The sequence below is a fragment of the Prinia subflava genome, chromosome 25, assembly GCF_021018805.1.
Source record: "Prinia subflava isolate CZ2003 ecotype Zambia chromosome 25, Cam_Psub_1.2, whole genome shotgun sequence".
Lineage (NCBI taxonomy): Eukaryota > Metazoa > Chordata > Aves > Passeriformes > Cisticolidae > Prinia > Prinia subflava.
In genome coordinates, this window is record NC_086271.1 from 3,208,217 (window position 1) to 3,476,321 (window position 268,105).

The 268,105-nt window shown below is 39.7% G+C and overlaps 1 protein-coding gene and 1 long non-coding RNA gene across 4 annotated transcripts; both read right to left on the reverse strand.

Moving 5' to 3' along the window:
- Window positions 1-2,842: 2,842 nt before the first annotated feature.
- EPHA3 (EPH receptor A3) lies at window positions 2,843-179,586 on the reverse strand. 3 transcript variants are annotated; one of them, XM_063419284.1, is made up of 17 exons: window positions 179,293-179,586; window positions 163,560-163,624; window positions 124,975-125,635; window positions 64,556-64,711; window positions 63,737-64,072; window positions 51,620-51,744; window positions 44,489-44,648; window positions 42,851-42,953; window positions 42,334-42,401; window positions 38,621-38,746; window positions 34,198-34,383; window positions 30,249-30,310; window positions 27,819-28,028; window positions 21,224-21,373; window positions 18,979-19,172; window positions 7,808-7,963; window positions 2,843-6,472 (listed from the first exon to the last, which is right to left on the reverse strand). In XM_063419284.1, exons 1-17 carry the CDS (start codon window positions 179,423-179,425, stop codon window positions 6,367-6,369), a joined length of 2,997 nt encoding a protein of 998 aa, XP_063275354.1. In that variant the 5' UTR covers window positions 179,426-179,586; the 3' UTR covers window positions 2,843-6,366. The 3 variants fall into 3 exon arrangements, with proteins under 3 accessions (XP_063275354.1, XP_063275355.1, XP_063275353.1); XM_063419285.1 differs by having other exon boundaries at window positions 27,819-28,025; window positions 44,489-44,651; XM_063419283.1 differs by having other exon boundaries at window positions 44,489-44,651.
- A 12,607-nt stretch (window positions 179,587-192,193) lies between these two features.
- Window positions 192,194-205,348, reverse strand: LOC134562000 (uncharacterized). Its single transcript, XR_010083040.1, has 3 exons — window positions 205,255-205,348; window positions 193,156-193,253; window positions 192,194-192,431 (listed from the first exon to the last, which is right to left on the reverse strand). It is a non-coding gene; the product is annotated as an uncharacterized LOC134562000 (long non-coding RNA).
- Window positions 205,349-268,105: the final 62,757 nt, after the last annotated feature.

Below are 268,105 nucleotides of genomic sequence, written 5' to 3' on the forward strand. Positions count from 1 at the left end.
GTACCAGGGAGAACCTGCAGAGGCTCTGCGACACCAACCCGCCCTGGCTTGAGCCCAATCTCAGCCTCTGTTGAGCCGCAGCAGCTCCGGGAGTAATGAAAGTGAAAAGAGCAAACCACCCCGTGAAAATATAATGCCTCAAAATGTAAACTATACCCAAGGACAATTTCCTGTTGGGTGGAGAGGGGAACGACAGGAAAACTGACATCAGAGATGCTTATTTGAATCCCTGGTCAGACCATGGTGCAAAACTACCACATCTCCACTTCTTTTTTCCCCCCATTTAAACAAATAGGGTTTAACATTTATATGGGGTTTTTTACTGGTTTCATTTCACCTCAGTGCCTTAAAATAAAATGTTTTACTCTACACTCCCATGAACACAGTGAGACTAAGCACTAATTTTTTTTGTCCTTGCAGGCCTTGAGGCAGGAGAAGGCGGCAAAAGCCTGCTTCCCTAAATCCCCCAAAATTAAGAATAAGAAGCTCTGTTTATTTCACCCTCTCTTGCAAACATACACTTCTTTAAAGGGCTGGAAGCTAAACTCAGTATTAATTACAAATCCACGATGAGTAAACACTCACTTGACTGAAGACTTAAAAAACTGAGCTAAGATTACTGGATAAAAGAGGAGTGGATAAAAGGGTATTTCTCCCCTTACATGGAGAGAAACAGAACAAACCAGAAGGTTTCTAATGCACCCACACCTCAGCTACCTTCAAAGCGATATATCAGTGATGAATTTTAGTTGTTGAATCTAATGAAAAATAATTAAATTTGCTAAGCAAATGCTCCCTTAATGATGACTCCAACTCGTTGCTGGATGGCAAAAATTCAAAGCAGAACCTGGTCGTGCACTGAAATATTTGTCTGTGTGCATTTTAATTCTGCTTCATAATTAGGAATCTTAACAGTCAAACGTAATTGATGCATTCAGGATTTCAGAGTCTCTGGGATATATTATGGCAACAAGGGACTGGTCCAAGCACCGGCTATTCTCTTGGAGAAGTCCTGGAGCCCAGGCAACTGGAGAGGAGCAAAGAGCATCCTGAGCTTTAAAGTGAGGACAAAAGCAGAGCCAGGCAATTCCAGAGCAGGTATGCTAACCTCAAATACCCAGCAAGAGATATTTATATATATAGCTATATCTATATCTCACACAATACATTTCTAAGCAGCTGGAGGACTACAAGGTCTTAAGAAACCAACTCAGATCTGTCAAGACTAAACAAATCCTGTCAAACTCATCCCATTTATTTCTGTGGCAGGATAATCTAAAAAGTAGTGGATGTGATTTATCTTGTCTTTCCTAAGACTCCTGGTGCTGTCCCCCGTGACAGTCTCATGGGCTCACATGGGCTATTATGAAATCATTTTAATGTGAAAGCAGAGTGAGCTGAAAAATCCCGTGTACTGAGTACTCTTCATTTACCAGAGGCCATCTGAGAAAGGATAATGAGGAAGCCAAGAGAACGCTCTATTTTGTGTTTTGTGCTCTTCACCTTTGCATGAGGAACCTCCATGGAGACCATGTGCCTGTTTGTATGTGTGGGAATGAATCAGAGCTGAGAGAAATATCTCTGAAATAAATATTTTTTAAATTGGGAAAGTAAAATTCATTAAGGGTTGGACCAAGGACTGAAAAAGGAACTGAGTGCACACCCATTAAACGGGGAATTACTGACCAAGCAGTGATAGCTTGGAAAGGATCTGAGGAATCAGAGCAGTTCAGAAAATGAAAGGAAGACAATAGCACAGATATCCGTATGAATGAACAGGAGTGGCACGTCTGAGGCAGCAGGAGTAAAGCTCTGATTTCACTTGGCACTGCTTGGGCTTTTATTGGTACAGGTATCCGGGTCTGGGCATCATCCTTGAGCAGACACCACTTGGGCAGCACTAACAAACCCCAACAGGCATATTGAATTTATGGAACTGATTATCGGCAATTTACCTCTCCAGAATCAATGATCCTGATGGATCCCTTCCACATCAGCATATTCTGGGATGCTCTGGTGGGGGGGAGCTGCCAGGCAGTTCTTTGTTCTGCTGTTGTTGAGTGCATCTAGCAGAACTGGCTACATTAATTAATTTAATTAATACCAATTTACAGTAAAACCAATAAAAACACCAACAGCCATCGTGCCCTCTAGGATCCAGAGCAAATATAATGTACCAGCAGTGCCCAAGGGATAGACACAAGCCAGGGTAACACAACTGCTGAGGTGAAATCTATTCACATTTGCACACTGCAGGGACTAGATCCCATCAGAGCCTCCCTGGTGCTCAAGCACAGCATCAAATCCCCCTGTTTGGAATCTAAAACGACATCATTTATCCACTACAGCATGGAGCACTCTGGGGCAGGAAGAACAAGTGGCTTCCAGTCCAGCTGTGGTCATGCAAGGACAAGTCCAGCTCTGGGTGACTTTTCTGTCATTCCCTTTCTGTTGAATGCACCAAGACAAAATGCACCCCCCACAAAAAAAAAAAAAAAAAAAGAAAAAAAAAAAGGATGCTACATCCACATTCATAAAGTTTATCAGCTTACAGACTCCAGAACAGGTATATCATTCATTGTTTTGCACCAGTAAGCAGAGTAGTATACAAAAGCATGCAAAATCAGTTATGGTACAGAAAGAACCTGTAAAATTCAAGAAACTGGCAAGCATCAAAACCATTCCTATTTTTCTAGGAAGAGGATTCCTGAGTTGTGTATGTTGGCATTTTCAAAGACCCTGTATTTGGGTGAAGCACACAGAAAAAAAACCATGGCAGGGACATAACAAAACAGGGGCAAAATATTATCTAACACAGATACTCAGAGGCAAGAAATGATCATGGGGTGAAATTACAGTACGTGGTGGGCTACTTTATTTTGTTGAAAAGTACATCTTTGACTGTATTCAACATAGTAATAAGATGAAAAGAGGTCCACTGGTGAAGGAGGAAAAAAAGCAAAAGTTTGGAAATACTTGACACAACTAAAATAAATGGCAGCTTTGTTCAATATCCCATAGGCAGGCTGTAGAAGATGGTGTTTTCCAGTATCCATGGAGAAAGTAAAGTCTTCGACTGGTGTAAGTCAGTTTTGCACAAATGCTGGTCTGCTTAGTTAAAACCTGCACTTCTTGTTTCTTTTAACAGATAATATAGGTAATATTTAGCTTTCACTCCAGACCCATGCTTTAACACTCAGAATTTATCCATATTTAATTACAATTTTATCACACTAATCAAATAAATTTACTTTGTCCTCCAAGCAATCACCTCAGTATTTCAGTATGTAAAAAATACTTTCATTATGTTTATTATAAAAATATAAATGTTTCCACTACAAATCATTTTACATTAGTAAGAGGCCATCTACAATTGCACAATGTATAATCTAAATGAGTAAGTAATGCTTTTGAAATACAAGTTAAAGTAAATACATATTGCCAATCAAATCACATCTATACATTGCTTATTGGATGCTAAGTTACAGCACAAAAACTAGATTATGTTAACAGAAATAAATAAAATGGAAACTATACTGAAAGGTACAAACCCAATAGTATGGCATGTCTTTTTATGAGCAGTTTGCATTTTGCTTGATGTCCATAACCTGTACAGGCAGATGGCCACACGACCTCTATTTCTCTACTCCACACTGAAGAATTGTACACTGCTATGTTTACATATGTACAGGGGGACAGGGAGTACAGGATGCTTGCAACAGAGGCCACTTACAGTACAAATCAACTTCTGACAGGGAGGGAAACCAAATGGGCTTTAAAAACTCTCAACTCCTCACAGCAAAGAAAGCAAAACCGAGCTGCTTTATTTTTTTTCCCCTCGGTGAGGTTGATTCTTTTATGCCGAGCATGCCTGAACAGTGGGCAAGGAACAGGACAGGACATGTGGCAGGAAGAAATTGAGGGTGCTTGATGCAAAGTTTTCAAGTGTCTGAAGCTCTAAGAGCTGGGTCTGTGTCTCCAGAAGCATTTCCCCAAGGTCAGCCCCCCACCCCAGCCCCTCACCAACACACTCCAGCAGCAGAATGAAGCTGAGGAGAAATGTCATAAAAAGCTGTCCCCACAGAGAAAGTGTTTGCCCCTGGATTTTGGTGGCTTAAATTCACTAATAGGTCTGATTTAGAGCAATCTCAGCCTGAAGAAAAGAAAGATTTTGAATGAACTAAGCAACACAAACCACAGCTTTTCTATCCAGCATGCTGCATTTCATGACAGATTGGGGCAGATACGGGCAAGTGTTCTTTACAGCTTAAGTGCTTTATTTTACCTTTCTTCCTTTTTCTTTTTTTAATTTCAATTTTAAGCCCCGTCTACTTCTCTTTCAGAAAGAATTACTAATTATTTTGCTGTGAGTGTGTTTCAAATCCAGTCCTTACAGCATGCTCACTATCAGCACTCATGAAAAAGCTTCTAACTCTGCTTCTCCTTAGCAATGTGTGGTAAATGTTGTGCCTGGACATTTTTTAAGTCCTGGATTCATACAGAACAATTTTAGCCCCACAAACACTAGAAACTAATTCTTTCCTCACTTACCTACCAAGGAGTTTCAACACCCAAGCCAACAGAAGGAAGAAAGCACAACTGGCTACCTGCTGTTGCAGGCACAGAGAAAACACAATGTGCCACTTTTTCATCTGCCTCTCACACTGTCTTGGATTTCTAGGGATTCATCACAATCAGGTTGAGATTCCAGAATGTCAAGCTGGGAGGCAGGATGGTTTCCCCTTGTGACCAAGGCCTGCTGTCTTGTGTTCCTGGCATCCCATCAGAGTGTTAAGAAGCACAAGAAGTGGCTCACACTGTGTTTTAAACCACTCATTTTCAGAGCAAAGGGTCCTGTCTGCGCAGAACTGGGACTGATGTGCTCCAGAGCAACAACTTAGGAGTTGGGAAGCTCTTAAAATGGTGGAGGATCCTCAAAATCCACCTTCCAGTCTCCTTTTTCCAGTGGGAGATGTGAATACTCTCTTAGACTTGGACTCCCTTCTGCTTTCTTTCAAGGAACAGGTACCCACTGAAGCTGTGCCAAAAATTTATGTTCCCTACAGGATGGCAGTGCCTCTACAGGGGCATTTCTAGCTCAGGCATGTGAAAACTCCCACACCAAAGCCTCACTTCACAGCTTAAGTCATCCTTTGAAACAAGGGTCACTTCCCAGGGAACTCAAAAAGCATCATCAGTTAAAGCAGGATGCAACAACCCTGGACTCCTTTCATATTTTCTTGGCAGATCTCTCACCTGAACACCACCCAAGAACAGGGCTCCTTACTGTGCTAGGAAAGCAGCCTTGGGGAAGGAAATGGGATGTGCTGTTTGGGGCAGACACTGATCAGAAGATCAATGCACACACCACTGGCAAACCCCCAGCCTGGTTGAAAATACCACTCACAGCAAATGGAAGAAATCTCATTTCCAAAAAAAGCCCAGATGCTTTTCATAGTGTCAGTGCTGGAAAAAAGACCACCTTTCTTTCCTTCTGTATTTCATGTACGATGCTATGAGTGTAAAATCATCTAGTAGCTAACCCTCAGACAATTTCTCAGGTTGAACCAATGAAGTTTGGATAACATTTGGCACTTGGCAATAATACAGCCAGGTTAAGGTATTTAAGCATAAATATAAACAATAATGGAAAAAAAAAACCAAAAAAAAACAAACCAAGAAAATAAATAAGCCTTGTAAAAATTAAGACTTGTTTCTATTTAAATGAACACAGTTAGGGAAGCTAACATAATGGTGAAAATCTTTTGTCAACTAACTCAAAGTCACTACAAACTTTATTTCTGTTCCTTCCTGAAGTTGAAATAGCATGTTACAATGACATTATAGTAAATATGGCCAGACAGGTTGTGAGGTATAGTCCTCTATTTTCCTTGCTTTTAAAGAAATAAAATACCTGTTACAGATCTCTTCTGTATAAAAATACTGCAAGTCTTTCTTTCTTCTTGTTTGCTGTATAGATCAAATACACAGCTTTTATGTCCATTTTTTTCTGTTATTCAGTCACTTAATATTCAAATGGCTCTAGGTTTTAGTAACACTGTTTTTTACTTGGAAGGATTTTTCACATATTTTTTTTTCTTTTGATATTTACTATCTGCATTAACAGTCAGTCAAGAGCACCCACCCTTTAGGATTAACAGATAGAAAACAAGTTTGCTCCTATTTTTAAGGCATTTATACTCAGTATTTGAGTGTCTTGTGGGTTTGAAATCTCAACCATTGCGTTTCCAAAGCTGCTGCAAAGAACTCCTTTAAATTCTGCCATTTATCAGCCATCACTTTTGACCTGCGGTGCAACTTTTCTCCTTTTCCTTTTCCTCTCCTGAGCAACATCCTTTTGGTACCTTACACAGGAACAGGGCTGTTCTTTGTATGAGTTTCTAGAGCTTTGATACTGCTGACAATCTTCTTTTGAGGGCCCACCACTGTAACGCCGACTTTCTTCATGTCACTGGAAAAAAAGAGAAGGTGTGGCAGTGAGGACACTGAGTTTCCTAGCACTGATCTCACATTGCTGCACTGCAGGAGCCTCCAGGTACAGGGATATTGCTGAAACACAAGCCCTGGTGCAAAAAAACTGAGAGAAACTGTCTGAAAACACAAGGGGCCTGCAAAAATTAGAGTGAAAGCTCATTTAGCCTCGTGGTGTTTGCTTACCTGGAGGAAAAGGCAATGAAACTGTTCTCCACTGATGCAGGAACTGGGGTTTGGGGGCAAGAGGGTCACTGCTGGATCAGCTGAGCCTCTCTAACACCCCCCTACCAATCTGATGGCTTTTCCTGGGCAGTGCTGACACATCTTTGCCCTCTGAAGAGTGCTCTGAACTCTGCTACCAGCACTGAGCTGATGGAGTCCATGGCCGTATTTCCAGTGTCTGCCCTTGTTTGTCCAGGATCTCCAGTCTCCCCAGTCCTTGCGCAACACAGAGGAGGTTCAACACCTGTGAAGGGCTAATTAACCAGGGCCTCACAGGAAATTGGGCATTCCTAGAGGATTTCTACACTGTCCCCAAAGGGTAATTGTTACAAAAAGACATTAGCACCCTTTTTATAGATGCAATAATACACTAATTAATGGCATTGATGTGTTTAATTGTTGGTAGCACAGCTGCTGCACACTTCTCCATAACTTGTGTATCCAGCCAGCCCAACTGGGAATTAAGATTTCCTTTGGCATTAAATTTTTAACTGTACTTGATGCCTTTTCAGGTGCAGAAAGAACATTACCCTACTCTTACTTGTCACTAGAACAAAGATGGATTGCATTTAGAATGTCATAAACTTGCCATTTGCTCCCTTCCAAGCACAGCAGGAGGGAGTTCACCCCCTGAGTAATTACCAGCATGGAGGAGGAAAACAACTACAAAGAATGTGCACCTTCACCTGGTTTGGTGGAATATGGGATGGGCAATAAAGGGAAAGATTGGCAATGTGCCAGCTGTAGAGAAACTCCCATATAAAAAGCAGAATTTAAAGAATCAACAGAGAAACTTCAGTGGAAGGAAGTGAGGCTAGTGTACCAGATGATGCATGGTGCTACTGTATTGGAAGAAATTGGGAATTTCCTTGTAGTTAGTGAAAAAAAGCTGTGGGACCATGGCCTTCACACAGTCACCAGACATAGTTTCCCTCATGGTTATTTCAACTACAACAAATAATTCCCATTTGCCTCTTTAAATGCAAGAAAATTTTAGCTAAGAATTGGCAATACCATATAAAAGCGCTGCCTCTGTGCTTTTGTTTGAACTTGTAGCTGTGATGAAAACCCAGAGCAGACTGCAACTTACTCTGTGGAAATCTTGGCTATGGTGTCACAGGAGCTGTACTCCACCCCTGTGAAAATGTCCTTGCACTGCCCTGTCCGAAAACCATTGAGCCAATCACCCGCGGAGCGAAAGGCCGACACGTCCGCGTTGCTTTGGTCCAGGAGGAGATTGGATGGCCTGAAACAAAAGAACAATGCAATGAAGTTTAGGGATCAGGGAGAAATATAGATTTATTTTGTACCTAAACCTGGCAGTGGCAGGAGCATCCAGGCTGGATGTGGCTTTCCTGTTTGTCTGTGGGAGCTCTCAGCTGCTGAGGCCACCACGGGACCGGTGCTGGCAGCTCTGACAAATGCTGTGGAATCGTCCTGCTGAAGAGCACCAGCTTCCCATGCTCATGTTTAAATCATTGCACCATTCACAAAGTGGATTGTTACCTCACAACTTAATGTGTAAAGACCAAATTAGGTTATATTTATGTGATTCACCTAGTCCCAAGCACCACACAGACGATGCACACTCCATGCTCCAAGTTGAGCGTGTGATTTGGTAGAATTTGACTGTATCAAATGCTCAGAATATTGTGGCCCACTGACAAATCCTAAATGTTGCCACTAAGTTAGAAGCTTCAACAATAAGCAAAGCACCTTATTTTTATCCTTTTATTGTAGGCTTAAAGCCAAGCATGTGCTTAGCTGTGCTGTGCCTGAGACTGAACTAGAGAATGTTCAAAGCAGTTATCTCTGCAAGTTCACAGCCTATTTTCTGCCCCATAATTCTTTTTCCCTCTAGTAACCTGCACAGGAGTCTGACTACTGCTGCTGAATCCATTTGAAGTGACTTTTGTCACTGAAAGCAGTGAGAATGAGAGGTGGCTGGACTGACAGCATAATTTAAAGGCAATGATTACACAGTGTAACAGGTAAGTGACAGCTACTGGAACTGGAGAAGTGATCTGGGCTGTAAAACACTCTCTTCACTCCAAACCCAAGTCATCTCTGTTCATCACTGGAACAAACATAAGTAGGAGGAGATTTTAAAGGCACCAAGAGAACCACATATTTAAACATAGTGATTTTAACCTCAAAAGAAGCCTAGAAAATCCAAATCCATTTCAATTCCAGTATGTCTCAAATTTCATCAAAATCAGCAGCACTACAACAGCACATCCCTGCAGTACACCCGACCTGCCCTGGAATCAGGAGATATCACATCAGTTACATAAGTAACATTAGTTACATCAAGACTTTCACCTTTCACTTTTGAAGAAAAGGATAATGATTTTTGCTATTGGCCACATCTTAAACAGCTCCTTTAACTTATGATGTTTTCCCGATTGTTATCAATCAGCTGATTTCTTTCAGGCTCAGAAAATAAATACAGTATTTTTTCCCTTCTGGGAATGCAGGGCATAATTACAGAGCTACCTGGATGGTTGAAAATCTTAACTCCAAACACACATAATCAGTTTTCACCAGGTCCCAGAGCTGTGATATCCCTGATGGGGCAGCTTTGCCTGGCTACCTTCCCTCCAAGAGCCCAGCCAGGACTGTGATCACTGGCACCAACTCCAGATTTCACATGCTGGGATCAGCCACCCATGGAAAGAAAAGCAACAGAAGACACCAGAAACCTGCTCTGCCCTCAGAACAGCAGCTCACTTCATGTACTGTTGTCACGGTCAGCCCAAATCTTAGACACCTACACAATACCCAGCTTTAAAGGCTCAGTTTGACAATGAGGCCCAAGATAGTTTTAATCAGTAGCTGTAAGGCCTGAATTTCACTGACTACTGTTTGTCCCGTGAAGAGCCAATGGTTTTTATTTATAGTTTTCGGGGTATAGTGTCTGGAATCCCAAGATATTAATTAAGAGTATTTATGAACTGTTCTTAGTGATAAAGCACAGATTTTTTTTTCTCAGCCTAGTATGCCTTTTTAACTTAAGTCTAATAAAACAAGGTCTGACTCAAGAATCACTAATGAAAGAAAAAAGTATAAACAAGTTGAAATAGAACAGGTCTTTAGGATTAGGAATTAGAATGGCCCAAAAGAGCCTTTATGTTTATTACTTGGATCAAAGTATCATCATGACAAAAAGTACGGCCTAATTTCAATGCGAGTGACCTCAGAGTAACCAGCACTGTAAAGTATCATTTTTCTTCTTGCAGGATTCCAAACAAAAAATTAGTTACTTTCCTCCTCAGAGAGGACATCTGGACTGTTTATCAATGGGCAGGAATTCGCCTCGCTGCGAAGCGCCTGCGATGTCTCCCCGTGAGCACCAGGGGAAAGCTGGCCTTGCAGAGCATCTGCACACCCTGGCAGGTTTTCCTCCCCTGACCCAGCCCCTAGACAGCAGGGCTGAGCACGAAATTTATGGTCTGGGTGATGTGTGCCATGAGCTCACACTTTAGCAGACAAATTAGGCGGGCTGCAGTCCGTGCAGCTGTAAACGACGTCCTGCAGGGCTCCACCTGATCTTTTACAGCTTTGCATAAATCAGTACCTACCACTTTCAGAGGAGAGTCATTAAAAAGAAATCATGGAAATTACATGTTTGCTCAGGGGAAGTGAAAGAGAACATTTCTCTCCATCTTTTCTTTTCTCCCCCCCGACTTTTTTTTTCTTTTAAAACTCTTTTTACTTTGCTGCTTTGACTACCTAGGATACACCCTCTCGTATCATCTTCTGACAGTCATGGCAAGATTTTCTGTTCACCCTGACTGTTGTTGTGTTTACTACACCTACAAAGTTGTATTTACTGACATGTGGTGCCCTGAAAAAAAAACCAACCAAACAAAACCCAGCAAGACTCAGTTTGGAGAGACAAATTGAACAGTGAGATGCCAGTTACAAAACATCCTGTAGCTGGAAGCTTTCTCTGGATGTGTCCATTACTTTAACAGTTGGAATTAACCTTTGAGCCATCTGCAGGGAGCAGAACTATGGTGTATTGTCATTAGCACAGCTTTTTGTCACAACACAGGGAAAATTTTGCTGCACTAACAAGAAAAACCACATAAAACATCATTAGAACCCTTCCCAATACAGCATGAAAATATCATCTCTGGTTGGCTGCTGTCTGGGGAGAAAAAAAGCCCAACTAACTTGGAAAATCCAGGAATTGAAACAAAGAAAATGAAAATGTCCTGCCACTTCTTCTGCAAATACACAGAGTAGCTGTGCACACACAATCCCAGGCTTTGTACTGTAGGAACCTCTCTCTTTCCATCCATTCCTCCAAAAAGCACAACCAGCATTCAGTCTTTTAAATCTAGACGTTCCTTTCCACAGTCCATTTCTTTTAAAGAGGAAAGCTTAAAAAAAATTAAATATATATATAAAGTAATTTCCTGTGGCAAATTTTAGGTAATTAAAAGCTGATTTTGTAAAGTGAAATTGCTCCCTATGAGCCTGGTTGGAACACAAATCCTATGGGCTTTATGATTATGGTGAGCTGAAGCACAGAATTCAAGTCTAGCAAGAATGTTTTTTCAAGAGAAAAATAACAGCAAAACCAACAGGTGGCACAGAAAGCAAATTTCAGTTTTACCTTCTACAGCAGAGTCATATGCATACATGTGTATCAACAGTAAATAAATGCCATGCCAAGAAGAAGTAGAGTTATTCTGTTTACTTGATTATTCCTGGACGTTAAAGATAAAAATCTGTGGAGTTCCAACTCTTCATGCCCATTTTCACCATGCTCCTAGCAGAAGTGTTAATTTAGTCCCTAAAATTCACCTCTTAAAGGAGGCACATTTTCTTTTCCCAAGGGCCTTCATGTGTTGTTTTCATCCTCTCCAAATAAGCAGGTTGTGGGCTGCTCCTTGGAGTGCAAGGAGAGCTGGAGAAATGAAGAGGGACAACACAACCAAAGGGAAAAGCAATGCAGTTGAGGCTGCAAAAATGGTACACCTCTAAAAGTCAATCCTTCTTGTTTTCTAGCTCCATTGTTGGAAAAAAAAAAAAACAAATCCCGCCCAAAAAAACAAACTCAAAACCCACAAAAAACAATCCAACTTACCACAGCTTCCACTAGGATAATAAACAAATTTCAACTGCCCCAAAAGTCAATCCTTCACTCTTCCCTACTCCTTTAGCTGCCCCTCAGAACATGATTTTCAATGTGCTTCTATTTCTCAGCATCTTGGTGGGATAACAAATCACATGCCTGGGTGTATCAATGCTCCTTCATTTACTTTTTCCCAACACCAAACCACTAAAGGCAAAAAAAAAAAAACCCAGCATGTTGCTGAATTCATTTTTTTTTCCTCATAGCACAGCTTAAGCTGTGCTTTTAAGGAAACACAGGCACAGGGCCATTTCCTGGGATGTGTAGCTGCCTGACATACCCTCAGTGCCAACCCCTCATTATTGTTAGGACAGTGTGTAAGCTCCTCTGAACAGGCAGAGAAAAATGCTTCATAAAGTTCTTAAAATGCTTAAAATCTACCATTTGCTGTGGAGAGCTTCCCTTTAGATCTCACTTTTGGCTGCACTGTTGTTGCCTATAATCAAAAGAGAAAAGCTCCTTGCATCAGTGTTAGAAAAAATAAAGTAAAAAGCAAACCTTTATCTGGAAGCTTCCAGGTGCCCCAGTGGTGATGGGCACTCCCAGAACCAAATTTCTGTGATTGTATAAGGTTAATTAATTAGGATATTTAACAGGTACATCCAATAATCCACCCCTGGGTCAGCCCCTTGGAGTTGGTCCAAGGAGTTCTCTGCCCCTCTTCTTATTGGAGGTCCCCTACTTGGAATGAGGATTATTTATTAATCTAAACAATAGCTCAGGGATGTGTTTAGAAGGTCAACTTATTGCTCCAAAATCTAGGGGGGAAGGGCAGAAAAAGTACTAGAGCTGTAGCCATGTATTAGCAATCTACCAAGCTACAAATATATGAAAAATGTATAAAAAAGCTTCGGCATCACTGTGAAATTCTACTTTTGTCACTTCCTTACAGCATTCCCAGTGTGGAATTGCCACCACCACTAACGAGGGCTCCCCGAGCTGAGAGCAGCAGAACAAAACCCCCCTGGAAATCTCAATAAACAGCAAAACCTCCCCTCCCCATCAGGCCACCTGCTGCATTTCTATTTAATTTATCCAGCACCCAGCCCGGCCCACGGTGAATTCCTGCCGAGTGTGCCCAGTGAAGGAGAACTAGAGGTGTGGAGGTGCAAAGAGATGTTTTCCTGTCCCTGTTAACAGCCCCAGCTCACTGCCAGCCACTCACTCGGGAGGGACAGTGGCTGAGTCGTGCCTGCCCCTCAGTGATAACGACTGCTGGGAAAATCTGGAGAAAACAGGGCTTTTCTGGGAAAATCAGGTGAAAACAGGGCTTTTCTGTCTCTAGCTGAATGATGTCCCAAAAAACCTCCTCAGTCTAACCCCAAACTATGCTTAGACACCGAGCAGCAGGACTTACTGTATTCCATTTTGTGATTTGTAGTTAAGGTTCTTTCCCCCCACCCCTCCATAAATTCACTATTTTATGTTCAGCAGGCTTCAGAGAGAGAGCTGGAGTTTTAAGTTTACATTACTTGAATTCTTTCAGAGTGAACAATCTGGGTTTAGGATGCTGATTATGTTGTTGGTGGATTTTAAAGGAGGCTTAAAATCCACATGGAATCTTGCTCTACACAGCATTTGGCCAAACTCAAACCCTGTTGTTGAGACCTGACAACATCCAAGGAAAACTGAAACCTCCTCCTCTCTTCCATCCTGGAAGTTCCTAACAGGGAGAAGCAAACAAGCAATAGTACAGCAGGTCAGCAATATATGTCAAGTGTGTGAAGCCTTCTGACCTGAATGCCAAAAAGAAAAAGAGACTTCTCAACAAAGTGTTCAGCCAATCTAAACAGTAATTTCATTGCAAATATTTTTGGAAAAACAGGGCTTGAATTATGCTGCAAAAAAGGAGCAAGTCTGATTTTTTTTATTTGCCCTGCTCACTGCTCCTTTTGGGTTTGATTTTCATAAAAACCCTGCCAAGCTAGAATGTTGAGCATTTCCACTGAACTGATGGATTTTAAATGGAAATAAACTTTGTGAGGAGCAAATGTTAAATTTTAAATTGTAAGCACTGCCCCTGGATGTCACCAGAAGAGCAGCACAGTGAGAGACAACAAAGCTAAACATGATTAGCAGTGAACCCTTGTGAACAACTACTTACAAATAACAGCTCTCCCAAAGACTGCTCGAGGAAATCACCCAACCCAATTCAAACAATAACCAAATTAAATTATTTGATAGGGTAATTCAAACAATACATCAAATTTAAGCAAATCAAGGCAGGATTGAAAACAACTTGCTAACACGTAGAAGAATATATGAGGAATTAATTCTTCATACAAGTTTTTTCATCAGGAAGAATAACTGACCCTCACCCCCTAAATTTTCTGGGCTATATGAAAAGAATTTCAGCTATGATTTTTCTGAAATATCCTGAATTCTCTTGGTGTTCTTCTCCCCTTCCTTGCAAGACAATTAATTCCTCTTCTCCTAAATATGTGCTTGCAGTATAGAAAAACAAACAACAGCAATACCTGACAATAACTTTCATGCCACCAAAAGCAAACACAGAAGCAGGTTGGGATTTTTTGGTGCAGATTCCATGTCAGTTTTGCAATCAATCAGAGGCCTGGCAGAAATCCACAATTTCTAAAAGTCATATGTTGGAATTAGAAACAATTTTCAATTTTCTTTCTAATGAGGGCTGTGCATGAACTCAGCTATTCCTGTTCCATAGGCTCATGAAGACTAAATGATTTCAGTCCCCCCTACATCATGGATGTGAACACACACAGCAAGTTTGGGAAAGGTGCCACAACGTTTGAGCTGCCTGAATCCTGTGTCACAACTCTTACACCTCAAGATCACACCATACTGTGACAGCTTTGGCACACATAAATGCTTCAAATATATTAAATTACACACTATATTTTAAATATGCTTTTTCAAATGGTAAGAGTAAGATTCAGATACATAAAATGGTAATATACATTGTAAATATATATAATATACATAAATATATAAATTCAGAATCAGAAATTTAAGAATTTAAAAAATCAGAAGTATAAATCAGTGAAAAAAGTGAAATGGATAAAAAAAAATTCATGAGTCCATTTCAGATTTGTAGTGTACACAAAGTACTTCCAGTTGCATGACTCGAGTTACATTTTTTTCCCCCACACGAATGAAACAGCTAAAGAGCCATTTCAGCCTCACCAACTTGCTTGCAGGTGAGTGAAGTGATTCTGACTCCCCAACCCAAGAGGAGAAAAGTTTCCATCTGCTTTGTATCTGTATGAAATGTTCACAAATGTGAAGTAATACACAGTGGACTGAAAAAAAAATAAGCTCAAGAGGAAAAATAATGGAATTGATCAAAACTGGAAGAACGATGAACTCACTTCCACCCTAAAGATATCCAAACAATCCAAGGACTCTGTTAGAAAAATGAACATCGTGTTCAGAAAACAGGAAAGAACAGCAAGACATAAATCAAATAAAAATATCATGAGATTGTGCTTTAGAAAACCACGTGGCTCGTACTGAGTTCTGTTCCCACTGCCCCTTACAGAGCTGGTTAACTCCAGGCAGCCTAGGGGACACAAAAACCCCACATGTCCAGAACCAGTGCAGGTCTTATTAGCAAGAGCTCAGGGCGGCCACCTGATTAAAAAGTGAATTTTGACAGGTAAGAAAGAAATCAGCCCTACTCTGTACTTCACAAGGAATAGAAATGGACTTTTCACATGAATCTGAGATAAAACACAACACCAGGAAAGGTATTATGAAACGTTTGCTGTGCTGAGGCTACAAAAACCTTTTGTCGGTGTAAGGTTCAAAGGCACGTAGAATGATCTGCAAAGCAATGATCAATGAGGATAAAAACATCCCCTCGGGTATCAAGATATTCTTAGATACCATGGAGCGGCCTGAAGGGATAGAAAACTTTAAAGGAAAGAGAATTGAAGGCTCTAACTCCTCTTCTGTGAGGTATTAGTGTGAAACGTGCCTGGGCTGTGGCCTGGAATCAGATGTTCAGCCAAGCACATCCTTCAGGGGAGGTCAGCTAACAGCAACCAGCACCCAGAGCACAGGGATATCCTATGCACCTCCAGAAATATGTTTTTTAAGTAGGATACGACAGTGCTGCGACTATTTGAAACGAACATCAGCCCTAAAATCTGTAAGAAGAGACAGGTTTTGCATCTGCAGCAGACGTAGTCAGGTTAAACATTTTACCCTGACTGAGCATATTCTGAACACCTACAAGCATCTGGTGGGCATCAGGCTTTAGCATTCCTCCAGTAGCACCACAGACACAGCTAAAAGAGAGCTGGGACCTCCATAACCTAGATTAATTGCTTATTATGGGTAGGAAGAGAGGCGGTGTGGGAGTGCTGCAGCCTCAACCACTGAGAGCAGGGACTTGAGCCAAAGGACTGCCTGCAGCCCTCGGGGCTGAGTCCCTGAGTGCTGTCCCCCTGCAGTGATGCCTGTCCCTCTCTGGCTGCTGGCAGCAGAGGAGCACTCAGGGATCCCATGTGCCCCTTCTCCAGGAGCTGCCCTGACTCACAGCCCTTCAGTACCAGTTCCATATTCCTGCACACAAGGCTAGGGCAAGGCCCCACCCCATTTTAAGTCTCACTCCTCGTTTTTCTGTCTCATTTTTCTCCGTCAGTCTGTCAGAAAGCGGTGCTGAACCTCCCTGCTCAGTCCCACAGCACCAGGGGCTGTGACCTGCCCCCAGTGCCTCTGTGCAGGACACCACGGGGGCGTGGGGCTGGCTGCAGACCTCCAGCCGTGTCTAAGGGTGGAGATCAGTGTGCTTTGGTAATGGTTCCATGGCACAGGACGGCCCAGCACGCCCCCCTTGCGTTTATACGGGGTTGTGCTGAAGGACAGCCTGGGCTGGCCCTGACAGTGAGAGATGGAGAGATCACAGATCGCACATTCCCTGAAGGAATTGGGCTCGCCCACACTGGGACCTCACAGTGCCTGCCTGACACCAGGGAGGGACGAGCTGCAGAAAGGGAGAGAGACTGCACTGCCTAGGGACGAGCAGGGATGTGACAGTGGAAGGGTAATTGGGAGGGAAGGAAGGAATAAAACCACCTTTGACGCTGCCCTCCTCAGAAATGTGCTCCATATCAAAGTGAAAGCAGCAGCAGGAGGAGCATTTCACTGAGAGCTCACCTAAAGCAGCTGTGAGAAGCTCCCCACCATGCAGGCAGCCTCCCTTCCTTGCCTCCCCACGAGCAGAGAGCCTGGCACTGTGTTAGGGATGTGCAGCCTGTGCCACCCTCTGTGCCACTAAAGCACAGAATGGAAGAGGAGCAAAGAGAGCACGAGAGAGGCAGAAAGGAACAACATGCCCCTGTGGAGCTCCTGCACAGAACCCAGCAGGTGGAAACGGTGCTCAGACTGAATTTGGTCTCCATTAGAGGGTATCAGCTTCTACTGGCTGTGAACAGGTGACTGGAAATCATGGTTCCACGTTGTTTTCACCTCTGCTGCAGTTCAAATCTCTAACTGGAAGGACCACAGACAGGGAGCATTTTGCTTCGGTTTGGAATGAAAAACATGCAGCCCTGGTTTCTGCCATCAATTCTCCAAACCCAAACAAGATAGTTATGATTTCCAACTCCCCTAGTCATCAGATGGCTGCAGCATATCCCTAGAAAATAACTCTGCACCAATCGTTTGCCACATAGTGGTGCAAGGTATTTAGAAGAAATGTACTTGGCTGAGGAAATGACGTTTAAACAGTTTGGTATTCTTCCCAAAAATGTGTTGTGTCCCTTTTTTGTTTGGTTGGTTGTTTTTTTCTGTCACCTCCTACAAATAATTGCTTCTGTAAGCACGTCGGTTTCAAATGTGTTAAAGACTCACCGAGCAAAATTATTGAAACATGATTTTGTGCGGGCCATCCTCTCTCAATATATAAATTTAAAAGCAGAGCCCATTAGTATGACTGCCTTTCTCCTCCCACCTCTTCCTTCTTTTCCCCCCTCTGGCCTGGCAGCAGGAGGTAATTAGAGTGGTCAGTCTCTAGCCGAGGATGCAGCACAAAGCCAGGGCCAGGAGGGAGGAGGCAGGGTGCATGGCAGTGGCACAGCAGGACCAATGCAGCTCTTTCCACTGCCTTTGCTCCGTTTCCCTCAGCCTTCCCCTTCAACTGCTGTGGTGGGAAGTGTGCTGCATCACAAGGAGAGCTCTGACAGGAAGGTCTGCTGTGCTCCCTTTTGAAACTTGCCTCGCGTCAGGCTCTGGTCTCCTGCCCAGTGGAATGCAGAACAGCCTCCAGGGGTGAAGCAGCAGAGTGCTCCTCTCGAGTGCTTTTCTCCCTGACTCTGCCTGCTTTGCTGACAGAGGATTTGGCACTACCATTCATGCTCGAAATAATTTTACATCTTTTACACTCCTTCAGTAAGAGTGCATTGTACAAACCGATTCTCTTTAACCCTACTTAACTAAAGCTCTTCTTTCACACCTTCATTATGCCCTTAGGTGTCAACACACTCTTCAGCTGCTCTCTCTCAATGAGATAATTCTTATCTCATCATGGTGATGATGTTCCAAAATGTGTTGAAAACCCAGGATTAAAAATGAATGTTTTCAATGCAATTAGGAACATTGCACAGGTTGATAATTAATTCCTAGTTAACACATTGACGTAAGAGGGAGTGTAAGTGCATTTTTAGGTCTGCGAGCACTACTGAAAGAAAAAAAAGAGATTATTCATATGATTAAAGTTAACTTGACTTGTCAGAGAAGAGCATAAATGTACTTGGACCCAATTCAGAAAGATACTTAGGAACATGGCTGGCTGTAACCTACGAAACACTAAGCACTTAAAACACCACCAAAGGGCAGAAGGAAAAGAAAAATCATATGATGGCCAAATCTGCCAGCTGTGTTTTTCTCACAAAACTCTGCTCAGTCTTACAGCGGGTTTCATACCCTTAGCATAAAAAATATTTCACAAGTTGGATAAATAATAGCAAATAACTACTAAAAACAACACGGCAATAATAAAAATAATAGTATTAAACCCTTCTCTCTACAAACAGCTACAGCTGAAAGGGGAAGGGGCAGTAAATGAGAGCAAAGAAATTCTAGCTGTATACAGGAGATGAAGGAATCAAAAAGCAGTATAAGCTCTACTGTGTCACCTTGCCGCCGCGTTGGTGATTATTTTCAGACTGCTGGGATTCCGGATCAGCTTATCCAGGATGCTGACAATCTGCTCAAACTTGGGTCTGTTGTTCCTGTCTTTCTGCCAGCAGTCCAGCATCAGCTGATACAAGGCAGCTGGGCAGTCCATGGGAGGCGGCAGGCGGTACCCTTCATCCACAGCCTTGATCACCTGCACAAGGAGAAAAGTTGGTGCGAACTTAGAGGCACTTCACAGCAACTCGGTTTTTATCAGCTGTGCCAACGTGAACGTGGACAATCCGTGTTTAAACAAAGGTGTTTATTCGCTAATTGTCTCGCCGTGCAATGCCTCTGGTTTATCTGCAAAGTAAACCAGGCAGCAGATTAGGCATGCGGAAAGGGGAGTTAAGATACAGTGTGTGACTTTGAAGAAGGTGAGTGTGTGGAAAGGATCTCAGAAGCTCACACCCGATTGAACTAAATCCGTAAACAAAAGCCACAGTTAGCAAGCGCTTGCTAAAGTATGCCAAACTTCAAAAGGTCTTGAATATCTCTCCTGTGATTACCCTTAGCAACACATGCTTTCCACATCCTCCAGTGGACACTGAACTCCAAAAAAACTACAGAAAAAACAGCCTTTCCACATCCTCCAGTGGACACTGAACTCCAAAAAAACTACAGAAAAAACAGCCTTTCCACATCCTCCAGTGGACACTGAACTCAAAACCCCAGGAGAAAAAAACAACCTACCCTGCCGAATATCAACCTGCCCCCTCATGCAGCCATCCTGAACCAACAGACAAAAGGTCTTGTGGATGATGTCACACAGCCACAAAATGTTTTAAAACTTACCTCATGGATAACTATACACTTTTTTCTAGGCAATGCAAGCCAAATGCCTTATTATTTGCCTGGACTGATAAAATAGATCTAGATTTTCTATAATTTTTCCAGACTGACAAACACAAAACTAAGAATACTTTAGAATTTATGCTGTCCAGAAGCTTTTAAATCCAGTCTTTTCACTAGAATCTGACACCTCTTGATCAAGCCTAAAGTATCTATTGCCCCATAAAAAAAAACCAATGTATTCAACGCAGAAAATGATAAAGCCATATTCTGTTCATCTTTCCTTTACATCTGGATCAATTAATTGAAAAGCAGAACAAACTATTCTGAATTAGCACAAGGACAAGAGAACAGTTAATGGTGTAAGCAGCCATGAAGGAGAGGCACATAAATAGGTTAATCCTTCCGTTTCTGATTTTAATGGGATATTACTAAAGGCGTTCCATTAATACATCAGTCTGCAGGATACATTAATCTCCACAAAAACATTCATTACCAACTAAAAGAAATGCATCATTTTCTGCAGTGAATTGGGTTGCAGAGGTACCCATTTAAAGGAAGTTTTCTTCTCTTTCTCTTTGTTTAACATGAAGTATTACAGAAAAATTTTTGACTAAAACGAAGTTATTGACTTATTTATTTTAATTTAAAACCAGTAACAGTATATATCAGCTCCTTGGAAAATCTATTTTTGTGAGTGTCTGCGCTCCAGAAAATTTGGTCTGTAAGAAACTCCTGAGGAATAAACCTAAAATTAATAAAAACGGCAGAAAAAGAACCCAAAATAGATAGAATAAAAATCTTTTTTGGGGAAATGTTATGCTTCTTTAAAAAATACTGGGAGAGTTCCATTAATCATTTGGATTGCAGGCTTGGACAGATTACTAATGTTACAAAGAAACCTGTATTGGAAGTCTAATCAGATCATTCTCCTTCTCTATTTTATCCATTGATTACTTCCAGAAGCATTTTGGTTTCATTAAACTCTTAGCAGACATACATTGCTTCTCTTTTTCACAAGTGCCAAGAGCAATTTATTCTGTGCATTTGACATTTACAGAAAACTTCTACAGAGCATTATACAAGTGGAACCAAAGGGGATCAACAGAAATTTAGGAGGGTTTTCTAACAACGAGCTCAGGGATGTAAAAGGCAGTGACCTCACTGCAGTGGAATTATTTGCATCATCTTACAAAAAACCACCAATGGGATAAAATTCTCTACTCTGCTCCTTCAGAGGTCCAAAACACTCTGCTATAACGATTTTTAAGTTCTAATGAACTTTTACTTGACCAGGGAGATCCGGCAATTTTCATCTCCACAACTTAGTCATCAAAAACTCAAAGCCATGTGGTCCTGGCCTCCTTTCACAGCTTATCCTTATCTGAGAACATAACTCAGCAATTTACTCACATCCTGGTTGGACATCTCCCAGTAGGGCCTCTCCCCATAAGACATCACCTCCCAGAGGACAATCCCATAGCTCCAGGCGTCACTGGCTGAGGTGAACTTCCGATAGGCAATGGCTTCTGGGGACGTCCATCGGATGGGAATCTTGCCCCCCTGGGAGCAAAACAAAACCAAAGAGTCCATTTGACTGTCCTGCAACAAAGGTGATTTGGTGTGGTTGATTATTTTGCCTCTGAGATTCTCAGTTATCAGTTGTTCTCAGTGATACTGGTGTAAAAAACCCCTCAGTGTAAGTTGGAAAACACTGCTGCCATTTGTCATAAGAGCAAAAGGGAGAGTAAAACACATTTCAGTGCAAAATCTACTGACACCCAGTAGATTTACCATACAATTATCTAGCTACAATATAGATATGTAGTACAGTACAGCATATACACTTTATGGACACACACACACACATATATTTATATATATATATATATGTTTGTGTGTGTGTGTGTAGCATGATTTCACAGATAAGAGTAAATGGTAAATCAAGCCCGGTTGATTTTCAGTTATGAAATGTTTGGAAACTGCCATGACAGTTATACAGCATTAAAGGTGAAAAACCCAGTCCAAAGTCCTTGCTTGTAACCCAGGTCCTTTTGCAGGGCACAGGAGGGCTGGATTTGGCTGATTTTAGAGCACTGAAGCGAGTTCCCTGTTGGTGTGGAACCTGCATGGCTTCACCAGGTTTTCTAGGACATTCAAGGAAAATAAAGGGCCATGATGTTGCTTCATTTCACTAAAGCCAAGCCTCCAGCTGACACAGAAAGTCAGATTGAGATGGGGTCATCTGTGCAGAGCGAAGAGTGCAAAAATGTCAGCTGGGAGAGTGGCCTTGGACATTTTTACAGTCATAAGAGAAGCAAGCCATCATTAAATGCTAAACTTGGAGAGAACTGAAGCTACCAGTGCAATGAACATGGTAGGTAGGGGAACATCTCTCTCTGGTCATGGCCATCACTTGGTGCTGTAGGTCAAGTTGATAAAATGCACACAAGGAACCTCAGGCTGAGTTTCTAAAATGTGAGAGTTAGAGGAAAGAGACAATTCCTGGTGATGCCAGCTTTGGCAGAGTTTTTTGAGTGTCACACATGAGAAAATAAAGTTCTAAAATATAGAAGTGCAAAACTTGTCCCTGAAGGCAATTCTGGAGTGAATGTGTTTTAGTACAGGAAACTGTGAGAGTTTGAAGTTATTTCCAGTTATGCAGAAGATGTACAGGATATATTCTGAAGATTTCACACCAGACCAGCTCTGTGCAGTGCTTCTGACACCCCCATCATACTCCATTCACACACCTCTCCTCACAACCACCTCTGTGGGGAAAGAGTGCTCTTACTTCCACTGAGTAACCAGCAAGAAAAAAAGATTTAAATATTTTACTGCTTTGCCTACACTCCCATAAACTGTACCTGCACTGAGGGTAGCTATAAAATCACCAGCTTTAGACTCACTAGCTTGGTTAACAATAGAAATGCAAACATCAGTGTTAATTAGAAAGCTAAATACAGTCTAACTACACTGAAGCATCTTCATTTTCATGGCTAATATTGCATGATTTAAATTAAGTAAAAACAACACAGGCAGTCCAGACTCAGACTACAATTCAGGCCTCCAAAATGTCACTAGATAAGTCTTAGAGACTTGGCAAAGGTCAGGGAGGGGATCATCTTGGCATATGCTTTCCATGGATCCCATTCTGCTTAGCAGAGATACCTATCAAAAGACAAACTTGCCTTAAAATCAGGTAAACACCGAATTTCCACATCACTTACAGACCAGCAAATAGGACACAGAAAATAAACTGGTGTGTTTGAACCCCCTGTTTTATCACTGAAGCCAGATGAAGAGCCTGATCTCTCTCCCTCTCTTGGAAATTCAATATATTAGATGATGTTCTTTAATCACAGAAAGTACTTTGTATTTTCCATGCACTATAACTTTATTCACAATTCCCAGTGCTGCTCCAGAACAGTACCAAGAACATAAAAATGACTTTGTTTTCCTCATACTCAATTAATAAGCTCCTTTTACAAGTTCCAGGGGCCCTCAGCAAGTCCAAGGCCCAGCCAAGAAACAAGGAAAGCTCTCCCCTGGCCTCGTGTTTTCACAACAAATCCACTTACAATTTTAGATGTGAGGCTGATAAAGAAATCAATCTCTCTGTTTTCTGTGCTAGAAGTGAGCCCTGGTTTTCAATAAAGAATGTCAACCCTGGGGGAAAGCCATATTCTAATTTTACATCAACAAAGACCCCACCACCACAAAGAGAATCAGACATTTTGAGACTGCTTTGTTGCAGAAAGATTAGAAACTCAATGAAAAAAATTTCTGGCTTTGCTTTACTGAAAAAGGAAGGTGCATCAGCCCCAGATTCTTATTACAAGTGTGAGTCAGTGGCTTTCAAATTTTCTTTGCTAAGTCTCAGCTGTAATCCTATGCAAACCTGCAAGTACACACAGCATAAACAAGACAAAAATATTAATTAAAATGTAGTTAAAAAAAGAAATCAACTGCCACTGATCAGAGTCTAAAAGCATAATTTTGCTCTTCTGCTCCCCAATTTGTCATAAAAATGTCATAATTATTTTTAAAAAGGAATTTTGCTGACTCTTTTTTTTGGAATAGTTTAAGAACACGAACAGCAATGTATTTACCGATTATTTTCTGAAGATAAATACAGTTTTTACATATTTTTGTCATGGTCTCCCTTTAAGGGCATGCTCATAAAGCCAAGCTCCCTGAACTTGAGCAGAAAGACAGCTTTGGTGTTAGAAATAGTAGGAGCTGGTTATTGTAGCTCAAAATCCCAGGCAGCCCAGGTCAGAGAACCTCTCAGGGTTGGAAATCAGTGAGCCAGCAGCAACTAAAAGTTTTATCTTCTGTAGATGGAGCTGCTATTCTTGAAGTATCCATCCCTCCAACATAATTCATCTAAAGTCAATGAAGTCCTCAATTTATTTCTAGCACGTCTGGCACTCCAACACAAGGCAGCTGCTTCCAGGACTTCAGAACCCATTCCAATATTCTGATTTATAATCTGTTACAGGGTGACAGCCACAGGCACCTAAGCCACAGGCCTGGGGAGGAGAGAATCAAGAAAAATTGATTCTAACTGAATTGCTGGAAGGACTTTTCAGAAAAAGCTGAAAATACAAGCCTGACATTCATTCATTATACCAGGACTTAGGAGAGTTCAGGAGATATCTTAATGGTACAGAACAAGGCAGGTTCATGTGAGTGAGATGAGCCTGTTTTACCTTCTTGCACACCTGAAATTACCTGATGCTGCTTGTCAGTCCCTTACTAATGAATGTTTTATACTGAAATCATCTCCTGCTTGAGCAGTCAGTGATGACAGAACACTCTCCTCTGCTTTGGGGAAAGAGGATTTTTTGAGTTTTGCTTCCTTTTTACCACACCCTTCAATACATTCTGACTGTATCACTGTGATTTTGCATACATAGGGAAAATACAACTGATTTCTGTCCAGCATGGGCTGCATTTACATTAAAATGCCATGAATCCTGGTGATGTACCCATGTGCTTATATAGCCAAAGTTCATCTACTGATTACCCAAATATTGTCTTTGAGAGACGTAATTACAGTCCCTCTACAACAGTGATGGCTTAAATTCACTTCCACTTCACACTGTGTCATTAGTCCACCCACTTGTCAAACAGATATCTGAAAAATAATAAGGATAAACTGGATCCATTTGACAATGACAATTTTAATACAATCTCAGTGTTTCAATTAAAAGTGAATAGATATGGAGAATGTAGATAATTACAGCACATCCCCTCGGGCACAAAGACTCTGTGAAAAAATAAAAAAATCCAAACAGTCAGTCAGCCTGATTCACATGCTGGCTTCTGCTTCTGTAAGCAGGCAGACTCCAGGCTGCCAAAGGCCTTTTGTGGTATCAAGGCAGTGACAATAATTCAGGAGGTAAAAAAATGACCCTGTCAGGTAGGAAAGTTCCTTACAACTCCTGGTTCCGTGTATTTCACACGTGCACTTGTGATCTTTGCATTGTCCTTCAGGCTTCTGGTATAATAGCATGAACATCACAGATTATGCATTGATATATAAAGGAATACATAAATTATTGATGTATTAAAGGATACATGTTCATAGCCTTTATGCAAAGCTTCAGACATTGCTTCTGAGAGCAGCACAACATAAAATTTCACCCAGGCAGTGGTGAGTATTGAAAGCCTGGCTGGGTTTCTGGGAGGTAGATCAATCCTGACTTGCAATTATGAATTTGCAGTGGAATCATTCTCAGGCTTTGACATTTACAGGTGGAAAATAGGGGTAGATAAGGAGCCTAAATAGATAAAGCATCTATCTTGGCAGCTAACTCTATAAATTTCCCTAGTACCACTGGTACTAAATGAACAACTGGGAGTAGAAAGAGATGGTGGACAGGAGAACATCAATGTAACACACACTCAGTAATGTTTGAAATTTGAGCTTTCATTTAGATTTTTGGGGTTTTTTATTGTGGTTTTTTTTTAATATCCTGTCATTCTTTAGTTTTAAAGACATGAAATAGTTCGGGAGAATGCCATTATTAGGCATGAAATAGTTTGAGATGATGTCATTATTTTAAAAAAGTGGCACTATTTTTGTCTTGGCTTTGTCCTATAATTTAGTGGTTGCAAAATGTGCTAAGACTAGGAGATGGTCCTGTGATTTGTAAAATATCCAAGCAGCAGGAACACGAATTGTTCATCTCTCTGCAAGTGGAGTGAAGCTCTGTTTCACATCTGTAGTCCCCATTTTTTTCAGCTGGGGATCAAACATCCCACCTGGAAACACTCCCTTGACATCTACATAAGACTCACTTCAAAGGAAATGTGAGCAAAAAAGGTGAATATCAATAACCTTGCTCTTCTCTCACAGCCAACATGTGGCACAGGTATATTCACAGCAACAACTCTTGAAAAAGAATTAGATTTGTCCTAAGTTGTATTTGAAGGTTTTAATTATCTGGGCATCTTGCTGCAGCAGTTTGCATACACACCATAAATGCCAGATGGAGTTTACTGAACACAGATGATTACACTTTACAAAATAGTTTCTTTCCATCGGATTTCACTACCTAATTGCAAATAGACAGGTAGACTCAGAAAGTAGGTGGCAGGAGGAGAGGAGGAGGAAATTCCCACAGGACACTGGCTGAAAACACTGACACCCTGTGCACCCTGATATGTCCAGGCCACCCACAGACACGTCACTGATGTGACAGCTTCACCCAATGCTTCATTTGCAGCTGGATTTTAACAAGACAGCAAAAAGCTACAGCAACACACTCCTGGCTGGACCACAGGCCATTCTCTATTGAGGAACTCTTGCATTCCAGGAACATTTATTTATTAATAACACCACTGAGAATTAAAACTGCTTTCTCCTACTAATGTCGCTTTCTATTAACCATGACAGATCTCTGCAGTTTTCCAAAGTGGCATATATTGCATATTTCTAACTCCATGACAAAGTTTATCAGAGGGCAAAGAAAACATTAAAAGGTCAAGTAAAGAACAGAGTCTTTGTACCTGGTAAGTTATGAGGGTATGATTGATAAATACATATTTATTAATGTATGTGTATATAATGTGTAAGAAAACTGCCATTTCTTTACTCATTTCTCACTTGTTATTTTATTTCGATCATGAAGAAGGCAGCATGCAAACTACTGAAATGATTGATTGTTCCTGTCAGTGTTCAGGAATGAAGGAAACCTTAGAAAACCCACATTAAGGTTATGGTGATACATTGAAATCTGGTTTGTACAGTGAAGATGAAGTGATTACTGTGAGCAATGCAAATTACACTTGACTAAGATACTGAAAGTTAATGTCACTTTTTGTAAAGTTAACAAAATCCACTTTAAATAGTATTAAAATGAGCAACCAGATATCCAAGTGTAATAGACATATATACATAAAGCTAAAGGCTTCCACAAAAAAATGGAAGTGTTATTCAGGGTGATAATCAAATGTGCATTTTTTTGTTTTACTCAGGTTTTCACTCAGTTAGAGGTGCAAGAGCAGGTAACAATGATACACCCTTGAAGAAGAGAGATATCAGTATGCTCCAGTCAGACATACGTCCTATCATGCTAGAAAACACACAAAAATTTAATGGGTGAGATTTTTTTTTTTACTGTGTGGGAGCTAAATCAGCAGTGTAACAAAAACTTCTCAGAGCACGCATGAGTTCTTAAGTTATTGTGTGCCAAAAGAACTCAGGCCTTAATTGTGATATTCACTGTTTTACAGATCCAGAAGAGAGAAATGGAGCCAAGAGTTTCGCATAGTCTAAGGAAAGTGATCTACCAACACAAACCATACTTTTTGTATGAACATCTTCTATTTTCTCCACAAATCATTGTGATGAGCTTCTGGTTTATTGAGTTTCTCTGGCCATACAAGACTGACTGCCCTCTGATTTCACAGCCTCAGATTTCACATTCCCATCAGATTTCAGTCATTGTCACAACCAACAAGATTTTTAAAAGGGCAGAGGAGCACAGGAACTCACCCTTGTGGTGTAGGCAGCTTCTGGGTCATCCTCCAGCACACGAGAGAGACCAAAATCAGAGACTTTGCACACCAGGTTGCTGTTGATGAGGATGTTACGAGCAGCCAGATCCCGATGGACGTAACCCATATCCGACAGGTACTTCATGCCAGATGCGATCCCTCGAAGCATGCCCACCAGCTGGATCACTGTGAACTGGGCATCATGCTTCTGGAAAACATCGGAAATGTCATCTCAGCCATGGCTCATGTTCCTCCTTGCACAGATTTTTTTTCACAAATACCCTGGAAACTCCTCAAATGAGGAGCTCGTGAGTCAGGCGTTGTGATTTAAATGCCACATGTGGAACCACGCTGATCTCCCAGTCAGCTCAGGGAAGGGGACAGATTTGCAATTCAGATAAAAATTCATGTTTCCTCTGCTTGCTGTCATCAGAATTTTAATTTCCTAGATGGGACACGTGTGAAAGCAGCACACAAATGTAAGTTGTGAGTGCTCCTGAGACTGGAGTGTCAGAACATTAGAGAAACAGATGTCCAACTTTCCTGAAAGGCCACAGGATTTTTTAGTGAAAATCCAAGCCTTCCCTGATGGCCTAATGAAAGTTTTCTATTACACAAGAATTTGATTTAGCAAAGGCAAATGCTGATCTGAGTCAGGGGCTTTCAAATTCTGTTACTATTAAACTCATTCCTTAAAATTTTCCTCAACTTCAGGAACACAAAAATTACTGAAACACATTATGACTTAGCCTAGAAACCATTAGTTGGATATATTTCTAATTACCTATTTTTGGGCATAATTTAAATCTCCCAACTCTTACTAATCCTGTTTGTTAACATCTACTTTTGATATTGATATATGGCTGTATAGACAATAGGACAGCATTTGTTGTAGTGCAGCTCTCAGATGCATTCCCCAGTGCTGTAAAAGTATCCTCACAGGCAGCTCTCCAACTCCTTGTGCTGCTGCTTCTGGAATTTTATTAAATGCAGGGGAGCTGGCTCTGCCACATGAGGTGATCTGACAGGAATCAGTCTGCCACACTGATTGCATCCACGTTTCATTTTTGATTACTGTACTTGGGGGTGATATTAGCACTGTAAACATTAGACAAATATATGGCACAGTGGATGCTTCAAGAGTCTCTCAGAATTCTCCTTCATGAAGAAATTTATTATTTTAAAAGCTCTTGTCTGTCCCTTTTTTACCAGAGCCAACACAAGGGAATTTTATATAGACTCTGGAAAAGATTTAGCTAAAAAGCAGAAGGTTTCTAACCATGAACAGAATCAGATGCTCAGAGAGCCTTTCAATGGCAATAGGGAAAGCAAACTAAGTAGTTTCTAAAGGCATTTATAAAAAGAGTTATATGGCCTGAGAGGCCTGTGATATTAATGAGTCACAAGGTTCTTATCTATGTTTCCACACAAGAGTAGTAAAAAAAATTCAGACTAAAATGAAAGAACAAGCTGAACAACTGTTCTGTGCATTCAGATATTATTCTCCTTTCCTCAGGGCACCTCTTCAAGGATTTCAAGCCTAAACAAAATATGTACAGTTCAGTACAGAGATATTTCATTCAGCTATGCTGACACATTATTTATATGTATTTCACATGCTCCAGTGAACACCATAACATATATAGTACATAGTGAAACTAAGGTTGACAATCTATCCCCTTTTGGGGTTAAATGTCTAGTTCAATGTTATGAATTTGGGGGATAATGTCGCTCAACCATGGCAGAACCAAAGCAGTCTCCCAGCCAAAGCTGAGTTTGCCCTAACAAATTAAAATTAAACCAGTGTTTCCCCTCAGATGGGATTTCATTTCTCCTTGTTTTGCCACAAGTAAATCTTGGTGACACAGGGAGCGTTCGGATTTTTTTAGGCTCACTACCAACTTTGACAGAAAACAAAGATAAATCAGGCACAGCATTAGTATGTCTAAGGTTGGAAAAAGAAAACAGGCCAGTAAACTTTGCTGGTTAAACATTTCTAACATCCTTAGGTATTGGGCTATTCTCTCAACTTTTCATTACTGATAAGATTTCCACAAATCCATTCATTTTGAAAATCTCTTGCTTAGACACAGAGGCTGCCAACCAATAAGAGTAACTGCATTACTGTCATAATTCAGCCTCCAGAAAAACAGTTCTCATTTTTGTATGCCAGAATGTTGTTTTGTTTGTTTTTAATAGATGTGAAATACTATGCAACCAAACTTGTCATCATTTTGGAGTAATGCTTGCTTCAAATGGACCAGCAGATCCCTATGTGGCTTTCTGAGCACACCATGACACTCACAAATCCAAATGAAAACAAAGAAATATCAGAGCTGCTGCTGAATCAGTGCAGAGTGGCAGTAAGCTCATAACAAGTCCAGAACAAGAGCCACTTCTGCCCCATTTAGTTTCCTGGTGCACTTACCCGTAGGAAGCTGTCCAAGGAACCATTTTCCATATATTCAGTAACAATCATAACTGGTTTACCTGAAAATAGAGCACAGGGGTCAGGATTTTCAAAGGAACACATTAGAACACAGTCAGCAAACCCAGGCATTTCAGGAATGTGTCCAAATCTTCCTAACCCTGAGGATAATTTTTACATTTGGAAAGGAAGCAAAAGATGGGTGGGCAAACTGAGGCTGGGTGCAGATAAAGTTGGAAAGTGCACAATAACACACAGGGCACTGGAAATAGATAGAAGCAGAGCTGTAAGATGGGCACTCCTCCTTCCAGGCACTCCTTCCCTCTGTGGTGGGACCCCTGACAGTACAAACTTGGACCTGAACATCCTGCACCCCCAGGGCAATGGCAAACTCTAAGGAAACAGCCCTTGAAAAGCCTTTAATATTTTCCAAAGCTCATCCAGACTTATTCAATCCAGTTTTTGAAACCGTTCTTTCCACCCTACAACATTTTCTGACACAACCAAGATTTTATATGCAGCTCTGACCTGTTGGACAGAAATTAATGCAAAAATTGATGATGGGGAAGTTTTCAGACCAAGGTCATTGCCCTGCTAATATTTTACCATCATATGGATTTTATTATTTCATAATATTTACTAATGCTTTGCTTATTTTCTCTTTGGGGTAGAGAGAAAGGTGGGTAAGAGCACGGAGTTATTTAAGGAGATGAATTATTACTGCACATAAAATACAGGAAGGCATCTGACCATAAAAGTAGGACAAAGGCCTGCATATTGTATAGTGGGCATGGTGAAATTTTAGCTTTTATAATTGAACAGCATGAGGCTTGAAAAAGGTACCCAGCTTAATTAAGAACAAGAAAGCCATTAAAAATCCAAGTGAATGGTAACAAACACTTTTTTCTGTTTGCTTTTCAAAAAAAATACAGCTTCTACCAAATAGAAATCTTAAAAGAGAAATAAGAATGAGTTTAATAGGAGAAGGACATTATGAATTAATACATTCATATATCAAATATGCTCTTTCTGTGGTACATATGATATGTTATATACTGTGGGAGTCACACTAATGAGTAACTGACCATCATTCATTGACCAGCAGGAAATATTGTATACAAAACACTAATCTTGAATGGCATAAGAGATGATGCAGATACAAGACCTAACAATGCAAAAGCTCAAACAAAAAATCTATTTATACTTAGTCTTGCTAGCCAAAACTACATAGTTAAAGTACTTAACTTGTATCTGTGTGTAACATGAATTCAAAGGGATTTCTGGTAATACAGAGAAGATGCTGTTCAAGTACAGGGCTACCCAAAACTTTCTATGATAAATCAATTTACTTTGCCCTGCTCTTTGAAGCCAGGAGACAGGTGCCTGGTTTCTGTACAAACTCAGGCAATTTTACGAGACTTTATCAGAAGAACATAAATTAGAGTAGGAAATATGTGTTCCAAATTATTACAGGAGCATCTTCCTGCCTTGATCACCTGCACTCCACTCTCATTCAGTTGGAAATGTGCCCATAACAAGAAGCACATGCTCTGAAGTTTTAAGAGAACCCTCTGCATCCATTTATCAAAGCTTTATAAATGATAACAAGTTGTGTCAACAGCATTGCCCAGGTTTATTATAATAGCAGGCTACAAATTGCTGTAAATTATTAGTAAACTAAGCAGAACATGTGTGCTGGTTATTAAGACTGCTGCCCAGGAGTGCAGGGCAGCAGCTGGGAAATGCAGGACAGAAATCCACACGGAGCGGAGCAACAATTCTGCACTGGAGGTGAGGCAGGAAGCCTGATGTGGTGATTGATTTGTTAAAAAAAAAAAAAACAAACAAAAACCCCTCAAAACCCGCAAGCTTCTTGTTCTCCTATCACCTTGCATAATGTTTAATAAAACAAATAATTATATTTATTATTAGAAATATAATTTATAATTATAAAATATTTATATTTATATATTTATATATTATATTTATAATATCATTATTTAGCTCCTTTGTGCCAGATACTTTTGCCCAGTAAAATGGAGACAAATAGCTCCAGAGCAGATTTCTCAGCTCCTGTACTGGACCTGTCTGGAGAGGGTGTTGTACCCTTGAGGCTTTTATTGGCTTAGCTGGGAATACTCAGGGTTTGCTCTGTCACACTCGGATGTGATGGGCAGCTGGCACTCCTGACTTCCTCCCTCAGCCCCCAAAGCTGGCAGCAGTGCTGTGAGCACACCTGAGTACCAAACTCACTACAAGTCACTTACAGAGAATACAGAGAGAATTAGTAATGCACATTCAAGAGCAACGCACAAGTTCCTGCACGTACAGCAATTAAATTATTGTCTCAAGTGCTCCAGGAACACAAAATGCAACAAAACAGATTTAAGCTCAGCTGTGTGCAGACTGATGCTGGCTTTTCAAGTGATTTTGTGACTGCAAATCTTATTCTGACTGTACAAAATGTGTGTCACTACAAAGCAGGAGATAAACCTCAATTTATGCAGGCAGACCTTTCCTAATAGGAACGTGAGACCTTAGATAAACAATAATTTATTTCTTATTGAAATCAGCAAAATAGACTTTCATGAATCCCACAGAGAGAAGGCATTATTATTATTATAATTATGGCTCTTCCTAATATATAGTGTTTTACATACCTTTCACTAGTGACTTTTAGACATATTCTGGTGGGGTTTTAATTTCTTATACTTTTCAGCAGTATGCTATGAAATTTTTTCATATCCGTCCCAGTGAAACTTTGAGTCACACAATTAAAAATCAGAATTTTCTTAAAACTAATAAAACCAACTACTTAAACCCAAAGTGTTTGGTATGTTTCTATCCAGTTAAACTAGAAACATCCTCAGCAAATTCCAAGCTGATCACTGAAATGGCAAAGAGCTGCTTTGCCAGCAGAGCCCTCTAGGATGAACAAGGAAATATCCTACCAATTTTTCTGCTCTCCTGAAAAATCTTGGAGCAGTCTTTTTTTTTCTTGTTTTTTCTTTTTTTTTTCTTTTTTTTAAGATTTCCTCATATAAAATCTTATTGATCTCCTACTTAATAACTAATGTAGGTAGATAAATTTGATCACTAAATGTATCACTTCATTCTGCAGTGTAAATACAGAAGGTGTGGCTGAAGAAGGTTGTTGAAATACAATAACTTTTCCAGGAAGGTACCACATGTACATGGAGGTTTCAGTTAAATTTTTTTGTCTCAAAAAGAGTAGTTGGGTTTTTTATCATAAACAAAGACCAAGATTATGGTTTAACAAAAACAAACAAACAAACGCAACAAAACCCCCAAAACAAACAAAACCCCCCACCAAAACACAGCCCAACCAAACCCATAACAAAAGCACCCAAAGGCAGATTTAGAAAAGGCATTTACGTAAATATATATATATGGACAGAGATAAAATTATTTTTACTACTGACAGATTAAATCCTCAAGACTTCTTCTTTGAGATTTTTTACCAAGATGTTTGAATTCTGAAATTCTGGAGCTTTAAAATGCCTCATGCTGATACATATTGAATATCCCATGAAATATTTCCCCTGCATGAAAACCACGTAGGAAAGAAGTTTGGCCTTATTAATAATTCACTAGAACCAGTTGTTGTACCAGGTAGGCTGTTCATTAATTAGTGCTAATGACAAATCTGATGAGTTAGTTGAAAGCAGTTAGGAAGCCTCTGCACATCAGACTCCACCACTCCTCACCAAACCATCACCCAGAGCCGCTTGGCCCTTTTGGAGCAATTTGTACCTCTGGAGTTTATTAAACCTGCCAAATTATTACTGAGCATTTTGGGGAGCATAAACCTGGCTGGCTCCATTTATAATTCACTTTTGCTCTCCTTTGACTGATCAGCAAATCAGGGAATTATTTAGGCTGGAAGGCACCTCCATGACAATTCCCATGCACGGATGTCACTTCTTACTTTTAGTGACGACTCCCTCCAGCCGGATGATGTTGGGGTGGTCGAACTGGCCCATGATGCTGGCTTCTCCCAGGAAGTCCCTCCTCTGCTTTTCTGTGTAGCCAACTTTCAGGGTTTTGATGGCCACTGAAATTTCCTTCTTAGAAGGCAGCTTCAGGCGTCCACTGCACACTTCTCCAAATTCTCCTAAAAAAGAGAGTGAAAAAGCGACATCTGCTGAAATGTGGTTATTTCACAGGGATTCAAGAAAGAATAACCAGCACTCAAAAAAGCCCCTGGAATGTGGTGTGTGCTGGTTTATCCTTGTGCACTATGCAAGAGCAGAGCACAAGGAATATCATCTTAGCATTCAAAAGAGGAAGTATTAAACATGTAGAAAACTGTTGGAAGAAGACACCTCACTTGAAAATTTTTTCCAATTAACTAATTTTTACACAAATCACATAAGGAAGTTTCCATATGTTATTATTTGAGCAGCAACTGATTTCAAAGCCCCTTTTCAGCTTTTTTCCTGATTTTTTTTTAGACAGCCAAGTTAATCAAAAAAGGCCTGAATAAATGTGTGGTAGGGCAATGACCTTTCTCTGTTGCTAACCCAGGCTAAATTTGAGTCAACAACATAGAAATGAATGAACCACCACATCTTATCACCAGATGCTTCATCCTCTAGGCAGAGAACTGTACTATCAAGATAATAACCACTAAAAGGAAGATATATCTTTATGTGTATATATATTGCTAAAAAGCACTGACATGACATCCTTTGATTCTCACACTGTTTGTATTTCAGGCTGCCAAGACAGGCAGAAGCTCAGGAGACAAATTTTAAAAGCTATTGCTACTAACTAATGGGAGTTGAGTTCTTTTCAGACTTAATTACAAGGATTCCACTTCTGCAAGCCCAAATGACCATTACACTTTACCAAGGGTTCAAACACCAACCCCAGCTCGATGCTGTCAGAGCACCACAAATGGGAAGACCAAAGCACATCTTGAAAACAGAGGGAAGGGAAAAAAAAAATGCTTGAAATAAATCTTGTAGCACCCGGCTTCCAACTCCATTTTCTTGATGTTTTAATGGTCCAAAAAGCTGTAACAAGCTAAGCTCTCAGAACTGTTTTACAGTTACTGTCAATGGAGACTTTAGCTATGATTTCAGCCAGCAGCCCAGCCATCAATCCTTCATTTTAAAGCTGGAATCATGTATCTGATATTTGTTTAACTTCTGGGAAGGAAAAGGTTATGTCCATCAACACAGTCCCATTTAGCCATGGCTGCACAATCCAGAACCTGAGTGATTAATCAGATTCCAAAAGCACCTCAAGGCCAGGTGCTGCAGGAGAATAAAAGATGGGCTCTTTCTAGCAATGAGGTTTGCTGTTGTCTATGGATATAAAGAGGGTTTACCTTCTTGGCAAATGATTTCATTGGAAAGAGCTCCCCAGGCAGCCCAACTACATTAACCTATGATTTTTTTATATCCAGGGCAGCATGGATGCTAAATACATCTATCTGGTCTACACCCATGGTGACCCAGGCAGTTACACTACAATTTTTCCTGCAAGTTATTACTGTATGATGCCAGTAAGAAATGGACTGGGCCTCACCAGACACTATTTAGGAGGAAGAAGGGCTTGTGTTGGAGTGGAAAGCCTGGCACTGACTGTAAAATATGAGCATGATGGCCTTTCATACAAAGACTTCCTGAGGTGCTTATTTTTAATTATCGCTCAGATTTGGAGAGGCACCAAAGTTCAACGTTTCATAAACCTTGGGAACATCAGCAATGTTCCAGCCTTCACTAGGACACTGCAAAGCTTCACAGTAAGTTCACAGACAGTCCCTGAATTTTGTGAATAATTTGAATAACAAGATGTTGTGCTACAAGTATATTTCAACTTTGGAAGAAAAGCATAAACATAGTTAAACCTACCCCAAATCAAGAAAGTACTTTCTGCAGTATTCTCCTACTGCCCAGTTGGATTTAAACTTCTGAAGTGGTTTGTTGAACTGAATCCATAAAAATAAGTGAGTTGTTTTAAAAGAAAAGATTACTGTAAAGAAAAATCTGAAAAAGTGGCTTCTGACCTCAATTTTCTTATGCTTAGCCTCCTGCTAAAATCCCTTGTGTTTTTCTTGAGGTTCTTTTGGATAAGAGTATTTCCTTATTGCATTTGTGTATGTTTTCAAAGCTATGTAAGCTCTGAAAGCCCTCTCTTCTCAGAGACCTCTGGCTAAAGCTGTGAAAAACTGCTTGGAGCACTTCAGAATGTCGAGGTTGCTTGCCTGACTTGAAGGTCTCATTACTTACGTCACACTCCGGGGCAGTTAAATGAATCCCTTCTTCTCAAATCCCTGTCTTTTTTTTTATAATTTCCTTCACACTTGCATTGCAAAGGACAAGGGCAGGAAGAGACCAAGCCATTCACTCAAACAAGTCATTGACTCAATAAGAGGCAGGAAATGCCTTTCTGGTTTTGGGGAGAAGTGTTCCTGAAGAAGTTGCCTCAGAGGCACTCTGAATGTAAAAGCTACCACGTGCTGAGGGTGATAGCTGTGTCAAGTGATGCCACAAACTCCTTTTGGAAGCTCCCAGCTCTCTGTGGCCCGATTTTCATCTGTTCTTCCCTGCCTGGCTCTTCCTGTTGGCACCTCAAGCAAATGCTGAGAGGAAACGTTAACTATAAATGCCTTATGTACTCCAGACTAGGTGAATTGAGTTATGGTGCCCCAAAACAAGGCGTGATTACAGCTCGAGTGCAGGTTTCAATGCAAAAAGCTTGCAGGAACCCTCTGCCACTCAGCTCAGCTGATCTGAGCAGGGTGCTGCTAGTGCCAAGGGCCTGGTTCAGTCCCTCCGGGGCCATTCACTTAAGAGCTGGACCTCACAGTCCTTGGGGGTCCCTTCCAACCCAGGATAACCTGTGATTCTCACTGCACTGCAGCAGAGAGACTTTTAAAACACCTGACTCCTTTAGGACACAGCTCTTTTTTGGAGCCTATCAAAAATTTTTCCTCTGTTTTCAGAGACTATTTTTGATAAATTTTGGCTTATTTGTTATTCTATTGTGTATCTTGACTACAAACAGATCAGAACAACCAATCTGTAAGACATGGCACAATCCTCAGGAACTCCTTTTCTAGATTCATATACTGCAGCCCAAATTTAGAAAGCTTGCATTTGTGAGGCTCCTGAAAGTCTTACAAGGAAACACACTGCTCCTGGACTTAAATTCAGAGTATTCTTCCTTCTCCATCCTCACACAAATTCCCTGCTGCATGCAGTATGCAGAGCTTTGCTGCCTTGACTGAAGATGATGGAGAACAGTGCACTCTTGTGGGGCAAAATTAAAACCAGCAAGGAACACGGATTCCACCTTTCTATAAAATAACTTCAAATTAAGAACAGTTGAGTAGCTTCAGCAGGAGGAGATGAAAAACTGTTCTTTTTTTTTGCTAGGTGATTCAGTAGATGCACTGAGTACAGTACCTTGGGTTCTACACTTTTCCCAGCTGAAAATCTTTTGCTGTGCACTCAGAGTCTGTCTCTCACATCCCATGGTTTTAATTCAAACCATATACTTAGAGAGATACCCAAAAAATCAATAAGAAAGGAACAAGTATTTTTCAATGGATTAAAAATCAATAGTACTTCTCATAAATGCTTTAATATAGGAGGAAAGGTAACACTCCATGATCTGGCTCAAAGAGAGAACCTGCCACTTCACTTCTAGGAGGAAGCACACATTCTATCAGGAACTACATGCTCCATTGCAACACCCAGTGTAATGAGAATTTCTGTAATCTGGCTCCTCTGTTACAAAAAATCTGATCATTTCACCAGCATTTTTCCTGTAAATCCAACAATCTGTGGCATCTTTATGGCTCAGACAATCAGTTATTGGACAGACAACCCTTCCTCCTAAATCAATAATTCAGATCCAAAGCAGTGACCAAAATCAATCCAACAACCAAAGGTCACTGCAGCCTGATGGATGCATGGTGACTGGTATGAAATGAGTCTGTGGTTTCACTCAAGGCACAACAGACAAGAGTCCTTTTATGGGGAAAAAGAAAAGAAAGAGAAAACATCTTCACAGTTGATAACATTTTCTGAGCTGACAGATTTTAAAGAGAAACACAGAAGTGAGGCTGAACGATCTTTTCCCTTCCAACTGTGGTGCACTCAAGTATGGGCTTGGTGTCCTTTGAAAAGCTGTCTTGCTGTCTCCTTTCTTTGCAAAAAAAAAGAATAAAATTATGTGCCCTTAACTTTGCACTGAAATCAGCTGTAAATGTGACCTCCTAATTTGAAGACTTCCTAGAACATTTTCTTTCCAGTCACAACTATGAACCTAAAAATATAAAACAGTTATACACAGCAAAAAGCTAACTTTACTTCAATATGTCTGATGCTCATTACCTGCTCCAACTACTTTATCAATGGATATATTGGAAGCATCCAGTTCCTTGGCAAATTCATGCACAGCTTGGTTGGGATCCTCGTATGTGTGTGGATCTACATAAGTTCTCAGACCTGGCAGCTTTACTGTGTAAAAAACAAATTCAGAGAGAAAATGTTATTTAGACTTGAGTAATCCTTCTAAAGAAAGCTCATGAGACAACAGAAACCAAATCAATAGAAGGAAAAGGTATTCTTCAAATCATGCTGGTTTTTGTGGGTCCCCAGAATCTTTGTACAGAGTGAACCCAAAGGTTTTGTGACAACCCATTTCAAATCTCTGCACTTGTAGTATTTAACTTTTCCAATATTAAAATACCACTCACCCCTCCCAGGCTGCTGCATTTAGATGCTGCCTTATACTGACCCATCCAAAAAAACAACAAAGGGGAAAGGAACAAAACGTGTTGCTATAGTCAACCTGAAAAGTTCTTAGGAATATATTAAGAAATCAGATTAACTCCAGCTTTTTTTTCCCCTAAGTCCATTAACAAGATGCTTAATAAGAAACTTAAACATGAAAAAATGCACCCCTGCCTCAATCCCTCTGCCAGAACACACAAGGATGGCAGATAACTGTTCTGAAGAAAGGCTGGTTCTAGAGCTTTGTTCCCCATAGACCCATGTTATTATTCAGTCCCCCTCTAGAGCTTCCTGGCTAGGGATTGCTGGAAGAGATCATTCCCAACCTTTGCCTCCAACAAAAATGCTGAAAGCAAAGCCCAGCCTCCTTTCCCCTCCCCAGCTCAAAGCCTTGCTTGTGTCTGCACCCAGTACCTTCTGTGCCTGCCTCTGTTGTACTCATTTCACAATATATATATTTTATTAACAAAAACTGAAATACCCAGTGTGAAGTTTTCTGCTTCTGACACAAACCCTGCATTCCCAGACAGGTATTCCAGCTTTCCCTAAGTGTACCAGCTGGTCTTGTAAAAGATATTAACTCCTTCAACAAACACTGCTTTAACCCACTCAGGAATACTCTTTCCAGCTTACCATTATTATACTGCAGCATTTTTTTCACTGCTAAAATAGTTAAACCTTTTTTTGCTGGGGTTGCACAGAGGGGAAAAAAATACCTTTGGACCGTGAGAGCACAAAATTGTTTTATCAAACAATGTAAACGAAGTGTACTTAAAAAAAAGGAAAAAAAAATCGATTTTAGGGGGATTTATTGGCCTCAGAATTGACAAAAATTTGATAAAACTGGGTTCCCGAGCTAATTGCCTTGAAAACAATGCAAAGTGAGAGCCCTGCTCTCAACACAGGGGCTGCGTGTGCACGGCATTAAAAGCCGACTGTGTTTCCTTCAAGAGCCTGATGATTACAGAATTACCTGCAAGTAAAACAAAAAGTAATTGGCTGTATATTGCTGTTGGTTAAAAATCTTGTAAATGCTCCTTCCCGTCCATGCTGAATGTACATTACGGGCCCCCTCACATCCCCAGTAAAAATAACAATTAAAAGCTCCTGCTCTGTGGGGTTTTTGGCTTGGGATTTTTAATGCTGACCCCAGAGGTTCCCAAGATCAGGTGATGGTGGCTGCAAGGAGAATAATCCCTTCACACCAATAATTAAGGGCAGCCTGTGTAGTAACTGGGTTCTGTCATGAAATACAGATAATAAACACGTGCACATGTGTTAAGCTGCACTACTTTACAGCTCATTCTGTGCAAACATCATAATTTACATTTTCATTTTAACAGCACAAATTGCCCTAAAGGTAGCAAAAGAATATAAAGGCCCAGCCAGAGAAGGCAAAGGGAGAGGATCTGAGGAGGTGAAATATTTTTGTTCCTTTGAAGTAATATTATAGGATTTGTAATAAGGCTGCAGGGAATAGTTCATGGCTGGAGCCTTTTTAAAAGTAATTCAGAATAAACTGACTGAAATAAACCAGCTGCTGTATTTAAGATGCTGAAAGTTTACGACAGCCATGGAAGTTACTTTGTCCTTTTTCAGTTCATAGGAGCAACTTGCTTTTACTTTGAGAAGGACTGTAATTTGGTAGATTAAAAGTTTCAGCAGCCACACACATACATACTTACAAATTCTAAGAGCTAAATATCTGCAAAATCTATAACAAGTAACTTACAAGAACTTCTGACAGACATACCAGGCCCATGATTGGCTCTGGTCTTACTGCACAGTGAATCAGCATGGCACTACTCAGAAAACAGTACATAAATATCTAAAGCCAAATTAAAAGCAATTTAATCCACAGGAATTTAACAGCACTGACATGTTTAAGAATAGTGATTGCAACTTTCCATTGTGTGGGAGTAAGGAGAGCAAATTCTGACCTGTTATTTGTCTGTGACACTTATTTTACTGGCTGCTTTTATTTTATAACCTCATTAAATTTGGATGATGAAGCATTAACTCTATGGGCCACATGTAACTGCAGAGATTTTTTTGAGAATGGTTGGTTTGCAGTTGTTGGGCTGCAGCTTGTGTATCCCCTGACAGTGCTAGGGAAGGAGACAGAAATCATGGATATTCACACTCTTGGTTCTCTGGAGATAAGGAGGGGCAGGAAACTTAAACGAATAATAATTTGAACAGTCAGAGAACAGTTATTCCATTGTCACGAGGATTGGGAAGCTGTTCTAATTTCCAGCTACTGCAGGTAAATCCCTCATTAAAGTGTTAATTCACTTATATTTGGGGAGGGGGCACCTGATTATGGTATCAGCAACTCTTTTCTTGCAAATAGCAGAGTGCCAATGTTGTGCAAAAACTCCCACATATATTAATGTTACAACAGGCTAACCAACAGAAATACATGGTTTATAAATATATAAACACCATGGTTTACACGATGTAGCAGCACACCCATCTGGAGCTGAAACAGCTTCAAACATGAACTGCTCCTTCTTATTAAACAAAGCCTCATTAGACATCAAGAATTACAGGGGTAAAAAAAAGGATTTTCTGATCTTGGTGTCCATGAGGGGCATTATCTTTGCCTGCAAGGATATAAAAATCCAAAGTACAGTGATTAAAAAAAAAAGCCAACCAAGTAATCCTCCCATTTCTCATCAGAAATTAGGCTATCACCTTCTTTTCCCCTCAGCTTCTCCTGCTCCAAAACTAGATTTTTCCTGTTTTAAAGGGTGTATGGATGGAGATTTGCCTGTGAGCCAATCTTCAGAATCCACAGCTCTGCTGTGGAAAAGTGTAACGAGTTTATGCACGTTGCAAAGAGGATCCAGGATCGGATTATTACTATTTTTGGTAGGTGAACTTTGTCAAGAAACAACTTTCATAGCAGCTTTAGCATTCATCAAGATGGGTTTAATTGATTTATATTGTGCTTTGGGAAAGAAAAATATATTTCTTGGACTTTATGTAACGAGGAAGTTGCAGTTGTACTCTGGAATTCAGGGATGCACAGCACAATCAGTAGCACAATGCCAACCACATGCATTGTTTGAACATAGGACAGTGATGTTTTCCTCATTACTATCCTGAACACAGATGAAAGAAGTTGAAACAAAGAATAATTGTTTGGGGAAAATCTCCTTACCCAGAAGAGAAGCGATAATTCTCTTCCTAATTTCACCTTGGTTTACGTGAGGTATGGCTCTTTTTTTTTTTTAATTGAAAAATATCAGTTACCTAGGTGATGAACTCAACAGATCTGGAAGCATTAAAAGGCTTCAGTAACTTACAGTGGCCATTCCCAAAATGCAGCCTTTTCTCATCAGCGCCATGCTTAGACTTCTTGTATCCACAGAATCTACAAGCAACAGAGAGAAAAAAACAATACAGAGAATTTTATGTGTCAACTGCAGGTGGAAACAGAAGAGAATGTTTTCCCTGCACAATTAAATGCCTGTTTGAAAGTTTAATGATATTTACATTCTCTGTGCCCTATAGAGGCATGTGATGTTCTCAGGGAATTTGAGGAAATTGGCTAATGAGAGGATTTGTTGATTTTTGACCCCTACAGTTTAATTTTACAATTGCCTGAGAATGTGTTTATAGCATTTTTTAACAACTGCTGCACGATTCGGGCTGCTAACGTTAGCAGGCTCATTACTGACGGTGAGGCAGTGCTTGGAGCTCCTGGGCAGCAGACAAAGGATTAAAAACCAGCCACACCATGACCTCCATGGGCCACAGTCATCAGGGCCCCTCTGGGATGTGGCAACAGGACAAAAGGTGTAAATCAGACACCAGACCCACCTCCCAATCAAGATGTAGACCACCACTGTGAGGAGGATGATGGCCACTGCTGCTGAAATGGCAATCATCACCACCTGGCTGTTCTCACTGGAGATGGAGAACGCTGCAAAGTCAACACAAAATCACATAAATAACCTCTCTCACACACACACATCTCATCGATGACACCAGAATTTACATGCGTATAGGGGACAGACACCATTATGTAGCATTTAGTCTCCTGGCAGATATTTAATCCAGGACCTAATTTTTCATCAAACAAATGAATACAAGGGAAGAAAACATAAGACTCCAGCCATCTTTGCCAATTCACAAAAGTTGTTTCTGCCTGCTACTCTCAATTTTCACTCTTGCTGATTGTAGCAACTGCTGGCAAACCGATGCTAATATATAAACACATACATAAATACATAGATGTCATGTATGCCATACATACTTTATGTCATGCTCAGTAAGAAACATTTCCTTGGCAAGAAATCCCATAATCATCACCTTCACTTCCCCTTCTGTATGATGGAAAGTGCTTTTAGGAGCTAAATTTCCCAGTTAAGCCTGACAATATCCACAGGAAGCTTGTGGAAAGCCAGGGCATGCAGGCACAGATGTCTACAGGGAAAATAAGGGCTGTTTTCTGCCTCGTTTGGGGTGTCTCCCTGTGGTCCCTAAGCATGCAACTTTGGACTGCTACACAATGACAGGATGACTTTAGGCCTTTGTTGTGAGGACCAGTCTGCAGCAGACACCTCCTCAGCTTCCCTGAGCACAGCAGAATGAAAACTCCTCAGCACTGTGCTTCAAGTCAGCTGCCCAAACTGAGGTGGGAGCTGCCACTCCTGGCCCCACAGGTCAGAGAGCCTCTGCTCAGGGCCACCTCCTTCCCATCTCTGCCTGTCACACACCCACAACTGCTCCCAGTTATGATAACTCGATAACACAGGAACACCCATGCCATTTGCTGGTCATCTGTGTAATCTGTACACTTATTATTGAGCTGTGCACCACTCCCTCCTTCTACACTTCTACTTTTTCATTTTCCCCTTCTTTTGGGAACGTTTCTTTGCAGAGAAAACTCAAAAACCTCCAAACTGTTGATTTTTTTATCCCTGCAACTGATTTTTTTCCTCCTTGCTGCAACTGTCCTGTCTTGAGTTCTGGTTTCAACAAGGATGCCAAAGCTGCAAGTCCCCATAACAGCAATTTGTAACTCTTTTTTTTTTAACGTGAAGCTTTCAGAATAACAGCTGGGCTGGAGAAGGAAGAAGTGGGGATGAAATACATAATGTATCTCAAATATAGACAGAATCAAGGTGAAAGATTTGGCCTGACACTACTCTTTGTTCTTCTATCACACTTCCTCAGCAAGAGCCAGGGTCTAGCAAGGCATCAATTCTGGCCTGAGGTAGAAGCAGGATAGGGAATGGAAGAAAACAACACCTGTGATAGTTCTGGGATACCCTTTATGGCCTGTTCCAAGTTTAATGATAAAACATAAAGTCATACAGCAATGCTACCAAGAAAGGCACATCATAAATAGTTATGAGACACATTTCCTCAGCTAGAAAAGGAGTGAAAGCAGACATTCAGATGAGTCAGGAACTGGGCAGGGTGTCAGCACAAACCATTTGAGCAAATACATACAGTCTGGGCTGGTCTCAAACTCAAACTTGCGGCTGCTTGTCCCGTAGCCAGCTGCAGTCCGGGCCCGGATTTGGAAGACATAGGTGGTGTCAGGCTTGAGGCCACTGATGGTCACGTTGGTGCCTCTGGCTCTCAGAATAGTATAGCTTGTCTCTTGCTCCTGCTTTTGAAAAAAGACGTTATCAGATTAAAACCACACCCTAAAAAATAAGAGGGGTTGGAGCTAAATTACTACAAACGTCCTGGAGAGGACTGGCACATTTTTGAATGTTTATAGCCTAACAAACGCTTGTACAAACATTAATTTTCAATCATCTTTTAACAAGTTAACTTAAATCATCAGATCTGCTATGGTATTGAGCTGTAAATCAAATACTAGACACGCTGACTTTATGACATTATATTAAATGGTTTTGCATTATTTTGTCCGTGGTCCGTAACACAACAAGAAAATCATTAAAAAATTATTTTAAAAAACATAAATCAGATTTGCCTACTGCGCTGAACTGGAAGTTGTAACAGGCCAACTTAGCCAGTTTAGGGCCCTGCAGAGCTGTTGCAGGATGCAGTTTTTACTGCCTCACATTTTACAAGACAGTGGTTACCTTTATAAGAGTCAGAAGCCAAACCCCACTTGGGCTCCTCAGCTCAGCAAAAAGGCAGATTTAGCTGGTTTTCCATTATGCTATAAAAACTATGAGATACTTGTGTCCATCCTCATTTGGACAAAAGCACACTGAACTCAATCCTGGACTGTGTTCCCTCTCTGCTTAATAACCACCTATGTCTGACATAATGTTTTTTACATAAAACAAGAGGAGGGCTGGTTTGTAATTTGGTACGTTTGGATACACTTCACACTGTGTAAAAAGCTAATCCTGATAAAAGTATGTCTCAGTCCCACTGTAAGCACATAATCTTAACATTTAAGCATGCATTTGGAGCCTGAGGTACTGCTTATTTTACTAAAGCCAACTTGTACCAAAAGAGCATTTTTGGCGTCCAAAATATGGCAGCTGGAACTGTCTCAGGAAAAAAACCTCTTGGCCAGCAGCCACACATGTGGGAAACTGTGAGAATCTCAATTGTTTAGGTTCCCCACCATGAACTTTTTTATTCTGGAGGTGGTGGGGATTTCATGTGATGTCCTTTTACTTTGAACACTGTGCAAAACACTGCAGCCATTGAATTTTGCCGGGCTGAAAGCAGAAACCGAGCGAGCGCACGTCGGATGCAGAGAATCTCACCTAATTCTCATCATGTTTTATGGCATTGCATTAGCTGGTGAAGGGCTGACTTTTTAACTCTGACAACACTGGAGTGCCAATGCACGAGCACAGGGGTTGGAAAACACCCAGCACACTCATTGCCAAGGCCATTTCACCTCCATGTGTAAAGTTCAAGTGACTGGAGTTGTTTTAGGGTGTTTGCTGTGCCGTGCTGCCTGCAGGAATGGAGTCAGGATATTCCAGGTTAGTAGGTGAACATCAGAAACTGCTCACTTTGGTGCCAAAGAAGCCTAAGTGCCCTGTTCTTGGCAGTCTTTGATACAGAGAAACAGAAACATTTACACCATAGTTAGGGGAATTGCCAGAAGCTCCACGTAATATTCAACATTGCACTCATGAGAAATCACAGTGAAAGGAAAAAAGCACGAAAAAAGAAATAAAGAAACCAGAAAAAGCAGCTAAGCCTGTGCCTAAAAGTTACCATCCAGACTCCAAACCTCAGACAGTGTGAGCTGGACCCAGTCTTCAAAGAATGACCATAAAATGTTGCCCATGGCACGTTTTCTTTGCACATTAAAAATAAAAAGGAAATCAGCGCTGGACCTCCTCAGAGTTTCCTAGTACTTCTCTAAAAAGTTCTCTGTTCTAAATTCAGGGGAGCAAATTCACAGGAAGACACTCTAAAGAGCTAACAGGCTTGTGTAGAATGATTTATTTTTGAACTAACAAAGGCCTAGTATTATAATTTGCAGGCTTTCCTTATCTCGTCATTCAGTTGGATGTAGGCAACTATTTTAATTTCAAAGACATAATAATCTTGTCTTTAAAACACAACATCTTTTGTGTATGCTGTGACTGGACATTCATTTTGATCTCGCTTCAGGCTGCTTTTATGAAATGCAAACATTTCCTTCTGGTGCAGATACATACGTGCAAGGGAAAATACAGTCATGGCCCTGTCTGTTAATAATCCACATTGGAACTTGGAAAATAAACCTTTAAAACAATGGTATGGAGGATGTAATGGTATCTCAGTTTATGGGAAGCTTTTTACACACATATTTTGTAAGTCATTTTTTATGTTACTAGTAATCAAATCAGTGCAACACCACATAAAAGCCCAAGTTTATCTTTCTCGGGGATAAAGCAAAACTTCAGAGATACAGCACTATAGCTGCCATAAGCAGAAGGAATACACAAAAAGGAGAGCCAGTCTTTGCCAAGCAGAACTTGAACCAAACACTGAGGATAAATTTGAACTTGGATGCACAAAGCAATTTCTTCCTGAATATTTCTGCATAGTTTACCAGACTCAATCTTTGCTGGAAGCAAATCCTACTCCTGCTAGTGTCTCATTTGCAAGTGACATTTTATAATTTTATACTTTGCTTTACAAAAACCATATTTTGGAGACATTTTAAATTGATAGTGGCGGTACCAGTACGGGTGAATGGTTTGCCCTTTTCCAGATAAGCACAGAAAGTGCTTATATTACAGAAGGAAAAATATTTTTTCCATCAGCTTCATGTGCACTTGAGAAGCCAAAACCTGACTACACATTTCTGGGAGGAGGCCACAGGCCTGATACTGCTTCCCTTATGGCCAGAAGGAAACTCTTCATGGATGTGACATTTCTTATGGAATATTTGTGGGTTACCTGCATTTAATGCCAGAAGCAACAAAGTGCATTTGAATATAATGCACTTTTTCAGCCTCAAAGTGCAGTTCTGTGTTGGCTGTAACCACTGATCATACAATTCCTATGATGGCAAAAGCAATCTATTTTAGCAACACGAGCATGCAGCTGAATTCCATTCATTTTTTGCAGAAGACTCCATCTTAATAAAGTGTGCATGATTTAATTGTAAGCCACTTATTTAGTCGAAGCAATTAATAGTTTATGAGTGGTATTTAAGAGATGTCTTTTTTCTGTACCTTCACACGACAAGATACTCCTTCAAGAGAACATGATTATGTGAACAAGGACAAGGGGGAAACAAAGGATAGAGCTTGTGCAAGAAAAAAACCATGGCTTTGTGGTTTATGCACTTTGATGGCTGAAACACTTAAAATTCAGCACAGCATTACATGGATGAACTAAACTGAGGTGTCACTTAGTACCATTAACTTACCATAAAATCTTATGCCTTACCATAAAATAAATACTTAAAAATTCCATATGGTCTCCCTCTGAAAGCAGACTTTGTTTCTTTTACATGTTTTGAATAAATATTGCCTGGGGCTTCATAATAAAGCTCCAAAACTTTTTGCTAAGAATACAATTCTATTTCAAACACTGCTTCTGAAAAACTGTCACTCAGTTCATCATGCTATGAGGTGTTCAAAGCCTGGCTGGATGGGACTTTGGACAACCTGGGATAGAGGAAATTATCCCTGCCTATAGCAGGGGATTATAACTGGATGATCTGAAAGAGCCCTTCCAAACCAGGCCATTCTGATTAATTCCCAAGAGTTAAAATAGCTTTCTAAAGATGTAACTACTAATTTCTTTAGACACATATAAAGCTCTGCCCTTTCAGCTACACAAAGGCAATAACTGGTAAAAAAAAACAAAACCAAAAAGTTAACCAGAAGGTTAATTAACTACCCTTGAGAAATTGAATATATTTGACATATTTTATGTCAATAATCCCTGACAAAAAACTACAAGTTATTATAATTTAGATACATGAAATTGTATTTTTTATTCCAAATCTCTTGTAATATCCTAAATTCCTTAAGACCAGCTTGGCAAAATAATGTCACAAACAAGATGTATGACAGAATTGGGCTGGCCTGCATTGCTCTATTAATGCTCTATGTTTTAATTTCTAAGCAATAACTAAAGACATACCAACTAAAAACAAGCAGGATGTAAAAGGATGGCTCAGCATAAATCATCTACCAGCAATCAGGTATGACTTGCCAGGAGAAATACCCAGATTTGCTAACTCTGAAGGGTTTATTTTCACTTAACAGCAGTGGATTTTCTGATGTGCACAACCAAGATAATTTCTGAAGCAGCAAATCAAATGGACTGGACCAGTTTGAAAAGAAACCTCTCCTTTTAAAAGAAGAAGGAAGGAAGCATGCTTAGAGATCCCAGACTGAAAAGCAGCATCTTCCAAAGGCATTTGGTGGAGGAATGAAAAGCAAAAATTTTGCATGAGCTGCTCTGGCCTCAGGTGAGTTTATCAGAGAACTAGTTTTAAACCTATTATAATTTGTAAATCCTAAAAATACATAGATTAAAGTCTCCTGACAAGAGATTTGCTTTTTAATTTTTTTCCCCTCATAAACCCTGAGGAACAGGCTTCTGACTCCCCAAGGGCCTGCAGAACACACATTAAAAACGCTGGTGCCATAAGGTTGGCTTTTTAAAAGCCTTTTGCTCTAAGTGGCCTGGCTCCCATTGTCAAGCACTTGGCTCCCTGGTTTAAGAAAACTGTCTGGTGCATATGAACTCTTGATCACAGACTTCAAAGGGGAGAAACACATGTGCAAGATCAGCCTCCCAAGACTGGTGGGTTGTCTTATAAAGCTGTCTCCTGACAACCAATTGCTCCCTGAGAGTGGATACACCCGGTGGGAATAGGAGCTGCGTGCTCTGTCTGTGCATAAAACAGCACTGGATGGCAATTTTCTTGAACAGAAAACCCCAATTTCGGTGTAGAAAGATGATCAAAACATCCCAGACACAAATAAAACTTATTGGTGATTTAATTAAAATTAACTGAATGTGCACAGCAGGGAAAAAAAAATCTCTCCCTTTGGGGCAAGTAAAACCCAAGAGACCACCTGTGCTGTTTTTGGCTGAGGCAGAATTAATTTTCTTCCCAGTATCCAGCTGTGGCTTTGGGAATTGCACTGAAAACAGACAGGTTTGATAATATAGAGATATTTTTGTTATTGCTGAGCAGTGGTTACAGTGTCATGGTCTCTTACACCTTTCCAAAGAGGAGGTGAACACAGATTTGGGAGGTGGCACAGCCAGGACAGCTGATTTCAGCTAAGCACACAGATATCCCACCCCACGTGGCACCATGTAAGGCAAAAAGAAGGAAGAGAGGAATGTTTGGAGTGATGGCATTTGTCTTCCCGAGTCCCTGCTGCATGTGATGGAGCCCTGCTTTCCTGTGGATGACTCAAATTGATCCTGTCCCAATTGAAATGAAAAAAAAAAACCAACAATGTGGAAGTCCACAGATGCTGCTCCATTAGGTGAGACTGTTTTGGATTATTTCTTTTTCTCCCATTATTACTAGCACGAGGTATGTTTAGATTTTTATCGTGGTCTTTGAAGGTTCAAATGCTCACCAAAAAAACCCTCTTCCCAAAATTAGATTACATAAATTTGGGAGAAACCTTTTCTGCATCCAGCCTTCTGACCCTCTTTCTTCATCTGAAGATCAGGCATGAACTACCAACACCACATTGTCCCACTCCAAAGCTCTACTCCAAAAAAAATTTCTAATCTAAAGATTAACTGAATATTCATGGAATATTTTTAACAGCATTACTTAGATGATATTATCACTACATCTTTTCTGGTATACATAAAATATAAGCCTGATTATTAGATATAAAGACTGTTAGAAAATGCTCAATCAAACCAGAATTCTGGCATTTTTTTCAAAGTTTGTTAACTCCAGGAGCAATATATCAAATAGAACTATCAAAGAACGGCAAATACCACACTTCTTAATCTCCATGGCAATTTCTGGTCTTTTCAATTCTACCAGTAAGACCTCCTAAAAACATTCTATTACAAAGACTTTTATTTTTTTCTAAATATAGATCTCTACAGGATGTCTAAATAAACAGTTGTAAATAAAAGAAAATGTCAATAAAATCCAGAAGGCAGATTTTCTCTCATTTGTAGTTATTTGCTTAGAATTTATGAAGAATTCAGTTATTAATAGAAAGAACTTTACAGTGCAAACCAGCCCAGTGGTCCAGCCAACATTTTCCAAATAATTTTCATGTAAGAAACGCTTGTCTCAGGGAAGTGCCACCAGCAAGTGAGTGAATGTATGGACACTGACAGCATAATAAGAAAGTTTTAGTTAAGAAAATAAAAAAAGAAAGGAGTTACATGTTGACTGCATTATTTTGTGTTTGTTCTGATGTGCTTGGGGATGAACTTGATAGATGTTGGAACCCTGGGCACTGAGAATTTCAGACTCCCTGTGCTGACAGGCACTGACCCCCAAGAAAACTCTGCATTCAACCTGAGGCTGTGGAAAAGGCTCCCAAAATTGAGTGACAGCACTGGGATTGTGGGTGTGTAGTTTGAATAGAAGTGTGTACTATCACACAGTGGAAAACTTAAGAGTTTAAGGGTTTAGAATACAGTAAAATATATAAAGCAAGATGGAGGATTTAGGGCAGAGGCCAGTCCTTCTTTTTCACCTTCTTCATGGGTTTGGGTGGTGTTTTGTAATTGGACAGAAAAATTTGCATTGCAGGCCATGGGTATTTGGTTATTGGGTTAAAAGTAAAAATAATTTAGGTGTCATTTCATAATTGGACAGTTTATCCTTGAAAAGCTTTACAGAGAGATAGAGACAGCTCCATTTTTAATTTGTTAGCTAGAAGTGCTGCAGAATTCACGGTTTGTGAAACTCAAACATAGATAATAATTAATAAACATCTGAATCTGAACAAGAAATACCATCTTGCACATTTAATCCTGACTCTGGCAGAAAAAAAAGATAAACCACAAGAGGCAGACAACACAATGACTTCACTTTGTATTTCCTGATGTTCCCAGTACCAAAAATCGAGCACGTCCAACACTTAGTGCCGTTGAGGCAGGCTGAACAAACCTGGGCATTTCTGAACCCTTTACACAGGCAAGAGGCAACTGCTGAGAGAAACCCCTCCCCTTTGATCTTCCCACCTTTTCGTAGTATTTGACCTCGTAGTCCAAGATGATCCCGTTGGGATGCTCAGGCTCCTGCCAGGAGAGGGACACGCTGTTCCTGGACGTCCTGTCCTTCCGTATGACCGTGATGGGGGACGGAGCTGCAGAGGGGGTGGGGGGAGGAGGGGAGGGAGAGAAGCAAACCAGGTTTACCTCCACTCCAGTTCCTGGCGAAGAGCGTGGTTTCCATTGCTGGAACCCTGGGCACTGAGAACTCCAGGCTTTCTGTGCTGACAGGCACTGACCCCCAAGAAAACTCTGCATTCGACCAGAACTGAGTGACAGCACTGGGATTATAGGTGTGTAGTCTAATAGAAGTATGTGATATCACAGGGTGGAAAACCTAGAGTTTAAGGTTTTAGTATAGAGTAATATATACAAAGCAAGATGGAGGATTTTGGGCACAGTTTAAGTTCCACTTCTTTCACCTTCTTCTTCATGGGTTTGGGTGATGTCCTGTGATTGGACAGAAAAATTTGCATTGTGCGCCAGGGGTGGTTGGTTATTGGGTTAAAACTAAAAATAATCTAGGTGTCATTTGATAATTGGACAGATTGTGCTTAAAAGACCTTGTAAAGAGTTAGAGACAGAGCCATTTGCTACTTTGCTAGCTAGAACTCACAACTTGTGAGACTGTAACAGAGATAAGAATTAATAAACATCTGAGTCCAAACACGAACTGGGTCCCTCTCAATTAATCCCGGCTCTAACAACAGAGAAGGAGATAACAAACCCACATTCCATTTCATCAACCCCCGAGCAAAGGTCTGGCCCCGCACCGAGGGCGAGCAGCTGGATCCCAGCCGTGGGACTCATGCCTTGGAGCACCCTGGCCCCTGGAAAACCAGATTTTCTCCTCCACTGGGGGACTGGTGGCAAGGCAGCAGATGGTTTTGATCTGCTACTACAGTGTAAGCAATGAAATATATTCAGTGCATGAAAATAACAGAGCAAAACAGCAGCACTACCTATTTGTTATAGTGCTGAGGTATTATCATTACCAGACTCTGCAGAACTCTGATCATATTTTTACAGGAAAGTCTAAAAGGGTGCTGGGATGTGTTAAGTACAAGGAGCTCCCGGTGCTCACAGCTGGGAATAACCATCAGCACAACTCAGCCTCTTTGGCATCACGGTTTGGTAAATTCTCCAGATGAAAACTGCTCCCATACACACTTTTCTTTCTTTGAAAATGAATAAAAAAAGAAAAATCTAAACTGCAAAATAACCTAATATTTTATGTGCATTGATCAGGGTTAGGCATGACAACTGCATACCACAGGTTCACCCACCACCCACAACTTGGAAATATCATCAATGTTAAACACACGCTAAAAATCGTAATTCCTTAAGATTCTTGAACATTGGTTCAGTTTTAGACCACCCAGATCCATAAGTTGTTCCAAGACCAGGTCTGGGTTTGCTAGACTCACTGAAAGCCATGCAATTTTTAAAAATTATTTTGGTTTGTTTTGTTTTCTTTGGGTTGGCTTTCCACTCCAAATGCTTCTCTTCCATGGCTTTGGCCAAAATTCATCAGATTATATTTTACAGATCACACACACTGAAGGTTGTAACTGTCATTTCAAAAAAAATCTTTTACTAATAAACAGCCTTTTATCTTAACATGTAAATAAAATCTGTTTATAAGTTCAACATTTGCTATCCTAATAAAAAGGCTCAAGAGCTGATCTCAACAATTTAGTATCAGCTGAAGCCTCTGAAGCTTTTATTGTTCATATAAAACTAGCTGCACTTTACAGGCATTTCATGTTTGCATGCTTCAGCCAATGCCCTTTCTGTTCGGGTTTTCATTTGTGCAAAAGAACTTTCAATAGCCAGGAGAAAAAAAAAAGAAAAAGAAAAAAAGAAAAAAATGAAAGGATTAAGTGAAAGAATAAAAGAACAAAAAAAAAAAAATTTGAAAATTCATTCTGCTTTTGATTTTGCTAAACTTCCAGCAAAATAGACTTTCTAGTCCCAAGTCATCATCTAAGTATTGAAATCCTCCTTTAACAGAGTGGAGGATCCACTTTTGCATATTCATTCCAGGCTGAACACATCCTCTGGACAGCATTTTCACATTTCAGATGGTTCACAAATGATTAAAAAATGGCTTTTTTTTTTTTTCTTACAGCAGGAGGAATTTATCCTGAATTTAAATTCCTAAAATCACTTTGGGAGAAGTAGACAGGATTTGTGTGCAACAAGCATCCTTCAGCAATTCCAGTTGAATTCCACAAACCAGTGCCAGAGCCAAAACACAAAGTGCTTAGCAGGCTGAACTTCCCTGCTGTAGCCAGCTCCATGGGAACTCATATATCCATACTTGCTGCTTTTATGCTCTCCTAAGTCATTTTTATGTCTTCTTTTTAAGTCAAGCTATTTATCTCTCTTTCTTTTTTTTTTTTTTTTTGTATGTGAATAGATTGTCAAGCCCAGTACCCAGCTGGTAACACTTCCCATTAAGGTAAAATTAATACTGATTTTATGAATAATTAATATATGATTAACAGAAATGGCTTTTCCCCTAATAAATGATGGTAATTTTGCTCTAACAGATTCTCAGGGCAGGCTGAAACAATCTTGCATGCTCCAATACAGATAAACTTTAAAAAAAAAAGCTTTCTTCCAACACAGTATTAATTATTTTGAGCTCATTTGCACACATCTCTGCAGATGCTACCAGTAACTTATCTCACAGCAGTTTATTAGAAAACATCTGCTCTGCAGTTATCAATAACATTATAAAACATTCATACACCTTCCCTAATCCCTAGGGTTCCCAAAGCTGCTCAGAAATGAGACATCCAGAGCGTCTGGAAGAGCCAGCATCCCCCTGCATGGGCTCAGGGAGGGGAGATAAATATTCAGGGGAACATAGTGTTTCAGCCACCCTTAATCTCACACCAAGGTGAGATAAAAAGGAAAAAAATTCCTGGCACAAAACTTTTCTTTGCTGGTCAGTGACAAGCTGGACTGTCAAAGTTTTAAATTTTAATGCAATCTCTTTGGATTTTTTTTGCTGTACCTGTTAGATAGGTGGGTTTGAAAAGTGTTAGAAGTCTTGAACCCAATTAAAGAAAATACCTCGTTCAGATAACTTCCAAGCTTATGCTTAAATCTACTGCAATCAATGAATTTAAGACACAGTAAGAGTTAAGGTAACCTGAATATGGCCCCAACCCAGGGCTGGGGTGTCATTCAGAGAAATAACTTGACATTTGGACCATTTAATTAATTTCTTTTTGTACACATGCCCAGAATACAACGTGAAACTTAATAAGCTCTGGTCTAAATACTGTCTAAACAGAAGCCAGCTTTAATTTCCATTTTGTAACATGGGAGCAGCTCTGTTACTGTATTTCACTATTTAATTGGAAGTGTCTGAAAATCCAGCAAAGAGAAAAATTGGGGTAAACCTCAATTATAAACAATTAAACAGCAAAGGCATCACCATGTGCAACAGTGCTTAGACTTTGGTCTTCTTTTTAAGGAAGAGAGAATCAAGAGTTTCCTGAAGAGAATGATCAAATTCAAAATCAGGCTACCAAAAGGAAGGGAAATACATGATATTTAGAACAGCCATTTTTCATTGAATTCCCATTATTTTTCTATCTTGAATTGAAAATCAAAAATGAAATTTCTATCTTAAATCTGCAGCTCCCACTGACAAAACCAAAGTTTGCACTCTGGGTTAGCAAATAATGAGACATTACGAAGCTTTTTAGGATTTAAAAAAATATGTGGAAGTATCAACAAGAGTGCAAAGGTTAAATTAGTTCACCATTTAGAAAACTTGCATTTAAAGGTAAAACTTAAGGACTAAGAAGATGTTTCAGTGATTTTTTCATTAATTCCATGTCTCTTATGCTGCTAGGTGTTTACATTTCCATCGATATTTTGATTAATGTATTAGTATTCAACCTCTTCACTTGAATAAGAACTGGGTTTTTATGACTAACTTTATGTTTGCATGGACACATATGAAGAGTTTTAGTCTCATGCAATGCACAGAGAGGCATTTTTACACATCACATGGTTAGAATTTGTCTGGCCCTGCAGCCTAACTGCTTTAAGCACTTAACAGGAACCTTGAAAACTCCCTGGAGTTAAGAGGGGAAATGTACTTTGAGCGCTCGGTGTTGTTAGGTAGCATTTGTGACAACTGGGAATGTGGATGTTGAAAAGGTAACAAACACAATGATTCAGGGAGCTTAGGCTCAAGTGTAAAAACCTCCTTAGTCATGACTATTAAAGGTGCAAGCAAATAACATGAAGGATCTGCAGAGACGACAATAAAACTCTGCTCAAATTGATTTCCCACTGAAACTGACCCCAGCAGATGATTTGTTTTCCTCCAGTTTAATAGCAGCTATATATAAATTTCCTTATTGACTTTTTCCTTATTCCCTGGTTATTGTTTTCACATGTGACTGGCTTACAGATGTATAAATGCACTGAAAGAAAATTCCCTGTCCTGCGACAGGGAGGACTCAGTATTAACTCTGGGAAGGCACATGTGTACAACTGCTGAAACATTTAGAGTCCTATTGTTTCTGGCTTAGGTTTCTAGGTCACAAATTAAATTTTAGGAAAGGATTTAATTCTAAAATGACTCACAGCTCACTTCCAGCTTTTGCTTGCAAACAAGAGTAAAATACGCTTTGCCTGGGGTATTCCAAACTGTGCTGAAAGATGGTGACCAAGCAGAATTGACTGTATTACTCAATTTTCAACTTCTGCCCTGCTGAACAAATGGAAGGCTTGTTCCTTTTTCTCTCTTTAGAAAATTGATGCTTTTATTATCTAATCATAATACTGTAATCTGATATAGCCTATAAATTTTCTTTAATGTCTGTGATGCCCCCAGGAGGTAATGTAGAACAAGAGCAGTAAATAAAGATCATAACCTGAAAATTAAATCTGCATTCTCTGACAGCAGGATCCACTGGGACTCAAACCTAAATCTGCCAGTCTTAGAGGACCAGCATCCAAACCACAAAACCATGATACAATCCAAAGTAGAAATACCAGTGCTTGGATGAACAAACCGATCTCTCTCTTGGAGGCAGTTTCTCTGGGACACTGGAGCCACATCCACAGTCAGGACACGAGAGAACTCACCACAGTGATGGGTCTGGCACTGCTCACAATGCTCCACACACACAATTTCATCTGTGCAAAACCGCCTAATATCCGGGTTTTTTGAGAACCAACCTTTTTCCTTTGTGTTTATGCATAGATTCCACTCTTCAGTTCCCAAGAGTCCCAAGCACTGACTCACAAATCAGGATAATGATGTCACACCTCCACGACATGTCACATTGACACGAGGTCTGTGAACAGCTGTGCTTGTACCTGGGATCTTTAACATCTCCAGCATCTATTCTGTGGATTAGTGTAGGGGGATTTATGACAGAAGCCTGCTCACAGAAAGCAGGACCTGCCCTGTTTTCAACCCTCTCTGGCTGCACTCCTATTCACTTTCTCTGTTAAGCACAATTTACAGCATTGTGCTGAAGCAAGCGAGTCCCATCCCACAGGCACATTCCAGGAAGGTCCCCAGGTGCCTCCCTGGGGGCAGGAGGAGGAGGAAACAGTCCCACTTTAACAGCTCTTCGGAAACCTGCTAAACCCTACATGCTGCTCCTCCAGATACAATTCCCCACCACTTCAAGGCACCTGCAGGCACAGCCCTTTGCCCTTTAATCTCCAGGGCACATAATGAAAGCAGCACAGTGCCTGTGTTTGTCCTCCTGCACCTCTTCCTTGAGCTGGAGCGGGTTCAATCTATTTTTATGACCTGGGCTGTGAGATGTCACCTGATTCTGTAGCATCACTGGATGACTGTCAACGTGAAGGTGACGTGCCTTCCACAAGTCCACTCATCCCACATCAGCAAAAAGCTCCTCAATCCAGCCGCAGGCTGGATCTTGGCAGGATTCCATCCTAAGGAAAGGCGTGAAAAGGCTCACAGGTTTCTGGGAGAAGGGCTATCAAGATCACATCTACACACGTCTGAACGTGGAAGGAAAGAAATAAGACAAAACTTCAAAGGCAAACACAAGCAGGCTGCCATTGGATGAAACAAAGCTGGGCAGATTTCTCCCAGGAACAGAAGAAAAAATTAAAAACTGGTTTCTTCATGGCTGTTCCAATGGATGACTGCCTGCATGATGGCAGAAGTGCCCAAATGCATCTGGGAAAGGCTCCAGGCTGTGGTTACAGGCTCCAGAGTGGCTGCAGGCATTTCACAGGTGCTGTGGAAGAAAGACTGCAGGGAACTGGAAAGGGGGAAACAAGCAGCTTCAGCAGGAATTACACCAAAAGGCAGCTGCTTGATTTCCCTCTCGAGTGCAGAGAAAGGCAACCTTCTGGGCAGCAGCTGTCACTGGCCAAGTGATTATCAGAGATCATTTCTCACTTTTACAAATAAATTCTAAATTAAAAGAAAACGTCGTTAAGTGTAGCGCAATCATGTTCTTTACTTCTCCCTCTTTTTTATTAAAAGAGATAGCAAATGCCTTCCCCAGAGCAAACAAAACATTTGATTTGCTCATATGTTTAACACATGTATAATAAGTCATGGAAATGCCATGTCCATTTGGGGAGGATCAGGCTGCACAAGGCACTCGCTTCAGAAACTGAAAATTATGGTGCTGTGGCATTCCCAGCTGTTATTTCAGAGAGGAGACAAATGCTGGATGTGCTTTCATAAGGATTCATCCCAAAGGCACTCACAACACAAATGTTGTTCTTTCTGCTCTCTGTTGAGGTGGTGATGGTGGGAGCTTTGCAATAGTTCATATTTTTCACTGAATGTGTTAAGACCCTATCAGTTTAAATAAACTGTTTTTCTTTGCCTTTCCTACCCCTTTGTTACATTACCTCAGAGGATTTTAGAGCCTCACATTTCCTGGTGTGAAGTGTTCAGAAAGAAGAATTTCTTCACTATGCTCACAACATCAACATTCAGGTGCTGAGCAGGGTTTCCCCTTCTGTGCTAATTTGATTATTTCCTCAGCCAGAGAAATCCCATGCACAATCTAACAATATAATTAGGAACTATCTCTGAAAAAAACCATTATCCAAAACTAGTGAAGACAATTGCCCTCAAATAAGCAATATATGATACAAAATATTTTCTCTGCTTTTAAGTAATCACCAAGAGCTCCTGAACTGGTCTGTCACTAAGTCTTCTCCACCTGCTCAGAAAACACTATGAAAGGAAACAACATTTCTGAAACTTCTCACCCTGTCATTTGGAGCAATTGCTTTTGTGGTGGTTCATCAGGAAAGAAGAGCCTCTAACAAAAAAGACAGGAAAGGTGCTGACATCTTTCACATGTTTTTGGATTTAGAGATTATTAATTTTTTTTGTTTAAAACATTTTTTTATATACATAGAGATACAGTTTATTAAAGGGAATGCTAAAAAGAAGACTCTTTTTGCTGTAGAAGCTGACACTTATTACATTCATAATTCCCATTGCAGGAATAGTCCCCAAACCCAAAGAAACAATTTTTCCCATCTGTCCCCAGCTTTCAAATTGCCTAGAGGGAATTGCTTCAAAAAGCAAATTGATAGCTCGGTTTACCATCAAGAGGAACACGATTTCCCTCAGTGATTACTGAGAATGCCAGCACAGATAACAGAGAGAGACAGAAGTCTAAGGTTTATTATTTAGTGGAGGACCTGCTTACCTACATTTCTTCATTTTTGTGTGTACCAAACTATGATACTAAATGAGAAAGGCTAACAGGAGCAAGCAAAGAAAACCATTACCAAGCGACTGCTGAACGAAATATCACCGTGATCTGTGGAAAAACCAACTAAAAGCTCTGAAAAACTCCCAAACTTCACCTGTGAACTTTCTGTCAGGTCAGGGGCGTTCACACGAGGACTGAGCACGCACTGAGGAGCCCAGTGTGTGTCACAGACTTTGAAGCCTTGGCAGAGCTTCCTTGACGTTCGGGGGAAAAGGGATCAAAGCCTTTGCAGGCAGAACGTCTCTAGCTAATAACAGGCTATGCATGGAGTGACATTGTTAAAACACTTCCCTTTTATATCCCTGAAGGAGTTTTATTGAGTTAAAATGATCCTTGAATAGCCTCTGGGCTGAACTGTAAAACACATTTGAAGAGCGTAAAATCTTTATTTATGCCAGGAATGTTTGAAACTCAAAAGATAAATGTCATTCAGAAAAACAAGCATGTCCTAGGTATTCAGTACGTAATGGGGCACAGCTGTAATAACAGTCAGTGAACCAGAGACTCCCTACATCATGTCATTAGCTCACTTTTAATAAGTCTATCTTCTTGTCCTTTTTATAAGGGCCATAGGGAAAGAAAGAAATATATCATCCCCCAAACATCTGTGCCTCTCTCAAATTGTCTCTCTTAGAAGACAGATCTACTTAAGGGACTTGCCTTGGGATATAGGTTGTAAAGTGCACACAACCCTCTCTAAATATGGATTTTATTTAAACAGGGAGCATCACACATCATTTGTGAGCTGCTGAAGACAGTGCAGCGCAGGCTGAGCACATAAATAGCATCAAAGTACCTGCAAATAATCAAATACATACACTGAAACAAAGCTTGGGGCTGAACTTATTCCCTGGAAGCCAGAGATTTCAGGCAAATAAAATTCCGATTCTGAAGAGGTATTAACAAGCCTTCCAAGGAACCACAAAAGTCCCTGCTTAAAACAGGACTGAAAAATTGACTGGTTCTTTCTCCATTGTAAATGGTTGTCCCCCAGAGCTGAAATTAACATATGGCTTGGAATTTTCAATGGCACAGGGAAATCAAGATACTGAAAGCAGCTACATCTGCCCTTCAACACTCTTAATGATCCTAATTTCTCTATCTAGTGGTTACTTCTGTTCTCAAGGTAATTTTTAAAATAATTTTCATCCTAGCCTCTTGTAAAAACTCGGTAGAGCCTTATTGGTTACCTTCTCCTTAAAGAAACTGATTTCCTATGGCTTTTCATGCCTGGGTTCCATGATTAAACAAGATGATTAAACAATTGCAGGGCTTGTTCTGCTTTCTGGCTTTTAGAAGTATAAAACATAAAAGCAGGAGACTCCAGATGATCAAACTACTGCTTGTCTAGGGAAGCTTGAGGTGATATAAGATAGATGTGAATTATTTATTTGTTATTATTTATAATATAAGAATATTTTGTTATTATTTATAATATAATAATAGCTTTGCATGAGATGCCTCAGTTTGGATGCACGGGTTGTTACTCTTAGCTCTCTCTAGGAAAAGTCCCTGACAGAGAAAGAAATCAACATTTTGCAGGTGCACAACTGGCCTGTGGAGAGGCCAAAACTCAGGGTTAGGCACTTTTGGGCTCTCAATTGAGAAGCATAATCACTTTCCACAGTGATTAGGAAAACACTGCCATTTGTAGCCCAGATTTAACCCACAAAAAGCCCTCTATGTTTCCTCTGCAGGGACTCCTCTTTATTCTCCAATTTATTTACTCTTTGCATCCTACCTGCACTGTGTGGAAGAGCCGTGGTGAGCTGAGGACAGAATTTGAAGTCGTCTCTGGTTACAAGGTGTCCCCTTTGTTTCTCTGCTGATGCCAGGATACCTGACAGCACAAAACCCTTTGGAACTGCTTTAGTGCTGACACTGCCTTATCGTAGCCGAATTTAGTTGCTATCACCTTTTGCAGCTGCACTCCTGAGACCTTGTGTTAAAAGGCCTTAAGTCCTTAAGAACTAAGCTCCATTTAAAGCTGTTACAGTGTGCTTGTAGTGATCAAAAGAAAACAATCTATTTTATTACCAATGAAACAAAGAACTGAGGTATTAGGGGGAAAAATAAGGAAAATATTTGGGGATTGGCATGAGTAGATGGGGAAAATACAGAAAATTTAATTATTTTCACTAAACTTTGATGTTAATAATAATTTTGCTGGAAGCATGAACACTGAACCATCAGAAATAATGGAAGGGGTAAGAGTTCAGGAAGATGCGCATGCCAAGTTGGTGTTTTGAGAAAGAATATTCAGATTGATGTGGAGCAGCTGTCAGGAAAATGATGTTGCAAAAAGAGGGTCATAGACTTGACCCCCTTGTTCCCATCTGTCCTTTACAGAGTTTTCCTTTTGCTCCTTCTGCTTGCTCTGCCCCATGGCCCCTCTGGTCTAACCCGGATTTCTGACCCCTCACGGTTACCCAGACCCATTTGGATATGGTACCTGGAAATCAAGGATAAAGCCGTAGAAAAGCTCTCTTGGGACAGCATTCTACATCTTACAGAGCTAAAAATGTGCTTCTGATATTTCCCTTCTGTGATCTGACCAGTGAGGGAACGCAAGACAAATTATAGTTTTTGTAATTATACTTTAAGAGACTGGTTGTATACATTCTTAAAGCCCAATTTTAACAACTTGCAGAGTTTCTAAGGGAATTCTAATACAGTAAACCAACTGGCATGATCAAGAGATAGCACAATTAAACCTGTACTAAACCACATCACCTAAATGTACTTAAAGAAAAAATGGGCTATGCATAAAAGTCGAAAATAAACTGCTTAAGCAGCCTGTGGGTTACAGTGAGCAGAGCTGCTATTGCTTGAAATGCTTTGACTTTACCACATTGCAGGCACTGTGTGTTCCACAACTAAATCCAAATCCACCTTTCGTGCCAAGGCAGCAGCTCTGGGCCCTGGGGAAGCAAGCAAAGCAGGAGGCCTATGAAGAAAGAACTTCCCTGCTCCTGGACAGTTTAGTTTTCTGGACTGTCCTTGGGTGATTTCTGACCACTGTGGTGATGAACAGCCTGAAAGGCAACACCTCTGAGAGAAGAAACAGAAGAGAGGGTAATCCAACAAGGATGCTCCAAGTCACTGATCCAAACATCTGAAACAATGAACTGTAACAGTAGTAAATTGAATGGACATAAAATGCAGGTTCCAGAGCTGAATCGGGTAGATTCACCTCTGTCTGCCCACTGCACAGTCAGACAGCCCCTCAGCACAATGGGAAATGTAGTGGCTGGGGTCAGGAAACAGCCTGTTCTCACATTTTCCTGCCTCCCACTACAGCTGATCTGTGATTTAAGGAGAAAACATACACCCTCTAGAGTGAAAAACATTGCAATAACACAGCCCACCGGGAGGATGCCTACTTAGAACAATGTTAGCTTGTCTGTGGTTTCAGGAAGACAGAACTGGAAGCATTTTGGGGACATGGTGTGGGATGGGAGGACGTGGGAGGAACCTTACTGAATGTTTTCTGTACAAAGCCTCCTGCAGGAAGCTGCATGGTGCACAACGACAGAAATTTCAGCATCTAGTCTCTCTCTTCACTGGCAAACATTGCTCCTAAAAATTTTACTCCTAACCCAATGCCAGGGAAGAGTCTAGAATTCCTCACAACTCTCAGGAAAGTGGAGCCATGTCGATTGGAAGCAAATGGCAGAGCAGTGCAGCGATGAGAGAGGCTCTGATCCCACAGCCAGGGCACACTGCCGTGCTCATACAGGGTCTCAGAGGCTTTAAGGAGCCCCCACGGAAGGGGAGCAGCCCTTTTGTACCCCATCAGCTGTGACACCACAATCTAACTCAGTATTCAGCTCCACACCCCCATCACGCTGGCAATAATTCAGAGCCGGGGAGACAACTTGTAAAGGAGAGGGGGGAAAAAGAAAAAGCTGTGTTTTAAACCTCTCTAATTTAATGTTAGCTTTTTACACGTCTAACATCAAAGGCTTTTTTCACTTCTATTTAATCAAAATTAATCACTAAGATTACTACAGTAATTTACGTTGGAGGTTATTGAAATGAGTGTTTTATTAAAATCTGGCTTTATTAATAAAACACATTCTGGCTAAGGAATCATGTGAGCCTGCTATTAGAGACTATTAACCAGGAACTGGGAGTTAATCATAACAGTCATGCTGCCAGCTTTCTTGACAGAAACACACACCGGGTTTGTTCCTGCTTTTTGCTTTGATGGGAATATTCGAGTCAATCAGTCACCCCAGCACAGGGTAAACTCTGCAAACGAGGGAGAGGAGGCAAAGGCAGCTCTGGAGGAGGGGAAGGCGGGCAGGAGGAGACTCACCAGCCTGGTTGGTCGTGATGCTGACAGCAGCGAACTGCCTGGGGAGGGCGCTGAGGTCGGAGACGCCGTTGAGCGCCTCGATCTCGAAGGTGTAGTTGGTGTGTGCCAGCAGGTCCACCACGGTCACCGTGGTGTTGGCCAGGCCGCTGCGCCGCGGCAGGAAGCGCACGTGGTCCCCGCACGGCTCGCAGGGCCGCGCCACGCCGCCGCACTGCTTGCACACGATGGCGAAGGTGACGTCCTTCCTGCCGCCCGTGTCCAGCGGCCAGCTCCAGTCCAGGATGACGGAGGTCTCGTTGATGTTGGAGATCACGTTCCTCGGGGCGGACGGCGGTCCTGAGAAAGGGAAACCGGGGAATGAGATTTGCTCCCCAAGGATGCTCCGAAACGGGAGTAACGAGGGCGCAGAAATACAAAAGTAAGAAAACATTAATAACCAAGCACTTCTGGTTATTTCCTGTGGAGACTCCTGAAATATTTCACTAGATTACAGCCCTAGGCTAACAAGAACCGTGTTTTCTTATAGGGAATCCCCTCAGGGTGCAGTTCAGGATTGAGGGCTGGGAGTACTGGCAGCAATATAAAAATCTCATTTCTCCTTCTCGAGCCTGACAGGGTACGAGAAGGAGAAAAACGAAAACAGAAAAGGCGCAAACCCAGCCCACCGATTTTCAGCAGCCTGTCCAACACTCGAGAAGACAGGAGAGGGAGTGGATGGCTGACTGCAGTGGGACATGAGAGGAAGCAAGCAGGCGAGCTGTGGTGGAGGTGCAGATGGAGCACGAGAATGACAGCCCCGAGCAGAATGACGCTACTCACTGGTGCAAGCCATGGATGGAGGGTCTTTCTCAGAGCGAAAGTAATTCTTTTCACACCTGCAGTTCAGAGATGCATCTTCGTAGGTGGAGCTGTGAGGGGGGCATTTGGCACACTTCACATTGCCAGCAGAGGCTTTGTAGAACCCAGCTCGACAGGCTGCAAAGTAACAGGAATAGAGTTTTAAATTCCAGGGACATCTTGATTCTAACACGTGACTACTGCCCTGGAATCTACCCATATGTGGATCACAGTTTGCAGACATTTGTGGTCTAAAATTACAGACTTTTCTCATAATGAGCACTGACAGAAATAAAACCTCTTGGTAGAATGGAGTTCATGCATCAGCTTGGATTTGCATTTGATTTTGCCTGGAAAACAAAACAGTGTATTGCACCACTAAGAAGAAACATTTTCTATGCTTCATTTTGAAAACTTCACTCCCTTTTTCTTCTCTTCTGCTTAATTTGCCAAAACCTTTGCCCTATCCTGCATAAGAAACTAACTTTATCCTCTCTCTGCTCCTAACATTTTCTCACAAGGGCACACAGATTGTAAACTACATCTCTTCAGTTCATCAGGTCAGGGGTAAGCAAGCCAAAACCAAGAAAATGACCTGAACAGAGAAAGATCTCTTCTGCTTTTGAATGATCATGTCAATGAGCTGATTCTGATACTACCAGGAACTTGCATGATCTGTATAAGAACGATATTTTGGGGGTTAGCAAAGTCATTAGATGTGCAGCCTGAGGAGGGGAAAAGGTCTGAACAAATATCCCAGCATCTTTGTAAGTGATGGAGGAGGGAGGAACTGTTATTGTCTATCACCAAAACCTAAATAAACTTCTGGGCAAGGCAGATTTGTTGGTTAGCTCCTGATGCCAAACACCCGAGCAAAATGCTCAGGCCATGGTGAGAGAACAACTACTCTGCTCTTCTCTGAAACATCTTAGTAAGGGACAGCCTCCTCCCACTGCACTGCACACAGCAGGAGGAGCACGAAGGGTTTCACAGGGAAGTGCCAATCTCAGCCACCCTTCAGCACTTCCCAGCCCTGGCAAAAGGCAGCGTTTGGCTGCAGCTGCTCCCTCCGACTTCCAGGCTACATCACAGCAGCTGGCAGAGACAGCTCCTGCTCCAAGTTCTCTCCTGCAAGCCCTGGGGAAACAATCCAGAGCCTGAGCCACGGGCCCAACAGACAATCTGTTACAGAAGAATTGCTAAAAATGACCTTGTGTGACCAGCATGGACCTGCCAGACCCAGCACAGCCCGCCCAGCAGGCATTTCTGGGGTTCCCCTCTCCTCAGAGGCTGCCAAGGGGGTTTGGGGATTCCCATTTCATTTGAGGAAATAAAGGAAGCCTAAACCCTTCTTACAGCCCTCCACTAGGAGGAAGTGCAGCAGGAAACAACTGGGTTTGCTTTGGATTTTGGTGGGGTTTTTTTGTTTGGTTGTTATTTTTGCAGCCTTTTACGACTCAAATGCCATTCTCTCCCCTGTGCTGCCCCGTGAGGTCTTTTGGGCAGGCCCTTTTGGTGGCCCTCTGGTTGAGAGAGGAACCTCCAGTGATTTACCACCTCTGCTCCCAGCCCTGGGACAACAAGCCAGGCAGAAAAGAAAGGATGCCAATCCTGTTCTTGCTGGCAATAATAACTAAGCAAACACAACAAGGAATAAATATCACACTTCATCTACCTAATTCATACACAGAACTTCTATCAAAACTTCCCATGGAAACTTGCTACCAGATATTAAACTCCAGTGGTTTTGCTTAAGGGACACTTTTACATTTATGGGCAGTCATACACGAGACAATGATGTATTTATGATTCTAAACAGTATTTTTTAATAAATATCTATGCTAGTTCAATGTAATGACCAAAAAGAAAGACCCTACCACCAGTATTTTAATAAAGCAATGAATTTAATATAAGTAAGCAAGCGTGCATTAGAAGTAGATGGATTCAGAGGGGTGAAGAAGAGGAATTGCTCCATTCATCAATGTCCCTTTCATCCCTCAGGGGAAAACTCATGGACCTCATTTAAGAAAAGGTGGTGATGGTCAGAGTGAGGGTGACAGTCAGATTCCTGCTGTCCCAATATGCCCTAGCAAGGGCATCCCAATCTCATGTCTTCCCCTCAGGCTGTCTTGCACTTTCTGTCTTTGTCTTTGTCTGTCAGTACAATTTAAGATTACTCACAACTGCAGTCCAAAGGGAAAAAAAAAAGGCATTTACACTTGAAACTGAAGCTCAGAACTGGAGGTGCCAATGAAAAATATTGTCAATGTACTTACTATAATTATTCCTTTCCTAATCATTTTTTGTAATTCTGAGAGAAATGCTGAGTATATAAGAGAGAAAGAGTTGTTACTTCAAAATGCAGTAATTTCTCTATCAGGCAAATTGGATTACATGTACTGACAAAAGAAGGTTTGGCTTTTTGAGGCAAGTACCACGGCTTTGGTTTCAGTTAGGATGAAAAAAATCACAGGAATTAGCATAGGAAGTCTTCACAGAATCTCTAATTTTAGCATGGAAACCAGCTGTGAACAGCAGTTGCTTTTTCTCAACTATTTCTTGCAAAAACTGAAAATTTCTTCTTTCTCTCACAGTGGGGAACAATGCAGGAGGAAGAAGATGCAATGAGAGAGGAAGAAAAAACTGGTTAGAACACTACAAGTGGATAAATGAAACTTTGGAAGTTTCAATATATGTGACAAACTGTACAGCAAGGCTGGCTGGTTTTGGTTTTTTAGGAAGATTTCCTGAAGCCTGTTGGCTCGGGTGACTCCTGTGGTAACTCCCAAATGCAGCATTTAAAAAGTGTGTTTAGTCTGATTTCAGTCTCTTTTATTTGAGCGGGATGCCAGGATGACTTTATTGAGTCACCTGGACTTCCAGGACTCTGGTTGTCCTTGTTGCTGTATGAACATGAATTTCCTTAAGCTCTAACTGATGAATCTGCCTCGGAGACAGAGAGCAGGGTAAGTTCATTCAGTGAGAGGAAAACAAATGTGTCTAACAGTCTGTGGTAGCTACTGATTAAAGGAAAGTGATTGTCTTTTCTACAGCAAAGTGAATTTTGCCTCAGCTTGACTAATCTGCCTGGGATGAAAGCATGCTCCTAATTAAGGGTTAAATTATTAATTTAAATTGGAATTAATTTTAAATTAAAACATAAATCTGTTAGTAAACAGGAGCACTTTAGCATTCAGGTCCCGCAGCCCCCTGCACACAGAGCAATCCCTCAAATTCCCAGCTGTAAACACCAAGGAACAAGTGGAGCCCGCGCTGGTGACGTCCCAGCCCCAGCACTCCAGGCTTGACAGGACCCATCTCCTGCACAAGGTCAGAGAAACTTCATCTGCAAACTGCCTGGCACTCCCCAGCCCTGCAGGAGCTCTGCTTTTCGTGCTTTTTAGGCAAGGCTGGAGCACCCCAACACGCTGGAAGTGGATTACACAGCCGTGGTGGTGGCTGACCAGCACACACCAATTGATTGTTTCCTCTCTTTGTTCCTCTGCTCCTCATTAAAGCAGCGCAGGGGTGAAATGCCGCGGAGACATTAAGGCCCAGCATTTACAAAGAAGGGAATTCAGTCACAAACCTGTCCAGCTCACAGATAACACATCCTCAGTGCATTAACCAGACAGATGAGAGTGACTCTGGGACAAGCCTCCTGTGCCCTGCAAGGAGGACAGGGAAGCATTCCCCATGGAAGTGGCCACTCCTAGAGGGGCTTTGCAAACTATTCCCACTGCCACGTGAGCAGCAGCAGAGTCCTAAAGCTGGGCCTGAGGTCACAGGATGACCTTTGGCTGGGCAGGTGTGTTGGGCAGGCAAACACAGAATCCATTAGGTTGGAAAAGACCTCTGAGACCATCAAGTCCAACTTATCACCTACCACCACCATGGCAATGAGACCATGCTATGTCCAGTCTTTCCTTAAAATGCTGCTGCCCACACACAGTCTTGCATCTCTGAACTGTTCTCCAGTTCCTTTTAAAGTGTTTACACAGCTTTTTGCTCCCCTGTTTTCACTATGGCACCACATTCACCAGCAAAATATTTAATGTAGGTTTCCTTCGAAATCTCTCAGAGCAATGAAACCACCTTTAGCAGCTCTCATTGTTTATTAGTATTTGGAAAGCCATAAATACTATAGCATTCTGTATGTCTGTATCATCCTCTCTTTCTCCTGAGCCTCTGTGTAACTTCTTGAATACAAACTCAGCCCAAAAAGGCTTCTAAAAATTAGACTGTATTTTTGATTTATATTTCCACTGAACTTCAGGCACACTTTCTGTCATCAGACCTGAATAAAAAGGCACCACTTAAGTGAGCAGCTCTCAAAACTAAAAGCTGTTGCTGCACATGCAGAGCAGACTTTCTCTGTGATGGGCTGTGGTGCTGGCACCTGAGGGAAGAGGGAAATAAGATTAAGAAAGGCTCTAATGAGGGATAAAAGCTCTTCTTGTGATTGGACCCAATTACCACTACTGTAAGAATATCCCCAGGAAGAGGAAAGGATATTGACTTTCTCTCCTTGCCTGTAGTATTCCATTCTGTCTGTTGAAGAAATAAAAACACACAAATGTTCTTAGTATTTGTATTCTTACATCATCCATGAGATACACATGGGGCAAGGATTCAGTGCAAGGTGACACTGAAATGTCTGTAGGAAAACACTCTTCAGAATGAGAACTTTGCATTATTTACACCTGAAGGCTGCTGTTAGCACAAAAAAAAATCAGTAGTATTTAATCTTCCTCATGAGTAAATTTCTGCTTTTTTCCCTCCCTGCTTCACATTTTATAGTCATCTGTGACCTTAACATATTTTAATCAGTTGCTTCTTAAATTGCCTTTACTCCCAGGTCAAGCCATTGAGCAGAAACAATTCCTGTTCTTTGTTTAATAACTGTTACTGGCAGACATATTAATTATATGTACATAAGAGATAGCATTGTCCTGAGGGAACAACACTGCACCTTTCAACCACAGCCTGTGCTAGCTGTGCCTTCAAGAGAGCTTCTGTATTACCTTTTGTGCAGTGCATTACAGCCAGGATTGCTGCTAGCAGCATTGTTTAAAGTGCAATTGAATTCAAAAATATGTTAAAATTGGGAAAAATAATTTCAAAATTGGGAAAAAAACAACTTTGAGGTATGAGAATGCAAGAATTTGTGGAAAATTAATGTACAGACATTCTAGTCACTGGCCATTAACTGAGCCATTTTATTTTTATTTTATCAGCATCTGGTCTATTTAGTGTTGTGAAATTGCCATTTTAAGCCTAGCTGATAACTAAGCCGCTCACTCCCTCTCCCCTCATGGGGTGTGGGAGGGAATCAAAGGAGCAAAGTGAAAAAAGCCTGTGAGGTAAGAGAAAGACAGTTTAATAGGGAAAACAAAGCAAGGAATTGATTTCCCACTCTCCGTCAGCAGGCAGGTGTTCAGCCATCCCCAGGAAAGGTGGGATGGAATATCCCTTTGGCCAGACTGGGTCAGCTATCCCAGATGAGTCCCCTCCCAAAATGTGTGAGGCATTGAGGCCTCTCTGCAGTCAGTTTTGGGGGAAAAATCTCAGTGGATCACTTGAAGAGGTATTTAAATCAGGAATTTAATACCCCCATGTTTATAAGTACTAGCTTTTGCTTTCCATAAACAAGAGGTTTTCCTAACTCAAAGCTTGGACACACTGAGATACATGATGCTATTACTTTGTCAAACAAAGCAATTTCATGTTTTGTTCTCTAAAAAAAACCCCTTAATCTGCAGACAGATGAAAAATAACTTGCTAATTCAAGCAACACTGCAATGTCAAATCTAAATTAAAGAAATGCCAGAGAAAAACCCACCAGAACCAGCTCGAACAGTAAAAAAAGAGAAGGTCGTACAAATACACACATGGAGAATTTCAAATGATCAGTTGGCAAGGATAAAAGGCAAAGAAATGCTTCTTCCCTGAGCTGAACTTACACTGTGAACTCCTCAAAGGCAAACGAGACATTGTACTGTGATGGCTTCAAAACAGTAAATTTGAAATAAAAATTAATTCAGGCTGAGAGTGCCACAAAGGGATAACTGTGGAAATGCTCGGGTTCAGCCTTTGCTCAACCTCCCCCCTCTATGTCAGAACTCTAAAGAAAATCAAAACAAGAACCACCATTCCCTCCCAGAGTAAAGCAAACAGACCTGGCAGCCCCTGTCCCACAGGCCACCAGCTCGTGATAAGGTGTTTTCCCTGCAGCCCAGTGGAAAAATCAAGATAGTGCCTGGTAATCCCTGTGGGCCAGATTTAGCTAAAGAGTAAAAAAACAACTCTCCTAGCTCGGGGATGTTTATGTAATCTCCCTGTGCCCAAAGCAGGCCACATGAGCAGGTTCAGAACAGGAAAGGTACACAAATAAAGAAGAAATCAATTTCCATGCAGATCCTTACCCAGTACCCATGTCACACCTAATGGTAAGATGACACAAAAGTGGAAGGCCAAGAGGGAATCACCATTTGCCATCCCTAATTATTTCTGCCTCACACCTACAACCCAAATAGCGTTTCAAAAACCTGGAAATGCAGGGTTACAGATATCTGTTAATTTACTTTTTTAAGAAAGATAATTATATTAATCATCATTGTACCTGTCCTTCACGTAGACTATCCCATATTTGGGGGGTTTTTGCAAATTATTGGTCTCAATGCATTCTGCTCCAGCCTAGGTAGTTGATGCGAAGTGCAAAAATTCATCTTTCCTTCAATTTACCTGCAAATTTGTTACTTTTTTTTGCCAAATCAATGTACCCTTGGTTTTTATTACATGACAGGAAGACCAGCTGCTCCTGACGTGTCCTCTCGAAGCCATTCCTCATCTTACAAAGATCTATCGTGAGCTTATCTTCTCTGTGATGAGCTAACACAAACTTTTCAATCAGCTTTTACAGGAACATCTTCTGATCCTTTGATCATACCCATCTCAGTTTCTATACTGTCCTTTATCCAGTGGAGAATGTTCTTATTTTTTCCATAACACATCTGATGAAACCAATTGATTTATATATTGGAGTACAGACTATATCTTGTTCTCTGACACATTTGGGCCTTTGTTTTTTTATTTTGAGCAATGCATGAAACATCTCTCCCAGTTGTCTGTGTCAATGCACAGATCCCACGTCAAAACAGTTAATTCAGACATATAAAAGGAATAAATTTTCTCCCAGGGATGGAGAGAAGATGAGGATGCCTTTACTGAGGCTGAATATTCTTTTGCAACTTTCCACTTCTGTTAGCACGTACAGGAGCCTGGTGCTGTCCCTGTGAGAAAATTAATGCAGAGGAGGCTCCAAATCCAGTGTCACCTTCTAATCAAAATGCTGCCTGGTGGCTTGTGTGATGTTTCAGAGAGCTCAGCCCAGCTCCCTGATGACACAGGTCCACTACTGCAATTTGCATGAATTAGTACCTTTGTTAGGAGTCTCGGCAGAGCTGTCAAATTAATTGGAAAAGAAATTTAACAAACGCCTTCTCCCTCGGAGGTTTGTGCTCAGGTCAGGGCTGAGGCACTTTGCTCGAGCAGTGTGGGGGAAGCTTGTGTTCCTTACACCCTTGCTGAACTTATTTATTTTGCTGGTAAAAAAGAGAGGACTTTGGTTTCTTGTGCTGTTAATTCGGTACCTGTCACAGGCAGCCCACTGACATAAAGAAGACAGTCTATTTCTAATGCTGCTTTTGGCTGGGGTAGGAATATTTTTTTTTATAATAGCTGTTATGGGGCTGTGTTTTGGATTTGTGCTGAAAGCAGAGTTGATAATTCAACAGAGTTTTTATTTTTTGCTGCTGAGCAGCACTCACAGAATCAAGGTCTTTTCTGAGCGGGCTGGGGGTGCACAAAGATTTGGGAGGGGACACATCTGGGACAGCTGACCAGTCTGGCCAAAGGGATATTCCATCCCACCTTTCCTGGGGATGGCTGAACACCTGCCTGCTGACGGAGAGTGGGAAATCAATTCCTTGCTTTGTTTTCCTTGTGCATGGCTTTTGTTTTCCCTAATAAACTTCCTCTCAGCTCAGAGGTTTTCTCACTTTGCTCCTTTGATTCCCTGCCACACCCCATGAGAGGAGAGGGAGTGAGCGGCTTAGTTATCAGCTAGGCTTCAAGATGGCAATTTCTCAACACTAAATAGACCAGGTGCTGATAAAATAAAAATAAAATGGCTCAGTTAATGGCCAGTGACTAGAATGTCTGTACATTCATTTTCCACAAATTCTCGCTTTCTCATGCCTCAAAGTTGGTTCTATTTACCAGTTTTAACATATTTTTGAATTCAACTACTGGAGGCAAGATATGGCCAGAGGCACATAAAGTTTAGGATGCAAACACAGGAGATACTTTACTGTCCTCCCTTGCAAAACACAACCAACCAACCAAAAAAACCCCAGCCCAAAACCGAAGTCCACATTTTAGGCACTGATATGAACAGGTGCTGAAAAGCTAAAATTGAAGCTGAAATTGTGTGCTTATGCCTTATTCAGTGCTACTTTCACTGCCAGCCACTGACTTATTACTTCTTGAATTCACTGAGAGCTGGTGCTGGGAAAGGGAAGCTCTTAAGAAGAGAAATGGTGCTGCAATAGCAGGCACTTAAACCTGTAGGAAAAAATCCCTAAGGTTTAAGCCACTGTCATTAAATCTAGGATATAATTTAGAGTATCAAAAAATGGCTGTAATTTGTAGCAGTGTACAGGAAACAGACATTGCTTTGCTAGTGATGCTGTTAATGCCACTTAATGGCTGCATCTATAGAAGTGTTTTAGCCACACTTTTAAAGCAAAATCCCATTTCTCCCCCTCTTGTCATATGATTCACAACATAAAGTGTGTCCAGACCACACAAATATATATATTCCAGGTAAACTGGAAGATGTTCTCCCTGCTACAGGAAGTCTATAGGACCTGATAGAGATTTTTCTGAAGTAAAACTGAAATGCTTAAATTGTGATGGTATTGGCACAGAGTCCTTAATTCCAGCTGCTGAATGCCACTGATCCGCTCCTATTTGGCCACATTCCTTGCTAATGTAGATTTAAGCCATGAGCACCAACCTTCAAATATTTGTGCTGTCAGCACTGTTAAATTTGCTGGGGTAAATTTTTTACCATAAGAAAAAAATATGGAAAAAGACCATCTTTAGATAAAATCTTCCTCCTCTTGCCACTACCACCATGGTAGAGGCAAAGGGAGGATGACTTTCTCTAAAGCCATTAAACATATAAACAGATATTGTCATGTGCAGAGAGGTTTCAGTGATTGCTAAAGAAAAGCTTTAAACAGAAGACCCAAAACATTATGGCTTCATCATTGTCAGAACCTCCTCTTCGTGTGCCTTTGTCACCGACTGTTATTTTCATCCTTCCAGCAGAAAGCCTGAAAATTAAACAGTTAAAGCCCCTGGGGACATCTGTGAGCTGACAATCTCCTCACAGCTGAAAAGAAAGGCTTTCACCAAACTATCTGAACACTCAAGTGCATTTCTACATTGTGTGCTTTAGCTTTTGCCTCTTCTTCCTTAGTATTTTTCCTTTTTAAAAAGAAATTTCTTAATTACCTAACATGGATTTTGTATGCGTGTATTAGAAATGTCTGGGTTTGCAGGGTAAGCAATTATCTGCTGAACAAAAACCCAATTAAATGTATTTTTTTTTAAAAAAAATCACACAGTTCAGCATTTTTATGCACTTGCCTGCTACCTGTGTGAATCCAAGGGGGGCAGAATCTCAGCTGTTTAGAAAACAAAGAATCCGATGTGTTGCATTTTACAGGGTATTTGCTACAGAATGAAATCCTTCCTTGCAATCAGCAACAGAAACAAGAACTCAATATTCTCCAACAGCATTCACTTCTCAATGCAGAAAATGCAGCAGAAGGGACAGGAAACTAAGTTGGCATTGTTCTGTTCTGTGCTTTCTCTAACAAATCATATTGTTTGCTGACATCCTATGCCACATGTTCAATTAACAGTTTGCAATTCCAGTGGACTTTATGGGGAAAAGAATCAAAAAACAGCATTACAATGCCTTTCACGACTCTGCATTGTGTTACACGAAAGGTTTTACTATATAGGCATCATGCCATTTTCTGAGTGAAGGAACAATATTGCAAACACCATGGATTCAATTACAACATCGGTTTTATATTAATTTTTTCCCACGTCTTAATTTATCGGTAAAAAGCAGAAACCAAGGAGGCTGAAAGGATATCCAAAATCCTCAAAAGATGGAAGCATTTAGGGAATCCACTATGAGATTTGACATTATTTATCAGGACCAACTTATGCAGGATAGGGTGGAGATTTTCCCTACCAGGAATATTCCCAACTACTGCCACTGGAATTCTTTGGAGTTTACTAAAAGTTTTGAGCCAGTTATTTCTGCAGTTGAGCTAAAATAAGTTCTGTGCTTTATCCTGGAAATGGGGAAGTCAAAATCCATCTGGTTACTTTGTTTAGTTAAACTCTGATCACAGGTCTGTTTCTAAATGATCTATTTTACTTTTTCTGAACAAATCTCAATACAATAAAAAAGGCTTTCTTCTCTGTATGCTAAGTTTCAAGAACAAGAAAGAATCCAGAAAAAAGAATGCTGTACACATCAAACTGGTACAAATGGTACAATATAGCACATAAAACCAAGCAATTTTAAGCAATCAGGTCAAGAAAATCTGTTCTTGAAAACTAAAGTTATAACAGAAATAATTTCCTGCTTATTGATATAACTTTGACTAGGACAATTGGCTTCCAGCACTCACATCCTCAAGACCTTTTTTTTTTCCACTAAATACTACATTTTAAAAGCCAACACGGAGAGGAGAACAGGAAAAAGGGTTCTCCTTGACTAAGCGGTTACACATCTGACATTCACTACTAAGCAGGTGCGTTTCTGAGAGCCCAGGGCTGATGGATCCATCTCTACACCTGAAACAAAAGCTTTGCAGATTGGTGAGATCCCATATAAGTTTTCCAGCCACGGCTGGAGCTCCCAGCCTCCTGCTGGGATGGAACGCATCCACAGGTGGACAAGGATTCAGCTGGGGCTAACCCTGGACTAGAACATAACCCTGAAGTTGTTCCTTAAAGTGTGTCTTTCTGCAAAGCCATGGTTCAGGAGACTATGAGTCCTCATTTCCCCACCACACCCAGAGAATAAGGGTGTATATGAGCTGTGAGCATCCCATGTCCAGTTTTTCTTCTATAAAAGGCTCTGTCTGTGCTTCAGACAGGCATCCAGTTAAAGTGTAATACTAACACTGTCCATGTAAGTCACTAAAGCTTTTATACCTTTTTTTCTCTTCCTCCTCTCCTTGCTGCCTGTCCTGCATGTCAGATTAGAAATATACAACAAGTGATTATGATAGGCAAGTATAACTGTATTTTGAAGGTGCTGTCAAAATGCATTAGCAAAATTATAGCCCAAATAATCTGAAATGATCTCCCATTAACATGAATGTCATCAGGGCTGTGGCCTGCTGCCCTGCCATTGTGAGGCTGTGACAGCTTCCCACAGTCACAAAGCTGGCACTGCAGCTCAGCACCACACCACAACAGCTGATTAATCCCTCCATCCCCACCCTGTGCCAAGGAAATGGTACACACAGCCCTTCCCTTTATCCTGCTCCCTCCTTACAAATTAACTGTGCAGTGAACCTTCTCTGGGCTGCCTTCAGCTAAACAAATAAAATCCTGCTAAAGAAATCCTAAATACCCCTGTCTGGGCAAGGGAGGGGCAGGGGTGGGGCCAGGGAGCTTCCCCCAGTACCATCACCACTTCCTCTGCTGCTCCGTGCTGCTTGGACAGGAATTCTGAGCTGCTGTGTTCAGGTCCAGCTGTGAACTGGGACACTTATTTGCCCTTTCTAACTGTTCCCTAACAAGGAACACTTTCCTTCTGCATTAGGATTCCCTCTTAAAGAACATCTTCGCTCTTTTTCCACTTCTTCTCCTGGCTGCAGTGAAGACTGGGTTAAATGTGTGCACAGCAAGCATTTGAAAGAGGCAAGCAGGCTTGTTATTCTTGATGAATAATGTAACTTAAGAGCTGTAATGCTTACAATTGATTTAACAGCTGCCAACAGCCCCAGTTCAGAAAAGAGTGAGGCAATGCTTGTAAATTTGCCTTGAATCAGATTAGTCCTCCCTGTTACCCTGCAAGCGGGGAGCATTACTGCCCTGCCTGCTTGGTGGCACCCTCCTTGTGCTTTATCCCTGGCAATGGCAACTCCCTCAGAAGTTATTCAAGAAGTGACACTACTGTGATCAATTCAGTGTGAGACTCTTCCCCCAGTTTGACAGGTGTCCACTGCCAAAGTGCAGAAGTCAATTCTAACTCATGACTATGGGCATGAGGGAAGTGTAATTCCCAGAGGTACAGAGGGACACGTGAGCATTCCCTGTGCACCCTACAATTCTCTCCCTCTGAATCTGCAGGGGGCAAAATAATTATATAAATTCACCTTCACATTAAGCTGCTTAGCAGCCGGGGCAGAAATTCGAGACTTGTGGCTTTTAGGATGATTTATACCTGATAAAGACTGATGTCTTTGTATACCGGCAGTACTGCCAGCTTTGAAAAGAAAGTTGGTTTTACAGACATGACTTCTTAAAGAACTGAAACTGCTGTCAGCATTTCTTTCAACCCTCTTGAAAATATCAGGGGTTTATATCCCATTATCAAATCCTAGATTGTCATTTAATACTGAAAATCTCCTCCCACCCTCTACTCCATGCACTCTCCAAACTCTCCAGCAAGATATGGATATTTTTACTTCATTCTTATTACAGTAATTTCTGCATCTTTTACATCTGTAGCACAACAATATCAGAATAGGAGTAAGAATTACTCATCTAGTAATAAACGGCAGTGTTCTATTAAAAAACCAAACTTCTTTCTATTGACAAAACCTCCTTTCATCTACAGCTCCTGGTTTACAAAGGGATCACCTCACAAGGTCAAGGCAACACCATCACAAGGCTCTGCCACTGCTTCACAAAAGCTACAAAGCAGCAGAGGAATGAAAATAAATCTCTCAGAAATTAGGAGTGCTTATCCACGGTGGATGTCTTGTGTATAGCTAATAATCACCATTTTAAGGAAGCTGTAATGGCAGCAATCACCAAACAAACCCAACCCATTTTCCCCTTGCATCTGGAACATGGGGGAAAGGAGCCAGTGGAGCTCCCTCTCCATTTATTTTCTTCAGGTTTTTTTTTTTTTTTTTTACTGAGAAGTTTCTCTGAAAAAAGGTCTAAAAAAGAAACTCATGGCCCTTTCAATACTTTTGATTAGGTAATTCCTGCTCCAGAAAAGCTTTGTACAACCAAAACAATTTGAAAATGAAGCCTGTAAACAAATACAAGTTGAACTAACTACAGGATCGTCAAGGAAATATTTAAGGATATAAAGAAAAGAGTAATGAAACAACAATAGGAGGAGAGTATAAAAAAATTTAATTACCATTTTGTCATCTAATTTCTTCTATTTTCAAATAAGTCTACTACCTCAACATTCATTTGCCCTAAGATACCACTGTCCAAGTAAAAAGTAGAAGCTGTGTGCAATACTTAAGTAATGTCCCTCCCAATATATAGGAAAAAATTACTGTGCTATTTTCACAGCCAAATATTCCATGAACTCCAGCTCACTAAAATAACTCAGTTTCGTAAGTGCTCCTGAAACAGTTCCAGCTTAGGCAGGAGAAGAGTTGGCCTGGATGAGCAGTTCAGAGCCCATGTGATTATTCAGTCTTCATTTTTGCTAAATTTAATATTGGCTCTTTGGGGATGCACTCCCAGAGGTGAGGCAGAAAAGGGCCACTTAAACCCTGCCAAGTTCAGTGGGGAAAAACTTGGAGTGACAGCCTGGTTATCTAATTGTTACCAGCAGGCAGCAGCAGTTTTAAGTAGCAAATTAATATGTTTGGGGGTTATGCAAAACAAGAATAATTGACAACGAATTGGTATCAGGAGCAGTTTTAATCAGCCAGGATCTGAAAATCCTGGATTCCCATTAAAAGAAATCGGAATTGCATTTGCTTCTACGCAGCCTGCTTTTGGCTAAAGGAATTTTGAGTGGTGAAAAGAGATTAGCAGGAGCTTGGCTTTATCTGTACACTTTATCTCTCTAATTATATATTTGAGACTGGTAAAATGAGTATACAGAATAATGGAAAAAGTTATTAAAAAGTTGCTGTACAGGCTATTTTTGTTGCCCACATGTGGAAAACAGGACTCAACTCTGACTCCAAGAGATCCTCATCTACTGAAGCAGTGACTAAGCTCAGGGGTAAAAAGAACAGAAAATATAAAAGAAGAAATGGGGGAAATTAAAACTATCTCCTCTGGAACATTTAACGGGTTGTTTCCAGGGGTGACACCAGAGAAAGGGCGCATGATAAAATTATAAATGATAAAAAAATAACCAGGCAGCAAGAGAAAAGTGGTTAAAGGTGATCTTGCCTCTGGGGAGGGAATGGGAGTCCCCTCCAGATCCCTCCCTGCCCACTCTGCAGTAAAGTCCTTCCTTAAGGGCCACCTCAGGGGCCACGAGCTTCTTGGATGGGCCTTTAAAACCCATAAAATATTCTTTTGAATTAATAAATATTCACAAATAGAAAAGCAGATCACTGCCAACAAGCACCTGGGATTCATCACTGTCAGAAAGAGAACACAGGACTAGAAAACCACTTGTCTCCACCCTACTCCTGGTAGGATCCCCCATCTGTAGGAGACCTTACATTTCACAGAATTACACAAATATAACAAGGTAAGGTCAACTTTTATCTTTCAGCAAAATATCTCCTGTGTATTGATATTTTTCTTAGCTATACCTTCACAATTTAATCTGAAGCTCTGTATTTTTATAGTTGGCAATAAAATAAAATCACCCCTCTTTGCAGCAGCTCAAAAGGTTTCTTCTAATGCACACATAATAAGAGGATTTTTGAGCTTTTTCTTTGTTTGTTTCTTGGAGGTTTTATTTGGGATTTTGCACAGCTTTAGCTTAGCAGTCATTTCTATCAGCTTATGTTAAATAGCTGCTTCATCAATTTCAGTGAAAACCAAATTAGCCTGAAATTAAGCCAGGATCTATACAAGAGTAGCAGTAACTTAAATAAATCAATATCAAACAACGACCTCATCTGAAGCTAGACAGCTTACTGATGTGCTAAACAAGAATATAAGCACTAAATCCAAACAAGAGTTTCTTAAATCAGAATAATGTGCCCCTATGTGCTTGCAATTATCTAATAAAGCTGTTCTCACTAACAGGGACATCAGCATGTCCAAGAGAAAAACTGACACGAGCCAACATGAATTCCTGCTAAACACAGATAAAAATCTGTGCTGAAACTTGTACAGCAAAATGACTGATTCTGGCATTTCTAACATTTCTGGGGGGAAATCCTAACACACCCTGGAAAGAGGCCAAAACCACACAAATTCTACAGAAGTAGTTTGATTATTTAGTTTCTAAATTTTAGGACAGCACTGTTGAGTCCCATCTTGTCCTGTTTTTCCATTCTCGTGGTATTTCCACAGTAAAGTCCCAGGACTTCTTTATCTTTTCACTTTGCTTTCTTAGCTGAGCATTGAGTGCTCTTCTGTGACAGCTTTCCCACACTTGGTCTCTCCTACCTGAGCACATTAGAGTGCAGAATAAACCACACCAAAAAATCACATTTGTGTTCTCATTATGCTCCTCTTTTCACTTTACTTGTGCAATTATATTTCCAGAACAACTTTCTGTGATTTCCTAAAGACTTATTAACCACATATATATCTCTATATATGAAGAAATGTACAAAAATGAATAAATTAATGCACTAACATTAGTTGTGGGAATTTGTTAGGGAGAAAAATGAATGCACGTATTCCATTATTTACTGTTTTATAATCCTAAACATTAACTATGAGAAAGTTAACACAATCTTTTCCAGCATTATTCTGTTGATTTCCTTTCGCTATCTGCTGTTTAATTAAGCTAAAGAAGCAATGAAATCACTTCATTATCTTTACCACTAATTTTCTGCCTGCAATATTAAAACCCAGCACAAAAGAAAGACAGTAACATTCTCTGTTTTATTTTGCTGTTGAACTTTGGGATTCATAATGCATGAGAATATTTTTAAATAAATAAATAAATAAAAAGAGAGAGAACAAGGAACAAGAGAGACAAAGACGATCAGTTATAATAAAATTTTAAGTTGCTTCATACAACCAGAACATCTTACATTCCTTTCCAAACTTTAAAACATACCATTGTCTTAGGGATAAGATGGTGACATTTCTGGTTTTGAGTTGAATGTTGTCAGACATGTCCAATCTTTCATACAGTGGCAGAATCTGGTCCCCCTGCCCAGCACCTGGTGGTGAAGTGCATGTGCACAGTGTTTATATTAAAAATGCCACCAACTCAGTCCAGAACAGCCTCCAGAAGGTGCCACTAAGTAAAACGCTGTATCTGTGTAGAAAGTCTCAATTTTTAAAAGTGGTCTCAACAGCTACCCAGAGGAAAAACACTGCTGAAATTTAGCATGATTCGTAAGAGCCTAAGAAGCATTCATAAAAAAGTGAGGCAAGTGCAAGAGAAAAATGCCTGTAGTCAAGAAATTAAAGCTAACATCTTAAAAGATGAAAAGGAAACTTCTAAAAACAAATAGTGTAATGATTTGGCAAAGGAGATTCTGAGATCATTTCAAGCAGAGGGCTCAGGGCTGGATGTGACAAAGAACCACTGTGGCAAACCAGCAGAGCTATCATGCAATAACACAAACCGAAGTGCAAAATTACTCCAGAAGCTCTTTCTAAGCCTTTAACATCTCTGAATCTCACTTTCAACCCTTGCCATGACATGAATTTATTACAAACAGAGAAGCATAAAGCTTTGCTCCCTGTCAGCCATGGGTGTGAGCTCCGAGCCATGGTGAGGACCCACATCTTGAGCCCACGTGTTCTGGGACCTGGGGGCTCCTCTGGCAAAGGGGGCTTTCAATGGCTCAAACAGCCTTGTTCTTTCCAGCCAAAACTCAAGGGTCTTGGCAGAGTGGCTGAGAAACGCTGCTGCAGCACTTCCCTACTCTAATCCTGGCAAGAGCTGCTGTTGTTGTTAATCTTTTGCTTTCCTAAGGACTAAATTCATTATTATTTTAAATAGACGTGGCAGATGCTGAACTGGTGCTATTCACGCATCCACACAGAGACAAGGGGCCCTTCTTTTGCCCAAGTGATGCAACTCCACTGACAGTTAATATCCTTTAATTATGTCCTTTAATCCTAATATTGTCATAAATAAGATACTTTGGGTCCTTATAAAAAAGAATTAAAGTGTAGAAAAAAAGAGAACTATTTTAAAGGTAGATTTCAGATTGACCAATGCTTTAGCTCCAATCCACTATCCTTATTTTCAGAGAAGACAGTGAGATGCTTCAGTCTTAACTACCAGTATTAAATCAGAGAAAAACAAGAACAAAAAAATAACAAGAACAAAACAAATAAATGCTGTGATAGGGGAATTATAGCAGAAATATTTTATCTGTCTGTGAACAGTTAGGAGAAATTCTCTCCCTTCCTTATTTATTTTGTGTGTGTTTGGTTATCCTAAAGAAAGCTGTCAAGGTAGAAGCACAGGCAACCCCAAACCCTTTATTTAGAGCTGTATCACAAACAATCCAATCTTTACCTGTTAAATACCTTCTTTTTAATTAACCACTCTCAGTAAAGACAGAGAAAATTAATTTCCCTTTTAATGCAGTGATTCCTTATTACATTGCCATTGTACTTTAGAAAGAGGCTGCTATGATGACACTACTAGATTAGGTTTACTTTTGAACTGTGAATATATAAGAATGTTGTGTCTAATTCTCATAAACAGGAGAAGAAACAGTGTCAAAGAAAAAAAAATATAAAACCTCAACTATTCTCAAAGGAGAGAAGAGCAATCTTCAGTAATTAAATAAAAACCAATTATTAGAAAGCAGAGGATGCAATTCCCGTTTTAAAAATCCTTTTTTCCTATGAGATTATGCAGTGGGGTTTTTTGTGGCACTAAAAAATGAATGAATGTTCCATAAATTGGAGGCATTTTACTTTTGAGGTATGGGAAAAGGAACATCTTACTGTACTCACACCATGGTTATACTAAACCTTTAGAAATGGGGAGTCTGGATGTTGTACTTTCTGTCTCTATAAAGGGAATTTTTGGCAAATATTCTACAATGGGAAGGGATTTTTTTTACATTTATGAAGAGTTAGCAGGGACCTGCTGGTGATTCAGATAAACAGCCATTTTGGCACTCTGATATACCGATTTCTTCCATTAATTAGATGTTTTCTCCTAAGTGGCATCCTCTTGTGACTGCTGTTTCACAGTCTTTATGGCCTTTGGGTTGATGAAGCCACTGTTTGATGAATACCTGGCCCAAATACTCTTTTGATATTTCCTGTTTCCTGTGTCACCTTTCCCAAACTCCGACCACCATTCGGAGCCCCACCCTCCCACGCTGAGCATTATTTTAATCTAAGATCAAAGGCTTCACAGACACAGTGCTGGTCTCTGGCTTTCAAAAAGCTGTTTCCATGTACCAGGCAAGAGATATTTTGAAGGGAGACACTCACCTGCATGAAGCAGGAATGAGTTGCTGTCTATTACTTTCCAGCCTGCACAAAAACTCAGTGTGAGTGATCAGTGAGGCAGGAATACAGCTCAGCTTGCTGTGTGCAATAATAATTTGACCATTATTATATTTCAAATATAAGTCATACAGCTATTAGAAAACATGACCAAAACCATAGAAAAACTCTTCAAGTTGCAAAACTTAGTTAAAAAGTGAAGGGTAAAGTTCGTGCCTTCATGGATCCCAGCTCAGCATGCAGTGGAAGAACATCTCGTGGTGAAACACTGCGTTTCTAAGAGGCAGAAATGCTGAGGCTTTCTCTTTTTTTGTATCAGAGGTTACAATAAATACAAGGGTTAAAACTACACAGGGAAGTAGCTCTTTTTATGGGATTTCTTGTGGCAAAGAAATTAACACTACTTGGAGTGCTGACTGGTGCTGTAGGACAACCAGAGTAATTAAAACAGAAAAAAAAAAAAAAAAAAAAAGGAAAAAGGAAAATTTCTCAAGGCTTTCCTTCATATAGCTCATTAACTCAAGCACTGGCAGGTGCCAGTATTAATTCTTCAGCTCCTTCTCCTTTATTTAGTTTCAGAAACAAGCCTGACTAAACACAGTTGAAAAGAGGCAATGGTGCAGGCTGCAAAGGCTTTGTAATTAACACCAGAGAGAGACAGATGAGAAAGTGCTGACTGCATATTCCAGCATCTGAGATCACACCACACCAAAAGAGCTGCCCAGCAAGAGAAAGACAGCAAACTTTGCAACAGAAGCATTAGTGCTGAGTGAAAACGGGGCTCTGATTTATTTCTGCATGCATCAATTAAAAACCCCCATCTCCTAACAGAGCAGAGGGACCTCGAGTGACAGCAACTCTCTACATTCACCCCACCCAGGAACCAAAAAAAAAAAAGCCCAAAGCACACACAAAAAAAGACACACATTCACAAAAAACCCCCCAACCACCCCAAAACAAAATCAATCAAATGACATGGCTGTGGTTCACCTAGGATGTCAGCACATTTTTTAAGATTTCACTGCCAGCCATCTCCAATTTATCTCCACTGCCTGGGCACTGAAACTGTCACAGGGCAGGCTGTAAACCTGCTCAAAATACATCAAAGCCCTTGTGAAACAACAAGAAGTTCATCAGGAGAAGAGGTGTGTTCATGTATCATGCCAGCTGGTCACATAAATCAACCAAACTTTTAGCCATGCACAACAAAGTTTCTTTCTCTTTGCTGCCCGTAAGTGACAGAGTTATGAAGGGTAGGAAATGATCCTTCCACATCATCTCATGCAATGTTGCACTTTTAGGTCCTCAGTGGTTTAATAACAGCTCTTCAGCCTAAGTACCTAAATTGCCTAAAAGGTGTCTTCAACGTGCAGTCTTGTACTGATCTCATTATTCAAATATTCTGTGAAAAATTCTGTTGTTTCCTCCACTTTCCTCGAGGCCTGGGCTTTTTTTCAGGGCTAAAAGTGCCTTTATTAACATCTCTGAATATGCACTTAACTGTTCTACATAATTCATTCAGTGGCTTTAGAAAAATGATGATTTTTCTGCAAGTAAGGCATCCCTCGAGTGCCTTGGGAGTGCTAAAGGAAACAGTTTGTTGTGGAACTGGGATGTTTGCAAATGCTCTGTCCTTGGGGAAAGGTGAGGATTGGAGTCCCCAGAAGTGACATTAAGTGCCAATAATTGAACATTGATACACACTGCCAAAGGTATCTCCTCACAACACAGGACCTAAGGGGTTGCTTTGCTGCACCAAAAGCATTATAAACTTTACGTGGCCAGGAGTTGAACTTTGAGAAGAGTCATTTATCCTCTTATGAAACTAATTCTATTGAAACCCACTCAATCATATGCATATTCCAAAAAGATGCTGAAATACAGTTTTTAAAAATTACAGATAAAATGTATAAAATATATAAAAAAACAAGGAAGCAGGCTCACTACCACCCATTCTCCAAGAAATAACTTCAAAAATGACATGACCACTTCATTCAACTTGAGAATTCAGCTTTCCTTAGGGATAAGGCAGAGATTTTCCGTATTAAAATACAAACCTCTACCAGCAAACTCAACAAGACTCACACTTCAGCACAGGCACAGCTTTTTTATTTTTTAATGTCTTTATGAAAAGAACAGATCAGAACCCTTAAAATTCTTTCTAAGGACCTTCCTGAGATGATGGCTGTGAGCTGTCACCACATTTCTGCAAATGGTTTAAAATAAAAGAGGAGGTTAAAAGCTTTTCCCCAGTTCATAGCCAATGGTAGAAATTCCTACAGACCTCCTGACACCACATATTTTACATCTGACATCATGACAAGTTTTCTGGTGTTTTAGCTGAGGTCTTAATTTTCCATCAAGTTTTTACACCAGAAAGACCCCGTGGCTCTCTGAAGGGTCAGCCTGAGCAAAGCCACATAAAACACACATTAAAGGCTTCTGGTACATCCCATTTTTGAGGGAAGAAACATTCACAGTTTTGTCCTGGGGTGTGATACCACTCCTGTGTGTGGTTGTGGGATGTTCTGAGAGTCCACAGAGAGACCAGATTAACAACTCTCTCTCCCCTTGAAGGAGGCTGCAGAAGCAGAAACAGTGCTTTAAAAATCACCTATTGCATGGCATGCTGCTTTTTGGAAATTTATTTTCTTCATAAAAACCATCTTCCCAGGAAAAGGTGACAACCTCATGGAAAATGCATGAATGTTCCTACTAATTCTGAGCTATTAAAACAGAGTTTTCACCCAGTTAGACCACTCTGAGGGAATCCTACTGAACTGAAAACCTGAAGAATACATTCTATATTGCTGTAGTCCAGTGAGCAGATAAAATGCGCTGCACTGCCACTCCTGTACCTGTGACAGCAGCAAGGCTGCCAGTTCAATAAATCAAACAGTGGAGTGAGGTGTCAGCCTCTGACAGTGAGGGAAAAGAAAAAAGGATTAAATGCTGAAAGGCATGACAATATATATATTAAAAAAAAAAGACCACCCAAAAGTCTCTTTTTTTTTTTCTTTTTTCCCCTTAGGTCTCTATTACCACTGCAGTGCCACAGGTCTTAAAATTATACCATGCACACACACACTGACACGTACATACTCTAATACCAAAGCATCATCCTAGCTTTGTGAGATTTATAAAAAAATAGCATTTTTTCTCCATTAATGACTAACACATTTTTCATAGCCGGTCATGGAGTGAGAGGCATCTCATTCATAACATGCTTTTCATTCTGAACAGCTGCCTAAATGGATGCCAAACACAATTCTGGGCATGTTCAGTATTTAACTGATAAAATGCCTTCTGTGACAGAAATGAGGCACTGTGGTGCTGTGCCCTGTTGGCATTTACAGCCCTTTCCATGGGCCACCTTAAAAAGTTGTAGAGAAAATATGAAATGTAATGTACAGAGCAGGCAAACACAGCAATCTTTGTATGATGAGCCCCATTTTTCCATGATTTTATTCCTGAATGCCTGCACCAGCAATATTTATTCTTCAAGGAACTGGGAGACAAAACCTTGCACTTGGTGCAGTTGCAGTGGCAAAGACCGGAACAAAGCTCCAGTGTCACAAGTCTGAAGTGATGCCCCACAGTTTGCTGCTAAATACTGCTTTTGTAAGCCTCTTTGCATTCTCATGCAAGCACATGGGCATGCTGCAGTGGTTATCATCATATTTACGGTTAGAGGTGGCTTAGAAAGCTCTTTGATCCCTGGAAATTACACAGGGAAGGTCTGGCATCTTGGGCCAGCTCTTGAGTATTTATTGTCTCCTTGGTAAGGATGGGAACCTACAAAACCACGTCAGTATTGGGGGTTTTGCCCCTTGAAGCCCACAGGTTCTCTGTGGTTTCTTAGCTCAGGGAGCAAAGGGAGGGATCCTGGCACGCCCCACTCTGGTTTCTGATCAAGGTTTGAGAAAGATGTGCTCTCCTGGTGTCACAGAACTATGGTTTGGGCATGAACTCTGCATGGTTCCAGCTGGATCTCTCCAGCACATCATCCCCAGCAAGCCATCAACCCTGCTCCACACAATTAGCATGTTGTTAAAACTAGGTCCACACCAAATTATTTCATCTGAGGCATCCCTCCCTCGCCTGCAATCTGACATCTTCTGCTCATATTCATCGGGTCTAGGGAAACAAAACTGCTTAGCTGCTCCTGTCAGAGCCAAAGCATGGAAATTGTCAATTCAAGGTGCTGAAATCATCTAAGGCACACAAAAATCATCCCTGTTTGAAGCCCAGCTACCACAGGTAGAGCCTTTTAACCTCTATTAACTAGTACCAGAGTCATGCCAAACTTGCTGTAAAGAACACAGACGGTGCATCACAAATAGCACAAGCATGGTGTGGAAATCTATAATTCATCTCAGTTGCAAGTGAAAAGAATGATTTCTTGACAGTACAACAAACACTTTCACATTTTGGCTTCTGAAAATGCACTTAGCACCTGCACAAACAGAGCTTTTTCTTGAATCATGGCCATTTGGTGGAGTTATGTAAGGTAACCAGTGCCAGGACAACTGGCACATTTGCATTTCATACAAATTAGTTGTGCTAAGAATATGCTCATGCATCTAAAAAAAAAAAAACACCCACCACAAATAGAGAAAAGAAACAACTCATCAGTACAGATCACATTAAATGGCATTCAGTCACACCACTACTAATGTCCAAGCCACTGCTATCCGCCCACATAAGAGCTTGGTACCACAGTTAGGGAACTGGGAAAGAGCCAGAGAATCCGGATTCAGCCCTCCAAAGGATCCCAGGGAGCCAGAAACTGAACCACACAAAGGATTCATCCATGAGACTACTGCTTCTCACCTTTTAAAGGAAAACTAAAACGAAGGAAAAAAAAGAAAATATCCTAAAGTCATTATTAAACAGATAACCTAGATATTCATAATATTTTTTTTCCCAAAACATCACTTATGACACACTTCACATTAGAAACTTGCACTCCCCACTTCAGAGAAACAAAACACAAAAGATTTTACTCTTTGATGAGTGGAAGATACTCATCTCAACCATATTAAATTACAAAGGATGCTCATCAAGCAAGATGCCAGAACCAAATATTTCAACTGATCATAAAAACGCCTAGGGAGATGTTAAAAAACTTTCCCCAATTCAATGCATTAAGAAGTTTACAATTAGACAACAGCAAAACTTTCTGCTAAGCCTTCTCTTTTGCTCTCCTGCAGGATAACCTGGGAACTAAATTGAGAAGACTCTGGGATGTTGAAAATAAACTATATTGAGGGTTTCCATACAATCAAAAAATACTATTGTTCAACTCAATTTATTTGCAATTACAGTGGTTTAGCTATTACAAAACTAAAACCAGGACTTGATCAAAAAATAAACACCATTCTTCACTCTTCTGGAGTATCTTGTCAGTGTTATGACTCACTGATAACAGGAAAGTTTCACAAGAACCAGAGATAAAATTTCTCAACTGTTTTAAATGTTCTTGCTTACAAATGCAGTTGTAACTTTAAAAAACATTTTAATAGCATTTCAAACCATCACAGCCTGCTAAACATCACTGGAGAGGGTCCTGGAAGGAATATCTATAAAGGAGATACCCTGGGTAATCAGAAATTCCTGAGGAGCAGACTGTGGGGTAGCTCATGTCCATAACAATTCTTCTTATGTCCATGTGATTCATCTCACAGCTTTTATCTAAAGAATATAATTTGTAAAATCAAGCCTAATTAGAGATTTGGGAACAAGACACTTCCCTTTTATTGGTAATCTGGAAAATAGAACACAAAAATAACACTAAACTTGGCACACCAAGTTACAAGCCGGCCATAAAAAGCAACAATTCTGTTTCCTCTCTCTCTTTCTCCTGAGTTTTCAGTCATCAAACTTCCTCTAAGGCAGAACAACTCTGATGTAAGACAACACAAGCCAATGCAACCACTCTCTTTATATGAGGCAAAAAAAAAAATCAGACTGACATTCCATCTAGAAACATCTCTCCCAAAATGCTATATTGGATACAAAAATGGAAATTGTCCTCAAATTAAGCTTTTTAAGCTTCTAATTTTAAAATGAAGCATCAATTACTTGTCAGCCTAATTAGTTCTTCACAAGAAATTAGTGAAAATTTTATTAGGATATTGAAATCCTAATGTATCTTATTGCATAACTAAGAAATCAATTTGGAAAGAGCTTCAAATAAATAACTTATAGAAGTACTGGATTTCATGTATAATTTTGGAGTAGATATTTTTCTGTTAAAATAACCTTTTTAAAAAAAGTGTCATAATTTTGGTAGCTCCATTTGCTACTAAGTTAATCCCAGAGTGGGTCAGGTTGGAGGGGACCTCGGTGGGTCATCGGTTCCAGCCATCCCAGAGCACAGGGCACAGGATTGCACCCAGAGGGTTCTGCAATATCCCCAAGTGAGGGACTTTCCACAGCCTCTCCGGGCAACCTGTTCCAGTGTCACCTATGCTATAAATACCTTTTTCATGCTCTTCTCTTTATGTAAGAAAGATAAAACAATGTATTTCAATGCCTAAAGATCACCTTATCAGCATCTGCAACAAGAGAGTGATGTTCAGACATATGGAACTGTGGCAACACCCAGGAAACAAGGTTTGGACACTCCCAGCAGCAGCCCTGAGCATCTCCACCTCCCTGGAATCCCCACTGCTCCCTCTAAAGCACCCTGAGTTTGTGCCACGCAGGACATGCTGTAAAAGCCAACCCCACCTGTCCCTCTCCAGTCTGTGTCAACAGAGTCATCTTTATCATCAGCATTTGAAAAAGCAACAGTTCCACTGCCTCTACAGACATCTAAAGACAAGTAAATGTACCTGGAGGGCTGAGATAGAATTCCTTGAGTTGTCATTAGAGACCATCAGTGGAGAAGGGATATTTTTTGTTCCCTGTGAGCAGAGAAGAGCGAGCCCCTCATGAACACTTCAGCGCCAAAGACAATCTGCTCACCAAAGGAGCAGCAAGACTGCTTGGATGCTGACAACTGTGGGGCTGGGGTGAGGCTTTAAAACCTGCAACAAGGCCACTTGGCATTTTCTGTCACTCTTTTAGAGACATCTGTGCAAGAGGGCACTTGATTTGCTGTGCACCTGTGGTAGCTGAGGCTGCCTGGATGAAAAATGCTTTTAAGGTTATGCATCCAGTCAAAGATGGAGCAAAGGATCCAAGAAGCCTCCATTTCCACTTGCCAGCTGCGACTTCTCTTTTCACCACCTCCCACTTTTTATCACTTCTACATGCTGGAGCTAAAACTGGGTTTCTGGAGGCACTCAAAGCTGGATGCACTAACCACTGCCAGCAGCTTAGCTTCAGATGTTAGAACAGCTCACAAAAATCAGCTGGCTGCAAATAGGAAATACCCAAGGAATATTTAATACCAGGCTCCAGAAGAATCTAAATGCTTGCAGAACATCAGTATAATGAGTAAATCAGAAAAGGAATGTCTCTCCATTCTGGCTGGAATTGTAACATACTGACCTTGGAAGGAAGTAGAAAATCACCCCAAACAAACAAATCCAAAAAACCAAAACAAAACAACAAGAACAACAAAAAAACCACCACACAAAAAACAATGAAGGCTTTAGTGTCTGTGTCCTGAAGACAACATTTGCCCATCAAAATACTCATTATTAATGGCAGAGCCCACATAACTTATGAGAAGTATACTTTGACAGATTTTTGTGCAGTTTTGGCAGAGAGGCTTTGTTCAAAAATAGATTTACCATGACAGATGTCCTCACACACTTCAAAATCCAACAGTTCCTACATGCAATTCCAACGATAAGGAGTGAAGAAGAAATAGTGTCAATCAAACCCTCTGTTCCAGCTATTGTAAAACTTGCACAGCATATGAATATCAGTTTCCTAGAGATCAGTTTCCAAACTCCACACTGCAGGATCATTCCTGCCTTGTGCTGCTGGGGTCTCAGCTGGATCTCTTGTGCTCCTTGACACGTAGCTATTGAAAACAGTGCAAAATGAATGAATGCAAAGCAGTTTATAAAATATTACCAGTGTCTCTTTCCTGGGGTTTATAATGACATAAAATGCATAGCATGTGAATATCACAGCCCCACCTAGATCTCTATAGTTCCTAATATTTGCTTCCCTTTTCCCTTACCAGCACACTACAACACTCAATACTTTCCTTAGTCAAAACACCAGAAACTGAACATCAACATGGCAGGTAGTAATTCAAACATAACAAATATTAAGGCAGCAGGTAAATATTCAGTTATAGATTTCTTTTATTCTGTGAGTTAGAAGCTCACTGATGAAACTCAAGGTGAAGGCCTAGCTGCCTTTATTGTGTGCTGAAGATTTCCTACACCGAAATCTGAATCCCAATACAAATCAACTGCTTTGGAGTGCTGAGAACAGAGAACTGGTTCAATAACTTTTGGATTCAGTTGTTGTTTAACCTCCACTTTACTGAAGCTGCTTTAATTCAATTTTTATTAAAAGAAAAATCATCTGAAGCGATGTTGGTTCGGTTTAGTTAATTGGGAAAAAAAAAGTTATGCCTAAATTCCGGAAACAGCTTATTCCTGAAGGCTGATTTTCTGCAGTGCATCCTCCTTCTGGGAGAAGTTCTGGAGGAGGTCTACTCACTTATTTAAGATCTGAAAGAGTCTTTTAACTTCTGTGGAAGACCATGACAAATCAGAAAACCTTTGCTGAAAAAGCAGTGTGTGATGGAATGACCAGCCAGCACACTATTTCCAAAACCAATGCAGCTTCACTGCATCCCACCTTTAATTTTTGTCCTCAACCTGCATGTGCTGCCTTTGAGGCTAAACTCAAAACATTTGGTTCTGCTGGATGCCCATGGCATGAAGAAGAACCAAGGGGTCAGGTTCACCAACACTGCAAATACGTCTGTGGTTTCCAATAATTCCCACATAATTTTACCTGGTTCCTCTTTCAGAGTGTTGATGAAAAGGATTGGAAACACGCATCGAGCATTCCTTACTTTCACTCCTGCAAGGCAGGGAGGTATCGACCTGAACTCCAGCCATTCCCAAGGCTGCTCTGATGGGAATCCATCTGAAACCAAACCACAGATACCTGACACGCTGGCAAGCAGTCCCTGCCTCCAGGACAGCTCCCTCAGCCCAGATTGATCGGGATAGAAACGTCACTTGTCTCTGCTGAAGTGCTTTGATTTGTGTGAGCTGTACAACAGGCGGCACAGACAAGATGACAATGTGTCCCTGGTCTGCTTCACCAGGCCCTGGCAGCCTTCATATTGATCTGGAATTAAATCTGAGCAGCTCTCCCTGCTCTGCTGTTGTGAGGATGCAGACCTGCTGTCTAGTGCAACACTCAACTCTCTACAAAGGTCTCAACTTTCTAGATGTGTTTTTTGTGAAATACAATGTTGAACTGAAAGAATTTTGTGAAATACAGTGTTGAATTGAAAGAAGCATTTTCAGAGATTGAATAATAAACAGCATAAGTAACACTGTTTAATGGTGCATTTAATGCCACTTCAGATCAGGGGGATCTTTTAGATTTCTTTCTCCTGTGTGGGTATCTTATCTGGTTTCAAAAAGCTCTAACTGTAGCAGATTAAGCTAAAAATGAATGAGGACACCCAGTAGCACCTAAAAGGCATAATACACCCCTCACATATGCTGTAGAGGAGGATCCTTCTGCACATGAAACTCTGCACTTCTGCAGGACACTCCTGATGATGAATTTCCTCATTTAAGAAACGGTGGGATGTGACTTGTGATCAATTAGCAAAAATCCTATGTTACAACTGGCTGACACACCAGCTTATTTCACTGAACACTGAGCAAATTGAGCCATTCCTCTGAATTTTCAGCTCCATTTAGCCTAGGCGTTTATTAAAATATTCTCTAAGCCCTCCACCAATCATCTGTGCAGATCTTCTTAAAAGGAGAGTATAAAATGAATTAATGATGGAAAGCTCACAGCGTTTCTCTTCTAAATTAGGCATATCTGGCACTTTATCTGTAAATATTATAGTACAGCAATTGTACCTCATTGACCTTTTCCATCTTGTCCCTGAAAGACAAGCAGAGTGTAGCTGTTGTAGCAGACAGGTCTGCACAACCTTTTAAGGATAGTGCTCCCTGCTTGGAGAAGAATCTAGACCTGACTGATAACAGTTTGCTTTTTAGTCAGAAGTGGCCACTTTTATCTTAACAGAAAAGGATACATTTCATTAGGAAGAAGGTCACTCTTCCCAGTTACAAACATATAAATAAATAACAACAGAAAGCATCTTGCCCCTCGTCAAAAACCTTTTAGGCTTTGACTTTTAAGAAAGGTAAAATGGACTGAAAGCAACTCACTCCTAATGAATATTGATGCCAGATAAACATCTTCAAAGTGCCCTTGAAAGCCTGCATAAATAGTTTCGCTTAGTTTGGTTTTAGTTTTAATAGAACTGCGTATTAAAAAAAAGGAAATCTGAAAACCACACAAGGGAGCTCTTGTGGGAGGAATGACCTCTCAGACCATGTTCAGAGCCCCACAAAGGCTGCTGCCACATCCTGCAGCCCTTCCTAACCCTAAGTGACTGCAGTCACTGAGGAAAGGTTCATTTATGAATGAGGGCAGCAAACAGCAATGATAAAGTGAACAGGTACCACGTTCCAGTTCCTTGCTGACAGCAAGTGAAATTTATCTCTGTGTCTCACCTGGAAAGCTCCTCAGCTGCTCAAAATAGCAAATGACAGCAACATCTGGAGTTAGGGCATCCCTTCTTTGTCAAATCCTGAACCATATTCTGTGTTAAAAGATTACTTGATGGGGCTTAACCTTTTGGGTTAAAAATATGCCATATTTAAATGTACTGAGAGGAATATTTTAAGCGCAACTGTAATTGTTCGGTTGAGATATTCATGTAATTACATGTGATATTCAAGTCATTACATGAGATATCCATGTCATTACATGAGATACTGATATTTTATCCAAACACAAGTTTGCTGATACCCACCATGGCAAAAGACAACAGATAATACAGATACTAAACGTGACACCAACCAGAATCACAAAACAACTTTCTGGCAGAGGAAATCAATGGGGAATCTGGAATGTCCTCCTGCTGGGCCTACACATGGTAATCCACTCAGTGAATGAAAACCTGGATTGTTTCACTGGAACAAACACAGGGAGCAATGGGAAGCCAGAGCTGCAAAAGTTTTCATTTAATGAACTTGGTACACTAATCCTGTTCCCATAACTCAGCCTGACAGGCTGACTTCCCACCTGAAAGAAGGCAGCTTCTTCAACCTGAAACCACCTACAGAGCCAGCCACATGCTCACTGCTGCCTTTATTCCAGAGACAGGGCATGCCTGGATACTGCTGGGGAGCCAGCAGAGCACTGGAATAAAATCAGGCAATATGTCTTGAATCATGCTCCAGTGTGCTCGGGATTAGAAACACACCTTGAAAAAGGGAAAGGTGGTCAAGAAAAGTTACCACAAATCTGTCTTCAGGGTGATCTTCATTCAGCAGCAAAGCTGACAAAGTCCAGTTTAAAAAGGTTTCAGGGGAATTAAAGGGTGCTGTTACAAAGACACGCTACAAAAAGTGTAAACCCAGCACGAAGCTTCTAAAAGCAAAAACAAGTGCCCTTTGTGAATATTTTTGTTGCTGTTTGTACAGTGAAGCATAAACAGCTACCTAGAAAAGTAAAGTGGTGCTACTCTTCACATAAAGATTAAAAACTTTGTGAACTGAGCTGAAACTCCCAGAATATCAATGTTTGAATATCAATTGTATTTGGCTAGCAAAAAAAAAATAATGATGCTGTGAATTTCTTTCTCCAATCTGTGTTTAGATTTACCAGAAGTTCAGGTTTGTAACCTTCTCCTCAATGCCAAACCATTTTTCACTGACAAGTCACTTTCTTCCCCATTAGAAAAGGACAGACAGAAGTGTCACGCCCTAAAATCAGATCAAAGCTCTGAAAATATGAACTGGCATGACTGGTTGTGCTCTCTATAACAGATACTATTCATAGTTTTAAAAAATTCTAAATTCTCCTCTCTTTCTTGCCTGACTTCATTGCCTCCTTATTTTTCAACCTTTGTTTTATGTACTCCAGGAGCTCTTGCTTTCTACAGCTCTGATTCAGGAAGTTTAAAATACACTTTAATTTAAGCATGTACCTATATCCTAAGGGGCAAGGCATATATTTAAGTGCTATTCTAGATGGATGCCTTTTTCTCTCCTCTCTGCCATTTTTATCCCCTAGAGTGTCTTTACCAGGTAAAACACAGATCCAATTGTGTTAATCCTACTAATTTAGGGTTTATTCAGACAGGATCAAGACAATTCTAAACCCCCTGCTGCTTAAAAACTTCTGTCTTTTATCATGTTGTTACTGCGAATTAGTACTAAATGTAGATGAACTAAACAGGTATTTAATTTCTGGTCTTACACAGTTGGAAGAAAAAGGCAAACAGCACTGAACTGTTGCTGTTAAAGGAATCAAATTTAAAAGGAAGCCCCTTTTGATATTAGGCCCTTAGAATCTGCAGAAATAAAGATCCATATTTGAAATGTGAAGTGGTAAAAACTGTAAAAAGCTGACAGCTCATTACTGCAAAACAGTAAAAAGCTTGGTGTCAAAAGCTACAAGGTATGTGGAAATGCTTCCATAATTTAAAAAGAGTAAGGAGAAGGTGATAATTTTAAATGCAGCTATTTGCTAGCAATATGATCACTTTCTGAGAGGTAACCACAGTCTGGGAACCGTTATCCTGACAGGCACATTAATGCAAACACTTGCTTTGAGAAATTGTTGGCTCATACTCTTATTTCATCATCTAATCATAAACTCACTGCTAAGGAAAATACAAACCCCCAGACAAGTGCTTTGGTCCTCTGATGTGAGTTCAATGCCACTTTAAACAGCTCCTCCTGTCCCTTCTGCTGAAGCAAATGATACTCATCTACAAATGATGAGGCTCCATATTTTTAAGATCTTAATTTCTGTGTCCTTCTAAATTAAATAAGTGTTGCTTATTTGCTCAAAAATAAGCAACCTGAAACTTCAAAAAGTTTGGGGGTTTTTCTGTGTGAAAACATTACTTTCATAGCTGTCTGGAATGAAACACTGCCCAGGTTTGTGGCTCATGAATTCACCCTTGGTTTTTTTCTATCCACTTTCTTAAGAGATTATTTCCATTTTTAGCCTTCCATTCAATGACAAAAATACCTCAGCTAGAAAATCCACAGTGGGACCTTCCCTTTGACACAAGGGGCTGCTTTTCCCAGGAAGAGATGACCCTCAGCTGCCAAGCCTGCTGATATCCCGCTATACAACAAATTCCAGTCCATAAAATTCCAGAGGAAGAAAGGTCAGTTCATAGGGCAATCAGCAATCAGTTAAAAAGCATTATTGCCTTAAAAGCTGCAAGTTTCATCCTTCAATGCAACACTCACTAAATATAAGCAGGGAGAGCACACATAATGGAAAAAAAGCTGCTGTTACAGCTTTAGCCAAAACATGATCTCCTGGAATCCCTGTAACAATCCACGTTCACATTGTGCAAATTAAACGGTAACTATGAAAACAAGCTTGAAATAACATATCTTAAATCAGAGTTTCCATTTCACTGAAGTGCTTGCACTTTGTTAAACGTCAGGGACAGAGCATGGCCATTAACTGCAGCAACATCACAAGTGCACCCAGTAAAAACTCAGCTGTAATTGCTTGAGGAAAGAAATAAATTTCAGACCAAATACTTTACTTCAGATAAAAAAAAAAACAAAAGGCAAGAAACAAAGACCTGTCAGATGACAGAAGAGAAGAACAACAAGGCTTTTGAAATATTCATACTGGATGTGAACTGTAACACTTATTTGGGAAACAATACGTGGGGAAGCAACAGGAGGAGTATTTAAAGATTACAGATTAAAATTAATTGTCTTGATTGACTGTTCGGTTTAAATAAATAAGATTATTTATTGGAAAGTATTTGCCAGATAGATGTAAATCCATCTTTGGTCATTTTATTTTTCTAACAGGGAGTAAAATTACAGTGGTCTGGATTAGTACCACAGCTGCACTCCCTCAGAACATCAGTGACTTACAGATACGCCTTTTAATGCAGAATGCTCTCTTTAGTGTTGCAGAAAAAAAAGACACGATTTCCTGAATTCTGTGGGAACTTTGGCTTCCTGAGAGCACATTTAGCTTATTCTCATAAATCTTCCTACCAAACGCAGAAAGCGCAGGAAAATTCACTCTTACTTAATCAAACTTATGAAACAAGGCTTTTTCAAAACAACCTCCAAGCAGTTCAGCTGGGTGTCTACCCTTCACTGCTGCTTTCAGGTCTTGCTTTTTTTTTTCATTTACATGTGAAATTGCTGTGTCAAAAATAGAAGAGCACAAGTTACCTTTGCGTGTGTTGCTATTCAGGCTTCAACCACACGGTGTAAAAGAAATACAACAGCACTGGCAGGCAAACATTTAAAAAAAAAGAACAACAGCTCTTCCATTCATTCCCCTTTTGGCCTCCCTGTGAGCACCAGCCTGGGGCAGGTAGGGTGATCAATAATCGATCAATAATCGATCAATAATCCAGGAAGGGCAGGCGGCACGTGGCTCTGCTCAGCTGAGCCTTGTCCAAGAGCCCTGCCAGCAGCACAGGATGCTGGTGGCTGCAGGTCGGCTGGGGTCAGCATTACCATCACAAAACCCTGTTGTTCCTCACTTGTAACTCGGACAGACGAGTGGCCAGATCAAAGGGGCGCCTTTGAATTTGCAGGAGTGAGGCTGGATTAGGAAAGAAATTTATGGCAGCCAGCTCAGAGCGCTGTTCAGCAGTTCAAAAGCGCACGGCAGGGCGAGCGGGGAAAATGTGTGAGAGCCACAGAGAACTGTTCTCCTTTCAAATGGTTCACAGTGATTGTGCTCACAGCAATGACAGAGTCCATGAGCCAATGGCAGCCCCCTGAACGCGGCTCAGTGCCGCAAGAGATGCACAAGAACAAATTTCCAGGGCTACGTTTAATCCTCTCTAAATTAGGCATAAAGCAGAGTTTGTCGTCTTGCTGTGCTTCTCAAGTCCCTTCAATAAAAAGGTAATCTAGAACTCATTATGAACAATGCACAAAACAAAGAGAGGGCGGTGAAAAGAAGGAAAAAGAGACATTTCCTCCCCACGTCCAATGGTTCTCAAAGGAATTTCCATGTGACTGCATGTAAGACTATATCCCATTTACAATAGTGAAACTATCCTATTAGCCCTTGGGAAGCCCTGGTGGGACTTCAAACAGCAGATTTTGAAGTTACATGCAAGCATCACTGTGCAAAGGCTAAAGCTACCTAGAAGAATTGCCATATTCCATGATTTTCATATTATCATTTCACTTAGCATTAACTCAGTAATATCAAGGATTGGTCTGTGAAACCTGTGGAGAAAAACAGCAAGCAAATGCAATTCATTTCTTTATGTTAAACATTTGTTTATGGGTTTTTTTTTCTTCTCACTCCCAAAAAGGTTTCCTGAAAACCATGGACAGAGACAAAGCTTTCATTGTTCAGTATCAATGATTGCACAACTTTTACTTTAGAACATCATGTTCCCAAAGAAGGATCTTGATTATTTATTTCACACTTTCCCCCAATTTATACACCACGGCTCCCCCACAACAGATTACAGGTTTTAAGGAATAGAAAATGTGGCTGTGTGAACAAAGAAAATATCAGTAAGTTACTACTGACAGACAGCCACAGCCAAAGCCTTTTCATGAGCTTTGTTGATCCTTTTGAAAAACATAATTTTAGCAAGCTAACTCTTTCCAGGGGAAGGTTTACTTGTTAAAATTAAAGGGATCACCTGCAAAAATATGAAAAATAGGTTTCCTCTCTTGAATTCAAGGCCCAGGAACATTACACAGCTTTCCTCTATTATCTCAGTCATTATTAACTTATGGATAGGCTTAGCATCTAAATATTTGTAAGGGAAAAAGAAAGGGGAAAGAAGTAGCAGAAAGATATTCCATGAACCAGAGAGAGAACAGCTGCAAAAGGGACCAGTAAAAGTTATGATGCAAGGCACAGCATCCTCACTGAGAGGCCTGATAGAGCTCCTTCCTCTTTCCACCCCTATGTGAGCCCATCGTGTTTTTGGGCATCACAAAGAGAAACTAAATTGCAACCGCAGTGCTCTCACCACAATAGGGAACATTAGCTCCTTTGTGGGGATGGAATACTGAGGGCCAAAAAACAGTCACCAAAACCATCTGTAGAATATGGGAAGGGGATTTGGTAGAGTTGCTCAAACCCTTGACAATAAAGCACTTTTCTTCTGAAACAACAGCAGCTTGGCCATTAGCATTTCAGCACATGCAAAAAACGCGTAATTCCGTGCCATTCTGGGAGTGAAAGAGAGCAGGGTTTGGCAGAGCTTTTTCTGACTCAGCCTAGTTAATACCAGCAGTGGGAAGGGATTCAAGTGTTTTCCTTCCAGTGATCCTGCTGGCAGAAGTGTTGGCATTTTTGCCAAGCTCTAGATGCAGAGAAAGGCAGAGGAAGACAATTTCCTGCCTTAAAGCTGCCCCATCCCAGCCTCAGGTGTATGAACTATACAGGAACTGACTGCAAGTCAGAGCCATCAACACTGAGAAAGACAAAACAAATAGGTCTTATTTCATTTCTAGCTTAGACACTTCTAAATTTGTCATTAGAAATTTTGTGCTATGGATTTCCTTTTTTCTTTTTCCTTTTAATTGTTAGAATGACTATGAAGCGATTGAAAGTGAAATACTTAATGCCATACTGGGTCTGCTTTTGAATGGACTTCATAGCTTCATTCCATGTAGGAAATCAGTAAAATGTCCAAACAGTCTCTACAATGCATACAAACAAAATAAATTTTGAGAGTGGTTCTTCAGAAAATTCTTTGCAGAGTAAAATAAATAAATCCATTTGAAGAACATTCCTCACCTATTTTGACAAAGACGGGCTGATATTTGGAGGGTCTGGATTCAGCCCCAAGTAGCCGTGAGAAAAAAGGGGGGGTGAAATTCTTCTGTCAAAATGCAGACCACATAACTCTCAAGCCATCAGGGATTTTCTCCAACTTCATTTCTGGTTTTATTCAAGGATTTGGATCGGTCTTATAAAATACCTTGAAACTGGTGTAATCAATTACTTCATACCAGAATTATGCCCTGCGTTCACACCAACGCTCCTGCAAACCACTGAAGACTAAGAAGAGGTGCAGAATTGATGTGTATGAGCAGTGAAACCTGAACACTTTGATTTTTCACATTCCTGACCGATGAGGCTTCGGGCAATCCAGTTTATCTGTAAAAAGAAACCAGCTGGCAGCCAGAAAACCCCAGGGTTTGGCACTTAAGTCCCTCCTTCCTTATCCACAGGCACCACAGTCCAACAGGTAGCCCCGAGGCTGCCTGTGGATAGGCAGGACGCCTCCTTCTCCTTGCATCCAGAAGGCCCCCAGAGGGACAGAAAGAGGGTTGAGGATGGCTCTGGGTCCCAGAAAAGGGAGGGAGACCAAAGGCAGCCAAGGCTGAGGCAAAAGGGACCGAAAGGACAACAAACGCTCCAGCACAGCGTGGTACCTGCTTTGCTTTCCCCTCTTTTAGAGCACTCCCTGATCAGGAATGGGTACAGAACCCACATCAGAGGTCAGATCTAAGAAGCTAAAACAGGCACTAAAAATGTAAGGTTCTCATGTAAGGCCCGAGGTAACAGCAAGTGGAGTTTCACCAAAGCTGCTAAAAGATGAACCAGAGCCCATAAAAACAGGCAGAGCCAACAGACCAGGATATTCTTGCTGGACACAGATGTCAGTCCCAAAGCAGATCTTCAGGTTGTGGCACCACATCACAAGTGCAGTGTATTTCCCCATTATTTGTCACAGAAAACTTTGGCAGAGTCCTGAATTTAACCAGCCCAGGTCAATCAGCGCTGCCCTGCTGATCCCCTCCCTGTGGCTGGCACACCAAGGCCTGAGCTCAGCAGCTCCCTTATTTCCTTATTTCTAAGGAAATATTTCTTAGGACACTTATTTCCTCCTCTATCATTCCTCCTCCGTGATTTCCACTGGGAATTGCAGTGTGGTTGCTCATGGAGGATTTGCTGACTCCTCTTTTCCTTTTTTAATGTGAATACCCCTATTTCCTAGATGGAAGCTGGAACAGACCTAGGTCATCCACACCTTTGCTTCCCCTGCCTCCTTCCTTCTCCATTTGTCCAGTATGTGATTGTTTCCTACAATGTATTTCTTCCCTGCTTGCTGGCCTGGTAATGTCTGATTTATGCACAGCATGAAATCAGCACAGATAATTAATTACGTGTTCTCAATGAACGCACAGCACACTGCCTACCCAGAACTCCAGCTCCCACACCAGCAAACGGCCAACTGAATTCATTTACAAAGCAAACAATAACGCTGCTCACCAGCTCCTTAAATTACTTCTAGAGGCCTTGAAACATTTTCTGTAACTCAGAATTTGGCATTCTGAGGATAAGGTTACTTTTTCCTACTGATCCAGTTTGATTTCTACTAATTTTCTGCTACATGTTTTACTCAGTTCCATTTGTAATTTAGTTACCACAGAAAAAGAGTAGTCTTGGGGTCTGGATTGTATTGTATTTTTTTCCCCTCTTTTCCTCAGCTTCTACCAACAAACCTGGCCGTGTTATAATAGCAAGAAAGCATAAAATACATCTAAGCAATGAATAATATTTGAGGAAGAGGATGTAGGCAAGAGTTTCACCTAACTCTCATCTGGCATTTTGTTTTAAATATTTTTTTAAAGGTCAACTACTCTTGAAGGACTTTAAAGGTTGAGCAGAAAGATCTCCATATCTGAACAAAATACAATATCCATAAGTTAGTAAAGCAGTGCAAAAATGTTATGGATGGGGGAGTTTGACAAATTACAAGGTCAGTAATCATCATACTTCACTTCCTTCTTTTTTGCACTTGCTATTTACACTCCAGATCACAAAAAGCACACAAGTTTTCTCATGTTTGTGTTGCTGCTCCACGTGCAGCCTGCAGCCACCCCATACAACAGCAATACCAAAGGCACAGTGTATTTCTGTCTGCCAAAGGTACCCCCAGCTTTCTTGAAAGAGGCAACTTTTCCTCTCAAAGGTGCAACAGAACAACTGCAAAGTGAGGCAGATCAGCAAACCCCTCCCTGTGGCCTACGATTGCAGCAGGCTGTGCTCAGTGAAGGCCTTATCTGGTGACCCCACAAGACTCAAACTGCACCGATGCATTCTCCCGTGTCCAAACACATGGCCCTGCTTGTGGCCATAGAGCAGCTCTGTAGTGGTTTGGGCAATTTTCATTCCAACCTTGGGCAAACGTTCATTAGTGCTGACCTTGAGCTGTTAATAACTGCAGTTAACAGGGAACCCACAATTATCATTCCACTCCTTGTCTCTCTTCCACAATTTCCTCTGACAGTCTTTGCCTCCACACCAGTATCCAAAACCTAATTCTCAGGCAGCAGGAAAGCAAGCAGGTAAAGTGAAGGATATAAAAGAGTTTAAAGATTTAATATCCACCTCATCCTTTCCCCCATTTCAGCCTGCAGTTCATCTTCTGAGGCAATGAGGATGAACAGATGCTGGGGAAGCTCCTCATGGTCCAGGGCCCTGAGGGACTCTACAAATAACCACAACGCTCAGGAGAAGACATCTTTCATTCTCTGTCCAACATTAAACACCAATTTCTTTCATCTATGAACTCTTTAATCCCTGTGAGATAAAACTGGTGTAAAACAAGTCATAATACAACAGGGGGAAAACAACAGTAGAGTGGCTGACGGTGGGTTCAGGGACCAGCTCCTGTAATGTTGGAAAAAGGCCTCTCCTCAACATTCCTCTTAGGGTGATTCCCAAAATAAGCACCTCCTTTTGTTAGCTTGTCTGCTTTTTACAAACTGAGTCCTCTGCTGTGCCCTTCACATCTCCAAAGGATAAACAGCCAACAGTAAATTAGGGTTGGGCCCAAAACTTCCCCAAAAAGACTCACAGAAGAACAAATATTGACTGACCTATCTCTTGGTCTTATTTCTATTTTGTAGCAAGGAAAGTGCTGTGTGTATAGCTTTGTATACAGGCCCACGACATGTTAAGAAAAAATAAAAATCTTATTTACAATCACATGTACAAACTACTTTGGTACCTCAAAGATATCCTGAATGCATCTTAACCACCCTTGCATACAATCAAAAAAAATCCTCTTTTTTGCGTATTTTTTTTTGTCTTTGTTCGTGTCAATGTAATCTGTGGATAAAAGTCCCCTTACAGTTCAAATGATCATAAATTCAATTTCCCCACCTGTTAAAACCAAAGATAGACGCACCATGTGCAGACACTCTTTGAGGACAGTTTTACTTTGGAAACAACTGAGGTGCAGTGTAGGATGATAGCCACTGGGTTTTCAGTGCTACTGAAAAAGCCAGCTGAAATTCAACTATTTCTTAAAGCTACCACTATTTCCTCATTCCCTGCAAAGACAGACCAAATTTTTATGAGTTGCACTTTATGATTTTTGGAGTTTTTTTCTTCTGAGAATCTCCCTTCACTCAGCAAAGGCTTTCGAAGCCCCAAATATTTGGAAATGCAGCCTGTGCTAGGCTAATCAAGGCAAGTGCTTATTTACAACATCCCTGCTTGACTCAGTAATCTCCCCTCTTTTCTTCGTAAGCAGGACCTGAAACTGTGGGACTTTAGTTTTTAATACACCATGAAACCAGGACCTGATCTCTGCCCATTATACACGGGGTCATTTCTGACACACATTCTCTTTTTCATGAATTTAATCCATGCTACAGCTCTCAAGAGATTAACTGCTGCTACAGCACAATCACAGCAACTAAGGCTTACTTTGACTCCTGAAAAGTTTTGGGGGATTTTTTTTGCCTCTTTCTTTATTTGGGTAGGGTTTTTTCATTCCTTTCTTTGTTAAAAAAGTTGTGGGGGAAAGGAATAAGAAGGACTCAAGCTATTAATTGATGGTAATTGTTCTTATTTCATAAGCCTGTAAATCCTCTTTTTTTCCATATAATAAAAGCCTTTCAGATCCTCTGAGCAAAAAATGTACTGGATTAACTTCTATTATGCAGCTCAGGAATCCCCAGGCCAGAAGAGGTGACTTTAGCTTCCACAAGAAAAGTCTCACTGCAATAATTTATGGTTATTCACTAGGGGAAACTTTGCAAAACCTTCCAAAAAATGCAAGCATGGCAGCAGCTCCTGCTGGGATCAGGAGTATCACTTGCAGCACTGCTTTAACCACAGTTTCACCTCCACACTTGTCGATGCATAAATCTTTCATTATCGCTGGGAATAACTGAATGACACCTGGGAACAACACTGGAGATGAAAAAACACCCTAAAGACTCCACCATTTCCTCAAAACAGATGAATTTGAGAGGTTTAGCCAAACTATTACGGTCAGGTTCATGTTAAATATACTCATTTTGTGTTCAGAGCATTCTTGAAATGGAATAAGAGATAAAGCTGTCCCTGCCCTGCAGTTAACAACCATGGTGTTGTCATTAATATGGACTGAATATTTCACTTGTGACCATATATAGAGAAATCATTGCAAAAATCCTGGTTATTTAAATTTCTCTCACTCCTTAGCACATTTTATTTAAAATATAATACGCTTCTGTTTTCAGGAATATATGACAAATATCCAGTCAAAATTAAAGGGTGTCACAATCTAAGTGTCAGCCACCAACCTTTGGAAAGAAGGGTCCAAAATAAAAAAAGCATTATATTTTTTATGCATTTTGTTTTCAAACTGTATTTCTTAGACCATTTCTAAGATACTCTGTGAAATGTACATACTGAGTATTTAGTTCCAGTAAAATTTCAAATGCACACATTTGTATTTACCATGTTTTACTACAGCTGAATCAGTGTTTAGGGTACAACATGCTAGAAAATACTTCACACTGGTATTTTTAAAAAATGCTATTTATGGTTTTTATGCAACAGCTCTGGCAAAGGTAAAACATCTTTGTTCATAGCTTTGCTCCAACTAACCTATCTTCCTTCAACAGAAAGGAAATCCCTCAGCTGTTCTAGAGAAAATTTTTGTGTGCTTACATATAAATATTTACATACGTGCAGTCACACACACATGCAGACAAAAATCGTATTTTGGCAACCAAGAGAATTCTGAAGGGATGCTGCATGAGGCTATCCCTCTCTTTTCTCACTCTGGCCACATTCTTAAATAAATAAACAAATGCAATGTGGTGTGAGGACAGGAGAGATATTTAATAATGCATCCATTTGTTCTGAGCCTTCAAAGGCTCAGTGACCTTCAAAGCTGATCAGGTGGGGCTGTGCTTGAATTCCCACCAGCCACAGCTCCAATAATGAAAGCTCAGCATCACTGGGAGTGAGAGCTGCTCTTCCCACTTCCATCTGGATCACAAATACATTCTGCAGCTCTGTGCTGCTAGAATCACTGAGTCATTGCATTATTAAGGCTAGAAAAGGGTTAAAATTAGTCTCATATTAATAGCAATGCACTGAGGTTATTGTTTCTATCAATTTCTTCTTCTCCCTCAGGAAAAACAGAGAGAAGAACCAGTGTTTAATTTCTCCCATGTTCCCATTTGAAAGGAGCAGTTAACAGAAAATGATCTCTCTACCATATAAAAACAGATATGAAGGGGAATTTATTTTTTTTAGATAGCAGATTCAAATTTAAGCTGTATTCCTCTGCAAACACTTCAGATCCCTGAGCATTTAGGGGTCTTTTGAACTCTTGAATGAGCTGCTTTTAGTTTGTTTCCCATGAAAGAGGTTGTAGCTTGCATGGGATAGAAGTGAGCACTCCACAGCATCCCAGAGACCAAAAGGGGGTACCAAAAATTAACTCCAACAACTCACTGAGATGTCTCTGTCCCACTAACGTGTTTCAAAAGCTGTCAAACTTCTTTCCTTAACCTGCAGCACCAGGAGGAGATCCAGCTCCAAAACCCTGACCCTCTGCCCAGGTTGGGATGTTCCACACTCTAAATTAGGCTGAGCTGTTTGGAGAGGGACACCCAGGAGAGACCTATTAGCACCTCCATGGCTCAGGCCACTCTGCTTGATTACACATTCATTGAAATTTAATTAATTTTTAATTTCCCACTAACCTCAGCTATTATAAGTCAACCAGGCCAGGGAAATGTTCACTGAAATATGAAACTGTCTGTGGAAGAGGCGCCTGAGCAGAGGTTCAACTTCAGCAATCTGTCACTTGAGAGACAAGAACAAAGCAAATTACTTTGCACAGAAATTAGTGGAAAATAGTGCCTTGATTAATTATGCTGTTTCAGAAAGGGCACAAGAAGAAAAAAGATGTTATACCAGCACTGAGATCTGTAAGTCTGAATCTGGTATTCCAGCTAGTTGAATGGTCCAGTCATCTGGAAAATCCATTTCTTATTTTGTTTAACCATTCTGGGGGGTTTGTTTGTTTGTTTACAAATGAAAGAGTAAAACTCATTTTACACAATAAAAACAATGAAAAATAATACACAATATTACCATTTCTGTATCTATTAAAGCAATATCTAGGCTCCTCACAGATGTTTCTCTGACTGTCCTCAGACTTCTCTGCTGTAGCTCCAGGGAAAAGCAAATAATCTTACTTTGAGATATTGGCAGGTTTGATAAAGACTTGATATCCTCCTTCCTGTCTCTTGCAGCTTTATTAGCATCACAGTCTTTATCAAATACATTCATACAACAGGAGTAGGTTTCAGTTCCACCAAAATTATGTCTCATGCGAGATCCACAACCTCCTGTTATCAAAAAAGATGGGGATAGGAGGAGACCCCTTGGTCTCCAGTTTTTAAAGTTCAGATTTTTTACGTCGGAAGTATGAATTCACACCTGGGTTAGACCCCACTGGTGTAAATGGAAGAGTAATTCACATCATAAACCCGAGTTGATTCAATATTACCCTATTAACGTTCATATATTGGGCACCACCAGTGGACGGCATAAGAAACATGGCACTGAACAAGTAAAAAACCAGTTAATCTTAGAGACAAACTGAGGCTTTACACCTCTGGTGCTACTTTTCTTCCTCCACTCAACACCCATTTTGCATTTACATCTCCTTACTCTCAATGCCACTTGGAAGCAAAGCTATTTTTCTTCTTTAAGGATAATATTTCATAGCCAATACCCTTAAAAGTGTAAGAACTACTACAAAAAGTATTTCATATAATAAGACCAGACATCCACAGAGATTCTATTGGTTACTTGAGACTATTTTTGTTACTGCATCTTCCTCAAAAGAGTACAGCAAGAAGAAAAAGGGATTTTGATGCTTCCTCAGAATATTTCCCCACACTCCAGGTAATTGTGGTAAAAGGACTTCTGAGCCAGAGAAAGTGCCTTTGTGCTTAATAACCTTTGACAGCATTTTCAGCATCCCCAGTGTCTCAAGGCTGACAGTACTATAACTTAAAGTGCAATTAGACAATTATTCAACAGGTTTAAGTAAGGAAATAACTACAGATGCCCTCTAGAAATGCGAAGATAAAACCATTATCTCACACCCCAACATATTATGGATAATTTACATTAGTTGGTACTGTAGGAAATTGAAGGAATATATCTTTAATCCTGGTACTCTTAGGATAGAAACAGAAATGGGAGTGGAAAGGTGGGAATTTTCTCTTTTCCAGGAGATAAAACTCTTACCTCAAACTTTGTTGGCACTAGTAGCTAATTTAAAAGTTGACACCTTTACTAATGGTACCAATGATGCCAGTTTAAAACTACGATACCTTTAGGAACAGGGAAGTCATCCCTGGTTGAATTTGGCTCCCATTCCTTTCTGGATAGAGCTGGTTTCAGTAGGAGCATTCAATATTTGAACCAGGACAGGTATTTCTTTTCCAGAGCAACTTCAAAGCCTCTCAGGCATGCAAGATCAGAGCTGATTGGAAAATCCTTCACCAAACAATTTTCTGCTCAAACATACTGGTCCATCAAGAGTGAAATCCCTCCTCAAAACTGACAGGATGTGTGCATGTGCATAAATATTTGAGTGACTGAGAAAGTAAATGAATTACCTATGCTGGAGCATACAAATCCAAAAACGTCATCCTAAAAAATCAGGTTATTGGAAGCTTACCACCTGGTATTTCAAAAATATTTTTATATTATATTCCAAGAATAATTTTTGGAGTGTGTTTAAATTACCAAAAAAACCCCAACCAACCAATCAAACTAAACTCCAAATCTAGAGATAAGGAATAAACTTTCCCTATATCCTCTTTGAAAGTACTTTACAATACATGCCCTAATTTTTATTTTCAAAGTTATTTTATTTTATTCCATTTCCTCTTGACTAGCTCATTTTACTTCGTATCAAGTGTCTAAAGAGAAACCAGAATGGTTAAAGACAAAGATTATAGAAACAAAAGACAGCTGATATTGCCAAAGGAAAACACAGATACGTGAACACACTATGGTTTCTTTCAAGCAGCTATGAACCTGCCTTTAGGAAGAGAGGAAGATATTATTTCACCTCAGAATGCAATGCCCACTTGAGTAATAGAAGAGGTGAGATGAATATAAGTATTCTTAAATTCTGCATTATCAAAGCACTCTGAGGTAGATTCACCTCCAGAATGATTTCCTGATAAAGCCTGGGAGATTTGTGTGGTTGTTTTTCAAAACTTTCCACAGTCCTTTTTTTCATCTCTACTTGGTTAAAGTGGCCTGCAGAACACAGCACCTGAATTAATCACAGCACCACAGAATCGTTTAGGTTGGAAAAGATTTTTGAGAAATTTGATTTGAAACTCAATTTTCAAAACCAAAGCACAATTGATGTGTCTGCAGGAAGAAAGAATGTGAGAGCCTTCACTAAACTTTTATCTTAAGGATAATCATAAGAAATAGCATTAGATTTTTACATCAGTATTTGAGAAAATAAAAGCAATGCATCTTCTGTAAGCCACTGGGCAGATGAGTTATGAAAGTTAACACTTATTAAGTGACCTAAAGGAAAGACATTTTAGGAACAGCAAAAGTCACCTCACTTCTCTTGCAAGGGGCTTTCTCATATGATCTCATCCATAGTGATACTACATTTATTCTTTTTCATTCTAAAAGAAGAAACCAAACCAAACTCTCACTTCTGATTTCTTTCATGCTAGCTCTTTTCCTCCCCTGAGACGGTTTAAACACACATTATGAGCTTGGTCTAGCAATCATTCAAAGCAGAATTCTGACACAAGCCCACAAGAGTTTTGTCTGCATGAGGACCACAGGCTTGGCCTCTTGTGAATACTTTCATTAACACTGAAAGGCCCCTTTGTTTACTGCATGACCAGAACATGCATATGTGCCTATAAATGGGAGGCATTTATCATTCCCTAACAGTGATGAGGTGGCCACGGTTCATGAAGCAAGCAGAGAGATGAGACTCAAGAAATCTGGGTTCTGTTGCTCACTGGGTGACAGATTTATGTGGCCAAGCAACTGCATCTTTTCCTATTTTAGTACTCTATTTGTAAAATGTAGGCGATACTTTATTGTGCTGCAGAGTGCTTTCAGATTAATGAATTAAATTCCCTGATTGATCATTAAACAAAGAGACTTCTTTGCAAACATAATCATCAGCGTGATGAAATATGAATGAGACACTATCCGCTGAGATGCAGGGGAAGCAGGAAATCTCTCATTTAACAAGGCTAAAATGTTTCCACAATACAAAGCTGTGGCTTGGTCCATCTTCCCTAAAAATACATTTCCTTCAACCACCAGGTTTTGTGGACCTCAAATGGCAGGCAAATTTTACAAAACAGAGAAACAAAAGAGAAGACACAGAATTAACTTGAGCCCTTACAGGAATTTAACCTCTCAGGACCCTTTTGGGGTGCAGTGCGCACCCCTTGAGTAGCCAGGTACCCCAAACCCTTTGAGCTCACAGGTGGCTTTGCTTTGGCAGCACCTGTGCAGTGCCAGCGCTGCCTGCCCTGCCCTGTGGTCACACTGGTGTCACCACAGTCCCCAGCCCTGTCCCCAGCATGCTTGGGACTGAGACATGCTCAACTCAGAGAGGCCAGGAGGGCAGCTCATCAAAAAAGAGCTCCCCAAACTGCGAAATGACTTCTCCAGGCTGCAGCTATCAGGTGTGAAACACAATAGACTGGCTGATTCTGTAGCAGTGACACTTTCAACACACTTAAAGCAGGAACAGGGCACAGTGAAGAAGGTCAGGAAATAACAATCAATACTACTCTTAAGAGTCACCTTCCCCTAGAAAAGCCCCTGAGGGGTTTTATCAGAAATTCTAGAAGTAGTGATCGCTCTGAGTGAGGAGCATAAGCTACACCCAGACAGGTCCTGAGCTCAGCTGAATCCAGGGGATAAGAAAAGATTGTATCAAGGGTGAAGAAAAAATAGGATTGTGGGTGAGCTGTGCAACCACTGGACACCAAGAAAGAAAAAAGAGATGGGGAGTGCAGGGAGACAGCTACAAACACCACTGTAGAGCACCTCAGCTCAACAAATCTGCCAGGAAATGGCATCTGATTAAAATAACCCATAATTCAGAATTAAAGAGAGCGAGCAAGAGACTGCCACTTAAAAAGAGAACGTTTCAGCTCTCATAAAAAATACATAACACTTATGAACAAAGCTGAGACGACACAAACTATAAAGTATTAAGAAAAAAACACCCATTTAGATCATAATAATTTACTGCATTGTTTGAGTAATTACTTTTAAGCTCTAAATTAATTATGAGCTTTACTCATGGAAAACCAGCCTAAAAAAGCTAAAATTTAAGTATTCCAATCACATTTCAGCTTGAGCCCAGCAAATAAACATTTTTTGGCTACAGACACAAGAGCCTCAAGGGCTTTTACATAATTCTAATACTTTATTTCTGCACCAAGCTTTCTTTTCATTGCACATGCCTTGATAGCTTGTTCCTTAAAACAGGGTTTTAAAACAGACCTCCTACATTTAAAAGCATCAATTATTATTTCCGCCAACAAACCAATTCATCAACTAGATTAAATTCACATACGTGCCTTTTTTTTCCTTTAATACTATGTTTTTCCAGATGAAATGTGTAACTGTTATTCACTGCTTTTTGCTTCATTTTTTTATTGATTACATAACTTGCATTAGGCAGAATTCTTCTATGTTCTGGCACGTTTTGGCTCTACGGACAGTGGACTGAGAGCCAGATTTCCCTGGTCACTGAGCTGAGCTCCTGCAGGCTGCCAGCCCCAGCACGGGGTCACCCAGCCTGATCCAGCAGCTTCTGTTCAGGTTGAGGTGGAGCATCCCATGCTGGGCCAAGTGGCCTCTTCTGGCTTCACCCCCATGGTTTCCATATGTTTTCAAATAAATCTCCCTGTTCTGTGTTTTGCAAATTGCTCTCTAAAGGCATGCAAAGAGAACAGACTCTCAGTTCTTCTCTTTGTGGGATGTATCTATGCATTTACACATATATATTTATACATATATATATATCTATAAAAAGGTATGTACAGAGATACAGGTACGACAGAAAGAAAATATACATCAAGACCAAAAAAAAAGGCAGAAAAAGAAAAGTTTTCTCTTAAGGAATTGCATCGACTGATTTGAACCAGAAGCCCAGACCCAAAGCCCTCAGGCATGCTGGAAGTTCAGTCCCGTGAATGGAGTAATTTATGCAAACTTCTAAATTACAGGGAACGAGCAAACCATTTGCAAACCATTTCCATATATTGCTAATTGGAGCATTTTTCATGTGTTTAGCTGTAACGAAACTGGGACCTCGAGGACTCTGTAAAATACAAACCCAAAAGCAATAAAAACAAAGCCTTCAGGTTATCATAATTCTTCTGTAACAAAACATGTGTGGGCCACTGGTGATATTTTTTGTAACTGATAAAATAATGCTTTTTTTTTTAATAAAGCCTTGATGTAAAAGCATTGCATTAAGTTTCTCAGTGGCAGGACTGGATCCTGAAGAATGAGAGCTGTAAAAAACACCAGGGTGTACACAGCTTTCTACAGTCTAACCTAAGTTTCAGCTGGACAAAATCACATTTGAACACACAGAATTATTGCAAATACTTGTGCTGGTGAAGCTCAGCTGCTGCCTTTTTATTGTTTTGGGAGATACTATTTTTAGATTAAATATGTGCTAGAGAATCTCTTTAACTACATATTTGTTTATTAAATTGATCATTTGAAAGCTGGACTCCATGTAAAAGTAAAGTCACACAGCCAAATGCTTTTGTTTTCTAATTGGATAACATTCACTAGAATTAATAGCACACAAATGGTACATATTTCGTTGAAATATTTCAAAGTTTATGTTGATGTTAGTTATAGAGGCTGGAATGTAAAAGAATGCCACTTGATTAATATTATTAGCACACCTACTGTCAGGTACTTTAAATCACAATACAAAGAAGTAATTTTGAGTGACTGACAAAGCTAAAGACCTTCTCTTGGTAAATTAGCTAAACGATTAATTCGTAATTTTGCAAATTCCATGATCTGATTCGTATTTTGATTTTGTATTTCACACATACAAAACTTTATTCCCTAACGTATTGCACTGCTTTCCTGACTGTAGAGAGAATGTAGAGAAAGGAACAGCATTTTATCAAAAAACACACATTCTCATCTGTCCAAGGGCTAATTGTTTGAAATTCTTGGCTTCTTCCCATTAAATCAACAGGAACTTCACAACTGTGACAGCAAAAGCAACAAGCCTGACACGTGGTTAGAGACTTCGCGTCTACAATATAAAGACAAAAGCAAATACATCCTCCACCAGGCAGCCATTCCCAATGTCCCACCTTCACAGGAGGCAAAAGCCAAGCTTTGCTGATGAGGAAAGCATTCCTCGTCCTTCTGGCCCCTGCCATTTTCAGCTGACAGCCCCCAGTGTGCCCTCATCTGTCTCTGTCACTGGTTCCAGTGGCTCCCACTGCGAGCCAGCCACCAGCATCAATCCCGAGCCCCAGTGCTGTCGGCTCTGAGGAGGGAAAGCTCCTTCCCCTGCCTACCCACAGCCTCCTGCCAAAGCAGGAAGGCAGCACACAGGCAGGAGAGCAGCCTGTGCAGAGGGCTGCAGGTCCACACAGGGGGAGAGGGTGAAGGGGAAAGTTATGTTAATAAAGGGAGGAATGAATGCTCTGACTTACGGATGGCTGCTGGTGCACAGGGTGCTCCTGCTCCTCGGGGAAAAGGACTCCCAGAGCCACTGGTCATTTTTACTCATTTCCCCTTCACTGAATTCCCCCAGAATGAACACACCTTTATTTGTTAAGAAACGTTCTACTGGAAGTTCCAAAAGCCTTGCAAACTCGCTTTTGATACCTCTCCAATGAGAATGCTGAATACCTCTATCAACAGCTGTCTTCATAAATATTTTTTTCCAATATTTACACAAAATCACAGTTGTCCCATCTCTTCATGTGCTCAACTTGACATAAAGGGAACTCCTAATGGGATCTGGGGTGAATGGGTCTGGTCACATCCCAGCGTCTCCAGTACATAATAGTCAAGTACATCTCACTCCAAAAATCTTCACAATTACTAGAGGGGAAGTAAGGAAAGGAAGGAAAAATGATACATTTTCTTTTTTCCGTCCTCTAGAAACCTTCTCAAATTACTGCAGGAGGTGACTGTTATCCAAAACTAGTAAGTGTTTCTAAATTGTTTGCAGAGAGAATATATAACACTGTTTTTTAAGTTGTTTTTAAGTCAACCTTTGGAAACAGACAGATTTTCAAGTAATGGAAACATTCTATAGAAAGTCAACAAACCCATCATCAAACACCACAAAACAAAGCAGAAATGCCCCAAAGCAGATTTACAGTCTGCAAGGAAAGACCAAAAGTCTTAACTGTATCAAAACACATCACCTCTAAGATGTCAAGAGAATTTCTGAAGTCCTTACTCCCAGCAACTCTTTTCAGAGTCTCGCATATGATCCCATAAAATCAATTGAATCCCACAGCAGGGTTATGAATGCATAACCTTGCGTTCACATGTGTTTGGGCAGGGGGGTTGGGAATCTGATAGACTTGATCAAACTGATCCAGGATGAAATCCCCTTCCTGCCTTCAAACCTCAAATCCAGCAAGAAGATGAATGTAGAAGGCAGGAACACAACACAGAATCCTATATGCCTAAGAAAAATAACTTAGGGGAGCACAGGATCACTAAGGCTGGAGAAGACCTCCAACATCATGCAGTCCAACCTTTGACCAAACACCATCCAGCTCTGGGAGCTCTGGAAAGGAATTATTGCACAGAAAAACCCAACACATTCAATTCCAAAGAAGCATTTAATCCATGTTTGAATAAGCTCTTTACTAAACAGGCTTGTGCCTGAACACCTGCTTTTACCACAGGATTTGGCAGTGCTTTGTGTATTTTTCAATTAAAGACCAGTATTTAACTTCTGGGGGGAAGCAGGGCCTACTTGCTCAGGGAAGAGATTAAAAATTAAAAGGTTAGGCTGTTATCACACTGCAGATGTGAATCAGAGGTAAAACTCGAAATCCAATTGTGTGAAAACTCATGCCAGCTGTATTACTGTCATCACATTTCAGATTTGCTGTGGATTAGAACAGATCAGTAGCGTGGCTGCAGTGTGAGGGCAAACAAGGATTAACTTTTACCCAGCCCAAAAAGCTCTGCCACCCTCTTCCTCCAAGCCTCTGAGGGATCCATCACGTGATACCCTCCTCTCACCTTCTGGAAGTGGCTAAAGAAAGCAGGGAGAGGAGGACTCTGAGTTCTGCTGCACACACACCTCCTCCCTGGCCACAGCAGCTGCTTGCCCATGAATATGGCGTGAAGCAGCTGTTCCCAAAGGATGAGGATGATAAACTGCACCTCTGAGTCATCCCTACAAGGGTACACCATGGATGTGACCATGGTTTCTATGTCACATCACTGACCAGCGCTTTATTTCATGTCCCTCTACTAAGGGCACTGCAGAGCAGGGCTCAATCCACTGGACAGAAGGCTTTTCAAGCTCAAAAAACCCCCCTCTAGTCCACTAGGTTTAGAACAAGATGCAGTCTTTTGGCTTTCGAGTCAACAGAATCATAGAAATTTTTTTTTAAACTACTAACTGCAGCATTTAGGTTTCAGTGAAATAAGTATATTTTATTTCTTATGATGATTTTTTCTCTCTAGTCTCTTTCCTCTCATTCTCTTTCTTATTCTGACCCTCTTATGAAAATGCTTTTAGCTTTCTTCCACCATCTGCTGTGGTTGGTGTGAGCAGAGAAAAGACACAGAAGCTGATTCCCCTTTTACTGTTGATTTCACTCCCAGTTCATCCCCTCACACAGGGTGAGAAACAAGACTGGCATTGCTTATTAAATGCCATGCACATGTGAAAACTTCGTGTTTTCCTAGTCGCATCCTCTGCCTTCACAAATATTCATATGAGCTCGAGGTGAAGGCTCTGGACACTCGAAGTCAAAAACGTCAGAGACATTATACACTGCATAAAAGTAGCAGCTGAAGGAATGGTTTATTAATTAATGAAGATGAAGGTTCACTAACTGTGCTTTCCTGAGATTTCTAACCAGCTACTTCTTCAGCTAAAATGTCTTGGTTCCCACCCAGCCTCCTCCTCCTCCCCAGGATAACTCCGGTTTTGCAGCTGCAGCAGTGATCTCATGCTCGTGGTTAATACACCTTGACTCCACTTCAAGTCACAGTCCCTCAGCCCTGTTTCAGTTTTCTATTTTATCCTTTTGGGAGCAAAACCTGAAAATTCGTAAAACAGATTTTAAGAGTAGCTTCTTAAAATAAACTGCCCAGAGCTATCATCTCAGTATTAGGATCACATTACCAAAAACAGGGCAAAAAAAATCTTGTTAGACCTTCAAGTTGTTCTGGCATTTAAAGAGCCACATTACAGCACCTGGAGAAATCTAACTATTTTATCTAACTATATATAGAAATCTATATATTTTTGAATAATGTGCTTGTATTTCTTTTAATAATAATAATAATAAGGACTACATTATGCCATTCATTAGGAAAACAAAAGAGGAATTTTTAGTTACTGGATTATACACCATCCTAATATTAATGTGGCATTAAAAATTGCTACAGAAGATATTTATAAATAAACACTTTTCTAGGGGTGTACCTCAATCTCAAAATTACCTCTTACAGAGATAAAGAGGCTGGTCAGGTTAGGTCAAACTCTGCATAAGTGACCTCTGCATAGGGTTGCAAAACATCAAAGAACATGTTTAATATTTGGCTTTAATATGTTTGCCACACTTTAGTTCTTTTCTTAGCTCAGCTGGGTAACAGATGACCATTTCACCATATTTTACTGCTTTACCATAATCACCTCAGAGATGTTCTCTTTTCCTTTTTTTTTTCCTAAGAGAAGGAAAGACAAGTTTTTTCTTCTTTAAACAACATCTTTTTTATCCCATCATCATCATGGGGGGACGGGGAATGGGACACACCAAAACTTTGTATTTCTAGGTGGGAGTGCACTGCTGGTGGAAAGTTTTTTGTCACTTGTTTACTGGCATTTTTTAAAGGTAAGGGCTGGGCACTCTAAGTAATTTATTCTGTTATTCTCCTTACCTTAAAAAGCCCTGCCACATCAAAAAGAATCGGTGGGGCTTTTTACATAGAACTAATTATTGTGACAAATGATTCCCTTTCTCCAAAGTGGAGGACAAATGAATTCTCCATAAGATTTTGAGCTCCTGATGACCACTTTACTCCTACTGACCACTGCTGGTTAGGATGAGCACTGGGAATTACTAATTTTATGAGGTTTCACGCTATTTCACATGCTCAGTTTACTAAAATTTAAGTATGTGAACAAAAGCAGGGTCACTTAAGTGAATTACTCTGCTAAAAGCATCTGAAGTCAAGTGTGGGACACACCCTCTAAAAATACATGGTAATTTACTGGAAAATTTTGAAGCAATCATTCTATAAAACTTAGATATGCTTTTAGAGTACAGAGGGGTCTGGATATGGCTATGAATAAAATATGTATTGGTAACCCCCCGACCCTTTTCTGTCAATTAATCATCATTGTTAATAAAAAGTATTATATAAAAATAGCTAGCAAAAAGTACCTGAACGTCAGTTAAGTTATGATTCTAAAAAAGTACATGGCTTGGAAACACCAATGGCAAGTAAAATGCATTACTTCAAGTATATTGTTGAAGAGAACTGTCCTGTATCACTTCTGCAGCTATTCAGACCTGGCACAGCATCAGCTTTTACCATATGGCTTTTTCTTCCCTTGCTGAAAGTGAATCTTCCTGTCAAAGAGCAGCTGTTCTAAATTATCACATCAAATTTTAACCTTACAGTAGACAACCATTGAACCCACAGAGCCACGACAGTGAAATATTTCACCTCCTTGACCTGTGAAGGATTTGTCATTGTTTAGGTCTATCCCTGCCTCAGAACAACACCTACACTAATTGCCAGGGTATCTGATGCAGGTACTTAAAGCTGAAGCCACAAACAAATTCTAGGCAGTGAACTTTGTATTTTCTCTCCCTAAACGGGGTGTGTGAAGTCCAAGTTATTATTTTCTTGGCGTGCTACAAAGAATAACACTGCAATTTCAAACACAAGGAGACATACAAATGAACTGAACGTTATTCAGCTTGTCATCCAAGAAACGGCAAATCCTGATACTTCTCCCGCAGTCTGAGTGTTTCAATAAAGTCTGCTATCAATTGCTGGTTATTTAGATGTCTGCCAACAGCATGTTTTGACAACATCTTGTGCTTCACACTGAGAAGCAGCAGACTGAGAGTAGATTCTCCTTCTCTTGTACTCATCTTTCAAGATGGTCCTTACTCCGAGAGCATTTTCAGAGCTGTGTGTTATCAAAACTCAGCTCCTGCTGCAATTGCTCTCTGTTCAAAGCCTAGTGCCAGCTGCCAGTGGTAATGCAAACCCCTGTTAGCCTTTCTAAGTCCCACTCTGGAACTAATAAGGGATTGTCAATGGCTCTATAAACTCTGCCAGTGGCAGAGAAATCAATGGAAAAAGTTCCCTGAATTCCCACTGACAATGCAATCTTTGTGCAACTCCGAGATTGAAAAGTCACCCAGGGTACAGTGAGCGAAACCTGCTGAGGATGATACTCATTACTTAATCTTTAATCTTCTGAAAGCCTCCAAAGAAAGGAACCCATTACAGTGAAAAGGTTAAGGAAATGCCAGCGAGATCCCTCAGGATTCTCAGTGACAGACATGCAGAAGATTCCTGCAGGAAAATCCTGCACACAAATTCAGTGGTAGCGCTCTCAAACACGTGAGTGTCAGAGTATTAAGGCAAATATTTCTGTGCTGAGAAGGGCCAGTAAATGTTGCACAAACTTGTTAAATTGGAGAGAGTCTGGGTTCCAGGCAGTGGGGTGTGGTGTGTTTGAGGAGTCTTTTTGTCAGGGTTTGGAGTGAGGTGGTCATTTGGTTGCTTGAAAAGCAGGTAAGGGAGACGAGGAAAAACTTGTCAACACAACCACTAAGTGGCAGAACAAACGCTTACAAAGTGGTAACATATCTGGATTAAACAAACATACAACTGTATTAAGTTGCATTTTGTGAGTCATTAACACTTTTGCAAATATTTCCATTATTTCTGAGTGAACTTTTCCATTTCCCACCTGGTTTTAAATACAAAAATTCAGTTTTAAATTATCTAGTCCTGCCATATATTGACATTGTAGTACTGAACAACTTGGAGAGATGTATTGCTAAGTTTTCTGACAACCCTTAGCAGTAATGTTACATTCAAGCTCCTAATCATTGAATGTTAAAAACTTTGTAGCAATATTTATAATCATATTTTTAAATACTTTTATCACAGTCTCAAAAAAAAAAAAGTAAAGGCTTTTTCAAGAAACTAAAAAGGGCCGAAAGAACACTTTTCTTACATGTATGAAATAATGTGCATAGTACTGTATCAAAAAAAAAATCTCTTTCCCAATTTTTTTTTTTCCTTCAGGATGTGTAACAAAAGCGGTCAAAAAACCACAACATTGTGCCCAATACATTTTGCCTTAAAAACTTGCATTTTTATATCTACTGCTCATGATGAACAAATTGGACAATATTTTCCAAATTTGTAACAGTTACTTTTTATGTAACTTGTTACATAAAAAGTTGGCTGGGGATCTTTAGGAAGTATTAAATGCAACCTAATTCTTCTTCCATAAAAATCATCTGGACATCTTGACATAACTTTCATAAGAGTTAAATAAATTCTAAGCAGGAAGGTAAATCCTTCACTGTTGTGCTGTGTTTATGTACTTATAGAATGTAAGGTGGATAAAACCAATGAATATTTTACAAATAAAATTATTCATAATTTATAGCTGCTGTCATTTTAGTTTACCAGCTTGAAAGATTAAGAGTCCTTTTAAAAAGCATCTTGCCTGCTTTTTAAAATCAAAACAATACAAACCGAAGGAATAAAAAAAACAGACCTCTGCTTTAAAAAATTTGAATCCCCAGCTTTTTCAGATTTCATGTAAAAGGAAACTTTTTTGATAGCTCCATTATTATGTTGTATGATCCCAATATGATCAGAGCCTACATTTTACTAAATATAATTGCTCCTGTGCAGAGTCTAAGAGTTAAGGCCACACATTTGGCAGTGCAATACATCCGAGCCACTCAATTAATTCCAAAGAAAACTCTGTAGTTGCAGAAAGTATTTGTACCTTTTCTGTTTTCACTTGCACAAAATTGAATAATTTAATAAAAATTGTGTAGTTCCTCACAGTATCTTTTTCTCTTTACATGTAAAGTCATATATTTTTCCTATTGATCTAGAAAAGTAAAAATTAGATTTACTTATGCGGAAAATTGATTATTTAAAGCAAGGAGGGAAAAAAAAGAAGTCTGGATAAATGCTTTGCTTCCTTGGTATTAATGATGTTGTACATATTTTTACCTCAAGTGCAGCAGTCATTCCACTCAAAGAATTAAGCAATGTATGTGATGGTTCAGATTTAGCAGCCACAGATGGCATTCCTTTCATATCTCCAGAAACTCAGAGAGAGAAATATGACTTAGGAGATGCTCACTGCACAACCTGAAGCACTGAAAAATTTAGTGCTAGGGGAAATTTTGTGAAGTCATTTTTGCAATAACCAGGCACAGTGAGTGAACTTATCCTCTCCTTCCTTTACCCCCCAACTCCCTTTTCTCCCATTCAATCCACCTGATTAATAGCTAAAATTAAACACATAAGGAAGAACTGTTGGGTTACATTCTTTTCCCTTCTGGCTTTGTTCACTCATGGTTAAAACTTACAACTTTATAACGTAGCATTATAAAGGAAATTCACAGTTCAGACTTACTCAATTCCAGCAACTAAAATTTAGAACTATACCTTGAAACAACACCATGCAGAAAATGTTATTCTGTGCTTTTTGGGTCATTCTGTCCAGGACCACCAATTTACATTTTTCATTTGATAACCAGAGCCAGAAAATTTGGTTTTGGTCTAGGGGGTCACCTGCTAGAAGCCTGCACAACAGCATTCAAGCTCACTCATAGTCCCACATGGATAAACAAATGCCCACTGCACACTTGCTAATTAAGTATATTGTAATGAAAAACAACCTCCTCCATGGCCAACTGGTCTTTCTGAAGTGCAAGAAATAACCAAGAGAATAGACACATTGAGGATGGAAAAGATTTATTAGTCCAAACCTGCCAGTGCAGGATTTGCTTTATCATCTGGTTACTGCAATTTGTTAAAAAACAACTACTGAAATGAGGCTTCCATTATTTACCTGAGGAGCCTTCTGGATCATCACAGAACTATAGAAACATTTTCTGCCACTTATCCTACATTTTTCCATTTATTTTGCTATCAATACCCCAACTAGCCAACCTTCAGGTAGTGAGATCTATTGATCTATTTTTTCTACAGTGTTCAAAATAAAACTGAGTCAAGCTTTTCCATGTACAGATCCCTCACTGGGCAGGTGACGTGAATGCTCCTTTTTTAAACTCAATTTCTGGACTGTTCCAAACTCTAAGCCAAAACTCTAAGCCAAAACTCTAAGCCACTGGCTAATGTCTTCCTGCACTTGAAACTTAAATAATGCACACAAGACTCATTGCCTTTTCCATAAAAATCACAGAAAGGATGAGGTGTAGAGCAATCAGTCTGTCCTTTAAAAAGAAGGCACTAGTAGAGAGGAATAGTTCAGAAAAGAGGTATTAGAGATGAGATATTACACATAAAAGATATCTTGGAATTTTTCAATATGGAAGCTGAAAAGGGAGCAGTTATTTCCTCATTATAGAGCATGGAAAACTTTATCCCAGTGACTCTAAAAGAGAAGGGTTAAACACAGCAAGAACTTATGTTCTCCACACAAGGCAAGATATGGCATTCATTGCTATAAAAATTAAGAGACTAAAAATATAAATGAGTCAAAATATTGACAAATTACTAAAAGATTGGTCACTGATTTCTATTGCACATAGTCTTTCTTACAAAATCTATCTTCAAAAGTCAGCAGTGTATAGGCAGAAGCTTTACCCAGGAAAGCAGCACTTCTATTTAGTTTTTTACATTTTCCCTCAGTTGCCTTAGGAGGATGCCATTAATCACTGTCAGAGAAAGAATATTAAGACAGATCTGACCTGATCTACGCTGCCTGTTTGATTTGAAACAAATTGAAAAAATGATTTTTATCTTGTTGACTGAGGGGCAGGATGGAATTATTGGAAAGCATTAAGCTTAGTGTGTAGTTCCAGCAAGTTGGGGGGTTTTCCCCCTAATTAAAACACACTAATTCTAAGAGAGAAGATGCCACAGACATGTCTTTTGGTCAGAGTGGCAGGAAAATAAAATTTATAAAAGATGTCATGAGGAGGAAGTCCTGTTCAACCATGAAATATTAAAATAAGACTAAATAGATAGGATCATTGTGATGCTAAAAACGCTGTAATAAAAAACAGCCTACAGTGGATGATACATACCATTACAATTAACTAATATAGGTATTAATTAAGGTTAAAATGAGTATGAAAGGGTGGTTTTTTCAACTTGCTCCCCAACAGATCTTTACTTCAGACAAACCCTAATCCCTCCAAAACACTGAGCAGGAGCACAAGCCTTTGCTAGAAGAGGAATTAAATCTCAAACTGTTAACCTCAAGTGTATAATTTTGGTGAAATCTTTGCTCCACAAACACACAATAAAGAGGACAAGGATGGCCACAGTGAAATTCCTTCACTGACTGACAGGTAGATATGTTGCTGCTGTACATGTAAAAATCAGTCAACAGGATCCAGGACAGAACAATATTCCACCCAGCAGGACCCCATCAGCTGAGCTGGCTTTTCACAGCTTACATACAAATGTGTTATAAAAACACGCACCAATAACAAAAAATGGTCTGAGTTTGTGTCAACTTTTCCTGGTTATGCAGAGAAGAGAAAACAGTCAAGGACATTGGTAAAATTTGTGTTATTTGGGGGGCCATGACTGTGCCTAATTTTCCAAGTACAAAGAAAAGCTGTCCTGAATGAAATTTAAACAGGCTGATCTCATACCATTAAGGTCCTTCATTTTAATCCTCAGTAATAATCTCATGCTAATGCAAAATGACATTGTTTATGAAAACAAACAAAATCAGAAACAGTCTGAACACAGTATCAAGTAGTGATGGACACTAAGCTCTTAAGTGTTTTCAACTACTGGGAAGACAATAACCTCTGCTACTAAATACTCCTTCAGACTTCAACAGAAACTCATTTTTTCCTAAGTTATGCCTTCATTCCAACTCATGCTTGTAACACCGTTTTGGGGTTACACTGCCACAATCCAGATTCTACTGCTCTTTTGATGACAAAAAAAACCAACCAAACAAACCAATATTCTGAGTTTTCCAACTCCTGCTGTGCCATCGTTGCCAACAAACACGAGGTTTTGAGTTCCTGCTTTTAAAGAGCCACTTCAGTCACAGCACACCGAAAGAATCTGATCAATATGACTTGCAATAAAAGTCAGCAGAACACTCTATGTTAAATCAGAATAAACCAGAGAGACCTGTCGCTATTGTTAATGGCTTCATCATGCATAAGTCCTTTGATCAACAGTGAATGAGGAAGCAAAAAAAAAAAAAAAAAGGAAAAGAAAAGGTGTGGGAGAAAAAAAAAGCGAAATACAAAAATATATTCATTTTATGGTCTGATTTTCTCTGCAGAACTCAGTAGGAGATGCCTTGCCTGCTCCAAGCATTTGAAAATTAGTTTTTAATAAAAGTTTACTTTGATTTATTTAGCTTTACTTTTGCTCAGTTGTAGTCTGTCACTTTCTGAAGTGCTTGTCTCTCTGTGTTCACGTGTAACTGAAACTCTAAACCAAGTTTTCAACCATTTACAGAAACACAAGCTCTGTAGCAAGCAAATATACACAGTAGATAAAAGATTCACTCGTCTTAGCATTTCTAAGTGCAGCTATAGGGGGTCCTGGATAAAGCATTTCTGAACAATAAAATATCCTCCCCTGAATTCAGTTATTAACAAAAGAGTTTACATTGTTTTTTTATAAAAAACAGTATCTAACCCCAGAAAAGCGTCCTCAGATCTGGCTACCCAATTTATTCAAGGGCAAAAAATTATTTAAAATCTACTTAAAAGAAAAATCAAAGCAAGAACACTCTTAACCCTCCCCCCCAGATGTTTCCCTCTCATTTGCTGAGAAAAAGTCATGGCTATTGTTTGTTGGGCTCTCAGTAGCTCCCCAGGACTTACTTGGTTGACATAAGTATTGCTGTAGGACTGATTAAAAACAAGTAGGCACTGTCTCAACCAGGTTCAGAATACTTTAAATTTCTGTTCTACACATACACATACCCCTCAGTAAAGATCTCAGCTATTCTGCTTGCAACCATGGGATTTCCAGATGTTACTGTTTAATTTTTACTTATATATTTAATAGAAGACCCTTTGTCATGGCCAGCACCCTTCAAGGAATTCTGTGCAATGATTGAATCAGCACAAAACTTCAAAATGTAATTTTATAAAAAGCATAGAAATGTTACCTGCTATCATCTTGGTTGATATTAAAACTAGTAAATACAGCATGCATTTCTCTAAGATTTAAAAGACTATTTCTGTAAAAAATCCAAACCCCCAGTGTACTCTTGTTCTTTGGAGCATTCACATAACTGCAGTTTACAGAAATCAAGAGTTTGGGAAAAACTGAGTTAAAATACATGAGTATTTCTGAATAAACTTCAACCATTAATCATCCATATGTATCTGCATTTAGTAATTATGCTACAGGAGCAATACCACACATTTTTTACCAACCAACCCCAATTAGTCAACACAGCTCAATGGCAAAAGTCATGTATCAAGACACAAAGTTTAAAAGACAAAAAAGACACCGAAAAAATCACTTTTTTGACACAAACACTTAAGAAAACCATTGTAATCTGGAAGAAGGTCCAAGAGTGGTAAGAGGGGCTAGATTTGCTACACAACATGTTACTAAAAATTAGTTCTTGACTCTTACCAAATATTTTTAGCAAATTAAGTTACACAGCCTAAAGAACCCCCCATTTCCACGGCAATTGTACCACCTAACTGATTTCTCTCCAGAACGTGGAGCAAACGAGCACAGCCCAACAACAGGGAGCAGGGAGACAGAGCAATGGACACGGAGCGCAGCGTTACCTTGGCAGGCAAAGCCTCTCTCCTCGTAGCCGGCGTTGCACAAGCACTTCCCGATGGGCACCAGCCACTCCCCCTCCGTGCTGCAGTACATCTTGGGCGGCTCCTCCTCCTTGGAGTGGTTGACACAGGAGCCCCGCACCTCCACCAGCGACTGGGAGTCCATGGGCACCGTGTCCGGGAACATGGCCAGGTTCTTGACGGTGAAAGGGCACTTCTTGAAGTACACCCGCACCGACACCAGGGCGACGCAGGCGCCCACGTCCTGGAAAGCCAGGTAGAAGCCCTTCCTGCTGATGGGCCCCACCTCACGGATCTCCGTGTTCAGCTTGAGGATTCGGTCGCCCAGGTCCATCTGCGTGAAGCTCTCGTCAGCCGCGATGGTGTCGATCTTCGTGAACTGGTGCTCCTTGAACTTGACCGAGTGGTCGTCGTCAGACTCCATGTAGTAGAGGTTGAAGGTTTCCTTGCAGGTGCCCAGGACCAAGGGGATGCTGTTGCAGTCCCTCAGGGTGAACTTGAGCTCCACGTAGATCTTCTGAGCCGAGTTGCGCGGGATCCAGTTTGTCCGCAGCCAATTGTTCTGGCTGTGATCCATGACATTGCACACTTGGTAAGTTCTGATTGGAGTGTAATGCTCATCAACACCACTAATCTCTTCCCACTGGATTGAAAGAAGGAAAAAGAAAAGAAAACGTTTTAAGATTAATTATACCAACAAAAATTATACCAACAAAAATAATGTTTAGACCAAAAGCTGTGAGAAAGCAAAAGTAACTTTGCTTGGAGTATAAAAGAAACAGTAAGGTATGGTTGAACCTCCTCTTACTTTTCGCTTATTAAAAACCAGAAACATCTTAAATGGCCACAGAATTCACCATTAATAAGTCAGATTTGACCATGTTACTTCAAGGTGGATGAAAGAGATGCTACAGCTGTTTTGCATTACTAAAAACCTGTGATTTCCTGAACAATAAGCAGTGCTGTCCTTTCACGACAATTCCATGTCTTTACATCAACTACACTCACCTGAAATGGAAGACATCCTCAAGGACAACACACATTTGCACTGTCAGAACCAGTTTTATTTCTAAGATTAAACAAAAGCCAACAGCTCTAACTGAAATTCCATACAGTCACAATAATGTTACAGTTTTACATTTATTCATAGCATGACAATTGATTATCCTTGGGATATATGTACTCCAGACAAACAATAACTCTGGAAATCGGGTTGGGCTGGAGTAAGAATTACTACCAATTTACCATACCTTGATTAGTTGGTTTCTTCTGTGGACTACATAGGCTGTGACACTGGAATGGTTTTTAAAGAACACAGGGTGATGATTTTTTTTACAGCAGTTAGCAGCTGACAAACTCTCTTGACCCAAAACATGAAGAAAGGGGCTTCCAACTTGGGAATTACTCACATACCTGTCCTACCTGGTTTCCAAAGTCACACCAAAGAGGAATATTTACCAATCACAGGAAAAAATGAAAAAAATAAAATCCAAAAACACCAATACAACAAAAAACTAGACAATCAAGTAGGTTATCAGAAGTCACTGCCACTCCTGAGGAAGGGAGACAAGGAAGAATTTCTACCAGAAGAACATCTTCCCTCAAAAATTAAGTCATATCAATTTCCTGTTTAAGATCTCAGTCTAATAATTACTTGTTTTACATAAACACCTTTTGTTACAGGACTTTAGTGTAGTGCAGACAGTAGGAGAGGAAAGAACTATTTCCACTATAAAGACAAAAGTCGTGATGCAGAAGTGCTTACAGTTTCTTGAGTTTACAATGCATGAGTATCACAGACATATGCAAAAAAAGGGAAAAAAACCATGGACATACCAGAGTAGCATCTGAGAGTTCTCATTCCCAACACACTAATTTAAGGAAGTTTTGATCTGACTAAGAGCTGGTCTGCACAATGAAATTGTCCACACACCACTGAAGATGTGATTTTAAACCCCATCATTAAACCAGCAGATAAAAGCAGTGTAAATACTCTTTCCTTTAATTGAAACCAAGTTTACTGCAGTTCACTTTACAGACCTGACTATACACAAGTTTTATCTCTTCCTGACTAGTTCAACAGAGTTTAAAACACAATCTTGGATGTGTCTACAGCAGCTGATACGCTGCAGCATGCCATAACAGAATCTATTTGCAAAAAGAGCTGGCAATGACTTTTGAGTCAAAATTACCACACTGGAGCTCATGGCCAGTTGAGAGCTTGGCACTATACAAGGATGAAGAGGTAGCTGGACCCTGGCTCCCAGGCTCTGCCAGCCTCCCAAAATTAAGTAAAGGACTCTCCTCTGACAGATGTCCTTGCATAAGCAGAGGCCCTGAGTCAATGATCTAACCCTGCCTCCAAGAGCTGTAATTGCCTCCAGTGAAGCTGGATGCACTGACTTATCTGCAGCCCTTACCTGGACAAACAAATACTGACTAACAACACCTGCATGAAACTAGACAGGACTATTAAATAAAACCAGATTTTATGGACATTTTAAGCAGCTCACACTGATTCAGAAGTCATCTAGTGATTATAATTTCCATTTAATTTCTAATCAGTTCTATTTTAAATGTCCAGTGGGAGATAAGAGACAAAACCAGGAACTGGCAGAGTTTAAAACATCTCCACAGCAAAATGTTCATTTTCTGAGCAAGTCTCATGGTAATATTTTTTGCCATAAGTTTCTTATCCAATATGCTTACACAGACTTTTGAATGCAGATACAGGACTTCCATACAAAGGCAGCATCACTACTATGTTCTTCATCCAGAAGTTTCAATTAATAACTTCATGCAATCATAATTTCAGTAATTTTCAATGAAGATTACATTGCCTGGAAGTCTGTGTTAGTCCAATTACATGAACAACAACATTTTAAATCTATCATTTAATGCTGAAGCATTGCTAAAGGGAAGTGCCACTCTCACAATTTGACTAAAATACTTTAACAGTTATAAAACTGTGGAGATTGCAGCTATTTCATTAGATAAAGATGAAATAAGTCAGCAAAAGTACAGGAGAGCATTCAAATCACAACATATACCAGATTCAAGTATATTTGGGAATTATTATTATTCATTCAAAGTAAAAAGCAAGCAGTACTTTTGTATTGCTCATACACTGCAAGTCTTTCCAGTAGGCCTTTGTATTGACATTTCAAAGGGATCTTAATAGTAAATAAATGAGAACATTGAGCTTTTTCTATTAAGTAAGGTTTCTCAAACACCTGTATTCATACTTGTTTTAATTTTTATTTTGCTACTTGCAATTCCCATGTCCAACTTGCTCTGTAAAGTTACAATCATTACAAAATTTCTTTAAAAAAATTTAAAAATAATAAATAGAGAGAAATTCTTATTCAAGGGATGAAATTAAGCAGGGAAAATAATTAAACAGATGGACGGGGAGAGAAAATACAACAAAAGACTTGTGGGTTGACATAAGGAGAGGGATAGATCACTCACCTGTTACTGCCACGGACAAAGCAGACCCAACCTGGGGACACTGGCCTAATTTATTATCTTTCAAATGAGAATCAAGGTAGTGCCAAATAAAAACTGAATCCTGAGTACCTGTTTCATGGAGCATTACACTGCAGAGGTGACCCAGCTGGAATTTCTTTCTTTCAATACTGTACAAAACTAATGGCTATTTATCAGTCTTGGCTATAGTTATAGAGAAAATTAATAAGCAAGTCCTGAATTCTGGAATGATGAAATGACACGACTGTCCTCCTCCAAGTCCAAGAGAAATGACAAATTCAATTTTTTTCAGGAAGTCGTCTATAAAAAAGTGTCAGGGACTCTACGACAGAAAGATGTGGGGCACAATTTCTGAATTCATATTATTGCACGGTATTTATGTCATATTCCCCTGATGCCTTCAGGCACTTTCAGTACTTTTCAAGCACGTCTAGAAGTGCCATAGCACCACTCCCTTCCCAGGGTGTAATTTGGCATTTGGAAAATGTTCTTTTGTTTGCTTTTCACTTCTAAAATCTTCTTTGGATACTGTTAATGACAGGAAACAAGAGATTGCTTTCAGTGGTGTAGAAAAATCTCCAGATCCCCAGTGAGAGGGTCTAACTCATTTCTCTGAGTGACAAAGTCGGGCCAAAAAGGGTTTTCTTCTTCAAGATCTGCCACTGTGCTGGACTCATGGCTTTGGTTTATTTTTTGCAATTTCTTTACAAAAGGAAATGTACAGAAGTGAATGTAGGATGTTTCTAGGATGTCATGAGCAGTCTCAATGAAAAGCTCCCTCTCAGTGTGGGAATCTAGGACATGAGTGATCTCAATTCTTTCATCCTGCCTGTGACATCACTTTTTGTGTCGTTTTATCCATCACAATAATAAAAAAAATCTGAATTACAATAAGAAACAGAGGGTTATTTTGTGACTTACAATACAACATATATGCAACTGTGTGATATTGTAAAAAAAACCTCAACTTTTTCTGTCAGCAGCACATTGCTAGAAAACTCTTAACTTACAAATTATAAAACTCCAACTTCAGATGAGCATTAAAATAATTCAAGTCTAAATAAAAAAAAGAACCTTCCCACATACTGTTTAAAAGCTTAACAAAATAGTAGCAGGATGCAAGAGCTCTGAAAGGTTGCTATTAACAAAAACCCTGTAATGACCATATTATAGGAGAATGCATTCCTGGGCAGCTCATCAGTATGAAAACTTTCCTCCTAACTACACCAAAGATGCTGATTCAAGGCCCATAAATACCAAGCAGATGAGATCAGAGGTCAGAAAATTATCTGATTTGGGATTTTAAGAAACTTCAAAAGTACTACGGAATTTTTTTTTCTACATTTGGCGTTCAAAAAATCTATGAAATTACCTCATGCCACTGGTTCTAGCATCAGTTTTTTAGTTCTTTCTAAGTTGTAAATGAAAGAGTAAGTCGCATTGCATGAGTTTTCTGATGAAGTTATACACACAGTGAAATTATCGTTTCCAGCACATAAACCTTCTTAAGACACAGACTTTGGTACACTCATAGCTTCAACCTAAAACTTGGGTTTCTTCATAGCCAAGCAAAACAGTTTCAAAATTACAACCAAGACAAAATATTAATACCTTGTCTGTTGAGTGCTCAAGTGAGATGAGAAACTAAGAGTATCCAGATACTAAACATTCCCCAAGAAAAACTGAGATTTGGCATTTTATCATACAACTAGCCCCAAATCTATCCCAAATTATTCAAACCAGTCAGATCTGTGTTCCATGCAGTTATGCTTCTGAGCTTTTAAAGATCTGTGAAGTAAAATAAAATATTATGATAAATACCTGTCTTACAGAAGCTAAGCACACATAAACAGTATTGAGAAAGCAAGAGCGCACATCTTATCATGGGAATACTAAATAATAATTTAACCAAATTGCAGAAAGACCAAGAAAGCCATCTTTTTTTTCCCATCTCTAATTGGCAGACAGACGAGTACTTCATCATCAAATCTGTAAGGACAGCTGATTCTCACCCTTCAGCAAGCAGAAGCCTCTTAATCACAGTGAGGTAAAAAGGTCAGCACAAGGAGGAAAACATCTGACTTCCTAATATCTGAATCCAGAATTCAAACACTCCTTCAGAGCTTGGACAAACAAAGTATTTACAGCTTCTTTTTTTTTTTCTCCTAGGCTATATATCTCCTGGACAAGCAGGTTTCAACCTTATTTATCTCACAGGTTAAGCAGATTTTCTGGGAAGTTCTCAACACAACAGTCACCATGGCTGAAATCTGTATTATCTGAACAATAATTTTTATAAAAGCACCCTTCTCCACAAGCATTGAATAGACTAGGTAAGATTCAGTCTCTAAACGTAGCTTTTTCAGACATGGAAGTTTACCCAAGATGGATCTCACACAAGGCTGTGGATGTGGCAATCTGGTGAAAAAAAACGTGTCTTCAGGTAATTATAATCAGAAGTTATTTCACACAATGTTAGACAAGACATTTAGCTCATAAAAATCAGCTCCTATAAATATTTAATAATAACACAAATAAAAAGTATCAGGATGTCCAGCACCATCCTCTGCTTCATCTAAAGCACCACCTAGAAGTGGATGTAGCCACACACGCAAACTTGTGATGGCAAACCTCTACAAAGATATAATCAGGACATAGTCAATCTAAAGTGGCAAGAATCCACTTCTCCAAACTGTTTGCTGGCTACCTAAATTTATGCCTCAGTTTTCTAACAAATAGATTAGGAACAAATTAATAGTGGGGCAATGGTTTTGTTACTATTTTAGTTATATCTTGTACCATAACAATGATGCCTTCATTTAAAAAACAACAACAACAAAAACTACAAGCAAAAAAAAGGGCAAATTATTTCAGAAGTATCAGCAAGCAGGATTTTTCAAAAAATAAAGCATTACTTAAATGGGAAAACAGCACCACAACAGAGAAAGTGAAAAACATCTGTGGCACAAGAACACTTAAAAATTCACATTTGAAAAGCCCCTGCAGTTTGTTGTTTTGTATTTGCCAGCAAAACACATAAACAAAAAAAGTATTTACATCAAAATGCACAAAACAGGTGCATAATATAGCATTTCCCCATAGCCTGTCTTTCAGGACAATGTATTTTTACACAATGGCATTTCCAAGAGAAATCCCAAACCACCCCACATTCTCCTATTGTCATTAACACAACACTCAATGTACAGTGAAATTCAGTAGTGTTGTGCTGAATGTAACTGTAAAAAGCACCAGCTGGCTGTATTAGAAATGGCATCCTTCCAGGTCTCAAATGTCTTATTTATATACAATGGAATCCTTCCAGCTGTTTAATATTTAGGGCTAATAAATATAATTGGCAGTACTACTGCACAAGGGCAAGGAACACAAATACATATAAAACTACCTCCCTACAGAAAATCTCATCTGTTCTTAGATGATTAAACCAAAGAGGGATACAGAGTTCTGAGAAGATTTTACATGGCAGACTTTTTTTTTTCCTTTAATCCAAACAATATTTGCTTGTTTTCTAAGTGCAATACTGAACAGAAAAAAAAAAAAGGAAACCAGGCATCCTTACTCCAGCTGCTCCTGGAGCAACGTGTCCTTCAACCACTGCCTTGCACAGGCCATGAATAAAGACAAATTGGCAAGGTAGAAAGACAAGGAACAGCAATGTTGGATCCAGAAAACAGTCACAGCACACCAGCCAGTCCAGAGATGAGGCTTAATCCCAATTTTGTGAAGGACAATTTTACCCCTCAGGAGCAGATTAACCCCATACTGAGCAGGAGGTGAGCACAACGCAGCTGAGAATGGAAATGTAAGAGCTGCCTTGTGGACATGCTGTAAAGCTTTTGCCCCTATTCCCAGCTTTGCAGCTGATTTGATAATGCCAAAGACACCACAGTGTTACCAAAGTGCCACTGCACAGGATCCTGCTGAATGGAGCAGTGTCCCTGCAGCTCCAGAGGATCACCAGTTCCAAGGGGCTGGGCTTCTTCACAGCCATCCTCACGGGCTCTGAGGAAAAACTCCAGGATCTCTGGCCTCCAACACAATAAAACCTTGAAGATCTCAGCACTGGATGTAATCCTGCACATAAAGGCAAGAACTGTGCCTCTGCCCCTTCTGAAAGGGCTTGATTCCATGGAAATCTTCACCTCCCTGGCACACCCCAGATGGGCAGCTAATCTAGAAATGGAAACCTTTAATTTGGGTGAGTGGCACACAGCTAACGCTTCAGAACTTCAGGTGAGGCAACAATTTAATTTGCAAACTCAACTTTCATGACAGCTGGAGCCCACAATCAATCCCATAAAAGGCTGCTCAGAGTAATTACCATAATTTAAAGGTATTTCGGTTGTTTTGGTTTTAACTTTGTTCATATGGCAATGTTCCCCTTTAACTGGGCAGTTACTCACGTATCTCCAAATATCCATTTTTAAATAATTTCTTAATAACAACTTGAAGAGACTTTCTTTTCATTCATCAGTTCATGCTTTCATTGAAAACTGCATTCATCAGCAGAGGTATTTAAATTGTGCTATGATAGTCTTCTAAGTTGTCAATAAAACACATTTCTCCTCCTGAGGTTGCATTTTTATTCCTGTAGAAGGTGACACACCTTAAAGAAAACAGCATCTGAAATCCTGTCTCAGCCATCATACCTCCCTTCTAATGAGGACAGGCTAAAAATAGTTATAAAGATACCTGAAAAACTAAATATTCATATTGTTTCCTCCAGTCCCTTGCTTGGGAAGTAGTGCAAAAAAAGGCAATAAATGAAAATAGCACACGTACTACTTTTTAAATATAGCTATTATATAGGGTCTTGAAAATTAAACACATGCTAAAATCAGACAAGAATCATTATGCTTAAAAGGCTAAGTTAAAAATACCTCCAAAAAGGTGATTATTCTTTTGTCAACTGCTGAGTCAAAAGAGAAATGGTAATTATTATATTTTTACTGTAACTCTATGGAAATTAATTTCCTCACCATACAATTAGGAAAAGTTAGTTCTGTGCACACATTTCCAGTTGTTCTAATTGAAAAATATGTTTAATACAGAAACTCATATTTCATTGACATTTCATATTTTCTAAAGATAAATTTGTTTCAGTTGAACAAGAAGAAATTAATTAGACTGGGAATTCTGGAGATAGTCCAGCTATCTTCTCGACCTCTGGCTGAGACACTTGATTTCTCAAGGCTCTAAAACATTATTAAACAATTACTTTTCCTGTGTCAGGCTAGGTATGATAGAAGAAGTCATGCCTAATTTAATACGAGATAAATAAACAGAACTCAACCAGGATTTTAACCAAAGATTTTTGAGGAGCAACGGCATTAGCTGATTTTTACAGTTCTGTAGTGTAGTAGTAAATTGGAGATATATCGTTTTCTAAAAATTCTGTTTGTTTTTTGATAAATTGTACACACTGGGAACTATTCAAAAGAGTATGCCACAAAAAGATGTAGTTTTACCTTTAGAAAGAAAGAAACAAACAAACAAAATAAACCAAAATCAACCAACCATAAAAAAAACCCCAGAGAGTTAATCATACTTTTACAGCTTTCAGGTTCATTCAATTCCATTCTTGGGTAAACAGAAGCTCATTAGATAAAACAGCTGACAAACATGAAACACTTGGAAAAAAAGTCTGATCACAGGTCATAGAAAGCCCAAACGTCTTTTGGAATAGTGGAGATCCAATATTAAAAGTTCTTGTCATATTTTAGAGAAGGCTTATAAAGAACCTCAAATTCAAATCTCATTAAATAGGTATATCTGTGTACTTGCTCTGTGGGAGGTTGAGAGATATCAACAGGAACAGAAACTCCTGAACTAAAATCCTACTCACCAAATTCCTCCATTAGGCCTTGCCTGTAAATATGAGGCTCAAATTTCATTTTCTAGCTTACTATGGTACAGTTGAGCACAAAGGGCTTCCAGAAATCCACTACACTAATTATTATCAGTGGTATCAATACCTTACTGCAGAGATTAATCATGGTTCACAGCATTACCCTAAAGAGCGTTCATTAGCTGCCAAAAATACTTCCATATATTACTTTTATTTACTTCATTTCTTTGTCATAATGTTGGATATAAACACACTCAATAGTACTGCAAGTTGTGTATTCAAACACTCAAAATTGCCTCACTTCTAGGTCTTGTGGTTAAAAAAGAAAGTTAAACTTGCACTGCTCTCAGTAAGACACTGATCACACGCACGTGAAAAGCTCAAAATGAAAATAACTACACAGGAGAGAGGTTTGTTATTTTTTAACACAAAAAACCACTAAATATAAATGGAAGCCTGCTGGGCATGTGCATCAATAAATGTGTGTGTGACTCAGTTCTCTGCTTTTGAAACTGCAGAGAGGGGAAAAAAAATCAGACAAGGATTTCAGTGTTTTATTTATTTTGCTGAATTGTGGCTCCAGAGGTGAAAGTTTACACAGAACCAGAATACAATGAGCTCCTGTATTTGCCATCCAGGTAGCCTTGCAGAAGTAACCACATGGTCTTCCAGGGTGTCCTGGCAATAATCTCCACAGGAGTGGGTGAATCACAACCCAAAGGAGGACAGACAAACCAACCTTCACCCTATCTCTGATCTTTTCCTGCCCCAAGGTCAGGGACTGTGTCATGTTTCTGATGAAGACTCGATTTCAAGACTCTGAGACAAGGCTGTTACAGCCTTTCTGGGTGAGTTAAGTCTTTGAAGTCCCAGAAACCAGAGATAAGAATTACATTTTAATATACTGGGTTAGAAAAGCTACCATGTGTATGCAACACACTTTCAGATCTTCAGCTTCAGCCCCTTGCTTCCCAGGGCCCAACTGAACAGGTTGTGAGAGTGAAATTCAAAGCCCACAAAGAACCTGAGCCACCAGGAACCCTTCCCATTGCTGGGATCAGGATTCTCCCCTAGAAGATGGATGGGACCTACTGAGAAACCCAGGACATGAAAACACTTGGAATGTGCTTCAAGCCACAGGAAACAGGAAAAATCGAGTATCACTGCTGATTTATAACCCATGAAATACAGCCAGTAACACAGATTTACTGATAGGCAATGAAGTGCAGAAGTGCATTTCAGAGTTGTTTCATATTCACATGTCCCAGAGCCAACATCTCAATGCGAGTGTTTTGGGAAATGAGAACTCCAGCTTGAACTCAACCCACGTGCCACTTACAGCAGCAGAAAAAGAGATGGAGAACACAGGAAGCCGATAACCATAACAAGAGAAGTTCCATTTTTGAAAAGATAATGAACAAAATTATTGCTGATGAACCTCAGTGGTGCTGCATCCAAAAAACAAACAAACAAACCATTAAATAAACATTATCTTTAACAACACCAAGCCTCATATTCCATATACCAAAATTCCAAATGTAAAGACTAACATTTTTGTCATGAAAACAGGAAAACAGCAGTTTGTGCCCCTAACATATCAAAAGTGTAAATTTGTTTATCCATTTCAATTGCCAGGAAAAACAAACAAACAAGCAGAACAAAAACCAAACAAAAAACACACAACACATCTTTGAACTCACAGGAGTATTTTAGGCAGTTGATGTTAAATACACACTTTATGCCCAGGAGTTTTATAATTTATGCATTAAATGTTCTGAAATATTTCAGTCTGCTAATTTTAGATGCAATATCATTTCCTGATAAATGAGAAATTGTCTACTGTAATTACACCGCACCTATTTCACTCCATAAATAAGAACACTTCCAATAGAAAAATCATTTTGTTGCCATTATTGATAAGACAGCAATTATTTACTTAAACTGAATACAAAAGGTCAGTGGAAAAGCTGAAAAATCATGTTTCACATGCCTAGATATAATTTCAACACATTTAATTCATTATATACAGAGATTTTGGAAAGAAAATAATAAAATACTATTTATATGCCTACTGATATCACAGTTTTGGAAGAAATTGCTTAGACTTAGAACTTCTGCTAAACGTAATTATGTGGGCAGAGTCCAAGAAGTTAAAAATAGAAGAACTATTTTTTAAAATAATAAGGCATCACTTTTTATTATAAAGGCAATACTCTATAAACCACATATACTTATTTTGTATTGTAATTTCTGTATTTAATGAAAGCATTTTTGATCTCTGAAAAAATTATAAATTGTTTATATTGCTCTGTCTCAAAAGGCGAGGATATTTTTCCACATAGAAAGAAAACAAGAATTCAGCTTTTAGGGAAATATAAAGCAGGAAAAAAAATAGCTTAAAGTATCAGAAATAACAGAGGGAAAGGAAAAGTGAGGACAAAATTATGTGAGACTTCCAAGACCAGCCAATAAGAGGATAGTGAGTGACAAGCAAGAACTGAAGAAAAGTGCTGCTGCAATCAGAAAAAAGAATAAAAAAATATATAAAATCCAATACAAAAGTAGTTATGATTCAGAAACTATTATGGACAACTGAGTCAAGGAAAGAAAGAAATTGAATCAAGCGAGAGACATAAATACAAAGAAACAGTGGAAAAAGCAGGCACTGTAAACATCAAGATGTGTACCAGAACTACTCCCAGACACTTGGAAATTTGGGGAAGGACCAGAAAGATCAAGGTCTGGATCAGGCAAGTAGATATAACAGAGGCCAGGGAGAGAGAGAGAGAGAGAGAGAGAGAGAGAGAGAAGCAAATTCATGCAGCTTTCCAGAAGCTAGGAAGGCAACTCCTAATTAAATCAGAAGGCTGTGAAGGTGACAGGATATAGAGAGAACGTTGCAGCCAAGCTGCAGTCTGACTACAGCAGACTGGATACCTCCACAGGCAGAGCACGACAATTTAAGTAAGAGTGACAATTTGCAATATTCAAGATGGGACGTTTTGGATGCAAGCTTATATTTCTCAAGATGGTCTAATATGATGTTCTCTAAAGCATAAATTAAAATTCGCTGCCCTTTAGAAACAACCACTGTCTGGGTAAGGCAAATTAGAACAGCACAAACAAAATACTTGGCTAAAAAACTCTTTCTCTCTGATGTGTTTTTCTTGTGAGGAGTACAGAAATGTGCATCTGACCTCTAAGCACCACACGGAAAACTGAACCTGCACAGTAAGGGAAGTCATGGCCCTACACAGTTTAACTGCTGATTCTGCTCTGTCCTATCCCCACCTTCTCCTCTGCTCCCTGCCAAGTGCCCATACTGGGAGCTGATGGGAGGAGAAACCCATCTGCAGGCTAACCTGGCAAAAACACGCCAAAAATACAGCAAAGGGATACAAACAAACCAAACCAACAGCCTGAAATAAAGACACAGAAGTGGCTGCTATGATCAACAATCATGAAGTGTTAATGCCAGTTCCTAGGCTGGGACAGGAAGAGAGGGATGCGGAGTAGGGAAACCATGAGGAACCACAGTCTGCTCAGCCTCCAACCCTGTGCAGATAATTGAAAAAGTAGCCCTGGGAGTTATTTCCAAGCACACAAAGGACAAGGAAACCATCAGGAAGGGTCAGCAGTTTCACCACTTTCTCCGGAACATGCTGACAGGGAATCTGATAAAACACAGACAAGCTGAGCAGACAGGGAGGTGAACTGAAACGCAATAGCCAAGTTCAGGAGGCTGTGATCACAAAGTCTGGCTGGAGGCACCCCAAGAGCCCAGTCCCGTTCAAAATCTTTATCAGGGCTGTGGGTGACGGGGCTGAGGGCAGCCCCAGCAGCCTGCTGGTGACACAAAGCTGGGAGGAGAGGCCAGTGTGCCAGAGGGTCGTGCTGCTGCTGGGGGGACCTGGACAGGCTGGAGAGGGGGGCTCAGAGAAACTGCAAGAGGTTCAGCAAGGCCAAGTGCCAAGTCCAGAAGCACAGGAGAAACAACATACTTAGAACAACAATTTAGGAGCAATGTACAAATACTTACAACTTTTCCTTGGCAAAACTGGGTTCCTGGGCCACATCATCAGCTCACCACGACCCAAACGAAAGATGATCACTTTGGTAAAGAGACACCTAGAGCCACATAATTGCTTTCTAGACTGTTTCCCCTCCCAGAATGGAGGGGAATCACTCAATACACTGCAGCAAGTGATGCCTTAACTTTTGGCTTTCATGTTTTTCAGATTCTGTGCCGCTTAGGTGTAGTTCTGAGCCTCACATTAAGTGCCAGTCAGCTCTTCACAGAGCAGGGAGACAAAACAAATCCTTCTCCTGCTGAGGACCAAGGACAACTTTCAGGCCCAAAAGCATAAACAATAGTAGACTAAAAGGAGGAACAAGAAGGATGGGACCTCACATCCTGAAGCTGTAATTGGACAATTAAACCCCAATATACAAATGGATCAAAACTTATTAAATATATAAGATCTTGTAACCAGTTTGCCATTTTGTGACCATTCTCAGCCCACCTTGGGTGTAGCCCTGGTCAGGCTGTGTCCTGCCCAAGGTGGATCCTGGAGGTCTTTCAATAAATCCCTGCTTTATTCTCCAGCTCTGTCCAGGCTCTGTTCCAGGCCAGCCTTCCCCAGGCACCACAAGGAGTCGGCAGCAGATCCGGCACTGCTGCTTTCCTGCATAATTTACAGCCACATAATTTACATTCACATTGTGATTCTCAGGAGGGCACCCCGTGTCTGGCACAAACCATTTGACCATGCAGGTGAAATTGTCCATCTCAGCAGCAGCAGCAGCAAGCACAGCACAAACATCAAACAGTGCAGGTGATTTAAGGTTAAATCTGGAACTCCATAGCTGCACTTGGCAGCATCTGTGCATGCACACAGGTCACAGAGTTGCTTCTTTAAATTATGATGAGAGAACTCCCATTCCAGCCAAGCATGAGAAAGCAGCGTGTGCCCTGAATACCTGTGCAAGGCCTTTTGTTCCTACATAAAAGCACTTTCCCAGACACCTTCTGTGATTCTTCAAACCCAATCAACGTGTTCTGCTCCTCAAGCCTGTACCCTACGGCCCTGCCTCCTCCATCAGCAGGGAAGGTATCCTCACTCCACAGCAGGAACAGCATTTCTGTTAACTATTTCCAGGCTATACTTAGCAGCCACTTATTTAAATAATGTTAATTCAGTCATGACAGCAATTCTGGGGTGACTGCACACGTGTGATCCAAGGAGAGATCAAACAAGCCACGCAAGTGGTTTACGATCACAAAACACAGCACTAACTTAAAACTGAATATTTAGCTAAAATTAAAATTATTTAGGATGCACTAAATGACAAATAAACTGAGATTTACACAATAAAGGCAGATTAGCTGTGGGAAAAGGAAGAGCTCTCAGAAATATCTACCCAACAAAGTAGGCCACCTGAAGAAAAAAAGAGGAAGTTTAATGTTCCTCAGAGTGAGGTAATGGCACTTTTTTTGTAACAGACAAGTTCAGGAAAGTATTTTTACTGCTACCATTATTACTTGAAAAGTGGTAGTACTGAGAAGGACCAATTCCATTGTGAAAGGCATAATAGGAATATGTAAGAATGACTCATCTCTGCCCATAAAAAGTTTTGTTTGAATGGTAGATGCTATTTTGTAACACAGATTTGAGAGAGGGCCCCATGCCTCTCCACAGTGAATTATCACAGCAGAAAGAAAACATTTCTCAGAACAGAAGTCCATATTTTATCAGATTAAACAGTATCTGTAATGTCCTGGTTTAAAATAACTACAAACCAGAACATTCAGGTGGACTTTTCTGTAGCACCAAAATACAAATGGCTGACCACACAAATGGACTGAGTCATCCTTTAATGACATTATTTTCTGAAAATAGACACCCTAGCTAAGAAAAGGGCAATCAAAACTATACAGAAATTCCAACCTTTGCCTGAAGTAGTGGAGAAAAGTTGAAACAAAGTGTCCTAAGAACATTTAGCATTGTTGGCTTTTATTGGCTAAGAAACAAAAACCAAAGAAATCTGTTGTGGAAAAAAGTAAATTTGGTAAGGTTCTGTGTCTTACACCTGGAAAGGAAAATATTAAATATAGCACAATGTTAAACATCTATACAAAAAACCCTGAGATCCAGGAAGCTATACCAGTTTTAAGTTAAACTGTTCAATTTTTCTGTTTTACTTAGCCAGAAAGTTTCTAACCATCAAAAATCTTACTCTTTTCCTGCAGAAGTACAATGCATTATTCAGCAGTCATTTAAAAAAAATTTAAAACTTATTGATCTGCCTGAAAGTAACTCTTGAGCACACCATATAGTAACATAATGCAGGAAATAGGAAAAGAAATTGCTAATTTCAAGTCAGCCCATTCTCACTATCCTGTTTATTTTCCAATGAGGAAGAATGGTTTCCTTAAAAGTAACTTCTTGTGGTATTCTTCTGTTGGGTTTATCTTTGCTTTTTTTCTGCCTGGTTGCCCTCTTTTTTAAGGCTAGGAGTGTGGGACAAGCACAACACAGGATGATGGGAACCATTTGCCTGCTCCCTTGGACAGCAAAGCCCCTTCAAGTCCACTCTGAACAAACAGACCCTAACAGAGCTGCAATTATCAGTAATTTCAATCAAGTGACCAAAGGAAAGGTTAACTTGGAGAAAAAGAAAGCACGGCAACTAATTAATGTGTCAAAGCAGCACTCTCTGTTCTGTTAATGAAGCTTTAGCAAGGACACACGAGTGATTTTTGTTGTCCAGGCTTGAGGACCAGCACGGAGTTAGATTAAATAATCCCATTTTATTAACCTGGGTGTCAACAGCAGCTGAACACCTCTGCCAGTGCCCCCTCCTGCCCAGCAGGAAACTTTGCCGTGGAAACTCAAAACAGCTGAGGATGGGGAACCCCAGAAGGAGCTCCTGGCACAGCACTGAACAGGAGGGAGACAGGGTGAATGACCTGGTTTTTCTGCTTAAAGTCATATAAAAACATTAAAAAACACCCAAAAACCTCACCCCAAAAGCCCCAAAACAAACAAAAAATACTGAAAAACCAAAACAAAACCAAACAATCCAGAAAACAAAGTAAGTAAAACCAAAACAAAATCTATTACGTAACCTCTCCACATCCCCCACCCTGTGCAAAATGCTGGAATGCACAAGATAACCTTTGAGGCAGCTATTATCATGCTCAGCCCATGGAGTGACTGTGACAGCTTCAGATACTAACAATAAATAAGTTTATCCACTTCAAAGAACATGTTCTCCTCAGAAAAGCTTCTTATTTCCATTGTGCTTCCATCTGGGAAAAACCAATACATTGTTCAATCCTGTTGCCTCAGAGAAATTATAATTTTCAGTTTGTTTTTTATGGGAAAGGAGTACACTGAAAAACAAACTAATTAAAAAAATAAAAGAAAGCAGTAACTCCAAATTACATGAAAATCTACCACAAAGTATTTTCCCATTGCAAAACAAAACCCACATGAAATACTGTTCAAAAAACATACAAAAAAAAGCCAAACAAATTTTTTTCCTCTTCTTACGCAGCATAAGAGCACTCACTTCTTTCCCTCAGAAAACATCTTTCACCCCAATTAGTTACATGAAAAAAACCAAAAAAAACGCCCCCCCAAAAACCCACATCAAATATATTGAAGTGATTTATGAAGAGGAATTTTATAGGTAAAGAGTAAATTACTCTTGTTCATATGACCACCTAAAAATCCATTTAGTTTTAGGACCACTGAAGAGTCTTTCCAGGGTAAATTATTTACTTATTTAAGTCTGGTAAGCTTCCCATTTCATTACATTGGAAATCCTACACTTTTCCAAAATGGCTGCAAAAGAGAAATAGGTCTCTCCCCTGAGCTCCGGGTTCAGTTCTTTTCTCCAGAAAGCAAATTAGACCTGTCGAGCTCTAAGCTCTCAAATCATTGCAGCATCACTGCTTCTTAAGGGAAAAAAAAACCAAAACAAAACCCCAAACCAAAGAAAGACTACTCAAGAGTGAAACCTCACTTATGTAAGTTCCATATTCACCAAGACTCACTTCTTTGGGTGGCAAGTGAGCCTGCTATGAACACATGCACAGAGGCACTTGACTATGATCAAAAATCTCTTAAATATTTCTTTTTTATGGGCTGAGGCATAGAACAGCAGAATTGAACTGCTACAAACCCAAAGCTAATAGAACAAACCATATTTTAGCAGAATGAACAGGCACTAGACAGATGGCACTGCTTTGAAGGTAAGAACCCAAAGGACATTTGTGGGCAATCTGTAGTTAGGATGTCAGGCTAGAGAAAATTTTTTATTTCTGCCACTTGTGGAACAGGCTTTGTGATTCTGTGCAAGCTTGAACAACTTACAAGAGCCCACAACCTATTTTTTAAATTCTTTTACCCCTTTCAGTTTGAAAAAGGGGCATTCCTCCAATGCTCTGATAACACCTTCAGGCAGGGAACACTGCCCTTGCCCCATCTGCCATGGAACATCCAGCACAAATGGGAAGCAGGGAGAAGTCAAGAGGCTGGGTTTACCCTACAGGTGAAAAGCTCTTGATATTGTGGAAAACAAATGTTAAGCTGATTCCAGAGCTGCAAACTCTTCACTGAAAGATTCAGAGCATCTACTGAAAGAAACCACCCCCTCCACTCCAGATTCCACCCCCCCCACAAAAAAGATGAAGAAAATGAAGAAAATAACGTCATTTGCCAGAAAGCCACTGAAATGTCAAACAACTGGATGGCCTTGGGAGTGGAAATCCAGCTCTGACTCACGCTGCACACACATGGTGATACCACCTAATTCAGTGATTATACATCTTCTTTCCTACAGGACCTCCGAGTTCAAGAGAGGGAAATCCTGATGAATAATGGCAAGATCTGCTCTGGATTCTGATGCTTCTAGACAGAGAGAGTTTTACTGTATTCCAGATTCTGGTCACAGGTCAAGGGTCTCCCCTTGATTCTGTAGAGTGGAATGCAGCACCCTCTTAGGACACCTGTTCTGCAGAGAGAACCCCTGGGGCAGCTGCAGGAGCTCAGCAGTCCTGGGAAAAGGCAGAATCCAGGATGAAGACAACAACAAGAGAGGCTCTGAGCAGTGTGACTCTGACAGCAATTCAAGACACTGTGAATTGCTCGGGCATTCGTTCATTTTGCATTTTACTTCTGGCATCTTCTGCATTTAAGATAAAAATAACCCATGCTAGTAAAATATTTTGCCTGAGTTAACAACCTGCAAGGTGCATAGGTAGTGAGTCAGCATTTAATACTTGAATTTACTTTTTTTTTAAGTTTCTGGACTACAGGCTCTGTACATACAGTTATTCCCTATGTTTTCTTTCCCCAGCCTCCTCCCACATCAATACCAAGCAGCAAATCCAGAGACCACTGAGATGAAAAAACAAATAAACAAAAAACTTCAGTGATTATAGGCAATTTGGACACAGCCCTGAGACATGTTTACAAGACAAAATATTTGATCACAGCAGAGCTTCTCTTAGGAACAGAGGTTTTTCTTGGATAGTCTAAAAGCCCCTCTAGATCCATATTCTGCCAAGGCATCCTCAACATGTTAGAGTTCTCTCAAAAGGCCAAAGAGGTGTAAGTTTCTGGTGCAATATTAGGATTGGCATTGGAAAAATCACTAGAAAAACATTAATTACATATAGAAGCAGAAGGTTAAAGACTAGCTGGAAGTTGGAAAACTTATTATATGCATATTATTATATGCATTCTGCTGAAGTTTGCATAGAGTTTAAGGTCATAAAATGCCTGTCACCAAGAAACTTCTTTAAAACACAACACATGCAGCATTAGTTGACAAGCCCAAAAATTTAAATCCTCGTTGTAACAATTTTACCTGAAGCACATGCAAAAGTGAATAAACAAATCAACTCTCAGGCTGTCAGCTCTCCCACTAAATTTATACCTTGCATTTCAGTCCGAAAAATCTTTCTTTAGAGCCACATTTGTTGCAGAGAACTTTTCTCACAATGTTATAATTTCAAGGTTGTGAGCAGAAGCCAAATAATCTCTGGATGGAGAGACTGCTGCTCACAGCTCAGTTATGGAGTCACTGACCTGAGCACTAGCTTGCACCCTGCTTTTATCAATTTATTAGGAACAAATTCAAAACTACTCAACATTTGTTCACTAGTCCAACAAGATAAAATTGTGTAGAAGTCCAGAAGATAAGGGCACAATAATTAAAATTAACTTTTTCTCCCTTCATTAAACACATCTAATTTCAAAAGAGCCTCACATTCACCTACACCTAAACCCATACAAAGTGAATTACATAGATAGAAATGAGCATTCAAGCCAGAGGAAGAAAACACCTCTGAGGACTTCAGAAGCATTAACTAAGCTACAGTGAAGGAATCTGAACACAATCTTTCTGTTTCTGCTTTAGCTTTGCTCCAATAATGACACACAGCTGTATTCACGCTGCTGAATATTGACATAAAATGTGCCTGCAGCCTGTGTAAGATAAGCAATGCATCTTGCTGGTTTAACATTAACTTTTGGCTCTGCTGACCTGAGTTTTCAAAATGTCCCACCTTAATAGCCCCTTCATTTTCCCAGCCCTGAATAGCTGCACACACAGCGTGCAGACCTGTTTCGTGTTCGCAGTGCTGGAATTCCTTGCACAGCTTTGATCACGGCCCACTGAGTGGTAATTTTCTGTGTTGAACATGTCAGTCTAAAAAAAAAAAAAAAAACAAAACCACACCAACAAGAACAAACTGTTCCCAGTCTCAGAAATCTAAAAACAAAAAATCCACAGTTGCCAAAGTTATCTGCTTCTTATCAAGATCCATGTTTGGCACCAGATGCATTTGATTCATTCATCATTGTCAGTGCACTAGCACACTAATTATTTCAAATTGTTTCCTCAGGCAGAGGTCTAGGACAAATGCAAGCAAGCCAAAAATAGCAGTTATGAATAATTATGCATAATTTACCTCAAGGCCTGGGCCAGGCTATCATTAAAACTTCTTCTTGCCACCTGTGATCCCGACTAATTGTGGACTTCAAATTAGTTCAAGATTACTTTTTTTTTCCCTAATACAATGCCCACATTTAACCTACCTATTAAAAGTTTTCTGATGCTTTAAAAATTCCCAATAAAATGTCAACAAGGTTCCTTCTTTTTTAACAATGCCTTTGTATTTCACAGCCTGACAACAAGTTTGCTAACAGGAAAAACTTCAGAGACAAGGTCAGCAACCTCATTTTAAGACACTGCTGGAAAAGGTTCTTAGAAAAGCACAATTCCTCAACCTCAAAGTAAATCCTGATGCTCTAAAACTAAAGCTGTTTCAGTCCCTAAAACTTTCCCTATTACAGTTCTGACACCTTCTTAAGGCAAGAAAACTTCCACAACACTGACTCTTCTAATAACAACCAGAAGAAATCGATAAAAACACTTGCTTCCCCAAATTCAGAAGTGTCTGTTTAATTTTACAGATAGCAAACTCATTCATTCCAATAGGATCCAAAACATAGATGGTTTTACAGAACCAGAACCTTATTCCATTCATTGTAATGGAACCTCCTATGTTCTTGTTCTGCTTTAACTATTCAAATTACAGGTTTAAAATAGAAAAAGCTGAAAAAAATAAAGGAAAAGCAACCCTGAATATTTCCATTGGAAGAAACGTGTATCTTACACCAAAAAAAAAAAAAAAAAGAAACAAAAAGGGTATGTACCACTGATAATTCCTAAGCACTCTCCAGTTCGGGAACACAGCACATGTTGCATTTTGAGACAACAGAAAATGTGTAACAGTAGCCAGAGATATTAATGAAAAATTACAAGCTCTTCCTACTCATGAAAAACCATCTACAAATTCCTCCATTCAGGCACCCAAACATCAGACCTCTCAGGGACAAAAATATTCCACTGTTCAGCAAGCAGTGCAAGACATGAAGGAACCAGACCAGCCAAGATCTGAACCCTTTGGAGCTAAGGATATGTTTATGTGATCTTCTGTGACTTTCCTTAATCAAGACAACAAAAATATCAGAGCAGAGATTAAAAAAACAAAAACAAAAACAAACCAAACAAAAAAAAAAAAAAAAAAAACCCACAACAAAAAAAAAACAACAGAAAAAAAAACCACCACGTTAAGTTAAAATGTAAGATGATATTAAAAAGAAAACACACAGAGGAAAAGATGAAGTCAAGCTGTCTTCTGGATGGCTTCTTAAAACATTAGTCACAAAACAGCTCTGCCATTAAAATCAGATGTTCTTAAAATATTAATGAATTATACACAGTGTGATCAGCTCTAAAGCTGACACACACAATTCTGCATCAGCACCAGACTTCTGGCAGAAAGCAAAGGCAGCTAACACGTCCTAAATTGGTGTTTACTAAGTGTCCTAAACAGGAGAAAAAATGACAGCAATGTGTCAGTTCTGTGTCCAACTTCCCTGTGGTCAGTTCACTGTTATGGACCTCCTACCACTGAAGTTGCTTATTTACCAGTCTGCTTGTGTTTGTTATAAAGAGTCAGGAAGTGCTTTGCATTTTGTAGAATAGATATCTCCAAAATAGATATCTCCAGAATAGATATCTCCATAAGAGTTACCTCCAGAAGAGTTACCTCCAGGTCCTTCAAGACTGAATGGCAAAATAAGTTCTGGAATTCAAGTGACCTCTTCCACTTCTATTTTTCACAAGGAGAAAACATCTTTCAGCTCTTTTCTGTCCTTCACACCCCTTTTCTGTGTGAGGTACAGACTGCTAAATGCTCCTCAAAGCAGAAGTATTTTTATTATGAACAACTCAAAAGCTTTGTTATGAGCAAAGTTCTCACAACAACTAAAACTAAGAGGTAAACAACATCCAGAGAGTGCTTAGAAACTAATGAAATCTTACCACAAAACAAATTAATATAGTGGATTATACTACAAACTGCATTGTAACATCAGTCATCTTAAATAAATTTCTCTCAGTAAATTTCGTCAAAATAAGTACACTAATTTTTCCAACTATAACTGCAGAGATACTCATGCATTATTTTTCTTCCTCAGGCCTCTACTTTCTTTTCCAGACAATGCTGCACTCAAGCAGCTTTGTTTCACATCTCTTCCATGTTACACCCTCAAATTATTTGTCATAAAACATCTGCTTTGAGCAAAACAGCATGTAGGAAAAAAAAAAAAAGATAAAATCCTATTCATTGCACTTGCAGAAGGAGGCTAAAAACCACAGGACAATGAGGTATCAGGTATTTGTGAGAAAGTGGAACAAATTCAGAGATGCTGTGAACTGCGGTGTCTATTACACAGAGAAACGCACATAATTCAGGGAGAAGAGAAACAAACAAGCAGCCCATCCCCTCACCCCAGGCGGGTGTTTTATTTCATGGCAGGACAGCAGACTGCCATCCTCTCCTCTAGGAAGGGCTGGAAAATTGCATTCCAGTTCTGCATGGCACCGGAGTGACAACAGGGCACGGGGGGAGTTCATCCTGGGCACCAAGCACAGGGGCAGGAGAGCTGGGCAAAGGGACAAAGCCCCACTCAATGCAAGATTTGTCAGTGTTTGACCTTCCACTGTTTGGGGTTTTTTATCTGCGAGCTATTTTTCCACTCTCATTTTTCTCCATGCATATTGCAGTTCCTGAGTACAGTAAATCTCTCCCTTTTTTTGGAGAGATGTATAATCTCTTTTAATATCCTGTGCTCTCTTATCACGCTGCAGTCCTCCCCTGAAATATATTGTCCATAAATTTTTCAAATGATATGAACTTTACCAGCTATGGAAATGATTGAAATACAATGTTAACTATTTTGTTCTGACAAAAATATTCTAGGGAGGCTCATGCTTGTTCTTGACACAGAAGCAGCATCTGGGTCATGAAAATTTAAAAACAGAATAAAATTATTTTAGTCTCTAAGTCATAAAACACACAGCACCAAAGAAGATTCTTTGTCTGATATCCTCTGATTTATGACATACATTGACTTGATCATTAGAGGTGCATAAGCAATTCAAGTCAAATATGTGTAATTAAAATGCTAAAACTCTAAAATGTGATGTGACATTGTTACATCTGATAAACGTATCAGCCATAAACACATCATGTGCATGGCCTATAGATCCCATGCCACAAATAAGAATTAAACTTAAATTAGGTTTTGTTGAGGTGTTACATAATAGCATTCCAAAAATCACAATAATCCTCCATCATAACATGCAGTTCTTTCTAAAATGATCCAGCTCACTGACTGAAATGTTTAATTTTTGCTCTTTTTTCCAGCTCTTTCCTCAGATAATTCCACCAAACTCTAACAATTGTATTTGCTAAACTGGAACTCTGGCTTGGGTCAGTTCCAGCTACACTTTCAGCTGCTAAAGTAGCATGGTGCCTTTTGAAAACTGCAACTTATTTTTCATGTCCCCAGCTTCCACCTGTCCCAATATTCCACTCCACACAAATTGTATGGCACACTCTTATGCAAAGCAGGCTAATGATCCCAATTTGTCACAAAACCTTAAATATGTGGATTTTTTACTGCGAGTTACCCTTTTGACAGGCCTTTGGAGAGGTCTGACAACTTATTTTACACAAAACTTTTCTGCAACTGTAGGTCCAACACCCTCTTAAATTTCCTATGCCTACAAGCATAAAAAGACAGCAGTAATATCATGAAAAACTGAGATTTCCCTCTGTGTTCATGTGCAAATGCTTTCTAAGTTCCAAAGTTTATACAGTAAATTGTATTTATGTGGTTTGATGACTTTTCAAAGAAACTGTTTGAAGCTATTCAGAGTTGTGGAATAAAGGCAACAGAGTTTAAAGAAGACACAGGAAAAAATAAAATGGTAGAAGGTAGAGGAAATTATCACCTGGACTTTAACTCTGCATACCCAGTAAAACTTTTGTACACGTAGCCTTGCATTAAATCTTATTTCGTTATGAAAACTTCAGAAGCAAGAGATTTAAGGAAGACCTAATTTCTCAAAAGAAGGAAAGTGGTCTAGGCCAAATTACCCCACGCCAGTGAAACCAAATGAGTTGCTCAAAACAGAAAGGTTGGAATTTTATTTCTTCTTATTATAAAAAATGTAGGAAGAGAAAGAGAAATAAAAGAATAACCTTTAAGAGCAATAAGAAAGTAGTCAAGTTCTGTAAGGCAGATATCACACTGCACATTCTCAATACACTGCAGTACAAAATCAATGACTATCAAATTAATTTCTTATTCACTCTTGTACCATCAATCACAAAGAACTTGGTATCAATACAATGATCTGGTTTATAGCCTTCATTTGAATTAAACTGAATTCTTTTAATACAGGCCGCTTTTTTTGGGAGTGGCAAGGCTCCTTTGATTTGTGGTGGCTGGAGTTTCTTTAACTTCCAGCAAAATAAAAATCTGATTTCCACAAGTGTTTCTCTCAGTTTACATACACTGCATTTGGCTGCTCTGATATACCAGCACTAGAAGCTCTAGTTTAATAAATGTAAGTTTCCTGTGGATGAGTTTTTTGAAATTATCATGCAAACACCAAAAAATAGCAACTTGTTTGCATGAGGAAAAGACAAGATTTATACAGCAGGACTGATAAAAAACCTTGAACTGCCAGGACCTAATGCAACTCACAGGGAATTAGTATCTACTGTAAGGCTACGAAATATGTCTTTATGCACAGCAAAGACTGCATACAGTATTAAATGTATATAAATTTGTAGAGCTCGTTGTTTTTTAACTTTATCAGGCAAGAGTGTGTGCATGGCTATAAAGATATTTGCATTTATGTGACCTTCATAGAAAAAAAAAAGACCACAGAGAACTTCTACTCTGTCCCTGAAATTGTAGGCAAAGAATTATTAGAATTTTGCTTTATACTGTAATATCTTTGACTAGGACTCTGTATTTATTTTACCCATTAAGGTATCTGCTGATACATGGAAAAAGAGACACAAAAATAAAAAAAAAAGGAATAAAAAAAAGGAGGGGGGTGGAAAATGTTGCTGTAGAAGGAATCACTGCTTCAGGAACACACAGCCCTCAGGAGAGAACAGATCAGGCTGCCCTACAGACCCCAGAGCATGAAGCAAACATGGATTCTCTTCCTGGTTTCATAAAGAAGAGGAAAAAAGATTAAGCTATAAACGATGCCTGTCACTTTCTCAGCGTGCAGCTTGTTCATACATGACTTTATATTTTAAAGATTGCATCCTTCATTTCTCTTTTTTCTCCTTCTTCCTGAATTTCCTCTTGGTCTCTTCCTCAGCTCCATCCACTTTTGCTCCTTTTTAATGTCTATTGTATTGTGATCCCTTGTTTTCCCCCTATATCCCTGTTCATTTCAGTGCACAAAATGTCAATTGGCACCAAAAACCCTAATTCTAAACTATTTTCTGTCAGTTATATGAATAACATCTTTCCTGCATTATTCTTTGTTTACACATTTTTAGTGATTTGTGGACACTGAAACCATGTTTTAACCTAATTTAGGTTTTATGCAAACTCCACATTAATCAAATTATTCTGGGTTACTTCTAAGATTCTTCACTTTTCCTTCCTTTTACTTGCCCATTCTCTCTCAGATAATACAATAAATCTTTATTATTTATTTTGACCTTTTGGCATTCTTAATTTATTATCATTTTAATAATGCCATTAGCCATTCCCTAACCTTTCCAGTTGCCTAGAATACCATATCCATTGCTCACATCAGCCATCAGTGGTTACTTATTACAATTCTGCATTCATTTTCTCTTCACAACAAAGGCATTTACAGTCACACTGAACCAATGATTCCTCTTCAGACACTCACTCCACCTCTGTCCTTTCCAGCCATGACTTTGTTCCACAATGTCTGGCACAGAACGTGATGCCAAAATATAATTTATATGCATTTCAGTTCATGCATTTACAAAACATTACTCACATTTAGGATGCCAGAGGAAGGAAAAAACCACAAAACACAAAAACTTTACATTAACTCATCTCTGTTATGTTCAGTGCAGGAGCATTACCTACATGAAGTCTTATTTTACTCTTAGTCACAATGGAAATTCAGCACAATTCCAATTTGAATATGAACAAGGCATAGACAAAGAAGTAAGACCCTGCCATAAGTTACTAAATGAACTTGATTCCTAAATACAGCACATTGCAAGTGGCCATGACAAAACCTGTTTACATTTGGTCACAGCATTGCCTTGAACTCAGCTAGGGAAGCAGGTTAAACAAACCTACATCACTTTTGGCTAGTGTTTGTAAATACCTCTACCATGCACCAGTTAAAAGGCATATGGTTTAAAAAAGTTCACTTCTAAACATGCCAGAGGCAATTAAATATACATTTTATGTTAAATATAAAATAGGGTGGCAGATACAACCCTGCAAAATTTTTGTACATCGGCATTACATGAATCCATGAACCTTCAGTTCAGATACTTCCTTGCTCCACTGTTGAATCCTCTATATTTTTCAAAGGACATAAACAATTACATATTTAATGCAAATTATATACTTAATAACAGATTATATTGCTCTTTTACACCTCCTATATAGGAACCCACCATTCTTCAGATTAAAACACAACGCTGAGTTAAGTAAAACTTTTTGTATTTTCTTTGGTCTGTCTTCAAAGTCACCACATTCCAGCCTGTATAACACAGATTGCAGACCTTTCACTTTGTGTCTCTATTAGTAGTGGTTTACCCCAGTAAATTAGCTCCATGGGTTTAATGCTGCCCTCCACCTTCTAAATCGAGACATTGCAATAGTGCAGTCACATCCAACAAGTGAATTTTCAAAATGTAGTATGCAAGGTATGTCAGTTGTCCTGAAATCTTAAGAAGGCTAACATTCAGCATTTACTATTTTCAAAATGTTTCCATTCTCTCTTCCATTTTCTTTATCAATACTTTAATACAAAAGTCCCAATCTCTTCAGGAAGCCAGTGGTGTGGCCCACAATGCACCTTCTGCTTGCCATAGCACAAAAGAGACAACGCACAATTTTCTGTTAAAACACTATTTAAATTAAAAATGTGACAGTGCTGATGTTCAGTCAGGGGTTTGGTCCTAGATCTACCTATCCCACCCCACTCTCTGTGCTTCAAAACCAACACCTGATTTTAGTATTTTTTAGATACTCCAGTTAGTTCCCAGCCTACAGGGGTAACAATTCAGGACTGCTGTGCTTCTGGCAAATCAGCCCCATGGTAAAGGGAAGGTTTCCACCTGGGCTGCACATTTACTTTATGCATTACCTCACCACCTCTGCCCGTCCTTCATCCACACAGCACTTTTCTACAAGATCTGATTAACATTCACCCTCTGGATGTTTTCATTGTAAGAGGATGTTCTAATCTGAAAACCATTTACTTCTGAATACACACGGCTGAATTACGGTGCCATCAGCAGAAGTGCAGCTCAGCTTCTCTTCTAAACATTTCTTCAGGCTAAAATACTTCTACAGAAATGCTCTGCAGTTCAAACATTTATTACCAGGTTTCAAAGCAAAATTAAATTACCATCACGGATACATTATGTTTATTAATAAAGTGTCACAGAAATATTAGTGAAAGTTAAACAGGTAACACAAGGATATCAGGGAATATAAACGCTCAAGTTCCAGTAGCAGCGCTGGCTTTGCCAGGTTACACATCCCCTAAGTCTGATGGAATGCACTGCACACGATGTATCAAACTACACAGGCAGGAAGAAAATTAACTTCTGAGGATCTGGTTGGGATTTTAATTCTTGTGAGAAGCAGAAAAGTGAGAATCCTGCTTGTTTGGACTCCGAGTGTTCACAGAGGTGCACAAAGGCAGAGTTTAGAACAGCTGACAGGCACAAATGTCACTGAATCAATCCCTGAAATATGAAGTCAGAGTCTCAGGGAAACCAGGAGTTAACCCAAGCTCTCTCCCTCTCAAAAAAGCCAAAGGGTCCTGTCTTTTCTCTGGAACATGAAGGTTGTTGTGGCATCTTTATTCCCTACTGTCACATGGGAAAGAAGCTCCAAGCCTTCCAGATGGAAGGCAGCAGAAACAGCTCCATAAGCAATTTAAATCCAGGTTGCTTTCTGGAGATTTCACTCTGCTCTTTGGCTCTTCACTCACCCTCACACCTGACATCTCTTCACACAGACCTGAATGTTTAATGTCACTATACCCAGAGCTCTCACCTTCAGTTCAGCTGCCATTATTTCCTCAGCTCTTTTTTATTTTTGTATCCTGTTTACCCACAGAAAACGTTTGAGTTTTTTTAACAAACAAACAAAACCCCCATAAACAGAAACCCTAACAAACAAACCCACCCCAACTCAAACAAACAAACCCCAAAACACTCAATTTGCAAAAAGCACTTCTATTACTGAATCCTAAAGAGACAAAATCTCCCCTCTGAGCAGAAAATACAATCTTAAGATTTTTTGTTATCACGGAAAGAGCTATTAAGATTGGAAAAGGTCTTGAAAACATTCAGATTTTAGAGAAACATGTCTTCTATTGTAAGAGCTTTTTGATCACAAGTTAGCTTAAGACCAGACTTCTCATTTTTAGGAGCTGTGAAGAAATAAGCCACACTTATGCTGTTATCTTCCTTTTCAAGAAATCCCTCCAGAACCCATTTAGCTTATACTTGTTAAATCCCCGGGTTGTAAAAGGAATGTAAACGAAACTGCAGTGTTGCTGAGAGGTGTTTCTAGACTGAAACACTCGATCAGTTACACAGATAAAGCACCTACATCCTTACTTTCATCCCATTCTTGGATATTTTTCCACCATCCTACTAGAGGTTTTCCAAATTAACCTCCCCATTAAGGAAGCCAGGATAGCAGTGAGTATGGCATCACACCTAATTGGATTGTTCAATACCAAGTTAGAGGACAAATACATTGCAGGGATTGTTCAGCCTTGTAAAAAGAAAAAAGCTAAGGAATGATCTCATTACAGACTGCAACAACTTGAAAGGGAGTTAACACAAACCTCTCCTCAGCAACAGCAGATGGTGTAAGAAGAGAAAACAGCCACAAAATGTGTCTTGAGAAATTCAGGTTAGGTATCTGGCAGAATTCTACCCACTAGAAGCACGGAAACAGGCTGCCTGGAGGGGCTGTTATATCTCCAGCATCAGACTCCACTATCCAAAACCAAAGCTGCTGCCCTGATAGAACCTTAGCAATAATCCTGCACTGAGCAGGAGACTGGATGGAGTAAACGACCTCCTGGCAACTCTCCTAAACAACATTTTAATTTGTCTCTGGTAATCTACATCTCTGAAAATAAGACCTGTTTCAGTGTAACATTTTCATGAATATTCCAAGTGAAAGGTAGATTCTGATTTATGCCATTCTGCAGCCTGACTCATAACCAACACTATCACCCTCTCCCATCAGTCATAACTTTTGCATGAATTAATTTAAACCACCTTAATTCACTATAATGCTTTTGTTGATATCAATGAAGTCTAAACAGGCACTAATTAAAGGATTAGTGGTCAAAATCTACCTTTAACATTCCAAGATAAACAACTGACACGGGATACCAATTCCTACCTTTCCACTCAGAAAGCGCAGCATATAAACCTAGACATCCAATTTAGAAACAAAGTTTCAGCTACTGCAAACGGAAACTTTCCTCTAGATGTAAGAGATTCACTTTGGGGTTAGGCTTTTATTTTATTTAAAAACACCAACACAGAGCAATTCAATTATTTTTTTCCTCTGGAGTCCAACTAAAATCAATTGTCAGGCTCTTGAGGAAGGATGGTGTTGACTGCCCCTCCCTGCCGACTGCAAGAGCACACGAACCACAGTGCAGCACAGCACTCATCCACACGCCCTCCTGCTAAAAGACAAGCAGCAACCAAAGCTGTGTGTCTCGGCTGCCCTTCGGGGCCTCTGGAAACCCAACAGCTGGAAACAAAGTTCGAGTAAGCGCAGCCAGGGCAGGAGAAACCAACCCACAGACGAAATGGCCAGATGTCACGGAGTAAAAACTCTGCGATTTCATCACCTTGTTATGTGTAAAATGGTGTCTGCACGTGGTGCCGAGAGCCCCGAGCACCACACAGCCCTCACTGAGCTCCGCCGCTGATTAAAAACAGAACAGAACAAAACGAGTTCCACCACGACACCTTCTGCTCCAAACACCGAACCGAGGGCACCGAGAACCGAAACGCCGGCTGCTGCCTGAGGTCAGCAGCTGGATGGTTTTATCCCAAGGGATCCACATGGTTCATCCCGAGGGACCCAGAGCAGCTGCCCAGATCGGAGGCGGGAGGTGCGGGACAGCATCCCGGTCCTGCCGCAGGGACATCGCCACCTGCCGGGACACGGAGCGGGGCTGCGAGGCGGGATGGGGCTTGGGGAGCGGGGATGGGAGGCGAGATGGGGCTTGGGGAGCGGGGATGGGAGGCGGGATGGGGCTTGGGGAGCGGGGATGGGAGGCGGGATGGGGCTTGGGGAGCGGGGATGGGAGGCGGGATGGGGCTTGGGGAGCGGGGATGGGAGGCGGGATGGGGCTTGGGGAGCGGGGATGGGGCTTGGGAGCAGCAGCGGGCAGGGAAGCGGGGATGCTGCATTCGGAGCCAGCCGGGCTGTGCTGTGCGGACTGAGCCTTGCCGCTCCCCGCTGGTGCGGGACACCAACACCAACATCCCCGCTGGGCACAGCGCTGTCGGGACGCTGTCCCAGCTCCCCGCCACGCCTGTCACCCTCCGGCAGGGCACCCAGGGGGGTGCGGGCGGGATGCGGGCGGGATGCGGGCGGGCTGGGAGGGGAGCAGCGAGACACTTCATGCTGCCACCACACTCCTCCTTCCTCCTCCTCATCCTCGTCACCGCACACCGCTGTGGCCGAGCCGCAGCCCGTCCCTGTGTGCCGCAGTGTCCCCATGGTGGGGGTGGCCATGCCCGGGCGGGGTGAGGGTGTCCCCAGCAGGGAGGGAAGGACAGGCCACGTCCCTCAGTCCCTGCCGGCACCGCCCGCCCAGCGCCGGGCGCTGCCCGCGCTGCTCCTGCCCCGCCCGCAGCCCGGCCCGCCGGCCGCTCCGGGCAGGGGAAAGCGGGGAAATTGGAAATTACCCACCACAGCCCTCAGGCTGCTTTCACTACCAGCTCCAAAAGACTGGGAGAGGAGGGAAATCAAGCAACGAGTGTCTCCTGCCTGGAAACGCTGCGGGTCTCGCTCCTTTACCCTGCACAGCCATCAGCGCCCTTCGTGCCCACTTCCCAATTCCTTTTAAAAGTATTGCATACCGTGGAAAACACACTTCTAGAACTACAGGCATATCACAGTGAATGCTTACAGATATTGGGGTGGGGGAAAGAAAGAAAATCCAGAATAAACTACCTACCCAAAGTATTGAGACCATAATAGAACCGCAGCAAAGCTATCAGGAGGAAACACTTATTGGCATTTTTAACCGGGGACGGGATTTGCTTGTCCTGTGGACTTGATGTTATAAAAACAGTCTTAAAACGGACTGCAGTGTGCCCCTGTGATAAATAATATTGCATTTCATGACGGTTCCTGTATTTACTCTGTTCCGTTCTGGTTCATGCAAATAAATTCAGCACAAAAGAATAGAATTATGAAGTAAGCGTTTCCTTACGAAATGAAAAATACCTCATGGCGATGAGACCATTTGAGAGAACTTCTCACAAATGGCCTGGGTTTATGCTGACAGAAATAAAATTCTGCCCATGAGGAGAATGACGTTGCTTCTAAGCTCTGAAAGTTAAAAGGGAAAATTAGAAGCTGAAGTATCTGCATTTCCAATTTTAAATAAGATCTTTATTTAACTCTTGGAACAAAAGCCAAAACTTGCTCTTTGCTTTTTTTCCTTTTTATTTGAAACCACCCCAGAAAACTGATATCCAACCTTCAGTAACCTCATTACCAGTAAATAAAACGACTGATGAGGCTAATGAAATATGGAGAGGGTGTCCATATTTCATTATAAAATATGGTCTAAGGATATTGCCCTTTTTTATACTTTTTGTTGTTATAATTATTTTTACTAGAAATCTCATGATTTGAAGTAACATAGTAGAAATGTAAGAAAAAAGAAAAGCCTCCCTCCCTTAATAATAATCACTTAAATTAGCACAGTTTCCTCTTTAGATCAACCTAAAAGCTGTTTTAAAAATGTACCAAAACACAGCACCATTATGATCACATTGAATTTTTCAGATGAATGCAATGCAGACTGCAATTATCAAAAAAACACATCTTAAGAATATTACAGTGCTCCACATTTTAAAAAGGAAGGCATTTCTCTCTGGTAGCAATTCCTAACAAGACCAGAGATGCATAAAATTCTGAAGTAAATATATTTAATTTTTTTTTCCCCAAAGCATTTCCCTTATTTCTTTAGTGAACTCCACTTAAGTTTTTTAATTTAAATTTCCCTTTTAAATGCATGCCTAATGCAAGCAGCAGAATACAGTGCAGAGTTGAAACACAAGTCAAAATCACCTAAAATACACCAAAAATACACTGTCATTGACTACTTACACACTGCTACTGAAAATATCAACAGAACTCACACTTATTCAAAATCAGTCGTGAATGTAACAATATTCACAGAATTAACATCAGAATTCAGGTACATCTCACAGCTTTATATTGCTACAAGATCTATCAGAAAGGGGAAAAAAGTACAATACAAATAATTTCTTTTTAGTAATTCAGGTTTTGTGTAAAAGCAGCACCCACAAACTGAAGAAACCACCATTGCATTCTGATTCAAAGCTTGGAGTGTGAGTGGAGAGACTCTGAAAAGTTCAAAAATCAGGCAAATTTTTAATCTGTCCCTCTCCAAAGCAAAATCATTCACTTTACAGCAGAACATTCAGAGAGTTTTATTCCGACAGGAAGAAAATAAGAAGTCTAAAAATGAGAAAGAGAACACGTTTGATTACAGAAAACTGAAGCAAAAAGAAAAACCTATGGAAGCTATTATTTTTAAAATTTTCACTATTTTGAAAAAAAGAGAATCAAGTGAAATAGATACACTTTCAGTGCATCCCAAAAGCACAATATAAAGTGAACAAAATGAGCATATTAACAAAAAAAAAATATTTTTCCACTCAGCCATTCACTGTAAGATGAAGCAAAGTCTATGAATCACAAAACCAGAATCCCAAGTGGTTCATTTGACTTGCAATCGTCACAATGGTCTGCCTGCATTTCAGACATGATACACAGACTTTGGAAGGCAGGGTAACAGTATGAGGTTGTAAGGAGATCAGAGCTCAGGCAAAACAGATAAATCTTGATTTTAACAGAACACATTGTTTTAAGAAGCACTAAGGAAATTCCACTGCTAATGGATAGGAAAAAGAAAGTATATAGCATGACATGATTGTTTTCATTTTTAAAACAAGGACTTTATTTTTTATTTTACAAAGATACCTTTAAGTTTCAGTCTTTTGTCTCGTACCACTTGTTTGATATCACTGCATTCACTTTGAAACTCATTTTCACAACCACTTAGTGATTTCAGCAACACTGCCCACTTCATATACAGTACTGCTTAGAAGTTGTCAAGTTTGGTGTCAGACAAAAAATGAACACAGGCTAAGATGTCAATCAGCATTAAAAAAACCTAAAACGAGGCGTCTGATAAATTTTTGTATTTTTGTTGGCCAATTTCAAAGTTTTTTGGCAGCTCAGCTGCCCTGAAGTTCTGCAGTGGTGTGAAAATGTGAGATTTGTGCAAAGAAGAAAAACTTTGCCCAGCTGAGGGGAAGGCTGAAGCATGACACAGGGGAACACACTGGCATTAAGGACCTACTAAAAAACAAAAACCAAAACCCCAACCCTTCCACAGAACAGGATGCAATTAACAGCAAGATACAAAGCTGCAGGAAAACAAACCGCGTGGAAATACTTATTAATCTTCAAAATTTCTTCTGCATTAACAGAGAAACTTTCCAGCCACAGTGGCCTGAGAAACTGATTCTTGAATGACATTTTTTTGAGTGCACCTTCATCAGAGCCAGGATGTACCCTGCACAAGTTCTCCTCTACCTTCACCTAGTCACAAGGGATATCCAAATGCTTATATAAGTCAGGATCTTCTGCAGTCACTCTCTCCATGATATCTCACAAAAAGAAAAGACCCAAAAGTTTTTATGGTGCCACACATTAGCCAACTCTTGAAAGCAGAACAAATGAAACCAAGGAGGCTGCCAGCAGCCTGGGTAGGCAGCAGTGCAGACTAATGTGACAAACTACTTTCAGGCTTTTGAAATATAAGAAAGGAGGCATTTTCCTCATTTTCGCTTGGATTTTTTTGATTCTATCCCAATTTTTGGTTGATGCAAAAAACTCTCATTAGTCTCAGTCACGCAGGCTCTAGCCTGCCCAGCACACCACCAGCTATTAGGGGAGCAGGGAATGTCACCCTTCTCTCATCAAATACTGATGAACCAGTTTCCATTACTGAAATGATCAACTTGAGTTGTTCAAATGACCATCAGAGTGACCACTAAGAAAAAGCCAAGTTATGCACACCAGACTTCAAACTATGTGCCCAAAAGTTTAAGGTAGTGAGTACAGCCAGCTATCAAAGAAATCTAATGTTTCTGAAAAAAATCAGGGATTTAGAAAGCTGTCAAGATCAAAGACAGAATCGCTACTTTTCCAATCAGTCTTTTAAATTTTGCCTGCATTTTACTAACTTTAGCCACGTACAGAACTCATTGAGGTTGGGTATTTTTTTATGTTAGAGTTGTTTCTGTTGGAGTTTGTTTTTCCTGACTTGGTTTGGTTTCTTCTTTTAACGATTATCTTTTACATGACAGTTAAAAAAATGCCACAACATTCCCTTCTCTAGCTACAAACAAAACAAGATAAGGGATTTCTCTGTTACTTTTCTACTGACTACATGAAAAAAAAAGACCATAAATTTCAAATCTGTAAATTTGCCTAATAAACACGTAAAGATTGAGTCACAAGCTGCATGACTGCAGAAGGATGGATTGAGATTATGTCACTAATGTATTTATTTTTTTTCAAACTTCACAAAAAAAATCCATGGAGCAGAAGCCAGATACATCTTTCTCCCTAAAAAATGATGCTGAAACCAATACAATTCCTCCCATGAATATGCAGAGCAGGGTTTAGACTGTACTCCTTTTGTCGTGTATGAATTATCCATCACATTTCTGTTGTATATTATTAAAGTGACTTGCTTTATCCTCCCAACCCCCACATCTGTGCTGCAGCAATTTATGTGAATTACGGTTAATGATCATTTGCATTATGCTTAATCAGCATATCAATAATATACTCTGCACAGAGTAAGTAGCTCTTCTTTCTTTCCCTTTTAATGAAACCTATAGAAATGGAGCCGGGGTTTGACTGATTGGCATCACAAAAAGGTTGCCTGGGCAGGTGCTGGGGATGGTGGCACAGGACAGAGGCCTTGTGGCTGCTGCCAATCATGCTCAAGCATCAGCAAAACCTGCTATTATATTTCTTAATTCTTGTGCCTTGCTATCTGGAGGGGCCAATGCTTTGTGCTGGAGGGGTTTTAATGAGCTTGACCAGATCAGTGTTCCTGGAGCCAAGGCTGTGGCTGTGTGGGATGGTTCAAGGAGAGATCACATTCTTCCAGGGTGATATTACTCACCAGAGTCTAAACCACTGCCATTACAGTGTGCTCATGTGGGACACACAAACCCCTGAATACAAATGAGCTACAAACCTAAACATGAATATTCAGGAATTTCTGGAAAGCTATTATTACATATGCCCAAGTCCTATTTAAAGGAATAAAGAAGAACCCTTGAATGCTGGAAACAAGAGCAAATCAATTGGGGTCATTCTGCCAGAAATCAATCGATCAATATCATGTATCAACACGATAAAATTATTAACCTAGTAAGAGTTTTGTTAAATACTTCAGTTAAATTATGTTTAAAAACTCTGTAAGCCATCAGCTTTGGTGTACTGACATTTAGGTGAACACTGCTGCACGCTCGAGAGGAACTGGCACAGCACCAATATTCTCATTTGTGAGTCACAGCCTCCAGTGCAGCTCTATCAGCTCTACCGTGTAAATCACTGCTCTGCTATTAGCAATCTTTCAATATGATGTGACATCTTTATTATAATCTTTTTCCACTGAAGTTTAAGTTCATATTTTAGTTAGCTCAGAGACAGACACAGCCATATTTACCAGGTTTAATTAATTGACTATAAATAAAGGGCTGAAAGGAGAAGGCGCCTCTCTCACACGATGTTCAAGTTGTCACCATTTTACAGCAAAATGCCAATTGGGATAGGATAAACACTGTTATTTCTATACTTTACATTTATATTTCAATACGTAAGCTTAAAATTTCAAGGTATTTTGAAGACTACAGTCTAGAGCCTCAGTTCTCTTCCAAAAACAGTCACAGCATATGATCTACATTAATTTACTGCCATGCGATTTTTAACTAAGAATTTCATTAACTTGTAAGAACATCAGTGAAATTCCATGATTTACTTTGGCTTCGATATCCGTGGATATGGCAGTAAATAGGAACAGCATGTACAAACACACGCAAACAACAAGTTGGGCTGGATTTACCTGACAAAAATTTGCAGAAGCCAATAAAATTGGCCTTGACAGATGTGGGGGCCCTTTTTGGTGGGGTAATGCAGCACATCTGTTTTCCTTATAGCCCCCATGATACCCTGCATCATTCCCTACCAACTGTTTTAGGCATCCAAGGCAGGAGAGACACAGCTGCAGGGAGCAGAGCAGCAGATCTGCACAGCTGCAAGGAGCTGAACAGAGCAGGAGAGCAAAGCAGAGGAGCAGCGGGAGAAAGGCTTCACCAAAAAAAAGAAGAAAAGGCAAGTGAAAACAAAACCAAAAAAAACCCTGATGAGCTAGAAATTGCTGGAGAGTTCCCTCTTGGACATCCTGTTTAGAGATGTTTCTTGTTGGGAAAAGTCAGCAGAAAAAGCCACTAGGAAGAAACCTGAACCCTCTTCCCACATCTTTCCCATGAGAATGGAACAATTTTATCCAGAGACACAGAGAGAGATCCATGCATAAACTCACAAAATGAACAAAACCTTCATCCTTAAATACTGCTAAACACCTGCATAATGCTTAATATCAAGAAGGCACAACTTAAACATTAGCAAAGGAATCTCACGAGGCAGAGATGGAAAGGCACTGTTAACACTGATTCTGTAAAAGTCATAAAGGTGAATCAACAGCTTGCCCAAAGCTACAAAAACCCCGACAGAACAGCTAAAGAACGTCTCATAGGTGCTTTCTTTCAGCAAAGACTTGATGGCTCAGCCTTCTCTGAGAGCAAGGGTGGCTCTGGACATGGGGGTTCAACTTGCCAAGGGAGGGGTTTTTTGTGTTTGGGGAAACAGAATGCAGAAATACAAGAGTCATCCTGGATATCTGCATGATGTAATGCAGAGAGTGATGGGATGTTCCTACACACAAACACACGTTCCACAGAGACATGGAGGAGGGGAGTGAACACAGATCAGTACCACTAAACAGATATGCACTATTTAGTCATCAATATTATGTTACCAAGATTTTTTTTTTAAAGGGACTGCTGGCAAAAACTACAAATGATCAAGTTAGCAAATGGGAAAGCACAGGTGCTTTAAGATTGCACTTCCAAATCTTGCCTTCATTAGATCTGGATACAAGGTAAACAAAACAATCACCAACCACCTCCAGAACATTATTTAGACGTTTCTGTAGTAGTACTTTAACTCTTAACTTGAACAGTTCAGAAACAATTCAGCACAAAAGTTACAAACACATACTTACATCAACCACTTATGTCCTCACATTTTTCACCTGCCAATACTGAACACAAGCAAGTAACACCATGAAGCAGAGCCGTGGTCTCTTTTAGAAATGCACTTTACAATAGAGAAGGAGCAGCACCTAAAGAGAACTTTTTGCTGCTGTTGTTCAGTGCACCTCTTGCTTTCAAGTTTCTCCCCTAGGAATGAGCTCTTCCTGGGGTTTACCTGCAGTGGGATGCATGTTCTAAAGAGAAGGCCCCACAGCTGTCTAAGCCATATTTTGCAAGTTCAGAGCAGATTATTTTTGAAGCTCCAAAGACCCAGCCTTGTTGCACGGTGTCCTCTGAAGAGGAAACAATAGTTAAATAGAACACTGGCCTGTAGCAGCACTTTTCCATTTCACACTCCAGTGAACTCACCCCATGTGACGGGTAGGAGATCCAGCCCAGCTCGCCTTGAATTGTTTTTGAATCCAGCAGATTAACTACAAAAGAAGACACAAGGAAGAGGAATGAGTTTCGTTTGCCTCTGCCCAGTTAACCTCAGTTCCCCATACCCAGAGCTGTGTTTATTTGAGGACCCTGTGAGCAGTGGATTTGTTCAGGTGGCCTGGCAGTGGAGCTGCACAGAAGAAAAAGACAGACAAATGAAAAGGATCGTCTTGTTTAGCTTAAAACACTATGCACAGCAGACAGGGCAACTTCTGAAAAGCAGAAAAGTGACAAAAAACAAACAATGGATCACTGGCTAAATTAATTGCAGCAGGGGGTGGGAACAGAACTCTTCTATCAGCTGCACAAACCACAGCGTTTTCCCCTCGGATGCCTCAAATTTGGGTCACTGCATCTAACTGAAATGGTGAGATCTGAATATTTAAATCATTATTCGATTAAAGGCATGTATTTGGCATCTATAATTTTCTCAGAATACAGGAATAAATAATGAAAGCTGATTAAAGTCCTTTCTGCAGTTCTTTCTTGCTTCTGATCTAATTTGTTCTCAAATTGTCTTGCAGTAGTGTTTTCTAAATGTCATGTGTAACACATTAGATACAAAAGTAATTATTTACAATGTTACAAGTTCAGACAAATCTGCTTTTAAAGAGGGCCATCAATTGATTGCTAATCTCGCTGTTACTTTTTTTTTGAGCCATGCAATAATTTTCAATGTGAAAAGAAAGATTTTATTTGTAAACAGTCTGACAGGCATTTTCCAGTCAATCATATCTCAGTGGGTTTATATCTATTTTTAGACACAACGGGCATTTAAAATAAATACATACACCCAAATTAAAGGATATTCTTCTTTGGCATTTATTTGTTTCCTACAAGTATAAAAATAAATCCTTTTCCTCATCTTGGCCATAAAGTCTCCAAGTGCTTGATCACACACTTCCATAAGTAACCACTTCTTTATCAAAATGAAGCAGAACAGGTGAATTTATACAAAATACTGTACAAAAGAAAATAGCCTCTATTTAAACTAATGAAGTATTAATACTCAGCATGGCGATACTGCAGTATTTATTACCTGCAATCTGGGCTTATTTTTGTTGGGTGTGTTCACCACCCCCCCACACCATCTTTATTTTTTTTCCCTTCAGTATGGAAATTAATGATAATGAGAAATGAAATAAATCTCAGCATATGCTTGGACATTTTAACACCTGACAATGACAGATCTATTAGAGGTGGCCACTGGAGAAACTTCATCTTCTGTTTGTCAACCTGAAGGGTTGTCATTGTCCCCAGAACCAGATGGCCTGAGCACTGGTGCTCCAAGTAAACAGAAGACTAGGAAGCAAAAAATAGTGAGGGAGAATATCTATGAATCAGCTGAGTTAAGCTTTTTGCATTATTTCATCATTCTCCTTTTAACTGCTGTTTAATTTTGGACACCACTTAAAAAAACTCCAGAGCTCTGAGGGCATTATTTTTGCTGTTAATAGGGATGTGCAGAAGGAGACACAGGTGTACAGTATTAAAAATAAGACTGTGCTATAAAGAACCATAAATAAACATATTTTCTACATTTTTGTGCAGATGTATTTGTGTTTTGTATGGATATATGTGCACTGCTATACTGCTATGACTGAGCTGCTCTGCCATCTATCTGGGAAAATGTTTCCCCCTGCAGTTATACTCCCCTCTAAAAGAAAACAATAGCATTGTTTTATCTACATCAATAAACAAAATATCTTCACTAATCTTACAGAAAGAACTTAATCCAGTGCTACATATTTCTTAGCTCTGAATCAAGTCCTCAATCACACACACAAAGAAAAACCAGTCAGTCCTTTATTGAGCACACAGGGCCCTAGGCAGGCAGGCTGCTCTGCAGCAAGGTTTGCATCCATAAAAAGGAGACAGCAATAAAAATTCAAAAGGAAAATGCACACTTCTCGTTTTTTGTTAGCAGAAATTCCCACAGATTCTGCGTCTCCCAGGACAGGACAGATCTGTCAGCCGTGCATCTGCACTGCACGGTGCTGAGGGAAGAGTGGCTCCTGAGGAAAAAATCACTCAGCAAGAAGTGGCTGAGGCAAAGCACTCAGGAGCAAACATAAGTGATATATTTTTTCTTTCAGAACAAGCTTCTTGAAGACATGATTGCAGACACTCTGAAATTATTGAACTCAATGGAAACTCATCAGTTTCATCTGCAAAACACAACCAGGCAATGAACCCACAGCCTGGTGGGAGTTTCTCCTCTCTAGATCTGCCCAGCAGGTCCAGCTTGCCCTCACAGGCATCACAACGGGACATGGGTGCCAATTAAATATTCAGTGTCCCCACCACAGGCAGGTGCCTCTGTCGTGGGGCAACTTGACATCATCAGGATCAAATCTATGAAGTTAAGAATAATTTTTGAGCTCCTCTCCTTCATTCCACTTTCCTCATCTCCTTCAGACTGGAACCACTACTTTTCCATGCTCAAAACTGTTTCATTACATTTCAGAAGTCCTTACAAGGGGGCTTTTCACACTGGCTACAGGAGGCTTCTGGTCATCTGTGTGTTGTGCTATTCTTTAATAGTATCTAAAATGCAAAAAACACATTTCCTTTCAAGTAGCAACCTGAAAAAAACCCACCTGATAAAAGCTTCTAGGGCACTAATTTTCCCTGTGACTTGAAGAGAGTTGCACACCTCTCTAGAGAGGAAACAATAATGCAGAACTTAGAAAATGCAATCCTGGTCTCTAGACAAAAATGGCTGGGAGAAGCAATGGTACATTTTGTCATCGTATGTCCTAACACTACATATTAATCTGGAAACCAGAGGAGAAAATGGCATTTCCCTACACTAAGATTTAAGAAATACATAAAGAATGGGTTAGAAATTCATTGTCTGATTTTTTTTTTCATGGATTTGGATGGTTAGGTAAAAAGTAAAAATGCAAAACTTCACTCAAGCACTTGATTCCTATGTTAACTCACTACAACTTCTTTTAATCCTGATGAATCCTTTAATGTAACAAAATACAACACTTAGGTCCATTTTGTGAACCAATTCATGAAGTGTTTCATGAAGATGTACTCAGTCAGATCCTCACTGGCAGGCGTTTTTCAGTGTCATCCTCAATTTTTTTTTCCACAGGCTATTAAAGTTAAATGAAAGTAAATACTTAAATATCCCACAAATGCCTATAGCCATGTATTTACTAGATGAAAGAAGTTTATGAGTTTCTCACACAACTCATTTGCCCTCCTTGTACCAACTCCTCCTGCAAAACTGTGTGACCACCACTCAGCTGATTCCTACAAAAATCTCTGAGGCTGACCAGCTAGTTACCAGGGGTAACTCTTAAAAAAGCTGAACAGTTTCATTGCTACTGATAATTCTTTCCAACAGAATGCCTTGGAAAGAATTCCTGGTTGTGCTGAGGAGACACAGAGGAGCTCTCACAAAGCAACTTTAAGTAAATAAATAAAGTTCTGTCTAACTGTCTCAGTGTCCTGCATTGGTTCCCATCATGTAATTAACTTGATTAAAAGCTAGTGGTAATTCTAAAGGAGAATTTACTGGCATTAAGATGAGCAGCCATGACTTCTGACTGAAAATCAGTGATCTGGTCCTCCTGTACAACAGCCCAGCTCACCACACCACAATGCACTACTGCTCCCAATGCAGCACATCCCTAAAATGCCAAATCAGAACACGCTCTCTTTCTAGAGATTCTCTCCTGCCTGATTCTCTTGGCCCTCCCCATGCACAGCCAGAAGAGAAAGCATTATCAGCTCCCTCCATGTGAATTTCCAGGGGGTGAAACAAATCTCTTTGGAGAGCTGGACTAGGGATGTGGATGTTAAAGTCAAAGCTCCCTCACTCTCCCTCTCATAGCATCAAGCAGAAGATGAATGGAGGCTTGGGTGGAATATGACACTCGTGCTACCAGAAACTGCTTCCAGATTTGGGACTCATGGTCCAGGGCTCACTAACAGCATGTTTCATCAGGAGTGATGTCATGGAAAGAAAAGAACCCTAAAACTCACGTGATTCCTGATCACAGTTTGAAAGCAGCAGCATTTCCAGAAACATGTGGACTAATAACTGCTACTATGAACTGAATTCAGTATAAATACCTCCCACAAGAACGAAGATAAACAAACAAATCTTGTGGCAGGTAGAATCACTCTGAGATTTCCCTCACTGCTGAAGAAATGAGGAAAGCCTGCTAGGAGATACTATCCTGCAACTTGCAATAGTTAAAGAACCACCAACAAACAACTTCACCGGTGCAAAGCATTTCCAAATTGTCTTCTTTACAAAGAAAATACAGAGAAATAGCCATTGTCAAAAGATATATAAAATATTTTTTGCTTCAGCTAATTAAAATTTTCCCTTATTATTAAAAGAAAAAAAAACTTTAAAAATCTCACACCACTATGATGTCTTCTCTTGTTTGGCAACAGAGTTAAGAAATACCCTGGGTAGTTATTTAAAAAATGCTAACAAATGGGAAAAATTAAATTTGCTATGCAACCAAAACAAAAAATTTAAAAATGGTGAATATCTAATTGAAATGCCATATAATCCCAAGCAGCAAAGCAAATACACTGTGGCACAAAGTCAGCCAGAAGTTGGTTTTGGGGTGGGACAGAGCAGAGTCCACGCAAAGCCTGATGTACATTTTTGGAATGGTGAACCCTTCCTGGCAAAGGGGGCTTGCACCTGTATTTTCATCCACTTATGAACACAGATCTGAGTCATCCAAACTCTCCATTGCCCCAGCAGTGGCAGCAGAACACCTTTATATATTGGATTATTCTGGGGCTAGAACCAACATTTATAGACAGACAGGCGAACTCAGGCAAAGCCAAAGTCACACTTTGATGCAATTTTAATTTCCAGCTAGGATCAGCTGATGTTGCCAAAACAATGCTGAAACCAGCTAAGGCAGACCAAGAAACCTTTGGGAAAGGACAACAAATAAAAAAGGGTGTCCGACAGTGAAGCCTGGTTTTAAGTAGCCTGATTTGCTGCTTGCTCAATAAAAAAAGTCAAGCCTCCTGTGATTTTATGGCCCTGCATTTCCCCTCAAATATTTTAGCGGAGATGCTAGCAATTGCTCAGAAGAAAATTATCTAAAAACAGGCAGCAGAACTTTGCTGCACTTACCCAACCCACATGCCAACAGTTTGGCCCATTTACTCAAAAACATTCCCAAACCTGAGATTTCTGCTGCAGTCCTGAGAGAGGCACAGCCCTGTGAGGTCTGCACCTTCAACCCTCCTTGCCTGCGCTGTGACACTGCACAACACAAATATGACTTTGTGCAGAACACTCCAAATTTGGCAACTGTCATGTTCAATCTGTGGTCAGATTGCTGACTGAAGGACTCCACAGGGCTGGGGGCAAGGGATGAACAAGCAAACAAAAACCAAAATGAATGAAAAATCAGTTGCTGCAATACTGACCCCAGGAATCTTCAGAAAAGACTGGAAAAACCAAGGCTCCATTATTTTCATTTAAATGTACAGTAAAAACTTTTCAAAATTAAGAAATTTTGTCACAAATATCAGATGAGAAGACAAAAGCTAGCAAAATATGTCAAATTATCCTGGAGATTATTGCTTCTGCGGAACATAAAATCTTCCACCATCAATTCAGACGATTTGGCAAATTCTAATTTTATGGCAGCTTCCCGCAGTTTTTGAAGAGGAATAATTTAATTTTCCTCCTCCCAGATTTTACTTTTCTTATCAAACACAGTCCCCAAGAGTGTCTGAGGCCAGATTTAGATACCTCAGCTTTTCCTACACCTGAAAAATAAGAAGCAGCCAAAGCAGCAACCCCTCACTGCAGGTTTCTCTCCAAAGGCTGCCATGAAGGAGGAAACGCAGGACAGCCATCAGCAATGCAGGAATACCTGTAACTTAAAACATCACCTGCACTCCATGCTAAGTGGAAGCTCTCCAGTGGGCTTCTTCCTTTTGCTAAGAATGGAGCCTGCCTGTGGAAAAGGGACAACCATCCACCCATTCTCAGTGATGAACACAGGCAAAACAGATTTTTATTTCTTTTTTATTACTTTGAAACATGAGCGTTCTCTTGATATTGTTAAAGTGGCACAAAGCTCAATTTCCAAGTATGCAAAAACATATGACTGGTGGTGGGCTGGAATGCACTGTTTATCAAAGGGGCCTAATAAGGTTTCAGTTTTATTAGGCTATTTCCTGTAAGTTGATATGTGCCAGTTCTTTTCATTAAGACAAGGATATAAAAATTAAAAATGGATTAACCTAATGGGTTCCAAATTACTGTGTCGCCTTCGCCTCTTTGCATTTTTTTTTAAACAGCTCCAATTGGTCCTTTTCCAGTACCTCCTACAAAAAGCAAGAGGCAGAAAAAAGCTTCAGGCTACCTGAATTAGAGCTTAGCTGAACTCGCATTCAAACACAAATCCTGCATGTCTCATTCCATTCCACCACTCCAGCATTAAATCTGATATCACTGAGGCACCATGTTAAATATGCAAATACAAAATGGGGGCTACTGTGTTGAAAGGGAGTTTAAATTCCCTTTAAAACCCAAGGGCTTTTTCCTCCCTCTCAGAGGAAAAAAAAAATCCCAGAAACTACGGTTGAGATTGAGTTACCTAAACCCTGCCAATCCCTGCCTTTTATCAGCCCAGAATAGAAGTGGGTCTCTTGTAGGATGTGTCATATTTGTCAATCCCACCGGGTGCCCAAACCCTGAGGCACATAAAATGGCACCACATGTTATGTCTAGCCAAAACTCTACAGCAAACATTACTCAAATCATTTTAGTGAGTTCTAAAGCACTTCTCAGAAAGGTTTAACCACACTGCACATCTCTTTTTACTTCTACATTCCCTTGGAAAAAAAAAAAAAAGTAATTTCCAGTATTCACTCGTTTCACAGAACTGAGCTCTCTTGAAGGTCTGGTAGATTTGGAGCGTGACAAAGATCCCCCTCGGGAAGACTTTTAGCAGCTTAAAGGGGAAAATAAATGTTGAGTCAGTGTCCAAGTTCACTTAAGGTAAGCTGAGAAGTCCAAACTTCTATGACACGCTCAGTTTCTAGAATTCTAGACACCAAAAAGTGTCACAGAAAAGACTCTTGGGCACGCAAAACGCCCACAACTAAAAGTTCCAAGGTTCCCACAAATTTTACTGCTGTTCAAACATATTCAAGGTCCTAGAATCAACAAATCCACAGCAAATGATCAATACCCCTTTGGAGGACAGAAGTTTTTGAGACAGGGACCAGAGCATAAGTCCAGGAAATGACTATTCATTTGTTAAAAAGGTTGTGATATTCCCCAAGTGAATCAACTGGCAGCATGCCACAACCCAGGAAAAAAATTTGCTTTTAAGGAACTCCTTGCATGGGGCACAGAAAAACAAAAATAAAGAGAGTTGGGTTGGGCTTGGTTGAGTTTTGTTTTGCTAAGTTTCAAGCACAGAAGTCAAGAATTGTAAAACAATTCTGAGAATCCTGCAGCACTACATTTGGAAAGCTACATACTCAAGTGTGTCCTGATAATTTTGTCAAGCTTTTCTCCTCTACCTCCATGAATAAAGATCTCCAGCTTGCTTGGAATGCTTGGGTCCTTACATGGCTGCCCCACAGAGAAAATAAACCTACAGAGCAAATGTCTTACCACCACGGTGCAAACTGCAGGAGGAAAATGCCAGTAAGTATAAGAAATCTCAAATATCATGCTGAGAAAACCAAGATGCTGAACCCATTTTTATTTTCCAATACAGTGATGTCACCAACATATTTTCATTGTTTGCCAGGTTTTATGGAGGTAATTAATGCAGAACATGTGTGCTGAGCTATCCATATGACAAATGGAATTGCCCCAACTTCATTTGCTCCCTTTGCAACCAAAACTCCACTAACATCTTTTTTCACTATTTCCATGTGAGAAACACAAATATTTATAACAAAGGTAAATGACTAAATGACTGCTCCATTCCCACCTACCCACCAGATAGTTTCATACTCATACTTCTTATTCTTCTTCTTCCACCACCTTACCACAAAGGGCTCGGGTTTCCATTCTATTCCACAAACTAAGCATGTTCCTCACGCCTCTTCTCCAGTGTTTTGTTCCTTGGTTTGCATGGAAAACTTGTGTTTTAATTTCTTAAACACCCTCTGTCTAGATCTAGCAGGAAAAGGAATGCCATTAAACATTCAATTCAGGAAAAGCAATGCCATTAAACATTCAATTCTTCTCTTTTGTCTTTTCTTCTGGGCATCTACAGGGTCAAAGCATCCCCCATCATAAACAGCTTTTAGTAAAAAGAGGACTGGGCACACAGCCCTCAAAAATCAGAAAAAGATGATCTTTGCCTTCTATCCTTTCTGGCTGGATGTTGATTTCTGGAAGGGAAGGGACAGAAAAAATGGCACAGGCCATGAGAGGAAGGGTGGGAAGGCGGGTTGGGAATAAAGAACCTGACGAGCTTTCCCCACAGCTGGGTTTTCTTTGGAGAGTTTGGGTGAGCACAGAACATTTTCCACAGCTGGAACCACGTACTCCAGGAACACTCAACACTCAAACATTGCTAGGACATTTGTTCCCTGAGGTAAATCACGGGGAAAAAAGTTTTTGCAGGGTAAGGCCCTCATCTTCTCAGAACCTGTCTCAAGACAAAGGCCTCAAGTCAGTTTTCTCCATGACCATTAAGGCTGGGCAGATGAAAGAAGAAAAAAGAAAAGCAAGGCAAGTTACTTTTTTTTTCTTTTTTTTTCTTTTTTTTTTTTTTTTTCCTTTTTTTTTTTTCTTTTTTAAGGAAAGCACTGTCGGAGCAAGATTAACTAGAATGGTAAAAATGCCTCTACCCTTTCTTAACTGCAGCCTCTGTGGAAATTTACCACTGGTAAATCAGAGTCACAAAGCTTTGAAATGTAAACAAAGCTCAGACTTTCAGGGAGGCACGGAATTTCTTAATTTGTGCTTTGCTCACTGTTAGGACCCCTGTCAGGGCTGAATTCTGGGTTCCTAACGTCAGTATTCAGAAGAAGTTTGGAATTTTTTTAATATTCAGATCCAATTTTCTTCATCTCTGCCTACTTATTCTCTTCCTCTCCAAAATGGACCTCTCAAAAAGCCTTGTCTCTTAAAAAAAAAAAACATCAAGAACAAACCCCCTCTAGCTGCCTTCTAACTTCTCAGCAACTAAATTAAGCAATCTGATGTCCCTTGTTGTTATTTGTTACTGCACAAAGTTTGTAGGAAGCCTACCACAGATCTAAAGATATTTTAGTACTTTAATTGCACTTTATTTAAAGAGTAACTTATCACTGTAGATTTTCTACAAACCCCTCCATACTTAGGCACCAATTGAAAAGTTTCACATTTTAATTACTGACCTTTTATGTGAGGCAGCTTTAGCAGGTTTAATTATTATTTAAAAAAACAAAAAAGCCATGCAAATCTTTTTATCCAAATATAGATATAAAAACATTATGAGAAATCAGCTGGAAATTAAAAAAAAAGGACTGTTCCCGCACCGTATTACACTAAACTGCATTGACTAAACCTTAACATTCAACCTATTGTTCTCTTAATTGCTAGCAAGTTTCAACCACTGTTCGTTTGGTCTGCTATTCTTCTTTCATCAATATTTTTCCAGTAGACTAATGGGATTTTCCTCCATATTTTGCCCGAAACAGCAGGACACGGTAGTTAAATGAACACACACAAAAAAAAAAAAAAAAAAAAAAAAAAAAAAAAAAAAAAAAAAAAAAAAAAAAAAGAAAAGAGAGTGGTACAAACGTTTCTGCTTACAACGTGTCTGATTTAATAACATCTCTGCAAATTTAAGGCTTTACGCGCTGGTGTTTCACTCTGGCTCCCCGTCACTCTCGCAGAGTGGAACTTTTCTGTCACCATCCCAAGGTTTCTTTCAGGCAGGATTATCGTTATTTCTACATCTTTATTTCTTTCATACATTCACTGCAGAAATTTGAAAGGAACTTTCAGTTTAAGGGACTGAATTTTAATCTTGCATCTGTTTCACACTGCAAAATGAGAACTTGAGATTGGATTTAGCAAGCGCCTAAGAAACTAAAAAAAACACAAGACTACTGCTGGGGAATACAATCCTAAACCCACAAATTGCTACCACACTCTGTTTCCAAAATTACACTCCTGGGAGTTCATATCTAATCTTCTGAATTAACCTATTTTTGTTCAAAAGTTTTAGTTCTTGCTTAGAACAGTTTAAATTTAACTGTTTAAAAAAAAAGAAAAAAAGCTACTGCTGTAAAGTGTTTACAGAAATAAGGGTTACCCCACTGTGGTGAATTTCTAGGAAAAAAGATCATTTAAAAATAGCCAAAATCACTTTACAGTAGTAAACAAAAAAATGCTTCTACTTCACTCTACCATTTCTTATGGCAAGTCTTTTCCTCCTCGCAAATGTATTTTCAACAATGCTTCAACAAATCTAACAACACAGAAGAAAGGAAATATTTCAGAAAAAGCACTCTGGATGCTGGAATTATGTTTTAGAAAGGCAGGGGGTTAGGGAAAGCCCTCTGCCCCACCTCTGAATATTTATCCAACAACTCTGGAAACATCCAGTTTTGCACCTCAGAGTATCAAAATTACCTTCTGGGTTTCAATAGCAGCGCCACTGAACAGAGCTTTGAACTTCACCATAAGGAAAGGCATGATTATTGCTCCAGTTACTTCTTTATTTTTATTTTCTTTCACAGAAAAAAAATCAAAGAGCAGCTACAAAGCTGCAAGAGTTACAGGTATCTTATGGCACTAACTCAGGCTCTGTATAAAACTCCACAAACAGGACTGTGGTATTTGGTAACAGCTCTGTAGTGACCCTCACTGGTGATAAAATCCAGAGCTCTGAAAACGAGAAAATGAACACCTGCATCTGTATTTCTAAACTTTCATCAAGTGGGGATTACAAGAACAAGAGCAATTATACACATTTTCCTAAAGGAAAACTCGCAAGTTCTCCAACAGAATCAAAAAGTAAGTATACTAATAGCAATTTATCTAACTCCAACAGAGAATAATTTTACAAAAAATTAAAACTAATTTGTACGTCCTCCCAGCTGGGAATGAAAAACTTCAGTTCAGTCAGAATATGCTCCTGATTTGCAAACCTTTTGTGTAAACAACTGTAAACTTGGTGTGCCTATTATCAGTTTCATGCTTGCCCATCTGGTGGTGCCTTTTTGCTGAAGCTGAGGGTACAGAAGAGTTCTGACCCATTTCTCTGCCCTGAGTGCTTCACTGGGCAGCAAATACGTTGTGTCCAAATTAACTGCAATACGAATTAATTGCTGTGTCCAATTTGCACATCTCTGTGTTTCAAACACCTGCTTTAAGTTTGCTATAGCTCATGGAGAGGTTTTTTTCTTTTTGATACATTATGCTGAAATTGCAGTAAGTCATGAAAAAGCCCAGTGACAAACAGCAAAGAAAATAAATTATTCCACATGTTACAGTTTGCTATCAAAAACGTTGTCAGAAAATGATGCATTTGTCCAACTTCTCCTGGTTTTAAAACCATCATAGTAGTAATTTTAAAACAAGTTTATTATTTGTCTAACCATATTGCTTGGGATTAAGCACAGAAGCTTTGAATAAAACACAGCTGTATGAAAAACAGTCCTCTAGCCCCCCATGACTCTGAGCTTTCTGAAACTAAATTTTAAAAGGTATCACATTCAGTCTTCTGAACCTACTTTTAACTTCTTCTGCAGATGAACACTCAATTGCAAGCCAGGGGCAGCAGCAGGAATAGTGTCACAAGAAATGAAGACTTACCCTGACCTAACGATACATGACATAGAGCAAAGTGAGATTTGTAAAAAGCATTTCCCTCTTCTGATTCTGTTGAGAAGCTCCCAGTATTGTCAGCCTTTCCCAAAATCACATGCAAGACTTGGGCAAGAATTTTGTTCCATGTGCAAGCAGCACATTTTTCAAAACCACACCAAGAGCTGTCACTGCTACAAAGGCACAGTAAATTGTCTTTAGCAATTTTAAGTGTTAACAGAGACCAGCTCAGATAAAAATGGTGCACTGAATTGAGTGGTTCTGCAAAGTTCTGAGATGGTAATCAATGCTCGAAAGATGAAACTGCAGCTCCAAATCCAACACAGGCTGAAAGGAGAGGCTGATTGGAACCTTCTTACTGTAAACCCAAAACAGGCACTGCTTGAAGCCAAGTACTGTAAGCAGATTTCCCGTATTGATCTTTTGGTAACTCTGCTCACAAGAAATTAATTTTATGCTAGATTGAGAGGTTACAAGAAGTTTCCTGTCTGCACAGTCAAAATATTATTGAAGCAATTCAGGTTGTCAGTAAAAGCTTAAACAAATTTGCTGATAATCCTGTTAATGACCTAGGTCAAGTGTTAACTGTTGTGGGTTATAAAACAGTGAAATTAAGGTGGCTGGTACCCTCAGGCAGGCAATATAGTTACAGAAGAGACTGAGGAGAAATTATTAAATTAAAAAATGACAGAAGTAATTCGATTTCTTGATACCACAGGAATTATTCAAAAAGAGAATTGCATCCTTCTAAGAAAAAAGAAACACAATTCCCACCAAGCAGAGAATATCCAACAGAGTGGAACAGGAGAACCTGTGGTTTCTGTGCACCTACAAGGTTCAGTCTGCAAACTCCAAACTGGAAAAGTTGGATGTTAAATCTTCCTGCCCCACAAAAAACAGCACACACCTTTTACCAGTAAACAACACAGACAAACCTGAGAGGTTCTTCAGAGAACCTCCTTGGGCTTCTGTGATTCTGCAGGAAAAATGCAGGCAGATTTCTCACGGCAAGGAGTTTGAAAACAAACTTGGTGGAAAGTTTTACTTTTTATCCAGAAAAATCCCTAAATAAAACTTCTCTGAGATGAAGCAAATTAAGAAAATCTCAAGCTCTCCAAGAAAAAGACAAAAAAGGAATGTACTGAACACCACAAAGTGCAGTAAGCCAGCCATTTGTCTTCAGCCCCTCTTTCATCCTTTTCTCCCTTCATCCCATCCACTTCCATTGTAGCATTGCCACCAGCAGTCATCAGTTTTAATATTAATTGCAAATGTTAAGTGAAGTTGGATTTAGAACAAGAAAAATAATTATTTCAAGTCAAACAAATTCAGGAGCTATTTCTCTGATAGCTCTGCCCACACTCTTGTTACGTGCCCACTGCAACATCTACATCCCCTAGAAGTTAGACTAAGCTGTACAAACACACCAAAGATTAGTTCCATCCGTTGTTAAAACAATTTATGGGAAGAATTTCAACAGTAGCTTTAATATAAAATGCAAGGAAAAAGGTAGACTTTATCTACATGCCTACATTAACAAATGCTGTCCAAAAAACAACTTTTTTTATTCTCAGTAGTGGAAAAAGGAAACTTTTCTAGATACTCCAGAGAAATGTAGAAACATCTATCTCTAGTTTGGGGAGGAAATTTATGGGAATAATAGCAGAAATGTAAATTAAATGGTTAGAAAAAGATTATTTGATAGAGAAAACCATCATCTTCTGACATGATTTAAAGCTATATGCTAACACTTGTTCATCATATCAGTGGATCAGCAAATTATAATAATTAAGATTTCTAAACTCACACGATCAATCTATATAGTGTAAATTTAAAAAAAAAATTGCTGAGCTTTCCTAAATGGGGTTTAAAAAAATTTAAAAGCCCTTTAGAGCTGATCTCTTTTCTTAAAAGAAACTGTCAGTATTCCTGTTTTTGAAAAGCATATCAAAACATACACTTCAAAAAAAAAAAAAAAAAGCCACTCAAAAGCAGGTCACTCTCCAGTAACTGCATTTTTACTGCTGTTTTCACAACCAGTTTTGCAAATATTGCTCATCCTGTACAAGCTCTTGAAGCTGAGAAGAGAGAAGGGAGGCAGCATTTGCTGAAAGCTGACTTGGACAAGTGTACTTAGCATGCATCCCGTATGATACCCATATTTTCCCTCCTTTCTCAATTCTCAGCGCCAGCGACTCGAAACAAAGACACAAAAAGTGAGGGGTTTTTGCAAACTGGAATGCTCCAATATCTTTCTGGCATAGTCACTCTCAGATTGCAGAATGTGTCTGCCTGCCACTGCCTTGGAGGCAGAGCTGCTCCGCTGACTGACAGAACCACAACCATTCCCTAAGAGCTCTTAATAAGACAACAGTAACCCCTACCCACACTCTTGCTTTCATTTCTGAACATTATTTTTGAGAGACGACAATAATTGCAAAACAGCTTCTATGTGGAGGTTTAAAAGTGATTGTTGAAAGCACACTCCTTTAAAAAAAAATTCTATAAAGCACTGCATACAAAACAAATTTACATAAAACATACAAACAGATGACGTACTGCTCTTCTTTTATAATGGCACTGTAATTATTTCCTAGCAATGAAACCAACTGATTAAATATTACCCAGGACTTGTAAAGTTTGCATCTTTAGTTATGTATATTTTACTATATTTCTTTTTCCTTCTAGAAATCATTTAAAGTTGTTATCTCACTGCCTTATCTCACAAGCATCCAGAATATCAATAAGTACATCAGCATTATTTGTAAGGGAGAAATAATTGCTCTGACAGGTTTCAGAGCTTCTCTCCACAACCATCCAACTCAAGCAGGTGCAAGTTTTACATGGCTGTTGGGTGCTAGAAGTTCTTCACAACCTTTGCCGTCTAGATTTTATCCCTAAAGATAATTACACTGGACATCCTGGTCACACCGAGTGCCTTCAATGTGCAAACAAGCAGAAGATTTTTTTTTCTTTTTCTTTTTCTTAATAGGGAAAGGACAGGGGTCTTATAGGGTTTTTTCCCAAGTATTTAAATCACTTTCTCAGTGTCTGGTTGTCACTATTTTTTTTTCCTGAAACCTACCACGGGTTTTCAGCAAAGGTAATCTTAAAAATTAACACAGCAAAAGAAAATAAACCACTCACTCTTTATTTCCAGAAAATTACACACACTCACATACACACACACACAACTTTAACACATTGATAAACATCGGATACAAACAACACGATCCGCTACGAATCCACCAGGGAAACCAGGAGGAGGTTTTACAGGGGAATAAGCCTCATCTGAGTATTAATTAAAAGTTTTGAAAGACAGGACGACTAACGCGACCACCACCCCTGCAGACGAGAAGGGGCTCGGAGTTATCACGGCGGTGGCACCGCGGGCAGGGGCCGCTCTCCCCGGGCACCTGCCGAGGCTGGGGCTGCGGCTCCCCGGCGCTGCCCCTTCCCCTCCCCGCCGGTGCCACCTCGCCCCGGGGCTGCGGCTCCCGGCTGCCCATCACCGGCGGAGGGCCGGGGCGGCACAGGCTGCGCTGCCCTCGCCAACTCTGCCCGCGGGAGAGTAGGGTGGCTGCCCGCCCCATCCATCCATCCGTCCGTCCGTCCATCCATCCGTCCATCCATCCGTCCATCCCCCGCACCGGCGATGAGCGCCAGGGCGAGCCCCGCGCTCCCGGGGCGAGGAGCCGCTGCCGCACGGGACCACCTTAAGGGGGAACGGGGTGGTGGAGGAATAACGGGAGGCAAGAAAAAAAGATAAAAGAAAGAAGAAAAAAATAAACAGAGAAAGGGAGGAATAGCGGAAAGGAAGAACGAGGAAGAAACGGGTCACCCTGCCGTGCCGCGGCTCACCTTCGTTGCCGGGGCGGGCGCTCAGACGGCCGGCAGCGCCGAGCGCGGCGCGGAGCAGCAGCAGCAGCAGCAGCAGCAGCAGCAGCGGCGGCAGCGGCGGCGGCGGTGGCGGCAGGCGGCAGCGGCGGTCCATGTCGGCGGGGCAGAGCGCAGGCACAGCCGCATGTCTCCGCGCCGCATGCCACCGCTCCGCACCCGCTCCGCGCCGCCGCCACCGGCCCCGGCGCCGGGACCATGCCCCGCGCCCGCCTCCGCGCTGCGCCCGTGAGGGGCCGCCCCCGCCCGGCCCCGCCGCCGCCGCCGCGCAGCGCCCGCCCCGCTCCGCGCACCGCCCACCGCCCCGCCCCGCCCGGCGCTGCGGCCGGGCGCGGAGCCTGCCCTCAGAGCCCGGCCCCGAGCCCGCTCCTAGCCTCAGGAGATACCCCGAGCCCGGCCCCGGGAGATGCCCCCAGCCAGCTCGGTGAGGTGCCCCAGCCCCGGAAGATATCCCCTCACACGGAGCGGGGGCTCTGCGATAGTGGGTGACACGAGTCACGTAACTCGGGAGCCTCGGGTGGGTGTTGCAGGCAGCTACGATCCGGTCGTGTGCAGTTACCGGGCTCTCCCGGGCGGAGTGCGGCGGCAAAGTGGCGGCAAAGTAGCGGCGAAAGCTCGGGAGTTTCAGACTGCAGCCGTAGCTGGCTTGCGGGAGAAACACCAATTACATCGAGCATCCACGCCTTGGCTGCCCGCGGTGACTCTGTGCAGCCTGCGCCACAACTCCGGCCCCGAGAACAGACTGACTTTGCCATGACTAAAGCAAACTGGGGCAGGGGCCCCCACCCAAGAGCTGCTCTCCCTCCCTGTAGGAGTGTGTAGCTCTACTCTAGAAGTTGCCATGTAAAATGAGTATTTTTTAGAAGCGTTCTCTTCATGCTTGCACCTTTCCCTCAGTCCTTGCAGCCCATCAGAGGCCCCAGAGTACCTGTCAGAGCACAGAGCAGAGAAACAGGCGTGCGAGGCTGCTATTCCACTGCTCTCAGGGGGAATCACTGCAGAGCAGCGCTTCCCAAGCTTCCCCTGCTGTAGAGCGTTTTTTCACAATATGGACAACTTCCCTCCCAAGTGGCTCGTCTCGAGTCTCCAGAGCCACCCAGCGTGGTTCTGTGGAAAACGGGAAAATATCTGAATAATACTGAGGTCAAATAAATACTTCACTCCAAACCAAAGTTATGCATCCTCATAGTGCAGAGTCTAGCTCTGAGTGCATGTGCTGTCTGCACACACAGCAAGCAACAGGATGGGAGGAGAGGAGCCTTTGGCAACAGATGTGGACCTACGTGGCAGAATTAACATCAAAAATCTCTGATAGCAGAGAAACCAATCCCCAGTGTGGTAAACATCTGAACGACCTCCTTCCTGCGTGTCCTTGTGTCCTCGGGGTCACCAGTGCCAGCAGGACAGTGGGAGCTGCTGCCCGCAGCCCCTGAGCTCCAGGTTTATCAAACAATACAGAATCACCAGCTTGCTTCAGCAGCGATGCAGCTGCCCTGTCCCCAGCAGCAGAACAGGAGGTGCTGGACTGGTTGCAAGCCAGGACCCGTGCCAAGGGCTCTCCTGCACAGTATTGACACCCACAAACATCTGGTTTAACTCTGCCAGGTGTCCACGGCACAGAAGGGGTTGGAAATGTATGGAAGCCAAAGCAAAGGAGAGACAAGGCTGTGAGAAGTCATCTCAGACAGGTTCCTGTTTCAGGAGAGCATGTAAGCACTAAAAATTAACATGATGTTAAACTCCTTTCCTATTTCCAGACTTGATTATTCAATCAGCCAAGCTAGAGAATCATCAAATTTAATACCTTTTTATGTCTCCAACCCTTCCTTTCACTCATATTTACCATCTATCCCATTTCCTTTGTGGTCAAACTTCCAAAAGATGGAAAAAATATGCCCAGAGGTCTTGAGCAGGAAACCTCCAAGGGCAGAGGGAGGAGCAGGGTGGTGTGGTCATGCAGTTGACTATGTATGGCCCAGAGAAAAACATCTCCTGTCCTCCTTTGTCCTCATTTCACACCTTTCCATTCGCTGGACAAAGATGCTTTTCCACAGCAAAAAGGCCAGAAATTCACATTCCTCAAAATACAACTTTTCCTAGTAAAAAAAACTGGTTTGCTTTAGTTTGAAGGGGGTTTTTTTTGTCAACATTTTCCTCAGCTCTTTCGGAATACACAACTGTTTTCATGGAATTCTGTCATACAACAGAGATACGTCTTTAAAACCCTACTAAAGTTCTCAGGACTACTAGTTCTGGTCTCTCTGGTCTCTCTGGTCTCTCCTTCTTTCATGATTTCAGGTAAATATATATATTTTTTTTCAAGGTGTGAGAAAAAGGTGGAAGAAAAAGGGTAAAGAAAAAGGGTGAAGAAAGATAACAAATCTGGGGCTGGGGAGTAGGGAAGAATGAAGATGACAATCAGCCCAAAACCCAACAAAATTCTGCTTTCAGTTAGGAGAAAAAACATTTCTGAAGAAGGGAGTTTTTGATGTTGCTCAGAGCAATCACATTCTAAGTTTGTGAATATCTCAGAACCAGTGGAGTCATCTTATGCAGGAAGAAAAGGATATTAAACAACACAATCCATATAATGCAAATTTTTAGTATCAAACTTTTAAGAAAGAAAACCTCTGAAATGAAAAAATGAATAGCAGAAATACTTGGAAAATTTTGAAATAAAGAACACATTTTTTAAAAATTTCACCTCCAAAAAAAAAAAAAAAGGAAAAAAAAACCAAACAAAAAAACAACAAGCAAACAAAAACAAAAAACCTGGGAAAATTCTCAGCAGGAAAGGAAGATTAAATTCATTACAAATTTCTCACTAGGCTTTTTTCTCTGTGACGCACGTTGTGTTAGTTTTGTGCAAATTGCATGTTTACTCTATTAAGAGTAATTTTCTGTGAGCTTAAAGGGCACCTTTGAAGAAAGAAAATAGCCTCTAGTGGCATTTCTACATAACCAGAGTGCACATGGTAATATCTTTGCCCTAGCATCCATAAAATCCTTCTGGAGAAACACATAACTATGATTTATGATTTTCTGCCAAGCCTGGGCTTTAATTTCTTTAATATATTGGAGATCAAAATCCTTACTAAACACAAATTTTATCTCTTACATTTTTCTTTTGTAAACAGGGAGGTGACACATTCTGTGATTGTATAATGGAAAAAAGAAATCATAACACATGGGCAGAATGCTCCGGATCCCACGTTTGCATACTAAATAGGAAAACAACTTTCTGCCTAATGAAAAAATGCTACAGATTATTAGGAATAGCCACAGAAGTAATCAATCAATTTATCCAATGGACTGGGCCACAGCCTGCTTCCAAGAAGCTTTTTAATGTTTATGGTTCTTGAGTGGCGTCGTTTAATTAATTGAATGACACGAAACTTCTAATCTTAGAGATTTAAAGTATTCTTCTTAAAAACAAACAAAAAGAATTAATGACAGGTTCACTACTCATAAAGAAAGGTGGCTGGACAATCCCCCATTTATTCAGGGAGAAGCCAGAACAATAGTCCCCAAGTGATGCCTTGCCTGTGCCTCCATGGGATTGTTGGGAGGCGTGAGAACATTTCCCCCTCAATTTCTGGGATTTATTTATGCAGGTTCTTGTTTGTGATGTGGATACACCTCCCTTCACACAGACCTGCAGTGACAGAACTTTTCCACATAAATCATAACAGGGACAGCTTTTTGAAATCATTCTGTAATCAGTTAGGCCTCCAAATAACCACCTCAGTATATATCATATATATATATATATATGCATCTGTTTTAATATTACGTATTTAGTGTTCAGGTAAAAGATACTATAAATGGAAGCACTGCTGCCTGAGTTCATCCTAAGTCTGACATAGACCAGTCTTGGAGAGGGTGACCAAGAAGGAAAAACCCTCCCATGAGCCACCAAGTAGATTAATTTGGTTTAAATATTCTTTGGGAGAGGTTTTACAGCATAACTCAAAGGTCTCCTAATGCACAGTGTCGCCCTGAAAATGCAAGCAGATGAGGAAATGCAGGATGTGGAAGAGTAAAAGGCAGGATGCAATAAAAACAAATGATAATGAAGTGTGAAAAGTTACTTTGAATAAGTCATGTAAAGCTAAGCTATAGCCCTTTCCAATCAATACTTACATAATAATTATGTGAAAATCCAGACAAATGGATTAACAAGACCGCATAAAAAACTAAGCTTTGAGCAGCAACAAAGCTGAACTTGTAATTATGAAACAACTGCACACCAATCCCATAATGAAAAAAAGTATGGAGATGGAAAAGGATAGAAAAGCCAAATGCAAATGCAGTTTAGCTGCAAGTTTCCCCCATAAAGTGAATCGTTTGTTAAATATGCAATAAAAAAGGTGACAGTCCAAGCACTTAGACTGAATTTACCTATCTGTAAACAAAAATCTATAGAAGCCATAAAAGAAAAGCTTCACCAGCGTTACTGCCAGTTTTCAGAGAAAAGCAACATTTATGTGCAGGAGAGAGTATTGCTACCATGAAAGAGCTTGCCAAATTTCAGCTTTAGGATGGAGCACTTACAGTAGAAATCCATGAATTTCTGTAAAACCAGACTGTATTATGGAGACACTGGCAGACCTCCAATAAGGTGCATAATGATAAGTTTGATCAGTTTGTTTTTCTTCTTGCAGGTCACAAAGACTGCTCAGAAATTTCTGTTGTAAGGCCAAATACAAAAAAGACAACCAAGAAATGAAATTATTTATTCTCATGTATTTCAACTCACTGACTTTTTTTGTTTTCCCAGAAGAAAGCACAAGGCAGTGTTGGATAAAAAATAGGCAGACACATTTTAAAATAAAAATGACAGTACTTCTAATACCAGGGATCAACATCCAGTCTGGGGAATGCACTTGGAGAGTGCACAGGCAAAATTCCGTAATCTGGCTGAGCTGGATTGGAAGAATTCCCTTGTCTTTGCAGAGCCAGGCTTCACACTGACAGCAAAATAGGTCGTCTATTTTTGCCAGCTAAAAAACAGAGAGAAACACTCGTGGCCAACTGCAATTTTAAACAGCAGAATGCAAATACTCTGAAGAGTCTGCATTCACAACATGTGAGAACTACTCAACAGTTTCATTTCCACAGGAAACTTTTTGCATTTAACAGCTCATTATCTTACTTTGTATTTTTTTTTTCCTCAGTGAAGAATACCTGAGATTCTGCAAATGATTGAGGTACTTCTACATTTTCTGGTCATTTGCTGGTTTTTTCTCAAATCACCTCACCTCCTCCCTGGTAGTCAAAGTTTTCTCCTCTTCTGTCTCCTGGAACTGGCACCACAACATCTGTCCACATCCAAGGAAGCATCAGGGGATAGAATAAGATGGGGAAAAGACCATAGAGTGGAATTATCTTAGAATCCTTAACTTCACATCCAGCATCAAAGTATGAAATCATTTCATGCCTTTGCTTATAATGGCAAGGTGAGTGTTTGATTGTACACTGTACATGTGGTTACTAATTCCAAATTAAATGCTACCACCCAAGAGGAAAATCAGAATTCAAAAGGGGACAACCATTTTCCAAAGGCTTGTCCCCAATTCTAGTGCCTGCATGGAGACAGAGTGTTCCTGTTTGCTTCAAAAGCTGCTTTGTTCAGGATTTTGGGGAGAGATTGATCAAATTGGAAATTGAAAACAGCATAATATGTAATAATTAGGAGCTATATAAGCTCAGAATTTGTCAGGGTACACAGGCCCTTCAGAAGTTCCTCCATGGGCAGGTTCCTCACGTGCACAGCTTGTACCAACATTTCTCAGCCTCTAACCATAATACAAAAAAAAAAAAAACCCAGAAAAGCTGAGGTAGCCCTTAACTAAGCCCCCCAACCCATCCTTGCCCCAGCTGCAGTCAGCTGGGTGCAGAACACATCCTCAGCAGTCCCACCTGTGCTGCTGGATGACTTCAGCTTCTGTGAAATGTCCCCATCCTGCTGACCCATCACCCCAGCTCGCCCTGTGCGTGCTGAGAAGCTCTCTCAAGTCTTCCAGTGTTTCCTTCTTGATTATAATGAGTTAATTACTTTGCCAGAAAGCACGAGGTAGCTTTTTATTAATCTCCTTGGCCACTTGGGCAATGAAGAATTGCAGTTTCTGCAGAAGGCTAAGCTAACATTATCTAAATATTATTCTTTATAATTATTAGACAGCACATGCAATAAATAATTACACCTCATTAGTATTCTCCCAGCCCAAATGACCCATAGCAGGACAGTCTGTCAACCTTAAGTCAAGCAGCCTTTAACCATTACATTTTTGATATTTTATGATATTTTAGGCTTTCCTCCCCAATCCTGTAGCCAGTTGCAGCTCTGTAGTGAAGGATGGAGCTCCTTAACGTTTCTAACTCACCAAAGAGGGTTGGAATTGCAAACATTTCTTATTCTGAGCTGGAAATGTGCTGTCTGTGTCAGGAGAATGTATTATAAAGATTTCTTGTCTTCTTGAACATGAAAAAAATCTTTTCTCGCTGCAGTACCAGATTTGGTTTATCTGAACGAAATTTTCAATCTTTAAAACCCCTTTACTCATCAGGGTTATTTTTCATGGGCCAGACAGTTCATGGCTTAAATGTTAGCTTTAACATTTGCTTAAAGAGATTCCCTCATTTCTTTGAGCTGTCACCAAAACCTGGAAGAATGTGTGAGTTACTTTTTTGGTACCAGAAATGGAGAAAGCCTCTGTCATTTGTGTTACTAAACTAAAGTTACTGGAAAAGGTTTGCCAGCATTGAAATTAGTCACTCTCTAGAGATTTTAATGAGAGAAATAAGCCAGTGAGTACTCAGTCATTTCCTTTGGATGCATCAGGTTTGTAACTGGAAAGTAGCAGCAGGATTAAAAGAAAAAAGTAACAAATAATTTGTACATTATGGTGGGGAAAATTTATTACAAAGAGTTGCAGGATTTTCCTAAATGAATGCAATGATCTGGCTCAACAAGCAGCTGTAGAAAATGCATAGAAAAAAAATCCCATAATAAAACAGAACCAAAACAAAACAAAACAAAAAAAACAGTCCCAAAGTATTGGAAAAGCTGGAGACAATTAGCAGAAAATAGTCCCCATTCAGTTCATAAGCTGAACTTGTACTAATGGCATGCCAAGCTGCAAAACTGAAAATCAAAAACCAACTAGAATCAAAGAGCATTTCTTGAGAAAAGAGGACACTCATCAAAAGTGACATAAAATGAGAGTCTTAAATAAAATGAAAAAAAAAAAAAAAAAGATGCCTTGCAGTGGATCTGTGAAAAAAAAATCATGGACTTGTCAGATGTGTGGCGGGGAAGGTTTTACTGAGACCCAATCTGTAGAAACCCAGTGTACTCTGCTGGGTTTATGGATGTGCTGCCTTTAATGGGACTTTGTTTTAAATAATACTTTGCTTTAAGATGGCAGCCGAGTGAATTATTACCATTCCCCAGGAGAGAGCAAAACCTGCAGCATTTACAGAAGTAAGAACCCCTGAGATAAATCACAGAGAGTGGAAGGAGGAATGGAACCTCCATCTCTGCTTCAGGATGGAGAATCTTGCAAACACCTCCAGCAAAGTGCAAAAGCCTGAGCTCTGTGACCCAGAGGGGACACAAGAGAGGGTCAGATCTTTTATATTATGGGTCCTGATTGCTGAGTTGGTTGGGAGTTTTGTTTGTTTGTTTGTTGGGGTGGGGAGTTTGTGTGTTTTCGGTTTGTGTTTGTTTGTTTTGGGCTTTTAATTTTTTTTTTTTTAATTAAAATCCAAGTTATAAGATCACCTACTTCTAAAGAATTTGTTTTTATATCAGTTTCAGACCTATATATGCTGGGCTACCTGCCCTTTAGTTTTCCTGAAGAAGACTGCAAAGGATTCTTGTGAGCTCTAGAATAATAAAGACAGCATTTTGTATTATTTTTACACTGCATCAAATGTTTGTCTAGAATTAAATAACTAAGCCATGCTGATTTTACGAAGTTTTTTTTTCCTTTTTTTTTTTTTTTTTTTACTAAGCAATCTGCCCTGGATTTGTCAGATAAGCAAATATATTTATATTCCTTCCACATATGTTGTCTGATTTCATGTTAGCCTTTTTGCAAAGGAAGTAAATAGGTTTCTTGGAGACTTTAGGAGTTTAGGCTTTTGACCTCCCAGCTTTTACAAGAGAAAAGAAAAAATTGCTCACTAAAATGTTAGGAAGGGCACTCCATTTTAAAAGGATGTTATTATTTGAGCTGGAGTTGTAATGGAGCTAAGCCACACCTACTTAGAGAACAGGGCCAAACATTGCTCTTGCTTACAGCAGTTTAAATCCTTGGAGGCCTTTATTACTAAGAAAATTGAGTAAGATTTCAGTAAAATCAATTTTTAAAAGCACCAGGAGCTTGCTGTTGACCTCAGCTACAGCAATCTGTGCAGCTTTGCTAAAACCTGCTCTCTCTCTCTTAAATCTGACTGACGCCACTGATGAATTGTGCTGTAAAATTTACTGTTTCAATCCCTTAACACACAGAAGCTGCTGCTTGTGCTTCTGCAGTACCCTGTGAGATGGAAGGGAGAGGTTTTCCCAAACTGACTGCAGGGATACAGAATTCTCTTCTCTCTTGCACCACTTCCCAGCTCCTTTAGCATTTAGATTGACCCACAGCAGCACCAGAGGTGTGGAAGCCTTAAATGTAGCACTGGAGCAGTGTCCCCACCTCTGTCCCCTCACAAAGTACTGCACAGAGCTGGCAGGTCTGTACCTGTTATTTCCCTTGCTTTATACGCAGTCATCTGGTGCTTTGGAGTTTTAATTCACAATTTTTATTTATCATCATTATTATTATTGTATAATGGGGTCTTTTTACTGCAACTATAGCACCTAGAATACCTCAGGAATTCAAGCAGGAACACTTTCACACTTTCCTTCTTCTATGCACACTCAGAAGCTTTCAGACATTTTACCTGATAAATAATAAAATTTAATAATAATAGAAAAAATAAAAGCCTCAAATAAATCTGGGATTCCTGGCTTGGTAATGAGGTAATATTATTTTCATTGTCAATTTAGGTTGTTTTTCAGCTTTCTCCTCCATGAAGGATTGCCCTTGCCCTGACATCACCAGACCAAGCAGCAATACTTAATAAGAAATATTTAAGTATCTTACCCAACACACACCTATCAATAATGCATCTCTAAACTCCCACACTAGTTTCATTTTTTAACATGTCTCTGTTTGCCATCAGATCACCATGTGCACTTTGATCTTGCACACTTGACACATTTTAACAGACAGAAGGAACAGAACCATCAGTTCTTTCTGGCACCATCTGGGGTTCTTTTACAGATACTTTCTCCCTGGCTGCCTAAAGCTCATTTCAGCTATGGTTTTTTTGTTTTGGTTTGGTTTGGTTTTGCTTTTTTCCTCCACACCATCTTCCTGATCTTCTTTGCTTGGCCTCAGGTTCCTTCCCAACATCACCTTCCAAGCCTTTACCTTTGTCACACATTCCAGTGCTGCTGTAAAGCTCAGGAGAGGTTTTTTTTTCCTCCCCCTTGCTATTCTCATTCTGCTTGAAGTGCACTGCAATTACAACAGGATATGAACTATCCTGCACTGTTATAGATGTGTTCAATTTTCTCTCTTTTAGTAGAAGTCTTTTCCCATCACTTTGGCCTGACAAACATGACATTCACACATTGGTTGTATATGTCTGCTTTACACAGCATAGCTAATGACTTTCTGTTTCCCTGGCTTGAATTCCAGATTAGTTTTCTTACTGCTGAGCATCCCATTCTGTCAATAATTGGAGGACAATTATCTCATTTGCGATTTTTTTTCCTCCAAATGCCAAAAAAAAAATCCGTGAATCTTAGAGAGTATGATGCAATAAATGTAAGGTTTTAAACTAATAGTTCATTCTGGAGACTCTCCTCACTGTGTCTACCAGCCTGCAGACACCCCAATGACTTCTGCATATTCTCAGAAGGGAATTCAGTTTGTCTTCTGCATTGCCAAATATTCAGTTTCCTCTGGAAGTTGTTATGTGGTGCTGTGTCACAAGTGTTACAAAATTTGAGGCTTGATCTGAAAAGCCAGGACAGAAAATAAGATTTCTATCATAAAGCCTCGCCACTGTTTCACCTGATTCCTTTATCACTTGCCTTCATGCAAAAAATACTTTCTAAATCATGCTGTTTTCTAGAGGCAGAGGCCAATCATATCACGGAAGACTTTCCTTTTATCTCTGGGGGATCTCAGACATCATCTCCTTTGCAAGGTGTTATTTTGGACAATGAATCATGGACACAATTCACTACCTTACACAGCTCTTCATTTTGGACTTTCAATCTTGAGTGTAAATATCAAGCCTCACCGGAACTCACCTGGCCACTTCTGTTGTTTGGATTTTTTAAATTAATTTTTATAGGCTCTGAAATGAAAAAGAAAATTCTGGTATTACTGAATTGATATCAGATATCCACGAAAGATGAGAGGGAAAGATTTTTTTTCCTGATTTTTAATCTCCTCTCCCTTCCATGTTCAAAAATTATCGTAATTTCTTCCCACTAAAGAATTCTGTAAGGTCCTGAGAATTAAGAGATGCAAAGTTACCTTTGACCTGTGTTTCATTTCTGGACTTTATGCACCTTAGCCTGAACAGACAATCCAATTTAGGAAAATAATATCTTCAAATAATTTTTTCTTTTTTGGCAGCAAATCAGAACAACTGTATCAAAATAATATTGAGTTCAAGCCTCTATCAAGAAATGTAATATTTAAAGAGTTCCCTAAAGAAATGTAGGATGTCAAATTCAAGGTAGATGATGTAAAACTTGATGCCAGGAGTGTGACTTTGGCGTTTCAAACTCAGGAGACACGATGGTGGTTTTGGCTGTTGGTTTCTGCATTTCAGAAACCCTGTGGTTTTGCTTAATATATTTTCCAGTACTTCTTTCCAGTCAATTCTTTGTGCATTAAATTCAAAGTATATTGATAATGAGAAAAATATAAATCCTCTCCACCCCCTCTCCCTCAGCACTCACAGAATCATTAAGGTTGGAAAGTACCTTTAACATCACCAACTCCAATTATTTAAAAAGAGAATAAACCCAGTGAAAGACTGAGGCAACTTCAATTTACCAGACATTTCTCTACTTTGTGGTTAATAGAAAAAATAAGTTTAATGACAACGTGGCAGATGGTTTTCTTTGTGTAACAGAAAATGGGGGATAAAGAGATTTGACTGAGAGAAATCAGGGCTGTTGTCTCTCATCATGTATTTTGGGAACTGTGGGCTTTTTGGTGTAAGGTTGCCATTTAAATATTGAGGACAGAACTCTGAAGCCATTTCATGGGTCAAAAAGATGAACATGACTCCATCAGAAGCAAGGAATTTGTTACAAATCCACTACAAAAGTTAAGGGCACATTGTAAGGACGAAGGCTTAAAATAGATCTCCCAAGAAATATGAGTGTATTTCATATTTATCTCCAGTGGAGGTTGCAGAGTGACACAAACATCTCTGTGTTGTTTCTGTGTCTCACTCAGTTTTATTGCAGATCAATCACAGAATACTCTCCATGCATAAATATATTCCTGCCAGTGCTTGAAATATAGATTTTTCCATTATAATTTTTCAATTCCTTTTCTTTTTTTTTTTGTGCTACCTTGACATCGTCCTGGTCCTTTTCATTGCACTCTCAGAATTAAATTGGTGCCGTTAGGAGTTCCTGATTTCACAGGAAGGAGTAACTGCCTTTCATAACCTTTTTATCATTTCACCAAACCTCCCCATCAACACATCCCTACAGGTACAAACATGAATATAAACAGCACGTATAATCTTATCCTTTTTTCTTTTCTTTTCTTTTTTGTTTTCATCTTTGCATTATAGCAGTGTCTGGAAATACCAGCCAAGAACAATGTCCTTTAAAGCTCTGTGAGAATACAGTCCTGAGCCATAAAGTCCTTGGTATTAACCCAATAAAGTATGCAAGGAATTAAAGAGAAACAAAACCTAATGTGCAGATAGAAACTGGATCAGGAAAAATTCTTTCTCTGCCTCTTTCAGTCCAGAAAATTACTGGGTCTTTCACCCTTACTGAGAACAACCGTAAGCAGATGAAACACTTGCTCATCTCAGAAGCTCAAGTTAGGAACATTTCAATGGAAACAAAAATGCCAACATAGACAATATGAAAAGGGAAAATACTGCTTTGATAACACCTCAGAAGAAAGGAATGAGGCCCAAAGCTTTGATAGGTATCTGTGGCAGGGTCCCACAAGGTTCCACAGTTAAGCAGGGGGGGCATGGGGAGATGGCCTTGCTTGCCATGTGGTGTGTAACACCTTCCAGGTGATGACTGCCAGTGAAAGAAGCAAGGCTTTGAAATTCTGGTTGGAAATTTTACTATTTTATTATAAGATATCAGCATTCCAAGTGGGACAATGAGGGGCAAAAAACCAGCTTGATAGACAAGACTTTTACTTCTTACCATGAACTGATTTGTGGTGCTGGCAAACAACATTTGCAGCAATTGGCAGAATTGAAAATCTACTTGCAAAAGGTGATTTGCAAGAAAGACTTAATACAGAGCTGGTTGTTCCTGTGCTATTTTTCAATCCAATCTATTGCTTCTTTTACATATCACTGAACATTTTCTGGCAATCATGAGCTCTCATCCAATATCTTGTTTAAAGCTGAAGTTGGGGAAACCTGGTTCTCTGCAAAATCACACCAGTTGCAAGCTGAATGCTACAAGAAAAGGACCCTTACAAGAAGCCAAACACGACAAAGTTAAAACCTTAACCACATTATACATGGAGTTTTTATTTTACTGTAAAATTTGAGCTGTTTGGGACTTGGAAAACATCATTTAGACAAATTTTTTAACACAGAAGAATTGTTCTGAAAAAGAAAAAGAAAAGAGCTCTCACTGAAAAAAATTAAAGTCCAGGAAAAACTTGATCAGAGGAAAGGGGAAGCACAAATGAGGGAAGAGAAAGCAAAGTGAAACAATGTCAGAGGTGGGATTGTTTCTGTCAGTGCTCTTCCATCTTCCTTGTTCACTTCTCAGTGGGTCTCTCCAGCTGTCGTTCCTGCATGAGGAGCTGTAATAGAAATAACCAAATTTAGTAAATCTGGAGCAAACTAGTGTCGTACAGAAATTGTTTACCCTGGAAGAATTAGCAGATGTACCTTTAATGCTGAAATGTGGGCACTCGGGGAGAATTCCCAGCCATAGCAAAAAGGACTGGAATGTCAGCCCCTCACCACAGTTCAAAGGCATCAGGAAGCAGCCAGCTAACTCTGAGGAGACAGCTCTGGTCTGCTGACACCCTGTTTTTGGAGAAGTGGACACCTGTATCTCCATCTGATTTGCACCAGTGAATATTAGTCACTGCAGCAAAGGTAATGTCCAAAAAATCTGTACCTGGAGGCTCCGTGTTCATTCCATCCTCTGCCCCTCCAGCCCTATCAACTGGTGTGCAGATGAGACTGATCCTGTGCTTCTCTGGGGTCTCTGGGGACACAGCTGAGGGATGTCCCCCAGCCCCAAGCACGTGAGATGCTCCTCACAGGAGTAACACCTCTGGCCTTTGGACTGGCAAGAGGTTTGAGCCCATCCTGGCCACATCAGTCCTTAAAACCAATTCCTGCATCTGCATTTCTGCCAATTTGGCCACAGAAAGGTCAAATCTGCTTCAGGCTGTTGCTTCAAATACTCTTTTAATGGGCAGCTTGTGACAGCAAGGGCAACTGTCTGCAGACAATCTCAGACTGCACAGCTTTGCTGAATGAATGCCATCCTGAGTCAATACCTCCACTGTTTACCTTGAGAAGATGAAAATCAGATGAAACTCCTGAGGTTTTTGGCAGGTGGAACAATTTTCCCCGTAAGGAACAGGAACAGTGAGTTTGAATCTGTATTCCTGAAATACAACAAAGGTACTCAATTAATTTGGAGAAGTCACAATCAATTTCTAAACTTTCATTGAGATACCATAAATAATGTTTTGCAAGCTTATTAATTTAATAGCTCTGATATTCATTCCGTTTCATCATGTGTTTGCCAGGCTTTTATTCATTTTGATTTGTTTTTTCCTCCTCAAATGTTATTTTAAATAGCTCTCATGAAATAGCTGCATAATAAGTGTACCCTTTTGTTCTTCTTCAAGGAAGCTCAGCAAAAGCATAACAAATAATAAAGCTGATAAAAGGATACACGAAATGCATACCAAAATCCTGAGTTTGTCTGATGCAAGTGCCTTTTAACTTCAAGCTAAGACATCTCTCGTCTGAGAAGCTCTTGGGCAATGGATTGAAGCCAGAGCCAAGTAGTGGAATTCTGGTTTTACCCTCCTCATTTTATCCTTCTGACTGTAAGTGTGCAATATAATAATGTGTTATTTGGCCATCCAGCTCAGAGGTAAGAGGGCCCTTTCATGGCTTTCAACTTTGCTGGGTGAGCGAGAATTAAGATGAGTTGTTAACAAGAAAACAGAATACATAATGATCATGGCAGAGCCTAAAATAAATTATGACATTTATGCTCACACACTTATATTTTGGAGAGTGGATGTGACTGAACAAGGCAATTATCTCTAATTAGGAGGGGCTAGGGTCATTCCGTTAATTATGTCCATCACAGCTAGTTAACAATATTGATTAACAAGATAAGAAGCAGAATAAGCCGTTCATCCCTGAATGGGGTTGTTATAGATTTCCTAGTGAATTCCTACAATGTATTTCAAAAGGAAAATTACAGAATTGGAGGTGCCATAATTCCAACAAAGCCTGATTTCAAACAGGCTCTTCTGAAAAACATTCCTGAAACAATCTGCTTTTGTTAATATGGAATAATTATGGAGCTAAATAAACATACAAGAGCATTCCATAAGTGTGCCTGACACACACAGAGAAAACACTCTTTGATCCTTGAAGCAGAAAAAATTTCAGGCCCAAACTTCGCAAGGGCTGGAGACAAAGACAAATTAAAATGTGATTGACTGTAAGTGATTAAGAAGAATGCAGATCTGCCACAACAAGTCCTGGACAAACTTGGAAGGAGTTGCCTAAGAATGGCTCAGTGCAATCCCTGGTTTAACTCAAAAACTGTCCGCGGAATCAAATTATGAAATATTTTGTCTGTGAGATATTATGAAAGAGAAATACAGACATGTATGTTCACACTCACAGACACACTTGCTCCTCCTTCACGTTTTGCAATAAAATTCTCAATCTGTGAGATGTCCTGCTATTTTCAAAACAAAAATCAGATTTTTCTTACATTTTTCTTTTCCTTTTTTTTTGTTTATGTGCACGTGTGCTTTACTGGTTTTTTTCCTTCTGCATTCTGTCAGAACACCGTGATTGATCCCCAAGTTTGGTGGCAGGCAACCAAGTGGGTATCAAACATCCGTGGTGCTTCTGAAGCACCCGATGCCAAACTGCAAATTGGAAACGCTCTCCTGGTTGCTCCACTGACAAAAGAGATCCTTGATGTGCAATTCCATTCCTCATCCCTCTCAAGCCATTCTCAGGCAGCTGAGAGGAGACAGCAGCAGCAGCAGCAGAGGATGTGCCTGACTGCTGGCATGTCAGCCAGACGTTATTAAAAACAGTGGGGGCAAGAAGAAAGATGAGAGGGAAGGCTTTTGCTGCTTTGTTCTGATGCTGGAAAGCTTGTTTGGGAAGAAAGAGTTCCTGGATGCAGTGACATAGATATAAAGGCTTGATGCAATGAAGGCATCCAAACTTTCTCTGTGTATTTTAGATAATGAAATTTTCAGATATGTTCCATTTTGTATTAAAAGAACACATATGCTAAAGTAATCTGATTTAGAAACCTTTGTTCCTATATCTTAATATATTTATTTTCATATCTCCAGCCAAGCAACTATGCCAGAATTAACACAAAAGCAAACTTATTCTGACCCTGTGTATAAAATACAAGTTCTTGGTCAGGTTCAAAACCATCTTCTGACATTCACTGCTTCAAAATTAGGAATGCAAAAAATAATACTTTTTAGAACATAAAGCAATCACTAATTGTTAACAATAATATTTAAATTGCTCTCTAAATGAAAACATTTAAGAAGCATTTAACTACAGTACTCACAGCAAAATTAAAGCTATGGTTGGGCAGCTAATAACTACTATCCTCATTTAGCAAAGAATTAAACCCTCTCACAACACCTGCTCCAGACTAGAGATATTATCGAGTAAACACTGAAGGGAAAAAAAAACCCTTTCTACTGGAAATACACAACTTTTTTTTTTTTCCCCATAATGCTTGTTTTGGTAGACAGATGCTTTAGGAAAGTTTAACACTAGAAAAATGTGTTTTACATGTGTTTTAAATGTGTTTAACACTAGAAAAATGTGTGTAAATGTAAAATACCAAATTATGCCACCAAGAAAGAGATGCAAAGCATTTTACATGGACTGTCAGAACTTTGACTTTTTTCAAACCTTGATACCGTGGTGTTCCAGGAAATGCTGCAAGTCAAAGCCTGACAGTGAGCTCCACAGCATTCTTATTCCTTACTTATAAATGTAAAATTATCTCCCCCCCAAAAAATCAATAAAATACAGACTATCATCACTGTGCCAGTGAAATGGCATTTCTTTCACACCAGTACTTTTGACAACGATACAGACAAAGTTTCCAAATGACCTGAGAAGGTTCCAGAAGAGGTACTCCCTAGAGATGCTGCAGCATAAAGACAACTGAACAAATGAAAGCGTTACTAAACTGAACTATAAACCTCAGAATGTGGATATTTTGAGAATCAGTCATACTGGAATAAAATGTGTTCTGCATGAAAAACTAATTGGCTTTACAATTCAAACATAAAAGGCAGAAACATGGATGATTTCAAGATTACAAAATAAAAGACACCATCCCAGATCTACTTTGGGGCAATGATGATGTTGGTATCAAAAGGCTGTAGCTGAGACTGGTTCATACTAAAAAGCAGTTTCACCAGTGCAGATCTGTGATCAGGGAAATTACAACCTCTGTGGTGACTCCTTGTGAGCATCAGAGGAGAACTGAAGATTCTGGGTGCAGATGACCGAGGGGAAACTTTGCCAGAATGCTGGGAACTTCTGGAATAATTCTAGAGTTGATGGTAAAACTTGATTAAACTATGCTGCTGTTTACGGATCCTAATGCTTTCAACATTACAAAGCACAAAGCAAAACCTTTTTTTCTCATTAAGCACAGAAAACACAATTTCTAACCGCTTTTCTTGAATGCCACATGATATAAACTACAGTCTAACCACATTGTTCTTAAATTTGCAGTAAATCCCCCCTTCTTTGAATTTCCTGGGGCTGAATACTCCAGCGTGTCTTCTGTGGTTAAAGTCTATAATGTGTCTTTCTTTTTATTCACTATTTCTCCCCCTTTGCAGTCTTTGAAAGAATCTTTCTCCTCTAAACCACTGCATTTTTACAGCTACCAAGTCCTTCATGTTTCTGTCAACAGAAAGAGGCTTTGAACAGGATCAGGTATAATTACATCAAGCCTTTCTATTGTTATCACTATATTTATTAAAGAACAGCAGACTTTGTAAGAGGCTTTTTAAAAGACATTATGTTCCAGCTCTGTGGCACAAGTCTTTCTATTTCAGCTCACATTGCAGCTGTCCTGGAAAAAGTCAGGTTTGTAGAAATGAGTGTAATTTCTTCCTTGAGATCTGTTCATCAAGGACCATGAGTTGTGGCTCAGCACATACCTCAGCATCCAAAAAACCAATATTTGCCTTCATTTTGAGTTGCCAATATTACAGAAGCCACTAACTGCAAAATCTGGAAGCTTTGTAGGACCAGTGCACTTAAATCAGTGCATTCCTGTACCAACAGGAAAAGCACAACCCTAAGCTCCAAAGAGGAATGAGAAGCAAAACAAAACAGAAAATTCTGTGGCATGTCAGCCCCACTACCTGCCTCGTGATACTTCTTCACAGATTAAGTAGGAAGCATCTGCTTATCTGCAGTTGCCAGGCTCTTTCGTTTCCAGTTATCAGGTCCTCTGCTTCTTCTGCCTCTCCTTCATGTTCCTGCAGTGTCCCTCCCGTGCTTCTCTGGAGCTTGGACATTTCCCAGACAACACAGGCACCAACTGCACTTATTCTTCTGATCTGCTTCTAGGAAGAACAGCAGTTCCAAGCAGTACTAACCTCCATGTAATCAGGCAGAGTTGTCATATTTATCCTGACTTGCCGACAAACTGCTGGCCATTTAATTCCCAGTTTCATTTGATTGCAATGAAAAGCTTTCTTAGGTGAAGGGGTTGCCTGCCTTAAGCAAGTGCCAGAGCTTGGCAGTCCCAGTTCACTGTTACTGCAATGTCCACCTCCTCACCAGGTGAAAATGTGGATACGTGGAGAAAGAAGTAGCACAGAGGCCAGCACAGTGAGGTGACAAAGCTGCACAGCTCACCTTGCACAGATCCCAGATTTTCTCAGAAAGCCCAGCGGCACAAGGCCATCAGGGCTCCCAGCTTCTCCAAGCTCCAGAAAAAGCAGGAGCTGCTTGCCAGGCTTTGCAGAGGCTGTCCCAGCTTTAAAGGATGTGACTGCGAGCAGCCAGGTGATGGAGGCTGATCCTAAATATGAACCTGGGGTGCTGTGCCAGGCCTGTTCCAAGGCAGCACCGGGTCTGGGGTCTCCTCTTTCCTCTACATCTCCCCCAAGGGAAAAAAGGAATTCTCATGTTCTAAATGTGGCCATAAAGTTGGGCATCCTCTGTCTGAATGCAGATGTAATGATAACCAGGGATGTGTTATCACATTTGTCTATTAGGATACAGACATTGTCGATGAGGCACAGCAACCAGGGCTGGAAGAGAATCCATGGGATTTGTCCTCCTGGCCCTTTCAAGCAGGCAAAATCTCAAATGCACCAAGTGTCTCTAAGGGAGCTGAGGTTTGCTTTGTCACAACAGAACGTCGTGTTCCACCGTGGCGAACTTTTTTCCTTTTAAAAATAGATGTGTCGGGCACGAAATCAAGCCAGACACAAAGCACAGTCCCCAAGAGTCCCCAAGGGCAGAAGGCCGGATCGCGCCCAGGCCGTGCCGCAGTCGCTGCTCCCGCCCCGCCGCTGACGGGGCCGCGGCTCCGCCGGGACTGCGGCGCCTCCTCCCGCCGCTCCCGCGGCACGGGCTGCCGGGGAAAGGCCTCCGGAGACCGGGATTTGTCCGCTTGGTCCCTCCCACAGGTGCCTGCGACAGCCATTGCTGAGGTAAGACAAAACTAAATCGGCTCCTCAAGAGGGTGCTTTGTTTTCTGCGTCACCCAGATGGGCACCATACCTGTGAACGAGGGTGGCTCACAGGAAAGCCACCAGCCTTGTGGCCATCCCAGTGAAGGACAAACATGTCCTTAGAGCCCTTGCCATGTCCCAGCAGGACTAAAGAGCCCCGAGTGACTGAACCACCCTCATTTGCCTTTCTGCACCTCGGGATAGATCAGACAGGGCAGCCAAACAAAGTCCTGGTCCAGTTGGGTCATTTAGTCACTCAAATGCACATTTCCCCTGACCCCAAGTTCATTATACTCCTTCCACTGTGGCTCAAAATTACATTAGCAACAGCCAAAAGAGAAAATAAAAAAGCACATATGCTTAGGAGATTATAGATAATTATGTCACATATTTTACCTGTTTCACCTAGAGTCTGCCAGAGAGCCACCACATTTGTTATTAGCACTGACCTCTTCACACCATGCAGTGCATGAAGAGAGTACTTAAGGAACTTTCTTGTCCTAAAATTAACCCAAATAATACCAACAAGGAAGAGTGAAGGATTAAAATGTCAGTTTGTTCTGAGACAGAGAAATCAAACACTTTTTAATGTGTTACGACTCCACATTTTTTTGAAGCAAATTTGCAAAATTTCTTGTCTGCTTTGGGCAACTGCAAGGTTTGTTCCTCACTAAACCACAGTGACACCTTCCAAAAGTTCTACATTGTCCTTAGCTAATTTTCAAATTTTCATAAATAAATTGGAAGGTTGCCACACCTCCCTCTGGGTTTTTTAATGTCTGGAAATACAAACATGGGTTTCCAGACTTTTTCCAACAATATTTTTTTTAAAAAATATAAATTTACTTCAAGAATTTAAACTTGAGAAAATACAAAAAAACACTTGGAATTTTTGAGGGAAGTATGATAAACAGTGAATTTTGATAATCTGTGTGATTCAGTCAGAAAAACACCTGCCATGTGAGATGCAAACAATGTCTGCAGTGGTGCTATTTGCTCTGTGAATCCAAATGAGCCCGTTTGCAAAGGTTATCACAATGTTATTTAATTACTGTTTCTGATACCACAGGCCAAGCCTATCACACACAAGTCATATAGCTTAGAATAATGATGATCTAACAACACGGGTGAAGGGTTCACAGGGCGGCAAGTTTAAGTCACCCAGAGCTGATCAATAACCGATTTCAGATTTAAAATTTGTGCCCACGTCAAGACACTTTGGTCAGAAGAACAGATGAGCTGCACATTCCCACAGTGGCAGTGCTTTCTCTTCTGTGACAATCTGTTTAAAAGTAACTTTTAGTTACAGAATAAGGTCTTGGATGAAGGTCTGCAAAGCCTCAGGCAGATCTAGGTAACTGTATGCCCTGACACTGATGGTAGGGATGCGGCAAGTGTGACTTAAAATAAATTTATATAACAACATAATTATTCTGAACATAAGTAAGCTAGAACAGTGAAGTCCGAGAGACACTTGCTCAGAGAACCAGAAAAGAAAAAAAAGGGGAAAGATAAATTAAATAATGGGCACAGGAACAGGAGTGAGGCTGTGACTAATACAGTGAATATTCTGTCACGGCATACTACACCTGAAATGATTCTCAGGGAAAGGTTTCAAAACTTCTTCGTGAGCAGGCAGTGCCATCAATACCCCTAAATTATAAGTGTGAATCTCTGCCTGTCTTTTCTCTTTTGTAACTCCTCTTACCTGCAGTGAGTCAGGGTGGGCATTTCCTGCTGCCCTGAGTGGAATTACTCCGTGTTTGATGAGATTTCTTATCCACAGACTGAACTGAAAAACTTGAGCCTGCATTTTCAAATAAATCCAGAAATAAGCATGTAATTCCTCATGGGACATTACAGTGCATGATTTTTTCAAACCACTCGGTATATCCAAATCCACTTTAAGAGAGGGGGGGAAAAAAGGCAGCAATGTTCCTATTGCTTCATTATTCCTGCAAGAAATTATCTTTCCCAGCACTGATTCCATCCCCTGTGCCAGATTTAATCGGGAAGGCAGAACACAGTAAGTTTCTTTCAGAGCTGGTTTCAAGCAGCCAAAAGCAACTATATAAACAAACCAAAAATAAAGTAGGTAAGAGAATGAAAATCACCCTTATTCTTTTTGCAAAGATAAAATCTTCATTTTTGTGAGAACAAAACTTGTTTTGCCATTTGTTTTTCATTAGTACTAAAAGAACATGAAATTTTAAATCACAATTACACATAGTTAGAGCTAACCTGGGACTCTTAGTCTGGATGATGCCCTAACTTCAGAAATAAGAAATAATTAGGTTTTGCAAAGAGGAAGGTTCCATACATACTGAAAGCAACGTCTTTGCTGTTATACTCACATTTTCCCCCAAAGGCTTTTGTGAAAAACTACTAATTTTATGATCTGACCATAACAGACATTGTGATAGCATTTTCTCCTGTCTGAAAAACTTGAAGTCATGGCAAATATTGACACTCATCACCATTTGGCATGTTTTTAGTGGAAAGGAGGACAGTAAACAGTTCGTGTGACTGTGATGGGGAAAAAAGTAAATTCTAAAACTGGATACAACCTGAACTTCAAAACAAAAAGATGTGATGGAAACAGCTCTATACAATTAGGAAAAATTCCTTCATTTCTGATCATTAATAATATGTTTTATTGTTTGGGTTTTTTTCTTTTTCTTCTTTCTAAAAGAATCAAAGGAAAACTTATTTGAGGGAGCTTAACTTGAACTTTAACAAAGTTTCAGAAGTTCAGCCTTCTTGTCTGTTTACTCCACCAAGGAAATGTTTTCCACTTAAGCAGCACATTCATCTAATTAAATTAAATTAATCCATTCTATATCCCTAAGGTTGAAAGCAGCCACATTTTCATTTATTTATGTGTTATTTTCCCTAGATTCTGAAACTAGTGGCAAAAAAAAAAAAAAATGCAGTGGAATTAATTTTGGAGATGCATCTGATTTATATTATTCCTTGCAGCAAAACTATTCCCTTTCTGTGGTTAAAGCTGCTTCCCTGATACCTCCCATCTGCAAGGGAAAGTGACTACAAATTTTTCCTCTTTAAGGGAAAATGTTTCCAGCAATCTCTCACTTTCACATAATGGGATTATATAAAAAAAAGAATTGGAACTGTCATGAATAGTTCCCTTTTGAGGACTCTTACTGAGTTCTGGACATGTTTCCCTGCCTAAAAGTTCATAATGTGCTATAACTAAATTAATACTGGTGAGAATTTTCTGTTCCTCCTAGAAAAAAGACAAAATATGTGCTGAGTTACACTCTGAAACTGAGTTAACATTGTGCCAATTATAAATGCTACTGCTCTGATGTGAATAAGGGTGGTTTATTAGCATGTCTTGCTGCTTTTCCTCATATCATTTAGATAGTGCTCCCATCTCAATTTCCTCTCGTCACACATTGCCTGTAGAAAAGTGTGAAGCCAATCTAGATGTCAGATTACTCTCAGATCATAACAAAAAACAAAAAACAAAAAACAAAACAAAAAAAAAAGTCAAAATACCATGTTAAAAGTGTAGAGCTGTCCTTTTTAAGATTTCTAGCCAAGAGCACTGTTTGAAAGAAAAGGAGAAAACCTCTCTTTGTGCCTGCTATTTGTAGGTCTCTGAGAAAGTTCTAGGTTTCAACTAATTCAAAATTATTCGTGTAAAATAGCAGGGCTCAAATTCTCTGCTACATCAATCCCACCTTTAAATTCATGCACAGATTATTTGATCCTCCTAAAATCATCACCAATAATGCACATGATTTTGGTGCTGCAATTTATTACCCTTGGCCTGAAGCCTACAATGGAAACCTTTGTTGGAAAGGACTTTTTGCATGGCCCTTGCCCATGGTCAAACAGATCAGTGAAACCTGAATTGGACCAATGGCTCTGGGCATGGATTGGAAACTCAAGAACTGTCAAGATCTATGTAATCTTTTTGCAGAATGAAGAAAAATTTGCCATTAACTCACAAGTGTTTTCACTTTGGGTATATCATGTGTCTTCCTTCTCAGCTATAAACAACAGGGTTGCAGCCACATTATAATTCATGCGCAAAATATTTGCATTTTTCCATAAATGTGTTTCAAATTTCATCTCATGCACTTCGGTCTGGAGGGTATCTGTATTCTCTAGATCTCGTTATAAATTGAAAATATGCACATTTTCATTTTTATCCAGCCAAGCTTTTTGTCCACACCAATATTCATGCTCTGATCAGCTGAAGTGATTTGTCAATTTGCATCAAACCCAATGTTTGTAGTTCATTGGCTTTTTAAGGAATAGGATTGGGTTTTTTCCAAATGCTTCTTGAAAGATATATTTTTACATTGCCAATCTTATTTTTCAAGCTCTTAAATTTTTTTCACAGTAGTTCTTATCTGATGAAAAAGTGAAAATATTTCATAGATGCCATTAAATATTACATACTTCCAATGCTTTCCATGAAAAAAACGCCAACTTTTTCTGAAAATACAGTGGTTCAGTCACATCCTCACTTCCAGCCAGCTTTCCTCTCAACATGAACACTGATCACAGTTCACTTCAAACACTCTCAAACAGGAACCAACAGCAAAAATATACATTCAGATCCCACTGGAGTTAACAACAGTTTACAGCAGTGTGAAAGTTAAGGAAACCTGCAGTTTGAAACAAAGAATGCATGATTTTTCTGCCTTTTCAAAATGTGGCTTTTGATGTTAATGATTTGGTTACTGACAGTGATGCTTCTGCATCTGTAATTTAAAAAAACAGGGCTTGCTTTTAGAGAAATAACAACAGAGAAAGCCAATATCATTAAGTTTGCTGAATTTGTTTTGTATAGTTATTAGTCATTGCTAAAAAGCAACCCTTCCACTGTAAACTGACTGTTACAACACAGAAATGGAATTGAATTTTTGCCCAGTAGGTCCTGGATAATTTTATGAAATTTTTGAAAAATTGCAGGTTTTTTCTCTAATGCAGACAAATATAATCTATTCAATCATTTCCTGATTCACAGATGCACCTCACAGACACTACCTTGTCTCGCTACTGAGCTGGGAGACAATTGGCAAAGACTTCCTCTTATCAACTCCCTTGTTCAGTTGACAAAGATAGAAGCAAATGAAATTCCTTTAATTTCACTGGAGCATCACTCCAGTGCCTGCTGGAAAGAGCCACAGCAGCAGTTTCAGAGGTGTGAGCGTTAAACAAAGATGCCAAATCCATTTTGTTCTGTTGACAAGAAATAAATTAGAAATGAGAGTCCAGAGGTGTGAACCAGTACAGTTTGTACTTGGGTAACATTTTTTCTGTTAGATGCTGTATGTTAAATAGTAAGTATTTTACAGTTTTCATCAAAATCTCTGTACAAATCCCCTTAGCTATAAAAACCAAAGGAATGGGAATGTATACAGTTAAAACCCAATGTTTTTTAAGGCTGATCCAGCCTTTTTTACTCAGTTTACTCAGCTGTAAAAAAAACCAAGAGCATCAGGTGATTGTTCATTCACAAGAATCTGCAGGATCAGGACGTTTTTGATAGGCAAAGCTTTCCAAAACTCTTCCTTAGATGCATTTGCGACACCAAAATTCCACTACAGAGTAGAAGAGGATCCTGATTTGCTTTATTAAAAAGGTGTCGGTAACTAAACATGGATATCTTCAGTCATGCCATAAGTGCTTTCATTTACTTTGTGTGCTTTCTTGCTCTCAGAAAACAAATGAATTTTACCAAAGTAAAGTAAGAAAGGGCATCCAAACTATTCAGTGATGAGCAGATTCCCTCCTTCACTAAACTACACAAAAGCCCAAGACAGGAAGTTTGTTTTCCTTCCCTTCAGTTTGATATTACATTTACTTCTGAAGACAGAAGTTTAGTTAAATAAAAACTGAGGCTTTCCCACTGAAGAAGTAGACTCGGAAAAGTGGCTTTAAATGCGTGTGTGGGGTGTGAATCCTCACTAAATGTGTATCCCAGGAGTGGCAGAAAGTGTAGTTCTTGTCTTTCTAAAGGACTTTGAAGGCAGAATAGCAGAAATGACTGAGTTTCAGCATTTCTAGAAAGCTGCCTTCACCCTGCACAGATAAATTTGTTTTCAGAAGCACCACAAGCTTTATCACCTTTCAGTGACAAAGCTTCATCACCTTCTGCTGAAGAGTATTTCCAAAACAGAGGAAGGAAAAGGCCAAGAGCATATCAGTTTAGGTTCTTAGTCCCAAATTTAAACTAGTGTAGGCTTTCATACTCATTGATGGGGTTTAACAACCAAGAATTTCAGTTTACAAACTCCTGCCAATTGTTTACGAACATCTCAGTCAGTGCTGAGGTTTCCAGTTGACTTTGAGCAGCGTCCAGGAGAAGAGAGTTTGAAGACAATACTCAAACACCACTCCCCTGGTATGCAAAGGCTTCTTTACATTGTGCAAAGCAACCTTGAAGTGACCCAAATTCATAATTGCACCATTTCAAGGGTGCTGTACATTGCCAGAGCTCACCAGATAAAAGGGGTTATAGCAAACCCCCAGAATTCTTCAGTATTATGGCTTTACATTCCTTGTTCCTTCCATTTTTGAAATACAGCACGTATTATCATAGGTAGTTATATCTGCATATTACAAGCAATTACTGGGCAAAGTGCTTTTCTTTGTCAAAGTCATTGGCAAAACTTACATTATCTTCAGAGCAAACAAGCTGAGATCAGATCGCTGTGCGCACTGAAAGTGAGGCGTGCTGCAGGAGAAGGGAGATGGAGGCTGCATTCATTTCAAACACGCGCTCTACAAAAGAGAAGCACAGCTCAAAGACTCTTATTAATATAATGAAACCTGACTTCCCTTCAAAGAACATACAGAAAATTTTTTATTTCAACTCTCAGCATAAATATTTGGTAAAAAACTTCACTGCGGGCTTATTGTCATGTTACTGAAACATGCAGTTTTTCACTCTCTGTGGGTTTTGTATTTAAGGTATAAATTATAATTTTCAGGGGTATATCTGAATCATAAAGAGCAAAGATGACTTTATAGCTATTTCATTGTTTTGGAAACAGTGCTTCACTCAGGTTTATAGCCCATTAAGACAGTGTGTTTTTCTTGTATGATCCCCTCCTGTGCAGTACTAATTTAATTTCAACACTATGGTTTGAACACTACACATACAATTAGTTTCTATCAGGAGTGAAAGCTCTTTCACTCAAGGTCAAATTATAAAAAGTCTACTTAGCAGGATGAACTGATAATTTCAGATCAAATAAAATCAGTCAAAGCTCTATTTTTGATTTTTTCCCCTAATTTACTTGAGCCAATCTAGAAATTTTATAACTTTAAAAAAAAGATTTTTTTGCTATTCATGTTATTCCTCCACATATACTGAAATTCATTTTTTTAGCCAAGTAACAGCAGCTATCTACATAGATAATTAGAAAATATGCACTGGTTTAGAACTTCACCAATGAGCTCTCAGCTCATTAAAAATAAACAGTAGTGATATAACTAGTGTAACATAAAGCACTGTAAGAGAATATTGAACGGGTTTGGGAATTTTTTTTAATGCCCACAGAGCCAAAGTTCAGGCAAGCCCATACCTGTTGTGACAAGGGACCTCTCTGTTTTATTCCATTTGTCACTCATTTAGAGGAGGGAAGACAGCTTTCCATGAAACATTCTCATTTCTTATTCTGGAAATCACAGACCTCATAAATCACCCCTGTGGTTCTAGAAAACAGTCATTTGTGTTTACATCACCCTCCAGTGTTTAAATCTTCCTCAGTGAACTGTGTGTCATCTCTGCCTTCAGGATCTCTCATATATCACAGCTTACCTATGGCTTGGCAGGATGAAAGGCAGGATCACTGTCTTCCTCCTGATACTTGCAATTAAGTTTTAAAGATGTGTCTTTAACCTTGGTGCTATCTTCCTGAAGAGCGAGTACATGAATAAGACACAAATTATGCTGGGTAAATCCACTGCTTCAACAGATTTGAAGATAGAAGTAAAATCTTTATAAAGTTCAGAAAGTCAGGCAGGTTTGTTCTGGTTTTTAACAAACAGCAGATTCAGAGGTAAATGTAAGTCAAAGAGCCAAGACAAAGCTGAAAGAGATACAAGCTGAGACTTCACTGAGTAAAGATATTTAGTACCTGTGAAGTAGAGAACATTTTAGGGGTGTGTAAAGGAGAAGGAAAGAAGAGAGAGGGGGAAAAAAACCCAGTCAGGAACAGTTGTACCAAATATTTGCCTCTGCAGAACTTAGAAAGGCAACTAGCTAGCCCTGGATGTGTTTCTGCTTTAAAGGAAAGCTATGTAAACAAAGGGAGAGTCTCTCCAAACCCAGGAAATAAGTGATATCATCCAACACCCATCCTTAGAAAACATGCTCCTCCTAGGGGTAAAGGAGAGAGCAAGTTTTGCTGAATAGAACAGGTTTGAATCATTTCCAGTTAAGGTGGATAGGAGTGAAGAAAGCCTTTTCCAGTTCACTCCTCAAGTTCCCAGCAGCTTTGGCTGAAGGAGACCCAGCTGGGAACTACTGGAGGACATCTAAAAAAAAAAAAATAAGAATATAACTGAGCTCATTGAGACAGAGGCTTTCCCACACTTCTGGTTATATTTTAGACCATACAGTAATTCTGACTGTTGTTATTTAACTCAGAGCATTATTATTTATGTAAAACAGTGCCTTTGACACAGAAAAAAATCCAAAGATTCCTTAATTTCTGTTACAGCACAGTCAGCTGTGTCCATGCCTTGTTATCCATATTTTGAAAACCATATCAGTTGCCCAAATAAACAAGATAAAGCTGATGTAGTAAATCTCCAAGCAATGAAGGCCCTGATTAGATGTGTTTTAAAGACACACTTGCCATAATTGGAACTGAAGATCTATTTAGGGGTAAATTTTTAGTTCTGCAGCCAAATAAATGTTATGTTCGACTTTGAACACGCAAATAAAAGCGTCTTGGGATTAGGCAGAGTGGAATGCAGGTACTTGTCAGTGAATCACTAAGTGATGAATATGCTGAGCACCTCTGGGTATAAAAATTCAATTTCTGTCCCAATTACCCATTTGATGGTGCACTTTCTTATGCTGCCTCACATCAGAGGTATAGAGCTGTGGTTTCATGTATTTGGGAGAACGACTAGTGAAAAATAAATAATGAAAAGTCTTGCTCCTCTGTGATACAGACCATACATAAATCACATGAGGGCATTAGAGTGATCTGTAAAGTCCCAAATTGTGCTGTATTTTGGTGGCATCAGCTGGTTACTATTTCACATATTAAAGATAAAATATTTAAATCTTCTATGCCTTTCCAGAATGACATTTCCTTCCAACACTGAAAAGGCAGTGGATGATTCTTATTTCACCTTAAATTGTGAAGGAAATATAGCACACACATTACCCACTAGACTTCTCATCAGCAATAGGAAAATGTAACTTTTCATGAGGTGCAAAATTGCAGGTCCCATTCTACTCCTAATTAATGCACATTGTGAAGATCCTTTTCAACCCAAGTTGAATATAACTAATGCAAATTTGTTATGTGTTTTGGTAAATATACTTTAGGTATATGTGGGGGGGTTGTACATTTTCTTCCTTTAACACAGGGGTGGATTCAGCCCCTGAAAGCTGTTGTGAATTTACCCAGCCAGTCAACAAAAATGATGAAATGTGACTTACCTGATTAACCACAAGCATACACAGCAGTTTGAGTTGAGAATATTCATGATCAATCAACCCAGTCAATTGTGTCTGGGAAAAGTTGTTAATAAAAGATATTTGAAGAGATGAACTCAAGGAAATTGTGATCTGTTTGTGGTTATTCCAAAAGCAGAAAAGAGGGACTAAAATCACTCAATAGACAACTCTCAGCAGATTATTCTCTCTGCTCCACTGAACACCCGTAAGCACAGTCAACTATTAAATTAGCACTGCTAAGCTCTGCTATTTGTGTTGGCTATTTTTATACACAGCAGGCAATAATCATTACTTAATGAGAGCCTAGGCTTTAACACCAGGTGTGATTTTGTCGTCAGGGGATCTATTTTTCTACTTTTCAGAGTTGGCATCCACATCAGTTTCCATCCCCACCAGCACTACCTATTTCTCTCCTGAGGGTTGTGTGGTGAATGCTGATTCCAGGCTCAGCATGGTGCATGGGGCTTGATTTGCACTGATTGTCAGAAATTGTCACACACAGACTTCTGCAAGGATGTGCAATGAAAGTGTGATCTTTGTTACATGCCTGGCATTAGAGAGCACTTCTAATTTTCTGTTACACTTCATTCATATCCTTTGCAAAGAAAGGCAAATCTCTGTTTAAAGTGTTGGTTTCCCAAAATTCTACCTGGAATAATGAAAGAAGTGTATTCACTATCAAAACACCACACAAAGGAAGCAATATTTTTCCCCTATACTAATGAAAAATGCTCAGCATATAAAAAGCTTGATTACATGCTATAAAGGGCTGACTTTCTGCTTTGCTATTCAGCTATTCAAACAGAGAACACTGCAAAATCTTAAGAACTAAAACTAAGAAAGAAAAACCACAACTTCTGCACACTTTTGTAGAGAAACCCCAGTTTGGAGGGGGTTGCAGATGAACACAAACTCCCGCTACAGGCATTTTTGGGAAAAAGACAAATAAACAAACAAAGCTACACATTGCTCTCTTTGACAGATTTCATTTTCAGCTTAATGAACTTAAGTGCAACCAGATGAAGCAAAACCATGCATTCCTTTGTCCAAAAAACATGAGAAGATACAGTTCCTTTCATGTGAGACTTTTAGTCCAACCTGAAGCAAACACAAGGCTGAGCTCTAAGTATTCCCTTCTATAAAATCCTGTTAACGAAGACAAATATGAAGCAGCTTGGGAATATCACTCCAGTGATAGATTACAACTTTCAAACTCGTCTAGAGTAGCAATTCTGTAAAAATTACACCAGCTTTAACTGCATAAAATACATTGTTTTAAAAAATACTTCAGTAAGTCTCACATTGGAGATGTGAGAATACCCTCAGATTTACATAATTTTACTTCTTTTTGGAAGCACCAAGGGGTAACTTGGACTGTAAATGGGCAACTCCAGAAATACTGAAAATGGAATTCCAGAATACACTTATGACTTGAATGTTTGTTATTAAAAAACCCCAAATATAGTTCAAAATTGCAGCTTCTGTGCTTTTACAATCATTGGGCTGAGGATGGCTTGACTACCACAAGGTAGAGCATTCTCATTTTATATGTCCTGTGATACTCAAAAACTTTACAGAAATGCTAAAGAAAGCAGAATTAGAATTAATATTTTTATCCTCCATGGACATGCGGGGGAGGGTTTAAAATTGATTGTTTTTTGTGGTGTTGGTTACTGTTAATAACATCAGTAACTCAGTAATTCTCCTGGCCTCTTACAATTGTCTTGAGAATATTGACAAACTTAGAAATGTGAGAAAACTTACAAATAGCTTTATGGTGATTATTTTATTCAGAATTTATCAAACTGGTTAGGGTGTGTACCACTAAATATTACTGTGATTTGCTTAGTAATATTTGCAAGATGTAATGCCAGAGAAGCCCCAAGCTGGGAATTTGTATTCTTTGGTGATCATTTGGTCTCTTTTTGCTTTGTGTATTGTCCTAATCCTATGAAAATGAGATGGTTTCTGTTCTAGTGAACATCAGAATCCACACCTCAATAAGCGTTTTTCTAAGTTCACAAAAGTAAAGCAAGACAAAGTACACCCAACATGAAACCTCAGCTTTATCAATTTGATTCATCAGCTCTGCTTTACTCTCATGGAAACACTTTCCTTCATCTTTTTACTGCACACATCTCATAAGAATGATGTGAAATCAGCATCCCCGTAGCTCTTAAAACCTGTAGATGACTATTTAGAAATATAACCCACCATTTAAATGAACTCTCTTGTTCTGCAACAAAATCCCGCAGCATTCAGAAACAGCAAGTAGAAACAAGCACTTAAGCCAAGAGAGAAAAACAATCACATGATTGAAAAGTATCTGCTATGTGACATTGCAGCATCCACATTCCTATTCTATCCCTCACATTCCCATTTTTAACATCCTCAAGAAATTTCTGTAGAGGCTCTCATGCTGCATCTCTTTTGCACCAGGTGTGGAAAAAACTGACACATTTTGCTTTTTCCCAGCAGCATCAATCACTAAAATCTTAGTGCTACACTCTCAGCACGTGTTCACCCATCCAGATAAGTGAGAAAGAGGGAAGGGATCCAGCAGTGCTGCAGTATGGAACACACCCTGCTGTACTCGGCTCCTTCGGGTCTGTTCTCCAGATGAAAGGCACGAGTCAAGTCTCATTCGTTAAGGAAACGAGCCTATTTCTCTTCTATATATTGACATCTACTCTGTGCAGCCCATAGCTGTGTGTGGAAAGAATCCCTTTTGAGAAATAGCAGTTTAGTGCAAAAAGGATTACTCTCTACCAAAATTTCCCCTACTCATCCAAATTGTACCTGTGGCTTACTGACAGTGCCTTTTGCTGCTGTGCATAAATCACCCTGTGGAGAGGTGGGGTTGTGTTGAAACGATGCAGCTCTTCAGCAATGTAATATAGGTCTGCATATCTGTGAAAAATTAAACAGAATAAACAAATTACCGGTTTTAACTGTCTTTGTTCTCTCAGGTCTGCACAAAGGAGTGGCTGATGAGGAGCAGCTCATAACCTGGCTTGCGCTTGATTTATAGACAAGCTTTATTCTTCATTTTTCTGTCCAGAGAGATGTTGCAACCATCTCAGAGGTTTTTGAGCCTCAGCTAGACAAAGGCACAGCTGAGCTAATCTGCCCATTGGTGACAGTCCTGTGCTGAGCATATGGTTGGACCTCCACAGGTCCCTTCCAGCCAATGTTTCTGTGATTTCCCATTATGGAACCAGTCTCATATGTGAACTGGAAGCGAGCATCGCATTTCTTATGCTCTCTTTTCTAGAACAGCATGATTTTCCTTTCTAGATAGCCTTGCCCGGTCTAAGATCTCTCTTTGCAATAATAATTGCATCTCTTATTTCTGAATAAAAGTTATTTGTTGAGCTGCCATAAATTGCAGCATTACAAAATCAAAATCATATATGTTTAAGGAATTCTTTCTTTTTTAAAGACAACCTCATCAGGGACGTCTGTAGCAGATGTGAATGCAGAAAGCGCAGACTGGCGTGACCTTTAGAATCTCAGAGTGTTTAAGGTGTTGCAGTTGCATTGATTTCCCATGTTTCCCATACTGTATTTCCCCTGCACTGGCAAACAGGACACTGGGCTGATTCATGAGAGCCTCTATTTGCATGTAAAATTTATTGGCTTTGTCTGCCTCAGCTTCTGTCAGTAATGCTCAACAAAAATATTATCACTATGTGTTCTCCACGCGAAAGAGAAGAGACAGCAATTATAGATACCCATACAATTACCTGCTCTGCATTTACTCCGTTCTAATTTTAATGCTTTAACTATGAAAATTGGGGCAACTTAGTGCCCAAAATTTTAAGAAAAATACCTTGATTCGTGGCTGATGACTTGGCCTTGCTGTCGCACCTTTTTCTGTCAGTCTTTCTCTTCCTTGCAGGGGAGAACCAGTTCTGATTTTCTCCTTGCTTGGGGTTAATCATGGTTTATTGCACTTGCTTCTTTGCAGGACCACAGCTCTGCTAGATCTTTTTCACTTACAGCATTTTAATTATTTTACTAATTTTCAGTGTTAGTTTTCTTCACAAGCATCCTCATGTTCCTGCGTATTTGAAGTTAAATGTCTGTGTGTCTTACCTGCTCAGTGCAGAGTATCATTTCCACAGCACTAAAAATGATATCTGAAAACAGTTAAGCTTGTCTTTTTCTCAATGTGTCTGAATTTAATTTCTTGAACTACTGCTTGTATTAACATTCCCAGCAATTTACAACACCTAACTTGGTATTCTTTCTGCCACTGGAAATATCTAAGACATTACAAAGAGCTACTAAAAATTAAGAAATTTTCTACAGCAAATGAAGTGAAAGCAACTGAGTTGAATAATTAAATGCTCTACTTCATTAAGTTCTTGATAGAATTAATTTTACAATGTGAAAATTTATTCTTTCCATGAGATACAAATTGAAAGCAATAGAAATTGTAAGTATATTATGCATATGATTACAATGGTATTAAGCTGCCTAAATCTATGCATTTAATGCTGTTTCAGATCCTCCCAAGGTGTTCAAGATGTGTATTGGGACAGCACACATGGTTGAGGGCTCCACACTTCTAAAGCAGCACCTGAATGCTGCTAAAGAAATTGTGTGATTTGACAGCTGAACCACTCCCTAAAATCTACTTGGTTTTAGAAGTGTGTGTACATATAGATATATATATATATGTAATATATAATAACCAGTAACACTAAAAATTGGAAACCAATACAATATTCTACAAACATAGTTAAGACTCAAAATTTTCAACATTTTAGCCTATCTTATGACAGAAAACACTCTCAGTATTCCTTCATGGAACTGAAATCCAAATTTGGCTCTCCCTGTCACTATATTTATACTATTTTACTGCCTAAGATTAATGGAGCATAGACTGGAGGCTGAGATTCCCGTCTCTGTCATCTCTTTTTAAGTCACTCTCCTTCCAAAATGCTTAAAATTTTTGTGCTGAAACCTTCACTCATTTGACATCACAATACATAAAGATTTATGTTAATGAAAGCATCAATTAACATATTCATGGAGCTGTAGTGTGAGAGCTGTACAGAAACTTTAGAGGCTTTTAGAAGAGTACACGAATTTTTGTGATTTCTGTGTCCACAGCACGTGACTTTCCTTCATGGCAATATTAGGATTTTTTTTTAGAAATTATGGTAAGCTGTCATTACTTACTGACATTTGTGGGTTTATTCAACCATCTTAACTCAGTCTGACTGCTCAAAAAGTTGCAGACAGGAATTGATTTCAAACTTGGCTTTAAAGCTGGATGCAGATCCTTAACATAACAGGACTGCTAGTCTTGCAGTCATGGTGGCTCTTAATAGAGTTTAATTAATTGGATATAAAGATTAAAAACATTAATATTACTGATCCCCAAATAAAGGTCAACTAAGTGCTAATTATTTAAACTTTAGGTCTTCAGTTTCCCACTGAGCCAAATCATGACTTTGGATGGTATAAAAACCAAAGCAGCATTGGAGTCACTCAAGGATAAAAAGTAGGAGACCAGAATCAGATCATTTATCTAGAAATGTTAAAAAGAAATTTCCAGCTTAACAATTTCAGTTTGAGAAGTCTTCCTACTGTTCTTATTAACAAACAATTCATTACTAGAGCCAGCAATAAGACAAAAACTCTGAATCCATTCACATTTTACAGAAGAACAACTCACTACGAGCCTTGCATTAAAAAGACACCCTGCCTCTATAAAGTAAAATTTCCTTCAAGCTCATGCAAAACTCATCTGAAGGACTGAGGTATTGAAGAAGTAGATTTTATTTTAGATAAATTTGCTGTTGTTTTTAGAATGAATTCCAGTAGGTGTGCCATAACTAATGGTTACTTAATGCAAGGAACACATTACATATAAATTTTCTTCATTAACTGTTCCCAAGATATCAAAAAAGATGCAATGAATCTAGCCTATGTGTTCACTAATGTGATAAATTGCATTGTGAGTGAAAATCTCATTGTTATTTTTGATTCTTCATGTTTTAGATTAATGGGGACTCAAAGGTTGTTAAATCTTCTGCATTCATTAGGTTTTCAGTAAGTGGAAAATTCTCACTGGCATTACACTAATGAAGTACCCTTAAAGTCAGCTGGTATAAATTGTGAGTGTGGCACATAATGACTCGACTCAAATACATCAAGAGGTTTAAATTCGGGGAAAATTCCATAAGAGCCCTTTCTATGTTTTTAATCAATTTAGTCCAAAACATTTTTTCCCTTTCAATTGCCAAGTTGCAGCTTAATTAAAAAGGATCAAATTTTTGAAAATTTATCCACAAATGCGGATTTCATACAAACAAGACAAGTCTTGTGATCTTCCTTTTTTTCTTAGTAAAATTCATATTCACATTTATTTCCATCAAATAAAATTGCCAAAATACCAGCTCTGTGTTTCTCTCCTTTTGTGCACGTGAGTTCACAAACAGTAGCTTTCTTTACCAGACATCCCCACTATTTATACCCAAACAAACCTGTGCAGATTGATTTACTTCTAAAGAAAGGGCCAATTAATAAAATTGGAAATAAGTAAGGATAGAGATCAGTAAGTAGTATCATCAACAGAAAAAATCTTGCAGTCATGGAAAAAAACCAAAATGAAACCAAAAAACCCACTCAGAAATCTGATGTGTACTTGCAGTGTAATGTGATGTTTGTCAGCACACATTTTTTACAGAGATGTTTATGACTGAATGCTAAAAGAGCAGCAGCAAAATGATGAAGATAATGAAGAAAAGTAGATGTAGCCATTAGTTCCTATCCTATTTATGCCAGGAAAACTTGCCTGTTTCCCATGCAAAATGAGACACAGGCTATGTCTACACCACAGTCAGCAGCATGACTGCAGCAAATGTGTCCTTACATGGATAAATTGAAGACATTAAGCTCAGGTATTGGCAAGAGAAAAGAAAATAAAACAAACCACCACTACATAAATACACAGCCTAATTATCCTGAGTTCTGGCTGGAACCTTCTTGTTGATATCTGGACTGACTGGATTGATGCAGGACTTCAGTCTTTTCCATGTCCCATCAAAACCAGCAGGGCTACTTTAAATTAGAAGCCTGGCCTGAACTAGAAATAGCTTTTCAGTAAATATTAAAATATTCTGACCAGGTGACTTGGATTTAAATGTTGCAGCTCACTGCAAGAAAGTCAACTCAGCTGGAGGGCAGAGGCCAAGCATCAGGGCCTTGAGTTATCAGAGCCAAATTGGGAAAAAAATTATGTTCTGGGCTCATCCCAGATGCGATTCCTTCTTCCTAGAACTGCAAGGGGCAGAAAAACCCCATTGGAGCTACACATCAGATCCTAACATATGAGAATTCACCCTTGCAGCAAAGGAGATAGGACAGTATTTACACAGGCTCTCAATAAAATATTCTTGTGTGAAGGTCAGGGCTCCTCACAATAAATGGTCTTCTGATGTTTGCAAACCTGAATTTAAATATTTTTTCCTATAGAAGAAAAGAAAGGGAAAAAAAAAAAAGAAAGAAAAAGCACAGCTTTACAGCAGAAGTCTGTTTATCAGCTTAGACTCCTTTTTCACTCACTCAAGTGAATTTCACCTACAGTTTTCTGTCATACAGCTCATAAATCACTTAAGCCTGAAATATTTTATAGACTTGTGCTTGTCCTCTAAGCAGATGATCCTGGAATGCAAATACAAAGATTGGGAAATCCCTGTGGAAGACTGGTGATGAAAAATTACCTATCTCCCCACCTATTTCATTGTCCTGGGAATATTTCACCTCAGGGGAAAACTTACCTATTCTTTCTCCAAGATTTCTCCCAAATCAAAAAATCAAAAGGAGTCTTTTTGAGAAGGGTGAAAAACTTCTGCTGGCCTCTTTCAGATTAATATTTTCACCCAGAATGGGACTAATATTCTTCCTAAAGAAAGACTTACCTGACGTTCAGAACAAGAGCTTTCAAGTGGCCAGGAACTAAAATCCCACCACAAAATGACTGGGATACATGGCTGGAAACAAAAAGTGCCCCTGTTTACATAAACAGGCTTGAACTACCAGCAGGTTTTTTCAATTAATACTGTCACTTTGCCAAACACTCATGAAATTTGGCAGAAAGCATTGATTCACCAATCCCATGTGAAATCTGTCCCTGGAAAGCACAATGCATAAAAACAGTTGTGGCAGAAAAATGCTGAAGCACACAAGGGTCTACAGGAATTTTCAGCACTGATCAATGATAGCCAGAAGAAAAGAAAGCAGCAAGAGTATAAACTGTTAAGAATATTAAGCTCAAAATGAGATTACTTTGCATCTGGTGAATTTAGAGTACCCTAAGGCAGAAAGAGCATGCAGAGACACTCTGCACTGAGCTAGTCTTTCTGCTTTATCAAATTGAAACAACATCCTGTGTGTCCACCTCAGGAGCCCTCAATTTTAAAGTTAGTGGCCAATTATCAATCCCCTCACACAGCCACCCCAAAAAAGTAATTGCCAAATGAAATGTTTAGCAAATGACTGCCTTCAACCAACATTTTGACAAGGAAAAGCAGTGCCAGAAGGATGAAAGGCCCAGACAAGTGTAGGCTGACTGCAGTACATGAAACACCCCTATTATGTTCTGATAGCCAGAGCATTTTGCTCAAATAATGTTGAGAAAACAGAATTTAACAAGTGACATCCTGCAAATACATAATCAGAGAGTGCTTAAGTGACTTGGGATTTGGAAGGCAGTTACTTCAGGAATAACTTAACTGTTTATGCAGTAGAGTTAAAAATATGTTAAGAAGAGGGTGTAGAATGACTTGCTAGATGTCTTCAATAATATTTCAGCAGGTACCACACAAATAGTTTTGTTAGTATTGGCAAAACTAAATAAACCCTGAGGAGAAGTATGATTGGAAAAAGCAAACCTTGTGGTGTAAAATAAACATGCACGTCAAAATCAAGTACCAAGCTCACTCAGATTCCTGACAGAAGTCTAGAGCAATGAATTGGCAGCCCCACTGTTTATACTGCTCTAACTCCTCTGTGACTTTAAAGGCAATTTCTTCTTTAGCTAATGCTGAGACCTTGAAGCAGGAAATTCTCTGTCTTACTGACTTTCAGCTGTAGAAATGTGGCAGCTCATCCATTGTTTATCTCATCCCATCCTATATGCCAGCATCAAGGTGGTAAAGGATGATTCACCAAAGCAAGAATTTGTGGTGATTTTTTTGTGGTTGATTTGGAATATTAAAGCACAAATGGGGAAAAATACTTTGAGCACAGAGTTCAGAATTCTAATTTTAACTTATCCTAGACATATAAAAAAATTAACTCTCAGTGAGGTGAACCTGTGGATTTATATGGCAGCCTACAGAAACTAATCTACACCAAACCAGCAGGGATGACTGTGGAGAGGAGGAAATAACACATTCTTGCTATCAGCCTTAACACAAGCTTACAATTTTTGAGCCTTGTCCTGATCCAGATTTTCAAAAATCTCCTTCTGAGATGTTTGCTTCATGTTATTCAGATACTAATTACAGGCTTTGAAGGCTTTGGAGATGCTGGAGGGTTTCACTTAAAAATTACTTCAACTTCTAGGGATTTTACAATATTTTCTGGGATTCCTGAGTGAAGAGAGGCCTTAGATACAGAAATAAAATAGACAATTGTGAGAGGTTATGTGAGTGAAGACTATGTGAAGAGCAGAGTGTTTCCACTGCTTTCAGTAGAACTGGATTTAGAAAAATTAGAGAAAGGGGGGAAAAAATTCCCAAAGTCAGGCAGGCTGCCTTCTCATCTCCTGCTGTGCAGGCAGGCAAAGCCCAGTGTGACAAATAGCATCCCTCCTAACACAGTTATTATGTCTGGTAGGTGACTGGCTCTCTCTTCTAAATCATACCAGTAATGCCAGCAGGAATTATTGACTAAACCACATTTTCTGAGACTTACTTAGTTGTCAATAGTATTGAAAGGAAATGAAAGAAAGATCTCCTTGTAGCCCTTTATGGTTGTGAGGGATTTTTCTGATTTAAAATTATATATAGCTGTGGTAGGGTTTGCATCCAGGATGTGGTTTAGATGTGTCTGGAAATCTAAATTAAAAAGGCGGCCTAAGAGCACCCAGCAAAAATCGGGCACATTAAAAGTACTACAAGTTCAACAGAATGAATTCTTCCTCGTTAGTGTTATTGACTTCTCCCAGCAATAAAATCTGCCTGCGTTGCATGAATATGATTTACATTCAGAAAGTTCTGATTAGATGTGTATCTCATGTTCTCCACTAAGTTACAATTTCTCTAAAATATTTCATGGCTGCTGTGAAGAGATCCATCGTGGATATTGGACAACAGTGGAAATTGCTGCATAAAGATTACATTAATCGTGAAATCATCAGGCATTAATTCTACCAGCTACTCAAGAGGCCGATATTTCTCCTTTGTGATTAGGGAAGGACAGTGAAGGTTGCCAAGCTTATCAGAAAGTCAGAAACCAAAATAGGGCTAGAATCTGAGGTCTATGACATCCAGATAGCTGGAAATTTCCACAGGATTCAATAAGGATAGTTATATAAAAAAATCTGCGTGTCCCAGAGTCCTGACAAGAAAACAGAGCAGTAAACACTCTATCTGCCCTCCCTGTATCATCTACCTAAGGATTGATGAAGTTTCTCAATGGTGCCTGCTTTTTAACTGGGGTTCTTTGAATTTTTTCCCCCCATATTGAAATACTAGAGAATTCCATCATAAATTAATGTATTCTTGAAATGTATCAATACAAGAAAGCTTTCGCAGCAAATGCAGAAGGCTCGTTTCTTAAAGGAGGAATTTACTGTTTACCATTATGCCTCTCCATTATTGTTCAGTCTTTTATATATAAAACCATTTTGAGAGAGGAGAAGACTGCTTCAAACTACAAACATTCCTTCTTTCCTGTCTTCTTGGTGTCTTTAAGTGAAGTCCTGATACGAGCTCAGTAGAAGTGAGTATTGAGTGAAATAACTGCAGTTTATATGCAGCATAATGCCGAAGACTCATCTGAAGACAGAACAATTTTTTTTCACTCAAAACCATCTTTTTGATCCACATGGGTGATGCTTCAAGTGTTATGTTAAGCAACCATTATTCTAAGAGAGCCAGCATTAAGAATCCTGAGCTTAAACTGTCACTGCATGAGGCAGATTTATGGCTTATGACAGTAATTGCGCACACCAAAGGAGCGAGCTGGTGCTCCATCCAAGCACAAAGAGATATTGCCATTAGATGAGAGTAGGGATCTGATAATGCCTGGGGTTTACAACTAGAAAATTACCTCTTATTTAAATTTTTTTAAAACCTCAGCATACTGTACACAAACAGGCACTTGTTGATGTAAATAAACATAAATGCTTGCATTTTTGTTCACCTTTGTTTTTTATAAAGTGACTTGAATCACAGCATGGCGCACTTGTGCCTCCGTGTCTGACTTTGTGTTGCTTTAAATGAACTGGTTAAATCTTAAATTAAAGATATTTTGTGCTGCCTGAGTATCTCTGCTCATTCTAAGAGCTAAATAGGAAAAGTGAATGTAAAAGCAATGCAAAGTAAAACATCTGTGAGAAGGAAGGTAGATCTTGTGCCTGTAATTTGCTGTATTGGGATCTTTGGAAAAGGCAAAGACCAACTCTGTGCATCCAGAAAGTCAATTTTGAAATTTTAATGTGGACTATTAAAAAGAGGAAAAATAGAAAGGCTTCCTGATTATGAAGCAACATGTTAACAAAAAGAGATAAAACTAGGTCCTATCTCCATCTCTCTCAGTTTTAGGTTTAAAGATCTTTTCCTAACATTGCAATATGGCCTTCCTCAGAAAACTGAATAAGCAAAAAGTAAAACAGTTTTATAAAGTCTGCTATGTTTTCCCAGTTCTGCTCTGCCAGTAAATCTGAGCATGATCTGAATGGTAACAGCAAGTTTCTGGACATTGAATAATAGTATGACATAGCTAATTAATGCTATTTCAGTCCAGACTGTTTAAACAATCAAGCCTAATTGTGCTAAACAATGTGATGGGCTTTTATGGACAGCAGTGAATGAGCAAATCCAATGGAGACTTAAAGCTAAATCCAGACTAATTTATGCTTTATGGGTATAACAAACTCAACCCAGTACCTTCATTACTGACATCTCCTGTTGGTGCTGCTTTCTTTCCTAAAAATATCCCATAAAACCAACAACACATACACAGTAAAAGAAACAAACTCAAAAAAACCCCACAAACTCCCCCACCAAACATACTTACTATGCCTTATTGGGACAGATTTTCTGTCACTGAGTTAAAACAAACAAACAAACAAAAAAAAAAAAATAAATGCATGCCATTGATTGTATAGAGCACCTCAGCTGCTGAAGGTGCAAGGATGCTTCCTGGATATTCATGCCTCTGCTAGGCAGAAATCTTGAACCTGGGTAGGTTCTGCCTTATCACTTTGTGGCTAAGCTTGATATGGTGGAGTAAATAAATCCCCATATTCTGATTAGCCTCTGACATGATCAGACTTCTGGGTGTGTTTTAAATAAAGAGAAATCAAAATAATCAAAAGTGATCACCTACAAGCAGTCCAGTTTCATTTTGTTTACATCAAAGCAAAGAGCCAATCCTTCTGTACTCCAAGGATTCCTTGGTAATGAGGAAAGGTGTGAAAAGAGAAAGACAGAGCAAGGACACAGCTGAAAGGTACAGGACAGCCAAAAGCAGTTTTGTTGAACTCATACCCTCTGTGAATTCCTAATTTTGTCTTTCCTCCTGCCAAACCATCCAAGCTTTATTGCTACAGAAGAGGGTCATGAGTGTTCATCTTCCAATGCCAACATTTAATTTCTTCCAATTTGGCTTTGACATCACTTAAAGGTGTGGGGTGGTCCCAGCCCAACTCTCTGCACAGTGACAATTGTGACTCTCACCTGACCTTGGTTCATGCTCTTGCCAGGCAGAGCCCATCTTCTCCATCACTAAGTCAAGGGAAGTGTTGGACAGCCAAAAATATGGAGACCAACAAAATTAATAGCTAACTTTATATTAGCAAAGGAGCTATTGCTGAGTAATGCTAAATTTCAGATTTGAAACAGACATATCTATGTAATCTTCTCACACATGTCCATCTGAAGCATTACTATGAACAGATAAACCATTAAAGTACACAAAACTCCTACAAAACATTTTATTGCCCTAAGAGATTTATTCAATATTTAAAGAGACTTATTACCTTTCTCTACTTTACTTTCTTTTTAGTCAGTCAGTTTAAGCACAAATCTAGTTAAATGAACATTTCATCTTCATTATATCAAGATAAAGCTGGTAGTAATTGTCCTTCCAATCAAACCACATAACAGAGCTCTGCTGGATTTCTCTTCTGCAAGATTCAGGTTGGGCAGTAATTTATGTCACTTTTGGTACTTGGGTTCTTCTCTATAATGAGGTTTTTAAGTGTCCTACCTGACATTTACATTCCTAATGAGATTTCCACACCTCTGCTGGCGTCCATAAAGACCAATATTAATAGCTCAAGCTGTTTTACTGGATTAAAAAAGTTAGAATTTACTTTTATATTATGGCCAAGCATAATAGCACTTTCCAGTTCAAATACACTAAACACACATAACAATGAAAGTGCATCACATTTAAATACATTTAACTTGCCCGCAGTAGAAAATCACTCGTATTTGGTGACTGTTTTAGCAGTTTTTCCCTATAAGAAATAAAAAAATCTTCTCATCCCAGGTGCTCCTGGCCTTTCTTTTTATCCCACTTGGTTCTCTATCTCTTCTATTTGTTGCTCTAAGCTTCAGAGGTGGAACAAGGGAGAGTTATTCCTGCTGGCACTTAGGAAGCCAGGATGGGATTTATTTTCAGGGAAGCAAGGAAGGAAAACCCAGGCTGGCTGTTACATCTGGAGGAGGAGAGTTTAGGCATAGCCACACTTCTCTGTGCAGGGGTGAGGTTAGAGGTGGATCAAAACTGTTTGGAGGGGAAAAAGATGAGCCAGTCCTAAGCTGGGTCTGCCTCTTCTACTGCCTTCTAACACACCAGAAACTCCCCTACTGCTTCAAGGTGTCTGTGAAGAAGACGCTGCTTTAGTGTTCAGCCAGAAAGGGGAAATGCTCTGTGTGTTTGCTGTTCAGGGTTTTGTTTGCTTGTTTTGAAGAGACTGAAAAGGTGGGGTTGCTCTTCTGGTTATCTGACAGGTGAATAGCAAAAGCACAGGGAGGGGTCCTGCATGATCTGCAGTGTTTGGTCACTTAATAGCAGAGAGGGGCTTGAGAATTTTGATTTGATTGCACTTTAGTCAGTAGCAAGTGACTCCAAAGCACAGGAGTTCAGACTCCCCTAATAACTGATTTTTCAATCATCATGCTAGAAGTATATTTTAACACCCTACTCCTTGACTACAACAAAAATATACTTAAGTTACCTTGCATTTACTGCAGGATAAAATACTGAATAGTGAGTTTAACACTAGAGTAGAGAAATCACTTAAATTTTTCCAAGCAACGCCACAAGTCATGTCCACAGGTTGTATAACTGAGGAAAATTTCCTTGAAGTAGACTCCAAAACCAGCTTAAACAGGGAGATGTACTGCCTGGTTTAGCAGCCTTGGATTTGAGATACACAAAATATTTTTACCTGCTGATATCACTTGTAAGTAGGTTCTGACATGTCTAATAAATAAATACACATTAGCAGAGTAATCATCGCCCTGTGTTATAATTTCTCACCTCTAAGAAATTAATGTGCATAATTTGTTTCTGTTTACATGCAATATTGGAATGACACAACAGCTGAAGCAAATGTAGCATATTTTCTGAGTGCCAGCCAGGGGCTGGGTGCTTTCTGCAATATTAAGTATCAATCCTTCACCAGGATAAAAAGCAACCAATATTTTTTTTCTCGTGGTAGAATTGATTTTTGCAAATGGAGCCTGGTTCAAGTGGTGTAATCATCTTTCCTCCTTTTTGCAGTTGCTCAATGCACAACCTCATCCATTCAGTCACAATCAATTGGGTGATAAAGTATTTCCCTCATCAGTGAAAAAGGAGAGCTTGTACCTGTGTACTCAGTATCAGTCATTTGTTTAATTGGCTAATAAGAGATTATTCCTCCTACAAAACCAATCTGCACAAACTCCTTTACCTTTAAAAAATGTGGCAGGTCTGCTCCAGAGATTTCAATTCCCAGATTTCTATAGTATAAAAATTTTGAATGTTTACCCCTTAAATATAATTGTACAACTCTATATCAAAATTATGGCTTTGTACAAGACCTTGCTGAGAAAACTGAAGAAAGAACACACAAGAAAAACTTTCCTGATGCAGGTAGAGAATGTTCATTTCTGTAGCTTAAAGGAAGATTTAAAAATTAGGAAATTCCCAGCCTAATTTAAGAGGAATCCATTTTTCTGGAATACTTTTTTTCTGTCCCTCTAAATTATGGCAAATACCTTCTCTGTGCAGAGACTTGGAAGAAAGCATTTCTCATCTATAGGGTGAGAAATCTTTGGGATTTTCTCACCAGGCTTTGTAATCATTTATTATTTGAGGCTGAAGTGTTAAATAATGCTGTCATAGAGACTTTCATTCAAGTTATGGATATACCTGACTTAAAATTTTTAAGCATTTGCTGTTTCTTCTTTGCAGATTGTGTCTCATGTTGTTGCTTCATTTCCCCTTTCCTCTTTTCCTGAGAGGTTTCAAGACTATTTTAGAGCTTGGGGTATGACAAATGGTACTTGTGAGAATGAGCTTCCTGCCAAAACTCACAGAATATCACTCACACAAATTCCTAATTAGTAAAACTTTTAAAATTATTTATCAATTTATTTTTGAGAGGACACTGTGCAGCAGGTGATCTGTTTGCCTGGCTGAAGCAGGTATGGGAACAGCTAATTTTGGCTAAAAATAGCTGTTATTGTCCTGTAGGTGCTGATCCCTCAGTGCACACTAAACATGAATCTGAATTTGAGCTGCTTCGATGACAACACACATGCACAGTCAGCTACGTCTCATTGATTTTTTGGGAGGTGAGTGGAATGCACATCAGTTTTCCTGCAGCCATCCCCAAAACAATTGATCCAGGCCCCATTTTTCACCAGATCACTGAGTGTTAATTCAATTTGATGGGCACAGCAGGCAATAATACATCCTACAAGGAACTTACTTTCGGTGGTGTACAAAGTACATCCTTTTCATCCAGACAGGGTTTTGATGCAGATCAAATGAATTTTCATATCAAACCATTTCTGGCTGTCTCTCAGTAAATCAGCATGCTTTTCCTTTTGCTCCTTTTGTAGTTTTTCCATGAGAATCTAGAAAATAGAACAACACGAACTACCAGCACCACAGGCAGGCCTCTTTTTACACATACTACCAATTTCTGTGCTGAAAAAGCTCTGGATAAATTAATTTTAGATAAAAGTCAAATAATATATTTAGCCAAGCAGAAGATTAAAAAATAAAAATCGTTTTAAAAGTGCATTATCTCCTACAGCATTGAAAATGCAGTACAGGAGCTTCTCAAAGAGGGAATAAACTGGATTTTTTTCCACTTTAATCCTGAGGAAGTAAAAGGGGAAAAACAGAAACTGATTAAATATTAGATAGCAATTAAATATGGAGGTAGCAGTTGCAAATTGATAGAATTTTCTCTGGGCATTATTAAATTGCCAATTAAAAAAATGGAGCCTTTGGAACAAACCTGAGCAGGCGGAAAGCTGCTGTTTTAAACAGTGGTTTCTATTGACATGATCTTTGAGGAATTACCATCATCTCCATAAGGTTAGGCAAACCAGATACAAGTAATAAGGTGTTACTCTTTCTTAGTAAAAAAATTATATAAAATAAAATTTCCATAAATAGAATATGAAGATCCCAAGAAGAACAAAAACATAAATCTTTGCCAGCTATTATCTTAATTTATTTTTGTTTTCAGAAGAAAAAGAAAAACTTCTGGGGAACAAAAAGAATACATAGGAAATGGAACAAATTTTCATCTTTGGAGCACACTTGCTAAATTAAAAGAAGTTGCCTTGGCTAAATGGAAAAATCAACTTCATGTTGGTCTAGGGATATGACCTTTGGACTCCTAATGAGAACTAGTGAAATAATGAAGTATTTCCGGATAAATTCTTGCTGCTATAATCTGAGCAAAGGGAAGCTAAAAGAGTACAGGGGGATTTTGCAAGTGATCAAGTGCACATACAATTAATAGCTCATCAGGGGTTGTTAAGGACGTGATTAAAGGACAGCCAATTTACTAAAGACTTAAGAGGTTAATGGTGAAGAAAAAATAAAGTGACAACGTCCTCCCTTCCTCCCCTTCTGCTTTGATTGTGATAAATGTATGCTTTCCACACATCCACGAACACAAGATTGCAGATTTTCCCTGGGAATTTAAATAAGCACACTACCTGAGAAGACGTGCAGAAATTTATTTGGGAAGAAAAAATAGGCTGGGGATGGTAGTGGTGTAATGCAGTGGCTAAAGGAGATTTTTAACGTTTTTAGAAACCCAAAGCATTTTTAAAAATAAATTAATAATTTCTACACTGTTGTGTTGTTGAAGGCTGATAAATTAATAGTGAGAGATAAAAAATTCACTTTGCCTAGATGTGGGCAAGGTTAGCCATGCTTTGTCTATGTTATTCCCTATTCCATACACTGGAGAAAATGTGAGGGTGCATTTTAAGAGGATTTTTGCTCACTACAATAATTTCAATGCCTTTTAAGATCATTATGAGATTAATGACCTTTTTAAAAGGGCAACAATGGAAGCAAGGCTTTTCTGATTGTGCATTCTCCTTCTTGCATTTTTCAAATCATTTCAGAATATCCTCAGTCTATCTCCAGACCACTCAGATTTACCCGGGCAGTGTCAAGACACTGTCTGTAGTCACAATCATATGATTTATTTTAAACATGAATTACTGAACCTTACTTCAGCTCATACTCTGAATGGGGAGGGAAGGAATAAGAAGGAGGAATGCAATTTATTGCAAACAGGGTCATGGGATGTCTGTAAATATTGATGTTTAGGAGATGTTTATGCCACACAATACAAATCCCTAGAGGTGGCTAGGCTGCAGAGTCAGAGCTTTACTTAAGGAAGGCTCAGAATAACCCTGAAGTTGGTTCTTCATCCCCTTCTCCCTTTTCCTCTCCAGCAATGCAACAAAGTTTTCGGACCACAGGGCTGGTATGGATTTGGGACATTGCCCTTGGAAAGCTGCTGTTTTTAGGAACTTTTAGGACATTTGAGCACTCCAAGTTAAACTGACTGAATTTCATGGCTGTCTAATCTAAAAGTAACTATGAGGAAACCCCCATGGTTTGCTTCTGCTTTTCTAGCTGAAAGCCAAGGCAAAGAAAAGTTTTAATGCAAAAAGGACTTGTAAATCCTTTAATTGGCTTTGTAAAGGCACACCAAAGTCTGTTGTCATAGTAGTGAGATAAATTTGTAACATACATCTCTTCTAAACACTGCTAATCTCAGTAACTTCAGGACAGAAGCAGAGATCAAGCAAACCAGCCCAGCCGCAGCAGAAAGCAGCATTTCTGCACATGAATTTCAGTCAGCTGTGAGAAAACTTGAATATTCTTCCATTTATAAAGCTACAAAGGCAAATTTGGTAAACACAGCGAAGTGAAGATCAAGATTTCATCATGAAATTTCTCACTCCTCAGCAGATGAAGGAGGGAGGAGTGAAGATGTTTATAAGAATTTGTTTTTCCTTATCTTACTCTGCTTTGATTGGTAAAAAATGAACTCATTTCCCCAAATCAAGTCTGTTTTGTCCATGATGGGAGCCAGTGAGTGATCTCTCATGATCCTTATAGCATGATCCACAAGCATTTTGTGACATTTTCTCCCACTGTCCATCTCAGGAGGGAAGTGACAGCATGGCTTCGGTGGGCACTTGGTGCCCAGACAGGCCCATCACACCAAAAACAGCTAATTAGTAGATTTAACTTGGATAAAACTCAAATAAATCACAGTCGTGGGAAGAACTGGGTTCAGCCTGGGGGAGCATTCAGCCTTTGGAGCTAATTACAGTGATGACAAAGAGCTTTCTGCAGCCCTCTCTCTGAAGTGTGCCCAAGTGTTACTCCTATCACTTCTCTGACCCTTAAGGGAAAATATTACCAATAGTGAGGTGACCTAAGGTCTAATCCTGCATGATTCTGACTCCATAATGTCCCTGTGATGATTACTGGGCAGTTAATTCTCAGCTGTCCTATTAAAACCCCATAAGCCACCTAAGAGGGTCAGAGAGCATCTGGGGTTCTCCTTTAACTGCTATCATAAAATCAGAAGCTGAGTTTACAAAGGATGGTCACTGTGAAAAGAGCCTCTCTGGATACAATTTAACACATTTTGTTCCATGCCCTGAGGGTAGTCCCACCACCAGCAGATAAAGAAGCAATTGGGTTTTGGATGAAGGTCAGGAATATCCAAAGGAGAGCCAAAGAAATTAATCTGATGACAGCAGCATTAAAATATATAAGAGCTTATTTCCACACTACAATGGACTCAGCTCAGGTGATCCTAACCCTGTATTTCTTGAGTTTATTTCTCTCATAAAAGAGGCAACTGAGTCTTCAAAGGAATTTTTCCTTATAATACAAGCATGTGATTTTTACAAAGTTTTTACCTGGAAACACTTTGAATATTCAGTTCAATGTATTAATAATCAAGATATGTGGTAAATAGAGCTGAAGTTGTTTTTCTGTGCAAACTAAGATTCTATCTGCATTTAGTGAAAGAAGTACCCACTTCTGTTGTGTCCTGTGGATAGTTATCTAGCAGGCATTGCTTTCCCAAGCATAGCATGTTAATTTGTACAGTATAGCTTTTCCTTTTGATTAAGTCCAGTGATTACCTCGCCATCAAAGACTATATTAGAATAATTTTATTTAAAAATAAAAATTAGAGGAGAAAAGAATCTTAGAGATGGTCTATTGTTAAGAACCATGCCAGGCCACTAATTTTGATTAATTTGGATTCTTTTAACTAGAAGAAACTTTCTTACTGAAGTGTCATTCCTACATTTATCCATAGCATTCTGAGAAGTCTGAGGGCTGCTACATGATAAAACTCATGTATCCTCCATATAAAAATACACAATATTTTCATGGACCTTAACCAACCTTTCAATTAAAACAAAACAAAACACAAAACCACAAACAAACCACCCCCCTCAAAAAAAAAAAAACCCACAGCAGACAGACAAAAAAACCCCTCAAAAGCCAGAGTTATTAATTGTATCTGTCAGAAACAATGCATCTTCCTTAGCAGAATACATTTTCAGTCTCTCACTCATAACTATGTGGGCTTATAATAGAGCAGCTGCCCCACAGCAATACATGGCAGAATGACAATGAGGTCTCACACAGACACAGCCCTTTTTAGCAGCATTCTGCTGGGAGAAAACAAATAAAAGACCCAATGTTGCATTATCTACTTGGTGTAGTCACAAAGTCTAAGGAATTTCAGGCAAAGTTGTTCCAAAAAAGGTAAGGAGCATTTCACTTATGTGAAGCTCAGGACCTGAAATTCAAGTTATAAAGCATCATAATCGCTATGGATTAATACAAACCCAGCATATTGAGAGAAAAAAAAAAAAAAAGATTTAAATCTACCTACAGAGTTGCTTTACAACACTGACATTTCATTTTCCCATGCACAAAGTCTCTTTCTGCCAGAATATTTTGATTTTCAGTTCTGGTCTTTCCCATCTGAGGAACAGAAGCTTACCTGACATTTTGTCTCATCTGAAAGATTTGTTAGGCAAGTTTATTTAATTTATGATTGCAAAAACAGTCACCCAGTACAATATTTGGTTCTGTTATCATTATTATTTCTTTCCTTTGTTGTAGAAGACATTTTCTACAACATGGACACTAAACTGGCAGCATAAGATTTCTTTCATTCTTTCAAAAAAAAATACTCAGAGACCAACCACCACCACAAGTCACTATGGGACAAGAAAAAAACAATTTGACAGATAATTTTTAGTGTTCAGCTGATGATAACATTTCCTCCAAATATTTGATATATTTAAAGAATTTTCTTCAGAAAAACTAAACTACAGGACCCTTGTTTTTTTTTCCATTCCTATCAATCACAGGTAAAATAACTGTACAGCTTCTTCCAGAGTAGAACATTTATATTTGCATTATGCTGGTTATCATCCACTCCAATCTCTGCTGTGGAAATATCAGGGTACAATTATGAGAGTTATCTTTATGCTATAACCCAGACATGCACTTAAGCAGATGTTCAATTTCATGCTTATTAGTAGCCTCATTGAAGCAATGATACTGAATTCTATTATCTAACTACTTTGCTCTTTTACTCCTTTCACTTCCTGCTGTATTTTAGCATCCAGGGCAAAATGAGCATGTTTCCTACATGTGTTTTCCAAGACATGCCTGTAGCAATCCCTGTTGTAAATTTAAGCCCTGCTTTCTTCAATTGGCTGTAATTTATGATATTTAGCATGGACTGGTGCCTTTTGTGCAGCATTCTGCTCCGTATTCTTTGCAAACTGATATAATATCAGGCTAAAATCCACCTTTTAATGCCTTATTTTGGCTGCTGAGTGCCTGCAACACCAAAGGTCGTGTCCCAAAATCCACGTGTCTCATCCTGCTCTTGCATAGGTGCACCCAACCAGCACTCCAGGTGTAAACAGAATTTATTTCCCATGCCAGAAGTTAATTCTCCGTTGATACAGGAATGCACTCCTGCTTTTTTCAGCTCATCTCTCTGAGAAGAAATGCTGCATTGTTACAAGCCAGCAGCACCCACGGATACCCTCCAAATGGCTCCACAGAGAGCCTGAGCTTCCTGCAGGAGCATCTGGATTGCTGCTGAAAGGCCATCTGTGTTTCACGGGGAACAGGATTATAAAACTATCTGCCAGAGAGAACCTTAGGAGATTTTTTTTTTCTTTTTTTTTTCCCTCCTGCCCCCAAAAGTAAGCTCTAACTCTTAAGAGCAGTATCTGGAAAATGGGCCTGTAATAATGACACCTGGAATTCAGGCATTTCTCAGTGTTTAAACAAATGTTCATGAACAAACTTTGGTGCACTGTTCTTCTATTTATTTTATTTTATTTTGTCCATTCCTTCTTTCTCTCCTCTCTCTTGCCTATGGAAATCACATCTTTACTTGCAGGCTTTTTCAGTGCCCCTTTCTCCATTATTTACTATGGATCCACTAAACAGTTTTTGAGAGGAAAGAGGCCTTTGCAATTCTGTTTAAATAATTGGAGTGTGCCAGCACATCTCACTGCAGGAGATGTTCCTCTCAGCAGATTTGGTATTTAAATATGTGATTGGACAGGTTATAATGGGAAGGATGACAGAGACTTAAGTAAGAGCCAGGGCAAAATATTAGCTGACATCTGGAACAAACAGAGTATCTCAGAAGAGGGCTGATCATACAGGATCAGGTTATAATGGGCTACACATCCACCTAAAAACAGAGTACAAAGAAGCATTTTCTGACCTCAGAGTCCAGACTTGAGGGCTGAGGGAAGAAAGGAAGAGAGGGGTAGAGAAAGAAACTGCCAGTCCTGTTCTCACAATATCTTGTTTTGGCAGCAACAAATATTGTATGGAAATAAAAACAGAAAAAAAAAAAAAAAAAGATAATGAAAGCTTTTTTTGTCTGAGAATGATGCAGTGATCTAGAAGAGACAACTATCACCTGCCATTCAGAACAGTGCTGAAAAACACACACAGTTATGCCAAATAGAATTATAAAAAAATTAAATGAGTTCCAGAAAAAATAATTGGAAAAAAAAAAATTTAAAAAGCTCATTCTTGTTTAAGCCTGAGTTTCCTATGAGTTTATTCATTTGTAATAAAATGAATAAAACAATCCATTTAGATTAAGGACATTTTGATAATGGTGGTGTCATTGTGGTAGAACAAATTGTGTCAGAGCCAGGTTTGGATATGGACAGGCTGTGGCAGAGAGGAACAGCACCGAGTTGTGCCTCACAAAAGGAAATTTTCAGCTCCCCCCGATGCATGCCCACAAAAGCAGAGCTCAGCTGGGAAATATTCTGCCAAAAAGAAGTGTGAAGAGATGACATCTTGTCTTGATAAGTAGCTGAGCACTTCCTCTAAGGGTTTATAGAATAACCCTGAATGAAGCACTTGCAAATTAGCTTATTCTAAATAGAAAAAAGATGAGAATTTAGGCTTTGTTGGTATGGTCCTGAAAGGAGGAGACTAAAAATTACCCAAGCTCTGAATTCAGCTGAATCCAGGCTGGAGTAAATGAGGTCCATGAATCTCCAGGAGGATTTGGTTCTCTTTAGGGAAAGATGCTCTGTTATGAGGAATTTGTAAGGTGAGGAAGGACTGGGGAAAGATGGGAAAGATTGCAAATCTCAAGGAGAAAACTGGGAACAAACTGAGACCCTGCACAGAATGGAAGAACGTAGTTCCACAGACAGACAAAGCTGCCTTGGACCTCAAGACATGTAACAATAAAGCAAGAGGAGCCCTCATCAGTGCCAGACTGCATAAAGTAGAATATCAAGAGAAAGCAGAGCTACAGAGATACAAACTGGTAACACTATTGCTTGATGTGAACCAGAGGGACTGGAAAATATCCAGTCTAGAAGATTGGAACAAGCTGCACATGAAATTGTATGTACAGTAGCAAGGATGTTTAACTCATCTATTACAATGCATGGAGTTGCCTGTAATTAGAAATCTGCAAATGAAGTAACTTTGGAAAGGAAATGCTTTGATGACTGAACTTTTAATAACACATAAAACTCTGGCTCAGGCCCTAAAGGAGAAAGGGTAGAGTACAGCCAAATCTGAAAGAAAGAGTTTGATCCTAACTGACCTTGTATGTTTTCTTTCATAGCATACCTGGCTCCCTAGAAGGAACAGAGAACAAAGGGATCCTCTATTGGGATTTAGCAAAGCATCTTGACTTATTGGCACATCAAAGTTACTGGCTAGGCTGAAATTTAGGAGAACAAGAGGAGGATTGTGCCCCCCATGACGTTAAAGGGAAGAGCTACTGACTGGAGGGAGCTGAGGGCTGCAGCTCCTCACGGAGCAATCCGGGGACAAATTTTGCTGAGATCATTAATTACACTTTAACCGAGGGCACGGCAGCATCCCCACATTTGGAAATGCTATCTACCAGGGGCCTGCAGGAAGCACTGCATGGTCTTAAGGAAGAGAATAAAAGAAACTGCATAAAACAAAGTGAAGGGCTGTGCCTTCGGGGACCAACAAATTTGGCCATCAGCACAAAACAATGAAGACAAGCCTGTGCATGCTCCTCAATCACATAACATTATGAAGCACGAGCGTGACATGTCTGAGGAGGAATTGAAAGCAATCCTGGGGCCCAGTGAGAGATAAATCACGGCCAGCCATGCACACGGAGGGCAAAAGCTGAAGGAAAAGGCTACGGTGATTTTTATGTGAAGAGGTGAAACGGGCTGGTTTGTTCAGCTTTGTGAAAGGCTGACAGGGAATGGGGCTTCTTTCTGTCCATGTAATAAGAGCAAAGCAAGGAGCATAAAGCCAGGGTGTAAGAGGACAAAGCCAACACAAGAGCAAAGGATGTCAAGAGCATATTCAAAACAGAAATTAAAAGAAGGTATATAACCACTAGGTAATGAGGTTTGAACAGCTTTCCAAGGAAGCAAATTAGATCTGTTTCTAAGGCATCCTTTCTGAATGCAATTAAAAAATAAATTGATGTTTACTAGATTTTAATCTGCTTCCTCAGGCCTTTTTTTTTTTCCTGGTGAGACAAAAATAGGATACGGACTGTAATTGATTTAATTTCTGCTGTTTCCTTGTTTGCTTAGAAAAGTTCTGATTATTTCAACATTGGAAAAGCTTTGAGTATTTTGGGAGTTTATCTTAACATGAGTCACATATATTTTGAATTAAATGTTTTTATTGTCTCTCCATCGGGTCTTCATCAGAAATCAAGTGTAGATAGTAAAAGTTGCATTTATAAGCTTGAAGTATTTCCAGTAGCTGCCATGGAGAAATTCTGGCACTCCAGAATGATGCAAAAATAAATCCAGAATGATAAAAAAAGTAAAATCTTACAGTCCTACTGCATCCATGTTTCATTCCTTCAGATCCTGAGTCCTCCCAACCCCTGTCTGCTAAAATCTGAATGACAGATTTTCCAGCTCTCTGTTTTTTCTGTACTTGTTTATAAACCATTTGAAATATTGTATTCTGTTTCAATAGAGCCAACAGTGGTACAGAAGTAGTAATAATCTAGCACCAAAATGAGAAATGCTGACATTCATGTGCATATTTTGAAATTGTTTTTTAGAACAACAGATTTTTGACCATCAGTCATTTGGTACATGTTTCTATAGAGTATGAAGGAAATAACTTAAGGGTTATTGGTCACTTTGCAATCTATCTACTGCCTAATTTCTTTTGCCATTCCTGCTCAATATCAATTCAGTCTTTGAGACATAGGATGCAGAGCAATATTTTGACAATGCAGACCAATTCAGCCTTGCGTGATTTGCTGATGCTGTCTGGAGACCACAGTAGAAGGCCTCAGGTCAGTGGGATCTGAATTAATTGTTCTCTGCAGATTGTTAGGCCTAATCTGTTTCATCCAGTGCATTCAGCTTGCAGAGAGCACGTATGAAGTTTTCAGGAAGCCTTTCATATTCAAATCAGGTAAACATCAAGCCATATACATTGGTGAATACAGCAGTAATTACCATGCTCTGAGGACACGTCAAAATGACATTATTACTTGTCAGCAGGATACCACTGGCTGCTGTCATTGACAATTCACATTTGGCATCAATGTTAAATAGTCTGCTTATTAGTTTGTTAATGACCCCCCAAAAATCAATGATTTAAAGCACTTTAGGGTATAGAATGGTACCTTATAGGTTTGGTGGATAGCCATGAAAGCAGTGTGTATACAATAAAATATCAGTTCCAAATAATGGTCACTTAATAGGAATGGATCGCACCCACAAGAGGAAAATGAGATAATGATGAGAATAAGAACAGAAAAACAATGATATAACACTAGTCGATCCAACAATATTTGAGGGGAAGACCAGCACAGTCAAGGCTATTCCCTCACTAATGTAAGATTTCAGTTAGACAAGAAAGCATCTTACAGAACCCCAATAGTTACTTCATTATTTTATTATCCAAAATTTGTCAGATGGCTGGCCCTCCTCTTTCTGAGGTACAAAAAGCTGGAAAACAGTATTCATAAAGTAGAAAGGAGTTTTATTAAGCAAATCTCATGGCAACATTCTGTTGAAGGCTGCTTGGGGTCTTTTCTCTCTTTAATGATAGATAAATTGGTTTGCTCTTCTCCAGTGCAATAAAGGCCTAGGAGTCTTTGAATCCACTGACTTTAAATGTCTTCTATTTTTAGGAAATATTACCAGCATTTCCAATGTGTCCTGATTGCTTTGCACACTCAATTTTGACTCAGAAAAATGCAACAACAGTTTCCCACAAGTATTTTGCCCCAAACTCCATCTGCCTTGATAAACACACGCTAAATAGTATCTCTTGGGCTCTAATATGCTGAACCAGAGACTATGGTCTCTATTATATGTTCATATAAAAAAGAAACTATTTTTCAAGTTTACACTTTTAGAAGAATTTCTTCATAAATTTCTCCCAATATTGGGGAGTTTTTTCTTACAGGAGTTTGGATAGAACAGAGGACTTCAGCTCAAAGAGAGATAATTACTGATTTTTGAGTCTTGGAACAGACAAGTTGTCTCTGAGCTGCTACAGGAATAGCAAGGGGAGAATAAAAAAAGATATTTGCAGAACTTCCTCTTCACTTTTCAAAGCAGTATGAAACTGGAAATTTGAAAAATTCAACACAAAATCATTTTCTCACTTGTGCAACACAGAGACCTTCCAGGTCTGGGTAGAATTAAGAACATCTATGGTAGGTCTAGGGAACAAAAAGACTTTCAATTATCAATGATTTTCAATCATTCCAAATATATGCTGTGGAAAAAAGGACAGTGCAACTTCTAGTGTCAATAACCTGTCTGTGGGAGGGGGAATTTGTCTTCTCCAGTATTTGATGTGGCTATCACAGGGACAGATTTGACTTCATCTAATGGGTGTAACTATTTATGACTAGTGGAAGTCTCTCCAGTGAGTAAATCCTAAGTGGTTGTCACTCAAAACTAATGTATATTTTTTGTATGCATGGCCTGTTCCTTTAGAAGTGTCTGCTGTGTGCATATTAAGCAAGAGAGAGGAAAAAAAAAAAAAAGAAGAAAACAAATATGGATATAAGGTTCCCTCCATGTGTTTATTTTGGTTGACATTCAGGTTTTCCAAAGAGAACAACCAGAACTGGAAACATCAGTCATATTTTGCAATGCTTTGACCAAGGTAGTGTTAAAAATCAGAATTTGTGTATCAAGTCAGTTTCTTCCTATTTTCAGCTACCTCTAGAAAGAAAAGAAAATATGCAGGAGGTAAAAACTATGAATTCTTCAAGTTTCATCTTTATGATGTATTTTATTAGCCATCTCAGATGTGGGAGGAGAGTGGCAGGTGCAGTTAAAACCACATTAGACATTTATTATTTTTCTTTAAATTAGGAAATTGTACAGAAGGACCACGAAATTATGTAGGTAGGTGTCAAATCAAATTCAAAGAAACCAAATCTCAGAAAAAAAGGAGCCTGAAAGGCCCAGCTCATCTGCTATTAATAAAATGCCATCTGCCATTTTATGGTGCACATATAAACAGCAACAGAGAGATGCCAAGGTAATTTAGAATTTCTAACTGCAGCTAGGCCAGACCTAATTTCATTCAAGGGATAAATGAGGAAGTCTCCCTTTGCCAACTGACAAATGTAATGATTCATGATTAATGAAATCTTTTCTACTCCACAGGCCTTTCCTTTCACATGCTTCATTGTTATCAATGGAGTGAGGGAAACTGTACTTTCAGAACTGAGCACAGCAGAGAAAACAATACACCCCTGAATGACTTGGATCAAATTCTTGCTGAAAATCAAAGTATTGATTAGAGAACCAGTAGCTGTCTCTGCAGAATTCTAGCACCATGTACTCAATCAAAATATAACTAGTAAAGTTAAATCTGATTGGAGGAAATTGAAATTTATAATGTAAAGAAATGTTTTTGTGGTAGAAATTTTATTTTCATGGATTTTTTTCCCAAAAATATTTATATTTGATGGTGAGCTTCAAGGGAATGAAAGTAATATTTATGAAAAACTCTTATTGCCCTTTTAAATTAGCATTTAAAAGGTAAGCATAGCACTTCGTTCTTTTTGTTATGAATCTACACAAACAGATAAAGCCATATCTTGACCACTGAGTATATTGTTCCCTCAAAACAAGACTTTCCTCCCTTCAGAATCCCTGCACATAAGGTGGGGGTTAGACTCTTGATGGTCTCATATTTCTTACACTGAAAAGAGATTTTGACTTCCATAGATCATAGTCTGTAACAAAATGGGCAAATATACGTGGTCACATCAGAAGATGATATTTAAATAAAGGAAGTAGAGGAGGTGTCAATGAACTGGAACCATAAACTGATTAGAAAGATTAGTATTTGTAACAATCTGAGTGATCAGAGATTGATATGATGTGTACGAGCACCTGAGCATTGAAAGATGATGTCCTAAACAAAATTTCAGAGTATTCTCCTAACTTGCACTGTTTCACAAGAACAGCAGCTGGAGGTAACTTTAAACTAAAGCCTGAAATTTGAGAAGTGGTTATCAGACCCTCCAAAAAGCTGTGAGGGGAAGGAAAACTGAGTCCTTTTGCAGTCTTGTTCCTGCTGAAAATTTAACATTGCACAGAATCCCATATAGTTTAGGCTGATGGGTTGGTGGCCAAGATTTGAACTTGCAAAGATAGTTCAGATTTTGCTGCCAAAACACCGAAGTTTCTGAATAAGCAGTGTGGATGCTGAACTCAAACAGCAGAAATTAGTCATAATAGATGGAACATAACAAGAGAGACTCAGATATTTTCTTCATAAGGAAGGTCAGATACATCAAAAGGCATATCAATGATAGAGAAATCCCTCCAAGCTTACTTATAAATGTTTATTTCTTGCAATTACTTCATGATTAAAAGCAGAGTTGCACAGTGCTCCAAATGTACAATTGCTATTGACGTGATTGTGATTCTTTTCCTGAGAAACAGAAACCTTAAAAGTGAAAAGATTATAAACAGATATGCCCAATAAACATTAGAGACACTTGCATGTCAAGTTCATTTTCCATGTGTCTATGATCATCTCTTCCAAACCTTACAGCCAGAACAGCAAGAGAAGCCAGGTCAGCAAGTGCACATCCCGGAAAGGATGTCTTGGGCTTTTCTCTAACGAACCTTTTCACAATCATCTTTAGACAGAAGTAAATTTGCATTGTTCTTGTACTAGGAAAAATCCTCATAGAAGTTCATACTCTCAAAGGTTCAGCATGTGCATTGGAAAAGACACTGAGTAACTTTTCTCATTACTGCTTGGCATGACCAAGACAGCCATTTCTATGATGTAAGGGGTCTGTAAACACTGCTTACTTCATAATCTAATTTTGGTGGCTTCTTTGGATCAAGTAGAAACTCAGAAGAGAGAAAAACTAAAACCAACAGAATAGCTGAAAAATAATTAACAGAGAAGGTCCTAATTTTATTCTGTAAGGTCATATCCAAACCCAGTAACACTTACAGGACAACAATTTTCATTGAGGCCAAATTCAGTTTTCCATCACATAAAATGTAAAAGCAATACAAAGACAACTTATGTCTCAGAGAAGAAATAATTCCGTCATTTCTCTCTATTTGATCCATTTTGGGGAGCTTGGATGTTTAAGGATAAACCTTTACCCCTTGTAAATCATTTTGTGCACTAAACATTAAATGCGTAAGACCAACTAAAATAAATGAAGAATTAACATGGACAGTGAAACGCAGTTCTACATTGGAAAAAATCCCATGGCAGCACCTCTGTGATTAATACTGCAATGGTCTGGTTTTGTAAATGGCAGGTATTTACTTCAAGTTAAAGTGTGGAACTTCATTGCCACTAAATTATAATAGTCTTGTGCCATATTCCAAATAAAACCATTTCAATACCAAGGCATAAGAGCTACTCTGAAGAGCTTAATTGCTGGAATGTTTCCAACACAGCTGTTCATTCCAAGGAGCCTTGAAACTGTTAACACTTATCTAAACAGGAAAACACCATGAAATAAAACTTTATTTACAAACTCACACTGCTGCAAAACTGAACCCTCCTTAAACTTTCAGGTTTTGGCCCAATTTCTCTAGAATATTTGGCAGAACTCATTACAGCAACGTGCAGTCCTGCAATTGTTGTTTCTCCCCATTTCAGCAAAAAGAGCCCAGAACTTCAAAGGGAAATGATTGCAAACAGTCTGCAAACTTCTGCCTACAGGAGACCTAAAGGGAATAAATCTCCTACCCAAGTCTTTGTCATCTCAGTTTAAAGTACATTCATGGAAATCCTGACAAGGATTCCAGCAGGACCAAGGCCACAAAAAATAAAGGTGCAGATATTCATCTTGAAACACTCTGCAATAAGTTGGGACGCGGCTATTTATTTAGCCCTGTGCAGGTTTCTGGCCAGCCTCAGCACAAGTCTGCCAGGAATATGGCTGGGATTGGAGCAATTCAAAAGATGAGGTAGGCAACACCCAAGAGGCCCAGGAAATTAGAACAGATTTGTCCTCTCATTTACGCTAGGGTAATTTAGGAAATCAGATCCAAGAGGTGGCTTCAATAGCCATGCAATCTCCCTTCCCTGAGATTTTAATTTCTGAAGGCAAAGGACAAATATGTCATCCTTCTTTCTGTCTACTCTATTCTCATGCAAATGGCATGGAATGCTTTCCTCTTAATTACCTACCTTCTTGCCAAAGCTGTCAAAAAAAGAGAAAAGCTAACTTTTTGGATTTATTTTATTAGACTTTTAATATTCAAATTTATGGGAGTCTTCAAGCCTAAATCCTCATTAGACCTTATCAAATAATTAATGCTCCAGAAATTAACTCACTGAAACAACATGCACAACCCTCATCCAATTAAGCAGATGGATAATCCAGAGTGGAAAAAAACCCCCAAACCCACAATCAAAAAACAGCTAGAACCCTTTGCTGCATCCATGAAGGAAAAGCATAAAAATGTAATGCACAAAGTACCTTTTGGATTCAAATATTAAGCCCAGGAAAGTCATCTGTCTACTAAAGTGCCCTGCATATGAGGGGATGTGGGCAATAGTCCCACTTTGATTGAAATATCCCATGCAGATTTACAAAACTGTTATCCTTTGAGGAAGCAGGTAAAAGTAGCCTTTTCCTTTTCCTTTCCTTTTCACTTTCCCTTTCCTTTTTCCTTTTCCCCTTTCCTCCTTTCCTTTTCACTTTCCCTTTCCTTTTTCCTTCTCCCCTTTCCTCTTCCCCTTTCCTTTTCCCCTTTCCTTTCCTTTCCTTTCCTTTCCTTTCCTTCCCTTCCCTTCCCTTCCCTTCCCTTCCCTTCCCTTCCCTTCCCTTCCCTTCCCTTCCCTTCCCTTCCCTTCCCTTCCCTTCCCTTCCCTTCCCTTCCCTTCCCTTCCCTTCCCTTCCCTTCCCTTCCCTTCCCTTCCCTTCCCTTCCCTTCCCTTCCCTTCCCTTCCCTTCCCTTCCCTTCCCTTCCCTTCCCTTCCCTTCCCTTCCCTTCCCTTCCCTTCCCTTCCCTTCCCTTCCCTTCCCTTCCCTTCCCTTCCCTTCCCTTCCCTTCCCTTCCCTTCCCTTCCCTTCCCTTTCCTTTCTGTGGCTAGCTAGTTCCAAACAAAACATTGAAACACATCCAATAAAATTCAGATTCCACTTGGGCATCATGATAAGCCTAATACATCTCATCCACTTTCCACAGTAAATCAAAATTCTGAATTTTTCAAATGAAATCTACTCTCAAGATGGTGAATAGGAATAAGCAGGACATCCTGAAAGCACTGAAAAGTCCCTCCTGCCCACCTGGAAAGCCCCACGCTGTGGAGGCTCTGACAAATGGTGGAAATTCAGAAAGACTCGGGGAATTTTTCTCTGGAAAGCTGATACTGGAAGCTCACCCCAAGATGTTCAGACTTTAAAAACTCAAGCTATTTAAATCCTCATCAGACAGGCTCTCTGAAGTTAAGTTGGCTGGAGCAGAAGATTATTACATGTGGCATTTTTCTACAACACAATTTAGACAGAAACATGCGTTAAAAACAATCCTGACAGTGCCACCAGTGGCTCTCTCTTATCTGAGGCCTCCTTTTCGTCCATATAAAGAGCTGATGAAGAGATCACAATCTCCCCTAAGCCCAGGAGAAAGACCAAACAGAATGTGGGTTTTGGCTGTCTTCCACCTAGTCAGTGACAAGAAAAGACTTGAAGCAGCAAATCTTACTATTCTGGCAAGAAACCGCTTTTTTACCTTTACACATTTCTGGCCGATTTTCCAAGGTAAAAAAAATCTTTAAAAAATTGAACAAGAAGTGTGTATAAAATCAGATTACCTGGAGATAGCTTTAATTTCTATAAAACCGTAAGAAGTTTTTATGTGACTGTTTAATCTTTTAACAGCTGCTTCTTTAAGTACTCATTTGCACTAAATATCTCACATGTCACCATACTTATGATCTTCCTGAAACAAAAGAACATCTTCCAAAATGACTATAGCTGGCAATATTAAAGCAGCACCTACTGGCATCATTATATTTAAGTATCTGAAACAGACATTACTGTCAGCAGAATTTTTTTAAACCCTTCTCCCTTCTTTTCCTTACAAGAGGTTATTAGAGTTACTTCAGTGTCCTATGTCCTGTGATAAAATGCTGGAAATGAACTCTTAAAATTGGCAATAAATACCTATAGCCCATGAATCTGAGTTTCTCAGATCATTTATGTACCTTAAAAAATTGTGTTCAAAGCACATTCTACTGACTACCTTGAAATTCTTAGCAGACTGCTGACACCGTTGTTCAAGTTTCCTGGAAAGGAAAAAAAGCCAAGGGAGAGATTCTCCCAGAACACAGCTTGAGCTCTTTACCTGCATTGACTGGGGGTTTCTTCTTCGTGGGCTTTTGTTCTTAAATGTATTAACTGATGTGGAACAAACAGTCAGCTCTAAATTTGCCAGCTTCTGTCCACAATTTTTGGTGATGGGGGAGCGTTCGAATGTTGGAATTTTTATGAACAGCAAAACCAATTCAGGCACACAGTTAAGGAATAAAATCCTAGGTTGTTTGGGAAAGATGATGTTTCAAAGGCACTGACAATCAGGTCAAAGTGAAGTTTCTGTAGGGATGCTGCTTTCCCTTTGTACCCTTCTCAGAGTCCTGTGGCTACCAAGCCCCTCAACAGAGGATATACCTATTGCATTCCTTATTTTTTCCAAACTGAACTGCTATTTTCCTCCATCAAAATATTATTCCCTCTACTTAAATAAAGAGTTGCTATTGCCCAAGATGCAAGGAAGAGGCACCAGAGTTGAGCTAGAAAGTATTTTTTGTGCATTTGCCTCTACCTTATGACCTGTTTCCACTGGCATGCCCTGCCTTACATCTAAAAAGTTGTTTGTGTTTCTCAGAACATTCTTCTTTCAATCATAATCCTACTGTCATGTAAAGATACATGAACTCACCCCAAAAATATGAGTATAGAGCCTCCTTTAAAAGGAGAGAGAAAAGTTTCTGCCCACAGCTATTTCCACTTCCCCTCTATTGCACTCCAGAGGCTACAAGTGTGTGAGATAAATTGGTTGCTCCGCAATGGTGAAGGCCTTTGTTTTGTGGATTGAGTTTAAAAAACACAGAGTGCTGTATTTCAGAAGCCAGCTGATGTGAAGGAGTGAAGCCTGAGTGGTTTGCTGAGCCTCCCCATGCTGGGGCAAGGGGCACTGCTAAAAAATACATCTGTCTGTCTCTGTTTACACATAAAGTACATTAAACATTTTAAAATAACTCGATATCCTGAAATATGAGAATATAGAGGGCTACGCTGTGTATGTTGAATGTCCTGCAAAAACAGCAGCTTTGGAAGGGTTTAGGAAATCGGAACAGCTTTGAAGCCCAGATACATCCTTCTTACACAGACACCAGCTAAAACACAAATATATCACACACACAAAAAAAGAGGATAGTCATATTCCCCACCTGCAGAATCCAAAATTAATCAGGTGCTTTTCTGAGCTGCTCAGAAAATGTAACTTTCCTAACCTGCAGCTCCATGTATGAGATTTAGCTCTGCCTTCTTGTTCCGTTTTCAGGCTCAACAATACTCAGCAGGCATCACCAGTGTATTTAGCAAGAGATCTTATCCATCACTGCTGAAAAAGTACTGGGTATTGACTGATGAATGGAAGATAAATCACAAGAGCTCTGTCCATTCAGGCAGGGCTGAGTGACACTGACAGAACCCTGCATGAAAGCTCGTTTTGTGCCTGCCTGTACAATATGTGGTTTGTAGAGAGCATTGTTCTCCAATGATATCAGTCCCTGCTCAGTGTGAAGCCCTCTCCCTTTATTCTCTTCAACAAAGGTGTCCAGTTCGTAAAACAGAAAATCCTCAAAGTTAAGAAATGTTATGATGACCTAAAATTCAAGTTCAGATGTACACTGCCTTTCTTGTTTGCCACAAACTAAACCAAGTGCAGTCATTTCTCATTTCTGACAAGATGAACTAGAAAGGGCAAAGGGACAAGAGCTGGAGGAAGAGGAATCCAGGAGGTGGGCTAAGAGTAGTACTACTTATCAAATATCTACTCCATTTCATGAAGTAGGAACCTATCAGCTACTCAATATTACCCATCCCAACAATATATTCCTTGAACTGGTCAAACCCCAGTAGTGCTCACTGATAATGATTTCTCCAAGTATCTCTAGAGATGATGAGCACAAAGGAAAATGTTCTTTTTTCCCTTTCGCATAACCAACCTGGTTCCTTCTAACAAGGCAAGTGTTTTTGATAGCCAGGACAAGCCTGTTTTGGTTATGAACTGTAAATCAAGACTTCTGTTCCTAAACAATTATTGGCCAGAAAACTACTTTAAAATTATACACCCTGTCCCTGCTCAAGTTTTAACAACAGGTACACAGGGTTAGAAACTAATAAGTGAACTTTTACCTCACCAAGGCCAGAAAAACTCCTCTAGAAATCTGCTTAGCTGAAGGTTTTATTGTTTATTCCTATGAATGCAAAAAAGCCCTTGCTGCTAAAGCAGGGTTACACTTTGAAGTCCAGGTTGCTTGAAGTCCTCAAATTGTATAACTCACTTATGGATACATAATTCATAGGTACCAGTCAGGGACAGTATACATTAGTCACATTATACCTTAATTACAATATACAATAAATATTAATAATACGCCATCAAAACATTCATTTCTATTTTCTGTCACCAAAACTATAGTTTTGCTGAAGACTAACTTTGGAGTTAACTTCACTGATTTATTATTTGGTGTAAACCAGCTGCACTACAAAGTTTATGAACACTCCCCCCAAACCTACAGTACACATCTTTTATTTTGTTTTTTCACTACAAGATTAGCAATCTTCATAGCCTGGAATGATTTGAGTAAATCATTATATATTTGTTTGCATTTATGAGAACAAAACTTCTGGCTGTACCTCTAGGAGCCATCACCAGTTGGTGTTCATACCATGATTATGAAAAAGCCTTAGTACAGACAAGAAAATCTAAACATATTTAACACATTGAAGAATAAAAGCACTGCAAAGGAGAGGATGAAAACAAAATACTCACTTTACCAGAAGTTCAGATTTCTCAGAACAGCTCCCATCTCAGACTTCAGTGTCCACCAGACAAGTTAAATCAAACTCCAGAGCGTAATACCTTTCCTGAAAAATAAAACCAAACCCACAAGACCCAAACCCATTAGCTAGAATAGTATCTGAGCCCAATTTTTTCTTCAAGGTGCTCATGTGGGGAAAGTTACAAGAGACCATTCTTTCACCCTTATCTTGTTCCTATGCACACATGAGACTTCATTGAATTAATTTAAGGGGCATCTGAATAGTATGTTTATCTACAGCAGAAATATCTCTGTGTTAGGATGAAGGTTAAGTAACTAACTCCACTGCAGAATTAAATACTAATTGCTGTTGCCAGGCAGCTCTACACTGATTCTAGGCCATTCAAGTTTATGTTGTCCTGGACAACGCTAAATGCTTCATCAAAAAATGAAAATTCATGTATTCAGCAAGTGACCAACTATTGTAAACCTGCACATTAGGGTGTATGGGTGGAAAGGAGATTAATTAGCTTTTGCATGGAGAAAACAAAAGAGGGGCCATGGATACTGTCTAGATAGACTTCAGTAAAGCTTTTGACATATCTCCCACAGCATCTTCTGAGAGCAACTGGCTGCTCATGGCTTGGACATAAAAGAAAGAGGTTTTTTAAAAAAATGTGTGATTTCTCCCAGGGTTAGCTCAGTGCAAAGCTAGCTCAGAGCATTAATGCAAGCATCAAACTCCAGCTCAGTACGCTGCACCACCTCCCAATGAACACACAGGCATTCCCTGGACTTGAGATATCAGCAAGGATAACTTACTCTGCTGCTGTACCAAAAAGAAGCCGCAGCCCTATTACTTTCCCTTTCAATGAGCACCAGGGAAAATGCTGCTTTAGTTCAAGTAAACTTGATTTATTTATTTTCCATGTAAAATTCTAAAGAAGACAGTTTTGTGGGCATAGGGCCACAGGAGAAAATACAGGCACCTTGTTAACTTCTTAGGCAGGGACACAAATAAAATAGCAATATGAATGGAGAGATAGATATTGTGCTAAGAGTTAGAAGATAAGAGTTTATAGCCAAACCCAACCGCAGCTTCATTCAAATGACCTTGAGGAGTGAGCTCTCCTCTCGGTGCATCTGGCTCCTCATCTGCATAAGCAAACAACGATGCCGGCTCCACTTCACAACGTACCGGGAGATCAAAGCTTTATTGGAAACCAATTTACCGTCTGTACCCAGGTGACACAACTCAGCTGGAATGAAATTTCCTCACGGAAGCAACTAAATTTACTGACTAAATTTACAGACTTTAAATCTAAATTTAATTAGATGACAAAACCGATTCCTCTTCTCTTAAAGTTTGAGGTGAATAAATTCAAAAATAGCAGCTGGTCAGGATGAGCTTTAGTCACACTTCTAGAAAAGGGAGGAAGAATGGTATGGAAAAGTTCAGCAGCTGTATCCACACTTTGAATGTATCACACTAACTAGATCATCAACAATTTCCTTTGGCTTTTTAAATATAAGACAGGCAGAAATAACCTGATTTACATAATTACAATTATACACAGTAATGAGATTCCATCTTGTAGATATAACAGCTTCCCCAAACACAAAGGAAAAGAGCAGATCTGCAAATCTAATCCTTAAAAGAAAACATTCTACAAAATAACAGTTAATGCTGCTATATGTACTGTAAGATTTAGAATCCTATCCAAATGCCAAATAAATACAAATATTTTATTTATTCTGCATGCTAATAATTTGGACACCCATTATATTGTTGGAATTCTCTAACAGAGCATAATTTGCATTTTTATTTAAGGAAATACCCTGCAACCTACAACTTTCTTTCCCTAATCAATGGCAAACTTGTAAAGATGCACAAGGGTGTCTGAATTCATCCAAGGTGCTTGCTGAGGAAGTGAGTGCAGCTTCACATAATTCATAAAGACCATGTGGACTGAAAGTTTCCATATGATTTTGCAGAAAAAAAAAAAAAAATCCTGAAGATTCAGCCTGCTCACTTTGGTCTGGAAAGAGTCTTTATGTACAACCCTATGATGCCAGAGTGTCAAAGTTCCTGAAGTTCAAGCCTACAAATGACAGACTGTAAACACTCTTCTTAAAACACAAACAAGGAAACAAACACATCCATGCTTAAATCAGTCAGTATTTTTTTGTAGCAACAAGATATTTTATTCCGTGGGTTACTGCTAACTCAAGGTTGTTCTCAGCAAGTTTTAGTTGCAAATTTTCACACTGTGAGTTCTCAATTATTGATTCTCTTTTGTTCTGCCCAAAGACGTAACAGGTATTCAAAGATGTCACCTCCCTGATAAGAGATTGTCACAACAGGAGAGAAGATGGGAACAATGAGCAAATTATAAAGTTAAACTTCATAGGTGTACAGAAAAGTTAGCTGGGGAACTCCTAGCCCCATCTTCTGCTCAAGCAGAAACAACTTCTAAGTTAAGTCAGGCAGCCCAGTGCCCAGTGTAACCAAGATAGTGACTTCTGGAAGGATGCAGATTCTTCAGCCTATTTGAGCTTATTTCAGGGCTTCACTTTTCTCATAGCAAAGAATTATTTTCTCCTTTCTTTTTCTCAGCTGGGGTTTCCCTTGTGGCAGTCTGTAACTGTTGTTCCTTGCAGTCTTGCCTTGCACCTCATACATCACCTCCTTTACTACTGTAATTTTTTTTAAACTGTTGCTGAAATTAACTGAAGCTCACTCAGTGTAAACACCACAGTAGAAGAGGACCTCTAGAAAAAACAGAAATAATGCAGATGAGCTGATCTTAATGCCAAGATGCCTGTACTTAGAGAATGGGGAAAAATACTTATAGCCCACTGTTGTTAAGAAATGAGGGACACTGAGGTTAAGTAGGAATTAGGTTCTATTGCTAGATAGTTTTCTTTAAATACATAGCCAGCCTGGAAACATTCCCCTTGAATTTGGGAAAATTATTTTATATACTCTAGATAAATTGCAGAGGATATTTGTGTGGTTCTCACTTTTTCATTATTACTATTTTTGCAAGAGAAATTATTTTATGTAAACGAAGCAATGCACTTGAAGAGAACAGGGAGATCCACATATGGAACCTACACCCAGGAAGGTTTGAAGAGGGTTTCAGTTGACTCAAAGTATTTTTTTAAAGAGTAAAGACAGTTGTATTTTCAGAAAACTTAGGACAATAAAATTACCGTAGAAGTATTAAAAGACAGATTGTCACTTATCTCCAGAAGAAGATGGAGTAAGTAAAGCCAGGCTTGGTTTAAACAGGAGCACATGAAGGACACAAAATATTTTTCCATTTAAAATCACTTCAGATTAGAGCATCTGGCACTATATACACTAGAAAGGACCTAAAATATTACAGCTCTATTTTCTATTTTAATGGATAATTGGTAACACTAGATTACAGGATTTGCAGGCTCCAAGTGCTGTATTTTCATAGGGAAGAGCCTCCTTTCTTTCAGGCTTAATAAGCTTGGCCTATATCAGCTTTTCTCACATCAGTCCAAGTGTCACATTTGGGTTGGGGGAAGCTTGTTAGCAGTAATTACCAGCAGTAGGTTCTATTATTTGCCAGAGTAATTTTCCCTGCTAAGTACCACCAAAACTGCCTCGAGCCTTTAATTTTTTTTTTTTTTAATTTTTTTTTTTGCCTTCCTCCGCTCCCTTTTAAGCGGGCGCATTTTCCCATGGTACCGCCCTGCCCGCAGCGGGCCGGGGCAGCGCCCGGCCCGGGTATCAATGTGATCCTGGGAGATGGGGTCAGCCCCAGCGAAAGCCCTTCACAAACACGCCCTGAACCCTATTAGAGATGCAAATCCACTCTCTGAGTGAGGATTGTTCGGCGGGATAATGGAGCCTGAGGAATTCCTGGGCAGCCCGCTTTTCAGCGCCCGGCCTTTTGTCCTCGCCTTAGCAAATTTCTGCCGCCTGTTTAAACCCCGGCCATTGTCCCCGTGGCTTCATTGATTTCTCTCCCTGCCACCGGCTCACAATGGGCTGATATGAACATCTTTGTTACTGCTTTTGTACTGTATATCAGAGTAATGTTTCAGCAGATTGAGGCCTAGCAGGAAGAATTAAACCTGTACGACACGGAGCATGATGAATTGCCGGATTTACATATCATTTCGGAGGGTATTTCTGGTGGCTCTCGCTGAATGGTGTTGTGTCTCGAAGGATGTAGTCAAGGGATGAAGTGACAGGAAAGGAAGTGATTTAGGTATTCACTGACAGCTTAATACAAGATGGGGACAAATTGTGCTGATTCTCCCACCGCATCCTTCCATGGCATTAAAGACCTAGGCGGAGGTGATGCACCCCGATGCTGTGGATGCCGTGTCAGGCTGTGCTCCGCAGCCGGCGGAAAGGAGGGCACAGGAGATTTAGCTTCCATTCAATAGCAGCTTGCTTTGAGACGCCCAAGAGGTGCCAGGGCGTGCTACCCTGATGTTTTGATCCTACTGTTCTTGGCCAAAAGATAAACTGCTGATTGAGTCAGGTCCTGACATTACACAGGCAGCAGATTTCCAGGTCCTGACATGCTGTGCTGCACACTTCTAAGGAAATAGCTGTGCTCAATGTGAAACTGCACGACTGGAATCGGCCTAATTCCACTCAAAATCTTCTGCAGCTTTAAAGCCTCCTTATAGGCTTAAGTGTTGCTCTTTTTTAAAATTTACTTCGCATCCCAAAGCCGAAAAACTGTGTTCCTATTTCTGTACCTTCTATCCCTTGAATTTTGAAATAATATCTTTAAGATTTTTTTAGCTTGTCTGCAAAAATCACTATCGTTGTACATCTATGTTGTTTATAATGGGCTTAGGAATACTTCTTAGCAGAAGTAAACTCTGCTGTTTAAACTCATAAGTCTTGACAGTGTTTACATAGTTTACAAATGCGAACCACAATCCACATATGGATCATATTTTGTGTAATTGGCACTAAAACGATGCAATAAGAAGAGATAAGTAAATAAGTCTGTAAAATGGTGGAGGTTACAGTAGAAATAATAAGCAGTAATTTCAAAGTTTTCAAATCAGAAGAAAATTTATATTGACATTAAATCAAAACAAAAAATATACATGGGAAGCAATTCTTTTCCAAGCCGGGTGGGGCTAAATTTTACCCTCAAAAATCAGGCATATAAGCTTTCCCTTCCTATCATGCAAAGTACCCCAAATTGAAACACAGTGAATAGATTTGGGGGAAAAAAATTCAATAGCAAGGGCCAAACCGGTGAGATTTTAAAGCAGCTTTTATACTACTCTTAATCATGGGCATTTCTTTATGTTAGAAATTAATATTTCCAAAGAGGAGAACTTTTGTTCATTTCTGCCATCAACATCTGGTAATAAGCAGATAGATTAAACAGAACAATCACCTGAAACAGAGTAATCATCTGTTGGAATGAGTCCAGAGGAGAGTCACTAAGTTGATCACAGGGCCGAAACACCTCTCCTATGAAGACATGGGGAGAGCTGTTCAGTCCAAGAAATAACTCTGGAGAGACCTTTTAGCAGAGTCCCAGTGCCTGAAGGGGGTTACAAAAACTGGAGAGAGTCTTTTCACACGGGCAGGACAAGTGGGAACAGCCTTAGGCTGAAGGATGACAGGTTTATTAGATAGCAGGAAGAAATTCTTTCAGCATGGTGAGGCACGAGAACAGGTTGCCCTGTTGTGGACCGTGCATTCCTGGAAGCTCACAAGACCAGGCCACATGGAGCTCTGGGTAGCCTGGTCAGGTGGGAGGCTCCCTGCCCATGGCAAAGGAATGAGATGATCTTCCTGCCAACCCAACCCATTCTATGATTCTGTGAAACTGATCCATTACAGAGACAGGTATGTACATAAGAGATTTCTTTGAAGAAAACAAAATGGCAGGAATATGAAATGTGGATCACCACTGCCAAGAGCTGCCTACTGAGGAAGCAAAGACATCCATTTGAAATGTTATTGAAGTAGTACAGGAGTCACTGTAGACAGTAAGGAATCAGGTTTGAAAGAATCAAGTGACAGGCACAATGAGCTGTTTGCACAGATATGCTCGAATAAATGCTGGAATGCTGTTATTTATCTCTGTGAGGGTCAGAAATCCATGCAAAATAGACCCCAGCAGGAGTACTACTTCAGTCTTTTCCTTAGCAAGTGACTCCATATATTAGATGGAACATTTCTACTACAAAAGATCATTAACACAAAATCCAGCACCCTTTGGCAGTTACTTAAAAGGTTAGACACTCATTCTGCCCTGATTCCTTTTCAAGAGATCCTTCATCATGAAATCTGAATTTTCGGATTAGATATCTACTGATGAATTCAAGTCATTCTTGCAGACTTTGCAGTCACGTTTGGCTCCTCTTTTCACTTGGAATAGAAAGAACATTACTGAGAGGATTTATTTACTGCAGGTAGATATCAAAGCTGGCTATTAGAGTTCAAGCAAGGCTGGCAAGGCAAGGTTGGCCAACACCAATTAAATAAGTCATCAGCCTTCCCTTGACGATCTGTTAGTCACTCCAGTCTCTCTGCAGTTATTACAAGCAGTAGGCAGTGAAAATTCAAAAACTACTCTGAAAAATAAATTGAAATTGTTCAAGCAGTTCTCTTTGCCATGTTTCTTTCATTTTTTTTCTGAACTATATGGAATAATGAACTTGAAAGCAACAACTCCTCCCGAAGCCTTTTTAAAATGGTTTTACATGCAGCTTTGGCAAAGAGATGAGCTGAGAAGCTGTATAAGTCTTTACATAGAACAGGACTGGCTCAGGCAGTTGTTATTCATTAATGCTCCATTTTGTTTTGCATTAACAATGCAAAACCTCCGTGGTGGGGGGTTTTTTGAGAACAGGCATCAGTCAGCCATAATTGAATTAAAACAAAAAACATCCCACCTGTCCCACCCCCTACAACTGCCAGTTGTAGAAGCCAACTTGGTTCATTTCCCATCTTACTGGCAGAACTACCTGGCAATCGAGCTCACAAACAAACTCTGTCACACTTGTCAGAGAGGTTAATCCTGGACGTGCTCTTTGTGAAACAGTCTCAAGTAATTTTCAGAGTACTTTTATATTTATTTGTTTATTTAGGTAAATAGGTATTCTAATCAGAGTTTGTTACTCCATTGTGCCATAAATATTTCTCTGGTGTAGTCATAAGCTGTTAAGCAACATCTATCACCAAGAAAGTCGACAGTCAGCTTGTTTCTTAACAGGACCCACTCACTGAAAACTAAATCACCTAATTACCTTCCACAGTTTAATTTCTAAATATGAGAAATATTTCTTCCAGGTAGCCTAATTCAAGTTACATTTCCTTCCTAACATATTCCTGATATCCTGTTAAAGCACCCAAATCATGATTATATAGACCCCACCACCACCATAAAATAGCTGTTCCTCCCTTCTTAGCCCATTTTTACATCTGCTATTATCACCCCAGTCCTATGCTTCCTTTTCCCCCTGCCTGTTCCAAAATGTTCTGTCTCCAGCACTATGTCCAGCACTGCAGGCTTTGACAAACTCACAGCACATTCTCCAAGGAACCTGGAATCCATATTTGTTCAACTCCCAAAGTATATATTAGAACTAAAGCTTGCACTATTTTGAGTCACTTGAAGACAAAGCAAAAATTGTCTCATGCACAATTACTATTTCTTTTCAAATTTTGTAAAAAGGACAATTGTCTGTTCCTTACAGAAAGGAAAGACTGAATTACAGGAAAGTCCATTAAACAAACAAAATTCCCAGCAAACCAGAACACTTTGGCAACGTGCAGTTTGGTAAACTGAAACTGTTTTGTGAGAGAAGAGCTTTATTGAATGACCTGACAAACCTGTAGGTGTATCTCCGTCTGTCAACTGCAGGCTCCCAGACTCTGATCTCAATTTTGTTTCTGTGACTGGAGACCTGAAGCCTCTGGGTTTTGAAGGAAGAAAGGTGAATTAAAGAAAAACTGAGCAAAATGGTTAATTCCAGTATTAACAGCTACTCTGACAATCCAGCTCAGTGTTTTGTACTTCCAGTGCTGAACTGAAAATAAACAAAGCCTGACATTCATTTTCTCCCCCAAATTTCTGGACTTCATGGATAAAGGGCCCTCTTCTCCTCTTCTTCAACCTGAACAGTCATCTCCAAGACAGATGGGAAGTGTCTTAACCTGCCACAGTTTTCTGAGCTAATGCCGTGGAGATCCTCATTCACAGGTGTTCATTTAGGTTTTTTCCTTGTGTTTTCTGGTGTATTCAGCTGCTCACTCTTGATGCTTGGTTGTCGATTTGTAATCTTCGGGATGTCATTGTTATGCAAACAGAGGCCAGGAGAACTTAATTTACCTCTGAATACCACAAGAGCTTTTCTTAAGGTGCAGCCCTTTTCCAGAGATTCAGAGAGAAGTGACAGGCACACACACGTGAAATGACAAAATATGCATCAAGGGGCAGGGAGGGATGACACAAACCCTATTTTTCCATAATTCATGGGGATCAACAGAATATAGTTATTACTCTAGGAAACAGATCCCCTTAACTATATCAGCACTTTGGACAAAGACAAGTTTTGTCTCTGAAACTTCTAGTTTATTGTGCAATCCATTCTTACAGGCTATCAACTGCTACTCTAAATAACTTTTGTTTCCCACCACTGCCCACCTGGAAAACACATCCATGCTTTCACTCACTCTTTGGTCGATTAGAACACTTTTCCAAACTTTCAGCCTCCATTTGTTCACAATCACAGGATGCATTGTTTGAAGTATCACAAGACATATATAACTGGAGAACAATAAAAAAGTGTATTAAAAAAACTCTGAAAAAGTGAAACAAAACAAAATGCAGACCACATTTTTGTGACTTGGAAACATTAGGCACTTCCTTCTAAAAACACATGTATAAACAAAACTTCTGCTGAGATTCTGTAATGAGTCAGGGATCTGCCTTCCTTGTCCTAGGAGGATAAAGAAATCGTAGGTGGGATCAATCTGGGGGAAGGAAAGGTTCAGCAGATGTGAACCTTTATACTTCTGCACATTTTCATTATTTAGTTATTAAGCAGTTCACACTTCCTCTTCCTCAGGGATATTCAGGTTTTGAATGGTTTGTTACCATCCAACATTAGCTCCTGATGGATCCTGTTGTCTCTCAGGAAAAGGAGTAATCCTCAGATGTCCATTCATATTCCTGGTTCCCTCAATAGTTGAAAGAAGTTCCTATTATTTATTCTGTCATAAAGAGTCATTCTCCAGAATATTCCATTTCTCACATGCTCTTCAAGGTGAAAATGCAGTGTTAGGAGCACTTCCAGATCTGGCAGGAAAAGTTAAACCTCCTTAGAGGTCTAACCTGTGCTCAGTCCCTTATGGCAGGGACAACCACAGCTCGATTGCTCCAAAGGTAAACATCCAATCCAAAATGCCCTTACTCTGGAATTTTCTTTCCCTTATCTGTTCTTCCCAGTCTTTCATCTTATGCTTCCACACACAACCTATCATCTGAATGAGCCTGAAAGATACAGGCTGCTGATACTGAGCTTTTCATTTGAAATAAATGGCAGCGTTGGGAGAACAGCAGCTGATTGTAGGGAGTGTGTGGCCTTCCTCCATTTTAAATTTGTTTTAATTTATCTGTGCTTTGAGAGGGGTTTTTGGGAACGGAGATGGGGTGAAGTCAGGTTAAGGGACATGGAGACAACCTGAAGTGTACCTGTTGAACACATACCTTTAGTAAACGTTACAGATAGACACAAAACCAAAAATCAACTCCAAACTCCAAACAATTCTCTTGCACTTTCAAGTTACCAGCTTTTTTCTCCAGGCACTCTTTAAAAGTTCAGTTTTGAATTTCAGCAGATATTGGAAGCTTAAGAGTGGAGACTCTGAACAACATGTAAACTAATTATTGATTGTCCCCCTTAAGACAGCAAGCTCATTCAAAGGAAAAGAGATAATCCTCTTAATGTTTTGCTCTAAGAACCTCTAGGAACACAGATAAAATAACTTTATAAATAGGTATCCATTGAGAATTTATTTGCATTTCAGTGTAACAGGGCCTGATGGAGGGTCTGAGCTCTTCCAAACCCTATTATTGCTGAAGAACTGCTGTCCATACAGTTTTAAAATGTTGCTGTATGAGCAAGATCTCACATGTTTTATGACAAACTGTTCTGTCTAGTATTTAAAACCAGTTGGTCCATTTACTTCAGTCAAGTTAATTCTAATGCCTTGAAAATGCACTTTTGTCACAGTGACACCTCATTGCTCCAGAAGTGGTTTGCTTGTAGCAGATGTTCAGCTCTGTTTACTAATCTAGGAGTGAATGTGTTTCAAGGACTGGGAGACATTCTTCCGACTTTTTTCCTTCTAAAAGCCATCTGTATTTTTTCCTACCTCACCCTACACCTTCTCTGTGTTTTCTATAACGTATATAATTATTGAAGAAATACACCCTGTGTTTACTATTGCTCAGAATCAGAGGCACTTATTCTTACATATCCTGTTCTTTCAGTCCTGATCATGAACAAAATCAATAGTTTATTACAGGAACAATTTTTTATCTGTGTCACTTTCAAATTGCACCTCATAGTACTCTAATATACAGAGATATTTCCTGCCACTTTCATTTGTTAGTGAGAGGGTCTCAAATTAGAGAGAAAAGGTTTAATGAAAGTAGTTTTCCACTTGCAAATGTCAGCTTACTTCTTATTTTCAGTGAAGTATCTCACAGGATTTGTCAAAACAAAGAACTGAAGCCTGGCCTGATGACACCACTTCATCATGATGACAATGCTTCAGATATACTGTAAACCACTGACTGTGTCATGGAAAGCACAAAGAGGGGAGAAAAACAATGAAATAAATAATTTTTAAAAAAATCCAAAAACCACAGAAAAACCCCCAGCAAAACCAACAGTTTGCAGATGGCTTAGGCTGGTTTGTTTAACACTAAATAAATCAAGTTGCAGTTGACAGTAAGACTTCATGGGTTTGCTACAAATGCAGCAGGCAGTAATTTAACATGAGATAATCAAATAATCACTGTTTCTGACTGCTGACAGCACTTCTAGCAGTCAACTAACAGGTAACGTGTATGCTGAGCTTAGATATTTTTAGCAGTATCTGAGGAATCCGTAGTAAAACCTGAGTAACATGACAGCTAAATAAACACAATTGTTGCATCTTCCTTTGCTTCTCTTGGCTTTTCAACGAGACTCCAGGAGCTATGAAACCTTTTCCCATTACCTAAATACTACAAGAGTGCAACGAGTTATTTTCCTTATAGATCTCTTGTTTAAGTTACTCTTCTGCTCCGTGATTTCAGAGGTACACCAATCCATGTCTTATTCAAATAAATGAAATTATCCACCCAGAACACCAATTCTGTTCCTTTAACAGAATATATTTTAAGCAAGAATTCTTTCAAAGGTGTAAAAAATGATACTCTGTAGAGACCAAAATGAAACAATTTTTCAAGGTGCTTGGAAAGAAAGCACCCCTCTAGCATTTTACCTTTCCTTCATGAAATAAAGACCAACCAACCAAGCTGTAATTTCTTCTCTTACACCTGAGGTGACTTTTCATCCACAATTAATTCTCCCTCTCTAATCAAGCTAGGAACTTACAATTGTTGATCTTTATGAATGAACCCTTCCATCTGCAGCCATAGAATTTTTGAGCCCACTAAATTCTTTGATTTGATTGACAGCTTGAGGGTGACATCCACTTCAAGCCCGCAAAAAATCACAGTAATATGCACAATTTGCCCAGGTTTTCATATTTGTGGCTAACAAATGTAGTCCATTTTTGTTGTTCACGGATAAATCCTGATTTCATATTGAAGATTCTACTAATACTTTATGAGACAATTGGGCAAAAAAATTCATCATTGTGAGAGTCAAGTCAAAGTTTATCCTGTCTGTAGCAGTTTTTAATAATTTCTTAATCCCTTATAAAACCTTTATTAACAAAGAGACTAAGCCAAAAGTGCATTTAATTATGTTTGCTAAGTTTGTTACGTTGGATACTGGCTGCCCATCTTACATGGTTTTAATGCCCTTTGTCAAATAATTTTTTTTCTTTTAATAGGAAAGCATCCAACATTATCAGGAAATCACATAGAACTTTTCAGCTGAATCATTGCTTATTCCCTAATTGCTTAAGGTTTGAGTATTTACAGAAAAGTTCAGGAACACTATTGTCAGAAAAATATTTAAACAATGAACTCTATGCTCTTTCCTATCAGAGGATTTCCATGTTTATGCACAGTTATTTGTAAACTACCTCTGTCTTGCCAGCTTTACATCCATTCCCCAGCAGCAATTACAGAGAGGGAAAAGAATCAGTGGCTGAGAATGGCACAAGCTCACAGGCATCTGGTAATTTATGTCATGTCTCCCCTTCTGAGCACAGTGTTTATATTATCTTTCCAATTAGTTTTGCCTGGGCTCTTAAATTCTGTGGACTATGTGGGGCTAGAGATTATTCTGCTAGACAAAGTGAGTCAATTGGAAAACAAATAAAGAAGAGAATATCAAGTTAAAAAATGCTAAGATTGAGGGAGGCAAGGTTACTGAGGCAAAAGGATGTCAAGGGAAGAATTATAGTCCCAGACAGCAGCTCCAAAGGAGTTCCTGAAACCTTCTGTCTTACTGAAAAAGTAACTGCCCACAGTTTTTAGCTCTTTAGAATGCAAAGGTGTCATGCTCAAGGCATGAAATTTATTTTCTCTGTAGGCTAAGAAGATAAAGGAGTGTATTTAAAATCTGTTTAAATACACAAGATGCGTGGGGGAAGACTATGAAGCAGAAAGTACCAGCAATTTAAGGAGCAGGGTTACCATTCCATAGAAATTTAGTGTGTGCTCAGCCCAGTGGAATTCTCATCCCAGACACAAACAGCACATTGATCATCAGATTACAAAGGTTTTCTTTCACTGTGTGTGGAACAACGTGTCAAAGATATTGCTGTAAAGAAGGCAGTAAATGAGTGAAAAAGAAACAAATTATTTGACTTATTCTGGAGTTTGCATGGCCACAACATGGAGATTTTCACTTATTACCTTTTCACAATATAACCTAGGGCATCACCTATGAAAAACAGATATCTGGACTGTTCCTACAGTTGAGTCTTGGTCTGTGCCATGCCAATTCTGTTGACTGGCATCCTGCACTGGCTGCTGCAAGGCTGAAATCTATAGCTTGTGAACAAAACCATGGCCACTCCTTGTCCAATCAAGCAGAAAATATTGCTTATTTTCAATACTGGACAACTGTTACACCTCTTATTCTATCAAACTTTCGGCTTGGATTAGAACATCTTGTTCTGTAGCATTTTGTTTGGAAAAGTCTGTTAATGCTGTTAATGCTGTTTCTAGTATTCTCTCTTTTAGTGATTTATCAAGTATCATCAACTGAGACAGAATTCATGTCCCAAAACAAATAGTTCCCCAAAATCCAGCATTTCCATTCCTTGCTGTCAGACAGTGGAATTTGCTGTCAAGTCCTGCATTTTTTGGTGCTAAATTTCCCAAATGAGGTGTGTGGCCAAAATTTGTAAAACTTCCTAGTGGTTTACATCTGACTTTGTTCAAAACAGTCTCTCCAGTGCAAAACCTGTAATATAAATATTATCCTTTTTTGTTTCCCATCTCGAGGGAAATATTGTGTGGCTAACATTTAATCCTCGTGGCATAGGTTTTGTGGCACTTTACCCCTTTCCAGGACTTCAGCCACAATGCAGATAGAGTTCATCGATGCTCACACTTTAGCCCCTCTGTGTACTTTGCCAGCCCCCCGGTGTCAGACGTTAAGGTCAGAGTTCAGCTTGTGTCTGGCTGCTGAGTGGTATTTTGTCCTCTGAACAAAACAATCGCCAGCAGGATCTCATGTTCTCTGTATCCATCATGTTAGCACTTTTCCAGCATCCTTATCTCTGCCTCCAGGAAGCCGTGTTGATGATGTTCTTTCATTATCCCAGAGCAACTGTGGTGAAAGGTGAGCGAGTCCTTGATGAGGCTGAGCACACAGCGGGGCCGCGCTGAGCTGATACGCAGGATGCTGCACAACTTGCTAAGTAGGTTTGTGTCAGGAGGCAATTATTCATTTAAAGCTGTCTGAAAACAATAACTTAAGTATATTAGGAGGCTCATGTTTTACAGCTTTGCCAGGGATGGGGTCACATAGCCAGAGACTCTTACAAAGCATTATTATTTTTGCTGGGTGGACTCTGGGCTTCCTGTCCCTTAGCGGCCTCTAAGGAATCTCACAGGTTGGCAGGACCTTACCTGGTAGAAGATTTTCCAGAGTTCTTCACATATGATTCTTCACATAAGAGGTAATTCCCCAGAATTAAACACTTGTCACCTCAGATGTATCATAATATCTGAGAACATCCTTTTTATCTTGCCATGCTAGGAAGGAGGCTGGAATCATGCCCTGAAAAGATGTTTTCTCATACTTGTGTTTGGGAGGGATTTGGAGGAGGAGGTCTCTGAAGTACCAGGACTCTCCTGGGAGGAACTGGAGCAAATGTGATAGAATCTGGTTGTTTGCTGTAACTGGTGGAAAGATCCTGTCCCTCTCTATTCACCAAAAAACTATTTTAATTTGGGCTAGGCCAATGGCAAGCATATTTTTCAGACTGAAACTTAAAGTATCCTTTCGTATGTTTTTTATCTTTGCATTTGTCAATGCCTCATCATCTCCATACATCAATCTAGTACCAACTTCAGCTTCTTTCTCATTGTAATGAACAAATTATTAAGAGGAGAAATGTATGCTATTTTAACTGGTGCACCTTTTTCCCACACACATCCATCTATTTATCTATCTCCTATATTCATCAATAGAGGGACACACAACGGTCAACATAACATCCTATAAAAAGTTTCATCATTGCAAGATACCTCTCATGGGAAAGGGATTATTACTCACCTTTGTCTAAAGAGAGAGCAGCATGGGTAGAAAAAGTGATTTTTACAGAGGACTGCTGAAGTCTGCAAATATAGAATGGTTTGAAGCATTGAATATTTTTCTCTCTGGCATTTATTTCATGCAGAATTATAATTTCACTGAATAGTGAATATAATCTGCCAGAAAAAATTACTGAATGCTTCCAGATTTTAGATGGATTTCAACTTAGAATAATTCAGTGAAAATTCCTTAAAAATTGCATGTAAACAGTGACTCTCATATATGAGACTGTTAATAGCATTCATTACCATGAGATGATAGAAATGTTATTGAAAATGTATGGAAGTAGCACTGGAAATTTAGGAGTATTTGGAACAAGTGTTTCAGTTCTAGTCCCTGTCTTCTTCTGCCTCCTTTATAATTTAGGATTTTATCAGTCTTATTTTATAAACACATGAAACTTCATCTTGTGAAAAGGGCTGGTTTCACTTCTGCTTTGAAATTCTGCCAACACCTCCCTTTTAATGCCCCTGCTAATCATCAGGTAGCACTGTGACTGTTGCTGTCACACCTTCCTCGCTTTGCAGGCGTTAAAATTTGGGAGACAGCAATCACTGGGCTGAAATGTTCAGATTAGTGCTATTCCTGTGGGAGGAGGGCCACAGTTGTTACACTGATTTTGGTAGATATGAGCCCAGCACAGAGTACAGTAGGATAACCTGCAGTACTGTCAGCTGCTAACTACACATAAATGTAAACGTCTGACATGGGCCACTCTCACTTAAATGTAGTTTGTGACAGGCATGTGTTGAGACTTTTAAGATAAAATTGTCTTCTAGCAATAGAATTCTCTGCAACTATTACGCCAACTTTTATTTTGTTTAAATAGAAAAATTAAAACACAAGGCAAATCTGAAGACAGGAAGCCAGGGCTGGGATTCAGTAATATCAAGAGACCTGTGCAAAAGTGATAGCCTTGAGCTGAAACATGCTTTGTTTTGACTTCTAGAAGGAAAGGTCTGTGCCTTATCTCTGGCAACCCTGTAGGGATCTGTAGGGATCTTCTTTGTTTTACTTTTGAACCCCCTATCACGGGCTGAAGAGGAAATTGCTTTTTCAGATCCTACAAATAAATTCTGCTCATGAAATCACTGACTGTAAAGCATCAGAAGGCAGTCCCCCTCCCAGAGGTTAAGTGAACTGCTTGTATAACATTCACAGACCTGAAAAGCCCAGTAAAGAGGTGTCTGAGACCTGGAAACTGTGCCCTCTTATATTCTATAGCTCTGCAATAGGAGGGTGGAACTTTAATAGTATAACCAAGACATAAATGAGTTACAAACCCTTTGCTCCTGCCTCTCAAAATCTCTCAAGTATCCATGATTAATTAATTGGCATATGCGTCTAGCTCTGCAGTACAGCAAGAAAGCCTAAAGCATCACAAACATTTATTTTGGAGTCTGGAGAGAAAACAGAATGATTATCATGAGGTTTGGAGGTGCATTTGAGATTATACTGAGGCTGAAGCATTCAGTTCTGGTTGCTGGTTCAGAAGAAGGAAGGGCGCTGTTGAGATTGATAAGGTCAACAAAATGATAGTAACTAATTCAAAAGCAAGATGTCAGTGACTGAAGTTATAAGGAGGGGATTAACCTACAAGCAATTTAGGTGGAATGTGTTTTTCAGTACACGAAGGGTAACTGACACACAGGATGAAATAAATTGGCAAGGTCAGTGTCAAATGAGCAGAGAAATCAAGAAGAAATGGGTAACACTCTTAAAAAAAACAAAGTAAAACAATGCCCAGCATAGGGAGAAAGATTCCTTAACAACAACAGATCTCATCCATTCTCAAAGTTGACAAACACAAAATAAAAGTACAAGTGAAAGGTACAGGGTGTCCTTGTTCTTCTGGGAAACACAAAATTACAGATTCAGATTACAAAGCCTGGTAACCAAGCATCTGTGGATTGGGATACAATTTCTAGGCAGAGCAGGTGCTGACAGATGTTAGGGTTCTTTTTATTATTCTGTATTACAGCAAAGCAGAAGATGTTCATTCTTTTTCCTTTTCCACTGCAGTGTCAGCCAGCAGTTGAGAGAAAAGGCTTGTGGAGAGAAAGAGGGAGGATGAGAAGAAGCCACTTTTGTAATACTGTGGAGAAATAGGTTTTGGTATGAGCCATAAACCTCATTTCACAGAATAGCAACCCCTTTAAATCTCAGACACCAAATAAAAGGCAGCTCTGTCACTCTCTTTGGTAGTGATTAACATGTGGCGTTGAATATAAAACACACACATTTCTATTAACAGGAGGTAAAGTGGAAAATGTTTCTAAACACTACAGACCAGTCTAAGGATGAAAGCAATTTATGGAGGTTAACTGTTAAAAAGAAAACAACAAGGATTTAGAGAAATAGAGAAAACACTCAAACTCTATTGAAAGAAACAAAATTTGTTTCGACATATTCATATTGATTTATCTAAACAAAGGATGTTGCTCCTCGTGCTACTCCAGCACTGAACTAAAAAGAACTTTAATTATTTCCAGAAAGAAATGGGATTTAAAAAAACCCCAAAACTGTGATGGCCCAAGTTTGAAAGAATAAGTTGTATTACAGTGAACAGCAAATGCCACAGGAATCACTGAAACCCAAGCCAATGCCAACATTTTGAATAAGATATAAGAATTACAATGATAACAATACTTTGGAAGGGCTTGCAAAGGAAAACAGAGGGAATGAGAACAGCAGAATCAGCCCAGAGGAATTTCTGGGAGAAGAGGCGTGTTCTACAGCATATTATTCATGCTATTTGATGTGAGGAAGCAAGACAATGTTATTAATTTTGAAGCAATCAAAGGTAAAAGGATGGAAGTCGGGATTTACTGTTGTAAGAAAATTCCTATTAAAGGTACAAACCCCAAACCTAAGTAGAAAGTTGAAAGAGGCAATATTTGTAACAAAAACAAGATCAGGGAAGAATATTTACATTATACAATATTTACAGCCAACTCCAAAAACTCTGCCCTGCCTGTTGCTTACAGGAGCTTTCTAATGGCTGCAAGGCAAAGACCAAATGAGTATTGGAAAAGATGGCTGCTGTATTTATGGCACAAATAGAAAACTTAATAAAACAGTAGAAAAACTGATAAAATTGCTACCAAGTGCAACACAGCTAAAGAGGAGAAATTCTAGAGGAGTAGCTTGAGGAGGAGTAGGAGTAGGATGGGTAGCTTGGATACCCTAGCAATTGAGGCAAACAACATAAAACTACCCATGTTCAATTCTTACTTTGAGATGATCCTTTTTCCTCAGACTACCACTTGGATTCTGATTAATATATAAAGTGTTCTGCTGAAAAATACAAAAAAAATTCCACAGCATAAATATTATGGTTTGCAGAGGGACTATAGTATGTTGCAGGAAAACAGTAGAACATAATCATCTGCAGGAAAATCCAATAGTTCTGGGTTAAAGTTAATCCCATAAAATATATATCCACATATTGGAAATGCTATTTGAGGGACAAATGTTAAGAAAAGACAAGGTGGGAATGAGGCTGTTCCAAGCATTCCTGTCCCTAGAGACAAATATAAGCAAAAATAATTTGCAAATATATACCTGAAGTGATGAAATAATCCAGTCTCTCCACAGTATGATCCTTTCTCTACAGTCTGTAATTGTAGCAAAGGTGGTTTCTACTAAAAGTGAGCAGGAATTTGTTTGGTTTATTTGCTGTTAAATTGAAAAGTGGATTTTTTTGGTTTGGGGTTTGCTTTTGTTTGGTTTCTTTTGACTTTTTTGGGGGGGCTTTTGGGGTTTGGTTTGGTGGTGGTGTTTCTTTTTTTGGTGGGGTTTTTTGTGTGTTTTTGCGGGGGGATTGTTTGTTTGGTTGGTTGGTTTGGTGTTTTGTTTGTTTGTTTGTTGTTTTTTGTTTTTGTGCTTCAGTCTGGTGGACTACCTGTATAATTGCCTAGAGCATGATCAAGAAATTTATCAGGGTATGAATGTGGGTTATGTTGCCCAAAAGTTTCAGCTGAACACAGAACACATCAAAGCTGAACAGGAGCAAAGAGAAGTGACTTTTCCAATGTCATAGGCCAGGTCAGGCACAGCAGCAGGAGTAGCATCCTGCTCTTTGAGCCTTTAACCTCACTCTCTACCTCCCACACTCTGCTGCCTCAAAGGCAGAGCTTTCTATGCCTTTCTCTCAGATATGTCCATGTGCACCTTTGTGCTCTGCTTCAGCTGAAACTCGTGGCTTTCAAGGGAAGTTCCTATTTTGAAAGAATGTGATTCTGTCAATGACGCGGTGTGCCCCACATTGCTGTGTGTGTGCCATCACTCTGTGCTCATCAAGCCTTACTGCTGCTTCAAAAAATGAAGTTGAAAAATATTGCCAGGATTGCTGCACTTTTTAAAAAAAATTTTTGAAGGAGTTAAAACAGGAAGATAAAAAAATAGTGACACAAGTGCAGTTGAATTAAAAAAAGCAAAAATAAGGACCCTGCATTATCTGTAATGAAAAAAGACATTCCTCAATAAAGAAAACCAACAACTCCTCAAGCAAATTAACAGTGTTGAATTCTTCCAAGGCTATCTGGCCCACATACATATAATACAAATGAGACACTGGAGGTACAATGAGTCATAATTCAAGATGAGTGGATTTAGTAAACTTTGGAGGGCATCTGAGGGCTAAGAAAATTGGAAGTCTAAGGGAAGATCCTGAGATGGGTGGAGTTACACTAATTGAAACCAGATAAAAATGTGATGGGAAGGAAAGCAGCTGTCAAGACAAGGGAAAGGAATCAGGCATCCATGAGAAGTAGAAATTAGTAGCTAATTGTAATAGACAAATGTTCAGGTCACTTTCTTCACTGCTCTGCAATTCAGAGATTTCCTACTTTAAAGCCAATATGAGATAATCTATTTCTTATTGAAACCAGAAAGAAGCCATGTACTTAACACAAGAGCCAGCATCAGGCATTTAAGTTCTCTTAGCTCTGCCACAGATTTTTTTCATGTGACCTTGGACAAGTCACAATCTTTCAGTTCCTTATCTCTGACTTGGGGATTATATCCCACTGCTTCACAGAGGTGCCGAGAGATAAACATTTGTTCAGATAACGGGGTGATAACATCTCAGATACAAAAATAAATTACAGCTATTATCTCCAGGGCAAGGGGAGAGACCTTGCATGCATTTGCACTGCATTTAGTCCAGCACAGGCTCAGTCCTCACCAGGGCCTTTAAACACCATTATGATACAGATAATTCAGCAGAAATAAATTGTTTCAGTACAAGCAAGTAACTAATACAGGAATAGGACAGGGATAACAGATGAAGCCCTTCACACCACAGAGAAACTCTTCACAAAATGTCAGTTTAAGCAGTAGTTGTCAAATCAGAAAGTAAAGTTAAGGCCATTACAAATGCAAGACTGAAAATTGTTACCTTCTGATAGAGTTTTATCAGGCTACTTAAAAATGCTTCAATCCCAATTCATAATCAGCAGCCTGGAAAGCCCCAAGTGTGGGAGCAAAGCTGTACTGAACCATGAACCTTTCTGGACTTGTGCAGTTATGATCCACCAAAGGGATCTGGCCAAATTCCGTCCCATCAAAGGCACCATGACAATTGGCAGGGGTTGGCACACCGTGAGGGACACCACCACAGATTATTTATCACAATAACTTCAGGCAGTCATTTATTGTCTGTTTTCAGAAGGACTCCCTGGGCTGGGTGTGGGCCCTCTCAAGAAAAATTTTCAATGACCTAGATAGATAATAACCTTAATTCCAGCACTGAGAAATACTGAATTATACACATTGGTTCATAAAACCTATAGAAAAAAAATTGCATTGACATATATGGCCATATTAGTGTCTTCTGCAATAAATTATGCAGGACTTTTGCAGAATGGGCAGTGAGAAGCTATTTTTCTGTTAATCTGGCAAGACTCATGAATGCTAAATTCACACTGCAATAAAGGACTCAGTTTACAATACCTTTGATGAATAAAATTAAAGAGGTGCTGTGAAGAACAAACCTGTTCCTATAATATAGTCACGTGCAGGACAGCTTAATGTATCTCTATAGGTAATATATTTCATTTCTTTGAGATGCCAGTCATATGTTAATATTGTCAACTTAATTTTGGCCATTCAAAAGACATGGCATCTGGATAAAAACATTCAAAGATTAAATCTTTATATTCAAGGAATCCTATAAATCACAGTATTCAACCTTTTCAAAAGTGATTATTGTCCATTCTGTCTAAGCATTGTTTTAATCTTTAAAAGACTAATATTAGTATTTCCACAACATCATAAATCAAGTCAAAACCAGAATGAGGCAGACAGCAGATATTTACTCTGATGACTGAACCTGTCATGATAAATACTAATGCCTCTTCAGCAAACAGTGCTATAAATGGGAACAAAAATTAAAGGCAAATCAGTTCTGTGCATTTAGCTGAAGACTTCAGAAAAAGGGGCTGAAACTTCAGCAAAAATGGGCTGAGGAGACCCAGGATGAGTTGAATGTCCCTATGAATTCAAAAATTCAAAAAGCTCTCTTCAGCTTTTTTGAAACGACTGTATAAACCATCTTACACAATATTCCTGTAATTTTTTTCATGAGGAAAAAAACACAAAAAAATCCAGATCCATTAGACTTTGCAACACTTTCAGAGAATATACATTTGTTTTATGCAAATGTATGATATTTGAGAGTAATTTGATTTATATTTAACCTTATACTGGCTGAATTACTGAAGTAATTCGTGGGCTGGAAAGGAGTTTAGGTCACTACGTCTTCTGCCCTAGGCTGCAGGCAGAAAAATGCTGTTTTCCACCCTTTTAAAATCAGCACTTCTAAGAACTGAGACAGGAGTTCACAGAAGCAGACACCTCTCAAACTGTGAATTAAAAATTGTCTGCAAATAGATTCTCCAGCAGAATCTTCTTCTACCTCTGTCTAGGACTTTCCCATCTCCTATCAATGAGTTCACCAGCTCTGCCAAGCTCCCACATTCCTCTGGCTGGAAAGATATGTAGGGGAAAAGGGGAAAAGAGAAAAACAAACAAATAAAAAGAAAAAAGGAATAAGATGGGTAAGCTTTAATTATTCTGAAAAGAAGTATAAGTTTTTCAAGTTAAACAAGAAATAGCTGAAATTTTAACTTATCGTGATTGCATATTTTTTAACATTTTGTCTGCATTTACAAAGTGAGCCACCTTCAGCTTTGAAATTTAAAGGCTCAGCTTCAACTTTCAAGATTTGGTCTCTGCAGCCACCAAGACTTGGACTTGTTGCTGACATTAAAGGGAAACTTTTGGGAACCTTTGGGAATTTTTGGGAACCTTTGGGAACTTTTGGGAACTTTTGGGAACCTTTGGGAACCTTTGGACTTGCTGCTGTCAGGAAAGGGAAGATGATGCACGGCCAGTGACTGAGCAGCCACAGGGAGGTGAATTCACACCCAACCCAGGATATTTGTTCAGGGAGGAACAAGCTCCCAACTCCGAGGTGGAGAGGAAGAGCCGCACAAGGGAATTGGTGATTCCTTCTGCATCTCGCTTTAGACAAAACCCTACAGCGTGCCTGCGTGACCTCACCCTTTGGTGCATCAACTCCTTTGAGCCCTCAGCTCTTGCTGTCCCCTTCCCTGCCATGACCACCCTACTGAGGGCCAGCACCCTCCTGGTGGGACAGCGTGTGGCTGCTGAGCTGTCACCTGCAGCACCCTGCCCGTGAGTGGAACCTCCACCAGCAAACCCTGCTCCTACACCGCGGCCATTCACACTCCGTCAAAATTCCTCTCGCACATGCAAATTTGTACTGTGGACTCCTGGGTTGGTTTAGGGGATCTCTAGGACGTCATTTACACTCCACGGTGCATTGTGGAGCTTTTTTTCATCTTCTTTATCTATTTTTTTTTAATGGATCCAATCCCTGGAGAGTAAGGTCACAAGACCCACTAACTTGTGTTTAGCAACACAAAGGCAACGCTCTGTTCTTGTAAAATTCAGCAAGAGATTTACATAGTGAAATCCCTTGGCAATAGAATTCATCAGCCTCTGGAATTATTGGAAATGAACCAGGGCATGCATTTATCAGAGTGGGCTCCTTCCTTTTTTGCCCTGACAGACTTGCTCTAGGACAGTTTAATTCTTGCTGTTAGAGGGTGTTCAGAGGGCATCAGTCCCACATCACTTAAACTGGAGCTGAGCAAAATGTGGAAAGGAGAGGCTCATTTATGACAGGGGAGGCTGCAAGTGGCCTTTGCTGTTCTGTAAGTCCTGTTTGTTACATTCAGAACTATTCACATTGACAAAGATATTCATATTTTGTGCTATTTTAGGGGTAAAGACTTGAATCACTAAAGCTTCCAAGTAACAAGTGAAGTTTTGTTAAATATTTCCCTTAGAAAATATTTCAGTGCAAAGATCTTGCAAATATTGGTGATGAAGAGGTAATTGCATTATTTCTAAATGAATACTGTAAGTTTTTAGGACTAAACATTGTTGGAAATGCATGTACCATGGTCCTATAGAGACAATTCTTCTAGAAGGAGACTAACTGCCCAAATTCTTGTTTCAGAATTTTTAGCTAATTTCAGTGATACTTTCAGGGTTCAGTAATTTTTAAGAAGGAAACAGGATTTCTTCTCAGCAGCATAGTTGGATGCCCGTGCCAGAATTCTGCAAGGTAATTTAACACAGACAGAAGGAAAATGTTATCAATGATCTCTAAGAACCAATGAAGGACTTTATTGTCATTAACATTTACATCATTGTCCAGAACACAGTTTCTTACTTAAGTTCTCATAACTGTTCTTAGATTGTTGTGTTAATTTCTTGGAAAAAATTAATGGCATAAAAAGTAATAGGATTATGTATATTGTGGAAAATAGCAATTTCTAATTCATTATCTATCTCAGATCTATTTTTATTCAAAATGCTTGGAGCCTTCTTTGGTGTCAGTCATACCTTCCTTGTCATTTGTGTACTAAGCCCATTAAAATATGGTTGAATTTCCAAGTGACTTGCTACTAGGATT

What these genes read in the sequence shown, in the direction of transcription:
- EPHA3 (XM_063419283.1), bottom strand. Translation starts at nt 179,425, where the DNA reads ATGGACCGCCGCTGCCGCCTGCCGCCACCGCCGCCGCCGCTGCCGCCG. An exon ending in CATCACGACCAACCAGGCTG is followed by an intron (nt 51,745 to 63,736) that starts GTGAGTCTCCTC and finishes CCCCCTCTGCAG; the next exon opens with CTCCGTCCCCCATCACGGTC. An exon ending in GGAGGGAGTCGTCACTAAAA is followed by an intron (nt 30,311 to 34,197) that starts GTAAGAAGTGAC and finishes CTCTATTTTCAG; the next exon opens with GTAAACCAGTTATGATTGTT.